At 40.8% G+C, this 244,190-nt stretch overlaps 11 protein-coding genes and 1 long non-coding RNA gene across 24 annotated transcripts; 9 read left to right on the top strand and 3 right to left on the bottom strand.

Annotated features, from left to right (window-relative positions):
* Nucleotides 1–462: 462 nt before the first annotated feature.
* skida1 (SKI/DACH domain containing 1) lies at nucleotides 463–5,903 on the bottom strand. The gene has a single exon (XM_061266158.1). It carries the CDS (start codon nucleotides 4,992–4,994, stop codon nucleotides 2,748–2,750), a length of 2,247 nt encoding a protein of 748 aa, XP_061122142.1. The 5' UTR covers nucleotides 4,995–5,903; the 3' UTR covers nucleotides 463–2,747.
* Nucleotides 5,904–10,686: 4,783 nt separating this feature from the next.
* mllt10 (MLLT10 histone lysine methyltransferase DOT1L cofactor) lies at nucleotides 10,687–36,464 on the top strand. Of its 6 annotated transcripts, none has more exons than XM_061265686.1 (19): nucleotides 10,687–11,064; nucleotides 12,358–12,437; nucleotides 13,075–13,129; nucleotides 14,681–14,790; nucleotides 14,879–14,982; nucleotides 15,161–15,254; nucleotides 17,342–17,431; nucleotides 21,987–22,314; nucleotides 22,967–23,176; nucleotides 23,847–24,305; nucleotides 27,953–28,089; nucleotides 30,451–30,568; nucleotides 32,108–32,180; nucleotides 33,209–33,402; nucleotides 33,664–33,813; nucleotides 33,897–33,943; nucleotides 34,271–34,557; nucleotides 34,654–34,738; nucleotides 34,878–36,464. In XM_061265686.1, the coding sequence occupies exons 1-19, from the start codon at nucleotides 10,902–10,904 to the stop codon at nucleotides 34,938–34,940; spliced, it is 2,847 nt and encodes a 948-aa protein (XP_061121670.1). In that variant the 5' UTR covers nucleotides 10,687–10,901; the 3' UTR covers nucleotides 34,941–36,464. The 6 variants fall into 6 exon arrangements, with proteins under 6 accessions (XP_061121670.1, XP_061121673.1, XP_061121672.1 ...); XM_061265684.1 differs by lacking the exon at nucleotides 17,342–17,431 and adding an exon at nucleotides 21,159–21,257 and having other exon boundaries at nucleotides 10,688–11,064; XM_061265687.1 differs by lacking the exon at nucleotides 17,342–17,431 and adding an exon at nucleotides 21,159–21,257 and having other exon boundaries at nucleotides 10,688–11,064; nucleotides 34,925–36,464.
* A 2,689-nt stretch (nucleotides 36,465–39,153) lies between these two features.
* Nucleotides 39,154–42,107, top strand: LOC133143728 (uncharacterized). The gene is made up of 3 exons (XR_009710473.1): nucleotides 39,154–39,414; nucleotides 39,824–40,006; nucleotides 40,146–42,107. It is a non-coding gene; the product is annotated as an uncharacterized LOC133143728 (long non-coding RNA).
* Nucleotides 42,108–51,660: 9,553 nt separating this feature from the next.
* On the top strand, nucleotides 51,661–60,239 carry bmi1a (bmi1 polycomb ring finger oncogene 1a). The gene is given in 19 exon segments (XM_061266362.1): nucleotides 51,661–51,835; nucleotides 52,220–52,331; nucleotides 52,547–52,611; nucleotides 52,614–52,722; nucleotides 52,951–53,011; nucleotides 53,079–53,135; nucleotides 53,211–53,264; nucleotides 53,502–53,550; nucleotides 54,032–54,090; nucleotides 54,517–54,543; nucleotides 56,739–56,865; nucleotides 56,967–57,063; nucleotides 57,212–57,267; nucleotides 57,497–57,544; nucleotides 57,959–58,070; nucleotides 58,170–58,212; nucleotides 58,302–58,400; nucleotides 58,494–58,574; nucleotides 59,227–60,239. Coding segments are annotated over 19 exon segments (1,767 nt in total). The 5' UTR covers nucleotides 51,661–51,675; the 3' UTR covers nucleotides 59,578–60,239.
* A 1,181-nt stretch (nucleotides 60,240–61,420) lies between these two features.
* Nucleotides 61,421–64,333, top strand: spag6 (sperm associated antigen 6). Its single transcript, XM_061265850.1, has 12 exons — nucleotides 61,421–61,534; nucleotides 61,817–61,880; nucleotides 61,945–62,040; nucleotides 62,116–62,282; nucleotides 62,454–62,637; nucleotides 62,726–62,931; nucleotides 62,992–63,165; nucleotides 63,240–63,392; nucleotides 63,477–63,668; nucleotides 63,736–63,852; nucleotides 63,917–64,062; nucleotides 64,174–64,333. Exons 2-12 carry the CDS (start codon nucleotides 61,856–61,858, stop codon nucleotides 64,235–64,237), a joined length of 1,524 nt encoding a protein of 507 aa, XP_061121834.1. The 5' UTR covers nucleotides 61,421–61,534; nucleotides 61,817–61,855; the 3' UTR covers nucleotides 64,238–64,333.
* Nucleotides 64,334–67,125: 2,792 nt separating this feature from the next.
* On the bottom strand, nucleotides 67,126–80,906 carry pip4k2aa (phosphatidylinositol-5-phosphate 4-kinase, type II, alpha a). 5 transcript variants are annotated; one of them, XM_061265369.1, is made up of 11 exons: nucleotides 80,766–80,906; nucleotides 77,290–77,387; nucleotides 77,110–77,206; nucleotides 76,086–76,238; nucleotides 75,865–76,011; nucleotides 75,760–75,798; nucleotides 73,216–73,320; nucleotides 70,906–71,019; nucleotides 70,459–70,702; nucleotides 70,264–70,367; nucleotides 67,126–70,189 (listed from the first exon to the last, which is right to left on the bottom strand). In XM_061265369.1, the coding sequence occupies exons 1-11, from the start codon at nucleotides 80,904–80,906 to the stop codon at nucleotides 70,109–70,111; spliced, it is 1,323 nt and encodes a 440-aa protein (XP_061121353.1). In that variant the 3' UTR covers nucleotides 67,126–70,108. The 5 variants fall into 5 exon arrangements, with proteins under 5 accessions (XP_061121353.1, XP_061121351.1, XP_061121352.1 ...); XM_061265367.1 differs by having other exon boundaries at nucleotides 73,207–73,320; XM_061265368.1 differs by having other exon boundaries at nucleotides 73,216–73,323.
* Nucleotides 77,252–87,052, top strand: LOC133143472 (armadillo repeat-containing protein 3-like). 4 transcript variants are annotated; one of them, XM_061265362.1, is made up of 17 exons: nucleotides 77,252–78,350; nucleotides 82,890–82,948; nucleotides 83,032–83,149; nucleotides 83,217–83,342; nucleotides 83,671–83,739; nucleotides 83,811–83,983; nucleotides 84,055–84,249; nucleotides 84,379–84,592; nucleotides 84,671–84,823; nucleotides 84,883–84,994; nucleotides 85,060–85,309; nucleotides 85,457–85,593; nucleotides 85,789–85,957; nucleotides 86,035–86,126; nucleotides 86,225–86,389; nucleotides 86,500–86,662; nucleotides 86,755–87,052. In XM_061265362.1, the coding sequence occupies exons 1-17, from the start codon at nucleotides 78,278–78,280 to the stop codon at nucleotides 86,959–86,961; spliced, it is 2,475 nt and encodes an 824-aa protein (XP_061121346.1). In that variant the 5' UTR covers nucleotides 77,252–78,277; the 3' UTR covers nucleotides 86,962–87,052. The 4 variants fall into 4 exon arrangements, with proteins under 4 accessions (XP_061121346.1, XP_061121347.1, XP_061121349.1 ...); XM_061265363.1 differs by lacking the exon at nucleotides 77,252–78,350 and adding an exon at nucleotides 81,761–81,893; XM_061265365.1 differs by lacking the exon at nucleotides 77,252–78,350 and having other exon boundaries at nucleotides 82,893–83,342; nucleotides 83,864–83,983.
* Nucleotides 87,053–87,773: 721 nt separating this feature from the next.
* LOC133143476 (armadillo repeat-containing protein 3-like) lies at nucleotides 87,774–91,593 on the top strand. The gene is made up of 16 exons (XM_061265372.1): nucleotides 87,774–87,836; nucleotides 87,901–88,018; nucleotides 88,113–88,235; nucleotides 88,412–88,480; nucleotides 88,576–88,748; nucleotides 88,960–89,154; nucleotides 89,231–89,465; nucleotides 89,548–89,700; nucleotides 89,779–89,887; nucleotides 89,955–90,204; nucleotides 90,305–90,441; nucleotides 90,548–90,716; nucleotides 90,799–90,893; nucleotides 90,956–91,111; nucleotides 91,173–91,335; nucleotides 91,399–91,593. Exons 1-16 carry the CDS (start codon nucleotides 87,774–87,776, stop codon nucleotides 91,591–91,593), a joined length of 2,403 nt encoding a protein of 800 aa, XP_061121356.1.
* Nucleotides 91,594–92,367: 774 nt separating this feature from the next.
* msrb2 (methionine sulfoxide reductase B2) lies at nucleotides 92,368–94,370 on the top strand. The gene is made up of 5 exons (XM_061265371.1): nucleotides 92,368–92,541; nucleotides 92,756–92,853; nucleotides 93,329–93,405; nucleotides 93,713–93,860; nucleotides 93,948–94,370. The coding sequence occupies exons 1-5, from the start codon at nucleotides 92,433–92,435 to the stop codon at nucleotides 94,077–94,079; spliced, it is 564 nt and encodes a 187-aa protein (XP_061121355.1). The 5' UTR covers nucleotides 92,368–92,432; the 3' UTR covers nucleotides 94,080–94,370.
* A 131-nt stretch (nucleotides 94,371–94,501) lies between these two features.
* c8g (complement component 8, gamma polypeptide) lies at nucleotides 94,502–96,532 on the top strand. The gene is made up of 7 exons (XM_061265901.1): nucleotides 94,502–94,779; nucleotides 95,227–95,372; nucleotides 95,526–95,596; nucleotides 95,667–95,774; nucleotides 95,853–95,957; nucleotides 96,070–96,105; nucleotides 96,407–96,532. The coding sequence occupies exons 1-7, from the start codon at nucleotides 94,597–94,599 to the stop codon at nucleotides 96,424–96,426; spliced, it is 669 nt and encodes a 222-aa protein (XP_061121885.1). The 5' UTR covers nucleotides 94,502–94,596; the 3' UTR covers nucleotides 96,427–96,532.
* A 936-nt stretch (nucleotides 96,533–97,468) lies between these two features.
* LOC133143756 (lipocalin-like) lies at nucleotides 97,469–98,640 on the top strand. The gene is made up of 6 exons (XM_061265902.1): nucleotides 97,469–97,630; nucleotides 97,700–97,839; nucleotides 97,909–97,988; nucleotides 98,060–98,173; nucleotides 98,251–98,352; nucleotides 98,417–98,640. The coding sequence occupies exons 1-6, from the start codon at nucleotides 97,541–97,543 to the stop codon at nucleotides 98,434–98,436; spliced, it is 546 nt and encodes a 181-aa protein (XP_061121886.1). The 5' UTR covers nucleotides 97,469–97,540; the 3' UTR covers nucleotides 98,437–98,640.
* Nucleotides 98,641–98,802: 162 nt separating this feature from the next.
* On the bottom strand, nucleotides 98,803–232,801 carry cntnap2a (contactin associated protein 2a). The gene is made up of 26 exons (XM_061265900.1): nucleotides 232,504–232,801; nucleotides 182,137–182,247; nucleotides 175,343–175,536; nucleotides 168,723–168,870; nucleotides 165,346–165,398; nucleotides 165,004–165,154; nucleotides 164,736–164,920; nucleotides 163,409–163,552; nucleotides 162,580–162,841; nucleotides 157,082–157,231; nucleotides 152,137–152,299; nucleotides 151,124–151,230; nucleotides 150,180–150,299; nucleotides 148,302–148,417; nucleotides 146,894–146,978; nucleotides 124,979–125,135; nucleotides 124,118–124,245; nucleotides 117,711–117,881; nucleotides 112,932–113,150; nucleotides 110,063–110,299; nucleotides 109,036–109,269; nucleotides 108,806–108,939; nucleotides 105,587–105,680; nucleotides 101,531–101,791; nucleotides 101,047–101,118; nucleotides 98,803–100,970 (listed from the first exon to the last, which is right to left on the bottom strand). The coding sequence occupies exons 1-26, from the start codon at nucleotides 232,595–232,597 to the stop codon at nucleotides 100,768–100,770; spliced, it is 3,993 nt and encodes a 1,330-aa protein (XP_061121884.1). The 5' UTR covers nucleotides 232,598–232,801; the 3' UTR covers nucleotides 98,803–100,767.
* Between the last annotated feature and the right edge of the window lie 11,389 nt (nucleotides 232,802–244,190).

Consider the following 244,190-nt stretch of genomic DNA (forward strand, 5'->3'; position numbering starts at 1 on the left):
AAAGCATAAGCTGCACCCTGGTTCTTTATATTTCATATATGTTGTATAGCAACATTTTTCCCCAGAGCCCATGAAACAGCCAAATACACTTAATACAAGATTGGACAATATACTTTTTTTTCAAACCTGAAAGATCATTCAGTGGTGGTGAAATAACAATATAAAATGAAAAACATAACCCATGCTGTGTGTGTGTGTTTGTGATTTCCAATAAGGCAATAAAAAGATGTAACTAAGTGACCAACTTTGTGTATCATTGAAAAGACAAAAGCAAAAAGATAGCAGAGAACACTTTCTATTGTTTTTAGAATTGCATGGCAGGACAAGTCAAAAGTTCTCATGGGCAATATTTGTGGCCCACAGGCCATAGGTTTCTCACCATTGTTTCCTTATTCTAAACTCAAACCCAAATCAAGTTTCTTTGTAGAAAGTGATCCGATAAAACAGTCTTATTACACTCAGTTGGGTTTAATGGGTGTTTAATAATAATACCAAAAAAAAAAACAAGAAAGGAAAGTGCTTTAGAAATCCACTGTTCAAGTTTCCATTTTGAGTGCAGTTGTCCCATATGCAAACAACAATAACAACAAAAGTCTGCAAACAAGAAAGCTCAGAAAATTGACAAAAATAAATATTCCGTTTCACAACCAGTGACTTCAAACTCCACGTCAAAATATATGACCTCAAGTATTGTATTTCAAAAAAGTCAATGAAGAATATTGTCATTAGTCAATATTGTTTACAGTGATAGCATTGGTGTCACTGCGCTATCAGACCATGACCACCCTCTTGTCCGTGCATTGTGGGCCCTGCGTGAGAAAACGTGTATGCCTGCGTGCGTGTGTGTGTGTGTCGCAGGGCGATTTGGGTGCAGGCTATTCCTCTTCCTCCTCTGCCGTGCAGCCGATGCTTTTGACATGCGGATTAAAGGTTGAAAGCTTTGCTCTTGCAACACAGCAACCCGCCGCCACCCCCTGTCTCGACTGTGTGCACCCCCTCCCCTTCCACTCCACCCTTTTCCTGCATTTTTTTTTTTAATCCATGGGCTTGCTCATGTAGCACCTAGGGGGCCAAAGCTTTTTCAAATAACCAGTTTACAGACTGGAAATAGGGCTCAATGTTTGAATTGTCACTCAGTGAGCAGAGGCTTCACATGTATACTGCCTGCTTTGAACATTTACCATACGTTGATTTAAAGCAGTTTTAAAATAATCACCATTTAAATATAATTATATCAATGAGAGTCACCTAAGTTTCGCTAATGTCACTCAGCCTTTCCGGGTGCTCGCCATTCACCCGATCTGCTCTGTTGCAGGATGAGAAAAAAAAAAACCCTGCCAATTAGCAGGGCGTAATTGTCCTGAATTATAACATCTTCCACATTTCCTTAAAACACACAGCACACGTGTAGGTGCAACCGCAGTCATTTCCTGCTGTGCCTGCTGACGCCTTAACGGCTGAAATTTGAGCTACACACAAACAGCTTGGAGTCACTACATTCATTGGTGCTCAGAAGGTTACATTTTGTGTTTGATAAATAAAGCTACATTTCACAAATAGGGTTGTTTTTGGTGTCCCTCAAGAGGAAATAGAGTAGACTTGACTGAACCCTGAATCAGATGAATGAAAAGCGGCTTCACAAAGAGAAACCTCAATATCAAATTGAATCGTGAATGAAAAGGGAATTTCAAATTGTATTGTGGGTGTACAATAAATCAACAAGGCAGTTTTTTTTTTTTTAAATGCAACCTTTGTGTTTTGGTCAGGCAGCCCACGGTTGATGCAGGACCCCTAGCAGTAACAAAGTGCATTTTGCTTTCTTGTGCTTTGCTTTGTTTCTAAGTGGCCTTGGGCTGCCCCCCCCCCCCCCCCCTTTTTACACTGAGACCAAAATATACCCCACCTCATATATTCCAATGTTCTTGTTGTGAAGTCGTGGCGACTGAGCACTCACGTGTAACCACTGACACATAAATGGAATCGATCATGTGAATAATATCTGCCTTGTGTTTTCTCCATACTATTTTTGATTGTCTCTGTACATAAGGCTTATGTTGTGTCGATCAGGGCCTCGTGGGCAGAATTCACAGAAATTAAACAGGGAAACAATTGCATTAAAAAAAGACTATGAAAATTCCCCTCCAACCAGCATATTCCATATGAATATTCTTCAAATATAATAAAGGCATAACTGTGATTTACAGACATAACCCTTTTGGACAACTCCAACATTGAACGCTTGAAGCATATTGGGGCGTTGTGGTCAGCACATCAATCATAGGGGGAGAACGTAGCTCGGGTATAGAAAACGAGTGGCACATAATGGAACAACCCTGATAAATTCACCAAAGCTTGATTCAAATAGTATAACCTTGTCTAAAGGAATTGTGTGATTCTACTATTTTCAATCTCTTTCAGATGAAGCACCAACCAGAGACACCCTGGTACAGTAATACAATCCAACAAGTCGAGAAAAATAAGATACAAAAAATATTTTGAAAGAGTCAAGTCATGAGAACTTAGGGCTGGTAGCTTCTTTTTTTAATATATATAAATCCACATTGAGGGGGCCTCAGTGTTTTTTTTTTTTTTTTCTTAAACGTCAATTGACTACCTGTAATTTACTCTTGTCTTAAACTGCAATACAATTGTAATAAATTTATAGGAGTGGGTCGGTTTTAAGAATGAGGCGGCTTTTTTTGTGTGTATTTTTTTTGTTTTTGTTTTCTGCGCGCCGTTCCGTAGACCTATTTTGCTGTCTTGTGAGTGTGTGGGGGAGGGAGAATATGTCCGCCTGGCTGCCAACTCCACACGGGGTGAGACGGAGGGGGAGGCCCGGGACCCCTCAGAGAGTTGAGGGAGTAAGCGGGGCATAGATCCCCGTCGCTGCCAACCACCAGCGACGGCGAAAACGGGAAGTTTGCCATGAGGCTGAAAGGCATTTTAGCGCTGCACGTCGATGCGTTGGTACTGCTGCGTTTTCGTCGGTTGGGTAAAATCTCCGCGGAGCCTTCCTCGCAGGGGTGAGAGGAGGTGGTGGAGGAAGAGGAGGAGGAGGAGGCAGCAGCCCTGCTGACCCTGGCTTGTTTTGATTGCGCCCTGGAAAGCCTGGATCTCCCCCCCAGCTCTGAAGCCCTGCACTTTTTAGTCCTCGTCTCCCCCTCCTCGAGTCGCTCTTGGATGCTCTTATTATATCCGTATGAGCTGAAGGGGCACGCGGGGGCCACATCTGGGCTATCCTCGGCGGATTTCACATCCACCGCTGCGTCTGTTTTGCAGCCGAATTCAGTGTTGATCGACGGCACTTTGAATTTGACTGCACCGATCTGGCTCTGGTATTCATATTCATCGGGATAGTCTTCCACTTTTAATTTCACTTTGTGGAGAGCGAGGGGCGGCGTCCTGGCGACCTTGCAGCCGCTATCGGAACGAGGAGACGCCGTGACGGAAAGCTCCTCCGTTTCGGTCTTTATTTTCTTGGGCGGAGTGGGCAGTCTTTGTCCGGTATATTTCGCGTCTTTGTCGCGGCCACAGTGCTCGTTGATGGGACACGCCAATGTCTTGCGTGATGCAGAGACGGCTTTGTTGGTACGGACGCGCTCAAGCACCGAGTCGGTGTTTGCACCCGTCTTGTCACGTCTCTTTTCTGTGAAAACAACCGAGAGCAATTTGGATCCAGAGTTATTCCTAAATTCGCATTTCTCGTGGGCTCGCTCGGCTTTATGAGATGTGGCGACGTGACTCTGCGGTGAGTTGTCATTCTGCTGCTGCTGCTGCTGCTGGTGGTTGTAGTGAAAAGTGGGCTGCAGAAGCAGAGGCGCCTTTATAGGGTTAAGAGTTTTGGCGAGGGTCCCCACCCGGGCCCGCCTAAACCGGATACTCTGAACCGAAACGCGACTCGAAACAGAGCTGGAGTCTGAATGAGAGGAGCTTTCTTCCTCCTCCTCATCCGAGCTGACTTCTGTACTCTCAGACTGGGTGTCATCATCTTCCTCTTCTTCCTCGGAGCTGCTGCTGGTGGAGAAGCCGGAACCAAAATCCGAGTCGGGGTAGGCCCAGTCCGAATAGGTACTGGACTCGGTATCGCTGCTCTCGGGAAAGCTCTGTTGGAGTTGATGAGGGTGAAGGTAAAAATCCGGGCTCAGGTGGAAGGCACCAAAAGCCGTGCGGTGCGTAATGGACGATTTGGGTTGTACGAGCAGCACCGGAGGGACGTGCTGGTGGTGTCTGCTCCTCCAGGGGTGTCTTACGCCGTCCCTGCCGCCGCCGCCGCCGCCCCCCTCGCGCCTCCTCTTCCTTTTGTGATGAAAGTCGCCGGCTGCGCGAGACAGCCTGGACTGAGCAGCCATGGCGGACTGGAACGCGGCTGCGGGAGCGCTCCGAAAAAACGAATGCCTCTGGTTGAAAGTCACCCGTTTCCCTTGCAACTTGGTGGTTTCATAGTTTTTAAAGTGTCTGTGACTGGACTTTGTAGCCGAACGGTAATCTCGTCCGTGGGTTTTGTGGTAAAAGTGAGGTAGTTTGGAGTCGCAGAGCTCTCTCCGTCCCCGGCGCGCTTTGTCTTGCACGCCGTGCAAACTGAACCAAACTTTTTTCTGCCAAAGCTCGGCTTCGCCATGGAGGAGCCCCTCGGACCCGCGCCCGTCCCCAGCCGGACACGACGTGTTTTTGCTTTTGTTGCTGCCGGACTTCAACACTCGCTCCGTCTTGCAGGAGAAGTAGAGCGCCTCCACGTCCTCCCGCGATATCAGCGTGCACTTGGCTGCGTGGAAAGCGATGGAGTTTATTGCTTTGAGCTTGCGTAGCTCGTCCAGGTCACAGTGGTGTTTCTTCACCTTCAGGTGGTCCATGCGCTTGTGCACGGTGGTGCGTGGAATGTTCTTGAGCAGCTCGGTGAAGACCTGAGACAAAGCAAACATCTGCTTGCCTTGGATGAGCAGGTATCCCAGTCTAACTCCTTGCATTTCCTCAAAGCCACACTCCAGGTCTCCCATGTTCTATGGATCAGCTCCAAATGCTCTAATCCCGGCTATGGGTTCATCAGGGCATCCTGCTCATACTTCCACGACAAACTTTGACATGCCGATTGTCAGGTGGAATGAGCCGGCTGCATCCACTCGGCGCACATGCACACAGTCCGGCATGGTGGAGGAATGAGAAGGAGGCGTCCACCGAGCCGGGGGCTGCTTGCTGTCACCTGCCTCTGCCGGCTCCACTCCCCTCTCTGGTCGGCAGCAGAGCGAGGGGAAGGTGTGCACAACTGCCTCAGCCAGAGGAATAAAACAGCGAGTGGAAGGCGAGGGGGTGGGAGAGAGAGAGAGAACCGTGTGTGAGGGGAGGGAGGAGAGAGAGAGAGAAAGAGAGAGAGAGAGAGGGGGGCAGCTAAAATGCAGCTGCTATTGTGGCAGCGCAAATAAAATGACAGCGAAGGGGAGGTGCGCCAGTCGGGAGACACCTTCATCAATTAATGCTCACGGACTCGACGCCCATTGGATGCCCTTGACAGGTGATGCAATAAAAATGATATTCCAACCCCACCCACTCCGGCTCCCACATCCACTTTACAATCGCCGACAGCCTGCAGTAAATCACTCATAATCATGGCCAGGATATATTGTAAAAAAAGAGAGAGCGAAAAAGACGATAAATATATATTGGCGTTTTTTATGTTGCTTTCACTTTGGATTCTCCTTAAAATACACATGGCGATATACTTGAGCTGCTTTTTCACAATGTCGCTCTTAAATCCTGCTTGTTGGCTTTTCATCCGCGTGTGATTCCCTCTCCCTGCTTCCAGCATTGTTCTATTTATTCCACAATCATTTTTTTGCATTCACTTAAAATAAGCATCTATTTTGTAAATTAAAAATGGCACCCTAACCCATACTGTGTGTTCATTTTAGAGTGTGTCGTTTCATTTTCTAAACAAGCATTTCACAAAATTCAGATTCATTTATGAACAAGGATTGCACAATTCACATTTTACGCACACATATGGACATGGTTTTCACACAAACACGCACACGTATCAGTGAGGATGATAGCAAGCGCCCCACACACGCGCGCACGCAAGCATAAGTGCGCAAACACGCTTTGTCGCAGGTTAAAGACGGAAGTCGGCATCCACAATCTTTCGCCTCTTTACGGGCCTCCATTTGCACACCGGTGTCCCCCTTCATATCCCCGCTTGACGTTGCATCTTTTGTTACGCTCCAAAACGCGTGAGTTCCCTGCGGCCATTGCAGTCAGTCCACATGCACGCAGAGGCGTGCGTGATGGGGCCCATCCACATGCCGGCAAGAGTGGATGTGCTTGCGTGCGTGCGTGCGTTTCACAATGTATAAGCCTATTTACTTGTATACGACCCACTCCGTGTCCTTTCGGTCCGCAAAGCCGCATTAACCAAGCTCACTATATTCCAGGTACCAGACCTAACGGTATTTAAGTGACATATGGTCATGCAAAAATAAGCCAATTTACACGTAGGCAGTCGTGTTTGTTCTTGAAGATTCCCCCCCCCCCCCCCTATTGTTTCTCTGCTCATGCCTCCGAATATTGGGTCATATGTTGACTTATCGGGGTGCGTACATGTGCAGTGCACGGGGCTCCCTCCTGCACACGCAGATTGTGCATGACGTGCAACATTACCGAGCATGCGGAGTTTTTACGGATGCAGAGGAGGAGGAGGGGGGTGCTTTAGTTTCCGGGTGCCCCAGGGAATAAGTTTAGCACATACAACCGAGCACGTTGCGCCGAACCCGGTTTGAGAAATGAGGGACCCGCATAGGTACTGGTCCTTGCGTGATTCTTATGGGATGATCGTTTCATACATTTTTATTATTATTTTTGGATTGAATACAATTTCAAGATTAAAGTCACGTATCAAAATATTTCAAATTATGTAGGCGACATGTAACTGCGGGCGCGCGTGTTTTAAAAATATAGAAAGCCTCTATCACACTTCGCAACATCTTTTTGCCTTTTTTCATCTTTTTGCACAAACTGATGATACCTATATTTTTTTCACGAGAGTTACACACACATTAGTATTTACTTAAAGCTGCAAATTGGCAATGTATTTATATATTTTTGAATGAACAAAATACGTGCGTGTATTGTATTTTTTATTTTTTTACTCAGCCCAATTCTTCTAAATCATATTTGTATGTCATTGCTCTAAATTAAGGTTAAAAAAAAATCATTGAAATTTCCGAAGTAATTTCCTTGAGAAGAGGGGGCTATTTGTTATGTAGATTTATGTGCACCAAATGTCATAGCGTATTGCTTCCTTCTCCCACCGGTGCCTGCACGGATGTTTGAAGAACGACTGGCCGAGAATGAGAGCTCATCCGCGGAACGCAGTACAGCGACGCCCCGCTGGCTGCTGGAGGAAAATCCCTCAACAGACCAGAAGTTGCACTTTAAAAAGCAACTCAGGTCATGTTGACATGTGCTGTTTACCGCAATTGAATAATTGTTTGCAGTCAAATAGGATTTAAATGAGCTTTACGTGGTCATTTCTACTTTTTAATCTTAAGTGTGTGACTGTAAATTTGGAAATGTTATGACTCATGACTAAAGTTAACATTTTCTAAATACCATTTCAAAAGCAGCTTCATCATGCACATGCCAATAAATTCAAATCCATCGGATTGCCAGCCTGCAGTCAGCACATTTGTTTTTGCATTGACGACTGGCCAAGGAGGTGAGGGCACTTGTAAGAGCATAGACTTTTTATGACACAAAGCCACTGCCCCCCTGCCAAAACAATGAATTCCACTCTACCCCCTACCACCCAGGGGAGAATGTGATTTCACATGCAATCCGAGCCTGAAGTGTGCGGACAGTGGTGGGGGGAGGGCTCGCTTTCACCTTTCACCCCGTCGTGTTGGACCACAAAAAAGACCATAGGTGCAAACAGATGAACCAAACCCAGGTCAGACTAAGGAAGAAAAATTCTGAGTCTGAGAAAATTTATTTGTTCGGCGACAACTACAATTTAGACAATAAAGTTTGATTCGATTTAACAAATGGAATCCTAATTTATGCATATAATACAAATCGATTCAATCACCAATCAAATGGAATGATATAGAAAAAGCCAATAGAATCCAATGTTCAACACTGCAGTTACAGTGTTTTTCAGTCAATAAAACATTAAATTGGGTGAGATAAAGCCACAACGACATAAAAAAAAACATGCAAGCGCAAGTAAATAAATAGACTCATATATTGTCTTAATTATACATGATTGATTTTACATGATCATTTGCCTAGTGGTATTTATGATCGCACGGTAATATGAATGACTCATTAATAAAACATTTATTGTAAAACAAGCACACGGCATCTGTTTGTGAACATAAGTGCGACAAAATACATGTCCTACTCTTGGCTGTCACTACTCATTTGTTGAGGCTTGCGAGGTCAAACTGTGAAAACATTCTTGCTTCTTCGGCTGACTTTTTGCTACAAAGCACACACGTGCGTGAAAAAAAGGAAGGTGTGGGATTTTACACACACACAAATGCACTCAATTGAAACCATTGGAAAAAGTCTTGGAATTTAAACGTGGGGAAGTAAAAATGTACATCTGAACAAAATGTGACAGTGTGTATTTGTACCTATTTGTCACAGTCAGACAAATTTATTTGTATTTTGCAAAATACGTTGCTTAAAAATTCCAAATTTGACAGGAAATCATTTTGATATACATAGATAAACAATGTATTCCCTATTTTGCAGTTGTGTGAACAACATCTGTTAAGATGTAGCATCGGTCAATATGTCCATTTTGGAAAGAGGTCAATCCAGAGCAGACAAAATTTGCGAAAGAAACATCCTCTCTGCAACCTGAGGAACATTACTGATGCTTCAGGCAGACTTGAACTTAATCACGTGCAAGTTGTAAAAAAAAATGACTATTTGTAATTTTCAGTGTTTCAGTCGTTATAGGGGGCCCTCCACAACCACTGCCCCCTCCAATACCTCCCTTTGTTCTCTCTGCCTAATAGGTTTTCCCCTGCCACACACAATTCAGCCCCCCCTCTTATTCCCTAGCTCCCCATCCCCCCACACCCCTTTTAGTGGAGTGCCCAGTGTCGACTGGAGCATTTGAGCAATTTGAAATTAAAGCAAACAATGGCCAGACACTCCCAGGGACCTCTCGCTCACCATATTACACGGAAGACGCTCGTGTGCTCTTGCGCATTATTGGCAAGTCATTACGTTTCTCTGGAAACCGAGAGCAGGAGCTTGCTCTGAGGAATCGGTGACGCAAGCAGCAGCTGAGTACTTGGAATAGCATACACCATGTGTGTGAGTGTGTGTGTGTGTGTTCTGTAGCATCTTTGGCAAGGGCATGGGGATGTTGTCAAAACAAAAGCCGCATACGTAGAAGTCTGACTTTTTCGGTGGGGGATCGCTTAATGTTTAGTAAAGATCAGATGTAATTATTCTTATGAGTGTCCAAAGTCCTCCGGATTGTCTTGTGTGCATCTACATTACTCGTCCTCATTTTTTTTAGCAATCCTGATCATAATAAAATGTTATACAATATTTGATCTAACTAAAAACTGAAAAGAAAGGCTTATGAAATTAATGATAAACATACTGGCTACTAGTAAAATGTTCTCTCAATCCAAAACTAATAACTGTAAATGTATTTTTACATATAGATTGTAATAATACCAATGTTAATCTTATAATTAATTATTTCATTTAAAGGGAAGGTCAAACAATTCAATTAGTATACATACCAGTACAAGTCTATGTGTGCTTGATGTCCAAAGTGTGTAGAACAGGCAAACTAATTTAACAATTTTCAAAAGCATGAGAACAAGTGAGACAAAAAAATGAATATTTTAATCATTCCATATATTCTTGGTCCACAGTTAAATTAAAAAGCAATTAAAGTTCAGCAGAAAATGTAACACAAAAACATTTTTTAAACCACAGCAATTCATTTAATCTCTAATTATGTTGTCTCAGTTGGCCTACCAATGGATTTCAATTTATTTTTGATTATTAAGTCAATACATTGTGTAACTAGTGTATTATGTAATCTAATACACAAATAGTTCGACTTCTAAATTTAAAATGACCTAAGCTTAAAATAACTGCTTGCATTATTTTTCTAATTAAAACATGAATGGAAAGCAATATAATTCGATTGCTTTACATCACAGGTGTCAAACGCAAGACCCGGCGGCCAGATATGGCCCGTCGCATTATTTTATGTGGCCCGCAAAGACAAATTGTGCATCAAATTCGTGTCATTACTAGTATTGAAAATTGTCTTCACTATTAATAACTTTTTTTTTTAATTATTTGACCAGTTTTTACTCTTCTGATTTGAAAACGAGTTATTTGTTTTGTAGCTTTTACTGTATATAATATGAGGCGCTCATACATTGATTTGGGTTATAATAGCCCTCCGAATGAAGCTATGACTACAATGCGGCCCCTGCTTTACATAAATGTTTCAACATTTCAAATCAACGCAGTGAAAAATCGTCAGCAGGCAGTAAAGCTTTGAATTTTATTCATGGCACTTACAAATAAATAAGTCAATGAATTCATTATTTTAAGGAAATGTCATTCTACTCACGACAAACTCTTCCTTCCAAGCTGCACGTAGTTAAACGTGCGTTACGTCATGACGTAATTCCGTTTCCCCTTGGAGAAACCCCCCTCCCCTCCCCTTTAACCTCAACATTGCGTAGTGAAGTGCTTGTTTTGGTTCGAATATAGCGTCAAGAAAACAAGTAAAAACGTTTAAGACATGGAATTTCGCTCGAGCGTGACCCAATGCACCGTAGCGGAAGACCGAGGGACGCATTAAGCGACGGATCCGACTCGTCTTCCTATCGTATTGCTCCGCATGTTCAATTTCTTCGTAGATGGTCTCCGGAGAGCGTTGTCTGCGGCTGGACACACAGTTGTCGACGAGTAACATGAAGGAGATGATTGGAGGGTGTTGTGTTTGCTCAGACGAGAGAGGCTGGGCGGAGAACCCGCTGGTATACTGTGACGGACACGGCTGCAACGTCGCCGTGCACCAAGGTAAGCTCGTTGCTCTCTGCTAAGCTAGTAGTTAGCTGTTAGCTTTCAAGCTAGTTAGCCCGGTGCAAGGTTATGGAGCGTCCAGCTCCCAAGGCCAAGCTTAAGAGCAAGACAACGTAACTGCATTAGCTGGGTCGTAATCCATTCATGTTAAATCATAGTCGTTACTTTCTTTGGTGCTGAATTCTACGGTTGTGGCACCAAGAAGAGAGAAGCTGTCATAATGTCATCATTGCCAAGCCAGAGTTAGGGGAAGTTCACCAGCCATAAAATAAAGCAACGTTCGTTATCTGCAATACCGAGTTCTATGACGTTAAGTATACTTAACTCGTTAGCTAGATGACGGCTGTGTTTACAAACGCTGCTGCTCACCATGTGGAAGGCTCACTTCGTACGTCAAGAACAAAAACTCAACAGACAGTAGGACTGAGCAATGGGGGGGGAAAACATATTTCCCCCAATATTGCCACTATTTCAATGTCATCTTCCCATGTATTTTTTAAACAAACATCCCATATTGCAGTAACCACCATCAATAAACACTGTTTGTTGTTACGTATGGCACACTAGTATTGTCACAATACGAGAATTTCAACTTATATTTTTACACCTGCATAAAAGGATGTTCCTTGATATCTGTACTGAAACAGAAACAAATAAAGCTAAAGAAATGTCATGCTAATTAGCCAAATGCAAGGTATTAACTGTGTCAAATCAAAGTCATGCAGCTATTGATGTTGCCACAGAGATTTTATTTTTTTTAAATGGCCAAGTTTCATATTATCTTTGTCATCTCAATGTAGTATCAGAATAAAAACCTTTGGTCACGTGACGTACCGCAAGTACCAAAAGCCACTAATGGAGTACAATTATTAAGCCATACGACTTTTCCAGTCCAAACATTTATACAGTCTATGGCAGCAATTAAACTAATTGCCCGCAAAGGGCCTGTCTATTATGAGTATGAATGTAAACATTGTTACACGTGCTGAAATGAGGAAATTACACATACTGTGTAAGACTAATGCTGTCAACATAGAACTCTCGTCTGGCAGTTAATTCATTTTTCACTCTGTGTACTATAGCAGGGGTCCTAACCACCAGTCCGCAGAGACACAGAAAATTATAGAGGGCAACTGATGAAGTTAATTCCTTTAGTCAAAAAATAGTTTTCACTATTAAAAAGTTCATGTCGCCACAAGTCTGGATTGTAACTGCTCTTTTGGATTTGGATTCTAGGAAGTGATCAGATGAGAGAGTCGCTCATTGTGCTGTGTTTTCATTTCTCTGTAGCTTGCTACGGCATTGTGCAGGTGCCCACTGGTCCATGGTTCTGCAGAAAGTGTGAATCTCAGGAGAGAGCGGCCCGCGTGGTGAGTCTTACGTTTCATCTGGCAACTATTTCTGAAAAATCACAGAGAATGTGGAACACGTCAAAATTTCAAGTTTCTGATTTTTTCAGTCCGAAATGGCCGGAAAGCTTTTATGTACAAAGCTGAGGGTTTTCACTTTGAGTGCTTTCTACTTCGAAAACCTATTTGAGGTTAAATGTCTTGTAGCCTGAAACAATTCCCCAAATAACCACATTTAGTTGAAGAGCATATTAACATATTTTAAACAGCAAATCTGGCAGATCCGCTCAGCACCAATTACTCTCAAGTGTCACGCGTCTAATTAAATATGTGTGACAAGCATTGATAGGGGATTATGGGCATATAACGAGACTCCCTTGTTTCTGCATCCCATCTGTGGAAGTAGAAGTTTCAACTTCATTTGACCTTGGCAAACAATAGTCTTCTTCACCATCTCAAGAGCGTGTCAAGCATAGGTCGTGTTTACAGTTTGAATGGATACAGTTTTAATACTCAACATGAATACAATAGTTTTTTGTTTTTTTTTGTCGGCAAGGTGTGAGCTTTGCACGGAACGCCAAAAATATTGCCGGAAAGAGAAAGAAAGTGATTCCAGTCTGGCGACATGTCTTACTCGGTGCTTCTGGTTTATCCGCAGAGATGTGAGCTGTGTCCCCACAAAGATGGCGCCCTGAAGAGGACGGACAATGGCGGTACGCGGCGTCACGCATGCACATGACCACGCTCGCATCTGTGCTCGTCCTCTTGTGTTGTTAATTGCGTGTCGCCGGCGAGTTAAAAGGGGCTCGGGCGTGCTGTGAGTGCTGCTGTTTGGTTAGTGTGTGTGTGTGTTTGTAAGTTTATGAGGGGGTGGGCCACGTTGGGTATAGTGCGTAGCCTGTGAGGAGGCTGGGTTCACTCGGAGGTCATCTTGGTAGAGAATGTAAATATTCTTTGCGTGTGTGTGTGTGTTTGTGTGTGTATTGAATCAGTTGGAGAGAGGGCCACAGCTGTGGGATTGTGTCCAGGCCTGCAGGGAGGCATCACGACAACACTAACACACACCGTTTTACTACTTTCTCCTTTTTTTTTTACCCTTCCCACGACCCCGCTCTCGCTTGTCCTTTTCCTCATCCCCCCCCCCACCTCCTCTCTTATCCTTTCATTTTCATTATCTTGTCCTGTCAGCTCCTCTTCCTCAACTTGTTGAACTGCTCGCCAACATTTTTTGCCCACCATTCAAGACGAGAAGAAAACGGCGCTTCATTTATATCCCGCCAATTTGCTCTACACACTTTTAGCTCGTGTAGACAATTACTCCTTTGTATGTATTGTGAGGAAGAGAAGATGGAAAAACTATGTTTGGAAGGTTTTCGGAATCATCACCTCCATTCAGCATCCATCCTGGTGTGCATCTTCTATGCCATAAGGAACATTTGCTTTTACGCCAACGTAGGCTGCGTCGTCAGCATTCTGACAGCCACGGTTCTAACGTAAGCTCCAAACCTTATATTTGCTATTGTGCCTCAAGTTTCTCTTGAATTTGAACCACAACACTAATGTAGTGACAAAAGTTCACCGTCCAAACACATTGGACGTCTTGGTCGCACAGCTTGACAAAAGGGGTTTTATGGTAACGATGTGAATTGTTAGCTTGAGGAGCAAGGCCGTGCCACTTTTATAGTCCTGTTTTATAGGCCTCTTCCAGATTCTTGGAGGGACTTCAAAACAACAACATGCCCCATTTCACGCCCGCTGCCTTCTCCCTGTCCCACCCTCTGCCCCGTTTCCCTGTCCTGCCCGCCGGGTCAAAGGCAGGTCAGGGGTTCAACTGTAAGTTTAAGCCTGTTTTTGTTTCCTCCGCGAGGGGAAAGACAGACACCTCCAACGTGGCAGAAGTCCATCTGACCTCCCGCTCACCTTCTTCTGCCACTCCTCAATTTGTCATCAATTCTGCCCTCAGTTTGTCTTGGCTGACAGGCAGCTGCTGTGCCTTTTAGGCGCCACAATAAATAGCCTCTTCATTGCAAATGTATCAATTAAAATGTTCAGGGTTCAATTCAGTTGATTTTTGCATATTAATTAAGAATGGGCATTTGACTAAATTAAAAAAAACAACAACAACCCACAATTCAATTATTTAAATAGCCAATGTAGAAAGATTGAATGGTGAGTTGTCTATTCACGTCAAATTGGTCTATCTCAATACACAGCAGTTATTTATTCATTAAATATGCTGGTTTGTCTTTTTGCCAATATTACAGGCTGGGCCCATGTGGTGTGTGCCCTCTACATACCAGAGGTGGAGTTTGCGAATGTCTCAACTATGGAGCCCATTGTGCTACAGTCGGTGCCCCATGATCGCTATAACAAGGTAATAAATAAATCAAAACGTTAAAGAACCGGTTTACCTGCAAAGGACTGTCCATTTATGTGCGTTTCTGTGACTTGTCCTTGTCTAGACATGCTATATCTGCGAGGATCAAGGCAGAGAGAGTAAAGCGGCCACTGGCGCATGTATGACCTGTAACAAACATGGCTGCAGGCAGGCCTTCCATGTCACATGGTGAGATTCCCCTCACATCACATTTACATCACTGCTCAAAGGAGGAGACTGCTTCGCAATTTTACACATGGGTTATGCTTTTATGATTTGAAAGAACTCGGAATTTTTCGGAAAAATGCTTTGATATCATCCTCTTGCAATTTTTTTTGGTCTTTACATGCGGTTTGTTTTTTTACAGTGCCCAGTTTGCAGGGTTGCTGTGTGAGGAACAAGGCTCGGATGCAGACAACGTCAAATACTGTGGTTATTGCAAATACCACCACAGCAAATTGGTAAGTAGACCTTTCTGTTTGGCACAAATACAACCTTGATATTTATAACCACTAAGAAGGAAGGGAAGGGTCTTTAGTTTTTCTGCAGTGTGGATTAAAAAATTCAGTTTAGTCACAATTGAACGTAGCATATTTGATAAGATGCAATATTTCGATTGAAATGTTGTCTGTCCGTGGCCCGCCTGTATGCAGCTTCTTTGGTTTGAATTAGCTTGTGCCTTTGCTTCAGGTTAGGCTTGAATTAGACCAGATTGATTAGAAGAACTGAGGTTGGTGTTAAATATTTTGGTCTGTTCCACGTGGTACACAACATTAGCCTCTTTATTACATCATAAGGTTGAAATTAGGATGCCTCGAGAGAAAGCGCACATTTCTAAAATGCTCCATTTATTTTGTTAGAGATTGGAACATTGTGGCTTTTGGCCTTCACGTTCAGTCATGTCTTCATTCGTTCATTCACCCATTCTAATGACTGTCATTCTTCTTTTTTTGGCTTACTCGTCCAACCTTTTCACTCTTTGCCAAATTCCCTACTGCCTTTGTTAGAAATATCTAACATCCATTGAGTACACAGGTCGGAAGAGTTTTGCGTCTGCAGATTCCTTGGATGGGCTTGTATTTTATGTGTACTGAATTTCGCCCCAGCCAATTAGTTCTTGACCACTAGTTGACCTTTTCCTGTTTAGCAACGAATGGCACCTTTAAGTCAACCAAAACAAATGCAATGAAAGATCACATGCGTGACATGGGTGTTCAAACTCGAGTTCACCATGATGTGAAACTCCATCTTGTGAGATTGAACTTTCTTCTGCCTCATTACACATCATTTCATTCATTTGAAATCATTCCAAAACGGGATAATTCTCCGATTTCTTCATTTGTTGACAAATATATTGTGGGTTACTTTGCATATTGTAGATACTAAGATGATATGAAATCCAAGCAGTTTGTTAATATTGCTCTTTTAATATCTGTGTTAGAAAAATCCGACAGGCTTTTTAATGCGAGCGCACATCGATGATATTTTGGAATGTTAACAAACACAAATGGAAAACTCATGCTGTCATATTGATTTGCGTAAATGGCTTTGGCTGTTGCGGAAAATACTGCATTTGTATGACTGACTGTACGAGAGTGATGAGTAGTGCAGGGTGGATTTCCGAAAATGTCTATTGAATAGTAAAAAAGTATTTTTTTTGCCTGAGTTTGAGACCAAATCTGATATTAATGACAGCTCAAGATCTTTTATTGTTTTATCTTCATAACAACTTTATCGATTATTTTATGCAACCAAAACATTGTTTTCCTTTAAATTCGTGTCGCAAGAAATGTATCAGGGATTTTTAAAAACAACTCGTGTTTATCCAAAAGTCAACAACAACAACCGGATCGAATGTAGATTTTGCAAAATGCTCATACTGAATGCAGTCCTTAATCTATGCGCGGAGGTAATCTCTGCGCTTCTTAATCGCCATGGCAACAGACGCTATGAGCAAGAGCAAACAGACTGGGACAAAAATCGATTACCAAGGCCGTCCAAAAGTGTCCCAGGGTACCTAATAAAATTGTACTCTTAAAAAGACAATGGGCACGTCCTGTGGCGCAGTCTTGAGGAACGTTTTTCACCCCCCGCCCCCATTGTTAGTTCTGCCGTCTTTGTTACATTTGCTTGTCCGCTATACGTTATGTCAAACTGAGCAGGTCATTGACAGGAAATCAGCTCTTTTAGCCCCCACCCCCACCCCCTTCCCATTAGCTTGTCTGTATGCTGAATACGTTTTGAAAAGTAACAATGCAAGGGAGGTATCGATTCAATCAAGTCCACTGTATATCTCAAATAGTGCCTGCAGATATCACGGCACTCCCACCACCGTTTTTTATTCACTTTTGAATGTGCTCATGTAAGTTTGATGTGACTGATTTTTGGTGTCGACTTTAGTTTTTCCATTTTTGACCTGACCTTCTGTCATTTTCTTTTTTTTTTTCCCCCCCTCATTTTTTCTGTAGTTATTCTAGATTTCTCTAGCTCAAGCCTCTTTTTCTTTGAACTTCATCCAGTAACCTGGAGTTCCTCTTTACCTTTTTAGCGAAGACGCAGGGGCCGCGGTAGTAGATCTCAAAGCTTAAGTGACTCTTCCTCTCAGTGTATGGATAGACCCCCAGACCAGGAAAAGAAGGTAAGACAGCCTCCAGATCTTACCCTCTCTTCGCCTCCCACCCATGACCGAGAGTCCACCACCAGAAATGTGTACTGCTGCTTTTACATGCCCACATTGTGGAGGGACAGACGGACAGACAATGTCGCTCAAGTAGTGCCTCTCAATTTGATTATATGACTTGCTTTCTTTTGTATGAGATGGTGAGTTTCAAAGAGCAGGACCAGCAAGACAAAGCAGGGTGTTTTTTTATTTTATTTTTGGGTTCAAGAAAGATGGACAGTTTCAATCCGTTGGCAGTACAACAAAGAAAAACATGTCTTCAACCACGGGAAGTTGAGCAACCACTCAGACCCGCAGCATTGTTGTGCTCAATACATCACTGAAGCAGGACTTCAGAGTCTCACATTTCGCACAAACATGATTTTATGGGTCATGATCCTCATAACGGAGCAAAGATATTTGATCAAATGTGCATTTCCAGTTTTCTTGGATGAACCCTATCATCATCTTTTTTTTATTTTTTTCATGACAATGTTGAGAGGTGTATCAATTTTCTTATGTTAGTTTCATAATGTCTCATGAATCACTCCAATGACTCCAATGAGATTGTACATGCACACATGACAGCACTTGGATTTAGCAGGGAGTGTGATTTCCCCACACCGCAATTGCCCCAATTAGGGATTGCGGCTTTTAATAAATGCTAAGAAAAAAAATTGTTAATCAGTCATGCAGGTTAGCAGCACATGTAATCACAAATTGCGTAAAATCTGAATTAACAGCCAGTCCGATTTACCACCCCTGAGGGCTGTTGTCTTAAAATAAACAAATAAACCCACTATTAATTGTATTCCCTCCTTTTGAATCAATAAGTGATTCTCGTCGGTCCTAGTGGATATCTTTTGGCGATGTGTAGCGAGCTTTAACTTTCTTGAGCGTGTGCGCCGTTCATGTGTTTTTGTCCCATCAATTGTGCTCACCTTATGTTAGACCCTCCAGTCAAACTCCAGTAGGGGCTAAAAAGAACCCTCACACTGGACGCTTAGGCCTCCAGGAAACATGTGCACAAGCGGACCCCCCCCCCCCCCCACACACACACACACACGCACATGCAACACACAAATCCTGCAGGAAACGGCGCAGGGGAATTCCTGCCAGACCAGGGCAGATTATACCCCCCATACTCCTCTCACTTCCTGTTCCTCTGTTTCACCCTATCTTCCCTCACCTCCCCAGGCTCGCTGTACCCCTCTCAGGCCTTTGTGCTGAATGCTTACGAACAAACCGGCAGTATATTCAATTCCATATCATTTCCGTACTGCTGACATTTACACTTTGGCTGGTAGCTTGTATACATTTTATGACAGCATTTTAATTTTCTGCTCCAATCAAACCTCGCGATAAATGAACTTTTCCGTCATCATTTTGTTCCCACCCCATCACCACGCCGCCATTAGGCGTTTCATAGGCTGAATAATGGTTAGACAAATCCACAAAACAAGATTGATACTAATGTGTATTGTCGGAGGCCTATTTAATTTATCGCCCAAATGTATCTGTCATGTGCAGACATCTGTCAACATACTTTTGGGCAACTGTTTTGACTCCAAATGAGTTTTGCGATCTTCGACGGAGTGGGTGTCGCTCTGTTGTCGTTCTCTCATTGTCCGGACCGTTGTTGATAAATAGACGTGAACCCCAGCCTCTGCCAAACTCATATTTACCTCACACACTTTCAAAGAGCACTTGGACATGTCAAATGAGCTTGCTGCTAATGGTGGCCAACGGAGAAAAAAAGGGGTGCGTGCATACTGAAAGACATTGTCTCTGCCTGTGTAATCAATTGACCTGATTGATAAGGGTGTGTAAGGTTATATTGTGTGTGTTCCCACGCCTGCTGCCTTGTGTGTGTGTGAGTGAGTGTGTGCGTGTGTGTGATATTCGACCCTAGCTGCTCCATCAACATGAACGAATGGAATTTTAATGAAAAACAAATAATTTTTTTTCTGGCTCATCTCATTTTATTCATTAATAAGACAACACACATCGAAGAAATGATAGAATTGTACTGTTGTAACAATCTGAATATTTATTCTCTTCGGTTTTAGTAGTATGCTAACTATGCTGAATTCATTTAATTATTTTGATTTCGGGCTTGTTTACTGACCATCCTTTACGAAGCAAGTAAACGCACTCCCCATAAATTCTTAGTGATAAATTTTTTTTTTGGTTTTCTCGACTAAAAATATATTTTTAAGACGAATAATATATATTGTCCCTTTAGCTGTGATTTTATTCTGGCCTTTTAGTGAAAGTTCATTTCTGTAAAACAATATTGCTTTATTTCATCATTCCATTGTTAATTAAATTCTGAACCACTCTGGTATCCAACGCTGCTAATTTATTGGTGTGATTCTTTTTTTAAATTACGACCTGTGTTGCTTAGCCTTAGATATTTAAAAAAAAAAAGCATATCAAAATAATTAGAGAATGAAGGTTTAGAAGGTGGAGGAACCATCCAAGAGATTGTGTCAACCAGTCGAGTGACTTTTACCAATGTTGAATCCCACAACGGGTCCTTGATGCTGAGCTGATAATGTTGTTTTTCAAACCGGTTAAACTGAAAACATCCGCCATCTTCAGCCAAAAGAACAACCAAAGAGGAGGATTGATCAAGAGTAGTACAATTTTACGCTTCACTAACTGTACATCATTTTTATGATTGCTGAAAACATGATTACATTTCCAGTGATAATCATTAAATGTAAGCAAAAGACAAAATATGGCTTGACGTTCAAATGTCATTCAAATAAATGACATTCGAAACAAACCAGGGGCGGCTCAGTTAATGCCGTTGTAAAGTCGAGGCCCGAAAATTAGCATTAGCGGAAGGCGGGCTTCAGTGGAGCAGCTATCTCCGATTTCGGCTGGCGGGGGTCTGTTAACTGCCACTCATTGCGGAAGTCTGGCTAAACTGTCACCAGCTTTCATGTGATCATTTCCCAATGAGACCCTGAGGGGAGAGACGCGGGGAGGGAGGGAGTCGGGGCGGCGGTTGCACTGTTTGCTAGTTGTCACGACAGTCACCAATCCGTCTCTCGAGATTGATGCATATTTTTGCGGCCTGTCTAACTGACGGCGCGCGTGCAAAAAGTCTGCACACGCATCTGTCTGTCCGTATGCGTGTGCAAAGAGGTGTCAGGGTGTGGGGTGTTGGTGCGGCGAGGTGTAAATGCGCCAGCACCCGGTCACCACCTCACGGGTGCGAGCTGGCTGGCGCTGTGCAAAATGGTGTAAATTGAGACGCGATGGTCCAAGGAGGAGGATATGATGGGATGAAACAATGGGATGTTGTGCATTGGGCCACCAAGCACTTAGACGCACACGGCTCGAAACTTCAGCGGGCTGAATTCCTGTTGCTCCCAAAGCTTTATTTTCCCCTCCATCTCTCTTCCATCACTCTCTTTGTGCTTGTGACGCTTTCATCTTAGAGTGAGCCTTTGAAATGTAATGCTTTTTCCCTTCACACACACACACACACACACACACACACACACACACACACACACGCACGCACGCACGCAGACTCCATAGCCGTGTTCCTGTGATTTAGCCCCATCTTCTTGGAAATAATCATTCCCAGAACAGTTACATGTTGAGACGTCTACAAACATTTTTTTTTTCCCCCTCCTCCATTAAGCCTTGCTCATGTGTTATTTCCTTTTTTTGTACTTTTAACACTCAGAAACACAAAGAACGGGACAGACACAAACCCAAACACAAGAAGACCTCCATGGACATGTCCCCCTCCCTTGTTCTCCCAAACATCGTGGTCCCAGAGAAGGTGAGGAGCAGCCTTCTCTTTTTTTTAGTGAACTGCTCTTCAGAAGTGTCCGAATCAATCGATTAATCAATACCTAATCGATTGTTTCTTCGATTTGAACAATCGAGTCATCGTTCAGAGCCATCGTTTAGACCTAATCGTCTCATTTCAGCCTCTTGCCACTATTTATGCTCCGATTTCTGTTTTGCTTCATTAAACAGACATCTTTTGGGGTTGAATCAATAAAAGACATTTACCAACATCTGCTTTCACTTAACACGGTGACCAAATCACTAATCACTTTAAAAAGGGCTGGGGAGTAACATCAACCGCTTTTGAGTTGGGTGGTTGTTGTTTTTGTCACTAAACAATTGGTCAATAAACAATATTTGAGGGGGGAATTATTTTATATTGTAATGAAATGTACAATCAAATTGTATCGATTAATCGACTGACTAATCAATTGGATAATCTCTTGTTTTGGTCATCAGTGGCTTGACTTTCCCTGAATGAAGACATGTTTTCTTTGTAGCTTTTTTTTTTTTGGCTAGCTCAATTATATTTAACTGCCAAACCAATCTCCGTTCGGGTGTCTATCTTGAAAAAGGTGCAAATTAATGAATTGTTTAACACCGAGATTAAAAATTGTGCACTTGCAGGTGACGACCCAATTTTGCAAATTTTCATTGTGCTTAAATCCTGTCCACCTTATTCTTTTAACCATCATTTTTCCTCACCTTCTACCTCCAGACGTACAACAGCAGCAGTTCAGCGGGTCCACCTCTCCCCGCAGCCTCACAGAAGCGACTGGATGACGCCAGCGCTCGTTTCACCAACGCCAACTTTCAGGAAGTGTCGTCGACTCACTCTATGGGAAGCTCCAAGGACTGTCACGTCGGTGACGGCGCGAAGGTGGTGTCTGACATGAAGAGCAAGAAGAACGCCGCTGGAAGTCACGTCGTGGGACAGAGGGGTGGCCGGAAGTCTCTCACCTCCTCAGGGAAAGTTCTCACCTCTGCTGTGGTAACCATGGCAACCTCCACATCTGCCTCTGCCTCCACTGGGCCTTTCCATCAAGGTAAATTGATAGCTGCAAATGTTTCTGAATGTTGATTTTTTTTTTTTTCTCATACACAAAAGACCCTGCAGTTAGAAACACGGTAGCAAAAGTGTCCGATTGTATGGCGGTCTTACCCGCTCTGTGTGTTTATAACGTGCGACTGGATTTTGAGCAGACACCAGATTTTCATTTTGTGTGTGGCCTTGATAGCAATGTTTTGTCTCTGGCCTCCGGCTCCTATAATCTCGCCACTCGTCTGAGAAAAGACACACGCGCACACACACACACAGACGTGGGGGAGGTCCGAGCCCCAAGGAGTCGATTGCTGTTCAAACGAAGCTTTTGTGTTTTCTATAATCAGAACCTTGAGCTCGCATCAGGTGTGTGTTTTGGCTATCTAAGGAGTAGCAAAGTGTATTCATTTCTCTGCGTACTTCCTTTGTGGGAGGAAAGCATGAAGAGGGAGGGAGGGAGGTCTTACTTAAGAGCGGATGGAGATTAATAAAGCATAATAGAAAGATTATTTGGGTTATCTTGTTTCTCTCGCTCTCATTAGTCGGGGAGATGTTACACGTTTGATGCATCTGCCTCCTCCCAAGTGTTCTCTCATCCCATATTAGATCTTCACATATTTCCTCTGCCTTGTCCTTCGCCCACCTGTCTTATCAAGGGCTGCTGTTGACGAGTTCCAGCAAGGCGCCCTCGACCCCCACATCCTCTGATTTCCTAAGCTTCGCCGACTCCTCCTTGCGTCCAGGAGGCATGACTTCCTTTTCGTCGCCGCCATCTTTCAGCTGCCTGGTGAAGCCGAGTTCAGAGGGCGGCGTGTCAGAGGGAACAACCAATCTTTTCGGCTCTCTCGCCACGGCCGCCCCTGCAGGTGACGGTTGAACACTCTCAACCGACTCCCCGAGCATGTTTTCAAACGGAATATTGCGGCTATTACGATAATCACAACATTGCCAAAGTGAATACACTGGAGTCGGGCTATTCAAGGGGGATAGGAACTGGGCCAGCCCGTGAATGTCCAAAAGCTGATTATAATTGATGCCAATAGAAATGGTGGTCCTAGAGTCGGACACGGCAACGCATCCTTTCGCCGTCCTTGTGAATTAGACATCATCGTCCGTAATTCCACAATTTATTGATAAAAAAGATCGTTTTACATTAGAGACTCATGAAAAGCTCACATAAGGAGGAAGCACTTGGAGACAGCAGCTTACACTCTGGACCTTGAGTAGATTCAGACTCTTTTCTTTTTAGCTTGGATTCATTATGTCCAACATTGTGAAGTCAAGGGCAGTCTAGTAGTGAAGTTACCAAATGACATTTTTATAATCATCTTACTGATGATGCATTCAGTGCTAATAGCCCGTGTGACAAACGAAGAGGACGTGGTTTTTCTTTTCAGTCAAAAATCATGCTACTTTTCTCACATTTCTTTAACCGTTTCTTTTTAGCAGTATCCAATTTAAAAGCAAACGTATTTCCCCCCGCAGTGTTCGGATAAATGAATCACTAAATATTCCGTGCTTACTTTCTTATTTCAGTGGGGGGAAAGCTGTATGAGAATTCCCACAGTCTCTCAGCCAGCGAGACGACAAGCCTCAGTGGCTCGGCTGCCTACAAACGGCCACAGCCCTCCAGCACGGGACCGGGGATGGCTGGAACAACCGCGGGAGGAGGGGAGGATGGAGTCAAGAAGAAAAAGAAAGGCAACTGGCGCAACAGATTTGGACCTTGCTTCACAACAGACGTCAAGCCGCCAGAGTCATCACCCTCCCTCGCTTTGGCCACCACCTCCACGGCCAACACCTCCTCCTCCTCTTCCGCGGCCCCCCCTTCATCTTCCTCCTTGAATCTCTGCGGCCGGCCCGGCTTGGCTTCCAGCGGTGGTTTAGGAATGGGAGGAGGAGAGAGAGGTCTCGGGGTCATGGGTGTTGGCAGCGGGATTCAAAAGTCCCCCTCGCTCCTCAGGAATGGGAGTCTGCAAAGCGGCAGCGGGCCAGGTGAGGGCACAGAAACATAACATTGCCATTTCCGTGCGCGCCCACTCTGATTTTTAACACCGCCCTTTGCAATCAAGGCATTGAAGGCCAAACCACTCAACGATTTAGCAAGCGCGTTGGTAAAAATGTGCAACTGCTGCTGTGTTTTTACACGTCAGTTGTCTGTTCAAGACTAATTGGGGTGACATTTGCTAGTTGCTCTCCATTGATACCAGAAAATAATTTCCATTTTTGCATTGCGGCCTATATCTTGAATCTGTAGTGTTTGGATGACTGTAATTTTGGTGTGAACGATCTATCATCAAAAATATTCAGGAGCGATACACTTTGTATGGGGTGATATGAAATATTGGTAAATATTAGCGTTTAGTATGGTTTATGTTTGGTTCAGCAACAGGTGGAAATCTGAAACATCATAGCTATAAATTACAAGATTTTATTGGTCCAACAAAAATAAAAATCCAGTACCTCTAAAGGAAAATTAAAAACATTTGAGATCAGTAGGGACACATAAAACCATTAAGATGTTTTCCAGTGTTACTTGTTGATAGTGGATCAATTAAATAGCTGCATTTAAAATACCGAAGCAGACTAGGCTACCGTAAGTCACTGCCACATTGTTGTTGCATCTTGCTTTCTTTTCCTGACCGTCATGTCTGGGGAATCTTTTTTCCCCGTTTCATTTGAATGATAATGTTAAATAGAAATGACAACCTGTTTCTATCGGGACAGAAAGACATAAACAATGAGCGTCAACATTAACCCACAACGGTCACACAAACCTTTGTAATGGGCTTCTTGCAATGACATTTTTCCGTGTGCGGAGCTCCGCAGGTTTTTTTTTTTCTTCTTCTTTGTGTTCAGTTGCTTGGCAACTGCTTTGGAGTTCCCCTCTGCTGGAGGAAATGGTTCAGTACAGCTCTCACATCCCGCATTTCCACTTTCTTCCAGGATTAGCACCTTTTTGTTTATGCCCGCTGTCTGTCGCCCAGCCCCCCCTGCTCTTACCTTTTTTCTCTGCTTCTCACATCTTTTTCCCCATCTGATGATGTTTGCTTATTTTCCCCGAAATGCTAATGAGCTACTTCACTGAATCAGCTGAAATAGGTTATTTGGTTGGTGTCTGAGCGATGAGAAAATATATTTAGAGAGCTTTATCACAATTGATCTTAGGTTTTGTTATTAATCACTTTTGCTTAATTAATCACTGCTACCACTTTTGTAATCACTTGTGGTGTTTTTTTTTTTTGTGTGGATGTTCTCATATTTTTTTGTGGTACCACACCCTGGTGTACTCCAGATTTGCTGCAAATGTATTTTAAATCTGGATAGCCACTCCGAAGCAATTTATAATGGCACACGTTCCACTTTTTAGTTTTTATTTACATCAAATTTAAAAAAATACATATAAAAAATATCCTGTTTTTGCTGCTACAAAAAGAAATATTTTTTATTAATAGTGAAGTCTGGAAATTGTGTCTCGGGGTTTCTTTGCTTTGCTTGACTTTCACTCAAGCTACATAGGACATGATTTAGGGCATTTATTTATTTTGCTCTGGTGGTCAAGGAAAAGGTAGTTTGCAGTGCAGTGTGTCGGGCACGATTGTTGCTTTTCCCTATAGTGCGGTGTCATTTGCAGCCACCACTGGTGTGAGAAGGAAGGCTTCTGATATGGCCTTGCAGTGTGTGTGTGTGTGTGTGTGTGTTAATCATGTGTTCATCTTCACACTGTAAATATTTAGCCGAGGGTTAATGTAGGGCAGTAATGGGGAGAATCCTTGGCTGCCCTCCCTCGCTCCCTCCCCCATCATCTTTACTCCACCATGTTGATGGATAGATAGTTAGCTTGATAGATAGATGGATAGATATATGCTGGTGGGTGGTGAGAGCCAGGGGTTCGTTTTTGCATGGTTAATGTTTGACGCTGGGGGGTGGGGACAGGACTGCGTTTGTGCCTTGTAGATGTGGAGTGGAAATGAATGTATGTTTTGCAAATAAATAGTCTGGAGAAATATCAAAAATGAAATAACACATTTCTATTAAGGTTTGAGGACTAAAAAATATTCACATATTTTTACAAAATTTTATTTGTTTAGACACATTCACACACACATTTCAGCATGTTTTTTCTGCATTTCAAAACCACAATTTGATCCGAATAATTTGCTGTGTTGTACAAATTAACCGTAGAAGGACAACAATATTTCTCAAATTCTAATAAGTCATTTTGGGCAAATTGAATGCCCCCACCTAATGCTGCAGTAAAAACATATTTGTTTGCTGTGATATCATATTTTCCTCTGGCATGTGTGCTATATGTTTTTAATTAATTACAGCTATTTATTTGAATCCAGTGACCCCCCCCCCCACACACACACACATTATTTTTAGGCTTATTTGTTTTAAATTTATTGCCCACACCTCAGATTAAAGCATATTATCATCAGTAATTGAGTTCGACTATCTAATTGAATTGTTTTTTTTCCACAGGACACTGTTAGAAACTAAAATATGGCAATTCTTCCTGATAAACAATCCTAAATGTTTAAATGAACCTTGGGCTCCTCATACATCTGTACAATTTCACCTTTTTCTTGTGCTTGAATGCTTTTTATGGGCGATATGAACAAAACGTATAAATTGTCGATTTGGCCTCTCATCAATCTCTAAGTAGTACATGCCCTCTGAGTGACTGCAGCCCAGATTTTGCTTATCCATTTTTCTGGTGCATATTACAAAGTGTTATAAATAGTATGTAGGCCCGTGTAGTGTAAAGACACCCCCCCCCCCCCCCATCATCTCCCTTCACCCCTCCTGGCACAAAGATCTCTTGTTCCCCCAGTGAATGTATGCTGCCCTGAGCCATTCAGGCTTTTGTGGAACTGAGAGGCCCTATCTTCCCCCCCTACCACCACCTCTGCTGGGGTCAAAGGGGGCTGGGGCAGGGCTTATCCCCAGTTAGCGGCTGAGCACAGGCGTGTGTGCGCGTGCGCATGTTTGTGTGTGTGTGTGTGTGTGTGTGTGTGTGTGTGTGTGTGTGTGTGTGTGTGTGTGTGTGTGTGTGTGTGTGTGTGTGTGTGTGTGTGTGTGTGTGCTTGTCGACGAGGCAGGCTGAGATAAGGGGATGAGGCATGCACACATGGATACGTGAAAACAGACTTGCTCATTTTTTGCGCAAAATAAAAAGCGGCTTTATTTATTACATCTTGCGGTCTTTTGATGGCATTTCCTGCACCCTTTCAGTGTAAATTGCAAAGTGCATATTTTTCATTTATTACTTTAGTTTTCATTTGTTCGTTTAAATTCCTCCCATAACAATGACATTTTCAATAATAGAATGCCCTGAACATTTTTGGCAATTTAAAAAGCTTATTCCAAGTTACAACCAAATTGTTTTACCATCGGCATGAGATATATTTTGGTCTATATAGTTGGATTTGCACAAACACTTACATTTCCTTAAAATTATTTTTATTTTTTTATTTCATTGTGAAAATGATCAACAAATGTGAGAACCCAAAAGTGGTGTGTTTTGTATTCCAATAAAATCACATGTATCCAATTTCAGTTTTGTCGCTTCTCTCGTAATATTATGCAATAAACCTGCTGTTGGTCTAACATAAGGATTTTTACCGGACTGTTCACAGGTGTTTTCTCCAGCGGCGACGGGTCGTCATTGTCGGGCCCCGGCGCTACCTCGGAGCAACTTCAACTGGCGTCGTCACTGGCCCCTCCCTCTCCTTTCAGCGCCACCGCCCCCTTGACCAGCACGGCCGCCACACACGTGAGTCGGAACACAAGAGCCGTGCCGATGACACACAAGCACACTTCTCCTTCTGTTTGCCTCTTTCTCACCCACAAATCCACGCGCACAGTTTATTCAGCAGCCTCTGTCAATCCAACAACATCTTTACGATGAAGTGTAGATTAACTGCAGAAGCACAAATAAACCACTGCTCACTAATTAAAATAGCTTCCCGGGCAAATCTCTGCACGGCACGTTAATTATGCGCGAGGCACATGCGCCCCTGCCCCTGACCTTGTGTGAATTGTCTCTTCTCGGTGAGTTATTGGACAACTGATAGTACTGTGCACGCGCCTGAGGTCTTCAGGTTTATTCACAAATCAGCTTTTTGTGTTTGCCAGCAAATTTCAATTACTTGTGGCCTTCATAGAAAAATTCCCCATTGTGTTAAGTCAAGTGGGATTTTTAAAAAAAAAAAAAAAAATCCTGACTAAAGTTTAGCAGCGGAAAGAAATTGAGCATCATCTGGAGGTTTACTTTGTATGACACATTTTGGATTGATACATTTGTTGTTTTGATAGTGAGTAAAATGGTGGAATGGGAAGATTACTCCTATTTTTAAAGGCACACATCAAAAAAGTGTATCTATAGAATACTATTACGTTGGGGAAAAATAACAAATGTTGAATGAATATCGACTTAGTATTTATTAGCAACAATATATTTAGCTTCTATGAGATACTTAGTTTCATTCTAACCACAATAAATTCACCGGATAATATTTTAGTCTGTTTTTCTTTTCCCTACAAGGAGAGAAAGCGGGCGCTGGAGAGGGGAGGCGTGATCTGTCGTCAGACTCGTTCGTCTCTGACCTCACTGTCCCTCATTTCAAAATGTCCTCAGAGAGCATTTTCCGTCAGTGTCCTCACAACTCCATTTTTCTCCCGTGTCCCCTCACCAACTCTCTTTTTTTGCTCTCCCCCTCCACTTTCCCTTTCCCCCCCTCCCAATTCTTCCGTCTTTTTCTAACTCTCCCTCTGTTGTCCTGTGATGTAATGACATCTGACAAGCAGCACCACAGTAGGGATAGAAGGGGCGCTATAAAGTGTTTGTCTGTGCGTATTAGGGGTCGTCTCCATTTTTCAGGCCTGGCATTTGTCTTAAGCACGACCGACCGAATAGGCCTCGGGAAGCAAAGGAGCTATTTGCTGCCGAAGGTTAGGTTGTGTCTGTGCAGAACTGAGAGATAGAGCTGCCTGTTATTGGCTATCAGTCCAGGACAGAAGAAAAGGAGGGCATCTTTGAATGAAAAATGAATGGCAATGAAAAATGAATGTTGAAGGAAAACGGTGGGGGGGCTCTGTACTAATTTCAGTGTCGGGAAAATGGACAGCGAATGGCTTCTTCATTTGAGAGGAAGTGGCTGGCTTTTTCCCGGTTGTTGTCCATATTTGATGTTGAATTAGTAATAGGAGATAATGGCCTTCTCCCAGACGCTCGTCTAAATGTGAGCAGATGTGGAGGAATGATTGGACCCTATCACAGCTGTCTGCCCCTAGGTCCATCTGGGCTTCAACAATCGGATCGTTTCCATGAGTATGCTTTGGAAAGGGAGTTTTGTTGACTTACCATAATTCGTACCACGGTAATGTAACGACAACTTCTACGAAGATAATTGTATGGTGTCCGTCATGCGGGTGGTGTTTTTCCTCCGTTGATGGGGCTAAAAGAGTCAGGCATTTTGTCCCCTCCGCTCCTATTATTCCCCGCCTTCTCACTTAAACTCCACCCCTTTGCTCCACGGCCCTTATTTGGGAAATAGCTTAATTGGATTAAACTCCATGCATCAGAAACACTTTGTCAGCATGTCAGCGTTGTGTCAGTTCTTCCAAGGGCTTTGGGCCTCACGTGTGAAGCAGAACAGAAAGATGCAGTGTCGAGATATTGTTTGATTTCTCCCCCTTATGGAATTCACGGCCCCTAATCTTTTCATCTATGCAACAGTATTTTTTGGAAAAGCTTTTCGAGGATTTATATTGGTCTCAAACAATTGCACCCCTTTCAGGTTCTTAGCTTTCTTTTTTTATTTCATTTATTTCAGCAGCCTCCAATCGCATTTCTGAAAATATTTATGTATTTTTCACAAATATTAAAATGTTAGATAAATGTAGATTTAATTAAATTTATTGTGATTTTTCTAATCAAATACATTTTTGGAATTCTTTTTTACATTGTTGGAACGTTTGCCGACATTTTTCGATGTCTTATATATTGGTTTATTTCGCAAAAACAAAAACACAACTTGGTTGATAAGGTATCGCAGTACTTTTTAAACACTCGTACAAAACGACACAATGAGGCTTTTTATAACTTTGTCTTATTTCTGTCTTTTATCTTCAGGTGAGTGTCCTTCCAGGGTCGATTTTCAACATGGCCCCCTCACATATGTTTGGTAACCGCCTGAATCCGAACTCTGCCATGGCAGCGCTCATTGCCCAGTCGGAGGCCTCACCCGCAGGTATGGAGCTTACGTACCCATGTGACACAATCATGTGTGCGAGAGAGCTGGGAGAGTGGGGGGGATAATGGATTGTCACGACCCCCTTCTTGCGGTCCTGCAGAAAGGTCACGGGTCAACGCTGGTGAAATTTTCAAGGTCCTCCCCGCTAGCTCAAGTGACCCCTCCCCAAACCCCCGAACAATCAAACAAACACATTGAGTCACTTTTTGATTTTCTTTTTCGTAGTGCTTTCTTGTCTGCCCGGTGATGATGATGATGATTTTTTTTTTTTTTTTTAATGAAAGTAATTTCTTCCTGGAAAAAAAAAAAGACATTTACTTGAGAATGAATCAAAAGAAGAGAAGACTTAAGATGTCCGATGCCGCCATCATCAGTCAGATCCTCTCTGACCCGCAGGTTAACTCACTAATCAGGCTGAATGACACGGCGACGTGGGTGTGGGCTCGGATGTGGGTGTGTGAACCAACGCCTGTGTGTGTGAGAGCAATGCTAAATCCTTACAAATGGAAATGCATTACTCAGGGTACAAGTACTTATCCAATCTGAAAAAAAAAAAATAGGAAATGAAAAATCATGATTAGAAAAAAATTCCATAGATAATATTTGAAAGACAGATAATTACTTTGGAATTATAGGAATGTGAAATCAAAAAAATAATTATGATTAAATAGCACTACTTCTAAATATTTAGAGCAATTCAATTCATAGAGTATACATTACTTAACGTCGGCGTGTGTATGTGCAAGCAGGCGTGTGTGTGGAAGAGCACCCGTTTACTTTGGCAGCCATCTCATTGCTTTGTGTGTGTGTGTGGGGGGGGGGGGGGACGCCAGGATGCAAAAGGTTACGGAGGATACACACATTTGGTTAAAAAAAAAAAGACAAAGTCAAGCGAAGGACTATGGCGCTGACCCACTAGGGTAAATGCTTAGATTGACTGTCTTAAGTAGAAGGGAGTTTAGTGCTAGCATGTAAACGCAAAAGTGTGTGTGTGCGTGTGTGTGATTCATGACTCTGAGGGAAATGAAAAGAAACGTCTGGCCAGCGGCCCAGCAAGGCGGGTACATAAGAGAGCGAGCGGGCAAGGCCCACTGGACAGAAAGAGAAAAAGAAAGAGAGGGCTTTTGAATCGAGTGTCGTGTGGAGATTCCAAATTTTGCTCTTTGGAGTTTGATGATGATGTCACCTCAATGAATTGGGATTGAGTTTCATTGGCACAACAAACTTGAATGAAAACAAAGCCACAATTTGGTGGACATTTTTTTGTTCAATATTTTTATCAATGGCAGTGAAATTTGTTAAATTTAGTGTCATTTTTTTGGGTTGCTTCCATAACTGGTAATGATTACCTACCCCGTAAGTGGTCAGCTTTACCTTGACAACAGGAAGCAAAAAATAAGACGCATTTCTCATCAACTAATGCTAACTCTGCCAGTCATCAAATTTTTCCCCTCATTTTCTGTGTCTCCGGATTCTAATGGAAAACATGTTGTGTGTGTATGTGTGTGTGTATTTTGGGGCGGTCTGTGTGTATAGATCAGGAAGCTGGAGACAGCAGCGTCGGTGTGCAGGGTTTCTCTATAAGGGCTTCTCCCAAGACCACACCGCGGTGAGTACACACACACACACACACACACACACACACACACACACACACACACGTACACACAGATGCACTCCCTCCCTCCATCCCCATTTACATTCCAAACTGACCCCCTCTTCACCCATCCCCCTCTCTGCTTTTCCCTCTGCTGGCCCCCCATCTCCTCTTTCTTCCTCTCACGCCACACACACACACACACACACACACACACAAACACAACCACGCACACTCCCATTTAGCTCCTACACGCCTACAGGCAGTTCTCGCTCTGTCAGCCAACGATAACCTGCGTTTTTGAAAGTGGTAACCACCCTTCTGCTGCAATTGAGTTTTTCTTGTTTTATTCACACTAGGAAAGATTTTTTTTGTTTGTTTTTTGCCAAATTTTCTCTTTCAAGGAATGGTTGAACGCTTCGGTCGAGATGGGAATATTAATTGCAGGAATTCTTTTTTGTTTTGATCATTTTGTGGGATGCATCGTTTCACATGAGGTTGGTGACGTTGTCATTTTAGTGTTTAATAACAAGCATTTTGTTACTCTGTATATAGTGATGTTATTATTTTACAAATATCCATTTTAGAATAAAATAAATTCCAGCCTTTAGTTTTTGGTAAGTGAATGCAAGCTATACAGGTGAATTTTGTGTGTGCTTTTTAATGTTCAATGTCACGTATTTTGATCAAGGAATTTGTGTGTCCAAAAATGGGAAAGACACTTTTTAAAAAAACTTGGCCCAAGATCGTGAAGATACACTCGCCTACACACAGCTACTTTCAACTTGTCAACATAGTCCACTTTCATCTTCTGTCTCATTTTGCACTTGGTCTTTCTCCTGGCCTTTTTGCTCTCGCTCTCACACACTTACACACACACACATCCTGGCCCCTGTTCATTAGAAGCCACTGTAACAACAAATTGATGTCGTTTTATAGCCAGCCGTGTCTATGTTTGTCTGACATTTATGTTTGGTCGTTAATCTCCCTATTGACCTCTCTATCGCTCCTTTTCTATCTGCATTCTCCCTTTTATTCAGCTCGCCAATTGGCGGCCTGCAGATCCACTATGACTCGTCAGGGTCGTTGCCGGGACCGGGGCACGGGTTGCTAGGGGCCGGGGGAGGCGGTGGCGAGACGCTGCCCCCGGTGGCCACCACCATAGAGCAGCTCCTGGAGAGGCAGTGGAACGAAGGGCAGAGCTTCCTGTTGCAGCAGGGTGCGCAGGGAGACGGTGAGAGGCAACACACCGTTTCCGTGGACATCCTTTTCAATTTTGGAAAAGAGAGAGGGTCAACCTCTGACCTCCATTGGGGAGTCTCTTGACATGCCATATGAAGTCTGTGCCGTGTAGCATTATTTTATTGTCACGGGTGCCAGTTTGAAGGACCTCTCTGCCACAGAGCACACAAATGTAAACTCAAGACAGTCCAGCTGCTGACTGACAATTGCTGTCTGTTTTCTCTCTCTCTCTCGCTCGCTCGCTGTTTCTCAGTGGTGGGCATGCTCAAGTCCCTCCATCAGCTGCAGGAGGAGAACAGGAGGCTGGAGGAACAGATTAAAACGCTCTCCATGAAGAGAGAGCGACTGCAGCTTCTCAGTGCTCAGCTATCAGTGCCTTTCACACCCTCCTCCGCCTCCTCTGGTACACACATTGATACCTGAAGACGTAACACTGGTTCGGTTTTGTTTTTCCTCTCCCTAATATACGCCATGAAATTGTTGTAGATTTAAAGGGAGGAGCCTCTGACTCATCTTTACTTGTGGCATCTCAGGTAAATCACATTTTAATTGATGTCATCAATTCCCCGTTTGCCATTTGAATAAAAACAGTCTTTTACTTGTGTTAACAGTTTTATTGTGATCACATTCACAGATTGAATGTCATTCAAAATACTTGTCGACTGTTTATTTGGGATAACATGATTGACTTAGATTTAACATTTGCCGTGATCACTTGGAACTTGCTTTGTCTGATATATTTTGGTTCAGCCTTTTTTTTTTTTTTTAAATGACTGACTTCAAGATACTAATTGACTACGTATTGTTGACAAGTTTCCCTCCGGCTTGTATCACTAATTTGGTGTTTGTATTCCTTTTAGGACAGTGCGTCATGCGGCGCCCACAGCAGTAGCGGCTCTACCTCTTCCCTGTCAACCCCACCCTCACTGTCCCAAAGCCCACCTCAGCCGCAGCTAAACGGCGTCATCGCCACTGGGACCACCCCGGCCGGCCTAGGAAGCATGTCCGGATTGATGGGCACCTTTGGTTCCGGAAACACACTTGGCATGGGGGGGATTGCGGGCGGTCTGAACGGAGTGATCCAGATGCCGGCAGGGACTGGAAGCCCGCACGCGACGGGAACTGCCACCTTGTCTGTCAATAACAGGTAGTGTAGCCATCATCTTAGTATTTCAAATATAAATCAAGAAAAGCCTTTACTAAAGGGAAACTCTATTGCGCAATCTCTGTTTGTTGTTGTTAGTTCTGCACGGCTAAGCCTGGCAGACCAGCAGAGACTCCTCCAGCAGCAACAGCTCCAGCAGCTGCTAGCATCGCAACCCTCAGCGGTACGACACTCACCAATAGCTAATTTATGCTTCAAGACAATGAATTATTAAATCCATGTCCTCTCTTCCCCATATTTATCATCTTTCTCTGAGCACTTGCATTGACTTTGCTCTCCTCTCCCTTCTCCATCTCTTCTAGCCTAGAACTATTTTTCACACCATTCTTCCCCCTCTGTCTTCCAACAGCAACTATAGCGGCTGAGGCAAGAACATCAAGACCGGCTGGAGTTCCACACATGTCGGGCACTGAGCGATATGGCGGAACTCCGGTCAAAACTCTCGCAGTGTGCGCGGGTTTTGTCACATTTTCCACAAGTGGCTGCTGAGTCTCTTAGATGTTTTTCATCCCACCTCATTCAACGCCGGTCTGGTTTTTCCGCCGTGTCACTGTCTCAGGGGCCTCTCTGCACACGTTGGCGCACGTGCTGACAAGACTGCAAACGCATAAACAAAAAAGCACACTGTATGTTTTGTAAAAAAAAAAAAAAAAGCCAGAATCACTTCAAAAGTAGCAGATGCATGTTTGGCATCTGTCTGGCAGCTTTCCTAAAAGGACAAAGATAGTCCTCACATTCCCGCTCTGCTTTCCTTTGTGTGGCATTTATAGAGAGCGAGAGAGAGAGCCATGTCTGGCTCAGCCACCGCCGAAGCCTGCTTATGCTTCTATCCTCTCGGGGCCACACATGAAAGGGCTCGCTTAAAAGGCCACAAATGTTCACGGGAGGAACTACAAAGATGGAAGCACATACCTCTGTGTGTGTCAACATGTGGAAGTGGTCATCCTTCTTGAATGAACGCCCCTAGCGGCACCTACCTCTTCAGCACGCACACACGCAGGCAGGCAGGACCTAACTGGCCGATAGCAGCGGCCAATAAAAGTCCGCAAGACTCAAGACCGGTCAATCAGCATTCGCGCCCAAAGTGCCTGAGGCAAAATGATTTTTTTTTTTTTTTTTTTTTTTTTTTTGGCTTATTATTTTTAACCCTTTCCCCTCCAGTCTCTCACTCTGCTCTCCTAGTGCTCCCGGCAATGAAGCTGCATTGCCAAGGCAACCGATTACAAAACACTGATGTCATTTCAAACCAGGAAATGTTGTTGTGCTGTATTCGCCAATGTTTTTGTAATTGTGCTTTTTATTTATTTGTTTGTGTAACAAATGTGAGATGGTTGTATCTTCCAAGCCCGCAGGTGTTGCTATTAACATCAGCTTGTCCTACTGTGTAGAGTTTGCTTTTCTTTTTCTGTTTTCTCGGAAGCTCATTTGTATTCTGGTTCTCATGTTTTCAACCAGTTTTGATAGTTGATGATGGGGAGTGTGTGTGTGACTGCAGCTGTTTAAAGGGTGGGTGCGGGGTCCGTTCTTACCTCGTTAAATGTAAATAGATCTCGTTCCTCGTTGGCTGATGGTGTACATAAGGATTTGTGCAAAGGAAAGCCAATAAAGCCTCTGTTTGTGTGATATTGGGGGGTGGGGGGGCAAGTTTGGAGTTTTACTGGACACACAAAGTATTAATTTATTTTTATATGTGCAGGGAGATTGTGTTTCTTTTGTTTTTGTTTTTTTTAGTTTTTACACTGTTTTTCTTGACATTTTATACGACAGTGCACCGTGTTTTCATCCGTGCACAAAATGTTTGTATACATTTGTACAATTAGCTAAATAATGGTGGGTGGGGTAAAGAAATTGTATTTCAGATCACAAATTAAAGAAACACTCTGATTGAACTAACAAGCCTGTCTGTGACTTCAAGGGGATGGTTGACAAGACAGAAATATTTGGAGGAAACTACAAAAAGTTGAGGAGATATTTTGATGGATGTTTTAATCAACTAAATAATAATGCAATTTCTTTCAAAATATCATTGCAAGAATAAATCATTTTTAAATGTACTCATTTCTATATGTTTTAATTCTGTAAAACCAAATCTTAGAATAGGCAAATGTTTAAAAAATGATAGTTAAAATAATTTACTTGGGAATACAAATAATATTTATTTAATATTTAATATCTGTTTTAGCTACCACTATTTGACAGATATTATTTCAGTGTATTTGACAAGTGCGTGGGATAAGCTATTTAAATCTTTACAACAACTGTGTTTTCTTTAAATAGCTTATCCATGGTGATAATGCTATGCTAGCCATAAGAAGACTAGTAACCATATTATGCGGCTCTTTGGGATAAAGAACATAATAAAACCTGTGAAAATATTTAACAGTGCCCAGTCTCCGGAGGACACGTAAACACTTTGATTTAAAGGCACTTGACACCATTGCAGACGATACCAAATGACTTGACCGGCTTTATGTTGCATGCTGTTAACTGTGTGGGGAATGAAAATGCAGCAGCAGTAACACAACGCATGAGGAAATTGGACTGTATTTAAAACACACACACACACACACGATGGTGCAGCTACGAAGTGGCACTAGTGTGACTGTGAACATCATTTAAACAATGCTTCAAGGCTGCTGTCCTTAAAAAATGCACACACATGCACACACATTTGATGACTTCCAGCTGCTAAGACAGAGCGTGTGTGTGTGTGTGTGTGTTAAAGGTGGGGGTACCACTCTGCTACATCTGCTTCTGCCCTGGTAATTAAAAGCTCACTTTCCCCCTCCACCAGCCAAGATAGCCCCCCATCTCGCATAGAGCTCCCCTGCATTCACAACACACAAAGTAACCTGAATTCAACAACAAGCAACCCCCCCCCCCTTTTTTTTTCTCCTCTCTTTACCAAGATCTTGCTCACTCACCCCAAAATAGCCCCACCTCCCCTCCCCCCTGCCTTTACATAGTATCGGACCTGGCTGTCACTCAAAGCCAGCCTGTTTAAATAACACACACCACCACCATCTCTTTTATAAGCTGCTTCCCAACACAGCAGAGCCACTGTGTCCATCATCAGGCCTCCCTACCCCCCTCATCCCAAGGGTTAGGTTGGGGGGGGCAGGCCAGCACCAGCTGACGCAGGACCCCCGTGTGCCGCCTGACCAGGTGCCTGATGGCAAAGTCAAAACATGACTAAGCCCCCGGTGGAAGAAAACAGGAGATGTGTCTGTCTGAGAGCTCAAGCAGGAGGCTTAAGCCCCGAATGATCAGACTGTTGTAGCTCAGCTGACACAAAGTGGCTGTGGATGGTGGTGTGTGTAACGCACCACAAATTCATCTACACCGGGGTAAAGATGCATTTGCTTAAGACACAGATACACACATCAGGTATGCCTGCATCCAACCGTATTCAATTCTCAATGAACAAATACGCACTTTCATAATACTTTTTAAACGAGCTGCTTACCTTAATTGTAATAAGATCTCATTTTATTTATCATTCACATGACACGACTGCTAATTGGAGAGAATTTATTCCCTTTATTTTTAGCTCTATACAGTCTGAAGTAACTCCTTATTTATTAATACTGTCAGTATACTTCTTGATCCTGCTCTTAGTTATGCATGGAGTATCAAAGAAGTGTCCAACAGTAATTTCCTCAAAATATGACAAATTATGAACTCAATTATTCAAATACTAATATATATATATTTGTAAAACTATTTGTAGCGCTATGAGTAATTTCAATATATTTGGAATATATTTTTAGTTGCTTTAGCTAAATTGTATAATTAGGTCATCTTTTCAAATGGAGGCAGCAAAGAACAATAAATACAGAGAGGCTCAAGAGTAAGAAACCATTAGTAAGACTGGGCGGCCGACGGTGTGTACAGTAATGCGGCGTAAATCATCACAGAGTGGCTGTCATTAAGAGGCTTAATCCTGACTGGGAACCTGCAGTCAGCTGCCAGGGGCCCCGGTACAGCGCCCTGAGGAACCAGAACTGCCAGATAAAGCTTTAGGGCCGCCGAGGCAACCGGACGAGGACAAACTCAGCGTTGGGGGGGGGAACAGCTGAGGCAATTCCCAGGGAGCACTGTGTGTGCATGCGTCCGTGCATGTTTATGTGTGTTCATGCCCCCGCACAGGTCCCTCTACTGTAGGATAATGGTGGCCAAAAGAAGCAGCAGGATCCTGCTTCATCCCTCTTCATTCTCAGACAGTTTGTATTCTTCTGCAAAGTGACACTCTGCTGATACACACACACACACATATTCAACCCTGCGTCTATCATGGACATTAGCATTTTTTTTTTTTTTTTTTAAGGGAGACGTGGGGAGGGGGTAGCAAAAACGTGTTTGATTAAATATATTTTTAAGTGCAATCTTGCTTTGAAATGTTATAATAGGAAAAGCATAAAAAGAATGATGATTGGACCAAGGAATAAAAACACTAGAAGATTTTGAAAACCTGTTCGTGTTGGGCGAAATAGTAGCTGGAAAAAAAACGATAACAAGTAGAAAGTAAAAGAAAAATATTATTTTATTGTACAAGAGCATTAGTATTTCATGGTCATTTTTAAACACAATGTTTTCGCGAGCTACAAACACACGCACGCACGTTTCAATTTCCACGTAATTTACGGATTTGAAATGTTTATAGACTGCGGGAATAGATTTTTGCTTCAGGAACTGCAACAAAGCTTCTCTAGCGGCGGCGTCTCTGTGGGGCTCGGCGGTTGGTCACCCGCGCGGCTGCCTGCAGGATGAAGCCCTTTAGCGGCATGGCTTGCCGTCTTACTCCCGCTGACTCCGACTCGCGGAAATCCGCGAATATCGGTAAGTTGGAGGCCGGTGGGTGGAGAAATAAATATTGAATTTACTAGTTCATAAAACTATACAATTAAACATGACTAATTGTGAATTTGTCTCGTCTGCTTTTCCTTTTCCCCTTTTGGAGAGGAAATGCAGCAACACGGCTGAGAGCAAACTTCCTTGTTGGAGTCGTCCGTTACGTTACTACCAATAAAAATATTTTAAAAAGCCCAAAATAACAAAGTCTTTATTCACGATGATACATTTATTAAGGCCAGGAATATTGTTTGTTTAAAGAAAGAAAATTCGGTTTGATTGCGTAATCCGTGTGATGAGTTCACGGTCAAGCAAGAATACTGTAAAATCCTGTTTTAAAAGAATACTAAGGCTTATTTCATTATCAGTCAGCTGAGTATCGACTGTTGTTTTGCAGCCACTACAAATAGCAGATTCTCATGTTCCCACCACTGTACTCTAAATACGTTCCGGCAGTGGGAATAAAAAGACGCATGGCTGCTGTCTGTCTTGGCGACCTGTTGTCTGCTTTGAGGACCATCAAGCTGAGGGCAGTGAAGCCACATGACCCGGCCCACCCCCCAGAAATCCACTGAATTATGTATAAATTCAATTAAACTCAACCAGAAGCCATATGTTTCCTTTATATATATGTAATTATTATTCATTTTTTTTGCAAAGATGAGCAAACATTTGAAGAGGAACACATTCAAATGTTGCACCCTGTGATTAACTTGCAGGTTGGGCCAAAGTTACCGTTGGGCCATGTCTTGCATCCCAGTGAGTGGAGTGGCAAGGAGCTTCACGCATGGACAGGTGGGGCCGGCAGAGATGAATGTCTATAATGAATGTGACGGGATATAGATGTGAGATGAGCTCTGGTTTTGATCATCAGGTAAAAATAGATCAGTCACAGGCAGATCATTACTGATAATTACTTCCAAGTGATTGGCCGTATAAGGCTCTATTCCTCATGATGAACTCTTCCAGGCCTTGCGCACTGTGGGGCTCACATGCGTACGTGTCCACGTCAAAGCAGCGCCACATGAACGATGGGCAGAGTGGGATGTGTTATTAATTATTTCCCCCTTTTTGCCAGTGTTGTCAGGTTGAGAAATTTGATTTTAGTATTCATCAAACAGCAGAAGCTTTCATATGCATATGATATGATTAAGAAAGCCTCTCATCTGATTCCACACACTCACCTGTGCATGTGTGTGTGTGCCCTTTTCTGATTATCTAATAAAAAACAGGGAAGGAGCTGCAGGAGGTGGGAGGCTTTTTACACTTTTACATGCGCTCATCTAAAAAAACAGCCTATGAATGAACGTGCCTTGCTTAGTGACACTCTAGTGGCTAGGAGAAGGTGGTTAAGGATATATCAATTTCTCAGCCATTTATTCTGTGTTCATATTCTTAAATTAGAATTCAATTCGCCTTAATTAACGTTAAAATTGAACCTTAATCCCCGAATTTTACAAATTACAGATTATTAAATTGAAACAAAAATAATGAACAACATAAGAGTTAACTGCTGAAAACAACAGGCATGAAAAGAGGGATTTCTCCAACACAAACAGCTGTTAAATGAAATGGACCCAAGCTTTATGGAATGGATCAGTACGTTGTTGTGTGGGAGCGAGCAAGCGAGCGAATGAGTGAGCGAGTGAGGGAGCACACCCTTTTTTTTTCTTTTTTTCTTCCACCTATCCACAGGCCTCATTTATTATGCAAGCAGAGACCACTGGGCTGGATGGGGAAGCTTGCAGGATTTGTTGTGGAAGTTGGGAAGAAGGAAAGAAAGAGAGAGAGAGTGTGTGTGTGGGGGGCACACACACTCACATTAGAAGCCCACAAGAGCATGAATGGACAAAGAAACACGCAAAAAGCTGATCCTCACGTGCAATCACACACGCACGTACGAGAGAGGCATGAAGACCACAGAGCGAGACGTAATCATTGTGACTGTTTGAAATATTAGAATAATAACAGATGGTTGTAAATGTTTTAGTGGTTCTAAACAGGTGTGTGTGCATGTGTGTTAAAGGATCCATCGGCTGGTGTGTGTCATGTGATGTGTAACTAAAGCCAGACTGAAAAATGCACACAAAGTATAGGCTCATACTTTGTTTTCTTACATCACAGACATCTGACAGCAAGCTGTGCTAGTCTTTTTGAGAGATGACATCGTACACACTATTAAGCATATTAGGTTCTTGTTGCAACTGTTGCAAAAAATCCTCATTATAAGGAAAAAAAACATCTTGTTTATTCCGATTAGTCCATTTTTAACGTCATCTGTTGGTGAACTCATCAGATTCTTTGTAATTATTGTATTTATTGTTTTTAATATTTCAGCCATTTTACACAATCATGTTCTTCATGATGTTTACATTTTAGAAATGGCGCTCGACTGTGATGCATTGCAAAATTGCCACTTTTGAGGCCAAATATAAAAAAAAGGATGCGATTAGCACCCCTGCACAGTACTATGACAAAATACCAGAACACATGGCAAGACAGTAAATTGGAACAAATAGATGGCGCCACCTCTTTCTTTGAGAAGGGAAGTTTTTCATATAAAGAACACAAGTCTCCATTAGTCGCCCTCGTTCCCAAGCTGTTGACACTTATTAGCAGCGCCGTTCTTCAAGCTAATCTTTTAAAAGTCCCATGGTGACATTGGAAATGGCCGGAGGAGATGCGGCGAGGGGGGTGGAAGTGTGTGTGTGAGGGGGGGGGGGGGTTATAAAGGGAGGAAGGGGAGGAGAGAAACTCAATCCAAAGCACCAGGTGCACCTTTTGTCTGCATAATCTCTCAACCCTTGAGACCGTGCGCGCACTGGTCAACATACATGACCTCCCATGCATACGCACGGCGCTTCCGATCCTGCTCGGCCCGGGGAACCACACCTAGCCGATTGGACTTTAAGTTGTTTTTTTTGTTGTTCACAGAATTGCATGCGTTGCACCTGCGTGGCTCCACAAGCATCCGCGTGAAAGTGAAAAGAGTGCGCATGTCCGCAGGGCTTACACATGCGAACACTTTATTTAGCGCATATGTGAAACACTTCCCATTATTATAGTATTCCTGCCACACAGGTGCAACTCACCGGTAGCTCCAATTTACACTTCCAAGCACGATATAGTCAGTCATTGTATAGCATGATGTAAAATCTAATAATAATCTATTTAACGTAGATCACAAAAGAATGTGTGTTCTTTTTTATTTTTTATTTACCCGTTAATTGAGAGTGCGGCTCTTAACACGGTGCACCTAATAGTTCATAAAATATGGTACTTTGTTTTTGGTTTGTTCAGAAGAAGAAAAAGCCGCCCTTGAAAAACATTAGAGGCCTTGTTAATCAATGGCTCTTCCTGGGGCCAGACTGGCCTCAGCTCTTAAACTGGAGTCCTAAACTCGTACAAAGCCTCAAGTGGCGACGGAGCCAAGGACAAAGCAGACTGCTCATTGTGATTTAATCTTTTTTCTTGCTCTAGTACAAACATCAAATATGGCCTTCTTATCAGGCACCGTGCTGCTCTATCTATCTATCTATCACCAATCAATATCTCCCCTTTGTGTGTGCTCGTGTGTGTGTGCGCATGTTTGTATTTGTGTACGTGTGCCAAACAAGTCTGTGGGCTGTGCTAACTAAGGTCGAAGGTCAGGTATAACTCCAGCGTGGAATGACAGATGTGGCCTGAGGTAAAAATAAAGGGGAGAGCTAAACAAAGCAAAAAGAGGGAGATTTATGTCGTCCAAAATGGCCGATCCCAAAAAGACAAGGAGCAGTTGTTATTATTGCTTTTCTTATTCCCAGTACCGGTTTAAAGCATGGCCTGAGGTAAGCAAAAAAGCCAGTTTATTAGGTACGTCTGCAGAATAAGATGTACAGTAATGCTTGGCTTGGATTAAGGGGGATTTGCCCCCCCCCCACAAAAAAAAAATTTGCTTATTAAATAATTTAAACCTTCTTGATAGTCCAAACTATGATGTCAAAACAGCAATATCACTTCAAAGCCTTTTCGCTACAGTTTGTTTGGTTTGTTTACTGGTTTTCCAAGCTGCAAAATTCACCTATTTTTAGCTAGCTCTTAGGCGGCCATTTTGCCCCTTGCTGTCGACTGAAAATGACATCACGGTCGCCCGTCTCAGGTCTCAACCAATCACAGCTCAGCTTCAGAAAACTAGTGAATAGTCCCCCTGGGTAGAAAATATTTTTCTTAGTCAACAAAGTTGATGAGTCTTGGTGAGATACATAGCTCAAGATGAATAAATAATAAATAGATCAAATAATAAGTAAATAGATATATGCGTGGATTTGTCTTGAGGTGAGGGTGACGCTTCTCCTGATCTTCGATAGGCTACAATGTCTGGGAGAGAGAGGGAATGGGAGAGGGCTGGAAAAGTGAGGGGGGGGGGGGTGGCAATCCTTTGTTCTGTCAAGGACTTAACACAATCAGAGTACAGTGTGTCAGGAGCACACAGGCATATATCAACTTCAATCTCTTTTTAATGAAAAATCCTGCCCTCTCTAATATGTGCAAATTAACCTCTCTCTCGCTCTCTCTTTCACTTTGTCTCGCTACTCCTCCTATCTGTCTTTTCTTTACCCTCTTTCCAAAAAGTAACACATGCAACTCAGCAATTCGAACAAGCTCACAAAGTCATACAAACAAAAAAAAGTCTGCAGCTGAATTCAAATCAATCCACTCTCTTTTCTGTCCGAGTCTCATCTTAGATTATTCTGGCTTTTCCAGAGCTGCTCGTATGTTACCCCCGACTTGCTGATTGTCATTTAGAAATGACACCCTAATGAGGATTTGTTCACGAGAGACATGGCGACTCCTCTTTGCGTGCATGCCAGCCCGAACAAGGCCCCTTGCCCTAATGGATTTCCTGGTATGGAATCTACAGTATTTTTCCACACCCTTTCTGCCCTGCAGGGGGTCCGACTGGCCAGAATGCTCCCTCCCTCCCTCCCTCCCTCCCTCCCTCCCCCTCTCGCACACATACACACACTTTGCCAATTGGAAGAGACCGGTCGAGTAAAAAGAAGTCATAATCATTGTTTCTGTTACTCATGTCCGTGGAACCACAATGTGATTACCTCAACATATATTTTGCACAATTGAATCGGAACATTTTTCAAAACTATAGCCAAGTGATGCAAATTCATCAACTGGAAGTGTGTAACATTAAAATACCTGTATACGTGGGGGCCCGTGGCACCGGCAGAGGGTGGGAGGGTCCGCACATGCAAATCACAGCCATCGACAGCTTGTGATGAAGTGAGAGGTGGTGGCATAAACAGAGTGTGCCGTTACCATGGAAGCCACTTTCACCTCCTTGGCCCGGAGAGAGAGGAGCGAGAGAGAGAGAGCGAGAGAGAAACAGAGAGAAGGAGAACACAAAGAGCCAGAGAAGAGGGAATTATTGTAAAAAAAAAAAAAAAAACGAAATCCTATGGTAATATCCGATTACATATAAAAACGTGAGACTTTATTTATTTTTTTTCTCCAATCTCCAAAGCAAAGTTGCTGCAATGACTAAAGCGGCATAAGCTTTATTGGTTTCAACCATATTTTATGAGTCTCAATGAAACAGTCTTTTAGCAGACAGTTAAAAGTCAGCTGTTTTGTTCAATTGTCATTGAAAAGGTAAAAAGAAAAAAAAAAAACACTGGACAAGTGTTTATTCGCCGAAGCCCATATCGGTGAAGGTTTGTTTGTGTGTGCGCTCGTAGCGATTTCTTTGTTTGAGGTTGCAAAATTGTTTGCAAGTTTTTCTTTTCACTAAGAAACTTTAAACATGTTCAAACAACAGTCAGAAATGAAAGTGTTGCAGCAACTTCTCCAGAATATAGTGTTGGGACTAAGGATTTTTTGTTTTCCTCCCCGTGTAGTGCATTTAGCAAATTGTCTGTATTTCTGTTAGACATTGAGTTGCAATTATGTCAGAGTTTTTGGACCAGCGCTGCATCTGATTGGTGGTTAGTGAAAGAAGCGTCGAGACCCGCCAACTCCAAGAAAGGTCAGATGAGCCAATCTGTTGTAGCCCTGCTAGCTTTGAAGGCTAGCCAAGGAGGCTACAGGAGGTAATCAGAGGAAAAGATCTCCTCCTCCTCCTCTTCTTCCTCTTTCAAACCTCCATTAGACCAACAAGCATCTCTCTGGGAAAATTGATTTTCCCCTACCACTCCTCCTTTTTTCTCTTTTCCAAGGTTCCATTTGAGCAGCTGGAAAAAAAGGAGAATAGTTAGGTCACACTTGTACTCGCACACCTCGCTTTGGATCTCATTTCGGACATTAGTGAACACACAGAAAAGCCTGCAAGACTTTTTTTTTTTTTATTTCAACGCAGCTGCCTAATCCTTTCCTTCCTCATTCTTCATGTCTTCACTGCCGTATTCACACTTCCTCCCCCTTGCTAGAGCCAAGACCTGGATCAATGTGCCATTGACTTTTCTATCAATGAACATTAGTATGGATCAGACTGCAGCTTGCTGCCTAGCCCCAAGTTTTACACACACACACACACACGCTTATATATACACATGCACATACATGTTCTATATAAGTCTGTCCCCCCCCCCGAGACTGCATCACTGCACAGTGCAACAAAGCAGCACTAGAAATAAAGCAGGGTGGTCTTGACAAAGCAGAGGTTCTAGTTGAAAGCACAGCATCCAATCAATGGGAGGCATGACAGAAAGGCTCGGAAATGAAATCAGACTTGCTGTTTGTTCCCGCGCACAGGAAAACACTCATCGGTCAAGCGGCAGCATGTCGATTTACCGCAGAATAATCCAGTGAGATGGCCGAGCAGCCTTGATAATGGCCGCTAATCACGACAGTGAATGGGACGTACGCCGGCCGCCTCACACACTCCCTCTGGCTGGCGCCCTCTCGTTACGTTTCCCGCTCGCTCGCTCCCACACGCATTTGTGTCTCTTCTCTCACCCTATAATAGGCTACCAGTTAGGTGAAGATTGACACTTCTCTCCCTTTCTTTTGTGTTCGTTCTACACCGGCGGCCATGTTTGTCTTAGTCTTCGTTTAACACAACATTAAGTAAAGAAATTTGTACACCACAAGTCCTCCACCTTGATTATTTTAATCTCATGCTAATTCTGTACCTTTCATTACTAACTGAGAATGAGATGTAGGAATCGAAGCCAAAAAGAATTTAGTGGTATTTCAAACAGAGACAACATACGGGGGATTGATCTTTGAGGATCTTACGATTTCTCATAAAACGTAACCTGTGGAACCGAGACCTGTTGTACTCTATGTTTAAGAATTTTGTATCGGAAACTGACATATTGCGATAAATAGAAACCAGACTTTTGTAGAAATGGTCTTGTTGAGACTTCTCACAATAGTACAGAAGAATTTATACAATAGGAATCACAAATAAATAAATAATAAATAACTGGAAATGTAATTAGTCTAAAGTCACTTTTTTCGTTATTCGAAAAGACCCTCTGCCCACACACTTCCCCGTCCCCAAAAATCACAGTCTAACACAAACCTAATATTGACCTTATTGGTTTTTTTTTTTCTGCATGATTTTCTACTCAATTGTCACAAGACCTCAGTATGCTCTTGGAGGCTAAGTGGTCCGAAATGGTCATGTGTCATCAATTTTCTGCTCACGTAGAGCGAGGGAAGGCCTTGATGGAACAAAGGGACATCCTTCTTTGGGAGTACACATATGAAAGTTGATCCAGGGTTAAGAACTCCCACCCATTTCCCCCCTTAGTAGAAAGAAACCAGGAAGCCTCGGGCCGTCCATTGCAGTGCCTGATTGTAAAGCGTTTGTAATTTGGGTTTGCTGATCGTTCACCCACTCTAATGGCATGTGTGTGTGTGTGCGTGTCTTTACGTGCTCTTGTGCTTGTGTGTGTGTGTATGCAAAGATGAAACCTGATAAAATACCCATTTCTAAACTCTAAACTTTGAGACTGCAATGTTTTTTTTCCCACAAGTCATATATGTATGTGTGTGTATATATATATATATATATATATATATATATATATATATATACTATGTGTATGTATGTGCATTAATGTACACTCATATTGCGCGTTTTTATTTCATGTAATACAATTTATTCATAAGTATGGCATATTTAATACAAATGTATATACATATTTTATCTTATAAATACATTTTCTTTAACTTTGGGTCCATTGAGACCACAACAAAAGACGCTCCGTGGGTAGAAGGTGAAGCAGTGAGCCATGCAGCAAGCTGCAAGCGACGTGGGGAAATATGACGTCTGCATGGTGAAAAGGAGACCGGCCATTTGAATTAAATAGAATATTTAGTCCGCCAATGCGCACAAACACTTCCGACCTTGCTCGGTCGTTCTCGACGTGAACAGTAAGCGCTGCTTCGTCGAGTGCGCGGCCGAGAATCGAGCTACTTTCGGCGGCCGCGGGGGGCAGCAGCAGCCGGGAGGAAGCTGCTTTTCCCCGGCAGAGTGGAGCAGGAACAGCTCTGTTGCGAGCTGCGGCAAACAGGCACAAAGAAAAAAAAAATAGACGAAAATACAGAAATAATATTACGCTATATTTTTGTTGTTTTGTTCAATCTAATGTTGGATAAGAGGCTTTCCAGTTTTCTTTTTTTTGCCCTCCATTTAGGGGGGGCAAACATCAGAAGTGCACTTAAGACCATCTAACATTTGAGAAAAATAAATAAAAATCGAGAGAAAAAGGAATGCAATTCTTAAATAATGAAAAATAAAAATGTGAAACAGCCTTAACACTATGTTGTACGTACATCATGCACATCGTAAACGTTTTTATTGTCCACAAAGATGTGGCAATTATACTCCCAAATGATTATTATGCTTATACAAAATGACATCCTGTCCACTTTTAAGGCATTTCTCGGACATTCTGTGCAAACGCTGTACTCTAATGGTAATCACATTTAACCCTCGAGGCTTTTGATGGCCATTTATAGTCTCCAACAGGCAATATCTTGTTGATTGATCTCATCCACAGCCATCGTTTCCAATTCTAATAAACATGATCCACATTTCCTTTTTATGACCTCACCCTAAGATAGCAGGGCTTACGTATTAACACATATCCAACATATTTCCCTGAATGTCTCGTCTTTAACAAAGCGTCACCCCCGTTATTCATTCCCTGCTTTCTTTGTTCCCCTCTGAGCTCATCACACACCCAACACTGCCACCTAGCGTCCACTTAACTGCACGTCACTGCGCGCGTCTTCAAGACGAGAGCCCACCGAAATGTGTCGACATATTTGAGATGTAATATTAATACTATGCATATCAACACAACCGCTATGCAGTGATTACACAATTGTTTATATGATGCCTCTTCATTGTAGTTATTGTTTAAATGTGACTTCAAATTGCATGCGCATAATAAGAGTTTTGTTATTGCACTATTCATCACTTTGTCATTTAATATCACTGACAATATACTTCCCTCTTGCACTTATTGTATAAATTCTACTGGCACGTAATTGGACTATATTTATTATCAACCTCAGGCTAAAACAGGAAGAACAGTCTCTATTCTCCTGCTTGGATTCCATTTAATTTTCTGAACTTCCATACATTTTTCTTTTAGTTTTACTTGCTGATTGATCTATCTAAACCTGCCTAGTCATCCATCTCTCTTTTTTATTTTTGTCATCCAGAGTGTTCTTGCGCAACACTGTGACCCAGGTGTGACCTCCGGCAGCGTGTCCGCGCGACCTAATCACATTATGACGAAGAATACCCGAAAGGCTTACACCTCCGAATCACGATAAAATCATATTTTAAGTAATGCTAACATCGATAAAGAGACATTGATCATCAAGATGCTAATTAGTATACACGATCTCTAAAAATCGCCGTTTGCACATTTGCACACAAGCAAGCACTAGATAGTCATTTGTATTTATGTTATTTTAGTTTTTGTTGTTGTCATTTTATAGTTATTATCCTGTGAGTGTTATTTGATCTATTTCTTTCTTTATTTATTTTTTAATAGATTATTGCCCAATCCTAAATGCTGAAATGGCTCTCTTTCACAATGCAATGTTATTGGATGAACAAATTTGCCATCGTGGGGGGGGGGGTCTTTTGATCAGTCAATATTTTGTAGGTACAAGGTTTTGGCCCTATATTTTAAATATGAATTGTAGCTATAGCTATTAGTATTCAATACTGTGGCAAGTGATTGTTTTGCATTTTAAATTCCATTGCTCCATTGAAACACAGTCATACCACTTTTGTGCGTGAACAATTGTCACAGAAAATTCAAAAAAGTAAAATACACATTTTTCTCATGTTGTCTTTATTTATAATGTGGTTTCTTAACCAGTCGTTTATTTACAATGACGTTCTCTCACTAACTCAAAGTTTTTTTTTTTTGAAAAATGTAAGTAACAGGATAATGGCGTCATCAAATATTTCATTTTTTGGTTTAATTTTACCTCCTCGTATAAAAGACTTGCATCTCACTTTTTAAATTTAAGAGATGGGCATAGTCATATATTTATTTGCTCCAATTGCTCTCATCCACAGCAAAACGCGTATTTGTTTAAAAAAATAAAATAATTGAAGACATTGAGATGTGCCGGAATATGAGCACGTATTTTTAAATGAATTAGTTGCGTGTGTGGGTGCTGTCTGGGTCAGCAGAAAGCTCGTGACATTACGCAGCGAAATAAGAGGTGAAATAAAATACAAGGGAATGTGTATGGCGTAAAAGAGCAAATATAGGATTTTCTACAAAGCTCGTCACGCCAACAATGACTTATTGAACTATAATGCATCGTTGTGTTTTCAATCTAAAACGTTAAAACCATTTTTTTTTTTAAAAACCGCTGGATTATGAGGGAAACTTAAACCAGAAAATGAGAATTTCCTTCTAGACTTTTTCACAGCCATTACTTGCATTTCATAGCTCTTGCAATGGCAAATTGAGGACATTAAGTGTCTCATGAAGATTTAATAGCACGCAATATAGAAAGCACATCAAGGTTGGCTGCATAGAGAATTTCTCAATTGACCAGATTCGCTCACAAGCAGTTTATTAACCAGACCGCGTCTTTTTTTTTTTCTTCTCCAGCAAGCCCCGCCTCTTCACTCCCCCGGAGCATGTGAAAAATGTTCAACTTTATGAACATGTTTATGATGCGCTTTTATGGGTATTATTTTTAACAGTTGTTTATTCGTCTTCCTGTCTTGCCCTGACAGGTGTGTTTGATACGCAAAATGCAGTGCAATTCTAACAATAAGCTAAATGACCGTTGCTAAATGAATACCTCTATGACCTTGAAATATGATCATGTATTCATTGATTCATTGAAAGGTAGAAAGCAGAGGGAAGAGTCCCTTGTCAGCTCCTTCACTTCCCGGACGTTGAAGGGATGCTACCAAGCCGCGGTTAAAATGTCGGAAAAAAGTCGGTACCGATACCGCGGTCGGCAGTTTCACCATTCAGTCTGTAAACACTGCGTCAATACTTCTCTTGAAACTTTCCTCTGACTGGGCTGTGATACATGATTCGGGTAGGCGGTTCCAGCTATTAACTACACGGGTAGAGAGAGTAGCGTCGCCATGGATGCGTAACCTCCTCGGTTTGTATAGCTTCAAACTGTGACCACGTGTCGAAGTATCATTATTTAAGATGAAATACTCCCTCAGGTCTTCACCAAGTTCGCCTCGGAGAATGCGCCGGGTATATATCAAATCTCCTCGGTGACGACGGTAGGCCAGAGAGAAGAGATTCAACTGTTCCAGTCGATCTTCGTAGGAAAGCTGGTGAAGTTTTGCGACTGTTTTCGTACCGCGACGTTGAACACGCTCCAGCATATCGGTTTCGTACTTGGTCAATGGGAATACTGCAGGCAGTCCGTACTCAAGTATATATTCATCAATTATTTTATGACTACTGTTCGTACTGAAAGACATTTTATGAACTAACAGCTTTTTCTATTACATGTCTCGAGCAGGTGTATTGAAATTCTGTCAATTTGAATGTTTTTTAGGTTCTTATTTCGAGTTGCAAAGCCTATTCATCTATTTGCTAAACTGACTAGAATGATTCCTCTTGACATTCGTACCCTCTACCCCAGAAATGTCAGGCAGAAGACCACGATTGCCTCCCACCCTTGTTTGTAATAAATAAAGCGCGTCAGTTCGTTTTTATCTGCGCTCCTGGATTCCCCGGCATGTGATCGCCCCCCCCCCCCTCCTGGTCAGCTGATCTGTGACGTGTCCTCATGGCTCCGCCCTCTCTCAAAATGGAGTTGTCGGATTCGGTGCAGAATGGGCTCCAGTCTCTCGGCGAAGCGTCCGCTGTGGATCACGCCGCCTTCCCGGCTCTGGTCAACGTCTGCTTTCGCTCTCTGCTCTCTTCCGGTCAGGACGCGGACTTGCTGGGTGAGCTGCGAGCCTTTTGCGAGATGCTCTTTGTCTCCCAGCGCTTCTCGCTCCCTCCATGTAAAGCTCTTCGGTGTGTTGTGATTCGCTTTGCTTTCATAGAAATCAAACCCGGAAGTAGGTGTCAATAGTCCAGTTGTGACAGCTCAGCACGGCCGATGTTAGTCCAAAGCAACCACTATTCATGTATTCGTAGTTTTATGCATGACGTTTGCAATCCACACAAAGCTCCACCTCCCCTCCCCGGCATTTGGGTGATGCAGCAGAAGGTTCCATTCACATGCAAATCCGAATTGATTCCATTCTTGTGCGAGGGGAGCTGCATACTTTGTTGTCAATCAGGTTGTTGTTGTTGATGACGTCACTTCCCTTCCGTTCTCGCAGACGAGCCCCAACTGAAGCAGGTTGAGAGGGTCCTGCTGAAGCGGGTGCACGCTGCGACCACCACGTTCATCCTGGAGGCAGTAAGACAAAACGCAGATGAGTCCACGATAAGGTAAACAAAGAATATGGGACATTTCACTTGGTAATGTGGAGCGGGAATAGTTCATTCAAGACCTTGTGTATTTAGTAAACGCACTCATTTATGTCTACACGTCTCTGTAAGTCCTGTGCTAATACAGTGAACTTCATTCAGTCAACATGTTTAAGCATATATTTGCCTTGTGTCAATATACTTACATGTTTTGAAAAGTTGTTTTCTCCCTGTAGCTCCTGCCTTGAGGAGCTGTCATTCAGTTCGGAAAGAATCGAAATATTCTATAGCTGCTATCAGGTGAGGAGTGCAACACAAACATCGTTTTGTAATTATTGCCTCGATCAACTTTTATGTATTTATTTTTTAATTCACAGAAACACAAAAAGGAGTTAGAAGGATTATTAGCAAGGTAAGACAGAGAAATCCATTCATCCATTTTCTATACTACTTATTCTCATTAAGATGATGTTTATGTTGGCTGACTTTGGGCAAGGGGCAGGGTACACCCTGGACTGGTCTCTTGGTCTGTTGCCTCTGTTTTTCCGATTAAACTATATAGGAGTCATCAGCCAATAAGAATAGATGTATTGATCAATAATGCAAATGAGGGATATTTTTAATCTGTTTGTTTTCTTAGCATTGGAAGGCGACCAGCTCACATCAATGACGTGTCATGGCGCCTCCAATATCAAGTGAAGGTATATGACGACGTACTTTGTTTTAGTTAAGACAAATATGACACTGTGTCGCTTTGTCCCACGGCAGAATGGACTGGTAGATAAAGTCAACGAGCCTTTCTACTTAATATCACTCAACACCGAGGTAAAAACATGCATCTAATATGCTTATGTTTATTTATTTTTTTGTGAGTAATTCTGAAATGTTGGTTATTGTTAGAATAAAGGTCGTTCCGAGGACATCAACTTTACCTGCAGTATGGAGCAGTTACAGGTATAGACTACATTAGAGCCAAACAGTCCACCTTAAACAGCTTTTATTTTTTTTTATAAAACTGGCATATGCCTAGGAACGCTCATTTAGTGGCGCTTTCTTCTGTGGATTTATGGCATTTGCTGGAACGCATGTCGTAAAACTACATGCAAAGTTGGAGCTCTGCAGCCCGCGGTGCGTCTCTTCTGTAAATCTTTCAAAGCGATGTTTTTTTTTTTTTTTTTTCGTCGTATTCAGGACATGGTTGGCAAGCTGAAGGACGCAGCCAAGAGCGCAGAAAAAGCCAGTCAGATGTGATGATGCTCAAGTTGTCCTGCACTTCATTGTTTTTTTTTCCGGGTCATTGTGTTTTGAAAAAATAAAATCTTAATTATGACGCTGTGTGATTTCTTCCGAGTTCGCGCTATCACGACACCCTGTGTTCGCGACGAGCGTGGATTCGTGGGAGACATTGGGGAATTATGGACACATCTCGGTGGTCCGCGGTTCTATAAATCTCCACTGCGTGCCTGTGAAAGTTTAGGGGGGAACAAGTTCGACGCTGCAGCTGTCTGAACCTTCCTCAAAATGTTGCAATAACCACACGGACCTCACTCAGACGTTATTGTGGTTTAACATGTTTTTGCAAAGATGTCAATTTGAAAAAAAAAAAAGTGCGTCACGCACCAGAGCGCTCATAATCACTCGTGTGATTATAGTATCATTTCGGTTTTTGAAGAACACAACCTGCCTAATGCGTTTCCCCACGTGCGACTTGACGTGTTTAGATTCCTTTTCTCTACTTTATTCTTCGGAAAAGCGCAAGACCAAAAAGAAACAGCCGACAGTAATTTCCAAGCTCCCTTAAGCGGGGGATCACGTGACCAAAATGGGGCGGACCAAGTACAAGCCATTTTGGGGACGGTGTCAGTTTCCACGGAGCGCGCACGCACAAGCACGCGCACACCCCACCGCTGCTGCTTTCCACTCAGGAGGAGGGGGCCAAGTGGGTATTTTGGAGGCAAAGTTGCGGTGGTCAAGTGTGGACCGGACCGAGCCGACGCCGGAGGACTTTGGGCTGCGGTGCCAGCGGCGATCGGACACGCACGCAAAGTGCACGGGCGCCCGCGGAGAGCGGCGTTGGCGTCTCCCGTGTGAAATGCGCTCGCCTCGGCCACTGACAGCGTCTGCAGCCTGCTTCAAGATGGCGGCTCGGCTCCGATTCATTTGCTGCTGATTCGCCTCCCAACTTTCATTGTCTGTCCGCCCCCAGCCGCAGCCAGGCGAGCCCGGCACACAGGTACGTGCTCCCGGCATCGCCTCAGCTTCGTCACGGCACGCAGCGCGGTTCTGCCGCGGATCTTTTTGCGGCTCTCCCGCCCCCTTCTGCGCTGATCCAGCGGCGGATGTTGAGGCTTTCGTCGGTGCGGCGAGCAACCGACGTGGAGCTCCGTGTGTGTCTGCGCACTTTCTGCTGGCTCTCTCGGTGAAAAGAGGTTCGCAGCTCGGCTTGGAAAGCGATTTTATCCACCGGCTCACACGGTCTTCCACGGCGGGTCTGCAGGCATTGCATCCGAGCGAGTTGATGGGGATCTGGATTGTTTTGTGTGCTTTTTTTTGTTCGTGTATTGTGGCAGCTCGCGGCGAAGCGCGGCCAACTCGGCTGAGATGTTAGCTCGACCGAGACGTCCGGAGGCTTCTAACGAGGCGCGTTTGCTCGGAGCCTCCTCATTTTATAGAAATGTCTCATTTGGAAGGTTGTGCACGCGAGGCGATCGCGTTTGTGCGCGTTTGACACATCTTGTCGGAGTTATGAACTAAACTTGGACGACTCCTGGGCGAAAGCAAGTGTGCATGCAGGTCCGTTTCGCGTGGAGGTTCTTACGGTTCGGAAACGGCTGCTTTTGTTAGGATCGCTTAGTTGACCCCGTTCTTCATGCGCGCCATGTACCGATCGGCTGGTTTGCTTCTTTTGGTGGGATATCTTGAGACCTTTAAAAATAAATGAACGGTGCAGCTTCACAAAAGGCTGCTTGTGTGTGTGTGTGTGTGTGTGTGTGTGTCAGAGCTGCCAAAATCATCAGGAGTTCCATTCGGAGTTTTGTGGCTCGGTTCCAGCGTGGGCTGCTGGTTTGTTGCTGAACGTGATTAGAAATATCCATATTTTCATTTATTCTGTGCAGCCATCTGACAGGTCATGTTTATTGTCTTTGCCGTTCTGTGTAAGATGTCACACGTTTATGACGTATTACTAATGGTTCAAAACAGCGAAAGTCCAATGTGTTTGCTTTTTCCATCTTCTCGACCTCTGATTTTTATTTCTCCATTTTAGGACCAAAAATAACAACACATACAACCAGTCCCTGTAAAATGCTTTCTCACATCTACACTCACTCGCTTTATTCGTTGTGTTCAGCGTGATAAAGTCACTGTAACCTGCGGAGTCTGCGTCAGTTGGACATTTTTCGCTCAACATTTTTTTTTATTGGTCATCAAGTGCAAGCACGTTTTTTGTTGCATATGTTCTTCATCATGCGCGTCTTGATCTGAAAAAGTTTAGAAATAAGAGGAAGGGTTTGGTTGGAGCTTTTGGGCTTGTTAGACGTCCTATCGCAACAACAAATTGCTCTTCTCAGTGCGACATATTTAAAAAACGCATTTTGTATTTTTTTTGTTCATGTTTATCACCAAAGCAGGTAACTGTATTTAATTTAGCTATTCGCGTAGAGTTAAAAAAAAAAAAAAAACGATCATGCGCTTGATCTCATTTGCGCTTCATCGTAAAGATGACGCGCAAACGCACGACAACCTCACGCAGTGGATTTGACACAACCGCCGCCGTGGGGGAAGCAGACGCATGGTTCATTTTTCCTGCACAAAATGGCAGCCGCGCAGCCCTGCGTGCAGTGAGCAGAGTCCACGCAGCGGCTCCGCGTATGCGTGCGGGCGTGCGTGGGGAGGGAGGGAGGGAAGACTGCGCTTCGCATACTCGTCATACATGCGCTGTAAGATTTCACCTCGTTTAACATCTCGGTTTTTAATGATTGCGTCCACGTCAATCGTCAAAAGTGGTTGCCATAGAAACACTGGCATTCACCTGACGCGAGAAGCGCTCCCTCGTTTGCGGATTGAACTGATTAAAAATGAAGTGAAATAGATTCGAGTCGAGATACTTGATGTCACCAGTTATGACCGATTTGCATTGCGAAGCAAATTACAAATACATTTGCCTGCACGGAGACTGTTTTTACAAGCACGTACTTTTTTTCCCGTTCCACGTGAGCCTTGTCCTTTCTTTCCTACTGTAACCTTTAAAATAATGCAGGCATTGCAGAGGGCGTATTTATTAAGCCGTTGATTTATGACATTTACGATCAAATTAGCATAAAAGATGATGTTGCTTTAACACAAGTTAAGCAAACAGCTGCCTTCTTCCAAATGGCGCGCTGACTGTCGGTCCTTTGTCTTCTTTTTTTCCCGTTTTTATGCCATCAGCTCCTTTTGCTCATCATGCATCGGACGACGAGGATCAAGATTACCGAGCTCAACCCTCACCTCATGTGCGTCCTGTGCGGGGGTTACTTCATTGACGCCACCACTATCATCGAATGTCTCCACTCATGTAAGCAAGCATGCGCGGGCGCGCGCGCGCACCCTGCTAATGAGAGGCATGCATTTTCACCTCATCAAAAACCTTATGTTTTCTTTTTTTTTTTTTGCAAGTTTGCAAAATGTGCATCGTCCGTTACCTGGAAACCAGCAAATATTGTCCAATCTGTGACGTGCAAGTGCACAAAACAAAGCCTCTGCTCAACATTAGGTGAGAAGATTCTTCACACATTTGAAATAAAAATGAAGTGTCTTATGTTGTTTTGCTATCTGTTCTTTTCACCTTCTTCCATTTTGCTGAGCCATTATTGTTTAGCAAAGGGAAGTGGGAAAATAAGTGTGCGACTTCCTCTGTGCAGGTCTGATAAAACTCTGCAGGACATCGTGTATAAACTGGTCCCGGGCCTGTTTAAAAGTAAGAACGTGATAGCTGAGTGATGTTTTTTTTTTGCTGTGTTTCACATTCTACACACAAACAAACAAACAGGAAATTGGAAAAAGAGAAACCCTAATTTGAATTGGCTCTCAGCAAGAAGTAAACTGAGATGTTGCATCTTCTTTTTTTTTTTTCCATTGTTACATCATTGCAAAATTATGCAGTCAATAATGAACACACTTAAAAGGCTTTTTTTTTCACTGGACAGATGAAATGAAGAGGAGAAGAGACTTTTATGCTGAACACCCTGTGGAAGGTGAGTCTTGAATTAAAAATCAGCACCAAGCAGTCATTATATTGAGAAATTAATTTGCTTTTTTTTCCCCCCCCAATATTGCAATTTCAGTTTAATATGCTATTTTTTAGGTCCTCCAACCATGTCATTTTTTTCTTTACAAACACATGCATTACATTTGTCTGTATTGCTAAATATTTATAATATAGTTTTTGTCTAGTTGTCTTATAAATATGCATATTAATAAAGCATATCGACCCACTAACATGAAGCTTGGCATTTGTTTCCCTAATTTCAGCCTTTATGATTTGAAATTTTATAAAATTATATATAACATTTTATACCCTGTAGTATCACTATGAAATTAAAGCTTCTGAATATTTTCAACTTTAACTCATGAAAAATATGTCCGTGCAATACCAATTTGTTTTGTAGCTTCTAATGGCTCCAATGAAGATCGAGGCGAGGTGGCAGATGAGGACAAGAGAATAATCACTGATGATGAGATCATCAGCCTCTCTGTTGAGTTCTTTGACCAGAGTTCCAGGTAAGATGATTTTCAAATCTCCATCTGCCGTCATAAAAATTGTTCACATTGAATTGACCTGAATAATCTCACATGTAACAAAAATGGGATTGTGTGCAGACTGACAGGGGGACTTGAAGAAAAGCATTCAAGCAAAGATCAGGTTCACATCTTTTGCAATTAATCAATTCCATCTTTCAAGGCGGTCCGTTATTTTTCCAATCAAATCCATCTTCTCCAATTACTCGGCAGATGGCGAACAAAAGATACCTGCAGTGTCCAGCAGCAATGACCATCATGCATCTGAGGAAATTCCTCCGAAGCAAAATGGACATCCCCAACACTTACCAGGTCTGTTATTCTACTTGTTAAAAATATTTTTATGTGTTGATAATATTATCACCCTTCTAGTATATCTCTTCTTGAATTTTCTTCTGTCTCTAGGTAGAAGTCATGTATGAAGACGAACCCCTGAAAGATTACTACACTTTAATGGACATAGCGTATATCTACACTTGGAGAAGGGTGAGACAAATATAACATTTACACCCAAAAAGTCTTCCTATTTATTTGAGGTACCCATTTGCAAAGTCTCAATTGTAGTTTTACTTTTTATTTGGGTATTGTGTAAATTGATTTCTGTAGTCAAAATATCAGCGGTGAAAGGCGAATGGGGATTTTGACTAATTGAAATAAATTCTCTATATGTGTGTATATATGTATATAAACTGTGCCATGATTATTATTATTAACACAGAAAACATTGCAATTTACTTGAACCTTGCTTTTCTTGGTGTACTACTATATATAATACATAGGACCAAAAAAAGATCATGTAAATGAACTGTTTTGTCTTTTAGTTTTGATATTATTAACATCACGTTTAACATTTCATATTTTTCTATTTTAAAAAGCTTATTGGAACATTTGTGCCATGGGTCGGTCGTGAAAAAAGGTTCCTAAGTTCTCCTCGACATTTTATAGCTAATGTCGTATGTTTTTTTCTTTCTTTCTTTCATTTGTCAAGTGCTGGGGCATATTCTTATTTTGACTGAACGTGTTAAAAAAATCGTCATCATGACAGTTTTATTCTTTTGATGGCTGGACCGCATTTTCCTAAACTGCGTCTCTGACGTCACCCTTTTCACCCCCTCCTCACGTGTTGCAACGTCCACAGACGGGCCCACTTCCGCTTCAGTACCGAGTCCGACCAAGCTGCAAAAAGCTGAAGGTGAACCACAGCCAGCAAGGGCTCACCAACCGCTCCGGACCGGAGAGCGACTCTGCCAGCGACAAAGCCGGAAGTCCCGCAGGAGCCCCGTCCACGTCCTCCTCCCTTCCGAGCCTTGGCGACCCTGAGCAGTCCCCTCTGCCTCCCCCTCGCGCCATCCCCGGGAACAACGTGAACGGGACTCCGGCAGTGGCCCCCTCGACCCCCAGCCGCCCTTTCGCACAGATCGGTGGTACCAACGGCGGCGGAAAGCCCCGGAAAGTTTCGCTGAATGGCTCAGCGACCTCGTCCGGATGACGACACCAAGTGGACCGTACCGGACCGGCCAGCCCAGCGCCAGACAGCGTTACCATGCCATGATAGAACCATTGGATCATAGTCTCTTTTGCTCGTCCGCCAGACGTTTTATGGCAATGTGTCATTTCTGTAGTGAGTTTCAAAAGAAAAGGCAAGTTGCGTGGGAGGGAATGTTATTCGGAAGTATTTGGGGGCCGGCGACCAAGTGAAGCATTTGGAACTTTTGTAATGCTGGATCTTTATTTACAGAGAAGGAAAACAACAACAACAACAAAAAAACAATCGCCCCATTTTCATAAACAAAAGGCGTTGCTTCTGGTGTGTGAAGATTTTAAATGCATGGTCATGACACCTTTATATGTTCTGGAGCTCTCTGCCCACGTTTTAATTCGTTGTTTTTAGGAGGAAAATTACACATTTTAACCGTTCTAGAAGCCACGTATAAAAATATACAGAATATAATTTTCAATCAACAGTGGTGTTTTTCCGTTGAAAAAAAAAAAAGCAAAAAAAAAAACGCTCCGGTTTCTGGGGCGTTTCATGCTCATTGATGTCACGTCTCCCGCTTTCGTTTCTGTTGATTTGCTCATTGTACGGACAACTTATTGTATTGTTACTGTTGCACAGTGTAAAACATCAAAATAAACAATTTTTACACGTAAGCTATGATTTTATTTGACATACGGTGAGCATGCGGATTGTCATTTGCTTCATTAAATATTTATGCGTGGAATGTTAATACAGAAACTTTTTAATTTTGTCATTTGAATGAATGAATTCGATATTTACTCATTTAAAAAAAATATAATTCTATGAATTCGATATTTACTCGTTTAAAAAAAATACAATACTACGGATTAAAATGTGTTTGCATATTATTCGTTGCGTTGATAATAAGCTACGAATCAATATAGAACGAACGCGGCGGGTTTTAATTAATGAACAAAAGCAAACGTTAATATTTCACAAGTTCACTTTTTGTAATCTTAAGAAAGATAAAGCTCACCTCCATTTTGCAATCTATTCGTTTAAGCAAAATAGAAAAAAAAAAACCTTTGAGATAATTATCCAGAACGGATAGTCTAATTTTTTTTCTTCCACTTTATAAATGTAGCAGTTCCCCGTCCTGCAAGTGTCGAAGAGCACAATTGCTTTGATTGACGTGAACAAACATGGTTCTATCACGTTAAAGCCATAAATTCAGCAAAAGCAAAACATTTGCGTGGTAGGGTTTTCTCTCCTGACCGAGTTCTGCTTTCTTGCAGCATTCCTGTTGCGATTTACTCTAAAACGACAACAAAAACATATTCCGATGTTGAGTAATTCCATAAGGTTTGATTGCACCAAACTTCAAAATGTCACAAACGGTACCATGGGTTGATGATGACGCGGTTCTCTGGGTGACATTTCTTCTTTGGTGGGCATTCTCCTGTCTTGTGCCTGCTGATTTAGAAGTGTGCGTTGAATTAAGATTAAAACGAGGGGCATTGGAAACAATTTAAAAAAAAAAAACGGAATTGATTTTTACTCTAACAGTGATCTGTAATTATGAATCAATTTTTGCTATATTTATAGATAAATATTGAGAGAAATAATCAAGTGAAATGTTTAAAAAGTATAGTTTTACCGTGATGATCACACAGTCGCATTAAGACAAAACAACAAACATAACAACATAAAATAGTAACAAAATAAAAAATAATAACATAACATACAAAGATATTTTTGGGTATACATTTTCTTATTTTAAATAGTTCCTCCAAAACGTTGAAGTAAAACATAAACGCGCTATATATTCACGTTTCATGCAAAGTTGCAAAGAGTAACAACTTCGTTTAAATAGACGATCTAGGCGGACTCGTGTTGTCAAGGTGACAAGGATCAACAGTGCATACTTCTCCCTATGCAGACTCACCTCGAAGTCAGACGGTAAAAAGCTCCTCAAGAAAACCCGCTGGTGAGTTGTTTTGAACTCTTTTTTTGTCCTTGTCTCAATTCACGCTCAAATTTGATTCACGCTTGACAAACACGCAGTCGTTCCATTGACGCGTGCTGGCCTATTTCTTTGTCATAAAATGCGGAATGTGATGACGCAAACAACCTCGGCAGTTCTTGCGGCGAGGCGTCGCCTTTGTCACTGTTTCCAAACCATGCAGGAGCCGAAATTTAGTGCACAACTAAAAGCGACGACGTCAAGTCGCTAAATGACGTCACGCATGTTTTCATGTCCCGCACATAGGTTTGACTACTAAAACGATCCAATTTTACGGCTGACACGATGACTCAAAGACAGATCGTCCAAGGTGAGATTGGTTGATTTCTCACGTAAGCCAAATGTGTGTCTGATTGTGTTTTTGTGCCACACAGTTTTTGAGCAGTATAATAAATCAAGAATGCAGTTTGTGCAAACGGTTGCTGATCTGGCAGACCGGCCACAAAACATTGAAATCCTCCAAAAAGCAGGTGCGAGTGCATTTATCTGCAATAAGTGGCTGGCTAGATGGTGCAGCTGAGTACATGGCCCGCCCACCCTTGCAGGTGTCATGTCAATGCTGAGGCCCCTGATGCTGGATGTGGTTCCCGGCATCCAGCAGAAGGCTGCCCTTGCCTTGGGCCGCCTGGCGGTCCACAACGCTGACCTGGCTGACAATTTAGTGAAGGAAGACATCCTGCCCCAGCTCATCCGCTCGCTTACCATACAGAACGTGAGTATTTGAGCAGTACAAAACATCTGGAAGCAGTCAACTTCCACCACAGTAAAAAAAAACAATAATAAAAAAAAAAAATCTTATTGCACTCAATTTCACAATCAACCAGAAACATAATCTCTTTGGTATTTCTATCATTAAAGCTTATTTTTTATGATTATTTTGCAGAGGTTGTATAAGAAAGCAGCTGCGTTTGTGCTACGTGCTGTGTCCAAACACTCTCCTGAGCTTGCTAAGGCGGTGGTGGCCAACGGAGGTGTGGACGCGCTCGTTCTCTGTCTGGAGGACTTTGACCCCGGTGTGAAGGAAGCCGCCGCCTTGGCTCTGGGCTTCATTGCACGACATAATGATTGTAAAAAAACCCGACATGATTTTTTTTATATTTGTGTTGTTGGGTTTAGAAAAAATGTTCATGTGTCCATGTGGTGTTTCTTCTGTAGCCCTGTCCCAGTCCATTGTGGATGCAGGTGCAGTCCCCATGCTGGTGTTGTGCCTCTTGGAGCCCGAGATTGCCCTCAAACGCACGGCGGCCTCGGTGCTCAGCGACATTGCCAAACACACGCCGGAATTAGCCCAAATTGTGGTGGAAGCTGGCGCCATTGCACATCTGGCGCAGATGATCCTCAACCCAGACACCAAACTCAGGGTGAGGACGAAACATTAAGAAATGGTTGCATTTGAGCCAAGTGTACTTTTCTCCACACAGAGGCAAGTATTCTCCGCTTTGGGTCAGATCAGCAAACACTCGGTGTGCCTGGCCGAGATGGTGATCGAGGCCGATGTCTTCCCTGCAGCCATGATGTGCCTCCGGGATCCGGACGAGTGCGTCAAAAATAATGTCACCATCCTGATGAGAGAGGTGGTCAAACACACCCCTGAGGTAGTTAACTCCACACAGGCACGCCGGCATAAACACACACAGCCCAAGACGTGTTTGTCATTTTTTTTTTGCAGCTATCGCAGGTAATAGTAAACTGCGGCGGCACGGCCGAAGTCATCACCTACCTCGGCGAGTGTCGTGGAAGTCTGAGGTTGCCGGGGATCATGATGTTGGGATATGTGGCGGCGCATAGTGAGCACTTGGCCATGGCTGTTATTCTCTCCCAAGTGAGCTTTTTTTTTTCATGGATGGATTTTTTCATGGATTCATGGAGCGCACACTTGACGCTTTGTTTCCTGCTCTCCTTGCAGGGGTTGCTCCAGCTGGCTTTGTGTCTATCAGAGGAGACGCAACACCACATCAAGGCCGTGACAGCCTGGTGCATCGGCCAGATAGGACATCACACCCCTGTACATGCCAAGGCTGTCGCCACTGCCAACCTGCTGCCCAAATTGCTGCAACTCTACATGGATGCCAACAGTTCCGAGGACCTGCAGACAAAAGTAAGGGAAAATCCTCCCTGTGCTTTGATGAATCATTTAAGATCTAAATCCACAAATACTTTTTTAGAGTAAGAAGGCTCTGAAGATGATCTTACAGAAGTGTACCGACTTGCCAGCGCTGGAGTCCCTCCTCTACGATGCACCTAGCAACATTATCAAACATGTTGTCTGCCAGTTCAGCAAGGTGAGTCAGTCAAAAGAACCAATGCTAAATTTGATTTTCATGCTCCTCTCCTCTCATCTGGCAGGTATTACCTCATGACAGTCTAGCGCGTCGTTCATTTGTGACCAGCGGAGGTTTAAAGAAAGTGCAAGAGATCCAGGCGGAGCCCGGCTCCGTTCTTCAGGAACACATTAATTCTATCAACAGCTGCTTCCCAGAGGAGATAGTCAGGTACACACACTTTAGACTTGTCAAACAAGCACAAACATAGTAAGGAACGTTACACCCAGCTAGTCAAGTCAAGTTTGTTTAAAAAGTATTTCTCCTTGTTTGCTGTTGCAGGTATTACACTCCAGGCTATTCAGAAGTGTTGTTGGAGCGCTTAGAGAACTTTAAGATCTCCTGAGACCATCTGGCATCCCCCTCCCCGTTTATTCCTTGTTTTTTATATTCACCAATTAAAACAAAAACCAGACATTTGGTTAACTGCTTCATATGACAATATGTATATGTGTTTTACGTTGTTATGAGTTGATGTGACCCAAAAGAACAAATGTCGGCATAACGGATTTTTTTACAACCTTTTATTCAAACACAAACACATTTGGTATGATAACACTACAATCCAACAAATACAAAAATAAAACATCAATGTCGGCATAACGTCTGTCGGCTGGCATAGCAGCCAACGCTGTCTGTCACTCACGAACCCGAAAATGGGGGTGTACCTAATAGAGTGTCCGAATGACGTCACAGATCAAACAGCCAATCAGAAAGTGGGGGTGAGGGCGGGTGTGGCACTTTTTACTTTCAGTTAAGCTTTGGCCATGATTTTTCCCTAATGAACTGGCCTGTTATTAGGTACACGTGAAAATGGCGGTGTACCTAATGGAGTGTCCTAGTGACGTCACAGATCAAACAGCCAATCAGAAAGTGGGGGTGAGGGCGGTGCTATTCCTGGGGGGGCGCGTGTGACCCTGGGGAACAGGCTTTTTTTTTGGCAGTACTAGAATAAAGTGTAATAGCGCGTTTACTACAGCAGGGGGCAGTGGCGCTCTCATTGTTACTTCTGTCACGTTTGCGACAGTGCAACATTTTACGACTTACAAGACAAGTTAGGATAGTCACGGTGGGGAGGGGGGGCGCGAATAGTTTTCTTCTTGCTAGGGGGGGGGCGTAACAGAAAATAATTGAGAAGCACTGGTTTAAATAAAGGTTAACCTAAAAAAAAAAAAAAAAAAAAAAAAAAAAAAAAAGTGAACCCTGAACTTTGAACCCGCGGTGACCCCGCGGTGACCCCGTGGCCCCGCGGTGACCCCGTGGTGACCCCGTGGTGACCCCGTGGTGACCCCTGGGTGACCTTTCAACCCGGAACTTTCCACTCTAGTTAAAACTCGAAAATGTGCACATGACCCCGTGAACTTTGAACCGACCTTTGACCCCTGGGTGAACTTTGAACCGTAAACTTTGACCTTTGACCCCTAGCTAATTACGTTTTTTTTTTTTTTTTTAAACCGGCATAGCAGAACGATCCATGGTCTTCAGATGCCGCGCTGTCGCCATCTCCTGGTCAGTTAGTGAAATGCTTTTGCTGATTTTTTTTTTCTCTCAATTAAAACAAATCAATTAGCCAGTTGGTTTTCTTTATTTAATATCTATTATCAGACAAAACCAAATTGTGAATCAGTCACCTAGGCTATAGCAGAACAAACGATCCATGGTCTTCAGATGCCACGCTGTCGCCATCTCCTGGTCAGCTAGTGAAATGCTTTTGCTGTTTTTTTTCCCTCTCAATTAAAACAAATCAATCAGCCAGCTGGCTTTCTTTATTTAATATCTGATATCAGACAAAACCAAATTGTGAATCAGTCACCTAGGCTATAGCAGAACAAACAATCCATGGTCTTCAGATGCCACGCTGTCGCCATCTCCTGGTCAGCTAGTGAAATGCTTTTGCTGTTTTTTTTTTCCTCTCAATTAAAACAAATCAATCAGCCAGTTGGTTTTCTTTATTTAATCTCTGATATCAGACAAAACCAAATTGTGAATCAGTCACCTAGGCCAGTGCTTCTCAAATAGTGGGGCGCACCCCCCTTGGGGGGCGCGGTGCTATTCCTGGGGGGGCGCGTGTGACCCTGGGGAACAGGCTTTTTTTTTGGCAGTACTAGAATAAAGTGTAATTGCGCGTTTACTACAGCAAGGGGCAGTGGCGCTCTCATTGTTACTTCTGTCACGTTTGCGACAGTGCAACATTTTACGACTTACAAGACAAGTTAGGATAGTCACGGTGGGGAGGGGGGGCGCGAATAGTTTTCTTCTTGCTAGGGGGGGGGGCGTAACAGAAAATAATTGAGAAGCACTGGGTTAGGTACACCTCATGGACACTTCACGAGGTAAAAAATAAATAAACGAATAAATAAATAAGAAAATGTAGCGAACGATTTGGTGAACGATTCTTTTGAACAAATCTTTTGAGTGAACTAAATTGTTCGAGAACTTGAATAAAGATTACTAGTACAGAACAGTAAAGCTTTTCCTAGGTAAAAATAGCCAACTGGTTAGTGACGCCGGCTTTTGCCTAGTAACCTAGTAAGAACTAGGTTCGATATACAAATAAACTTGACTTGACTTGACTTGATACCGGTCGTGAGGATGTACTTAGACGTGCTTTTAGAACTGGAAACTCGTATACGTGAACAAATGCAAGTATTAATGTTAACACGTTTTTTGGAGTGCACCAATTGTAAAGATTCAGTTTACTTAAAAGAACTTGAATGCACATCACTAAAAGGAGACTTTCAATTAGCCATGCAGCGACCCCTGGCGGACGGGTCTCCACACTGCGGCTCAGCTGCTGCAGCTCATTTTTTGAAGCAATACGTGTGCAGCAGCTGCAGGCCACATGGCGAAGTGAGTGGTCTTTGTTGATTGTCTCGCATCCACATCCACGCTCGCTTCCCACATTGTTTTGTCGCCTGCTTGGACCAGCTGGCATCCCCGCCTCCTCTTTAACAAGATATGTTTAATTCCTCACCCATTCAGAACCACCTCCCTTCAGTATAGCTGCATGGTGCATGGATTATTCCGTGATATCATGACAATAAAATATAGAATATAAAATGTAATAACACTGAGCACTCCAATCAGAACATAAATTACCTAGAATTTTAATTGACGGCTTTTGAAATGTTTTCTAATGCATTTAATCAGCAAAAATTGTTTGAATGATGAATGTGTACCAGATTGATGTCGTCTGTCTTTCATGAGTGCAATAAACACGAATCACAAACAGAGTCAAGCAGAACAAGTGCTTTAATTGATTTCAGTGAATGCTTGTGGAATGCGGACTTCATTATCATTAAATGTTAAGAACAATAAACATCTGGGGGGGGGGGGGGCATAATGCCACTGAACTTTCACAAACAGCACCAATCACAATCACTCACTCACTCACAACCGCACGTGCAACGCTCAAACAAATAATAGAAGTGTATGCCTGAACCTCCTTTTTCTGTTCATAAAGTTGGTTGTATGTTTTTGGGATACTGATGTTGTCAGTCCACAAAAAGCCAAATGCAGGACATTTTCGGTCTCTCTCTTGCCTGACCTCCACACAATTCATTTCATATTCAAACACAAAGTGTTCTTTCCTCACTACATAAGCCGTCAGACATTTGACACATTACTATGTCCTTCCATCTCATCTCATTTGGTTTGTTAAAAAATGCTTTTGGCAAGTTGTAGGCAGCTAGAGAGCATTGAAAAGCAAAAAAAATAATAAAATAAAATGCAGTACTCTACTGAAATCTGGCATTGCCCTCATTTTGATAACCGTTGATACAAATAAAATACAAAAAAAGAACTCTTTCCAAGTATACACTGTTGTTTCCACTTCATTCATGTTTACAAGGAAGCCTCCAGGGCCAAAAACAGACTTAAATGTGAGTCTCCCTTTTTACAGAGTATTGTATAAGTTACGGTTATGGATAATAAGCTGGTGGGACGTTTTTGAAAATTGAATATCCACACACATAACGTGTGGAAGCAAAAAAAATTATATAGGTCAATGTGAGAAATAACACACAATAAAGATACATGTGATGATGGCTGACAGCCTCAAAAGTGCCAGTTAGCACATCCACACAGGTAAAAAGGCAGGGAGACAATTGCAAGGATGAATAGGACTCGAGCACAATCTCAAATGTGAACACAGCTTGTTTTAACACCAACCAAATGGTTCTACAATTCAAAACATGAAGTCTAAACATACAATCGGGAGGGATGGGGGCTGCAATACATAGCAAAGTAAAACACCCTATTATCAAAATAACATTTGACATTTATTAAAAAAAAGATTACAAAATATAAAACCAAATCGTTTTCCGGAGTATAAAGGCACACATTTTGCACAGTGTAACAATGAAAACAGTTAAAGCATAGTGGGCTACTATATGATGTCAAACAGCTCACACATTAAAAAAGGTGTAGAGACACCAAAATAACCTCAACAGACAACAACACTGACTAGAGGGTAAAGGAAACTTAGTCCTGTGACATGCAATTTTTTTTTTTTTTTTAAACAACTTTTTGAAGCACATCAGAGTAAGCATTTGAAAAATTCAAGCATAATTATTCTTCATTTACCACAGCACCGTCATTCATCCACTTGAGTGACTTTTTTGATTTTAATACAATTATTCATGACTAAAATCCAATGTAAAAATATAAATGTGAATATAATCTCATATCTACACAAACATATTGTGATGGAAACTTTTTGCACTGGTTAAAATAGGTCAAAGAGGACGACGTTACTTGCTTTAATTATACAGAAGTACTACACGTTACACGCGACAACCACTTTTCTCACTTCAACACACGCGCGCACACACATATATATTGCATTTCCCTTCTTAAGACCGCATCAAATAATTGGGGTTGTTGTCCGTAACATTTGGTTCCTATCCTTGTGTGCAAAATATACAAAAAAATCTCCAACACAAATGGGGACCGCCCCTGAAAACATGCTCCTGTATCAGCTCTCAAAAAACACTTTCCAAGAAAGTTACCAGCTAAAGAGAAACGTGGTTACTAACACAAGGACAGGGGGCTGCGACTCTCACCGTTATTAAACATATTTGCCACTAGAATGCAAAATAAGGAAGTGATGTCATTCATCTTGCAACTACAGACTGAGCATTAAGATGTTCTCCAAACAAAACGGGTCAAATATTGTTTAGATGAAGTCCATGTCAAACATTTCGAGATCACCATATTTTTGCATCTGGAAGCATTGCTAGACCAATGATTAGTAGCTTCCTTAAAAAAGTTGCACTGACTTTGAAATTAGGGATGCAGCTTGTTTATTTCCGCTCCCACAAGTGTGAGGCAGCAATATGGTCCATACTGTATGGAGAAAAAAAGTGTTTTCCACTCATCCCAATCTAATACTTTTGTGGTTGCTCTCCAAACGGAGTTGAGTCCCTGCAGCTTTTCCCCACACAATATTCATCGTTGTTGCAACAAATGTAATAAACGGTCAAATGTTTTGTCGTGGACTGTAACAACAAAAAAAGTGCATTCTATTTTTTTTTTTCCTCCCTAACATAAGGTGCTGATGGCAAGAGCCCAGAAATGACTTTGACGCCTGCGTTCCCATCGCGTCCCTTAGTCCAACATATTCAGTCCGCTTAACAATTAAAATGACTGCCCGGGATGAGAAGCGCGGTATCCAAATATGGCAAGAGCGACATCAACAACACAACAATCGGCAAGGACAAGCTTTCGTGGTTGCTTCTGCTGAACGCCTAGTGGAAGACTTGTTTCCTACATCATGCGAGCTCACCCTTCCACCAAAACGGAGCCGAGCCGAGCCCAGCCGATAGCCATCGAAAGGGCGAGTCTGACACAAACACACAAATGACGAGCTGTACGAGCCAATTTCAAAGCCACATTTCCACCAACATGACGAGACAAAGGACTAATTACACACTTGAGAGAAAAAAAACAACAACACTTTTGACAACTGCCTCATCCAAGGAAACCCAAGTAAAACTCAGGGTGAGGTTGAATGTAAACGAACAATGTTTTAGCTGCTGCAAGGCGTGGCACCCACTGTAAGAGGAAGGCCAAACAGGGAGAGGCGAGGTCATGGGTAAAGGGGACATGACAGCACCTGCATTCTCCCTCCATCATTTATTTGTCTCCACCCCCTGACCCCACCCCTGCCCGTCCGTCCGTCCGTCCCAGCCTAAGCACTTCCTGGTGCTCGCGGGGGCTATGACAGAATAGTGGTGATGAAATCATAAAACCTCTTGGAGTACTGCTCGGGGTTCACTGTTGAGATTTCGGCTCCGGCCTGCAGAGAGAAAGTGACACATTCATGACCTTCGCTGAATTAGGTTGCAGTCAGCTAAAAAAAAAGCTTCTTACTCCATGCTTGACCGTCTTAGCGGCGTGGGCGGCTTTCTTCTTGGCATCGTAATGTTGCAGGATGTCAATGATGGCCATGAAGTAAACTTCTTTCCTAGGAGCACCTGCAGGACAAAACCAAGTTTGCATAAGCACTTGTCCACCAGGGGGCGCTTGAGCTTAGGTAGGGTGGTAGAGAAGCACACTGGGGCTCACTTTCACTGCTCTTGATGGCGTAGACGTCAATGGTGGGATCAAACTCTCCAGGGGACAGGGGCTTAGTGCTGTCCAGGGTGTTGCTCGGACTGTCCGGAGGGGTCCCGATGACCCCACCGTCACTCTCAGCCCCCTCTTCCTCGGCCTCGTTGTCCTCGCTCTCCACCTCTTCCTGCTCTGCTCGTTCCACATCGTGGATCCCCACCAGCAGGCTGTAGTCCATGAGCTTCAGCTGTGCCAGCAACTAAGGAGGGTGGGAGGAGGTGGCAATCAAGAGGCCATTAGAGAGGGAGAAGGTTTTTAGTTGTAATAGTGCGTTTGTTTTGAGGACGTGCGAAATAAATAAAAAGAGCGCCGCCCCAAGGATGCTTTGGAGACAAACTTCTGTCCACTCGTCTAGTTCAATCATGAAGGTTGGTGCACAGGCATCAAAAGAAGACGACGTACCTCCACATCTTTCCGAAGCTTCTCCAAGAACATTTTCTTATTCTCCTCGTTAATGCAGATCTTTTGGGCATCGTTGATGAAGTCGTTGTCCTTGTAGGTGGGAAGCTCCTTAGCCTAGCCGTTAGCATGGCACAGTGATGGTTAAAGTGACAACAATCAGAATCAGGCAGTTGAGAGAACTGGGTAAAAAAACATGCCAGAATGCTGGTGCTATGAAAAGTCTCTCAATTAAATTAATCCAATTACATAAGACACAAAAACTAAGCAATGATTTGACTTCTACTTTGTAAGAACTGATTTATAAGTCATTCACTTGAACACCAGCATTGGTATTACATTCCATTGGGTATTTCAAAATGTACATGAAGGAATTTAAAATCTTAGCTTCTCCATGTTGAAACACCCAATAGCAGTGTAACTGAAGCTTTGGAACCAGTGGTTTGTGCGACAGGCTTGTCTGTCCAGGTACCAAGGACAGGCAGTCTATCCAAACCAAGGTCCAACTCTTTTCAAGCCACACGTCAAGTCGATTGCGTAAGAGTGCATGCGGCATGCGCACAGGAATGTACGGACCCATCTGATGCAGCGATCACATTTGCCTTCATTATTTTCTTTGTAAAATAGAGGCAATGCAAAACGGCTCGATTCATTGAGTTCTCGCTTTTGAAGCATCTGGTCGATCCATACACGGATTTACATCGAAATGAAATGCCTTTACCGGCAGTGGGCTGAACATAGTAACTCAGCATTTAACATCAATCACTGCTATTTAAGGGCCTAAAAAAAATGAGGAAATGTTATTCAAAACAATTACTTTGTAATCTGGGGAGCAGCTCGTGTGTGTGTGTGTTGTTCAGTGAGAATGAGGCCTAATATATCGGATAAAGAGAGTGGGAAATGAGGTAACGAGAGGGGGTCAGCAGCAGTTTGGCTACGACAGCGTTTCTATGGCAGCAGCAGAAGAGCAGCAACACATAAGTTTGAAGCAGACTTAGCAGCAGTAGAAAGAGCTCAGACGTCACACACAATTAGAGACTACATCAAACATCATTGGAAAACATCTCCATAAAATAGGACAACTGAACACATATACAGACATGGACCTCAAATACGCAATTCAAAAAAAAAAAGCTGGGTAGTTTGCCAAGTGCATCAATCATTCGGAATTGTAGCACACGTCTATTTTTAGTCTAAGCCTCAAATGTCAACAGTCAAGTGGGTAGGAAGGGGGGAAAAAAAAAAAAAAATCAGCGGTTGCTATTCTTTTTGATATTAAGCAATGAGTCCCAAACCACTTTTAATGGAAAACATCATAGCAAAAAGCCTGTAACTCCCATTTGATCATCCAACTTTATTGTACTAGCCTCATCCTAGGTAGCGCTAAGATACTTTGTCACTCAGATCCAAGTTTGCAAATTCCCTCAGGTTTGTTGCTAGGACGCCGTAGTTAACAGCTAAATTTAATGCTCATTAGCAAGCCAAACATAAGTCCCTTGCAAAGCAAGTCAGTGCAGTCATTAGCATAGCAAATATTGTGACTTGAGGTTGCATCTCAGTTCATACAAACTGAGCACAAAAAAAAAAATCACCTGCTTGCTTACAAGCAGTACATCCAAGACCATTTCATTGAATTGTATGGGCTCAATATTGTATACTCAATACAGTATTGGCTGATGGTGTAAAGTCCTGAGGAGGTAGAGGACAAAGAAGACAAACTGAAGTCACGCAGCGTTTTCCGTCTGACGGACAGCGCATGCTGCACTTGGAAGAAAATCAAACTTGTCTCATCTCTCGGGAATCCTTTTGACTGCAGTAGTGAAGGCAGCTACTTGTCGAGGGCCAGTTCCCCCCCTCCTCCCAAAATAAAGTCGTTTGCCAACAGAGAGGCAGCGAGCCAGGGAATCTCATCAGTGCTCAAATGCTTTTAAGGTTCATTCTCTCCATCCTAGCATCGGCTCCATGACTTTCCAAGACAGAGACAGCGATGCTTTTCTAACCGGGTTTGAGGGCAAAGGAAAAAAAAAAAAAAACTTTCCAGAAATATAGCCTGTACTTTATTTAATTCACAATCTCTGACCCATTCCATCCAAACATTTTTCTCTTTCCTGCTGCAATTTGGTGCTATTAATTGAATGCTCTTGCTGAGAAATTGGAAAAAGGTTGCAGGTGGATGTAGTGTGTGAACAATGTATAACCTTCCTGTACAACAGATATATCGGTTGGGACAAAAAAAAATAAATAACTACACAGGGAGACTGGTTAGATAGATCATGCCTGGTATATGAGCCCTGGTTGTCTTACATCTCTTACGTGTTTCATGGCGCAGTAAAAGCGCGTAGCGATCCGCAGTGTTTGCAGCCTTTGCTGAACGTTACCAGATTTGGGCCGCTGGGGCACATCCTCTGGTGGGGGCGGCTGCTAGAAAAAGGGGGGAGCGAGGAAGGGGCGGTCGGGGTACAGGAAAGGAGAGAAGAAAGGAGAAAGGAAGGGAGGAAGGAAGGAAGTTGGAAGTAAAGGCAAAGTATTTCAAATGTAAAGGAACATTTTGTTTCAAAATTGGAAGAGGGTTGGTTGGAGAGGGCATTATGCGGAAAACGACTTTGGCCACTTCGACTGCTTGACCGGCTCGACCACATTGCATCAAATTCTATACATGCCGGCGGGGCTCCTCTAAGGAGGCGAAGCAAAGAGACAAAACATTCTTCAGGTGAGGCGCTACATTTATAGTCCTACAACTAAAGGGGAAGACAAATTCAAAAAAGGACTTTTCATCCAGAAAGAGCTGCTCCAAATAGAAACATGATTTTATTTTTCATTTAGAATCAAGTTATCAAATGACACTACGTCATAAACTAATACAATTCCCTACCCTGTCTTCCCTAAATCCTGGATAGGTTCAACTAAAACTACCTCTTGATGTGTCGAATGGAGTGAAGAAAAACAACAACAATGTGGAACAGAATGGGGCTTGTGTTCACACTGTAATGTGTTAGATAGAACAACTATCGAAAGATGCAGAAAAAACTTGATATACCATGCAGATGCATGCATGAAAGGCAGTCATGCAGTCAGAAAAGTACCCCGCCATGCTTGTTGTATGTATTTGAAGCCATTTAAAAACACACACACACGGACGGGACCTTCGAAAAACAAGTGTTCATCTTTCACGTGCTACACTCTCACAAAAGCAACGCGCGTGGGTGTCCACGCTTGAAAAGTTCTTGACACAATCACTTGGGGAGGGAAAAAATGAATAAATCCTGTCACTCATGTTGTGACAAATAAAATGGTGCCCAGTACCATCCTCATATACACGCAAATACTGAAACAGCCGCAGCAGAAAAAAAACAATACAGAATATCCTTCACCTTTTATGGCTCGGAGTGGTGTAATCCAAGTAGCAATTAGTGTATAAATAGATGACATCAAAAGGTAAAACAAATACCAAATTCCCAACAAGGCCGCTGGGATACGTTCTTCTTGGTGAGTTAACCATTAATTGTGGTAGAAAAATGTTGACTCATTAGCTCAAACGCCAGAAGTGCATTTTGCCAGGCTAAATTTAGCTCAGGGAGTCCCCAAGGTCTGACACACCTCACCGCATTTCAACCCCCCTCCCGCCGGGTGCATGACAATTAAGCCACCATAAACCCAAATGGAAAGTCGAAAGCATTCGGAGTCAGAAAAGGTTGCGTCTCATATACACGGTGTTTACTAGAAAATGGGATTTGAACTGTGGAAGCACTTCTGGTAAAAGGGTAATAGGTTTTAAGAAACAACATTGACTGTGCAAACAAGATTCTTCACCCAAGAGGGGTAAAACTGGATCTGCAGTGAGCGAGGTAGGGAGGGAGCTACCGATACCGAGGTACCGATACTATCAAAACACAGTAGTTTCAGATGAGCATGTGGTCAATATGATACTGTAACTGTATGACCAAAAATGATTGTTTGAATAGAATATGAAAATGCCAAAATTCAGCTTATCATCGATTAGCCACCACATTTTTGGGGAAAAGCCTGCAACCGATTTTCCCCATTGTTAATACAAGCTCTTGGCAAATTATTCGTGCAGCATTGCCAAGGCTTATTGAAAACAAGCCACTGCAAAACGGTGACATGAAGGGACATTTCCATGATTCATGTTTTTTCATGTACCAACAAATCTCCAGTGCAGCTATATGGTCAGCAATTTCCTTCCCAGTGTTGCTGAGTAAAATGCTTTTGAATTCTTAATGCTTTTGCGGTCACAAATATGAATAGGTCATTTTTAATGTTTGACTCAAAATATAAAAAGGCCTGTCACAAAAAACACACTATTATTATCTATACTGCGCACACACACGCACACAGACAGCAAGCAGGGGGAGTAATGGAGCAGAAGCGAGGTTAGAGAGGTGCAAGCAAACTAAGAAACACAAATAGCATGCAGGGGACCAAGACGGGAGTGGGGCAATGGTCCTAACTGAGAGAATGAACATGTATGACTGTCAGCGTCACCAAAAGAAAGCGCGTACCTCCATTTTAGAGCTAGTGCGACTGTTTGGGTGATTCTTCTGTATTTGACCCAACGTCTTAACAGAGAATTTCGGTACAGAAAATTAGTGTTGAAGTTCTAAAATTCGTCATATGCAAGATACCGAGATAATAGGGACAGATATTAGTCCACTACATGGGTCAAAGTGGATGGATGAATTTCTAGTAGACTCGTACAGGGTAGGAATGATAGCAAAAAATATAGACATGCCAGCAACTGTATCCATTTTTTTTCCAGTGATTTATTATAAATACTACCTTTGTCAAAATGCGGTCGAAAACGTTGAAATGAGAAGCAAAACTGACAGACCACTGTACCTTTTCCTTGTCGCTGGCCTCGCGTGCCACAGTGGAACCCTGCAAGCAAAGAAAAATAAGAATGGCATCGGTGCAGTGTTTTTTTTTTCTGTGTTCCCCTCGTACCTTCAGATCATATTTTTTGAAGACCGAAAGGCGGTGGGAGAAGACATTGCGTGTCACAATCATATAAGTTGCGTCCCCGTCCACGGTGAGCCGGTACATCCCCAAGAACTGAGGCAGCAGCGTGTTGCCGTGGCACTCCACGATAAACTGCAAAATGATCCGAAAAGTGTTGGAAAGCCTCAGTCAGAATGAAATCAAGGCAAATGATTCCTATAGGTCACCTGATGGTACTTCTTTAGAATGTTGTGCATTTCCGCCACATCTTCACTGCTGATGGTCTTGATGACATAGCGCTTGTCATATGAGGTATGGAAACGGGCACCGCTTCGTCCTTGGGCTTCACTGTTCAACGGAGCACTACGAGTCAGGGAGTTCTGCAAGGAAGGAAAAAGATCATTTATCAGATTTGCCCGGGGGTGAAGTGGAAGACAGCAATGCTGAGTCGCTACTCTGCATGATCTGGACTTCTTCTATCCAGCCCTCCCAAACTTATTTTTCGCTGCTTGTTCAACACGTCTGTATAACCATGTGGGGGTCTGACCCCACACGCTGTGCCTGACTAAAACTTTACACAGACACAAGCAGCTGCTGTCCAGATTTTGGAAAAGTCTCAAAGTAACATGATCCCATCATCCTGTGGCTATGGCTAATTCTTCAAGAATTCACGATGCCCTTGGTTATCGCTACCGCCTCAGCATCTTCTGCTGTGGAGGAATAACCTTTGCAGCACCGACATGTGCTTCACAGCAGGATCTAAAATAGATTGCTACTTAAAATGCATGAAAAGGCTGACTCATAATTCAGTTCCACCGAACCACGTTTCAATGGGTCGGGAAGAAAAAAACCAGCAGCACTGAGGCTGTTTAGCAACTAGTCATGACGAAGATTATTCTCCAAGATAAATAATAAAAATTGAAAACCAAACAGACAGTCGGGTTAATTATAAATGAATTCTAATCTGCTCACGCGGTGACGTCCCTTTGCACTTGCTCGTAACACTCCTAATAGGGCACTAATATAAACAGAAGATGGACAGCTGCACTGAGCTGGGACACTTTGACCTCCAAGCTCTGCTAACCCGCCGCATTAGCAGTCTTGGAAACCGAGCGAGAGAGAAAGAAGGCAAGAAAGAAAAGCTCAGAAGTGGGCAAAAAAAATAACATAAATGCTACTTCTAATAGACATTTATTTTTATAGTTCATGGAAATATATTATTGGACAAATTACTCGTGTCCATTTTTGTACCAAGAAATCCTGATCGTCGATGCCAAACCTCTCCCTGAGGTTTCGGAACACCAGGGGGCAGTACTCCTTGAACTTGAAATGGCTAGGCATGTTTTCTCTGTGCAAAGACAAGAAGATTTTGGGCTTGAATAATGAAGGTGACAACGCAACGTTGAGTGGCACGCACAAAACAGATCTTACTTATTGAATAGGTGGTTGTCCACTTTAATTTTAGAATAGGCCTTGAAGTCATCAGGCATGAGCATGATGGGAATCTGAACGTGGCTCAACTCATTTATCTGCAGGGGGGGGAGAAAAACAAAGCGGAGGATCAGTGATGAGGTAAGAACTGCAATCATTTACATATAGCACGTATTGATTAGTATGTAAATCTGCAAACACACGTTGAAGGGGGCTTTTCAACTCTTGCCGGACCTCCTGAAAACACGCACAGGTTTCTATGAAGAATAAAAGAAAAATGGGCTGCCTGCTCCTCACAAACCAGAAACGTCATGCCTTGCAGGTCAGCTGACTTTTTCTTGAGTTGCTGTTAATGACTGACAGTAACCTAAATGAGTGCTCCAGTTTCTTTGTGTGCTTTTCCAAAGCTGCATTATCCGCTCAGACGGCTTTGGTTTCTTCCTTGCAGGATAATATGTCTGATTAAAGGAAGTCAAAGTTGTTCAAGTCAAACGTCTTCCTCTGTGACTGCTTCACACTTGACAAATATTAACATGCCCTGAATGTCACCCTGAGGAAAACCGAATTAGAATCAGGAATACAATTTGCTAGTATGCCCGTGGATATTCTCGTTCAACCTGCTCCCGGTAATTTACTAAAGGTTAGATCCAGACAATCGGACTCTTCTTCTTTGTTGAAAAGAGCGTTTGCCTCAGGATAACCTTTGCGGACTGGTGTGACAGGCACCGACAAAGAGCAACGCTATTTCATCCGATGCATCTTGGGTAACGTGTGGCGACGTCACACGGCCGCTGACAATGCCTCCTCTTATTTTAGAGGCGCACACATCTGCTAGGACACAACAATGAATGTTCATCCATGTCGTTCTTAGTAGTGAGGAAAACGGAACTTTTTCTTTCAAATCAACCGGTTTAATCGGAGCTCTTCATTCCCCGACGACTATCACACTCGCAGACTCATTTCGTGCCACCACGTCCTGTTTGTCTCCATGGTGATGAGAACGAGCTTTCCGGCCCAGAGTGAAGAAAGTATGTGCGATTGCTCCATTGGACAGGAAGCAAGTGAGTCAGAGTGCACTGTCAGCAGCAGGGCACACTGTTAGATGGGAACTTTGTCAAAACGATGACTTGCTCTTAGCTGATGACAAGACACAAATGGTGTTGGCAGAAAACGGACATTTTAAATTGCTAAGCCTCAACTCGATTATTTTAAAACAGGCTTCCCCTATTTTGGTCAATATTTATAATCATTTCGAATATAAAACAGTTACGGCAAAGATTTTTTGTTTTCACAATGCAGTTCTGAGTTTTGAGGGATGCATCATAAATGTAATGATATTATAATGATAAAATGATATTACTTGATATCTTTTTCACTTATGCACATATAACCCGTTCAGTTTAAACTGAAAAATTGGTGTTTAATATTTCCAGACAGGAACATTTGCTGCTACTCACACTGTGAATGAAAGAAAAACAAAAAACAGTTGAATATATAAAAAGAAAACAGACTTCTCATTCATTATATCCACAATATTCCCAAGTGATAGATGGCAGTGAAAAAAACACATTGGCATTTAACATCGACACACGACTGAATGGAGAGTTGACCTTTAAAACAATACCTATATCAAAAGCTCACAATGTAGCTGCATTTGATGGTAGCAAAAGATAACATTTGAAACCTTTGCATCACTTTCCAAATGCACAAAGCAGCTAACCTGTGTTTTTTTAAATCAGGTTTTTACGGGCTACTATGCGATTGTGTTCATAAATGAAAGCAAAGAGGATTGAAGGTTTGAGCTGCATTTGCAAAAGAACATGTACAATAAAAATAAAGAGCTTTCAATTCTGGCAATTCCCCCCTCCCCAAATTCTAGGAAGTGGTCTCTTGAAAGCATTTTCCCTTGGGGTCATAAAGGCGACATAATCAATGAGTGTTCATCCACAAGCTCTTACTCCTCATTTCAGCACTAAAAGCCAAAGTAGCTCTACTACATCATTTTATTTTAAGACCACTACTATTACAATACTGTTTTTCTTCATGTACAGAATAAATTAGGCCATTCCATCAGCGCAATAAAAAAAAAAAATTGAGACTTGTCTACAGTCATTGCCGTCACTATTTTTCTTTTGTGACTCATCCCTCACTTTCAACATGGCTCTCTACTGCTGCTTTATATAACAAGCAGAACTGTTCAAACAAATCACATTAAAATCGGAGCGAATTTGGCGACCGACTTGCCATATGCAGCCATTTCCAACCTGTTGTGTCAGCGGGGATTTCGGCATCCTTCTGTTCATAACCACAGGGTTCGGACATAATGAGGACGCAGATAAAAATAGAGTGCTAACACGTATTTCAAAGTACGACAACCGAAGGTAGTCTCTGCCACTTGAATTGAAAAGGAACAAAGATGGAGAAGTAAAAGCAAAATTAGTGAGCAAAGACAGAAATGTGGAAGATGACCAGTATTCACTTCACCAATACCCAACACATATATTATATATATAAATATTCCTGGATTGACACATACTCTGACCCAATAGATATGTAGGAAACACCGTTTTTTCTTTCTTTTAGAATAATAAGGAACCAAATAAAAATGTGATGGTAAAGTGGAAGATGTCAAGTGATCTACTAAGGAGCCCATTTCTCTTTTTGTGCTCCCCGACCACTTCCTTGTTCAAACCAAACCATAGAATGATGTGCAAAAACGGTGCTTTCATCACATTGTAATCATATTTCCCCACATGCTTTAGGGAGAACTGAAATTTTAGCCCAACCCCAAGCATACATCCACATTCGACAGAGGAGAATTGAAGTTGCAGAAAGGCCCAGCCAGAGGCTAAACCTAATTCTCATTGAAAACATCTGTTGGGTGACCCAAAGAGATTCAGAGTACTTTTGCAAGGAAGCATAAGTAATAAACTCCTGCTCAAAACGACTGAATGATGTAATTCCAGCAAATGTTGCTCCAACAACAAATTAGTTGGAGTGTACGCTAACTAATGCAACCAGTGCATTTGCATCACCCCTGCCCATTTTAAAAACAAATTGGAAAATGTCATTCTTTACAATTGTGTCATTAATGATCAAGATTGTTTTTTTACATTTTTTTTTTCATTTTAGAAGAAATGTGGTTTGTATTTGCCTTGCAATAGATATGTTTGCACGAAGGGCAAACCACGGGCATTGACCCAATGGGGGAGGGAAAAAAAGGAAGGTGCAGATAAGCTCTCTTGCATTGGAAGATGCACTGCCTCTCATGTCATCGAGTCCTGCAGCTTATCCTACATGTGCATAACAGGAAACCACGATCGTACTATCGTCTTAATGCACACATCTGATAAATGCAATTAAAAAAAACATGCATTATCAATCATGTCATTTTTTTTTTTAAATCAAGCGCTGTTGACATCCTGCAGCGACTGGTAGGAACATAAATATCAGACATCAAATATGGTGTGACTTACCGAATGATTGACACCCCACATAACCACGCTGAGTTGTGGATCGCTGGCACGGAAGAGCTTCACTTTCTGGGCAACGAAGTGCTTCTTTTTGGTCTTGGTTTTGCTAGCAATGGCTGCAGCAATACTGCTCGCCGAAGCCATCGTATTGCAAGCTGGTTGTAGCTATTGCAGTCCGTGGGTTTAATCTTCTCAATGTATTCCCTTATCTGGCACAATGGCCACCACCTCACGACTCAGTGGAGAACAGTGCTATTCATTTAGTCAGCTGTCTGCTCAAAATGTCCTAATCCCTTTCTTCATCGAATATCCACCGCAGCCTGGCTAGAACCATACGGTCCGATCTCAACGGTGGGATGCAACGTTGAAGCTAATGTTGTTCTCCGTCGCCTGACAGTCCACCAAGTGCCCCGGTGTGCATTATCGAGCACGTCTCTTCCCCCTTTCGGCTCGCTCGTAGAACTCCGCAGCCCTGCGACGACGTGAAGCCTCACTGAGCTGGCATTAGCATAGCTGTAGCATGCTAGTTAGCAACGATGCAGGTTAACTTCACAAAGGCGTGAAGCGGTCAAAACTTGACAACACTGCGTGCAATGACAACGCAAGTGATCGCGTTGTCTTGACAAAACCACTACATTGACAATTTGATCATACCGACGCACGCAACTGCTGATATGCTGTTGAGCAGCAGCTAACCCTTAGATCATCCGACCTTCGCTAAATACACCACCGGGCTGCCGAACACCTGCTATCAGTCCGCAAGCTAGCTGGCTAGCTATTAGCATTAGCAGCCCGAACCGCTTTCGTGCAGCGTCCGTGGAGATGCCAAAGCTGTCGTCCTTTAATGTCGCTGCCCCGTTGAAAACGCAACGAAGACGACGCCTTTAAAGTAAAGTCGACGGGGGAATTAAATCCGTGCGCGGCACTCTGGTTCATGTGCTGCTGCTGCTGCTGCTTCTGTCAAGTGACAGCTCGACAGAGGGGAGTTGACATCCAGGCAGCTTGCTTGCGCTTTGCAGGGGCTGCGTCCCGATTCGCTGCAGCCCCCTTGGCTACCTCTCCATGCATTCCATTCCCACTTCATTTACACGTCGATCATTTCATTAATGGGGATAGTTTTGCTGACTGCAGGTAAAATATGGGCTTCAGTCATTTTTTTTTTATTGCCATCATAGGCCTTACAATTGCACTCATTATGTATGCATATGAGATAAAACATGCTGAAGGTTAAAATGCATGATTATCAAAAGGTTAAGGGCAAGTAGGTTCACGTTTTGGCGCTTGCTTCCGTGAAACTGCGGAATATTTTCATCATTTATATTGAAGCCAAGTGTTGTAATGTGGTGAAATAGGCCCTCTAGTGGCCCAATTGGTTAACTACAACGTCTAAACCTGAAGTCGCAAACCTTTGTACTCGAGACACATTTTAATTGATTTATAAAACGGATTGATGGGACAGAGCATGGATGAGTTTAAAAAAAGAACGTTAAAATGTGTATGTCAAAACCGTTTTTTTAAATTGAATAATAAAAAAGATGGAGTGGTTATTTTAAAAATGAATTATAACAAATTATTCATGACATTTATTTTAGTTACTCAATTTTAGGAAAAAAGTTAACGCAAATGTAAATGGCAGTATAATCACCTCGCAAATGATTTAAAAAATACAATAAAATATTAGAAATAAGATGACGTAAAATAAAAAGAATGAATAAAAATGTAAAAATGATCTGAAAACACAAAAATGAAGTGACTCGTGAGAATGTAACCATTTTCAGAAAATGCCCAACCCTGCCCTGAACTACTGTCAGGTTTATATTATTATTATAAACATATTTCATAATTTAACATTCCATTTTTATTGTTAAAGTATAAATACATTTAGCCCACTATCAAAACGAATTATCGACAATTGTACAAATGATTTTGTGTCGTGTCTAATTCCCACTTTGGATCACCGTTGCTTTGGTAACCCATATTCGTCATCCTGGTGTTCGGATTATGTCCTCAACGTGGACACTCACAGCAAGGGTGCATTTTGAAAAGAATGATTTAGAATTCAAACAATAAAACTAAAAATAAACGCTTCGGGAAGTATGAAAGACTCCATCATGTCTGATTTTGCAGATGACATAATGGGGAGGAGAGATCAAATAAACGCGACTAGTCATGAGGCTTTAAACACGGTGAGTTACGTTTCAATCTGCTTTTGCAAAATTGGAGCTGTGTCTCAGCTCCACTTCCACCTTCTTGTCATGCATATCCAAAGATCGGAGCACGTCAAGTCGCATTCAAAACACCAGCAAGTGCAGTTCTTCTCCTCGGATCTCAGGAAGTGGATATTTTAATCAAAGCATGTCAAGCAATTTATGAATTTGCAGAGGAAGGTGAGTAGAAACGTGACTGTCCGTCCATACTGTCTGTCTCATCTAGTTTGTCTTCTCGGCTTTCTAGGCGATTCGAACAAGGTTTATCTGACCGAGGAAGGGGCATTGGGGCCTCTCAGTCAGCTCATCACGCATAGCAACAGAAAGATCAGACGCAACGCCATCATTGCACTCGGCGTCATGGCCACCAACAGTAGGCGCGCATCACACGTGTTCCGATGGCGCAAATTCAGAATAGCACAGACATTTGGGGGATTGGTTGCTAAGCAACCGAGAGAGGGCGTTGCCTGGCTAGTGCCGTTTTGTAAATAAAGTCGTCTGCAGCTCTCATTATGAATTTGGAACCAAAGCCCCCTGACTGTGCTTTGCCTAAAATAAACATGAGCAGGAAACGTGATGCAAGCCCATTTTATTTTATGATGACACTAAATTAAATCTTTCCGCTTCTTTCAAACAACCTTTCTTGCCAAGCATAATGAATGAATGCTTTGATTTCATTTCAATTGTGTCATCACTCAAAGGTACAGCCAAGAGTGCCCTGCTAAACATTGATGTTATTCCATCAATTATTGACAGACTATCACTGGATGGTAAGTTTTCAAACTCAAACGATGAACCAGTCGTCCCTCACTTATGTTTTCTTTACTCTTACGTCAATAAGATATCGCTATCCAAGAATTTGGGACCCTGTGCCTTTCTGCTCTGTCCATGGAGTCGTGCTGTCAGGTGCAGATCATCGAAAACAATGGTGTGGCACGATTAGTCAACCTCCTCTCTAGTGCTGACCCAGATGTTCAGAAGAACTCCCTGGAAACCATCTTCAACTTGATTCAGGTGATTCAAACGGATTCTGTCTGATCTAGGATACCATATTTCAATATTGTAATGATGTCATGCCGATGAAGGACATGCAAATTTGCCCAGCTTTCATCGAGTTAAATGGGATACGTGGACTCCTCGCGCTGCTGAAGTCAGAATTTAATGCCATTCAGCTCCTGGCTTTAAAAACATTGCAGCTAATCGCTGCTTATGAAGACTCACAAAGCGCCTTCAGGGAAGAACGGGTATTTGATGACCTCATAGAGATCCTCAATAATAAGGTTGGTAAGTGTATATTTTTGGTATATGGAGTGATACTAATGTAGCTCAAATAGAATTTCCATTTTTGATATTGATGCCAGTTACAGTTGGGGACCTGTGGAAAATCTGAGTACTTGTACATTTCACAGGAGATAGTTGACCTACATGAAGAGACGATGCTAGTACTTTCCAATTGCATGAGTAACTTAGAAAGTTTCCGGATGATCCAGAAAGGAGGAGGCCTTTCTCTGCTGTTGGAGCATCTTCTCAAATTGCCCGAAAACCAGGCAGTCTTGCAGAAAAACGGCAATACGGAAATTCAAGCCATTGCTCTCAAGTGCATCGCGAGTGCTTCTCAGAACCGTAAGAACAGAACATGAAAAATGAAGCCAAGTTGTGTTTAAGTGTCATATACATTTTTACTTCTCACTGCGACGACAGCTGGAATTCAACCATATTTGAACGAGCAGAGGATTGAGAAGATTCTGGTCGATCTCCTGACTGGGGGCAGCGATAGTGTGAAAGTGTATGGTTGCCATGCCTTTGCCTTCTTGAGCTCCTTCCAGCCTAGCAAAGACCTCTTCAGAGATTTAGGTATTGACACTTAAGTTGACCATCCTCCAGTGCACATTTGATTCATTTCTTTGATTCAGGTTGCATACCTGTTATGGTTCGCTTGCTGAAGAGTAGTAAGTGTCCAGTCATCGTAGAGCATGCTCTCCAGGGCCTCGTCAATCTCACATCCGGAGACCAGTTCAATACTATGTAAGCATTAGATAAGATGACAGGGTGATATGCATTCATGAGTTTTCCTGTTACGCCACCACCAGGGAAATATTTAATGCCGGAGGACCCGAGATACTTGTGCAGGAGCTAGAAGAAACGTGTCCTAAAGTGGTGGCCGATTCCATAACGTTACTCGGCAGGATGGCGGGACAGGAAGCCATCCGCTGTGAAGTGATAGCACATGGAGTCGTGCCAGCCTTGGTGGAGCCCTTGAAATGGGAAGACACCCAAGTCTTGATTAATGCCTTGCTCTGCATTTGCGAGCTGGCGTTTGAAGATGACGCCAGAACACAAGTTAGTCGAGTGAGACGCAATACATGCTGCGTCGTACTCACTGGCGTTCCTAATATTTTAGTCAACACTTTTAACATGGGACCAAAGACAAAATAAGAAAAAATAATGGCAGGTTTGTTTATAATATTAAAATTTCTTTCAACATAGCTGCGAGAGGCCGAAGGTATCGAACCCATGGTCAATTTACTACGTTCCAGTCACATGGAGGTGTTGCGTAGCGCATGTATGGCAGTCAGTGTTTGCGCCAGGGATGAGCCTACAGCTATGGAGATGTGCAAGTTTGGGTAAGATGCCGAGTTATGCACTACCATGATGGGTTGTTTAAATACAATTTATGGCTATTAATAGAATATAGTATTTGGTATTGTTCTGAAAAAGAAAAAAACCCTCACAATTTAGAGCTGACAGTAGAGGGCATTGTTGCACAGTCTTGTATTCTCAATGAAAGTTGAAGATGGTGTCATATTTGTGTGTTTCAGAGCCTTGGAAATCCTTCAAGAAATCAGCCAGTCGGTAAATCGTAGGAACAAGTTCACAGAGTTTGCCTTGACTAGTATGCTGAAATACAACGTTTCACTCAAATACGGTCTGCTCGGATATTTGGTCTCTACTGATGTCATCACATACGGCTTCTATGATACTGGGAAGGTGTGTGCATTAGAAAACCATGGTTGGATAACTTTTTTTTTTTTTGAACCTGCTGATAAGAATAATGTCTCTACCAGGTTGGTTTTTGTCAGAAGGTTTTGACTTTTGAGGAACTGTGCATGGAACCAGTAAACCAACTACGGCCCGTCATATTTGTCAACGCAATCGAGTACGAGTGCCAAATCACAATCATCCAGTCCAGTCCACTCAAATATTTGGAAATACATGCTACACAACTGTTTACTGATGTACATTCTTATGACTTAGGATGAGCGACGAAGGCCAACAAAAAGATGAGGCCCATCTAGAGTCTAGTCAAGAGAGAAATCGTAAATTGATGGATGACATGGCATTATCGCTTCTAGTTAAAGAGGTCAAAGAGTCCATTGAGCCTTTGAATGGAGAACAGGAACAATATGTTGCTTTGGCCAGGTGACTATTTCCAAGGAGACATTTTACATGGGCAGAAAGTGGCCTACACAATACAGGAATTCAACAAAGAGCAAATATTTTATGTATATTAAGCAATTTGTGGCTGTCAGGTTTGTCACTGAAATCATGGGTGGAGCCATTGAAAAGGAAAATCTGGACACGTTTCCATGGTTACAGCATCTGGAAGAACTCAAGTGTAAACTGCAGTGTAATGTAATCCCTATTGGCATGATCACAAAAGGATTTTATTGCCACAGGGCACTACTTTTCAAGGTACAAAATCATTTATTTTATTCAACGCTGCCTCACTGCACTTATCGAAAGTTGGCATTGTAATTATTAACACATTGAACTTCTTCATGCAGTATTTGGCTGACGGCATTGGCCTGAAGTGTACCCTGGTGAGAGGTGAATACAACCGAGCTTGGAATGAAGTTCTACTCTACAAGGCCGATTCCTGCAACATTGAAAATGTCTCACAGCCATGTTGCTACATTGTAGACCTCATGCACCAGCCTGGAAACTTCATGGAGGCTGATAGCACTGCTGCGTTTGAATATGAAAGCTTATAGAAGCTAGGAACTAACTTGTGTCATAATTTCTTTAGTATTTCTACATTAAAATAAAAAAAAAAACACCCACATATGTTCTAATGTTTTTAGTGGAAACTGCATTTGTGAAATAAAATATTTCAAAAACAGTAGTGTGTATTTGAAGCTTGTGAATAAACAATGCAGACTCAATTTACAGCAGTTTGAACATGTCTGCACATTTTATTATTATTTTTTAAATCATTGACGCTTTGCGGTCCATTACTTTGTTGACGGTCCCTGCCGCAGGCGGTTGCCCGGGGAAACCAATGTTAGGCATCATGTTCAGATCGGAGGTGCAGGAAATTGAAATAGTTTATCATCTATTTTTTTTAAAAAAGATCTGTATTGAGTGAGCAATTTAAAAACTTCCCTAATAGCCATTTTTCTAAATTGAGGAGGTTCAGTCTAGATATATGAAACGTGGACTAAAATTTAAGGTAAATTCCTACGAACGCACAATTCACGTTTTGCACGTCGTTGTGAGGTCATTAGACGAATTGGCTTCAATTACGCGATGACGTCAAAGTCGTCATATAAAATAGAGTCTTAACAATAAAAACGTCGCGGTGGGTAGCTGGAAAATGTCATTATCGTGTGGTCAATTATTTCTCCAAGCATGGCAAAACACTGTCATCTTACGTTAGCTCAGTATTTAATTACTGTTTTGTAGTCAATGTTGATGTAAAAAGAACTAAAATGCCCCCAAACTCCTCAAATTATATGTACTCACAGGCTCAACATACTTTAATGAAGTGCTACAAAAGCGCGACTGCTGTGCAAAAACCTTCGCAATGGACAAGAAAGATAAGAAAGAAAGAAAATCCAAGACTTCAACTGTGGACTGCAAGGAAACGGTGGGATATATGTCTGCATCTTAAATAAAAATGCATGCAACCAATTGGATCATTTTTGTTCCAGTTTCCATCACTTTGCGTTGACGTCAAAACAACAAAAACCGCAGTTCTTTTGCTGAACTCAACGGAAGAGGACGTTATCATCACAGCATGTGAAGCCATCTTCGAATTTGCAGCGGAAGGTACAGAAAATAATTGGTTAATTCAACAACAATAATACAGGCCTTCCGTCACTATCATTCATTCTTCCTGTCTTTTGTCGCCCCCTGCTGGCAGATGCTAACAAAGTTTATCTCATGGAACTTGGAGTACTGCAGCCTCTCGGTCAACATATCACACACATTAATGAGCTGATCAGACAAAATGCATTCAAGGTTTTGGGCACCATGGCCAGCAACAGTATGTTGAAACACCATCTGCCTTATCATGTACACCTTCTTATGATTTTTGTTATATTGTTGTTGGTGTGTTGAAAATCGAACAATAGTTTCTGCAGAACTCTTTTGTACTTCTAGATGAAGCATATCTTTTCATCATCTTGCGCAATGAATTTTAATTTGTGTTGTCGCTCAAAGGTGCCGTAGGTAATGCTCTGCAACAAATGGATTTAATTCCACAGATTATTGAAAAACTCTCCCTTGATGGTTAGTTTGCCATATGGTTATTTTCTATCAACATTATTCTATATTAGCTCTATATACGTTACAATTTATATTAAATTGACGTTATCTTCCAAAAGATGTCATCATTCAAGAGTATGGAGCCTTGTGCCTCTCATGTCTGTCACTGGATCCCGGCTGCAAGATTCAAATCTTTGACAACAAAGGCCTGCCAGTATTAATCAAGCTACTTTCCTGTGCAGAACCAGATATTCAGAAGAACTCTCTGGAGACCATTTATAATTTGGTTCAGGTGAGTACCAATATCAAAGTGCAGTGGAACATTTTACATTTGGATATTTATGGCAGTCATACAAAAATAAATAATAGTGTTTGTAGAATAATATGAATTGGATTTTTGAGGCACACAAATTTGGATGTTCCACTGCACGAAGCTGAAGTATTTTAATTGTTGCAATGTCCTTTTAATTTCTCCCTCCCTTTTGTCCAATATGTCAATGAAGAACAGCCAATTTTGTCCCCATGTTGTCGAGTTGGGCGGCATCCCTTTAGTTCTGGAATGTCTTCATTCGGACTACCCGATCATTCAGGAGCTGGCTTTAAAAATTCTGGAGAAAGTCACGACTGACAAAGAGTCATACAGCACAATGAGGAAAGAGCTGGCATTTGATAAGCTCATAGAGATCATCAAAAACGTGGTTGGTATTTTGTTCATCTCTTATTTTTAGTCGCAAACGTTCATTTTTTGATATATTTTAATGCTTTACCTTGCAGGATTTCAATGATCTCCATGTTGAGACTTTGCAGGTTCTTTTTAATTGTGTGAATGATAGTGAGAATTTTCAGATCATCCTGGAAGGGGGAGGACTAGTGATTATTTTCCAGCTGATGGTGCCCCCTAAATTGTCAGAGACGGAGAAATTAGAAATACCTTTACTACCTGTTAAGTGCAACAAAAATGAAATCCAGTCAAGTGCTGTTCAATGCATGGCCAGAGCTGCTCAGAACCGTAAGTGTAGAACATCACAGTGAAGCTAGGCATTATAACTTAGTGTTCCTAAAATCTTGTTTGTGTATATTCATGCATGCAGCTGAAAATCACAAAGATCTCCACGATTTAAACGTTGAGGAAATCTTGATAGAAATTCTCTCTGGCGACAACGATTGTGCGAAAGCATTTGTTTGCCAAGTTATGACTGGAATGAGCTCCTTCTTATCCAGCAAAGAACGCGTCAGGGAATTAGGTAATTCTGTAATTTTTTAAAATAAGTAATAATAAATAAATATAAAATAATATTTTTTTTTTTGGGGTGTGAATTCAGGTGGTTTAACTGCTTTGATACGTTTACTGAGCAGCGGAAATGTGTCAGTGAGAAGGGAAGCAGTCCAGGCCCTTGATCACCTCACAGCTGGACACGAGCAAAACTCATTGTAAGAGCGACAATATGACTACTGATTTATGGAATTATTAATTTCTTTCTCTCCATGCAATTCTCAGGACACTATATGAAGAAAAAGGACACGAGATTCTCATCCATCGTCTCGGCGACAGCTGTCCCAAAATAGTGACCGTTGCTGCAGCTATACTTTGCAGGATTGTGGATCAGGAAAGCATTCGATGTGACTTGTTATCTCTGGGGGCCATACCTGCACTGGTGGAGCCCTTAAAATCAACAGACTCACAGGTCCTGATTAACGCTACAATGTTAATCTGCAAACTGGTGCTTGATGCCGGTGCCAGAACAGAGGTTGGTGATTTAGGTTATAATTGATTCACAACTATTATTTGAATCCTATCGACTTGATCGCAAAGCAAACGAGCATCTAATAAGTCAATCTTATCTGTAGATGCAGAGCGCTGGTGGTCTTGAACCATTAGTCCATCTGCTGCGTTCCACAAATATGGAGGTGTTGCGCTCCACGTGCATGGCAATCAGCATTTGTGCAAAGGATGAGCCCACGTCTGTGGAGATGTGCAAATTTGGGTGAGATGCTCGTACAGTATTTTCAGTTGAGACATTTCAGGTGTTCCAATATTTGACCTGTTTCAGACAAGGGGACTCACAGTACCTTGATCTTTTTTTGCTTTAGTGCTCTGGAACTGCTGGATGAAATCAACCAGTCAGACAATAGTAGGAGCAAGTTCAGCGAGTTTGCCTTAAGCAGTCTCATGCAGTCCAGCATGTCCCTTAAATTTGGTTTGACAGATAATTTGTCCTCAACGGATATGATCACTGATGGCTTCTATGATGCAGGGAAGGTGTGTGCACTATTTTATGACTTTTAAATAAATAAAAAAAAAACACATCACAGCTTGATACTCTGGAACTTGTATTTCACAGTTGCGTTTTGATGAGAAAGTTTTGACTTTAGCGGATCTTTTCATGGAGCCATTGAACCAACACCTGCCTGTCGTCGTTGTCAATACAGCAGTCGAGTACGTATATTCCCCTCTATATATGTTTAGAACTTTTTAAAACTTCCATATTTTTACCCCAGGGTGTATTTACGTACGAGGAATACGGAGAGAGGGCAACCGACCGAGAGATATTGGAAAGTGATGAATGATTCCGCTTTGAGGGGTTTAGTTAAAGAGGTGAAAGAATCCATCACCCCTTTGAAAGACAAACACAAACAATATGTTGAATTGGCCAGGTAACTTGACTATTTTTTTAAAGGTCACATGTAGTATTCTCGAAATGCATTTCACTTTCAGGAAAGTAAGCAAAGTCATGGGCGGAGCCATCGAGAAAGAAGACCTGCACACTTTTGGATGGCTCCTGCACATCTCCCTCCTCAAATGTAAAATGCATTGTAATGTCATCCCCATCGGCATGATCACCAAAGGATTCTACTGTCACAGGGCCCTTCTTTTCAAGGTTGAGCATTCATCTACATTCATCTATTGTCCATCCTTCTAAACGTGTCCTTTTTTCATGCAGTACTTGGCTGATTGCATCGGCCTGAGTTGTAGTTTGGTAAGAGGAGACTACAATCGAGCTTGGAATGAAGTATTAGTCTGCAAGAGAGACGAGCGTTCTTCACAGCCATGTCGCTACATTGTGGACCTCATGCACCAGCCTGGAACTCTCTTGAGAGCCCATACACCTGCCGCCTTTCGCTATCACAGTATATAGACAATGGTGATTTCTTTTTGCTTTTACTGGAACTGCAAAAACACCCATGTGTATTAGCATTTTTCTAAGCCTATGCATGACGAGATCTATCAAATAGACCGGATTAAGGTACAGCAATGAACTAATAATCCATCTAACCAATCTTTTTATTTCAAATTAATTATAAGCATGCTGCTTTTTCTGTGTAACCAGGTAACACTTTATAATATATTGTGTAATTTTTTTGTAGATAAACATACTCAGAGCAGGCGTTGTCAAATGTGGGCCAGGGTTAGTTGCACAATAAACTGCAAAATACCATTCACAGTAGTAGAGTTAGTAGTAAGTGCTCTCACCAGAATTCCGTGCATGGGTTATTTTGCCTTTCCCCGTGCAGCGTCACTAGAAGCGTCTCCCATCTTAGCGTCCATCGCCTTAGTCCTTGGTGCATGTGTCTGTGTCACTGATGATCTTGCAAACGAGCATCTGCGTGTCACATCAAAATATATGTTTTTGGTTCGTCTGCTGCAGCAATCACATTTGAGTCCAACATTGGGATGATAGTGCATTACAAATATGATAACACATTAGAAATATGAATACCAGCATTTGGCAGAAAACAACAGACATGAGACCTTAGTTATACCCCCCCCCCCCTATCTAAAATATTCTATCCATAAACCTTGTAAGCGTTGAACATTGGCCAGCAATTAAGGAGTGAACCCACACTTTGACCTAGATTGTAGAAAGTTGGACTTTTTGAACGGGTCAACCAGTTACCAGGCATAAGCGGTGTGGGGAGGACCGGTCCTGATTCAGCTGTGTCCACCTGTGCACTTTGACGTCTGCACACTGCAAACATGTCTCGTCTGCTCGCTCGGATCTTCATTTCCAAATATTCGCGAGCCACGCTTTGGCTGTTACCACGATGCAGCCCAGCCTTGTTGCGCCCAGTACACACAAATTCAGGTATGTTGAATCTATTACATTATTAATCTTGGTATCTGTACATGTGAGTTCATTATGTTAAATCTGGGATTTAAAATTGTAGGCAGCCCAAGTCATCAAATCCATGGTTTGAATTGCCTAGACTAGAATGATTGGATGATTATCGATGCAATCTCACTGATTTAACAAAATGCATAATCCTTCAATTTAAGCATTGTGCTCTTCCGCTCTCCAGTCCTGAAATCGCTCACCCGCTATAATGAGACGACAGACTGGCAAAAGAAACTCTCTCCTGAGCAATATGTGATCACAAGAGAAAGGGGGACAGAGGTGGTGAGTAACAAACACAGCCCCCCCCCCCCACCCCCACCTGTGACATTTCGCACAAATCAGCAGTTGGATTTGGACTTTGGTCTTCCCTATAATGCTGACCTATATTCGGTTCAGCTATTTGTCTACCGCATGGAATGTTGCATACAATATCAATTTCAAGTCAATATAAAATATAAAGTATTGAAAATAACATAAGTATAATTAAATAGAATCAATTGATGTAGCACATACATTATTATTTTACAGTCTTAGCATGCGAATAGCAATAAGTCTTAACAAATAAAATGCTCAGTTTTGATGGAGATTCTCAGAGTGGTATCATTATAGAAATATGTTTATTTGTGGTTGGAGTGCTGATAAAGATGCATGACATCATTCTTAGGAGGTTGTTCTGCTTGTATGAAAGTCAATCTAAGTTCTGTAGATCAGATTTTTTTGTTATTTCGATCATTCCATCCTTTTTGATTGTTCTCAGCCCTTCAGTGGGATATACCTGAACCACTATGAGACGGGGATGTACCACTGTGTCTGCTGTGATTCTCCACTCTTCAAGTAAATTATTAAAATCATTAACTTGCAGACTCTACCATTAGTTGAAGAAGATGTAATTCAGCAAGTATTTTAAAATGAGCTTCTCAGAGTTAATATTGTTTTGTAATTGCAAGCTATTTTACTCTGTCTAATGTTGCTGTGTTTTTTTGTCTCACTGAATTACACTATTTTATGCATTTTATTTTATTTATTTAAATCATTATTATATACCATATTTTTAATATTATTATTATTATTTATTTCATTATTTTATGCATTATGACTACACACTTAAATTTTTAAATATTGTTTGGAACCGTCTTGACAGCTCAGAGGCCAAGTATGACTCGGGGACAGGCTGGCCAGCTTTCAAAGAGTCTCATGGGACATGGGAGCGAGATGAGAGCCACGCTTCCATCATCCGTCGCCCCGACAACAGCCTGGGGAGTGCTAGCGTCGAGGTCATTTGTAAAAACGTTAGTTCCGCTTTGCTCTTGGAAGTCTACTTAGTTTCATGCGCTCCTCACTCACACTGTTTCTAATGCGTACTATTCTTCATGCAGTGTGATGCCCACCTGGGTCACGTATTTGAGGACGGTCCAGACCCGACTGGTCAGCGGTTCTGTATTAACAGCGCCGCCCTCAACTTTAAAGCTAGAGACAACAACAAACCTGACAAGACTGAAGAAAAATGATGTCATCTGGGCTTTTCTGTCACTAACAGCAGCGTTGCATTTTATTTTTCACTTCCAGTCAACTAAGGAGGAATTTTTGGTGCTCTTTTTGTTTCTTTTATGTCACACTGAATTACACTAATATTCTCATTAGGTAACACGGTCATAGTTTTATCATATATGTACAAAAAATACGGTTGGAATGGCATTGCAACATCAATTTTTTTGTTCTGAAATTTACGTCACTTGTATCAAGTTTGCCAATTCATTTTTTCATTAATAAATGCATACGTTGCTTTCTATGTTCTATAATATACTATAAACATATATTGAGGTTAATGCTGCATTTGACAGTTGGGAACCCCACACAGCAGGATCCCATGCCAGTTAATATTTAACTGGACGTCATCCTCTTTTGCCACACTGTTTGTCTCTTGCATGATCTCTTTTATTCAATTTGAGTGTCCGGTTGTGCACACTACTCACTGGGAAGAGGACAGAAAAGGAGATTGAAATCAACAAGGAGACAAAGTAGAAGATGGCAGGGGTATGGAGGTGTACGCTAACCGTGGCAGTGTTGATGTTTGTGTGCCTCTGGGGGGCTACCGAGGCCGTCGGCGGTGCAAAGAGTCGGCCCAGACCTAAAAGAAAACCTCGCAAGAAGCCAAAGGTCGACCCCATTGATGTGACGCCACCTCAGCAGAATATAGACATACAACAGGTACAGGGTGTTATACTAATTTGGAGTTTTAAATTGTGCTCTTATGGGCTGCAAAAAATATAATCCAATGAATAAACCAAGATTTGTAATTTGATTAATACCGCAAGTGCTGCTTTTTGTCTACTGGCCCTTTTATCACTAATGGTTCTCACATCTCACTATATTCAAATGTCTCAGTAGAGGAGATACAATTTCTATTGGAGTGTCTAACCCAAAACAATTTTGAAAGAAGCCAGTGTGTCAAATGTGCACTTTGTTTGGTCAGGGGTCAGCATGGGGTCGGGGAAAAAGAACAAGCTTGTGCAACCTGTGTCAATAGGGTGCTGAGGATTTTTTCTTCTTTTTTTTTTAACACAAAACCAATCACAGCTTTTTCAAAATGATGAAAGTGAGTTTTAGTGGTAAATACTTTCAATTCAATTCAATGCATATATTTTTGTGTTTTAGATGACGGGGACATGGTACTTGCTCAACATTGCCTCCAAATGCTCCTTTTTAATCAATCATGGAACCAAAGTGGAACCTACAGTCATGACTCTCACATTATCCACCACCTCAGACCAAACACTGTCAGTTAGCACCAAGACACGTCAGTAAGTCCTTACATGATTTCCCAGTCCAATTTGAACTCCAAGCAACTTCCAAGGTGTTCCGCTGAGTTATAAACATTTGTCAGCTCTCCTGTGAGTCCAGCTGTCAAAACAAAATGGAGCCAATCTGATCAAACTGCTTTTATCCCTTTTCAGCAATCACCAGTGCTGGGAAATATTGCAGATTTACCATTTAACCCCGACCCCAGGGCGGTTGACCCTTAAAGGTTTCTCTTGAATTACGTCTTCTGAAAGTACTATAAAATATCTGTGATCAATCATTATCCCTTCTATTAGGAACTCGACCCGAGCTGAACATTGATATTGTGATCGGGGAAACAGACTATAGCTCTTATGCCATCATGTACTATCAGAAACAAGGCAAGATCACCATGAAACTCTACGGTGAGCTCAAAGACATTAAGTAGGCAAATAAGTTGTTTATTTGACCCCTTTAATATTATTTTTGTGTATTCTTTTCAGTCAGGTCAGTTGACAATCTATCAGAACCATTGTTGACCAAGTTTGAGCAACATGCCGAAAAACAAGCTTTGGGACTGGCATTCCTCTTCCCCTTCCCGACTTACAGTACGTTCCCAAGCAATTCAAAACAACAGATTCAAAAAAATGCACAAAAAACATACATAGCATTGATGCTGCTGCCATTTAAGAGGATGAAATTTCCTTTTTTTTTTTGTAGGTCACTGTGGCGATGTGGACCAGGATCACAAAATTGGTATGTTGAGACTTATATTTACATTATATTTGCAGTTTTTTTCAACTACAGTTAAGGATGTATTTTCACAAAATGTTCCATTTTTAAAAAAGTTGTGCAAGGAGTTTAACACCAATTTTTATTTATTAAATATAACTGCCGTACCTCCCTCCCTCCCTTCCCAAAGCACATTTTCTCACATGTGCTTGCTCGCACTTGCGTAACAATCAATTTCAGTTTCGTCGACAATATGTCATTCAAGACCCGCTGATGAATATATCAGCAAGGAATGGAATTTAACCTCTCTTCCTTTGTCTTGCAGACTGCGTCCCCACATGCTGAACCATTTGGAGTCGTGATTAGTCGTTGTTGGCATCTCTGAACTTACAATCAATACGTGTACCAACTAAAATTAAATATGAGTAAAAACACAAACATCAGATTTGAGCTATTTTCATCGTTGCGGCCATGCTCAGGATTGCTGTGTGCATGTGAGAGAACACAAAATGAAAACCAGATGTGCAAAAGTTTTGAGAATTTGGTTGCACAACTAGAAGTCAGAAAATGTAATGTAAGATTGTGTTTGTGTGAGTGTTACATAATCAGCTGAGGAGCAGGTGGTGCCAGCTTGGCCTCCTCATTCTTATGTTTAAGCAGCTGAAGAATTCATCATTTTTAACTCTGAACCTATTTTAAAACTACCGTAATTTTCGGACTATAAGTCGCGTTTTTTTTCATAGTTTGGGTGGGGGGGGCGACTTATACTCAGGAGCGACTTATATACATATATATGTTTTTTTTTCACTTTCTTGGGCATTTTATGGCTGATGCGACTTATACTCCGGTGCGACTTATAGTCCGAAAATTACGGTACACATTTTGTGACACTGTTCTTTAGCTCCACCCAAAACAATACAAACTAAACGGTAAGGTTTTCAATTTATTAGCAATATAACGCCAGCTTAAAAGGTACTGTCATATTTATGCTCCAAATAAGCAAGGTGTGATGCAAACTGCAAAAACAAACTACTCACAATCGCAAAAGAGTGAAATCAAATCTCAGAAATGCAATAACCCAAATCGAGTCTGAAGGTTTGGTCTCCAAACATTCATGTAAGCTTACAATTGTTCTGACATTTGATTATATCACCAGTGCTTTCCTTGAGGAGCACGTTTAAACTCTTGCAAAACAACGTTGAATAACCTTTGCATGTGCCAAACATTTGTGATGGATGAGCAAGTGGGGGAGATTGGAGTGCATAACAGGAACCCTCCTTACACGGCAATTGTGCAACAGTGCAAAATTGGATTGTGGTCAGAGAGTTTTGTAAGGTCGATGGGAGGAGACAAAGAACGAGGACCGAGGATGCAGGATATAAGGCCCCACCACTTGGCTTTTCTTCCTTACCTCTCTACACACTCACCCCCAAAGAAGAGCAGCTGAAGAGATACCAAGATGAACACGCTACTGACGTTGGTTGCAATGACGTGCACATTGGCTGCATGCGTCGACGTCGATCCTGTTCAGGATTTCGATCTGCAGAGGGTAAAGCCAAAATTAATTTCACTCGAGATTGACTGTATTTTTAAACAAACTGTCCGTTGTCACCTTCAGATGTCCGGCAAGTGGTACATGGTTGGCATGGCCACTAACGCGCCTTGGTTTGTAAACAATAAGGACACCATGAAGATGGGTACGACATTCATGGTGCCAACTGAAGGGGGAGACATGGACCTCACTCATGCCCACATAAAGTGTGTCATTCATGTTAAATCGTTTATTGTAACTACTCGAAATGCTGAACTTGTTCCTTTACTTTTAAGGGAGGATAATACTTGCTGGAGAATGACCCATCTCGCTAAAAAAACTGAAACTCCTGGACGCTTTACCTTCCATAGCCAAGGTGAGTAGACACATGATCTGATTATCGAGATATGTTTACTGTTTAAAAAAAAAATGGCTGTTCTTTTCCAGTTTGGAATAATGACAATGACATGCGAGTCGTCAGCGTCACGTACGACAACTTTGCGGTGATCCACACCATCAAGACAAAGGAGGGAGTATCGGAGGTTTTGAACAAGCTTTACAGTGAGTCACAACTCAAGTCTCACTGGCTATGTTCGGTTTGGGTAGATTTGCTATAAAGGTAACTCGTTCTTTTGTAGCTCGCTCTCCTGAGGTTAGCGTGGCCCTGCAGCAGAACTTTAAGGAGTTCTCCATCGAGACTGGCGTCCTGGCTGAAAATGTTGCCATCCTGCCAATTTCTGGTGTGTATCTTTAACATCTTCAAATCCTTTCAAATTTTGAACTGATTTCCCCCTGTTGTTGCAGCCGAGTGTCCCGAGGCCTGAACAGTTTCCTCCTCAATCTCGGATGTGCTTGTCTCCAGCTTCTTTCATCAAACAGCTCAGTATTTCCATTTTACGCAACTTTAACTGAAATAGAACAAATAAGAAGGGCAGAGAGAAAATATCTTTGCATTCATTTTATGTTTTGATCTGCTGATTTGATCGCGACTTTGATTTTCCCCACAAGTCAATAAAACCAAAAATAAATTCTGTGTGTGTTTTATTCAACAACTTATTGTTGTCCAATTTGCATTTTTTTTTTCAGTTTCAAAATTCTAAACCGCTTAGGCCTACCTAGACTATTGATAAAAAAAAAATAATCACTCCTAATGGCTGCAAACACTCAGACGATGCAGAAAAAAGGACAAATTCATCAAACACTCTTTATTCAACTCAACAGAAGTAAAAGAAAAGCATTCCGGTTATGATTTGATCTACTCTACCTCGTTGTTATGTTCAAAGCCCGGTGAGAGGGCAAATGCGTGTACTGTATAGCCGGCTTATCACAATTAGAGAAAAGAAAGTCACTCACTTGCCTTCATGAATGAAGTCTTGATTGAGGCCAAAGTAAAAGGCAAGCAGACTTCACGAATTAGCAACGAGGCAACAATGATGCACAAATCCATCAGTGGAAGAGGGCTTCACAACAATTTCATCACGTTCACATTCCAAGTAAGAAGCTAACACGTTTGGCAGCTTGTAAGGAAAATACAGAAAAAACATAAGGGGGTCAAATATGGAAATTCTTCATGGTTGAAATAAATGCAAGTTGATTTAAAGTGGCACTGTTTTTTAACTTTCTATTCATTCCTTGTTCTGAACATTTTCTATCTTGACACATTCACCATTAAAGGCTACGTGTGTCACGCATTTCTCAGCTCTCACAGTTTTAAAAAGCTGTTAAGTTGAAAAGTCGACATTTTGCAAGTTCAGTGCTAAGCACCATTTGAAACAGTAAATGCATAAGCGCACGCATGATTCGATAGATTTCATGCCAGCAGTTGTCAGGTTAGTCCAGGACAAGGCGAAATGGCTCAAAGGCACAATTCATTTCAAAAAGCCAATGATTACCTTGACGACTTTCTACGTCCAAATTAAACATCAGTTTTTATCTCTTGACAATTCATTGATGAATTATAGCCCTCTATTTGAACAACCTCACAAATCATATGCAAAGACCTTAAATCCAAATTGGAAGTGGTTGACGTAAAAATGTTGGCAAAAGACAAATGAAGCGTTCAAGGCTGAAGAAGTGGTTCCAAATAGAAAAGAAAGCTGCAATGGCGAGCAAAAGAAACACACCCGTTCACTAGAAAGACATCTTATCATGCTTGGAGAAACACCAACATGTCCCCGTACAATCCAATGTCATAGGAATTGAACATAAAATTCTATTTGAAATGATGTACTATCATTGGCAAATGTATGCTAATCATTTAGAATAGGATGAAGGAGTGTTATGGCAATCACAAAAAAAAAATACATGCTTTAAAATACACAATGTCAATCGTATGAGGAAAAAAAAGTCACGGAAAATATTTAGGCGAGAACTGGCTGGATTTAAGTTTCACAAATAAACAATGTCACATTAACACCATCAAACTCATGAATGCCTTCCTGAGAATTAATTAGAGTGAAATTGCCACTTTTGCAGGATTTATACGCTCGTCAAACAGAAGTGTCTTGAACAAATGCGTCAATTAGAAAATAGCACATCGCTAGTGCGATGCATTTCGAGCGTGGGAGTTTTCACATTTACTCATCACTCCACTAAAGGACATCAGAGTTCTTATCAGTGCAGCCGTAACACTCCTTCATAGTTTAGTATTTATGTTATGGACTCTGCAAATAAATCTTGAGGAGAAAAAAGTATATACAAAGGCAGGCTGGTGCAAGTACAGTCTGCAAAAACAAAACCATTTGGCATGATGATTTGATCGATTTTGATATTAGATATATTTTTGTTAAAAAATTAAATCCAAACTAACATAGACTCTGTCCTATCACCCAACTCAGTAAATATTACTATTTGTCATATACAGTATTCAAAGGACTCCGTAAAACGTCCACGCACGATACAAAGGACAAGCCAGTTAGTATTTACACGTACGAGGCTCGGCTGAGTCCCTCATAGCTTCTATACTCTCAATATAGATATACAGTATATATATATAAAAAAAAAAACATTTTACATGTCTCTCTTTCGGAGATTATTGTCCTACTCAATGACCTTTTTATTCTTTCCATGACTGGTCGTTTTGTTTAAGCATCTCCATCACGGTGGCGATTTGTGGTTAGACCACCAAGGTCCTCTTAAAGTCATATCAGGGGTTGTTAGATGAACCACTCCTTCTTTGATTCCTCAATAGTTTCCGGATTTTCTGTACCGATGATGGCTGTGTCCGTCGACTCGCCGCCTGGGGGCTCTGTGGTGCTTTTGGCCTCGTTTGTGTGGTAGGTACCTTTGTGACGGAACATGTAGCGGATCAAGAAGACCAGAGTGCATAAGATGGTGAAGATCACAACGGCGATGATCCCTGCGGGAAGAGACAACCAAAAACATGAGGTCGATGCAACGAGAGGTTGAATAGATCTGATACGGGTGACGCGTACCTCCAATAATGGCTGAGTCTCTATTGACTCCATCGGGAATCACTCTTTCCTCATTAAAAGGGAATTCTGCATCTGAGGGAGAAGAAAAGATAATACGAGATCATAAATAAAAAAATGAAACATGACAGCTACTATTAAACTCTTGATCAATGGCAGATGAAAATCTATTAAAAGCCTTTCGGAATTCCGTCTACCCTCATGGGGAACCAAGTATCATTCCAAATAAATACAAATTTATATTCAGATCATTGAGAGTGTCTGAGAAACAAAATCAAAACCACTGCTGCAGTATGAGATCAGATTAAGATCGTCTAAGTATAGAAAATGCCAAGCAGACACAAAGAGCTGAGAGCTGACCCGCTTTATGGATTCTAGATCTGTGTCTAATAGCTCAGCATCCCCAAAGGCACTGTTGGCATCAGGCCCGAGCAATACTGCTGTATTTTCAATGATGCCAATCACAGTCATAATAATTCATCCTGACCTGTGTTGTCCAGATGCCACGGGTCTGTTGCGGCCGACATTGGTGGGATGGTGAGAGGTGACGTCCCGCAGTTGGACTCCACCAGTTTTCCCTGGTAAGATACCGGCGAGGCAGCTGCAGGCTGGGCTTGTTGCACAACACTTGTGCTCCTCAGTGCAAACTTGAGTGGGGCCACTCCGTTGAACTGGACCCGTGACAAGCAGCCAATGAAGCCTGGGCTGTTGTAACGCTCGATCACTACTGGGTCAACATAGCCCGTTTCTGGAAGGACCAAGGCGGACAGCTGATTAGGTTATCTCACCGTAAATGTATTAAAAGAAAAGGAGCAACATTTAAAAGAAAATCAAACTGCGTCACACACGTCTCAATATACAGTAAGTGTGTATAATATAATATATGACAATTATTGTTAAATAGGTCTGTGATTAAGTTTGATTAGATAAGAGAATGACAATGTCAGACGAGTCCATCTTTCTGGGGAGAAGAGAAAACAATGGCAGTCAGATAGAGCACAGTCCACGTTGAGTAAAGATAGTGGGGCTAGTACATAACACAACAACCACTGCTTTTGTTCTTCAATATTCAAATAATTTTAACTCTATAGAACAACAATAGAATATTATATTATTATTTTTCCAAGTTTTTGCAAGTGCACACCCAAACAGCACATCATAAAGCATGCACCCATAATGCCAAAGCGGCAAAACATGTCATGTTAGAGGATGCAATTTTATTCCCAGACGTAGCTTTGTTATCTTCATTTTCATTTTGATGGGAACAATATTGCCTATGCAGGCACACTATTGATTATGCTGCCAGGAACAGCGCTGAGCACAATCATTATCTGAGCAGGCCTCTCACAGATGTGTGCATTGTGTCGAATATATAACAATTGTATATCTGATGGCAGCAACAGAAGGGGAGGAGGGGTACCCGCTTTAAAATGAGGCGCTAAGGCTATTTGTGTATGCGTCTGAATACTAATAAGCTCAACTGTTACTCAACATCACGTTCTAATGAGACTTTGGGCGGCAACAGGGAGCATGCACTTATCAATCACTCCACATCTCGAGAATTATGCATGTTCGTGTGTCACTGCAGAAACGGCCGAGGCAGGGAAAAAGGGAAAAAAAAAACACGAGTGGAATACAAATAGCACTTAGTGATTACGAATATAAATGCACTTGCGCTTGTATGTGTTGGAGAGGCGCGGTCCTGAATACTAATGAGACAAGTCTCGTGGGGTGTCGGCATTGGTGTTGAGTAAATAGCTGAAAACGGTTTGCAATTTCGCCGTATTTTTCTCTCAGCGATTCACGTGGGAACGTTCACTAGATACTGTTCCAATATTTAGGCCAGGGGAGTCAAACTCATTTTTGTCACCGGCTGCATCTTTTATTATATACAGTATAGGCTACACAAATTTGAAACTCCAGACTAAAACTACAAATATTTTTAAAAGATCAATGGTAACAAAAATGTCTAGCAATATTTGTATTTCTTTAAAAGTGAGGACAATTTGTAATTTTAGTATTGACACCTGAAGTCAATGTGCAATTTCGGGGGCCACATAAAATGATGTGGCGGGCCGTATCTGGGCCCCCGGGCCTTGAGTTTGACATCTAAGATTTAGGCTATTTATTCACTGATCAATAAGCTTTGTAATAGTTGAATTGTATTATCCCAAATGATTGCATTGTGATCCAGCAATTTGATTGTACAACAAACCATATGTGGCCCAGCACACACACACACACACATGCACGTAATAGCCCCAAGGTCATAGAGTCAGCAATGTGACATGAATCATTAATGGTAGAAGAGAACAAGCAGGTAGGGGATGGGGAGCTGGTGGATTTTCTTTGAAGGAGCCTTGGAGATGTGGGTCAAGGGCGAAGAAGAAAGAAGGGAAGATGGAGACATCTGCAGGACGAGTTGAGAGGGAGGGTATGGCTGCGGCTGCTGTGACTGATTGATGATGGAGAGGTGGGCAAGGTGAGAGACAGATTAGGGGGTGGAAAGACGCTGTGTGAAAAAAAGATTGAAGGGAAAAAAAAATGCTCCAATGGTGAGAGAGATGAGCGCAGGGGCAGAGATCAAAATGTCGCCATGGCAACAAATGGAAGCTAATGCAGGGGTGGAATAGAAAATCAAAATGTGACTCACGTCACACATTTGGACCTCAATAATAGCATTAAAAATGTAATATTGTAGAAATCACATTATTTTACCAGGTCTCTCTGCAATGTCACACTTACACAACAAACTGACACTTGTAAAGCTAACAATAACTTTGGAGTGTTTACATAATGCTAATGCATTACAATATTCATGATACAGGTTTCAAATAATGACCTGTCTGTCACCTGCAGCAACTTACAAGTCAGAACGGTACAGTGCATTCCCGTCAAGTTCATAAATATTATTATTATTTAAATGCTGTCCGCATCGAGTCACTCAACATTATCTTCAAACGACTGCAAGCGCTCACGCAAACATGATGTCAGTTACATTGAGTCAAAGACTGAGGCTAACCTGCGTTCCTCTTCTTTCTTTCCTCCTCTTTGATAGCAGATCTCAGCACAGAATATTAGCAGGGACTTTTCACTCATCTGTGCCCTTCTCTCCTCCTCCCTCCTTTCCTCTCTCTCTCTCTTTCTGCAGTGCGGTCCTACCCCCACCCACCCTGACAGCAGCTGGCAAAAACATGGCTCTTGGAATTTACATCAACGTGGATCAGGATTCACCGGGGTTAAAAAGTGCAGCTGCAAGCATTATGTCACACACATAAAGCCTTGAGATTAGAACCACCTGGAAAATTTGGAATAATAGAAAAAAGCTTGCAAAGGGTGAATTATTGACATTTAAGCAGTTGCTCCAATCAATTTGGAATGTTGTCAACATTCATGTATTTGATTAGATGACTTTGCATAGGCAGATAAGAAAAAAGTGATACCCAAGTCCAGTCTGAGGAAGAAATAATCAATCCAATTTCTTATCGTATTGATTAGTTAGTTAAAAGACACATGAGTGAGCGTGCTGCAATGCTGCAAAGAAGACAGGGACAGATATGGAGGAGAATGTAAAGCGATGCTGTTCATTGCTTATCTGCTAGCAAGATCTCATGGGCTGCACAAAAAGCTGCCAAAGTAAGGATAAACTTTTATTCGCAAAGATAAACAAACATAAAAGCACAAGTGCGTGATTGTCAGCCCACAAAACCACTTTGAGCAGCGTATAGCAACAAATGCTGAGTCTTCCGTGGTCACAATCAATACCACTTAAACACAATTGCCCAGTGGAGTGACACTGCAAATCTCACCAGCCTCGACTTGACACATGCCACATTGCCAACTACAGCTAATTGGCCGAATGATGACAATTAAACCGCTATTAGCATTTAAAACCAAAACAATTCAGCATATCAAAAACACCAGCTTTTAGTTTAAAAAGCTCACCATTATCATTTTAGTAAATAACACAATATATACTCAGATTCCAAGTGATACTCTTAAACTAAATACAATCCATACCACACATTTTCACATTCATATCATTGTATGACTTCTGTTGTGATTTCTATCGTTGCAAAAATAGTTTGAATATGCAGCGATGGAGGAGACATCGCTCATTGTGCGCCCTAGCAAACAAAGAACCTCAAACAGGATCAGTCTGATGAATCTTTCAATAGTTTCTTTTGTCTAAGGAGGCCTCAGTGCAAAATAGGATGAGGAGGAAGCAGATGAGCATGCTGTTGTTTACAGAGCCGCCAAGCTTTCTTTTTCACGTGCTTTCTTCCTGCATTTCCTGGGTAACTAATATAAGAGTAGCATGAAAACACTTTGATGGACCATCTTAGATATGTTCAGCTACTGATACCAACAGTTTATGTAGTAGTTGTATACTGCCCTCTAGTGGATTAATCTGGGAATGCAGAATGCTGTGGTAAATCCATCCATCAACATGACTCAAAAGTAACTTTTATATTTGTATCCTGTTGCACAATCTTATAAGATCCAATAGAAGATCATATGAAAATGCAATCTCTAAACTCACCATAAACTTTGCCCAAGAAGAGGGTCTTGACCAGGTTGAACTTGGTATCCGAGGCATCTGGGAGGGTGTGGCTGACGGCTGGGTAATGATCCAACTGAAGCAGAGAGGGAGAAAAAAAAGAATGGGAGTCGGTTGTGGTTGTAGGGCCTCGTCTATTCAAATAAATAAATGATCATTTTTAAAGTCTAGGCGATCCAAAGGGGTTTTTTTCTCTTTTGAATGCACACTGAGCGCAGCCATGTTTACATGGAAGCTCATCAGTAGAGAATGGATGCTGATGGAGGGAGGGAATACAGCACTTTAATAATCCTGAAACATAATTAACTTGTTATTGCTGTTTCACAGAATTTTCTAATTATATTAAAGGCCGCAGCCAGCCGCAATTGACGGGAATCATATCAGGCCCACAAATTGCTTTCTGCGTGTGTATGTGTGCTGCTCGAGACATAAAAGATCCCCCTCATCGCCCACTGCCCCTCCTCTCCACTTCGCAATGCTTGCCAGAGGACTGCATGTGAGTTTCCACCAGGCTGCTGAATGCATACCAACAACGCCAGACGGATAAAAAAAATATGCCTTTTCTTACTTCCTGCCGTGACCAATTACATGGTAGCCAAGTTAAATTGTATTATTATGCTCATACATCCCCAACACCCCCAGATAATTTTACCACCGACACACTAAATTTGGTTCGCTCCTAAAGGTTGGTCTCGGTGGAGCATTGTGTGGGTTTTGTTTTCCAGGCTGAATGGAGGGCAGGATAATGAGGCAGGATTAAATTGTACGCCGCTTATTTACTTTTATCTGAAAAAACAAATTGGCTGTACAGTGGCTAGTCGAGGTCACAAAACCCCCAACAAAAAGGTCCACCGAGGGAAGCTGCAACCTCATTTTACCAAACTTTGTCAATTATGGCTACAATTATGTGGAAGCTATTCTTTTATATTGCATCATTTAAGCAACACAATCCCCCCCAAGCACAGATGACGCTTTTAAACGTAACTAAGGAACCTATTTAAGGTGGAGTTAGAAAAAACAAACATCTGGATTGATTAACTATGAACTCAGAATGGATTAATTCTAACAAACTTGCACCCACTAAAGTTTCAATGCACGTTATTTGTTTCCCTAATTATAACTAAGGGACAGCAGTAGTTCCATCACAGATACACCATTAGCATAGTTGGCTGTAAACAACCGAATATCATTAACACATGAACTGAAGGATTGTTCAGATCATGACATAAATAAAAAGTTCAATAGAGGCAGCAGTAAATATATGCAAAGCTATTCCGGTGGAAAGCAGTGAGATTAAACATGAGATTTCATTGCATTCCATCAAATGCACAGCGGTAGGTACACTTGCACAATCAACTAATTTTGAAAAAAAAAAAGAAAGAAATCATCCATGCAAAACCAAATTGTATTAAATTAACATGTTTATAACCGTGGTTGGAAATAGCAACAGTCACGATAATAAAAATGATTGCTGAAGTGGGCTAACATGGTGAATGTGTTTACCTAATTTTCTGACTGATGAGTTAATAACATCTCACTGGGTACTTCCTCTCAAATTGATCAAAAGTTGTTTTGATCTAATCTAAGCAGGTCTTAATGTCTTGACTAGAGGGCTCTGCAGCCTCAAGGAAACTCTCCAATTCTGTTTCAGCCAAGAGATTCTGTGTGATCAATTGGCAAACCTGCCAGTCTCACTCATCTGTTCAAGGCATCTTAAAAAATAAAGAAAAAAATAAAACCTCAGTGTAACACTTGAGGGCAGCAGACACACAGAACTGGCATCACCTTGAGAGAACATGAGGGTAGTGAAGCAGGAACATCTCCTGGTTCATATTTTACACTAGAAACATCATTTGGCACGCCACCAAACAAAAATGTCCCCAAAATATTATACTCGAAAGAAATCCCAGAAATGTACTTCCTCTGTGTGTAATCTGATATTCAACACTCAGGACATGTGAAAAATGGCAAAAAAAGTTGGAATAATATTACACGGCAATCGCAGCTTTACATTTCATTCAAAACTAAATAATAAAAGATTTAAATGAGACAGATTTGGAGAAGAAAGATATTCCCCATTCATGGCTTTATTTAAGATACATTTTTTTGTTGACGCCTAAAAAACATTCACATTAGGAGTTAAACAAGTACTTATATTTTCTACCTCCATTTTGACACACGTATTTCTACATCTGGTATTTTTATCCATGATGTGCTATGTTGAAGTGCTCCCCAAGGGTAATCAGCAGCTGCAAGAATGATATTTTGGTCAAATTGCCCTCATGTCAAGAGTATTTCACTCAAGTGTTAATTAAAAGGAGAAAGATAATGCTGCCGTAAATGGTTGTGTATGCAAAGGTTAGAGGAGCAAAAGCTAAAGACACGTTAATGTATATTTAAAAATATATAAACTTGTGAAAATAACAATTATGGCGTTTGCCACTGATTTGCAATGCTATTAAATCAACACATGGCTTCTACACTCGCCATCTAACGAGATTCAACACAGGAGCATCAATAATGAACTATTTACAAATAGAATGATGATGATGAAGGTCAGAGAGCTATCAACCAATCACAATTATGGACACCATTTCGATAATTGCAAGTTGGTGGAGTGTTTTTCTTTTTGTGTGTGTAAAGCATGTCAGTAAAGTTCCAGGACTGTTCAAAAACAAACACACTAACTTTTCCCTAGACCAGGCAATTAATAAATATGCCCACACACAGCTCTTAGCGAGGCATTTGCTCACAATGCCCAAAGCATCTGACAGTTCCTGGATGAGATATGCTGGTGCAACCTCCTTACTTATACTTCACACTTCTGATTTGAAATGTCGAGCCAATCAGAGTGATTCATTCTCACAACACCACTGTTATGTAGAACAGTAGCCCTTACATCTATCAGTATTCCCTGACTCAGCGTGAATTGAGACCGGTGTGACGGATTTATATTCACGCGGGCACGTATTGACGCGTACACACCGATCACAGCATTGCAATCTGTCTGCTGGAAGTGGATTAAAAGTGGCAGAGGGCAAGCTGTGTCGTCTTGGCAGCGGATTCCCTCAGCGACTCGACGAAAAGCAACACCGCTGACAAAAGTGGCATGTTTTGACGTGCTTTCGTGTTCACATTTATCAAGACTCGTATTAACCCGGAAGCTGAAATAATGGCACAGTGTGTTTGCACAATAACTACCTGGATGGTGAGGCTTCTGTCAACGCGAGAGATATTGATACTATGTGGTTGTCCATTGGCCAGATTCCGCTGGTCCACATCGATGGTAAATGGCTCCTTCAGACCTCCCAGGTTATAGCGGACCTCCAGAGAACCTGTGGATATACGACAATGTTGAACTGGATTGCCACGGACAGTAGGAAAAAGCAAATCATTGATTAACTAGTGTGTTTAATTAGGTCGGAGCTTACCGTTGTGCCTTAACAGCACTGCCATGTAGTCTTCGGTCTTGGAGCTGACATACATCAAAATGGCCGGTGCACTGGATGCGCTGAAACTAAACGACACTTCCTCTTTTGTCGAGTTGACTTCCTGTAAAGTCAGGTGACTCGCGAGGACCTTGGAGTCCTTCATGGCTCCTGCTGCACCATCCGGGAGGAGGTTGTACCTGACCAGTGTCCCCGTCTCAAAGAAGCCTCCAACATCTGTGGAAGGGTTACCAAATGGCATTGTGCAGTCCATCCACAAGCTGTTTTCATTCATTAAAAAAAATCTATATGCACTGTGGATTGTCAGTTTACATTCCATTGTTACACATAATTGTCGTTCAAATCTCAATTCCCCACTTGGGACACGGATGCAGGAGAGTAAAGAGAACCGGAGGAGGTGATGGGGAAGGATGAACAGAAGGGGATCAAGATTAGAGCAATAAAAGTGGAACAGATGCAGTCAGGGGAGAAAACAATAGTGCGAAAAGCAATGAGACCGAGGCGGAGGGGGGGGCATGACGGAAGAGTGACAGGAAAGAAGTGAACATGAGCAGAAGAAAAAAAGAAGCAAAAGCATGAGATGAAGGAAAGATTGGATGGATGTCACACACAAAGAGACATGCAATAGGAGAATTATCCTTTTTGTAAAAGCGCACACACACATACACACTTGTGCCATTCTTTAAGCCCCGAAATGCCTCATCGCTTGTGACAGAACTCATAGGAGGTCGTATATCACCAGACACTGTCACACAATTTTTCTTTTTTTCAACACACACACAAACAGCTTCCTTGTTGTGTCGTCACCACCCTGCCAAATCCACAGGGGGGAGGTGGGGAGCTTTAGGAAACAAATGAATTCGGGGATCTCGTCAGACTGAGCAAGCACGGAAGCTCTGACGGCCACGTCAAACTTCTTTGTGGCGCATTTTCAGACAACTCCATTTGGGAGCTGCAACATCTGATCCAAGCAGGTCGTTTCAATCCTCAGAAAGATGTTCTCGCTCACCTCTCGTGCAGAAAGGCCCGTCATAGGCGGTGGCGCTGCAGTCGCACAAGTAGCCGTTGTACTTCTCCACACACTTTCCCCCATTACGGCAATACAAGCCGTAACTGGTACAATGGCCTTGACAACCGGGCTTGACCCCGGGGGTCACCTTGGCCCTCTCATCCAGGTCAAGGGTGACACCGTTCATCCGTAGAGCTCGAATGCAGCCCAGGAAGCCTCGCTGACCCCCTGCGGCACCTGTGCACAAAGCGGAAGCAGTTAACAGGAACGCCAAAAGAAAAAACTCGCATTCGGGGTCAGCGAAGTCATTTGGAAAAATGGTAAAAGGTCTGTATTTTTTAATCGCTTTCAAAAACATTCCCATCTTCACGCCTGGAGGAACCGCTGCTGTTATGTGAATCTCTCCAGCTGAGCTGCTGTTCTTGAAATAACCTTCTGATGGTTGAAGTTTTCACTAATTGGTAGAGCCTAATGAACGCAATGTTAATGAAAATTCCACTGGCGAGTATGGATTCACAACCGCTACTAGCTCCATACTTAAACAGTCCACGTCAACATCCTCCTCAGCCTTGGGGCGTCCAAAGCCATTCATCCTTGTCCTTTTGGCCTTGTGCTGGTACTGTCTAACTGCTCATTAAAATGGACAGAGAATGAACTTTAAGGTAGTTTGATATGTGACTTTAATGACTAGAGCAATAAAGGCAATCATAAAACGACACCCATAGGTAGAGATTTCAAGTGCAATGGCAATAAACAGTCGCGTTGCTCTACGGTTAACAAAAGCCGAGGGGCATTTTAGATATTAAAATCTCTCCCATGTATCCCTCCAATTACAGACAAGTGCTATTTGCTATTTGTGTTCCTTCTGGCTCATTTAAAGATGCACGTAAATGCTTACACTGGACTATCATGTTAAGATTACTAATGTATTTTTTTCTCTTTTTATTATGATCATGTATTATTCATGTCGGGATGCAGCTGGGGCTTTTACACTCTTCCTCGTCCATTTTCTGATCCCGCATTGGATTGCAATGCACACATACTCCAACACTTGTTAATTAATCTATTTTGTGCCACTGATTGGCTTGAGGCTTCCAACACCTGTTTACCTCATTTCAAACCTCGTCTTTGATTAAATGGACACAAGGCTCGGAGGCCAATGGAGAATAGTGGACGCACGCACGCAATTTGGAATGAGATGGACCTATTGGTTCGAAATACCAAATTTAAAGCCTCAAAATAATCCACAGGAGATGACATCATAGAAAGTCTCATTTGGCAACACAGGATTTGATATCTGCGGCTTCGCAGCGACGTATTGAAATGAAGCGGCATTTCGTAAATTCCTCACGTCAATGTTAGGAAGTGCAGCATGAATCCAAACAAGTATCGTATTCATTCTCACTAATGTTCACGGAGCAACAGGTGAGATTCGAGATGGAACATCTAGCGTGCCATGATGTCTCTCACTCGGCGCGACTGACACATTTCATTGCACTCGTTAAATGTTACCTACTGTCTTGGCAGGTTTGCGAAGCTGGTTTCCCTGAGATGGGATGTTGCACACATGCAGTGAGAAGCAATGAGCAAGAGGTTGATCCGTTCAGGCAGACGTCAGGACAAAAAAAAAAAAAAATAGAAAACATTCAAACAGAAGCATGGGGAAATTAAAAACACACATTAATTGAGGCATCAAACAGATGGTTAAATGAATGAAATGTGAGAATCAGAGTTATACGCGTGTTTGAAGTGAATCGGGGAGCTAAAAGTTAACAGTGTGAAGTAAATGACAGAAGGTTGATGGTCGGAACATTCACTTTCAAAGCCATTCAAGCAAATGAACCACTGTGCAGTAAACACTAAAGCAATCAAATGCACACTGACTGAGAGGAAGAGAAATGGAGATGGCGCTGGAACACAAAAATAGGGCCGGGATTTGTTTTGCTGTGAAATGACACAAACACATCAGCACCGAGTGTATTTTCATTTCGCTGAAGCTGTTCTTCCACGCACAGCCGGACAATTCGCACAGCAGAAAATGAAGCGGCGTGAATGAGGTGCCATTTGACAGCGGTTGAATTTTCTAACACTGAATCAAATTGCAAAGAGCATTTCCACCATGTCAAATCCTTTTTTTTGCGTCACTGATGCGCTCCAAGAAGCAAACTGGGACAAGGGAGGGTAAGAGGGTTACGAAAGTGGCAATTTGAGGAAATCATACGAGGACTGGAGCTCAAGGTAGGGCGACTGATTGGAATTTGGAACAATCTCGTCATCGCGTTAGTTGCCTCGGCTCATCATTTAGCTCTTTATGACTTTGCCTTCTCCGCTATTGAAGGCATAAATGACGAGGAAATAGGAAAGCACAGTGAGAGATCACATAAAAGCAAAAAAGGGAGAGAACAGATTCGGCTCATAATGAACTCAGCGTCGCTCTTTAACCAAATGTTTCATGAGTCACCGTTAAAATAAGAGATGATCTGTTAATGTCTTTGGGAGACACTCAGTGGCTCTCCTTTTATTCTATTTGAAAATAAACACGAGTCATAGCTTAAAAGCACAACGGTGACCTCACATGGTGAATATTTTTTTTTTATTGGCTGTCTGATTTACCTTCATTAAAAAGTCTTTAGCACTGAGGAATTCCCGAAGAAGCGTGTCCATGTGATTAAATATGAAACTCCAATGTGATTGAGAAAGCGGGATTTGCGTTAAGATGAACTGGAGCCTATTCGAGAATTTTGATTGGACTAGAAAAAAGGTTTTAATTAACATCAATCCATTTTCTATACCACTTGGCAAGCTGAAAAAAAAAATCCATCCAATGACAACATTTGGTTGAAGAACCTTAAGTGGTTGTTGGACTCACCCACATAGAGCTGGCTGAACAGTTCTAACCGTGTGTGCCCCTGGGCCGGCGCTGGCCGAGAGACACGGTAGGTCTGGTCCAGCAGGAGAACCGCCTCTTTGATGTTCCGCTCGGCCATTACGCGGTGCCACTGGTCGTCGTTGAGAGGCGCGTCCGATTGCACGCTTAACTCCACCGGGCCGTTCCCCACGTCGAAGGAAAACGAGACCACTTGGGGAGCTGTGTGAAGGAAAGAAATCGGTTTTGGGTGTGTCCTGGATAGTATGTCAAAATATATACATCCCAAATATACATCCCATAATGATAACCCTTTACAATAAAAGTGGCACTTTGGAAAGGCCCCAGACGTCCTCTTTTGCAGCAGTCATCTATACAGGTAAATGTGCACTCAATTTCTAATCTAATGGCTCATTTATTTCCAAGCAATTCATTTGGCTGGTATAGATTTCTGCCCGGTGATACGTGACAGATGTGGACAAGCACTAATCTCACCGGCAAGGTCGATAGGTACCAGCGACTGTTGGCTTTTGCACGACATATATTCATGTCAGACTGACTGTGATTTTCTATTTCTATTTGCCATTGGCGAAATGGCAAGGCCGGGAGCTGAAGTGGAAGCAGACAAATGCATGAAGACAAATGACAGCCAGTGTAAATTAGCAGCAGAGGAAGACAGCAAAATTTAATAGAGCACGATGACCTTGTTTGGCTGCATGATTAATTTTCATAATGACTGAATTTGTGTGCATGTGCGTAATGGAGGGATTAAAGCCAATGGGGTGGCTTCCAACTACTCGGAGTTGAAAACTTAACATTTCCACAGGAAGCCGCTGTTTTATATTTGAAGAAATCCTTTGAGTATTTGTCTTTTTTTTTTTTTTAATTGAGCCACCTGCTGAAGAATTCACCGTTTAAATCACGTGAATGGCAGCTCTCCTAATTTGTACTTCTGAGGCACCCATACATGTTTTATCTTAAAAAGGGAACAATGCTGCAATGAGGACTCTTCTTTTTTTTTTTGCAGCTGGAAAGTCTATTCACAGTTGTGATATAAAAATCCAATTTAATACACTATTCACAATGTTAGGCATGACGATGTGACTTCTGAACTGAATAAAATGGCCATATGGCAGAAGTACAGACAATGGGGAGCAACAATCCAAAAGACAAATGACCACTTGGCAGCACTACACGTATATCTTTCTGCTTCATTATAGGTTCATTTGATTCGGATATTAGAGAGGCTAATTGTGTTTTGTCGATAAGGGAAATAACGGTCTTATATTTTTTTGCAGTCGACCCATTCTGTCCTTCCAATTTCTCTCTTCTTTTACAGTTCACTTGCATTCAATTAGCCAATCTTCTATTTGGATTATCTTTCAAGACAAATGATATCACATCTAAGATGAGAGCATTAACCTATGAGATCAATCTTAAAGAAAATAGACGGCTCAGTGACAAACAGCCGGGTGTTAAAGCAATGTGACGGCCTTTAGAACACCGATTTAACGATCCTTGTTGAACAGAGCAGGTCTGCAGGGCAGTGACGAACACAATTTATTTCAATGTACAGACTAAACGTGCTGCAGGATTTGAATAATTCCATTATCTATGTATGTGCAGCACGGTAAGCTTGGCAAAAGCGAGTTATGTGATCCTCTCGATTTAATCGAGCGTGTAAAACATTTGTATGTCGGCCTTGAGAAACGCTACCTGATTGTCATCTTTATCTTCTTGTGATTTCTCTATTCATCTTTGGATACAAATTAAGAGCTAAGCGGGAAAAAAACGATCAAACTAAGCTGGCACGGATTTCAGCCAAGGCTCAACAATCATAATTTGGATCAACACCAAATTGCACACCGTCAAATACACCCACCTCCTGCATATGCCTGCAATTTTTCAGGGCCGATAAACTCAGCGGGAAATTGAGAAAAATTCAACTTATATAAAAAGACAAATAAATATGGATTTTAAGGTCAATTTACACCAAAATTGAAGTTTTTTTTTTTTCTCAGCCATTCCCTCTCCAAAACTTTGGTTATCACTTAAGAGATTTTTGGGCAACCCTGACGACAAACAAATCACATATATGACATATATAACTTTTGCACATTTAGCATTTAAAGGTAAAACTCAAGGCTCGGGGGCCAGACACGGCCCGCCAGATCATTGAATGTGGCCCGTGAAGACAAATTGTACATCGACTTCATGTGTCAAGATTAAAATTGTCTTCATTTATAAGAAAAAAGTATTTATTTGCATTCATATTTTAAAAATATTTAAACAGTTTTTACTAGTCTCTGATTTCAAAATTAATTATCCATCAGTTTGTGGCGTAGCCTATACTGTATATAACCTTGACAGTCATAATGGGCCTCCGAAAGAAACTATGACTACGACGCGGCCCGTGAAAAAAAAAAAAAAAAGTTTGACACTCCTCTTGAAGTGCATTTCTCATTTGCCCAGCTCAACTTGCCCTGTTAGAAAACTCTTAAGTGCTCTTATTAGTTCCTGCTACTTCTTTGTCATGAAATACTTTCCAGCGAGCCAGAAATTGATGGCCACTACAATTTAGCACACTTCATGGCTTGTGAGCTCTTCCCTCAACAGGGACATTCATACAATTCCCCAATCCAGTCGAGTATATTCCTCAGCTAAAATCCTGATCTGAAAAATGACTAACAATGTTCCTAACCACAGGGGCAAGAAGTGTCCACGAGTCTCAAATGCTGCATACATAGCCATGGAGATGCCCTGAGGTCAAATATTCCTGCACTTTAAGAGCCTTCCATACTCCCTCAAATCCTGTTAGCAGCAAGGCGCTCACAGTGACTCTTCAGAGCAGCCTCTCAATTATGTCCATGCCTTCTTCTTGTGACATTCAAAAAGAAATAGCAGCCACCTTTGTGTCTACTGAGGTGACAGCAATGTGTGTGCACCTGAGAAATTCGAGTTCCCGCGCTGTCATAGTCATTTTATTCGGGTCTAATGCTGGTCATTTCATGCCCAGGCTCGATTGCTTAAAATGTTTTTTTTTTTTCACCTTGCAAGAGGGCAGAGATTGAACGTGTTAATATGTGAGTATGTTGGTGAGTGTGTGAACATATACACACAGTTCTTTTTTGTGATTGCGTGTCCAACTGTGTGCAAGAAAAAAATGCAAGATGATAGCACAGCAGGGGAGAAAAGAAATCAATGTTGTGGTGAGGGGGAGGGGGTGTCTAAGGGATGCTGGGGTTCTTTGACACCCAGGCAACACACAGTTTTCTCACAAGTCAGTCTTTGGGAATGGAGACACTTTCAGAAGACAAGCAACACACTGCTTGGCAAACATCTCAGAACTTTGACGTTCAGAAGGATATCGACATATTGATATATTTTTGTCCATCTGAGATGATTTTTCTGTTCCAAAATCATTCCGCTTGGCCTCTGACTAATTAAAGGAAGCACGGTCAGCATGACCCCTTTGACACTAAATTCTCAAATCCACTTTGAAGCACATACACAGTTGTGCCAGGCATGATTAAATTGAAGATAGGGAATTTAATTGCAGTCTTAAGAGAGGGAAATCCACTGGCGCCACACACATAGTAATTACAGTTGCGGGATCATGGTAACCTTCTGCATGACATGTAAAGAGACTCCGAAAGGGGACATTGGACAGATGTCTCATTATTTAGTAGCCATCAATAATGCTCCCATTTACTTCAAACATCTGTCAGCGTTGTCTCTAAAATATTTAAGGACAGTTTTTTTATTCTGCTGCTAGAAAGCATCCGATTTTTGTTCTTTTTTTTTTTGTTGATCTGAAGCACTTTAAAGGCTCACAGGCATGCACTTACTCGTATTTAACAAGATTGAAATGTAATTGGTTCATTTAGAATATACTCAACCACATTATCTCAGTTTATCTTTTCTTCCCCTGTCAAAAATATCTAATAATAATAAAACAAAATAATAATAATCCTTTTTATTTATAATGGCCTTTTCATTGCAAGATCTCAAAGGGTAAAAATGAAAAAATAAATAAACAAGGCACACAGTTTCATTGAAGAAAACATACGTCGCTTGGCTTGAGCTCGGCAACGAAAAAAAAAAAAAACTTGTCACTAGGTTGTGTCATTAGGGTGTTTGCTTGTCTTATCCAGGAACTATGGGATGGCCGTGGCATGGTAAGCAGGCATGTTGTGACGTTTGAAACAGCCACAAATTGTCCTGCCACAATACTCACCTCCTCCTCTTGCGCGCTGAAGAAAGCAAATGCCTTCAAATCTTTTTGTACAAATGCCAGTTGATTGTCAGGCACTCACTGAAAACTTGTCGAGCGGATTTTAGGTTTGAAACATCTTTTGTGACACTAGTTGCAGAATTTTCCCAACACATATTGTTGTGCTAGATTTCCACTACCAGAAAACACATCTGAAACAAAAGATGTCGTGACACACTGACATAGAACCTTATTATTTTTGTGAGAGGGGACGTTTTAACACAACTTGTGAAGTAGATTTCACCGTGGGTGAAAATACACACAATTAAAGTGACAGGGGCTGTGTGGGTGGGCATGTGTGTCATCTATGTAGGAAAATCTTTGAGAGGATGGTGTGCCTATTTGCCTTTTTTTTTTTTTTTTTGGGTCTGTAATTTAAAGGAAAATAAAGCATGTGTTTCTGTGGAAAACACTGATTGCATGAAGTCGAATTTTAAAATGCAAAAAACCATTTTACATACCATCACATACACCACAGGAGGAAAATGTGCAGAGGAATAAAAACTTACATTTCAGCTCCAAACGTATGAAGTCTGTGTTGCCAAGGTTTTCCAGGAAGACCCCATATGGTGCGCTGGTCTTGAAATAGAACGAGATGTCAGCACTGGTCTCTCCCTGGAAGGTAGCAAAGTGAAGGTAGGATGACGGGGTGGTGAATGAAGCGGCGTTCCAGTAGTTGTCTGTAAAAGAAAAAAACAGAGGAATAGATTTAGTCCCCCACAATTATCTATTTAATGATAAATATATGAAGGTTTGAATTTAAATATCCACATATAAAATTGACTTGATTGAAATCTGGCTTATATTATTCAAAAGCAATTATGTCACGTCTATTTCTTGATGTCCCGCAATAAAATGATTCCATCATTTAAAAACTTTCTATGGAGGGCTTTTAATGTAACGCTCTGCAAGTTCAGTCAAATGTAATGAACAAATGATTATAATTTAAAAAAACAGCAGCACAATCAGATAATGTCTTTTCATTCCGAATGGGGAGTCGGCGATGGGAGTTAAAGTCTGGCCCGACTTCTGATAACAACTTTTCTAATGACTTTTGATTGAAGCCGAAGAAGCGGCTGCTAATGAAGACAAAGTAGCTTCGTGCTAAACAGCTGCTGATGAATTATCAGACTGTGCTTGATGAAGTGACGCCACCGTCGCTGGATCCCTTCGCCTTGTCGTGGCTTTGTGTGCCGCTGATTGCTCAGGGGGATCTTGCGCTTCATAAAGGGAGAAGACATTTTGAAAGTATCAAAATGAAGAAGCGAATGTGATGTCATCTGTGTTTGCATTATTGGAATGTAAAACACTTTTTAATTAAGTATTGTCTCAAGATACGGAAGCTCAAGCATGTTTATGTAGGCATAAGGCAAGTTTCAAAAAGCATAGCAAGCAAACTTGTTGTCCCTGTGTGTTTGCCGGTTCACAGACTTCAGCTCTGTGCATCTGCATAAGAATGCGTGTGTGTGTGTGTTGTGCCTCCTGAATCTTTGCGATAAGTGTTCCCGCATGACATAGCTTAGGTCTCCGTTATCCTGATTACCTTGCATCCTGTCACCAGGGGCAAGGGGAGACAGCGGCTATGGATACACACTTGTACCATACAAACATGCATGGCCACCTAATATTATTTTTTCCATTATTTTTATATTGTAATACTTTTTCATCTACAGGACTATGAGAGTTATTGCCGAGTTGAGCAAATTCAGGCCGCAGAAATAAACAACTGTATTCTCACTATGATACACTATTGACATATGAGTTCAGATTTTCTGAGTGACTAAAATTTCCCCTTGATTTTCTCTGTACAGTTAAAAAATATTAAAAAAATAATAATCATGGCGCCCAACTGAAAAAGAAATCATACACACTATTTTGGACCAAAGTCATTTTCGACGACTATTAAATCCTTCTGTACTGTTCATTGACAAAATCAAACCGCCAACACACATTAGCAGAGTGGGAAAAAGTCAACGCTAGTGTGATATTGATTTGTATGCTCTGCCTGAAACGTCAAACCCGCAGCCAGAAAGAAAGGCGGCGAAAAGGCTGACAGCGACATATAGGAAGGAGCAGGAAGGACACAAGGATAAAGAAGTACAGCCTGAGGCTGAGTCACGTATCAGGAGGATGGAGAGAGACAACAAGAGGGGGAAAAAAACATGGGCGGTGATGGAGAAAGAGCTCAAAGGAGCTCAGGTAGGAGGTGCAGGAAATTTGAGTGAGCGTAAACAGAGTTGCAGAGAGGAGTAGTGTGGATGTTTCGACCAGTGTGCTATATTCATCATTTGTACTTTCACCTCGCTATGGTGATAAAAGCTTTTATGCATGGGATTGTCTTATTTCTGCTGAATATAAAGATAAGTGTGCCCCCCAAAAATTGGACATCAAGGCTTATAGATATAAGCATTTACCGGCTTCAAAAATGCAATCTTTTCAAGTTGTTTGGTGAAGCTTCTAATCTAAACTCTCTTGTGCGTGAACATTTTTCATGTTACATTTCAGCGCACAGGAAAGCAGAGTGCCTTTCAGGGAAATTCCAATCAAGTTATAAGTGCTTTCTTTGACAAGCCATTTTATCTGTTTAATTGGTTCTCAAGGTGCATACAAGAAATTGCCTTTCTGTTTGTGCTGGAGCATTGCTCAGCCAATGTAGCGTAAGCTTCATTCTGAGAAGAGGCAGCTTTGGCTTTTAATTTCTTCCCCTTTTTAAAATCTATAATATCTCATGACTTGGCATTGAGCTTCAATTGACTATTTCACTTGGTTTATAATGAATTGGACAAATTCATAATTCAAAGGGAATATTGTATTGTATGAAGGGCCAGTATAGTGATTTTTCCTGCTCATAAACCAGCATGATTTGGCGAGGAATAACAGAAAAGAAAATAGCATTATCCACACTATGTTCTCGCACCAGCAGATGGTACGGATGACTGCTTTGACCTATTGAGTCATTAGAGTAGAGATTTCCAAATACACAAACACATTAAAACTTGAAAATCATGGCGGCCATTAGGAGGTGTTCAGTGGGAATAATATAGGACAAACATAATACGCAATTATGTTTGAATCTTTATTCAGCAGCTTGCAAAGATGATAGGGTGTTAATCTATCATCATATCATATTTGCATGAATAAATGATAAACAGGTTTAAAGATTTTTTTTTAGCAAGTTTGACTCAAATTAAGGCTGTCACTATCAAATCATTTTACAACCCTATAAAAAAGACAAATTTATAGCTTTTAGCAAGCAATCCGGAGTATCATTCAATAGGAAGTGGTGAGTGGAAGGGACAACCCATTGAAATAAACCAGGGGGATTATTTTGGCAAACACAAAACTTGACACAAATTGAGACCGTCGGATATTCATCAAGCTCTACAATATGAATCCCTTTACCCATCAAGACCTCACTGTAGGAGCTTATATATGTACGATGAATACACAAACATAATTTCCTTCCTTGTTATCAACAAACACAATAGCAACGAGCCCTTGTTGTATGAGTGAATATATTATCTATTCATTATTATTATTATGTAACTGCCTCATTTATGGTCAGCCACAAGCCACGCTTCACACTGCATGTTATGACAGAATATTCACTCAATGCTTTGTATTATTTTGCACAACCCATTACCATCTATTAATATTAATTGCTGAACCTATTTTAACATAAGTAAATGTGACTAATTCTTCTCTGTCTTGCTGGGCAGGGCAATGGGTTCCATGAATGCAAAAGCATGTGCACACACTTGCTCTTGCATGCATTACACACCTGACTACACCACACGCAGACAATCATGCACCAAAAGTTTCCTTCAAAAGACATTAGTCATTCCCTGGCAGCCGAGCGTCACGCACAGTATGAGCGGCATCCATCACGTACCAAGTTGCTATTTAAATGTGACATTCCTAATATATATTTAATAGGTCCTATGTTCACATTTCTTGATCAGCAATATCTGGACATATCTCAAAGTCATTGTTATTTCCAAAGTTGAAAGAGTAAGCCAAAAATAACGGAGAGTGGTCCGTCTTTGGTAATTGTGCCGGCCATACTGCCACGTACACACACACACACGTGCGCAGATGTGATGTCATGGGTCATTTAATAATGGTTTGTTTGTATGGTGGCAGCTCCGTGATGATGAGACATTAGTAAGAGCGCGGCCAGATTGTCGATGAGGGACCCATAATGAGTATGACACCAGTAAGGAGGCAGGCCAGGTGGTTTGTCATGTTCTGCATCCTGAACAGAAGCAGGCCACTTCCTGTCGGCCATGCTGGGAGTTTAAGCGGGTGCTATTTCATCATGCGACGCTTCAGTTGTTTTTAAATGTAGTATCTCGATGAGCGTTAAAAGGTTCATATCTACACGAGCGAGGAGATTGCCGTTCCATCATTTGCTTTAGTGTGAAAAATGTGCAGTCGACAAGAAGATACACAAAGCATTATTATCCTAATGATCAAGCTGCTTTGCACCAGAGATTAAATCCATGTTTGCTTTCCTTATACTCAGGTTATTACTTTCCAGGACAAAGGTGGTGTTTTGTTACGTCAAACCAGGTTGCAAACATAACCTGGATAAAGTTTTCAAAATTCCGTTATGAATAAAAGATTAAATAGGGAAAAACATCAAACGGATGACGTGAGTAAAAATAAAAACAAACATAGAATTGAAGGCACTTTTTCAGTTTCATATTTTTAAATGGGGAATTTAAAAAGTGCAAGTTTTGTCTAGAGATTTTTTTTCCCCCCAATATAAGTTTTAATCAAGGTGTGCCGACTTATTCGACCTATTTTGGTTTCCTGCGACATTCTAAACACAGTGAGCATAGAAAAATGATTTTTTTTTATTTCGCATTAGCTAGCTACTGTACCGACATGGAAAATCCTGCAAGTGTTTTACAACTCATCCTTTGTGCCAGAGCATCTTTTCCATTATCGACTGTGAAGAGATCGTCAAGCGTGACTGATGTGATAGGCGAGTGTTGCAATTAATCAGCAGGACTGACACTCGGCAGGTAGGAGGTCAACAAAGTGCGGGAGCGCTGAGAGCACAAATGGTCAATCCTGCAGGGCAAAAGCTACCAAATCAGTGGGTGTCTTCCACTTGACCAAAAGCAAAGTTCATCTAATCAATGCACTCTGGGAGGAAGACAGCAAGGATGTGTGTGTGGCAGAAATAAAAGCAAACTTAAGCTAAAGGGAAGACATGGATGAGCAAGATCACAAAGATTTTATTCTTACATGCATATATATGAATAAATCTGGTCATCTTCAGATACATTCTTTCCCCCCCCCCCCCCCCCCCCACCCACACAGAAGTTTTCCTAAATAATAAGCAAGTGTGAGGACAAAGCTACTTAAACACTCAAATGCAGCAATGGCCCAACTGCTATGCCTGATCAGCTTTGACTTGTTCCCTCTCCTGGTATTTTTAATTAACAGCCAGTTAAACCAGTAGCAGTAAAACTTAATAGAGGTTTAACACTTTGCAAATGTTTCTAACAATGCCTCGGCGGGCAGTCCACAGCCAAGTCATTCTAATAATGTGCTATTTCTATTCCCATTAGAACAACTTGTGCTTTTCTTGAAGGTAATTACCATTACCATAGTACACAAACACAGCAATGTTGTTTACAGTATAACCACTATGAATTAAAAACATATTTTCATCTAGCCACAGCATTGATGTATAGCAAAGGGAGAAAAGTGCCAATGCCAAACAGCAATTAATTAGAACGTTCTTGGTTAGCAAACTATCAATAATTCTATCAATGATTTAAGTATTAATCTACAGTTGAGGATTTTTAATTAGAGTGCTAGTCATATTTTCTTTTGTGTTTTCCCACCATAATAGTCGACAACTTTGTTGACAATTGTGTCTTTTGTGCTTTACTTCCAAACTTGCACAATCAATATTTTGGAAACGCGTAGCATTGTGGAATTGTTCATGGTTTAAATTGCGGTGTGTTTTCCAATGTTATTCTGCCACTCAAAAAAAAAAAATAAAAAGAATTCAACTACAATCCAACCTGCAATTCAGAATTTCAAAAAGGATCCACAAGAGCAATCTTCCCAAGATGTATTCCTTCAAAGATCATGACCATTTAAAGTATGCCTTGTCGAGAAAATGTCTTCGACTTAACACCAAAACTAAGCTGCCATTTGCTAGCCTGCACCGTTAAAAGGCTTTGCACTCTGTCAACAGGAGCATTTTTAATAAGGCCGATAACAAGACTGGAGGTGTTCTTTTGATCCAACCTTTGCTGAACCTTTCACAAAAAGGTTACACAGCCATGCCTCTGCAACCAGCTGAGAATTTTGCAAGAGATAGTCTTCTCAGCAGCTTGGGTCATTAACGCACATATTTCCCCTTAATTATGCCATCGCTCCTAATTCATCTTTATGCACTAGATTGGATTTCATACCTGCCTGCGGCTAATCCCCTATGTGTTTTTCGTCTTCCAGAACAGGCCTCCTGTAAAGATGGAAGTTTATTTTAAGATCTACTGATCATTACAAAGCAGTGAATGCAGGCTTTGAGCCACAGCGGCAACCTTTAACATGCTTTGAAAGAACCTCCTCAGTGCTCACCATGAAGCGGACTTCATTTTTTTTTTTCTGTAACTTCAACATATTCACAGTGTTGACTTGATTTCAGGGAGGGCTTTCATTTAGAGTTCATGCAATAACCTTCGGCGGGTGCTTTGATTGTCGCTTGGTGTTTTTGAGTCATTCCACTTCCATGGATGCTGGGTGAAATAAAATAACTACATAGAATGAAATAAAGAACCTTTTCTTTTTTTTGGGTGGTCATTGTGTAGCCTTGTGCATGAAATGTACTGCATAAATAAACCTGCAGTACTTTTTCACTATATATGGTAACACTCACTCACTCACTCACCATCTCCCTGGCAACGTAAGGGTCCGACACTCAGCTTGGCCTCGGAACCAGCTCGGTTGGTGTCGCCCACTGCAACTTGGCTGACCGGCAGGTGTTCCTTATAAGTCAAGAGACCAGAATCTTCTCTCCTGAAGGACAAGGTCAAATTAGAATGAGTAAAGTACCAAATTAGTCAAATAGGATCCAAAGCCAATTGGGTTAGTTTATGAATAATATCCATCAGATGGCTAAAAAAAAAGAAAAGTGTTGTGTGTTTGAATACGTTACGGGTAGTGACACTCATCGTGATGCTTTTGAATTTAGACGACTACAACAGACAAACAGATGCTCAAAAAAATGGCACTATAAGTCGCTGGAAATGAGATTCATGCATTCAGTGATGGCGTAAGCCGCTTGCAATACTCAGTAATGGAGTGTGTGATCATGAAACAAAATGTGTGCTTAATAGGCCCCTTGACCTTCACTATGTGAGTTTCAGAATTAATAAAATGTTTCAAAACTTCTGAGGAAGTTTTGTTCAGGATTTCTAAGGGGTGACCTTTGTGAATTAACACAAAGGGTGAAACCTAGCCAAACAATTTACAGGTTCCCGGACCAGAAACAGCTTTGTTGATTTTTAATTTAGGAATGTCGTTTAAAAAAGTTAGTCTCCAAATCTTGTTCCAAAGATTTCCAAATAATCTCTCAGCCAAGGTCAGGCAAAATCACAAAACTAGCCAACAATTGCAATTACGTCAAGATAAACAACACAGATGAATCTCAATCTTCATTTGATGGACCTGGCAACAAACGGCTTATTTAACCAGTGATGTGTTTCTGCATTAAGCACACAATGGCATTTAACAGTACAGCCCAACTTGCCATTGCGAGTGGTCGGCGTCGCAGTTGCAGTCGTATCTGGGGTCAGTGCAGTTCCTGTCGATGCCGCAGGCACATTTCTGGATGCCAGGACCCGAGCCACCCCAATAGAAGTGCTTCTCACTGCCCCGGCCCACCCACCATGTGTAGGGAGTTCCATCTGGGGAAAGAAAAAACATCATCAAATGGTGTTACATATGATGATGTCGTCACTGAATCCCCGAAGCCAGCGAATGGACATCCGTGTTGTATCGTAGCCCACCTACTTTCTTGAAATACTACTTCTAATCCTCATTTTCACTTGAGTTCTAATAAAAACCTACTCCAGCTTTCTTAATAGGAAAATCTGAAACACAATACACAGGAGATAAACACACAAGAGTTATGTTCTAGAAAATAAAGAGCCCAAATTGAATGTATAATCTGATCCACTTTTGCTTCCTTCCCCTTGAACCGCCAACAAACATGCTAAATGTTCCCGAAGGAAATAATCTCTCGGGAAAGTAAAGCCTGGAGTGGAGTTGTCTTGGGACCCCTTTATGATGAATGTATCCATTTTTTACATTTATTTATGGTTTATGGTTTAATTTTTTAAATTTATTTATCAACAATAAGGCTAAAATAAACACATTTACGTGTCACTACAAAAGCTGAACAAAAGCTCAGTTGTGTCACGCTATGTTTGGAAAGGGAGGTACCATATTACAACAGCATATTTTTTTAAGTAACCTAGCCATCAAAAAGAAAATTGCTTCCAGACACTTGTGTCAGTTATAACCTCCCCCATGTGGACTCATTATAATACTTTCACAGTGAGGATTCCTTGGTAGGGTGTCTACGGTTGGGCCTACGGGAGCTTTTTTTCTTATATAATCAAAATATATCACCGCGTGAGTCCAATTTTCAAAAACTGACCTCACGAGTCAAAGTCAGGAGCATTTTACATAATAGTAGAGTCAGTTTAACCCCAGATGTTTTCTTGGAAACACAAATGTTTTGTCCTGTGTGCTTTTTATGTCAACTCAAATATAAACTCAATCTCATGGGCTTCGAATCAAATGAGTAAAAGATCTCCCTAGAAACACAAACATTTTCAGTGCAGTGGGGCCGCAAAGTAGTGGATCAATTCATCTTGGTCTCTGTTCTTGCTCTTTTCTTGTCTGGCTATTTGTTTGTTGAGAGCTGAGTCTTGTCACTGCTCTGCTCCAGTCACTCTTTGTTAGCCTCATATCATCTTCAGAACATTTTTTTTTCCCGTACTGAGAGCCATATTAACAGTGACCTGGGAGTCTACTATAAAGGGTATATAAGGGGCTTTTGTGCTTATCAAGTGTGTGTTTCTTTTGTACGTCAGTCCTTCTCCTCTCATGGACCATCTATTCATCATTGGACACAAAGAACCCCTCGACCCCGATGACATTTCTCTCAATCTCCATCACTCCCACATATTTAGCCCTTTCTATACGTCCTCTTAACTTTTCCTTGCTCTCTCATACCTTTTGGTTTCCGAGGCTCTTTTTTTTGCCTTTATCCGTCTCGCCATTATCTCGCCGGTTTCTCTTAAGTACGCATTTGCTCTGCCTTCACATGGGTCTCCTCGCTCCTTTGGTCAAGCTCTGTACACTGTCTGCCTCGCCTTGCCACGTTTCTTGCTTGGCATGTCATCTCTTCGTGTTTTTATTAGTCCTGATTTAATCTGCTCTTTAATCCAATTTGGCAAACCCTCAGCTCTGATCCAGATCTGAGGCTGAGTTTGAAATACATGCGGCCCTCCCCTGTCGATCCCATATGGTTTGATCTTCAAAAGGTCTACCGTGCATTTTAAATAATTGGAGAGGAGACTGTGGATGTTTTGGCCACTAGGTATGCTGTTGAGTAATCACATTTCAATGCTGTCCCATTTGTTAAGATCTGAAACAGCGCAGAGTATTATTAATGTTGCTCACAATTACATTGATTGGCAGTTGATGGCAACGATAGGTCACGAAGCAATGAAAATGAGCCAACAAACTCCAAGAATCAAAAAAAAAAACATTTAAAATGTCCCGTGATTGGATTGACAGCTTGTTTTGGCACTAACTTGCCAAAGAACCACAAGTGAATTACGTGGGGATTTGTTGGAAGCGGTTTGAAACGACATCAAACTATGTCATTTCAACATTGCCATTTGATCTACTGCTCATATGAAAACAGCTGCACAGATTAGTAAAAAAAAAACAATATCCAGTCGTAGTGCACTCCACTTGACCTCAGTTGCATCAAGATAATCAATAATGAAAAAAAAAATGAACAGAAAAAGTACTGCTGTTGATTTTCCCTTCTACAGTTCAAGGAATATAACATTTTTTTTTTCCCATCATACAGTTTTTGTATAGTGCGTTACTTTGCACTTTGCACTTCCCACCCCTTGGTCATTTGTCTCCAAAAATTGGTTCAGTGATCATTAATTGGAGAGCAAAGGTTAAAGAGAAATGGAGTGCAAATTGTATAGTTTAGTTCCTGTTTGCCTGCATGTACTCTGAGGCGGGATGTCCATGTTGTCTAGGCAGCAGACAGGGCGGGGAAAGAATAATGAGTTTTTCCAACAGTTTCAACCTGAGAGCACCCATAATGCGATCCACCTTCCTGACAGTTCCTTTGCCCGCTGTTAGGGGCTAGCTTTACGCTCTAGTAAATTCACTCTGCATACCGGAAAGCCCAATCTACACAAACACACACAGGTACACACACACAAAGTATCACAGGTCATCGCTGAGCGTAGGAATGGAAAAACACCTCAGAATGGAGAGAGGACGATGTAGTGGGAGGGAGGTTTCATATGAATAGCTGTGTCCCTAATTGGCATGTCTTCTTGATAAAGGACAAAATACCGCACCCTCTTTCAACCGCCGCACATACGCTGTTAGTACACACGCAGGGCTACAAAACCTCTGGCAGTCATTGTAATTGAAAAGTGTCTGCCAACCATAAACAACCATAATCATCATTACCAGCGAGTCATCTCAGTGTGTTTATTGGCGTGTTACCCCCAGGTCAAGGCCAATGGACAGATACATCATGAAGAAAATGACTTCTGCCAAAGCACGTTCATCTGTCCACGTCATTCATTGATCTCGCCGACACATGCAAGGAAATCGTCATGAGGATGATCGAGAGGAGAAAAAAAAATTGAGCAGCAGGGAAGGGGGGGAAAAAGACATGAAAGTCAGAGCCGGAGAATACAAAACTAAGGACACCTAAGATAAGGACATGGCGAGTGAGATAAGGAAGGTGACAGACAGGAGGGAGAACTTCACAGCTGGGTGAAAAACAACACCTCTATGAATGTGGGACGGAGCTCACAGCTGGAAAGATGTACAACAAGGGTGAACTCATTGTATTGTACAATTCATTATCTATGGAAAGGTCAAGCGAAAAGGTACTGGTAGCAGAGTCATTAAAAGTTTCAAGCCAGACCGTTTTGAGCACTACTGCTTGATGTTTTGTTTTGATGAGTGTTTCTTGAAGTACAGCTTTTTCTGTCAAACGGTTGCAGCCTTACAAAAAACAAACAAAAAAAAAAATCCCATGTTGAGCGACTTCTAGGCTGCTACGACTTTGAAAAATATGTCACGCTAAGCTGTGATGTTTGCTTGATTATGAAAAAACACATTTGAAAGGACTCTTGGATTGCAAAAACAAACTGCTGTTTTGGACACAAGCTGTGGATAAATAGATTTAAACTCGCTGCAATTTATTATTCGATTCAAAAGGATAAATTCTACGGATACGTCTATGGTCATAGTAAAAATATCAATTGGAGGAAAGAGTTTTCATTTTTCACCTTATCAAGTTTGACAATAAGATGCCTCTATCAACACAGCATATCAAAAAAATCTAGTTGACAACTTTCTGCTTGGCTTGATATCACAACACTTTGTTGTCAGACACATGGATGGATTCTTAAGCATGGTGTCTTTTCTTTTGTTGTGAAAATTTGTGTTCTGCACAATCTGCATCTTTATTTTTTTTCAGTTTGCAATTTCGAAATAGTGTAGAACTGGGAGATAACAACCCATCCATCCATCCATCCATCCATCCATCCATCCATCCATCCATCCATCCATCCATCCATCCATCCTTCTTCCGCTTGTCCGGGGTCGGGTCGCGGGGGCAGCAGCTTCAGGTGGGACTCCCAGACGTCCCTCTCCCCAGCCACTTCATCTAGCTCATCCCCGGGGGATCCCAAGGCGTTCCCAGGCCAGCTGAGAGACATAGTCTCTCCAGCGCGTCCTGGGTCGTCCCTGGGGTCTCCTAGCGGTGGGACATGCCCGGAACACCTCCCCAGGGAGGCGTCCAGGAGGCATCCTGATGAGATGCCCAAGCCACTTCATAACAACCCATTATTCACATTCACAAGAATACTTTGGATGTTGAGTTGATGTTAAAAAAAGAAAGCAGGGAAAAATGTTGGGTGGCTTTTGGACATGCAGACATTTGAACAGTCCGCACTGTGTCCCTCAAGGGAGAACAAAAAACAACCTTTGGCACTCTTCTCTCATTGAGTCTGCTACATTCACCTCCTCCGTGTCATTCTTTGTTTGCACTCAATCCACAGGTGAAGAGGCTGACCTCACAGGGAGAAACACCAACCAAGTGTTTCTCCCGCTGAGACCCTTTACCATTCTCGTCATTGTACTTCTCCTACATGCTCGTTCCATCTTGGTCTGCTCGCTCTTTACCCCTTTGGTACTCCTATGGCGCCGTTCTCTCCCTCAATGCTGCTGTCTCCCTCCATCTCGGCTTGAATTATTGATTTGTATAATGGTTGACTGGAGCTTTTCTTTTTTCTCCCTCCTCTTCGCTATCACCGCCAACTTCTTTGCAGGGTTTCTACTTCCTCTTAAAATCACTCCCTCTACATTTCTGCCTTACTATTTTATCCGCCACTTGTTTACTGCTTTGACAAGGCCAGGACACAGTGTGCGGAAAGCTTGGGGGGTGGAATATCAAGAAACCAAGCATGACTTAAGTGGATGTTCAAAATGAAGTTGGAACACTTAACACAAATTCCCAGCCAAAAAATAATTCTCATCTTGATCCAACAAACAATTAATTTCCCCCCCCCCCCTTAGAAACAAGCCAGAGATATATTTATTTTGAATGTCTGCAATTGGCTGGCAACCTATTAATTATCTTCAAAACAGGTGCTTTACGTTACATATTCTACTGCTATGGGCAGAACATTCAGGGCAAAGCAATATAATGCTCACGTTAATGCCACCCGCACATTATTATCGGACAATGTCACGGAGTATGAATATCCATTAGAGCAGCGCAGTGCATGGTTTTAAATCAAACACCAGGCTTGGTTATTACTGCACATGCCTCATCCGTTTGCACAAGTATGGTGTGTTAATACAACCACCGCCTAAAGTGGCCTGCACTTATACATTGGCGGCAACAACCAATACATTTAGCAATAAGTGATTAGCTGATGTGTATGATAGATGACATGGACATTTTGTCATGGATTGTATTACAGATGGCTACCATGTTTCATTTTTTTTTTTTTTGTTGACCAACTACATGTATGGATTTACATTACAGCTTCTGACTAGCTGGCTGGTTTGGAAAACAATTATTTGTGTGAAAAGAGAGTGCTTGAGACAAATAAACAGCCACTGTAGCAGTTGACGCGATGCAATTTGATATTCTTTCAAATTGAAGGGGTTTTAAGACTGCTTTCATGTTGCTAATCAAAAAGACAATGCAGGATTTTTAAATTTGAGCAAAGTCCATGAATGACAGATTAAAAGTTAATTGGCTCAGCAGTTTATCCTTCCCAACTAGCCATGCTTGAAAGAACATGATGACCATATTAGTATTGGCAACGTGGCTGACAGGTGAGGCTGAACCTGCCTCGTGCTAGCTTTTTTTTTTATAAGATCATGTCATTATTTTTGCCATAATGAGGAAACTTAACTTTCCTTATGGTTTAGTTGCCTGTTCGGCTGAAGGCATTACAATTTCTGTAATATTGTTTTGGTCTGACAGCTTGAAGGTTTCATCTGTGAGATCTAAAGAGCATCTCTCATTGGATGTGCCAATTCAGAGTTCAGATGGAGTTTATGTGAGAACCCAAACAGAATGCAATAGAGTGAGTTGGTGGACAGAATTCTATCAGTTATAAAACTTGTTTTAAGATACTTTCTTTTAGTAGGACGAGTAGTTACCTGCGAGTTATATTTATTTATAGTCTTCGAAATGAATTCTTTCCAATTTGTGTATATTAGATTTATAGCTATTTGGCCTTTATTATATCAAGAAACGGGCCGCATTTTTATATTATCAATATTTGTGTTTCGTGGAAAATGAAAACAACTCAAACATATGTTAAGATGTCAGGTATACAACTATATACTGTATTTCATATTCATTCGAGAAACCGTTTATTTATTACAGCAGAGAGAAAGATATTCTTGACTGACTATAAATATGATATACTGTATTGACTAAAGGGGATTAACTGGACTGCCCTAGACAGGATATTTATGACTCAAGTGGTTAATACAAACTCAAATGTATGAGTCTGCCTCGCTAATTATTTATTCTACGAGAGCGCACCAATGCAGAGAATTAACATATGCAAGCGCGGAAACAGCCTTTATCTGCGAGAAAATCAGCACTAAAAATGAGCGAAGCTATTAGTTGGTTAAATCACCGGAGGGTGCCAGGTACAGTGTTTATCTGCACCTCCGCCGATTAACGAGTGCTGCTCTGATTGAGTCTGCATCTTGGCGAGCAAGTGCTGAATACACTTCAATCAATTCTAGACACAGCCGTTCCATTATTTATTTGATGGCACCGTCGGAAAGTTATGCAGGCTCACTGTGAGCAGGAGGAGCGTTGCCGTTAATTGAATATTAAAAAAAAGGAAAAGAACATCACATGCATGTCCATTTGAAGTTGAAATCAGGCAACTCCCAGTGGTTGGGACCGTGTGACACTTTGACACCACTGATATCATATTGGACAGTTTAGTCAACAAAGGCTACAGTGAGTTAGGGAATTATTCATTTTTAATGGGGCAAGTTGAGCCGGAATTGACCAGTTTTAATAATATATTGTGATGACCGCGTTCACTAGGGACTTGTACCTTTAGAGGAGGGGAGAGGGAGTTCCATGTTTTCTACGGAGCAAAACAAAATTCCTATGTATGCTGCTGTAATCATGCTTTGACCTGGCTAATGGAGGTACAATACTCCAGGGCAATACGTAATCAGGAAGGCAGTTAATAAAATGAACAAGACTGCTTTACTTGATCTTGTTAATGTCCCTGACCTTTCCTGAGGGATGACTAACACACATGCAAGTGCACATTTAAATGCATATGTGCACATGAAGGCTCAGGCATGGCCATACGAGGCATGGCTGGACTCGATGGAAGAAAAGTTAAATCAAATATCCACACCTCACACCTCAACTTTACACTCAAGAGAGTTTAAATACATCATTCATTAGAACAGCCGGAGGGGTGGAGAAGTCTGTTACTAAGGTCACACACTTTAAACTCTCGGGACAAGAGCCTCGTCAACAACTGTCAATCTCGCACTTGCGTGACTGACAGAGTAAAGCTACACTGTCAAAGCCTTCCTCATTTTAGATGAACAAACACGCAGGGAACAAGCTCCACCTGCCAATAGGTGAGAACCCAACAAAGCAATTATGAAGAACAGAAAAGAAAATTTTTAATGAAGTAAGTTTTAATCCGAGTAGTTTATGCTGCTTATCAACAGTTTCTTGGTTTACAAGCACAAGCAACTTTTTTTAGCAGGGGTTTACTACAAAGACTAGAAATTGCAATGCTCTCAGAAGTTGACTGTTTATGTGCTCCATGCTCTGGACAATTGGCACAGAAATAAATGAATACTGTATATAGCGTAGCTGTGGTTAATACTGCATTATAGATTACACCAACACATTCCGAGTGGAAGCTGAAACATTTCCTGTTTACTGTGCAAGAAAAACATTGTAAATAAATATAGTGCCTATAAAACATAGTGCCCATAAAATGATTCAGCATCCTTCATTTTTTGCACATTTTCGCGTGTTACAGCTTCTGCATATTTCAAAGTGCGTTGAGAAAAAAATAAACTATCAAAAAGTTTTTCTCACAATAACATCTGTGTGCATGATCAAGCATGAATATTAGTTATGTTTGGGAAGTAATACAGTTGAATTGTTGATGAAATGGATTCATTTCATTTCCATTCACTTCAATGGGAAAAACGACCTTGGTTCGTAAAAGATCCGCTATGGAAAGGAGATCATGGAACGAACTTAATTTGTAACCCGAGGTACTACTTCGATTTCTACAGTACACAAACTATCATGGGTTTGTATAATGCGCTGTGTGCCTGGATGTAATGAAAGATCTTATCACTGTCATATGCTATTATCAGTGGAGGTACAGTGACTGGCTGAATTACAGCAATGCATCAAAGCACTTGCCACAAACTAAAAACACAATTTTCACTTAACGCCTGGGGAAAGCGCTGGTATCATTTGCGGGATAAGATTCCAGGTTATCCTGAAGCTCACCCATTCCCAGATGGGTATGTAATCCCCAGGAAGATTATAGTTGATGAATGAAAAGCTAACAGCAGTGCACACGTGATCTTTCTCCTCTCGCCGCAGAAGATGCACCTTGATGTCGCTTGACATCTGTTCATTCATGCATACATGCGTGACTGCAAAGATGCATTGATGAGTGCAAGCTCATGACTATAGCGCCATGCACGCAGGGCCGTTTAGTCGACAGTGACAGAGTAAAACACTACTAGTGGTGAAGACAGCATCTGTCAACCTCAGGGATGACGGAAGACACAAATTGACTTCATTAAAAATAATTAGCTGCTTTGATTGCCTATAAATCAACAATAAAGAACGCTTAAGCGGGTCCTCAGAGGTGAGTAAAACTTATATTAGGAAAGTTTCTGTTTAGTCTGGATACAAATCATTAGCCCCTGGACAATAAAAAAAATAAAACTGTGATTGTCTGGCCACCAGCTCAGGGTGTACCCCGCCCGCCTCTAGCTCAACGTCAGCTGTGATAGGCTCCAGCTCACCCTAGTGAGGATAAGCAGTACAGAAAATTGATGGATGGACTACTTCTCATATTCCCTCTGCAGCGTAGGAAAAAAAAATATTTGTTTCATTTCAGGCACTCATGCACGTCACACATATCTTTCCAAATACATGACACGGGAGCTGAAGGAAGACAGGGGCGGCTTATTGAGATGAAGCAGGGTGGCTCGGAGGTGACAAGGTGGGCATGATTGTCTCCTCTACCATTCTCCTGGAAAGTCGACATACTAAATCCCTGCTCTCACCACCATAGCTTACAAAGAAAAGAGAGAGGGAGGAAAACAATCATTTCAAGTCGATGCATTTGCAAAAGTATTTTTCCTCACTGAAAGAGAAATGAAAAGCAAGTGTACCATAGCAACACTTGATATTTCCATCAAATGGATTCAAGTTTTTGAAAAAATTTTTTTCGTGTGACGTCGCCATGGATACCACTGGTGACAGCAATTGGAACAACTTGGATGTTGGCATCAAGCAAAGTAGAACAGGTTGGGGTTTCCGATATTTGGGGAAAACAGTCAAACCTACTGTTGTCAAACAACAGTTTGCATACGACACAAATTCTGTGAATTGGAAATCATTGTGGTCTGAAATGTTGAGTTTGGGTGTCCAAAGCACTTATTTCTGAGCCTGGAGGCTTCTGGCAATTCATAAAACAAAATAGCATGTAAAACAGATGGGGGGTAAAAAAAGAAGAGCTTTGAATTCTCATATGAAAAAAAGAATCAAGCAAGTGGAACCTAAAACACGTATTGACCTTGAAGAAGAAAAAATCAAATTCCACTGTCGGTGTTTTGTGATCCTGTTATCTTTTTGTACTAGAAAAACATTTGCGGGGCGGCATGGAAAGAGGAAGCGGTCGGCTTCTCCTAAGTATGGCGGGCTGAAAAGTCAGCGACAGATGATACGCAGATTTCCACACTGCAGGATGCCCTGCGGCAAGCTAGGAGGTGTAGAGAAGTCGCTTTTCATCTGATGACAAAATACACCGCAAATATAAACTCAACCACACTCCACTCGCTCTAGCTTATCACAGAGGGCACGGCAACCACAACAATAAACACATTTTAATATCAAAGTCAACCGAACCATTATCATGCTTGTTAAGGCTTTTTTTTTTTTGCTGTGCAAATCTTGCATTGGCTCTCATTGGATTTTGCTGACATAACAGAATCCTGCACCTAATGAATGTGTTTCTCCTTCCAGCGGGAAAACAATGTGGCTTTTAAGTAGACGCATGAAAATCCAATACATAAAATAAATACTTTAGTGCTTATTTTGACAGTGGCCATTCGTTAAACATATTGGAGAGATTAATGGAACAACATCCAGGGAAAAGTCAAAGGCACAATCCATAGACAATTTCTGGAGTGTAGTATATTCTTGTAGCTGCACCTGCTATTACACCACTGATAGCTTAAGTGCACTATAAGATGTGGTGCTCATATTTACGGTGCCTTTGTATGGCTGCAGATATGAACGAGCAAATAATAAAGTGCTTTGAAAGCTGTGGAGTAAGTCGTAAACTGCAGTGGAAAAGGGCCTCCTTTTCAAACCTCAGCTCCTCAGAAGGTCACATGAAGTTTTTTTTTTTTTTTTTTTGGACCATTGTAGCTAAAATCTGAATTTACTCACACAGCAAGGTGTCTCCATATCGCGCGGTGAATCGAATCTCAGCTTGCCGCAAAGTACGAGTCTTGTCATGCACCCTGAAAATGAATTATGATAATTTTCAATGTCCCTTGGAAAATGCAGCCATGGGAACACCTGCAGAAGCAGTCGGTGACCTTCTGAAAAAAGCAAGTTTGGCAATAACCCCCGACAGAGACGCACAGTGGGAGATGCCACAGATATAAAAAGTCATAGTTTTGCCAAAGTGCCGTTTAAGTTTTCCTCTTACATTTTCTCCTTCATCATTTTTGGAAAAAAAGCTTCACCGCTCCCAGAATATATACACAAGTCTTGATAAACACGTTTGTGCATGCACACACACGGCTATGGCGTCAAAAGTTTTACCAGCACAGTCGTTATGTGCCTTCGCCTTTTGTAGTTTTGCATTGCCGTTGACAACCGAGCAAGCATAAAATAAACGTGACGTTTCAGGCAGGGCTTCGCACTGTAACAGAATGTTGAGTGTCTATCCGACTGTGGTGACTGCGGCTTTGCTATTTCCCACTTCACAAAGCCGAAAAAACATCCCGAGCCAAACAAACATCCTCGCTCAGCAAGAAGTCAAAACCCTCAAATGGATTTAAATGGAAAACATTAATGCAAGTTATGACATACTAAAAACAATTACAATAATGAATGTGTGCAGACCAGATTAGGCAACTGCCTCAAAAAAGAACGAGATCCAACACAGCTCTTGTCAAAAGTCTGCCTTTACAAAAAATACTACCTGAATTAATTATACAATCTGTTCATCAATGTGGTTGTAATTTGGAATGGTGCAGAACTTTACGGCATCTTAATCAGCTCTGTTCTAATTATGTATTTTAATAACATGGATGGGAAATTAAAAAAATAAACACATATAGCAAAAACATAGTCCAACATCACAAATCTAATAATCATTCACCTGTACACTACCGTTCAAAAGTTTGGGGTCACAAAATTGTTTGGGTGACCCCAAATTTTTAAACGGTAGTGTATATATTTATTTAGATAATTATTTATATATTATATATATATAATCTTCTGTGTAAAAAATCTTATAATATATATGTATACTTATATTCAGAGATTATATATAATCTTATACAAATAAGATATAATTTATAATATTTAATTCATAATATTTTATTATAATAATATTTACACTACCGTTCAAAAGTTTGGGGTCACCCAATCAATTTTGTGACCCCAAACTTTTGAACGGTAGTGTACGTGCAGTCGTGTGTAAATGTGAAAATGGCATGCAAAACACTTTCCGAGAGCAATACATCGCAATTCAGAGCAGCCTATTATTCATTTTAATTCCCAACACAGTTTAAATCTAGTTCAAGATCTTGAGAACCGACTCTGAATTTCCTCTGTCAGTCCGTGAGACGAAAAGCCATTCAGGACAAGCCCCACCTGCCCCCTCTAAACTCCTTTTTCACCCACAACCATCGTGATCAATCACACTGTGACTCACTCGACCCCCTTCAATCCCATAATGCCTTGCTTTAATCCTACACCGCCATCATGTGAAGCTGTCCAGCTGACCCCACTCCATCCTTTCCTCCCACCCCTCTTTGGCTGCCCTCGCATCCCCTCGCCTCCTGCTCCAGTCATCCTGGCAGTCAGGAAGGAGACTGAGAGCTCTCCATCGCTGGGTTGGTGACCCTTGTCAGAGCGACAAAGTGCCCAGTGCTGCTAGCCTACACAGCTGGAAAATTAAGGACTTGAGGGGGTGAGAAGGTTCACCGAGTGTGTGTGTGTGTGTGTTTCATGATGATACATACAGGCAAGGCAGAGCGAGACAGAGAAAAGAAGAACAGATAGATTGGGGCTATGTGTGTCAGGTGTTTTTTGTCTAGATGTGAGAGATGAGGCTAAAGAGTGTTGTTTAGAGAGGAAACACGTTGCAGATGGTTGTGGTGATCCAGCTGTTCCCCCTCTAGCGGGTTAATGAGCATCACAGCATCTCCTCCTCTCTTTTATCTCTTCGCTGCATGAGCCTGTTGGCACACAACTATTTAGTCAACATAGCCGGTGGCGCAAACTTGAGATTCCTGCTCCGTTTGAGTTCCAGCACTCGCGGCCTGGCCTGTATGCCACACGTCACTTCATGTTTGTTCTATATAAAGCTGCAGAATTACAAAGTTAATGCCCTGGTTTTGTTTTTGTCGTGTAATATAACTGTCGGAATAGACAGTTTGATCACAATCCAAAACCCTCGGAGATAGTAACACAAGGCAGAGCACAGATAATTTATTCCCATCATTTATTTGCACTTTTTTTTTTCTCCTAAGGGGTCAATACACCCAAAATGCCGAAATAATTGGAGTAATTTATTGGCATACATTTTTTTTTTAAACATATCACAACTTTCTTAAAGTGTGTAGATGATGCAAAACAAAGCATGGTTAATTATTATTTAAAAAAAAAATATATATATATATATATATAACAAATGAGAAAAAACTCCCATTGTTTTAAGCAATGGCATAAATTAGTATAGAAATATCTCCCGTGTTGGTAAAAAGTGAGCCTGGTTGCTGTTGCCTGAAATCATAAATATACAACTTTTTTTTTTTTAAAGGATCTACTGTGAGATTTGTATTGTTATCTTATTAATGAAAATGAAAATTGCCCATTACGGAATAAGCCCGCAGCATTTTAAAAAGTAGGAAAACACAATTAATATTAATGCAGGAGGCTCCAAGCATACCTGGATGTGAATTTTGTAGTCAAACAAAAGCCTCCTGCTAATGTCCACCTGCAGTGATGTAATCGCTCAGGTCTTTTTGCCGTCGGGTACTATTTATTTTGCAAACGCTGACACAACAGGGAGTCTGACTTTGACAGTAATTAGTACTGCACAGACTCCATCTTCCGTAAAATAGAGCCCCTTACAAATATATGGATAGTATATAGTGATGAACCCTATTTTGGAATATACCCTAACCTGAAGAGAAGACACTTATATAAAATATCGATACAATGTAAGATCTGAGGAGCTGCGTTCTCCCATTCCGATTTCCATTTTAATATCTTCAGTACATTCTCCTCTATGATAGAATTCTTCTGGAGAATCATATATAGAAAATTAAACCACTTTAGTGCAAACTGTTTTGTCCATGACTCAGCGATTCCCTGGATTTTGCAGCTCCCAATAAAAAGTAGAACTAGAAGCACTCCCAACCCTCGAGGAGACTGTCACGTGCTGAAAAGTTGAGCTGTGGGAGCATGGAGGGCTGACACGACACAGAAATCTCCACCAGCTCCTTGTCTGATGCTGGGAGCAGAGGAAGCTATCTGAAGTCTTACATAAGAAAGTCACCCAGTACAAGAAAATGTGGCTGCTCCAACAACAGGGGGTTTACCTTTCTCGCTTGTGTCTGTTATACAGGTTGATTCCATCCATCACCAAATAACACCTCCACAAAGTCAGCGCGCTTTACGAGCCGACAGAGGTGCAACAAACAATGTGTTTGCCCTTCAACAACTCAAAGAAAAGTGGCGAGGGCAGACAGGGGTCAGACGGCAACATTCATCCATCTAAAGCCTTCAACACTGACTGCTAAAGAACCTAGGCAGATCTCCACAATGGAGGAATACCGACAGCCAAGAGTCATCAGATGCGGCAAACTCTCCACCGACCACTGTGACAGAGAAAGGTTGAAAAGACTAGCTCGGGAAGTTCTTCAGTATCTGCAACATCCGATCCAGCTATCCAATGTTCCGGTTGCGCATACTTTGACAGCTGCAAGCAGTAAGAACCAGAGGAAGCTCTTGTTCACACAGCACAGACGGAATAATCTGGCATAAAGAAGCTGTGCGGTGAGGAAGCAGCCAGACTTGGTCCTCTTCACATGATACAGTATGCCAGAAGACCACTCCATCGAAAAAGACCACTGTGAGCCATATATAAGTTCTTCTGAAACCAAAAGGCGAAACCGCCGTTTCACAATTTGAAGACAATCGTAGAAACTCACCAATCTGCTTTGAAGACTTCAAACCCACATCTCCATCTGCCGACACTGCGCAAAGATCTCCCATTAGTATAGTCAGTCACGAACAAGTCTGCGCTCGTGATGTTTGTTCGCAAAGTCAAGCCACGATGATCCTCTGATGAGGATGATAAACAAACTAATCGCCCTTTGCATTAATCAGTACCGCCGAAGAAGTTGTTAGAAGGAAAGCATATCCTGGTTTTGCTAATAAGGCGATTTGATGATTTTCATGTGGAATCCTACTAAATCCTCGTTACATATCCTGATTTATTAACTGCTGCCCCCCCATGGAAAATTCCTTGTGTTTTGTTAAACCTTCCTCAAGGGCAATGTGGATAATCAACCTCCCTCCATGTGTTGGCCATTTCTGTTAGTGCCACAGAATGATAGTTGGGCTGGTTTTCTCTTGGTGCTTTTCCAGTTGCTCTAATCCCTGGTCTAATGTGTCGCCGTAATCCGAGAGCTGCGCTCACACTGCCTCCGGTCATTGCGACAAACGCATTGCAGACTCTGGCCCGTGTGCACGTTGAAGACAATAAAGATGTTTTATGACAAATAAAAAGAAGGAGACAGGTAAAAAGGCTTTCCATTACCCTGGATGTAAATGAATGACTTTTGCGTGAGTGATCCATCAAGGAAACTACACTTTGATGACCAGTTTGCGCTCATGCACTAAGCGAGGCATTGCCCCAACATGTCCTAATTGAGAAGAAGCGCTCAACAGTTTACAAGTTAGACAACATTTTAAATACTTCTCAATAGTTTTCCTTCTTTTGTCTTTCAAGCAGCCATATGGCTTTTTGTTTAATGAACGTTTGTGTGTTGCTGTGCGTGCAAGTGAAAGTGACTAAAGCTCAGTCAATCTCATTGAGGGCAATTTGTATTCATTTGGGGTTTGTGTCAAGGTTTTCTCGCATATTGCGAGCAGCATATCACTCAGTGTCAAGGGCGAGTTGCAGAAAACAAACTAATCTGCTTCCACCTCCCTACTCTCACTCTTTTGACTCTTCCATTTGTTTTTTGTCACTCGACATCAATCAAAAGTCTTATGTGGCACTTTTTCTCTATTACGTCTTCTCATCAGCATGCTCTCTGCACTATTCTGACTATTTGTTCTTCTGCCCTTTTACTCGCTCTGCAGTCTGAATGACAACAGCGTGTGTATTTTTGGATTCTGGATTCGGGATGATGTAAATAGACAAAATCAAATTAAAAAAGAAAAAAAAGTGAGCTTGAGCCTTTGTTTTTGAAAGCAAAGATGGCATTAAAATGCTGAAGGCAATGCAATAGACACCGCTTGAGTGCGTAAAATGAGCTGTAGCCTCAAAAATAATGAGGTTACATGGTTTTTCTCCTCTTGCTTTACGTACGATTTCTGGGAAACAAATGAATACAATTCCGCTTTTGCATAGTTGCATAGTAAAAAGAAATACAATTTTCCAGCTAAAAGAAAACATCTCTTCTCTTTGACTATAAATGGAATTAATAAAAATACTGGAGGCAAACGGCTGTATGACATATTTGAGAAAAGAAAAAAAAAAAAGATTTGTAGTTGTCCAACTGAATCTCTGCAGCCGCTAAAATGAGAATTTCCCAACAGAGACCCGGAGCAGATCATTTTATCACTCAGCAAGCAATCTGAAATCTTACCCACATGAGCTATAACCACGCTGAGATTTTTCTAATGGGGCTTTAAGCTTAATGCTGCTGTGAGACAATGATCTCCATGCTGTAATATAAGGAGCCTGCACACACCACAGCAATAATAAAGTTATTAGAATAATTGACATTGGTTAATGTCAGTGAAATTGAACAGACAATCTCAGTGCATTCATGTCTGTGTGCTTCTTTGTACTGTTGATGTAGCCCCTTAGGCTGATCCTTAGGCTCTCCCACAGACTACATGTGGTGCAAAAGAAAATCAGAAGATACGGATGGATCGAAAGAAATAAAAATAAGAAGCCACAGGCACAAAAAAAAAAGTTCCGTAATGTTTGATTTGTGTGAAATTACCTGCAATTGAATGGAACTGTGTGTTTGGATGGTATCGACAGCAATGCAGAACTTTTTACAGTGTTATATTAAATGACAAATACATATAATCCATTTTAACCGCATTCTACTTGAAGGCATGACCAGATGCTGTATTGAAATGCATATAATGGCTTCCAAAATCATTACATTGTTTGCAATAATGTGCGTACGATTTGTTCAGGGATTACATCGGACTTTTCTATTGACTCCTCTTATGCTTTGGAAGTAGACAGCAGAAAGTGACCTAAAAGTAGTTTCAACAATGTTAACAATTTATGAGAATCAAGTTTAATCAAGTCAAAAACTTTCTTTGCAGTAATATGCCCTGCGTGCCTCTACAAATCCAAACAGAATAATCTGAATAATAATGCATTTGTGGTAAAAGAATTAAAAGGAATAATTCATCCATTTATGACAAGTGCCATTTTGGGAAAAGATGTCATCAGTCGCAGAACAAAGAGGGCAAATTGACACCACAGTTCAGGAGAAACTAAAACTTTGAACCCACTGATCTGATCTTACGTCTTTTTTTAATCAACAGGGTTCTTGCATCAACATAAAATATTAACTTTGGAGAATTACCTGGAAAAACGTGCTTAGAGTACTTTAGCTCAAGACAATAATACCCACAATGTGTTCGAGATCATTTAAACTGAACAAAGTCCTTGCATTGACAACTGCTGAAGGTTTGAAAAATTACAAGTTGTAGCCAAAATGTCTTTGGCTTGAGCTAAAAGGAGACCTATTGGATCAGATAACATTATCCAGCAATAGGTCTTCTGCACAGACAAATCACCAGCCATCTCTGAAAGCTTGAGAAATAACAACTAAAAAGCGAAAGAGAAAAAAATGATGGCTTTGCTTTGATTTTCGACCCACAACGACCACGAGCCGCCTTATATCAGATTGCGTTGTAAACCCATAGAGTTCTTGCTGTGATACAGAAAAAGAATCTTGGAAGATAACTACTCGGAAAAAAAAGGGATGGATAAATCCCAGAAGGGTGATAAAAACTGCGAGGGGGGGGGGGGGGGAGATGAGCAAGATGCTGCCCTTGCAAACTCTTCATGGCGCGAGCTTAATGTTGTGTAAAATGTAACACAGTCTTTCCCGACACCGAGCCTGTGCGACTATAAGCACTAATCGCTACACTCAGGTAAACTGACGACAACAAGGCAGAGTAAGACGCACAAGTCCGTCAACACAACATATGACAGCATTATCCCGAGCAATGACGCATCACAGGAGAATCACGGGGTGCCAATCTTTTGGGTGCCATTGTGTGACGAATCCCAGTCTTTCTCGGCTTTGTAACAAATTCACCTTCAGACAGTTTCCACAAGACTGCAGAAAGGTTGCAATCCAATTCCATCTGTTCATTTGCCAGGCTCTACAACCCAATTGGTCGCATTGCCCGAGTCATGTTAATCAGCCTCTTGGGTAAATGGAGTAAGGGGGACACTGCGGGGATGCCGGGAAATATGCCAGAGGTAATAATTTGACTTCCTTTTGTATTTCAATATTCGCTATTAACACTTATTCCCCTCTCTGCCCCTACTTTTCTTCATGCTTGAAGTAGCCTTACAAATTAATGACACCGCAGCCAGAACATTAGTCGGGTAATGAAAGCTGCGCAACAATGTACTATATCCCCAAAAGGCCAACGTAGAAATAGCACGGCAAATATAAAGGGATAGTTAAACTTAATGATTCTAATCCAAACAGTTAAGAGCCAATGCCACGCTCTTTGCCGTGTCGAGAAGACTGACTGCAAACACACGAGTCAACAAGTGCCAGTTTATATTCTGTTCACACAATAGTCCAAGGAACAGGTTGAATTTCATCAAATGTAATGAAGGGGTGGAACAACGGCCGATTAAGTACATAAACAATCATGTGACTCTTTAAATGAAAGGGAAATGAACACATTTTTATGGCAATCAGCAAGCATATTTACTGTGATGAATATTGCATGAAGTGAAACATTTTATGGATCCTTCTATTAGTATGGGTTAATGTGGAATAAATTATTTAGAGGTCTGTAATTTCATTTTAATTACTTTATGAATAGGCCTATAAACCTCTAAGTGCTGGCAATGTGTGTGTGGTTTTAAGAATTGTTTCTTATGATTATTTCGGATTGTGTGGGGTGAAAATGAAAATCATTTTGGACCCTCTCCCGAAGTTCCAGATTGAAACTTGGGGATTCTGGCTGTACACATATCTTAAAAAGTTAATGATGAACATGGAAACAAATGAGCGCAGACAATAAATGAGTGGATGAGTGCAGTGCTGCAGAACTGAGAGGTGAGGTGCATAGACGCAAGAGCCTCATTAACCTCCGATAACTCCCATCGCCTTCTGCTCGCCACACCAAAAACACATAAATCACATGTTTATTCAACAGTCAACTCCATTTGTATGCATTATGTCACTTTTTTTTTTTTCTTAATAGGGTTTTTAATCCCGGGTTTACAATGGCAAGACACTTCAATTGGTTGACGGAGAATAATCAGCTATTATCCGCAAAACAAATGCAGCTTTACTTAAACAAAGATGGTCTTCTTATGATAAACAGCCACATGCCGAGCAGAGGGGAGGAAATGCTGAGTTGAGCAAAGTTACCGTTTGCCGCACCATTGGCAGGTTACAAGCCGTACATAGTTTACGCAGCTATTGCCACTGTTCCTTCTCACCCCACATAGAAGCTGGCATACTTTCGCGGGCCACATAACGTGATGTGGCGGGCCGAATCTAGCCCCCGGGCCTTGAGTTTACCATCCATCAATGCATTAAAGCAACGTTCGATCAAAGTGCGGTACATTTTGATCCACTCATGAAAAGAACCAGTGATGCTTTAATATATAAGATTTGGCGCCCGGTGCGAAGAAAAGTGCTGAAAAATGATTTCCGCCTGAGAATCATCACCTTGCGCTGCTGTGCTTTAAACATCAATTGGGATGACATTTAGTTCAGACGAGCTGTTAAAGCAATTTGTGACATAAAGACCTAACATGTGGGAAGTGCACTCACCAGTCATAGGCGCTTTAACTGCTGACTTACGCAGTCATTTCCTTTCCCAAACAAAATGTCGACTAAACCCGTGGTTCGCAATCTTTCTCGTCTTGTACTATTTTTTGCCGATTGATTTTGGCGTCGCTCTGCCGCTGCTTATTGTTTCCTCGAGGCAACAAGTTCTTTGTAGTGCACATATAACATTTTATTGACGGTCTTACGGATGATATTTACTTTTCACCTTGAAAATAAAATATTTATCATTTCCATGTACCCTTGCAATGAAATGTAAGTCACAGTATGTAAAAGTTGTGTCAAGGTCTTGGAGCAAAATAGCAGGATTTACCGTATTTTCCGGACTATAAGGCGCACCGGACTATAAGGCGCCCTTCAATGAATGGCCCATTTTAAAACTTTGTCCTTATATAAGGCGCACCATTAATGCATCATGTCGGATTTTTAATCCAAATCAAATCATTCTCCATTTTATCTTTTTTATTTCAACTTCAGACGCAACAAATCACTTTATAATCACAAAATAATGATCCATAGTCTTTTTGATTCATGATTCATAGTCTTCAGCAGGCCACTTATGATTGATTTCATCACACAATGCTTCGGGCCAGTTTAAATTTAAGAATTTGCTCGATATATAAGGCGCACTGGACTATAAGGCGCACGGTCAGCTTTTGAGAAAATTTCAGGTTTTTAGGTGCGCCTTATAGTCCGGAAGATACGGTATTTAAAATCACTATTAAGAGAAATGCTAAACAATAAGAAAGGAACCAAATATGGCTAAAACAATTACAATGGCTTTGCTTTCATGATCCCACCCACAATAAAGCTAATGAGCGTGTGCACGTGTGTGTCTTTTGAATTAAAGCAATAGAACATGTGAACAAAAGAAGGAGGGGGAGGACAATTAGAAGTATTTCTGCAAGGTCCTAATCGAGAGATGTCACCAGCGGCGGACCATAATTCCCATTTAACGCTTGGTTTAGCTGCGGAATACCGTACTCCCCAGTGTAGAAGATGAGAGTCCAGAATAGCAAGTCTAAGTGTGTATGTGTGTCTATGCGGGTCTGAGGTACACAATGGAAGTGCTGCAGAGTCAGTCTTCTGATGAAAGCTGACAGCTAATTTACAGAGGGAAATTTTGGGTAAATGATTTTTCCTGGCGCAACTTTCCAGTCACTGTAGACTGGTAATTGGATTTTCCCGACTCACAAGGTAGTGAATTAGGAATAAACTCGTCAATGAAGGGCCGCCTCAATGCAAGCACGTGTGTGTCTGGGACACTAAAGAGTACCCTATTAATATTGTGTGTCTTTTGATCATTGACAGGTTTAATGCCTTTGTGGGGACTGGAGGTTAATTGTAAAGTTGAAACTGTGCACTATAAAACACACCCATCAATATTTCTTTTTACCTACTCTATCAAGACTATAGAGATGTGCGCGCACGCACACGCTCTCTAATTGCTGCAGTGTTTTGTCTTTATGAAGCAATTCCCCATAGTGGGTCTTTGCGTTGTGATGCCTGTGAGTATTTTACGATTGGGTGAGAGTGGAAAGTGGATCTGACAAGATGCTTGTTACAGATTGTTATACGCTAAATAAGATGTTGGTCTAATTCCCTCCCCAAAAACAAAGCAAAACATGCATTAAAAGCAGCTGCCTTTCAAACAAGATCATACTTCTGCACCATTGCACAAACATAATAATACAAAGCCTAAAACTATAAAACACACAGTCAAACCTTATTCTATTTTTTATAAGCCACACTGACTTGCTCATCAAAATCCAACTGACTCAAAGCTGAAGATTAGACACGCTAACCAAATCCCAATAAATCAAATGCAAATGAATGTAATGAGAGTTAATCTAGCCACGGTTGGCAACTTTTAATTTGAAACAATTGCTAACAACCAGACAGCCAATTTGTATTTGTTCTAATTAATTTTGATATTTTATGCACCCCAAGGAACTCATCGCCTTGTATTGCAACTCTTTACCAAAACTTCTTCTGTATTCTCATGAATTTCCATTAAAACACCAAAAGACGAAAAAGGTTCCGATACCTGGAGTGTTAAGCAGTCTGGACATACGGCAACTGTATGTGACTTCCTGCTCACAGTGTTCTGCGCTGGTGGTGATGGCTGTCACCTGCAAAAAAATTTTAAAAATGAGCTAGTGGTGTGTTCATGTTATCAGACAGGTTAATTTCATGTTACAGCAATTTATTACCGTTTGTGCAATGAAAAGAATCGTGCCATTTTAATTGGGTTTGCTTGGAATGTGAAACTATAGGAGTACCAAGGGAGAGTATAATTAAAGAGATGTTTTGTGCTTATCTGGTGGAAAGTAGGGAACGATTGCATTACATTTCGGGTCGGGGGGCTTTTTTTTTTTAAAGCAACCAAATTGATGACTAGTTTTGAAATCAAACATTAAACATGAGGGGAAGGACATACTAAAGATGCAACAACTCTAATAAAAGTCTTTCATGTTTAATTCAGAAATTCAAGAAGACAAATATAAGATCAATTCTTTTTTTTATCCTACTAAATTATACACTATCCATTAAAATTCACAAAAAGCAAAAAAAAACCCAAAAACGTTACACTTGGGTATGTGAAATAAGTATCAGGTCACACCTCATGTCCTGGAACTTCCCCTTTTGTTTGAGGGATCGGCTGACAGGTCGTATAAGTTCCAGCTGTCAGCACAATGATCAGCTGCCACTTCCTTTGCGGCTGGCCATAAATTTGATATTTGCATGTGACACCAGCCCCCCGTAGTACTCCCTCACTTCCAGCCAAGCCAATGCATGTCCAAATTAGCCATCTTTAAAAAGGCACACTGGCAATGACTCCAGAATGAATAGAATCAGTGTGAGGTTTATTGGGCCCTTTGATGGCAGGTTAGCTGCGATGCTGTTACTATAGTTACAGCACATGATTCATATATTTGTGTGTCTCTCGAGGAATCACGTGGAATTGGAAGAACAATTTGTTTTATTACTAGGCATTAAGCTTGTCGAAAGAGCTGTCTTCCACATGAAAAATTAACTGCATGATGTACAATTTGTACACAAAAATCCGACATCCTTCCGTGCATGCTCGCGTGCAAATTCAACTTTTGAAAAGTACTCAATTATCACTGTGCAGAGGAAATTAATCTAAGCAGGAAATCTGAAGGCAAAACAAATGAAATCTATTTGCTAATATGATATGTAAATCACTAGGCACAAAACCAACCATCCAATTTGTTGTCATTTGATTTGTTTTCTAATCTATGATTTTTTTTCGACTTCTTGGGAGATCGTCCAATTTCAAAGGGTTCAATTTGGTGGCTTCAGAATTGTGTCTCTGATTTTTGCAGATTACCAAACATAGTGGGGTAGGGTTATATATATATGTTTGAATGACTAAGTTCTGAAGAAAGCGAATAAAGATACTACATAGCAAGGATATGTGTTTGGGATACCTGATCCATAGAGGCACTGTAGTTGACTTGGAGGATGGTGCGTCTTTCCCTGCTGGAACCAGTCACTGTTGTTTTGGGTGGAAGGTTGTTCATGACTACAGTCCACACTTTGTCCTCTACACAAACATGCAGACAGTTGTACAGCTTTATGATGTGAACTGGAGACATAATCACATTTTTGTTCTATCAAATAAAATGTCTACTACATGAAAACAACATTCCATTCATGTCTATTGTGTAAAACCTGGCAACCTGAATACAACTTTAACCGCCAAGCAAACATTGCTATATAGGTCAAGAGATTCTCTACGTTTTTTTTTTTACTGACAATAAAGTTCACGGGGCTTTAAGCATGTCCCATAAAAAATTGCATATGCCAGAAACAATATCTAGGCTGGCCTTGGACAGAGCCAGCATAAAATCCGACAAGCTGTCAAAAACATAGCACTATATGTACAGGTGTAGCTGTAGCCTAGATATCATTTTTTTCCCTTTCTTTTTTTTTCTTTTTTACAAGGCAACTGTTAGTTCTATATATTTTATAAGTATGGGTGCCTGCAAAGTAAGTATAGAACAGTTAATGTGGGAAGACATAAAAAAGGCACAAAGTAAAGATCAAAAACAGAATCACTATCTTGTTTCTTTCACTGAAATATAATATATATTATATATAATATATATAATAAATTAATATATAATATAAATTCCCCAAATGTAGGCTGTCTAAGTACATTTAAAAACATTTCTATTGGTATGTGGAATAGAAGGTTGGGTTAACTACTGCTTCTGACGGCAAATTTTCAATATATTCCCCACTCTGTATCAAATCTAAACAAGCCTACTGTACTAAAAAAACAAAAATGTGTTTCTGCTTCTCCTGCCAATAATGGAGTCACTACTAAAGTGACACAGAAAGTGTGATTTACAATCAAGGAGACCACAAGGTCAAGGACAACGTGTTAGATCCACAGTAAATGACAAGTTTAGTTGTCACAAGAGTAAATTTCTGTCCAAACTCTGGAAGTTACAGTTCAGAGACTGCAGGGATTTATAGACACCTCAATTCTTGGTTAACATGAAGCTGTCACTCAAGACTCACTCATTCTGCCACTCAAGGTAGGCGTGTGTGTTGCTGTGTTTGTGTGGCTGGATTTAAGGTCTTAACGGTGTGCCTTGGTGGAAACTTCTGTCTTGTGTGCAATTCAGTGCAACTTAGCCAGAGGAGTGCAGTGACATTTTATGAAAAGCGTCCCCTCTGCTCTTCATGTGTGCCGTGCTGTTCCAGAAAATCGAATTATTCCATTCTGTGTTTGTGCATTTGTACACGCTTGAAAGAAGGCGGGTGAAATGAATCAGTTTTTTTTTTTTGTGAGATAAAAGTGTCCGATTTGTAAAGGGACCGACATTTTCTTATTTTGTTACGTGCGGCATTATGTTATTAAAGATTTATATCAGACAGTCGACGATCCAAAATGTGGCGCGGATATTGTATATCAACTAATGGCCACCGTTCCAATAAGCACTATGACACAATTAGTTGTGTGTTGTTCATTTGACCAATCAGATGCCTATCCTGATTTATTTGTTTTTGCTCATATTAAATCAGCATGCAACAGCATCGTTTATCTGCAAACACACTAGCCACCGTGCAGGAGATAAGAATGCTATGACCATGTTTGGCATTGTTACTAATTCATCTCTGTTTTGGAAAAGTAATCACTGGTTGGTTAGGAAAAGCAGATTTTATTTTTTCTTATAAAGGCCACGAGAGTCAGAGACTTTGCAGTTTTGCAAAATAAATTTAATTAAAGAGTTACTGGAACAACGGGCGACTATTCCATCCATCCCTTGAAGGCACTAGAAAAAAACAGAACAAACCTGTCATGTTGCAGTTGACTTTGAAGGGACCCAGAGGACCGCTGCCATCCGGGTCTATCCAGTAAGTGTCAGAGGAGCGGCCCAAATGCTTATAGGCTTCACACGAAGGCTCATAGATTGCTGTGAAATACAAATATACAATTAGTATCTAGTTTCAATCCAAAATGACACCAACAGGCAATAGAATGATAAAAAATATATACATTTTAGAACTTCCAATTTATAGTGTATATGAAGCATAAAATATGTATGATGTTGCAGCAAATCCATACTTTTTTTTCTCTCTCTCAATTCATCCAGAGAGTAATTTGGAATGTTTTCAAGCTTCTCTGCAGCGCCTGTCAAGTGTTGCTTTACCCCACACAGTCAAGCAATCTTTATGACACACGTGGATGGTATGTTGAGATGATACAAGCACACACGCACACATCGAGGATACGAATGAGTGGAAGAGTTATTACCAGAGATGTAGGAGTGTTTATTGGAGTGAAACCTTCGTGATGGAGGTTATGTTTTCCTTTCTCAATTTTTTATGATGGTTTATGTTTTCTTCCTGTCTTTTCTAATTGGTTATCCTTGAATTCTCTCCTTATTGAGCTGGATTTCTGTCTTACCTTCATGCCAAGAGGCAATCACACTTGAGATCCAACAAACCTTGAAGGATATACCTTGACACTTCCTCAATAAAGGAATCTTCTGGGCTCTCAAATATTTGAAGCATTGTTCTAACGATTATATACAAAATCATGCTTGCAAGTGGAAAGGCAAAAGTAGTTTAATAGTGTTAATCTACAACATCTATTATTAATAGCATGCTGATTATTCCATCACAAGGTTTAAATTTTTAAATCATCCTCCACTTTGCAAATGAAAAATGATGTGTTCATTTCTTTCTGTATGGTTTTGCAAAATGAGATATTCGATTAAAAAAAAAATATACTTACAAGTGTGACAGGTGGCGCCGGTGTATCCCGTTCCATCGCAAGTGCAGCTGAAACCGTCCCATGTCTGTTTACATCGACCGCCATGCTCACAATGATTAGGCATACATCTACAAAGAAACATAGATATGTACATTTTGAATGAATTACTCTATTACGTAAAATGGGTCTCCTTTTTATTCCCACCAAACAAGTGTTGATATTGGACAGTTTTTCACCCTGCATTATATGCCCAACCTGTGTTGCGATTTAAATTTAAGTAGCCTCCCCCAGCACCCACTTCAAGGTGAGGACAAAATTGATGTGAATCAAGCAATGGCAGTAAATGTCCAAGCATTTGGCAAAGCTGGCGCTGACTGCCAATGCCGTGTTATCGACACGACCCACTTGAAAACAAATTACTGAAGAGAAAATACTGCTCGGATCGGCACGGCGTGAACGCTTAATTTTTTGCTTCTGTCGGTGTGATTTTCAAGTTTTTTGCACAAGCCAAATAATGAGGCAATTATTTAACTGGGGGGGGAAAAAAAAAAGTCACAACTTCTTGAAGTTAACCAAGTGTACCTGCTCCATTGTTTTAATTTTTAATTCATTTTGAATAACAACAAAAACAGATGTCAACTTTCTGCTACGGTCCATCAATTGTAGCGAATTAAAACGATATCCACAAGCTGTAGTCAAACGTTTTGGATTGGAATGATATGGAGCAAAAGAAAAACTCCTTTTTTGTTGCATTGTGATTTTATGGATGAGCCCTTTTGTTCGGTTTGAAATCAGATGCTGTGGGTTATACTTACAACCATTTGTGACATTTAAAGTACCCACATCAATGAGAATTGCAACGCTATTGATGTCCACAATTTATGGCCCAACTGTTCACCGCATTAAAATGTCAAGAACAGGGAAGGGACACAATTTGGGGAATTCTTTTCTTCAGTATTGGCACTTTGACAATTTGAAATTGAACCCAATATAAGAGTGCACAAGAACTATCCAGTAGTTAATTGATGTCTTACCGATCTATAATGGCACACATGTCTAGGCTGACATTCTCAAAAGCTCCAAGTGTGCCTTTCTCCACAGCATCCAAATCAGCTGGCTGGTCATCCACTACGATTGCTTGCATGCAACCCTGGAAGTAACGCTGAGAGGGCGGAAACAACGTCTGGAGAAAATAGCCTGCAAACAGAGCAAAATTAAACAGATTAAGATACCTTGTAGGTTTTAAACCAATGGCAGGAATGATTATGAATGATTAAAAAAAAAAAAAAAAGCAAATGTTTTACATTTCATGCCACTTTGCACCATCAAAATGACAAAAACAATTTCAGAGTTTGTTTTTGTGATAGTGAGAGTGTGGAAGCTGCACGGGGAGACCATGCAAACTCCCCACAGGTAAGCCGGAACTGGAATCCGACCCAATGTGAGGCGGACATGCTAACCACTGTTCCACCCTGCAGCCAATCACTGTGGTTTCGTCCCTACTTTCAAGTCGAGATGAATAATTTCACGCACGTTCTTAAAACCACTTTGTATAACAACTTGAAAAGCATTTAGGAGACAGCTTGGGCAGACAGAGCCTAATCCTTAGACTAATATTTCTTTTACACATGAGGGAAAGGCAATCAAATATTAGCATTACATCTCAATAATGCAGAGCAGGTCTACACCACTGCAAAGGCATAAACTGTCTGCCTAGGTTTGCGATGTGTGTGTTTATCCGTCTCATCTTGAGTTCCATATCTTTCCCCAAAAACTTCCGAGTCGCCATTTGCTTCCTTGCGCAGCTGTCGAGCGCATCGCCGGAGTCGTAGACAGACGGCGGGAAAAAGGATAGTGGCACAGACTGAAAGGGTGAGATTAGTTTGAAAACAGAACACAGGCACTACAGCTGTCTGGCAGCATACTTTGTGTCCTATGGGGAGCATTCAAATACAAAAATGAAATCCAGTTTGGCTGAAATTAGGAAACAATGCGTGGAAAGATTTCTTGGTGAATAGATGGATAATTCGCTACAAAGATGAAAGTAGACAATAAGGATATACAAAAAAAACTCTGTGCTCCCCCCCCCCCCTAACATTTTTTCTTGAGTTACCTTTTTTAATCAAACCGACCATGCACCATGTTCAGGTGATAATAAATCAGAATTCTGGGTATAAAAATAAGTGCTCATTCAGTGTAATTTGCAGGTCTATTATTGAAAATGTTGAAAATATTTCACATGCAAGAGTGCTTCGCAGTTTCGAAATTGGAATAAAAGCCATATTAATTATGCAATGAACTCATGAAAAGAAATTCGCCGATATATGTACGTAATTATAGGACAAATAATGTTCAAAGAAAATGAATATCTTGAAGGCCAACTAAAAGCTTCTTTGAAAACAAATCAATTCAGACATGAAGAGAAATTCAAAATAACCTAAGAGCCCATATAAGCATTGCGACCATTTCTATTCACGCAAGAAAAAGCATCACATTCTCCTTTTCAGAACCACTTCAATGTTCCCATGACAACCTTTGAATCTTGGTATCATAGTCTTGTTGAAAATGCAGCTTGGTACATGTTCATGATGAGACACTTGATGGATCCTTTCTGTGTGATTTGAATTACTAAAAAAAAAAAAAAGTCGGAACTAGATGTCCTATGAGCCTTGAGGGTGTGGGTCAGCTGCACTTATCGGTTGTAAGCTTCAGAACTTTCATGTGGTGCCCGTATAGTGATGCTCTAAACAACACACATTGCAGCAAAAGTACCAGCAGCTCGCTGGCTGTATAACACTTGTTATCACCAGCCAGCACATTTACAGGGGACATAAAAGAGATAAGGCAAAATATTCAAGTGAGGAAAAAAATAGTAAATGTAACCTTGTAAAATAAGTGATTCTATCTACTGGAGATGTCAGCGTGCAGATCAGTAAGAAATAGTGATAGAATTGGAAATGGCAGGAGACCACCACCCGATGAAAAGTTCATGTCGTGAAGAAACAGCAGTGGTAATTACCATGTTTGTGTTTTTACACTCGCTTTTTGACAAAAGTAACATATAAGGAAAAATATATTTCCCTAATGCAATCAACGCAAGTCAGGTTGCTTTTAAAAGTGAGCTGGAATATTTAGACAAGAGAGGAAGGGGAAATTCATCTAAATACACAAATATACAAAAAGAAGAAAAAAAAAGCAAGCCAAATATGGGGATTATCTTCCCTGAGAGAAATATGCATAATGACAGCTGTAAATCAGGGGATGGATTTGGAGTCATCGGGAGGCCACCACGCATATAAAAAACAAATGCATGCATATATTTTCAAACACCTTCACTCTGTATTTACCTCAAGCATCAACGGAACTGGAACGGGAAAAGCTTAACAGACAATATTATGTACATAGCAAATGACCAACCGGTCCTAGCATTGATGTTTCCATCATTTTAATAAGAAGTGAAGCTGAAAACACAACTGCAGGGCAATTTCTGCTCCCCATCCCCCAAAGACAGTACAAAGTGTTTGGGAGTTGAGTGGAAGGAAGCAATAGCTGTGAAGTTGACGTTCCACCATCGTTCCTCACTTTGGTACAAGTTGGCCATTTAAGTGCTTTATTGTTTTCATTTCAAGAGAAAAAAAATGAACATTTTGAAACAAGTGGGAAATCTAATGCTTAAAGAAAATGTCGCTATTGCACACTGTCCTGCACTGTGCGTATCCCGACATCATTATTTGATCCAATGACCTGCATAATAATGAAAGAGTCGTAGGTTTGCATCTGATATGCTTTCCAAATATAGATTTTCCGCTGCCACTAAGGTAATACCATTCATGACATCTGGACAGTACCAGTTTGAGGTCATCATTAAACACATCATCCGTAATTTCACTCTCCACTCCCGAGACATATAAGCATTAAGGTCCAATTAGGATATTCCAATTAGAATTAAAAAGATACGGCTCATGAGGAACCATATGACGGAAGGGTGTCATTAGCCAGTACGCACACCTACAGAGAAGCTGCGGATTCTCCGGTTCAGCGTCATAAAGAGCGCAAGAGTACGGCGGGGGAGCGATGATACGCCGTCTGATGATTTCTCGGCATGACAAACTGCACTCCTGGCCAAAGAAATCTTCACAGGAGAGCATCTGGCCCAGTGGGGCACCTGCAATGCTCTGCCCCTCAAAAAGAATAACCAGCTTGCTTGGATTCCAAGCGGCTTCCCCACATAGATAAGTGAGAAGCGCAAGGGCCGACATGCCACGGCAGCTTCTGAACCTGGAGAGATGCTTCACACACACTCCAAAGCCCAATAGAGACTCTTGACATTTTCAGATAACTGCTCTCTCTTAACACAAACCTGCATATGCAATTAGAAAAAGAACAGTTGTGTCAAACTTCAGCTGCAGCTATTTAGCTACAAGTTGACTGAAGCATGCAATGTGCAAAAAAGTGACAAGCAGCACATGTCATGGGAGAGTCATGGTGCCATTAAAGAGCTACCGGCCAGATGGTGTGAAAGTCACTCAAATCGCTTTTGGATATTTAGTTCAAAAAGTTCAACATGCCAGAAAAGCAACTGTGGAAGTCGTTTCTAACAATTTCATCTCGTAGCAACATACAAATCGACTTTAAATATCATTTGATGTATTCCAAAGCATGCATTAACCCTTTCAGGGTAGTGACATCTCTTTTCATTCATTAAAAACCATGCAATTGATTTGTTTTGAAGATTGGTGCTGCTGATTTAGACACACAAACACACAAATGTCCATATTTCATTTCACACAGGCGACTACTCATTACATTAAATGCATTAATAGGAACATCACCATTTGCCCTGGAGCATAGATTATTTCTTGCTCAAATCATATTAAGTGTCAAGTAACACCATGATTCAGCCTTGGTGTGTTTTCTATGCCTGCCGATAAGTCCAAGCAGCCGAGCAAGCTACAATCGAATACTAAAACGACTTGATTGAATGTGCATGCGCGTCATGATTACTTAATAAATGATCCCAGACTGATAATAAAGAGGAATATCAAATGATATAAATGTTCACTTACAACTTTATAGTTTAACAGTTGAGGTTTACAAGTTAATTCTAACTGGCAATTAACAATACTAACTAATGAATACGTAGAAGCTCTATGATATTGATAAGATGAATGGTGTTATCTATCTGATTTTATCGGCACACTCCTACGCTACATGGTTGAATAGCGACAGTTGTTTTTCGATTTCTAAAAGACTGGCCTTCTGCTTGCCATTGAGCTCGATACTATGCACAAAGATATCAAAAGAAGGTCATAAAAGTCTTCAACAAGATGTCATTATTAAAGGTGCTCCTGTGAAGTAGCTGCACGAACCTGCTCCATTCATTCTTTACATTGCCAGGTTTACAACAACACACATAAAAAGCAACCGTCTGGTTTTGTGGAAAATTCAATTCAATCAACAAACAGACGCAAATTAATTGACATGGGTTTACATAGTCTTGGGGCTTATCGTTGAATTATTGATTAAGTATACAGATGGGCTAATGCTTCCGGTGTATAAGTGTGAGGATGGGGTAAATATGGTTTACGGATTCATACATTTATTTGGGTTGACAGTCATAATGGCCCACCGAAGGAATCTATGACTATGATGCGGCCCGCGACCAAATTTAGTTTGACACCCTTGATTTACGATATAATGTTGTAATTAGATTTTTTTTTTAATCAAATTACAGCGTCAACTTTCTTAAAAACAGTTCAGAGCATTATATAAAATTTTCCAATTGCACTGAAACTCATTATGTCTGTTTAGTAGGGACTCCCAAATCAATAACAGAGCAAATCCCCCTCTTCACTCTTCCATGCGGGATAATAAGAACCTTGCAAACCCTTTTTGAAAAATAGCTGCAAGAGCAGTTCTAAAAGTTAGCAAATATAGTGCAAAAAAAGTTTTAAAAGCATCACTCCATTGTTTCCGTACCTCCCAGGTGATACGTTCCTCCAGTAGTAATTGAAAGTGGTGACGTGGAGTGTACGGCAGAAGCCTCGTCGCCATCTATCATCAACATGGCAAAATTCTCCTTGGCTACCAAACGTACAGCGTGCCACTGGCCATCATTAAGGTCTGAACCTGTCGAGCAATGACAAAAGGTAGTCAGTCAGAAATGATAGGTAAGACGAAAACAGTTGCTCTTCAATTACATCATCCTTGTGCTTCAATTTCCAGGCACACCGATGGACACGTTTACATCATCCACAGCTCTCCTCGAGGAGCATGGCTTCTTTTTCTTTATTTCAAACGTGTATAAAAACAACAACATACTGTTCAGAAATGTCATTTAGAAGTCATCTAAACAACATTATACATTATACTACATTACAATGTATACATCAACAGTTAAAGTATTTTTCTTCCCCTGAATATTTCTATTATTCATTTGATAGGGTTTGGTATCTAACATGTTTTGTAAATAAATGAAGAAAAAGTTATAGAATTAATTGTACATGTATTTTAAGGACAATGACTCCGGGAAATATCTGGATTTATATATTTTTCCTTACTACAGTATCACCCTTGGAGAGGTCATAATATCCAGCTAAGGGCCAAAGCACATTTAAATGTCCATTACTGATCCCTCGTAAGTTCTTTTTATTTTCTAAAACCGTCAGCTGTCCTCCCACACTCAGTTGCGTGCAGTTTTAACCCCGTGTCACAAGTCCATTAACTCTTGAATAACCTCATTGCCTTCAGAGTAGCAGAGTGCTTGTTTTCTATCTGCAGTTGCCAGCACTGAGAATTTCTATGAAGAGTCGGCATACTGTATGTCACCGAAGACATTTGTTTGCGTGCATGCTTGTCTCCCTCCCTCCCTCCCACGCTTCCTTCCGTGTAGCTGTGCTCCATTAAATATGAGCGATGTTTTGGAAAGGGATATTACCAACGGAGCTGCAGGAGAAGCCGGCTCATTCTCATCACCTTCCCCTCGATACATCACCTCTTAGTGACACCAATCTCTACTCATCCTTCCAGGCCTACCGTGTCCCTGAGTCTTGATCCTGTCTCTCTATCTTGAAATCCTTCTCTGATGTCCTCCTGCATTTCACTTCTCTTTACAACGCTATGCTCTTGCGTCTGTCTTTTAAATTCGTCTGGTTCACCGCTTCGCCGACTGCCATTTATTTGAGAAAGGCACACAGCGACACTGTAACGGAGTTCAAGGTGCGGCCAGGTGCAAACCTGATTCCAGCGTGCTTTGTGAGAGAACCCTGCAGTGTTTATTATGTTGCTTTCATCTCAGTGGGGTGTGTCCATTAATTCAATTCCAATTTCTGGAAGACCAAGAGCATTAATATGGTATAACCAAACAATCTATGAGCAAAGATGGCCACCTGATGAGGGGCTTGACTGCTGTGACCTTGTGTAATCACTCAACAGAGCATGACTTTAATTATTTTTTCCTTCCATCTCATTGGTTCCTTTGTTTTTTCATAACAAAACAATTTGGATGCATGCATGTGTGTCATACTATCAAATAAAATACAGGTAATCCCGAATTTCTATTGTATGTGCTCTAGTCTATGTTAAACACACTGAATTGTTCAAATTGTTTGGATTTACTTATGGTAAAGTCGTATGAAGGCATAGTTTAGTGACTTTTCAGACCTTTTCCTCTGCAAAGTAATTACTGAATCCGTCCGTTATCTCAACCACTTGCCTGGATTGGACCTTTGAGTTTTACCTTATCAGCAATGAGAGGTTTAGAAACCTGGTCAGAGGATCACTATTAAGAATATATTGACTTGCAATATGGTGTCAAAAGTTTCAGGTAATCCTCAAAATCCAGTCGGTCAATTTTCAACAAAATATGAAGTATCTTTTGGGTAGGAAAGAAGATTAAGAAGGAATAGCATATCTTTCCAATATTTCGAGACTTCAGAAGTCCTAGAGTGACAAGTAATGATGTGAGAAGATGTTTAGTTTGAATGACTAGTAAAAAAAACAAGTTTCATCCGGACCTTGATTTGCCCCCTGCATTTTGTGTGATAGGATGACTATCAGGCTTGGCTGCAACCATCCATCCATCCATCCATCCATCCACCTCTTGAATGTAATGGAAAATAGATACAGTGTCACCTCATCTGTTCTACATCACCTGCAATAGCTTTGAATGATGAGCTTATCAGTGACGGCTATGTGAGTTCACCACAGCATGAACGCGCATATTGTACACGCGCATACACGCTATATCATATAATCCTAACTACACTACCGTTCAAAAGTTTGGGGTCACAAAATTGTTTGGGTGACCCCAAACTTTGGAACGGTAGTGTATATATTTATTTAGATAATTATTTATAGATTATATATATAATATTCTGTGTAAAAAATCTTATAATATATATGTATACTTATATTTATAGATTATATATAATCTTATACAAATATAAAATATAATTTATAATATTTAATTCATAATATTTTATTATAATAATATTTACACTACCGTTCAAAAGTTTGGGCTCACCCAAACAATTTTGTGACCCCAAACTTTTGAACGGTAGTGTATATCGCTCTATATATCTGCTAGATATCAAATAAAACAAAATACAATAACCATTTCTTTTAACCATGAGTAAGTGATAACAAAATGCTAAGTGTTTTTTTCGATGATTTTGTTTCAACCACTTGTCATCTTTAGATCTCTAATGAGCTGGTGCCGAACAGTTTTGCCGCTACTTTCACGAGGTATGGAAACAAAGACTGAGAGGTATGACCACAGTAAACGGATTCAACTTAATGAGCACCTTCCATGATGTAAAGTGCACAATATTTCGACTTTAAAGGAATGAAGCGTCCAAATCAAGCTGACCCGCCAAACAGATTCATACTGCAGTGTTAAGCAGTTCTTATTATGCATGCTTCAGTTGCCCTTATTATGATAAATAAGTTGGAATCCTATCAACAGCTCAGCTGGTGAGTCGTGATTGGTTGTGACGTGAGACCTGATATCCATATAGGCGGTTTCTGGCGTTTCCTAAATATCTATTTAGGGTCAATCAAAAGTAAAGAGTCCCAAAAAATGGATAAAGGCACGGAGACCTATTGAGCAAATCCAGCAGTCAATTCAACACTTTCTTAGATGTTGCCTGTGTGCTGGAGATAGAGGAGGAGTGAGTTAATGAGTAAGTAAAGAGGGAAGGCAATGAGAAAATTAGAGCAGAGTTCCCTTTGGAATCACAAGCGAGTAGCCTCTATTAATGCACACTCACATTCTTCTTTTTCTTCCTCAATTAGGAGGGGAGTGCCTTTCCACAGGTCAAAAACAGCCGCTGGGGGAAACTTTTAGCCCCACATCCAAACGAACACATCACAGTTGCATTTTGATTACACGGTGCATAAAGAAATTGCTTTGTGTGTGTTCTTAGCGAAGGGGGAGATTTACTGTATCTGGGCTCTGCCTCTTGTGACAAATAACTTTAATGAGCTGGGACCCACCACGGCGAGTGTGAGGTTATGAAGAAATATTGATTGGATGTTATCAGATACGTTGGGCTTTTTATTCCTCGCAGCCCTGCTTTCATATACTCCTCATTTTCTTTTACAACCCCAAGCTGGCCACCTTGGGTTTTGCTTGAAATACCATTCAGAAATTACAAGCAGCAAGCTGGGGAAGATACGTGATGATCAATCTTGAAAATATTAGTGCTTTTCATGAAATGACATGCACAGTTGCTATACACTACTCAATTTATACTGTTGCTATTTTTTCTTTTTAGCATGCATCCATCTTTTATACTGCGACTGACTGGTGACCTGTTCCTGGTGGAGTCCGCATTTCACGCCAAGTCGGCTCGGACATGCTCCAGCACGCCGCGACACTAAGCAGAATACAGAACTGATGGATAGATGGATCCTATGGTATTGACTCTTGACCAAGTAGAACAGAAGAAGTGCCATTTCATTATATACTGTACCGTAGAAAGGGCAGCGGGGTGTTTGAGTGATTTGCAGTTCCATTCAGTTTATGTGTGTGTCGGGCTGGGTAGGAGGTGACTCACCCTTTTGTACAAGCGGAATAAAAAAAGAATATACTGAAAACAAATGGATTGTGACTAATTAGAGGTTGTCGACTCACAACACTGTCAAACAGGTCATTTTTAGTGCAGGGCGAGCTACGTGACAAACACACGGCTACAGTTTATGTTTGCTGCTGAAGTCCTTCTGGGAAATATTATGGTGTGTATAATGTTTTATCCTCCTCCGTGTCATGTCAACTAGCAGAGTTACTATAATACAGCATGTTTATATATCAGAGTCCTTGAACCAGAAGGACGTTTTGAAGGTTATAAAATGGCATGATTCAGTGACTTCAGTCACCTATAACTCGAAAACGAGCAAAACGTGCGTGTTTTATGACGTTTCAGTGAGCTTGCAAAGGAGTGGAAAGCTTCGGGTGTATTAGGGGAAACATTACACGGAACGATTGCCTTAGGAAAGCATTTATTTGACTGGAATAAAGTTATTCTTCTTTCACCGAGCGACAAAAATGAATCAAATGATGATTAGCTGGTATGTTGGGGGCGTGGCCTCAATAGCCTAGAAGTACCGTAATTTTTGGACTATAAGTCGCATTTTTTTTCATAGTTTGGGTGGGGAGGCCGACTTATACTCAGGAGCGACTTATATACATATATATATATGTTTTTTTTTCTTCACTTTTTTGGCCATTTTATGGCTGGTGTGACTTATACTCCGATGCAATTTATAATCTGAAAATTACGGTAAATTGATGAAACGGAGCGAATTGAAATGGTAACAATCAAAAGATTAATGTGGACATAACAGCAGATGAGAGCGTATCAAAGTATTACCCCGACCGGGTGAAGGAACAACCTGTGTATGACGCTTCGCACCATGTGTCGTTATTAAATGCCACTAAGCTTTTCATTTTAAGTCGACCGCTCTCCCACGGTGACACTGAAACTAGAAGCCAGCGTGACTCGTTTAGTTCAGACATACTAATAACAGAATCAAAGTCAGCAAGCGTGCACCGCTGTGTGCGAGTGAGCTTATGTATCTGTGTATTCTAGTAATAGTAATGTAATCACAGGCTGAAGACCAATTAGCCGAGAGGGGAACGCCATAATAATCCCTACCCCTGGGCGTTGGCCTATTAAAGCAGCAGTGGACAGAATAAATTGAGTGTCTTCAGGAAGAGATCCAGGGAGGAAAGTAAGTGTGGGAGGAATGGGACACAACAAGCGAGGGAAGGAAGGAAGGAAGGAACAAAACAAAAGCAAATTCATTTCATCCAAAGGGTTTGACTGAGTGACACAATATTGTTTGTAGTACATTATTTGTTGTGTTGTATTGTCTATCAAGAGTTTGTTTGGTTGGATATGAAAACACTTTTGTGATGTTCTGTTTTCTGCTTGCCTAGAAATTCCCAACTGGTCATAATTCGAATGTTGACTCACCTGATGTTAAGACCACCAAGTAGTGCCTGTCTTCCCTGCTCACATTGATACGAAGAACCGCCTTGCTATCTTCAAGTGACATTTCCAAAGTGCCGTCATCAAGGTTACTGAAGAGGAGTAGCCCTTGTGGATTCCAGGTACGGAACTGAAGACCCACTGATATGAGGTTGTGAGCGGCCCGGCCAGGCAGCTGCAGGAAGCTGGTGGCGTTGAAAAAGACGGGATAGGAGTGCGGCTCCACGCAGGAAAATGAGAGATTACGCTGTGAGGAGGAGGCACATTGGGAGATGTCAGGAAAAAATATGCAAGTTAAAACTTTTGTCTGTCTGGACACGTAATCCTTTCTGGAGAGTAAATTCAAGCTAAGAAGCAGACACACTTGAATATTTAGGGCCTGGTAGAAAATACATCCGTGATATTGAAAATCCTTAACATTGCAACCAAAACCAAATCCTCAGCATTGTATCCCGCTGCTTGAATGGCTCTTTGAAATGTTTAGATACAAGTAATAGCTGTGTGAGTCAAGGATGATTTTGAACTGCTGCTTAAAGCAACCTTTGATTGCAACTTTTTTTTTGTTCCGACAATCTTTTGAACAACGATCAACATGGATACTTTAGTTGAGTTAATAAACACTCGAATGTAATATAATATATAAATGTAATAAAGTAAACTATTGAAATATTCAACGTTTTGGGTGACAGTTTAGCTGATGTGTTTCGCATGATCAATTTCAGTATCGCAGAACTGCAATGAATGAATAGAGGGATGTGACAATTACAGAAGGCAAAGTTGTGCTGCGTGTTTGAACCTTGCACATTCGACTCACAAAACTCGAGGTGTCCAACTTCTTCCTTCGGGCCAGGTCAGTAATGTTGTCTCCATTGTAGTTGATGCTTTCCATGCAGCCTTTAAAGTTCTTGCGCCCACCTCCTGCTGGTTTGCCGCTGTACGGCATTCCCCCGAAGCTCAACTAGTGAGGCAAAGAAAAAGAAAAGGTCCAGTTGGTGTAAAGTTCTGTATAACTGCTCTGGTCTATTTGGATATTATTAGTTGTGGTAGTTCCATCTCCTTTAAATGAGGTCATAAATGTTCACCATTTCCATTACATCTCAAGAATACCTGCCTGTTGTGGCCAATCAGTACAGATCATTTAAAACATAACATGACAGCTAGAGCAATGGCACAAGCCATTTAATAAAGATATCGTGGTGTCTTACAAAGCTGGAGGGTCACAAATATTTGATGTATTTCACATTTTTTTTTCCAGACATTGCAGATAACCTCGGTTGTTTGTTTTGTATTCAAAGACAGTTGATAGTCCTTGTAAACAGAACCACAGATGGACACACATCAGGGCTTTGGAGCAGAATTTTCCAGGACTTGCACACAAGCACGTACACACACGCAGTTCTGACTCGTGTATGGATTTCCCGGAAGATCTCTTAATTGAACAGCTTCACTTTAATTGTCCTGCCTTGGTTCTCGGGGTCTGACTTAGCAGTGGAAGAGATGAGCCTTATCAGCAATAGCTGGTTAAGATCACACACACATCAATACGTACTTCCGCACACTGGTGGTCACATGCACACAATGTACACAAAAGCAAATACAAGCAAGCCTGTAATCACATTACACACAAACAGCTCTCACCCCACTTACACATTCCAAAGAAAAATCCATTTCCTGTTTCAAGTATTATTATGCAAACCCATTGTGCTGCTTTCCATTACTAAGCAACCTTAATTATGTGAATGTTATGGATTGCCTTCATATTAGCAAGCCAATATATAATTTCCTGGGTGCTATCATTTCCCTCTTGAGATAGAGGAGGTCATCGACGAGGAGCAAAATGTCATAATATTTGCATAGAGATTGCCCACTTTTGTAGAAGTAATCAAATTATTAGGAATTGATTTTACTCGCGTAACAACAGATAATATACGACGAGTCTTATTGGAAGTTATTTCTTTCATAAGAAGACCATTAGATGCTTGTAAATGACATTATTGTCCTTCAAAAAATATTTGTCTTTTGCTAAAAGCAATAGAAGACTCAACCATGACATAAGGAATTATTCCCACGTATTTAATTGAATAAAAAAGCTCCGGGTTATTATGTGCATATACTCTAGATCCGTGCCATTCATAAATTACCTCATAGTCCAAGTCGAGGTGGTCAAATTCCCCGTTGGTCCTGAAGTGCTGAGTGTGTCTATCCAGGGTGAAATTGACATTACGCCGGTAACGCTCGATCACCACCGAGTGCCAGTGGTTGTCATCCAAGAGGCTGCCCGTCGTCACTGAGGTATGGCCCAGAATAGAGCCGTACTGATTGCTTCCTGTAAATTGCCACGATAGAATGAGTAATCGGAGACCCCTTTGAAATCATTTATAAATGTTTGTTTGTTTTCCCGTTACCCACCCAGGTTGATCTGCATCAGCAGCTTGGCCTTGCGGAGCTCCAAGGTGATGTAGTCCCCCTGTTGCCCCTCTCCATGGAGAATCACCCCCTCGCTCTCGGACGTCTTGAACCTTAGCGCGATCACGTCCTTAATGAGCTTCATCTTCTTCACCTAGACGCAATACACAGAGCAGTAGCTTTTTGTTTGATGCCTACAGACCCTACAAAGAAGAATCAAATATTTCATTCGCTTTCATCACAATGGCATTTTAAAAAGCAGGATTTCACAAGTTCCCAACTCTGCAGCATACCTCAATGAAAACTACTTCTCAGAGCTCTTCAAAGATTGAAAACAAACATTACCTTGAAACGATAGGAGATGACACCTTGCCCATCAAAATTGATCATGTCTGCCCCTGCAATAGAAAAAAAAGAAATGAGAACTCAAGAATATACTTCAAAAGAGACCATAGCAACCAAGGATTGTAAATCAGTGAATCTGAAAAAGACCATTTGGTTGCCTAACCAAGGCATCACAAGTGTCTGTCCTAGAGGAATGTGAAGTTTTAAAACGTGCTTCTGATAAGAACAAAGGCGGCAGAAGCGAGAGTGTATTTCAGGTGTGATTTTGAGATCTTCAGCAAATGAAGTGAAGTATTTGAAGTAGAAGTCCTCAATCTTAGGTGACCACCTTGCCTGTTCAAGAGGTTGGAAGTGCCATGTGTGTTCTGTGATGGGATTTTCAGGAGCGCATTATATTTTTTTATGATCATCTGCAGAGGAAACGAGAAATGGATTCAGAAGGGAGTCGCCGTAGGCTTCCGCCAAAGCTGGAAATATCGTGGTCTGCATAGCAACAAAAATGTGAGGTGACACTGATATAAAGGGACTCAGCCAAGTCTCAAAGGGAGTTATTAAATAAGCCACAGATGGTAAATACCTGACAACTGTTAATTGGCAGTGCAATTTTTGGCTGATGGAGTGCACCATAAAGTAGTGGGTGAGTATAATGGAAAAAAAAAACCTCTGTTAATGAAAGACAAATAAAATGAAATGAATGATAACATTTACAAGAGTAATGAGAAATACACATTTCATGAAAATCAATCCATAAAAATCAGACCAAGCCATTTTTAACAGCTGCAGCTGTGGGTGGGTTGCATCAGGTTGAGCATCTGGTATAAATAAATATATAAAACATTAAAAAAAAAAAGAACCTTTCTGTGGCCACCAGACTAAAATGGTTCCATGAAGTTACAATTGGAATTTATACTCTGAGCTGGATGGTGTGGTGTTTTATACATTAGTTTTATGGAGTGGTGGGCGGAGGGAAAACATTGAAAAGAGAAGATAATCACCCACATTTTTATTACTATGTGCAAAAATAAAAGTGTTCTTGATTAGCACATGTGCCAGATTTATGCATAATCTTGCTAAGTAATAAACACACAGATGCGAAGACCTTGCACTCCATTTAGGCCTAGCAGACATTAAAATGGGAGAATCACATTTATTTTTGTTCCTTCTAAATGATTCATTCCATTTAATATTATTTCTAGTTCTTCCACTTTACCTGCCTTTATTCCCCAGACTACTCCAGCTCCCATTCCATTCTGACTTAAATCTTCTCCTTTCCTCTCATTTCCTTCATCCCTTATGGCTCTTTCTCTCTGCCCACTCCTCCTCCTCCATCGCTCTTGGCCATGTTTATGTTACTGCCTCAGTAGGTGACAGTTTTCCAATGGCTTCATGAGGTATTGTACATTTAGCCTGACCGTGTTGTGACAGGTTGGGAACTTAATGGAGACTTGAGAATTCAACAAACCGCCGACTCCTGGGTGATGAAAAGAGAAGAAGGGGCAGAAATGTTGACCTGCCGTTGAGTAGGTCGGGGATCACCGGCGTGATATACCCTCTTGGAATCCGGCCAGGCTTCACAGCTGGCCGGGATGAACACCGACATGACAGCCAAGCTTTACTTTAGTGATATTACTGTTTTAGAGATTTTCTTCACTGCCGGATGAATGTCAAAACTTGCATGTTGCATTGTGAAGTGCCACAGAGAGAGCACATGTCACAAAAGGATCACACAAACCTCTTAAAACTCCATTTACATGACACCAATCGCAATTTAAAAGTGCAAATAATTGCAATGTCTTGAGTCCTGTTCTTTTCTTTCAATTTCCTGACTAGTCTGTGTTCTAATTGATCTTTGGCTGATCCTTTGTTCATAAAAATGGAAATGAGCATTTCACAGCACGTTGGATCAGGACTCCTTTTTAGCCTCTAGCTACCACACACACACACAAACACAGACCCTGCTGCTCATTGCATTGGCCCAGATGAGTCACAATATGCCATAGAACTCAATTATTGTATTTATTCAAAGCCAAAAGAATTACCATCAATATCTAACGTACACATTTGCTAATTATGAAGGCAACAGTTTTTTTTTTTTTTAAGTGCATGACTTGAGTTGAGTTTTACAGGTCTATGAAGATAAACACTTTTTATAATTGCATTTTGTATTTTATGTCTACATTAATCAATATTTCTGAGCATCATTTAAATAGCCTTTTTTAAAGTAAAATTCCCCAAATTCTTAGATCAGAACTGAATCATAGTTAATTAATATTAAATTATTATTAATTAAAACATGTTGCAATTAAAAGAGCATACTTTAGAGAGAAGCCAGACTACACCCTGGACTGCTCTCCACACTTCTGAGAATCTGAGAACTGAATTTGCTGCCTGCTCAGTATTTAGGTGAATTAATTACTACACCATCAGACATGAACTTTTTCTTTTCACGGGTGCTCCAATTTTATTATCATGTCAAAGAGTAAGACGGGGTTCAATTGACACAGCGTAATATGTATCCAACTGTTCTGGTATTGACTTGTTTTTCAGGTATGCTTTTCCAACTTTTTACTTCCAAAATTGCTGGTGCTTGACAGGCAGCTCCACCGCTGTGTACATTATTGATCGTTCCGGGCTTAAGAATGAGTGATAGATTTTGTCGAGGCTCCCTATACGATTGTCTGAATAGGACAACTGGTAGCTTTTTGTTTGGAAACTTTTGCTTTTCTTATAAATCTGGCTATATCCAAAGTAGATCATTACTTTTCTGGCCTTAGATTTGGAATAATTCTGTCTTAATTTAGTGAACAAGGAGGAATGCAGCAGCAGCAGAAACACTGTTGGCAACTTTGCAACAGATGTATTGACTTTTCCGGCCCCCTTTGGTGATTTCCTTTCAAACGAGTGACAAATCTAACAAGCTTTTGGACATACGCTTGCTGCTTTCCTCAGAAGAGTCAATATCCCTTCCTTTGGGCACATCTCTTTCTGCATCTACTGTAGTTTTCAGACTATAAGTCGCACCGGAGTATAAATTGCACCAGCCATAAAATTCCCAAAAAAGTGAAAAAAAAACATATATATGGATATAAGTGGCTCCTCAGTATAAGTCGCCCCCCCACCCAAACTATGAAAAAAACCCGCGACTTATAGTCCGAAAATTACGGTACTCTAGTCACTCACTTCAATTTTCATGCTTTTATATGCAAAGTCGGAGCTGCAGACAACATTTCTCTTTGCAAGATTTTAATCGGAGGATTTAGTGCAGTTTGTTAAAGTTTGAGATGGCTTGTGGTTTTGTTTTCGGGGAAAAAAAAAAATATGACACACTCATCCAATCAATTAATGCGAGTGTGCTTGTGTCCCCAATGACTACTTACAGTACAAGCATCCATAGACTTCTATCCGAAGACCAATCCTGCCCTCTTCGCTCCATTCCAAGGGGACAAGCCTCAGGAAACGAGCCACCATTCCGTGCTGTAGCTCGTGCCGGATTGCGCTCTCAGAGTTCGAGTTTCCAGCGAAGGCCTGTGCACATAAACGCCGACACACATGATGAAATTAAGTACATCAAAGCTGCACGCCTACGGTCAAATAAGAGGCTTTGGGGAGCTAAGAGCAAAAAAGTATTTGTTCCGCTCACCACATTCTGCACACTCACAAAACATACAACATCATTATGAGTCTATATGAGCATTATTACGCCATGAGAGAGTCTGACTGCAGGGGATTTGAAGAGGAAATCGTTCCTTGTTGAAAGTAAGAAACGCTTTTGTTCTTTATCTCGACTTAAAATGGCTCCCTGAAGACTAATTGGGTGCCTGGAGCTGACGTGGTTGACAGTCCACTGGCCTAGTTGGAAAAAACTGCCGGTTTCACATAGTCGTAATGGTGGGTGTACAATTCCAAATACTTTTGACCATAAAAAACATTTATTCAAACTAAAACCTACAATATATCTGGATCTTCAGATTTCCCCCATTATTGCGATTTCCCATTTATGGAAATAATTCCAAAACTGCTAAAGAATCACTATCATTTTTGCATTTCTTATACTAGTGTACTCAAACTAAACTCTCAGCTACTCCACATGCTCAATCACAAAAACAGCGATGAAGTGTTTGTTTCCCTGGCGCCTTGATTTGCTTTGCTTCTATTTCGAACATTTCTATTTACCCAGGAAAGGTTAACCGAGCATACAAAGGCTCTCAAATTGTATATTAGTGCCCGGCTTGGCATTCACATTGCTGCGTATGGCTCTTCGGGGAGGCACTTACGATGTTTGATGCTGTATGTTTAGGTGAATGGTTGAAATTTTCCCTCAGAGGCACTCAAACAAAGGGAAACAGACTCACTAAAAACTCTTGTTAGCGTGCGAGTGGCCTTCTGTCCTTGTGATATAAATAGAATAGAAATATTAACTCATTCACTGCCATTTTTTGTTTTTTTCTCAAACTAGACAAACCTATTTGAATTCTCGTCAAGTAAAACCAAAGAGCATTTTAGGCCAAAAAATGAAAATCTCAAAAACAAACGTTTGCCTCTTTGTGTGAATGTTGCCAATGTACACACATATGCATAAATAGCGTTTTTCCACACTTTGCTGTCCATTTATCTTAAAAAGCCCATTTCCCAGTTTGAACAACCTTGGCACAAGTCTGAACTTTTGCAATTTGGTTCACGGACTGCGCTTATCCAGCCCACTCATTTCTTGTAAAATAAATAACACGGTAGGGGGGATTAGGAAATGCGAGGAAAAAACTTCATCCCCAGTCTCTGTCAATCCCTACGATTCCTTTCCTTTATTTGTCTATTGTGTCCATTCCACAATTTAGCACTTATCTCGGCTTGGCTGAATGAACAGCTCAATTCAGAGGCCTTCCAATGCAGAGCAGGCAAAAAGGACAGAGGAGTGGCAAGATGAAGATGAGCGAGGTAAAAGAAGTCACACTTTGGAAAAGGCTGCTTAGTGAACCCTTTAATTCCTTTTGCTCCAAAGTCAAATCATTTACCAGCACCAATAAAGAAAAATAAATCAGTGTCTATGCGAGTGTGTCAACCGTAAGAGCCTGTTTAAAACCAAGTAATAAGAAAGCAATAAAGTTCTTCGAGCACACCAAGGAAAACTAATTTTCTCCATTCACAAGCAAAATTTTAAGGGTCTGTGAACCTCTCAAACTAGATCTTTAAAAATCTATGATTAATTCTTCAATAAGTCAAATGGGTGACTTTGGTATGTTCTGTATATTTTCTTCGAGGATTGTGGAAAGTATTGAAATAAACAAAGGTCAAGAGGAATGCTGAGTTTTATTGAGTGACTACTAAAATATTTTTAACAGTTGAGGAAAAGCAGATATGTTTGTTTGGAAGGTTGCGTTGGGTGAAACGGAACAAGCGAACAAAACAGATCAATGAATAACAGGATAATATTGTTTGTTTAAACTTGCTAAAGTTGACATTGAGGTCACAATTGAACATCAGCGTTAACTTATTAAGCAGGATATTTCAGTGCTCATTTTTTCATTATTTTGTTTAACATTATAGAAACTCTCTAGGCAGGAACAAAAAAAAAAGATTGAAAGCCCTTTTCCTGGCATTTGATTGTTGTCCCTGGAACAGTCAACCGCCCTAGACTGCTTCGGACACGCGCCCATTGTGTGCAACCTTCCCTAACGGTGCCAGGGGAAATCAGTGTGGCCTGGTCTGGTCTTTTGTTTTTATCGACAAGTGTGAGGGACAAAGCAGAACCATAGAAAAGAAAAAAAAAAAAAAAGTGACGCTCTAAGGATGCTTTTGTAGGCTATGTTGTGCCAAGAAAACTGTACAGACTGTGGTAATGCCATGTTTAATGGGGCGCCATCATTCAGTGTCAGAGCTGCACTACATTCTACTGGATGGCTTCAATGCTTATGGGTCACTTCATCCAAACCTTAGTCTGGTGAAACAACCGAGGGAGAATCTAATCCTGTAGAGCAAAGTTGTAATTGTCACTTGGCTTCACAAAGCAGTCGCTATGATGAGTGGCTGTTACAAGGTTAGCTCACTCTCCCGCTCCCACACCGCAAAGTTGCGGAGGATCATTTTTTAGTGCCGCGATGGAGTTTAAATTTGGCATTTTTATTTCCGAGATGATTACACTGTCTGTACCTTCATTAGGTTCTCTGTTGGAAATGTACCGGGTATCTTGTTCAGGGGAATGTCTCATGCTTTGTTTTAATGAGAACATCATGACACTGAGCAGAAATATAAATGCAACACTTTGGGTTTTGCGTCCATATTTGATGAGCTATTGTTTTCAAAGCAGCAGGCCTATTTGTCTCAAATATTGTTGACAATTTTAACATCATCTTTCAGTTATTGTGTTCATTCATACAAATTGCGTACAATCAAAATCAAGGCAATTAAGAACTTTTAAACTCGTGACTACCGTAATTTTCGGACTATAAGTCGCCTTTTTTTTCATAGTTTGGGTGGGGGGGCGACTAATACTCAGGAGCGACTTATATACATATATGTTTTTTTTTCACTTTTTGGGGCATTTTATGGCTAGTGCAATTTATACTCCGGTGCGACTTATAGTCCGAAAATTACGGTATGTAGAAATTCCTAGCACCCAAACTTGGTGATGGATTGGATTGTTTGCCTTCCATGAAGTTCCATTATCACACATTTTGGGTTCCATTATGAACCAGTTTTGTGTAGTTTAATCTCCCAACCTTTAAATTGTTTGCCTGTGGTGCTACAAGACAAAAATCACTATGAAGGTACAGCAAATTATCCACTCTGTGTGACTCCATATGCTTGTTTCATTCTTGCTTTACTTTTGTTTTTTTTAAAAATCAGAAGATGACACACTGGCGATATAAATACCTCGGTAGGTAGCCGAGTCTGTGTGAGGGATTCACACAAAAGAAAAGCTAAACAAAGATCAGACTGCCATGCTGGATGACAATATAGGCAGAGAGAAAAAGCAACACAATACAGTCCACTGGAGCATAAATCCGGGCATGTGATTTATCAGAAAACACTCTACGCCTCTTCTAACTTAATTAGTCGCCCACCAGTGAAACATTCACCATTCGAGACTTCACTTTTCATTTACCTGACAACGCACAGTTAAGCAGTGGTTTCCTTGTGAGAATACACACACATCTATTAGGAAACAAGCCTCTAGGATATTCCCTGTCTGAAAAAGGACTAGTAAGAAATAAAAAGTCTCATAGTGGCTGGAATTATTATTAAAATATTAATTATGATTTGAGCCATGGCTGAATATTACACAATATTATTCATGATTAATTTTCCTGATCATTTCTTAAAATCATTGAAAGGTGAAGGTAAAAGCTTTTTGTTTCCTGTGCTATTATGTGACTAGCGTGGATTTTTTTTTTTTTAAATTGGCTTATATAGCTCCAGACAACTTCACTGAAGTTAATGAAAAAAAAAAAAAAAGCACATTTAAAATGTTCAGCCAAGGCAAAGAAGAATTGCTTCTTTGCCAAAGTTGTTCCATAAATGCTGACACCTAAAGATTCAGGGACATACTTTAGATGGCACCTGTGGATATACGGAAATTAAAGTGTGCATCTCGCAATGACACACACATTAGTTGCACTGAGGCTTGTTTGTGAAGAGAGCTTTCATGGTAACAATTATTCACTCGCTTTCTGCCCTGTTTTCTTTGAGCGTGGGCCAAATGGATCAGAGGCCAGCTGACAAGATAACAAGGACACTAATGTGTTTCCTAGAGCAGATGCTTGAAACATTATTTGGGCTGCACTCTGCTCATCTCAAAATATCCCCCTCAGCTCTCTAACGGGAACAGGAAAGAAAAACATTCTCATTGGATGGATTTGAGGAAAATCCTTTCACATTAAGTCCTACTGTTATTTTAGACAACATTTCGTTAACTTGTAATGAATTTTGAAAAAAACTGGTCATGTTGCAGGAATTAGACGAAATCATGGAGCCGCAGCTTTGTTGCAACAGGAAGGAAAGAAGCATCAGACAAACATTTTGAGTTAAACTAAGCCACAAATTACACGTAGGGCTATTTTTCATTGGTATGCTGACGAAGCATTATTAATGTGTCCCTGTTTGAAGCAGGATCGGCGTAAGAGTTGTGGCTATGGCCGTGCTGGTTTATTAGATACATATATTACTGTCAGGTGGTCTGGTTGAATTACAGCCTGGAGCTTCTCATCCATGCAAAACGTCAGCGGAAGGGACGAACGGCATGCTGGAATTACTTGGACCAAGTCTAAAAGAGGGAAATTCATTTTTTTTGTGTAATTTTTTTAATATGGAACGCGTGTCATTTTCCCCATCTCCAAAAATGTCATTTGATGACATTTAGGTGCTCATCACTCCACTCAAACGGTTTAAAACTGAAAATGCAACTAAGTCAAGAAAGGCCCAAATGATTTGCCGTTACCTTCCATAGTTTTCTACCTAATTGATAACTCCTGCATTCCATCAAATGAGAACGTGCATCAAATGTGCACAGCTTCATCACAGCTAGGGGAAAAAAAAAAAGTGTATGCATAGTATAATTGTTGAATGTGACTATAAAGCCTTGACAACCTACTCAATGTTACAAATGGTGTTTAAATTACCACACTCATTCATCAATGTCATTATGACTCTGCAGTTTCACAAAACCAATTATGAAGTGTTTATCAGTGATCTTCCTCGGGGAAATCGCTGAGCCAATACAGTGACATTGTCTGTCGAAGGAAAGGACATCCATTCCTTGGGAGCCATGCTTACTTATCGGGCCCACTTGTGATTGGCAGTGATGGAGACACAAGACCTGGGTTAGTACGCTCATTATTTCTCCCTCAATTTAGTGCATGAGAAGTTGGTGATCCAATTATAGCTTAAATAAATAGTGGGGAAGTCGGTAGCATGTCAGTCAGGAAGTTTTGCGGGTTCCTCCCATGGCCTTGTCCTCTTCTTTTACATGCAATGTGTGTTGTGTCATATTTAAAAAGCAAGCAGTAGTTCCCTAAACAACAGGGAGGTGAATGTGTTCTGGAACATTTGCAGAAATCACAGAGGCAATGAATCAGGGTTAATAGCAAAAAGCAAACCCTTTGAAATATATAATCACAGCTAATAGTCACGATGCAGAACACATAAACAACAGCTTAATTTACTTTTAGCCATAAAAGTCCACATTTTCCATCCCGAATAGACCTGAAGGGCCACAAACCGGTCTTAGTACCGACATTAAAAAAACAAACATTGCTGATATTTTCTAAACTGCTAAACATAATTATTGGCCAGCGCACTCATAAAAAGAAGATGAATGTGCACAGCCCAAGCCATTTATGTTCGTAATCTGTCTATGTTGTCGTAATTTTACAGAGTATATCCTTTTTAAATTTACACTTGGTTTATCTTATCTGTATTTGTATATCTTGCTGCAGCCGCCTGGCCGCATATCTGAGATGTCTTTTTATGGCTTGTGTCCTTGGGTATAATAACTTAACAAATTATATTGAATCTTCTATGGTAGTATAATCACCATAATGCAGAGTTCCGCTACCACCTTGCTCAACTGATGATATTTTCATACATTATTTTAGATTTAGGTGAATTATAGTAGACTTATGAAGGCTTGTACCTCCTCTGCGGCACTTGATGAATAGAATACTGGTGAACAGAGTCGACCAGCGGTCCCGAATAACCTGCCCATGGCTCAATATATTGTACGAGCTGCTACTTGGCGACCACTGGAGGAGGGTTCTTCCTATGCATGGGCTGTCCAGGATTGATCTCAGCACAGCGAATGATTCAGGGCCATGCTGTTTATTTGTGTACCATACAAAGATGAACAAGAAACAAGAAGGTTTGGGATTCAGATCAACACATGGCTGAGATCCCCAAAAGCCAACCAGCTCACCATCTGCACCACATCCGTTGCCAGTACAATGACAAGTATTGGAGAAGACACAATAGATCCGAATGACACAAATGTAAACAATGCAGTACTCACCCAAATGTTGCCATCTTGGTGATACGGTTTCCAATTCCTTCCAGTGTCACTGTAGAGGAGACGGTAGCGTGTGGTCCAGTCGGAGCTGCTGTAACGACCTTGTGTGGCTATGGCACTTAGCTGCTTTCTGGAGCCCAGGTCCACCTGCAGCCACTGGTAGTGATCACTATCCAGGGGAGACCATCCACCAGCACCTGAAGCGTTCATGACATTTAAAAATAAGTTCCATGTCCCTCTGACAAACAACGGAACACCTTTCAAAAAATGTGATCGTGTTTTCATCAAAGTCACATAAGACAAACGCTGTTTTTATTAACCCAACGCCACAGAGAAAATATTCCATGTTTTTACTGAACATACCTTGAAAATGTCAGTGCAAGCTGGAAGAAATATGTGACCCTTTATTTTCAATAAATGGTTGATCCTTTGTTTGAGAGAAATACCATCAACAGAACATTCTCTGTGGTTAATTATCTGAATATTAAATATTTCTATCTTTTGATCATTCCGCTATTCCACAGAAGTCCGGAATCTGAGTGGGCCGTGACAGAAAGCATCTTTTCTTCAGCCATTCAGTTGTTGATTTATTCTGACCTTTTGGTCGTTGTCTTCATCCGTTGAGCTTCAATTGGAATCCACATGGTCTCAAATTCTATTCATTTAAGCAGACTGTTTGTCTATTGTTAAAAGAGGAAGTCAATATCAAATTTTCTCAACAATAACATCTTGTATGTGACCCCACTAGTCATGCCTAAAACAAAGACAAGTAGACTCACAGGTTTAAACAGTTGTCCCCATAACCTAAACCCCAAAAAGCAGAAGATGATGGACCGATAAGAGATTTCTGGTAAGGCGGCGAGTTATGAATAAAAACCACAACCCTCCCCTACTCCAACTTTTTCCAAGTATGTAAGGTGGCAGGCAATTTGAAAGGCAGATGAGCTCGGCTCCAAGCTCTCAAGACAAGCAGAAAAGTAGCATGACATTGCTACAATAATATTTTACATGGAGCGTGTGCATTTACAAGGTTATATGTTGTCCTTTTATTATTGGTCAGTGTCCAGCAGAGAGGTGCTCAACCAAGACGGACACTAGCAAAGCGTGGGCAAAGTCATGTTTTATTTAGCTCTTTACATGCATGACTACATTTGAATATGATGAGTGACAAGGTCCTTACTTGAGTGTTATCTAATTATGCATAGGTGAGTCCTATACATCTTGGAGAGGAGCATTAGTATGGAAGGCATTTCGGGATGGCTTTCTTTCTGATATTAGCATTCATACCAGAGTGAAAATTTTGCCGGTGTCAGCCGCAAACGCACAATAGTTCTATCATATCTAGCGTGAGCATGCTGCCATCTTATTGATTTTGTTCCTTACAAAATAGATACTAAATACGTTGAACTACCATAAAATGATTTACAAAGAGATATTCTGGTTCATATTTGGATCCTAGAGAGGAGGACAATATGTTAATCTTATATCTACATACGTATGTATACTATATTACAATTTATCATATCACAATTTTTCTCACTAAATATATTTCCAACATTGACATGAATTGGCTCATATATACATATATAGATAACAGGGAGCAGTCAGAAGAAAGTGACCATTATATTTCTGTACAATGCGAGACTGTATACCAAGGTCATGCAGATTAAGTGCATATAACAGATTATTATATCACAACTGTAAAATCCGATATAATAGAGGTGGCGGATCGACAACCCCTTGGACATAAAACAGTGATTCTATGTGATTGATTTCCCTTTGTAAACAATCTGAACGGATAAATGATGTGCCAATTTAGAAAAACGAGTTAAAACTACTTTTATAAGGTCACAGTGGGAAAGGGGGAGGCATAGAGAAGACAAGGAATGGAACAGCTATTAAGATTAGTGCAGAGGACACGGGAGATTATGTCACATGATAAAATAGCGTGAGCTGGTTTGTGATGTATTCCTCCTCTTGACAACAATCCTATAGCTTATCCAATTACACAGCTATTATGCTTCAGCTCCGGCCCAGAGAGATAAACTGGTCCAGCATGTTTGGAATGTCAATACCTCAAACCCCCCCGAGATGACAAAACACTATTACATCAGAAGAGGGAACGAGGAATGGGTGGAGGGTGAGAAATTTTAGTTGGTGTGAGCAGAGTGACAGCAAAGGGTAAACCGAGGCGACAGTGAAGTTAGCGGAGTGGACATCGTTTGAGGCGATGTGACTCGGAGAAAGATCGTAGGAAGGAGAGCTGAAGTGAATGACAAGATGGTGCATGGCTGAGGAAGGAAGGGAGGAGGCTGAAGACATGGAAGAGTAAGAGAGATGGATGAGGTAAGACAGAAAAGGGAGGGATGAAAGCCGGTTTTATGGCTTTGGTATATTGGGGAGGCGAGAGATGAGATGGCAAGCGGATGGGCTGGAAGAGGAAAAGAAAAGGGAGGTGTTGTTAAGGTAAAGTGATGGATGAGGGCCAAAGTGAAGAGAGGTTGATGGGAGGGAGGGGGAAGGCAAAAATGATGGGATGAGAAACCTGGGAGAAGGAGAGATAAAATGAGCCCATTCCAAAGTGATGAGAGAGGTTACATCAAGTAGAACATGGTTGCTTGGGATCACATGAAACACAAAGCAAAATTGGAAAAGTTCTTGCTAAAAGTCAGGACAATAGAAGAGAGTAGAAAGTCATAAAGCATGACAGCTCACTCTTCAATAAGAGCTGATGATAAATGGAAGGCCACTGCAAGATTTAATGTCTTTTCATACAAAGTTGAGCTTCATCTTATTGGAAACTTTTTTGGCACGTTCTCAGTCTCCATTAATAAAGTCACATGGCAAGAGTGTAATGGCATATTCCAATGTCTCTTTGTTTGAATATGAATTCTTTATCAGCTCTAACCTTATACTCCCTGGAAAGATGGCGTTCTAATCATTTTGAGTCAAGCTTAATTGAGCTGCTGGCACAGTGCAAGCAGAGATTGTATGAAACATGTCATTGTATGAGACATGTATGAAATAGTAATTTAAGGCTGTGGAAAACATTATCTTAAAAGAATTGCAAAACAATGTACATTTGCATTTACATTGTAATTTGATTTACTGTTCTTTAAATGAACCTGGATTTTCTTAAGGACATTTTTTTGCTTGTTAGCAATGGAATGTTTTATTAATTGTTAGTAGTAGCTCTCTAGAATGGTTTGAAGCTTATTTGCCAGCTATAACCTTGGTTACTGATCCACGCACTGCTCCACTATCGCATGGTGTTCCACAGGGGTCAATTTTGGGGCCTGTGGGAATTTCATTTTATCTGCTGTCCTTGGGTTCCGTTTTAAGAAACCATTATTTTCTTCCACCGCTATGCGGATGGTGGTCAAATATATGTCACGCTGAGCAAAAAAGATATTTTCTCAGCGAGGCTACTTTTGTCCTGTCTGGAGGAGCTTGAATGTTGAATGGCATATCATTTCTTGAAATTCAATGAAAAGAAAACCGAAGTTATGGTGTTTACTCCCAGTGGGACTTATCCATCCCGTCCGCCTGACTTGGCCGCCTTATCTGAAGCTAAGAGTTTCAAACTTGGGTCTTACACCGGTCAGTGAATTTAAATTGGACCGGTAGATTGGGGCTGTTGTTAAATCCAGCGTTTTTCATTTGAGGCAGCTGGCTAAGGTGAAGCTTCTCCTTTCTCAACAGCACTCGAATACAGTAATTCATGCTTTTGTCACAAAAAATGAACCACTGCAGGAGTGTCATGGGCAAAAGGGAGGAGAAAGAGAAGTCTGGATAAAGACAAGCCAAGAGGTGCAGTCAAAGGTGAACACCATAGGGAAAATGGAAGGAAGTGACAAGAGGTTGACAGTCTAAAGGGGAGATGGGGCGGCAGAGTGAGGCGGGGTGCTCGTGCAAGAAAAGAGAGCACATGATGGAAGGGAGGGGAAGGAGCATCAGGGGAACGCTGTCACCATCCTCTCGCCTGTCACATGCACAGATGTTCAGGGCCGAAAGAAAGAGGACGATGGGATATGAGAAGGACGGAGCAGAAGGTCAAACCAACGAGATCAGTTTGGAAAGATGAAGGGGTCGAACCTAAAGTGAGATCTTAGAAGTCAGGAACAGGCAAACTAACCCTTGCTTGTGAAACGCAAACTAAATTTGTAGTAACCTGACAACTGGGCGCTTTGGGTTTAAAATATGTTTCAGCTAAATAAAGACACAGTAAATGTTATCGCCAATTTAATAAAAAGCCAAAACATTAGGTGCACCTGCTAATTGGAAATGAAAAATTAAAATGAGGTATGGCGAAAGAAACTTCCACTTTGAGGTCTTTCTGTGTAGTTTGCACCTACGTATGTTTTCATTCACTGTTCTGGCTTCAATTTCTACTAAGAATATCATGAAACTGTAAAATCAATTTCCAGTTCGATTTATTGACTGCAAGATATGTCGCATAATTATGAGAATTTCTCCGGCGTGGAGACGAGAGAAATATATTGGATAATCAAAGCGGAATCGTGCGAGATCATTCCTAAAAGCGCCAGCCTTTTCTAAAACTTAAAGCCAATAGAGCGAGGGTATACCCGACCCGTCATTATGTCTCAATTCACAGCATTGAAGAAAGCCTCCGCTGTGTCATTAGAGCCGACCTCAAGGAAGGCTTATGAAAGCCCTCTTTGGTTCCTTTCAAACTAGAATCAAACAGTGTCCCAATGCCTCAGCGTGTTTCACCACCGGCTTTTCTCGCCTTTGTTCATCTCTTGTTAGGCTGTCAAGCTGACTGCCTCCTCTGTTGTTTCTTGTGAGACAGAGAAATGACCGACGCTAACCCAGGACAACAAATCACAGACTAGAAAATGCTTCCAACAGAGTAGAATGAGGGGGAAAAGGGTGTGAGTTTTCAATGAGCATTTTATTTGGAAGACGGATATACATCGGGGGGAGAAATGATCTTCGACAGATTCGAGTATTTTGAGTACCTCGAAAAAAAAAATGCTTGAGGGTTTTTTGTCTGCCTTTTTATTTAGTCTGCATTTATAACGCTTCATTATTATTATTGATTTATTTTTGTGCTTGGTCAGCATTAGTCAAACATGATGTGCTTATTTGGATCCATTTCAACCTTTATTTATCCAGGCAAGACAGCAGAGTAAACGAAACAAACACAAAATATCCTACGATGACAATTAAGATAGGTTGTCTGCAAATCAGGCTACACTAATTATCCGAATTTATTACAGAAGAAGTTTCATCGCTGTTTGCGAGATGAGTTTTGAAGGTGAATATTCGCAGGCAAGTACCGGCAATTTGAATTTCTGTCGTGACATCAGGGACCTTGACTGTCAGTGCAGTCGAAAAAGCGGGTGGGTGAGCATGTAAAAGTCTTGTTTTTGTGCAGGGAGGTTTCATCTATTTTGTGTTTGAAAGGGGGAAAAAAAAGTTGCCAAACTTCTTCCCATTGCAGCATTAACACAGTCATCATGGAAATGATTTGTGTTGTGAGGCTTATGAGAAATGCAGCAGAGAGTCAACAGCTGGTTTGCCCTCTGCCAGTGCTTCATCTTTCTGTCATGGAGCACATGGAGCACGTGGAGGCATAGTCATTTCATTAGAAGCAGCCCGCCATTATCGACGGATGAGTGCAATGGCTCAGGACATCAAACAACTTTACAAGATGACTCGCAAGACAAAAAAAAGCTTCACTGAAGACAGATGGGGGTAATTGTCAAGAAGTGACAGCACAGTTGGGCCGACGTGATGCCACTCGTTTCAATAAATTATTATTATTTTGGATGGGATGGTGGGGGCAGAGAAAAAAAGTATATTTTAACATCCACGAAGCGTAGGATCGAGATTTAGGAAAGTGAGATGGAGAAAAGGAAAGAAGTGGTGGTAATGGAAAGACACAGTTGGATGACTAAAGTAAAAAGAAGAAAAAAAAGGAAATAGAATATAAAGGATTAGCTGCTACGATTTCATGCTTGGCCTCTTTGTTAAATCCAAAATCTATATGCTATAAGAATACACTTGAATTATCGTTTGTATGACCCACTAGAGCTGACCCGTGATGTCGTTTGCAGTCAACAGAAATTTTCAAAATGCCGCCCCTAAGACGATTATATTCATATACAGCCAGGGCAATATTAATCACAATACCGTTTTTGGACAAGTAGGGCCACATCGAATACATTATTGTTGAAAACATTTTTGACTTGACTTCTCCTTTAATAAAACATGACTTCTATTGTGATCATCTGCATACATTTGAAAACGTCCTGTTGTATTCCATCAGGCGGAAGATAGCACTGAAATATTTACATGGACTGAGTTTGAGGGTTTGCAATGTTTTAGTCAATATATTTAGTTTCTATTAAGTACAGTATTTTTGTGCCATAGTCCCCAAGTGACCAATCCCGTACATCCGAAACAAACGTCAACCCCTGAGGAGTTGGGATTAAACAAAAAAAGAGTAGAAACCACAGTTGCACTACTTGTTAACCAATGCACTTATTCAAAGGTTCATTTCATTTTCATTTAAATGCCAAATAGAATGAAAAAATATTGATTAAATCATCATTAAGGCACAGAGGGGGGGGGGGGGGTTCTGGTCTTTTCCTCGCTTTATCTGGGAATTGAGCTTCAGTCTTGGGTGACGAGATAATGTCACCATTTATACATGGAATGCATTCGAGCGAGAAAAGACAACAGTGGGAAAGAAAATCCACCAATGTGTACTTTGATGGCTAGTGCCAACACGAGTGCACTGCAGGTTTCTGTGAGCGCGTCAGCCTTACCTCCTCGCCTGTTAAGCTTGGCATATCCAGGTGCATATCCATTTGAAAAGACAGATGAGCTGGAGAAGGATGTGTGCGGCAAAGCGGAAGCCAGAGCCTCATCACATTTTGCTGTGAACAGAGAATAGATATCAACACCCAGGGAAACAACAAAAAATAGAAGCCTTCAAAATTCAGGCAAGTATCTGTCCCAGTGTACATTATGGCTGATAAACAAGCTTTTAAGGAGTAAGTATGATAATGTGGAACAAAGTGCATTTTAAAAGCAGTTAAAAAGACTACTTTGTGTTTTATGGCTATTGAAGTGCATAATTTAGAATGCTAATCTGTTAAAAAAAAAACACTCTTTCTATTTAAATGCACTTTGTAAACATTTCTTGGTTAAAGCCATATTATAATATCTTCTTCAACACTTCCTGCATTGAAGTTTAAGCTTCAGTACTTCTGTCTTGGCTAGCATATTTCTTCAAATGGCCTTGGCAGTTAACTAAGCAAATAAACAATATCATCAATGAGCTTTTTTTTACCATAAGAATGGTTGAGTTTAGTTGAGTGTAGCGCTCGAGTTTGTCAATAGAATGGCTCTTTGAAAAGAAGAAAAATCTCTTCACTGTGTCTTGAGAAGTTTGCTGTTTGACTAATGCTGTTTTTGTAAGAATAATCCATCAAATGACAGATTATAAAAAGAAATCATTTCTTTCTATCTTTTTTCTTTTCACACGTAACCATGACGATGCAACCTTCAATGCACATTCAATCCATTTAGAACAATAGCTCCCTCCTTTATTGAACCAAGGAAACCTTTTATATTAGACACATCTCATAGTGTACCACCAAACATACTGACTTAATTATTTACAAAACGTACATACACAATCCAAAAGCCTGCCTCACTCTGTCGTATAAAAGGTCAATACACCATTTTTTTGGTATCTTTTGCAGTCTAACGGAAGGCCAAATATAAAATCAAAAAAAGATTCTGTATTGCTGTTAAATTTGAGCAAAATTTGTTTCCAAGTCACCATAAAAGGAAGCTGCAATATGTTTCTTTTTTTTCCTTCTACAAGGACAGTAAGAGTCTTATCACGATGATCTAAACACACATAAAGCAACAAACACACTCATTTCTTCCACTACATTAGGTTTCACGCTGAGAGAAATGTGGTCTGCCAAAGCAAGTCGACGCAGTCCATAGCTCTCTGTCACGGCCCGTCGTATTGTGTGCAGCGGTGTGTGAGGGTCAGATTTAGAGGGGAGACTATTGTTTTGCATCGTGTGCATGTTTGTGACAGTGTGTAGAGGCCTTGGCTAGTTGGCCGCTTCGATATATGATGCATTGTCACATGAGCAGTCAAAATAAATAAATAAATAACCCGTAACCAGGTAATACAAGTCAATAAAACCAACTTTGCATCACACCTTGTCGAAAGATTTCTCATGAAATGCAATCATCATAAAGTATAAACGTACTCTCTGTTCCAAAGAAACAAAAATATGCAATCTTGTGAACGCTCAATGCTTTTACTCCTAGGGACCAATCTGTAGGATTCGCATCGTTCAATACTACACATAAAGAGACGCTGTGTAAATCTATAAAAGGAGACTTGGGGCAAGATAATGAATGACAAGGGAGAGAGTGTTAATGGAGATGAAGTGTATTTTAAATGGATAAAAGGAACTTTGTGGAGAAGCATTAGTGTCAAAAAAGCAATAGTCTATACAGTGGCCATTACCACCTCTTCAAATTAATATTGGCCTGTTTCTATTTGGGATAAGAGGCGCTCTCTTTCACTCTCTCAATACTTTTGCCAAAAAATAAAAAACTATGCACATTCAGTACCAATGATTTTGCAGAAAAGTTTCACTTCTGATGCATTTGTGATAACTTGAACATAAGTGTTAGTCACTCCCTGAGATTTGCCAATTTCTCAAGTACCGAGAAGAATTCAGTATGTTTAGGGTATGTTATGCGAGGCTTTTCCCAAGACAGCAACACAGGTATTTTTGTGCACCAAAAAAAAAAAGAAACCAAGGGCAGTAAGAAAAGCCAAACAGAGTCTGATTAAAAACATTGAAAGAACAGGATGAGAGAGACAAGGAGAACGAGGGCATAAGCTGAGGGCGAATGGAAATGGCTGTCGACCAAAGTCTTATTGACACTTTGAGTCAGGTAAATAACTTGAAATGTGGGCAAAATAAAAAGTAGGAAATGTGTCACGCTGACTGCCAACATTTGAGAGCGGAGGCACAGAGGCTTTGGCTGTTTCTCAAATGAATTTACATTGGTGGAACATTTCTGCAGCTAAAGAGAGTTGGCGACAATGAAAATGTAATAGGGCTGCAGGCAACCTAAAATCACTTTGGCAAATCAACCAAATCTCAGCCACTGAACAAAATGTTGCCTTGGATGTGACTTTGCTAATCTCGCCGCCACATTGACCTCTCTTCTAAATGTGTTTAACATCTCAGCGCCATGGTTCACAACTTTTATGCATAAATGCATAAACTAATGCATAATTCACAAATGACACATTGAGAACGTGTTAAACAAGCTTGCATGAATAATAGGGTCGGAACATTCAGTGTTCTTTTCCAGACCACCGACAATATTCCAATCTTTATTTAATGACGGAAGAACTCCACGCACAATGCTTCGACTGTCTTTTGACGGAACAGACTGCAGAACTTTTGGGACCTGGGGGCTTTTTGTGGACTCTGGTCATGAACACAGTGAAGGATGTTAAAAGTACCAGCAGCTGCAAGGAGGTATGGGACGACTCTCTCAGTGTGGGCGACTTACTCCATCTGCATTTTCTGCTCTCTGGTGGAGCTGGAAGAAGTCTGCTTTCCATTTATTTATTTATAATATATTTTAATCACAACGCCTATCTGGAGCAGATTCAACGGTCTTTCACAAAATTGTATTTTGCCCTAATGCTCTCCCCTCCAATGACCCACTTTTTTTCTGTTATATGATCCATGAACTAGTCCATCTCTCTTATTATATTCCAATCTCAAACAGAGGTGCATGACATGATGGGAATTTCAGACTTCAGAGGATTTATAGGTAAAACTAATTTCGGTGATGAATGTAAAAGTGCTTTTTTTGAACTTTTTTTTCACTAGCCTGCAAATGGGCAAAGGGACACTTGCTAATTAGCAATCGGCCACATACGCAAGATGACCTGTACACCTGGAGCAGCACGACAGCAACTCCCAAGTGGTTTCAAAAACAGGATTGGACAGGCTGACACGCAAAATGAACAGATGTTCCATCAGATGCAACTCAGAATCAAACCGGACTTACTCCACTGTAATCTTTTAGGTCTCAGTTTTGACACTCATCAAATAAGTACTTGAAGTTTGCCTCACTTCTATTATTTCGGCGTTCATAATGCTACGTGCCTCTCGTTGTGTATTGGTAGTTTTAGCAGTGTTATGAATATCGGCCCACATGGATCCATCAGCAGGGGGTGGAAGGCACAGCCCATCCAATTTCAAATCATGCACTACAGCCAGTGGTGGCCAAAATGACCATTTATCTCAATGATAAGGTGGCAAAGATTTCGAAATTTGAAATGAGTTTTGTCAAAATGCAATATTGAAGTCAGCGGGAAAATGCATCTGCACTACGTGGAACACAATAGTTTCAGCTGGATGTTTTTCAAACTGGCTCTCAGACAAATAACCGCCAACTCCTTGCCTCTATTTGTAGATGCATGGTGTACAAGTGGAATCCATCTCCAAATGCCTAAGGCTGTAGAAGTGTGTGCATTATTATATTCTCTATCTATTCATTTCTCTCATACATCGTTAACACCTCTCCATGTATCACCTTTTATGATCTCTTCCATCATTTCTTAGAAGATGCATGGAAGAAGATGCTACTCATTGACTCAACGTAAACACACGAGCTGAGATTTTCTTATTATATATATAGCAGCTGGGTCAATTCTGGTTTTATGGGATACCTGTGATACTAACATCCTCAGGTAGAACTCCTCTGGCATTTTTTTGGGATAGGCACAGTGAATTCATGTACCTAACAATGACAAGGTGATTTCAAAGGGACAGTGGGTAAGAGGGAAGTTAAACTAAAAGTTGTAGAGATGATGAGATGTATTTGAATATAATATTCAAAGTCAAAAACTGTACAAATATGAATGCAGACAGAAATATTTTTAATTAGCATAAGAAAGTTGGCCGGATATCTACAGAGTTGAGCAGTTGCCAATTCGAGATGTTTATTGGGTTTATGGCCAATCATATTACAGCTTCTCTGTGTCAAACAACTATGGGCCTTTCAGAGACAGAATGTCTGCCTGATGCCAAGTAGACATCATTAAAATGCCTTTTTTCAACATTCTGAACCCAAAAGATGTTTTTATATACTTCATTTGCATCGATTTTATTTAATTAAAATTTTATCAGCTTTTTTTTTTTTTTATCTTCCCGTTTGACCCATTGACATCAGTTATAGCAGCATGATTCAGTAAGGCTTCAGCCGAGACTAAATCTGCTCAGAGGAGCATGAATCATAAGCCTCCAGCTCTGACATTACCTTGGAGGGAGAAAGCATCTGCGTTCGTGAGTATCAGCATACATGGATTTTATACATGCAGAGCACCAAGAATCGGAGAAAAACAATATTTTTGTTAAATGCAATTCTTACTTTTTTTTTTTCAGTGGAATTCTTCCAATGTGCCAAACCAATGGACTCGTGCAGGAGCGTTCTGAACACGTCACAAAGCACAGCTTTCATTGAATTTGCATGCAATTAGCTGTTGATTTACTCGTGTTTCAGCTCATCTAGCAATCAGTGACTGGGACCATCTTCTACTCTTTGTGGGGAAAAAAGTTCAAAAGATTAGCACTCGGAAATATGCAAGAAAAGACTGATTTTGATTAAAGATAAATCATTTAAACAAAAATTATATGGTTACTACATTTATTTTGACTTGAATCACCCCCCAAACCAGGATAATGGAATTTGTGGGAAGGTTGTCACTTTGAATTGAAGTGGATTATTAATAATTCCCCGTGGTTAATTTAGTGTGAATCACTTTCGTTCCATATGCAATTAAAATACTATTCAAGTGTCTACCATACAGGGAGTTCAGGCATTATGGTGAGTGGGTAGATGCTGATGGTGTCAAAGGGAGTCCAACTCCTTGTTGATTTCTTATTGATGTCATTCTGCCAATCAGTTGGACACCTGCAGCCTATTTCATCCTCAAAACAATTTTTGCCGCATTTAATTCCAAATATTAAAATTGTGCAGTGTACAGGTTGTTAACAAATAATAGGCTGCAGTGCTTATTTATCTTCTTCCCTGTATGCACTAATTGGGTAGACCGTTGTATACCTACTATATGCTGCAAGTGCTAGTTATGCTATGCCTGCATAGACTCACAAAAATATTGTAGATCCAATGCAGTATTTAAATTTGACGTTTTAACATTCTGGCATCAATGAATGCTAGCATGAGCGAAAACAAGCATTTGTATTCATGACTTGATGCTGAGGTCGTAGGTGATTGGTAGCACACCCTGGACTGGTCACCAGCCAAGCGAAGGTGAATTTTTTAATTTATTCCGATTCTATATATAAATATGCGCTACATGCAATATAAAATCAGTTGAGTATTTTCTGCATCTCCATCCAAAGCTGTTGATTTTAAAATGGCCTTTGCTACGCGAGCAATACGAGCAAAAACAAGCAGTGACTCTCAGATTTTCATACTCTTTGAATGTTATGCAAAAATTTCATTTGCAGGATTTTACATGCATACCATCTTTTAATAGAGCAACCGAATCAGGAAGGGGGAGAATAAAACACACCAGAATGGCGCATAATAAAAAGGCCCAGGGAGTTTATGTTTTCCTCATCGAGACTGCACCGCACTGCGGGTCGGTCACGGAGCAATCCGTGAATCACTAGTTGTTGCAGGACTCTGGACGGGCTTTAGTCATTTCCCCTGTAGACGTCAGGAAGGAATCATGAGCCTCCATCTCTCTCCCTCGTTCAACGCTCATAAAGATGATTTGCTGCCAATCTGGCAACAGAAGCCCATAATATCACTCCCTCCACTGCCCTCCAACCCCTTCGTCAGCCCTAAACTCTGTCATGCTGAGAGACAATATGTTCTGAATGGCAGTCCGAAGCCAATGTGGTGAGGAGGATGACGGGGATAGGCTCAAAGACAAATTAAAATGACTAATTAGGTGTATAATAGGAGATTCTAGCCATAGGCATTCCCTATCATCCTTCCGTATCTGCTCAGGGTCTCTAACACAACTGACTTTAAGTTAAAGGTGGGCCAGTCTCTGGATTGGGTCAGATTGCAAGATTTACCAGCTCAGTAGCCTAGTGGTAGAGTGTCCGCCCTGATTCTGGAAGGTTGCGGGTTCAAACCCCGGCCGGCCGGGTCATACCAAAGACTATAAAAATGGGCCTCCCTGCTTGGCACTCAGCATTAAGGGTGGGAATTGGGGGGTTAGATGGTCAAATGATTCCCAAGCGCGGCACCGCTATTGCTCACTGCTCCTCTCTCCGCCAGGGGATGGATCAAAATCACACAGTGATGGGTTAAATGCAGAGGACAAATTTCACCACACCCGGATGTGTGTGTGACGATCATTGGGAATATAAAAAAATAATATAACATGGAGGAGCAGCCAACGTTATCATGAGCCTATATAATCCTGCCTGAGGGGTATACTCGTCTTTATTTTATATCTTATATCTTTATTTGCAAAAAAGGACCACGAGCACAGCCTTTCCAACAAAATAGATGCAAACACCTAAATGTTTGCATTTGAACTCAGTCAATGATGCATAATAGAGTACTCATCGAATAAGCGCACACAAACTGTACGAATGATTTTGCTTAAGGAAGTCCAGAAGTAATTAGAGATGAACTCTATTTGCTAAAGATCCACAGCAGGCTGACAAATTAGGGGTCTCTCTTGCAGCAACACAAGGGCTTCCACGGGTTAATGAGAATCATGATTTGTGTATTTTGTTTGTGTGCGTGTGTGCATCTATATAGTGGAAGACTAATGGGAACACAAGCTGTGCTAAAGCTCTGCAGTGACCGGGGTTCGCTGAAAGGGATTTAGCATTGTTCTCCAATTCAGTAATACCTGGCGGCGTGTGCAGGAATTAGAATTGCTCGTGGCCCAGCAATACCAAATGAGGCTTACGGCGGTTAGATTTGTTTGTGTTGTGGCAATAAGCACTTAGCATGTTTCGCTTCTCACGTATTAACCAATGTTTCGGAAGCGAGCGATGTTAACATCGGCTGCCTCTGGATTACGGCGCTTCCTGCCAACGCAGAGAATTAGAAAATGGCTCAGACTGTTACATCTCCCTTCTCTGTTACACCTGATGCTCTGTTGTTGTCACCTCTAAAAATGACTTGGAAGGTTTCTTTGTGAAGGCCGAATGTGAGTGTGGCATTTTCTTGATATTTCCCACTTTCACCCACTTGCTGCAAACTATCAACAATCCACTCCAACTCTATAACTACATCCATCCATCTTTGGAGAAATATTTTCCGAAATGGGAAATGAAGAGAATCGATTTTGTAGTTGGGAACACTACAAAGAAATATAATAGCAAGTAACATGATGACCAGAGATGAAAAAAATGGAACATAAGATTCCAGTCATCATATGAAACAAATGGAATTGGAGTGTTAGCGTATCAATATAATTATAGCGATGTAAGAAGGAGATATATTGGAATACATTTAAATTGCCATCAGGCTTCAATTTGACACCTAACAGCCTGAATATTAGCAACTGTGATCAAGCAGTGCATGATTAATTGCCCAGATGACTGAAAGGGCACAGTCGATGGTGTTGTTCATCTTCATGACGTTCTCAAAGTTTGACATTTGTCCAAGGTGTAATACACTCATCACTTACACAATACTTTGACATGGCAACTATGTATTCCTGCTAATACTGTACTATGTCGCTCATATTCATGCTACATTTAACAAATGCAAGTAATTAAAGCTGGAGTTGTGATTGATGTTTATAAGTGAGGAAAAGCAACTGTCAATTGTGATCCATAATGATTTGTTGTCTTCCGCATGCAACGGTATTTTGATCAATAAGATGAGCCGATCACACATTTTACAGACTATTTTTGACTCATGGTATTACGGTGCATCCATTTACAACATCGGACGCGCACTTAAACTTAAAAAAGAAAAAATACAAATTGTTTTTGTTTTGTGTAACAGCAATTAAAAAAAAAAGTGAGTGATTCAGTGCCATGCCAATTGGAGACCTTTTATTGCCAAATTATGAAGACAATAAGGAAAGTAAAAATTGAAATAATATAACAAAATCAAATGGAGTTGAAGTAATGCACACAAAGGCTCAGTGCCCGCGTGCCAAATTGAATAAGCTGAAGAAATCCAGTTACAGTGCAGATTTGTGAAGCAAACATTCCTCTTTAGCCACCTATGTGGGAAATTGTACAAAAGGTTAAAGTGCAAACATTTCTTTTTCCTCATTTTCTTTTTCCTCACACCATATAACATGTAGGCTACTGGCCATTCAGAACATGATGTGTCCGTGGTGTTGTAAAATGAAGAAAATAGGGAGCGCACATTTTTAGCAAGTGAATAGAAGGAGTGACAAAGGCACTGTGCAGCATATGTAGACTCTTGGGAGCCTTTGGCAACACTGTTCTCTGATACAATACACAAAAAAAGTGGTTGAAAGAGGCCAGGAGAAAAGAATGATATCATTTAGGTTTGAAATGGTGTTACACTTTTGAGCTGGGGTGTTCCCCCCCCCCCCCCTCTACCTCTAATCAAATGCAGTATTCCACCATATGCAAGAAAATGTCCCTTAACATTTTCATTTTCTTGTCCTGTACTTTAAAGCAATATACTCGATGTCATTATGAACCCATATAGACGCGGAGACTGCAAATGTGCTTTGGGAAAACCATAACAATGAATGGCCCCCGGCGGAAAGCAATTCATTACATTGCATGTGGGCGTTTGGGTTAGGAAAATGGATGGATTAAATAGAGAACTAATGTTTCGTTTCCATTGGGGAGCGCAACATCATCTGCTGTACATACACGGCATTATGAAGTGACATTTGCTCTTGCCTGAAGTATGCCAGATGAGAAATAAAAATATTTAACGCTGTATGAAAGTTTAGAATTTATCCTATGTGAACACTTAATGTACTTGGTTGCTGGTTGACTTGCTCAACTGTGGTTGGAGGAGTGGATTGACTTTCAACAAGAGTGTGTGTGTGTGTGACCAGCATGATGAGGAGGAGCCAGGCTGTTGTGGTTGCACGTGGGCTTTTTTACGCAGTCAGCCCCTGAGAATTTGTTGTTAATATACCCTGTATTTATCGACCCCGCCCACCAAAATGCACTAAACAAGAGTCAATCATTAACACTGCCTGGGTTTGGGGATTCATACAGTGCTCAATTTTCTTACTGAACCATCGTCCAGTTTGGATGCACGATTGTGTCGTATTTACATGAGAACGTGAGTCTGTTTCTTAACATGTTGACGCAATCTGTGAGTATACCGTATTTTCCGCACTATAAGGCGTACCTAAAAACCTCGAATTTTCTCAAAAGCCGACAGTGCGCCTTATAATCAGGTGCGCCTTATATATGGACCGATATTGAGCCACTACAGCAGGCGTGTCCAAAGTCCGGCCCGTGGGCCAAATGTATATATCTTATATATGGACAAAGTTTTAAAATGGGCCATTCATTGAAGGTGCGCCTTATAATCCGGTGCGCCTTATAGCGCGGAAAATACGGTAATTGAAAGCTGAAAAAATGCCCAATCTTTTAAACTATTTTTTTTTATTTAATTTACACAATTGCTCAATGTCACATGCAGTGTCACGGGGTCAGTTTCCCTTCCCAACATGTCATGCTGCTGTCGAAATGTCACACGGGGATATCCATTGCTTATTTGAATGTGAGCGCATTAAACAGATGGGCTGATGTATTTAACGCGAGTCTGTCTGGAGCCTCCGCCACTGCCATGCTTGCTGAAGCAGATTGTTTATGACAGCTTCCCGGCTGCAAACAGCAGACAGCGTGCTGCAGGACAGCTTCTATTATTGCAGCGAGCAGCAGAATGAGCAAACGCGTGTAAGTAGCAGCCACAGCACGTAAACACATTCACCCCAAAACTTAAATAGATAAATAAAGAAAAGAAAGAAAGGCGCAGATGAAAGCAAACACATTTTCACCCGCACAAGTCGGGCTTATCTTGTGCAAATTTTGCAGGCCAAAGTACAAACACCTTATCGTTCTCCCACCTGTGCAGCCATGAGAGACATTCAACAATTTCCGTCAAGTGTTCCCGTCACAGTTTTGCCACATCGCGGAACATACCAAACCCTTTCTTATTTAAACATGCACCTCTTTGACTGCTCAATATGTTTTTAAAAACATGTCACAAGGTGTCTCAGAGTTTTATTTAAAAAGCCACTCTGAGCTTCACTATAAAGTGGTGAGTGACATAATGGGCACCCAACAAATACATTTCTTTCTTTTTTTCCTAGTTTCATTAAAAGCTCAAGTAAAACCACTTGAATTTGTAGTGACACATTAGTATGAAAAGCTATTAGCGAGTTTAAATGAGTAAAAACATGCCTACCGAGACCTCCATTAAGAAATTGGCAACAATTTATTCTTGGGATGCATTAATCAGTAGCTCATTTCCATTCACTCATGTATACTACGTACCCAAAGATTATTTGTAACCCAAAAATAAAATGGTGATCATTCCCTCCAAGGATGCCGGACACAAGATGTGTTCACCCTAAAGAATTGATATTTGCCAGAGGCAAAGTACACATGGGATATCACAAAGCATGGAGATATTGATGTATTACAGATGAGAGTGGGGATTTTATTGTTTTACAAAAAGCCCAAGTCAGCACGAGCCATTAATAAAGAATTTAATGTTGAGAAATTATACAACAGAACATAAATTAATAAATGCCCTAGTCAGAAAAAGAATCTTGAGCAGAGTGTTGGGGCCAAACAGCATCTGGAAAGTCACTAATTCATTTTTCTGATGGGACTATTTTGCTAAACGTTTGCAAGGCCACAGATATAATCAACATTGAATAATTGATTGATGCAGTATGAAGTGGAAAGTTAAGAAATGTTAAAGGTTGTTTTTAAATTCAATCTGTCACCTCGGAATTTAATTCAGTCTTGTTGACAACTTTATGCTTGACATACGTTTCGATTTAATTATTCTGTCCTCTGAGTCTGACAGACTTAAAAAGATTTTGAAGGCACAGATGTAGATGCACTGCTGTTACTTCTATGCAGATAGGATCAGACGAACGTCTTGGAATGGAAATGGAATAAAAAATGGGTTAGGGTTGAAAAAATAATGTTTGAACCTTTATCCCAGGGCAAAATTAATTGGGTAGAACATCAAAAAGGGGTCTTGAGGTGGAATAAAATAACAGAGGAGAATAGATCCTTGAGCGACTTGACAACAAAGGAGAACAAAGCGGAAGGCCGTGCGTGCTCTTCTTCAGACTGAACTGGCATTTCATGAAACTGTCCTAAGTGAGATGGTTCAAGTTGCTAAACCACTAGTACCAGATAAAACAGCCAAGTCCATCCAAAAGTCCACCGTCCGGGTTCTCTTTAACATCTAAAGAAATGAAAAGTCCCCATTCTAGTCCATATTATAGCCCTCATGCTTTGTATATGATAACTTATAACACCGCTCCAATGTTGGGTTTTTGTTTGAGGTTTCAGTAGCCCCAAGGACATTTTCATGGCTCATGGGCTTCTGCGTAATCCTTCTGATACAGTTCGGGGAATTGAAGTCAACCCTTTGAATTTGCTGGCTTATGATGTAATGTCAGAGGTGTAATAGAGGCGGAATTCTGCCCATGTGTAACGCTGTCTATGAGTTCTGACTTTTGTTTCAATACAATGAATATATATTTGTTTTACTCTCAGAAATATCTCCTGAAGAAAACAATGCAAAGCAATTGGCCAGTTTCTTTTTTCCAAACAAGTATATGAACAGGTAAGTCAGAAAGAGCAGCAACAATATGTGTATCTTATTTTTTAAATCCAAAAATATTCTCCAACAACAAATAAAAGGAATAGGAGGTTAAATATTCCCATTCATTCATAAATGTTTCAGCCAATTTACCATTTGAACTATGTTAAGTACCGTATTTTTCGGACTATAAGACGCAACTAAAAACCAAAAATGTTCTCAAAAGCCGACAGTGCGCCTTATAGTCCGGTGCGCCTTATAAAAGGACAAAGATTTAAAATAGGCCATTCATTGAAGGTGCGCCTTATAGTCCGGAAAATACGGTAATTGATGAAAAGAAATAGAACGTTGTTTGTTTTACTCATGGCTTTTCTCACCGGGGGTATTCCAATGTTAATTTTCAATGGGAATAGAAGCTCAAACAATGTTACTTTGTTGATTTACCTTGAAGTATTTCGGTTTCCTGGCTTAAGGCAATCCACGCAAGACGCACACATTTATTTGTATACAACAATCTCCGCTAGGGAGAAAAACAACAACAACACTTTTATCAATTTTATCCCAGAGGTCTTTTTAAAGTGAGCCAAAGGAAAAGAAAACCTCTCATCACTCCAATACTCACTCAGCCTTACTGCATCAATTCACCCCTCCAAATGTCTGTCTGAGCTGCCTTCACATCTCCCCCCCATGCCTCCTCGCTCTTATATTTGCCACCTTTTTCAATTGTCACCTGTCTCCACTTGTTTTATATTTTGCTGCTCACTCGTGGTTATTTCCCATTGGCAGCTACTTCCTCCTCTCCCATCGCCGTCACCCTGACTGTCATCTCCCTCACAGCTCAGATCATCACTCTAATTTCTGACACCATTGCTCCCCTATGCTTTGCCTCTTTTGCACCCAGCCACTCAGTTTTGGTGTGAACTACAGAATGAAAGCATCAGGGAACAGCTCAGTGCATGCATGAACCGATACGCTTGAAAATCGGACTGGTATTCACCTCCTGAAACATTGTACAAACCAGAAATTCGTGGACATTTTCTTTATTGTGGGGAACTAGAAGTTATGATAATTGATGCAGAACTTGATTTTTTTTAAAAACTCATTCTCTCCTTACGCAAATATCAACTGCTCTTTAAAGTGCTTTTTAATATGTTGTTTTGTTTTTCTCGTATGCGCTAAGATGCCAATCGGAAAACAGTGTTTCCATCATCCAAATATCAGTCGAGTCAAATGGCCATCAAATTTCTGAACCTTCTGTTCTGCATATATGGTAGGATGATGGATATAGTTGGCATATAGTATCAGTCAATAATTTCCAAGTGTCTCTATTGACAGCATAAGAATACATTTCCCTGAGAGATGTTGAAAAAAATATTTTTTCCATCTAAAAACGGAAAGTCTTTTCTATTAGTCGCATCTATTTATAAATTCAGCCTGTGCATAAAAAAGGTCACCTTGTTCCCGTCTCTATTTCTCTGATATTGTATTATGGCTTTGCCGCTATACAAAACAAGACGACTATGTCTGGGGACGAGGAGCGCCAGTTGCATAAGGCAGAAAATAATTGAGTGCTCGTGTTTGTATATATAACCTCACATAAGAAAAATAAGCTCCTTTTGGAACATTTAGATTCTAGTGTTGAAGAAAATACGAATGAGAATACAAATTCATTTTCATCATCACAAGCCAAAGGGGCTAATAAAGCCTGCCTAATCAGAAAATGTCTTCTCTGGAGCTGCGTCGCATTCCATTTTTGCTGTTGTGTCTCTGCTTTCAGCATTTGGACAGTTCCAAACCTTAGCGAGGGCCCGAATGAATGAATGGGCAGAGCGCACGCTTGTTTTGTGTGAGTCTTTGCTTTGCTCTGTCGCTGTGGACGCCTTTCACCTTTGTGCTTCTTTCATCTAAGCCTCTTTCATTTTCACCTTCCACCGACCGGCTGGTCGTGTTTCTTCCTGGCTGTCAAAATGTGCACAAAAGTCAAACTGCATGGTCTTGTGTGTTGTAAATGTGGCTCATTAAGATGGGAGGAGGAAGGGTGGGTCACCAAACTGCTCCACGTTCTTACTAATGAGTTGCTTGACAAGTTGATGCCCAATATGTCCTGAACAAGGTGGTCCTAAATGTGCGCCGTTAAAGGTGTTTCATTGTGTCAAGCTCAAGGTGTTTCATGGAGGACAAATATGGAGACAAAGCAGTGGTGTTGATAATGTAAAGAACAGCGATATCATAATTCAATTTAAATGATGCACGCAAACGTGCTGGTAAACAGATGCAAGAAAACAAATTGCATAATGTTAAGATCTATAAATATAAATGGACGCACAATGTCAGCAAGTGCAACCCCTGAGAACGACTCACGCTTGCACAAACACACACACACGCAGAAAGAGAAACACTTACCTGCAGAGAACAGGGAAGGTTATTAATCCAACGGGAGCATGCAGAAAGAGACAAAATGTGGTTTATTATGTACCCCACAAATACAAAGCATTCGCTGTTGGAGACAAATTGGTGTCATTAAAAAAAAAAAAAAGTTTCATTTTCTGCAGGCAGGAGTCAGGATGGTAAGTGTCACCGACCCTGCAGTCCTTAATAGAGCCTTTTATGAACTCCCTAATGATCACCTTGCTTGTGGTTCCCCTTAAAAAAGCAGGCTGCCTTTTTTAAATACAAATTTAGCACAGAAATGAACTCATAAACATCTGAGAAAACTTCAAAGGGCAGTGGTCGCATAATACGGACGGGCTCATTTTGAACTGCCGTAGGATTAATGGACTCATTAGATGTCTATCAATGATCTTCATGTCTTTCTGAGGTTTGTCATTGTTAGGGATTGAATTGTGAATTCAGATTATTTTAATTTAACATACAACCCTGGATATTAAAGTGCAAAAACTTCTTTGTGAAAGTCTGCAATCTTAGTAGTGACAACTGGTACAAGTCTTTCTTGACAATAAGGCTGGCGAGGAATAATATTTTCTTCTTCAGGATTTTTTCTTTCAAGAATATTTTGCTGACAAAATGTGCCTTCCGTCTATCTAGTGAAACTCTTGGGAGCGTGAAGGGCAGCAAGGTCATCTGCTATTTTAACGGTCAGCAAAACACTGCAGGATCAACGTCGGCAGTACTGAACCAAAGGAAAACTATCCAGTCAAAAACAATTTGGGGCTGCCTCTACTGTGCGCTAGGCAAAGCAAAACAAAGCATTGTGCCGGCGCTGACAACCAGCGGGTCACCTAATTACAACTCGAATCCAACTTTTTATTTTAGTCCTTAGATAGCAATTAAATACCATCAAGCCAGTCTGTCTACAAATTATTTTTACTGAAATAATGATCGTTTGGAGTTGAGGTCAAGGTCGTGTGTTATAGATTAAAAAAATCTGGAAAAATCACAATGCAGGAAAAAAGACGAGAAGAAATATGAGAGGAAACGTGCAAAGGAAGGCCCCGGCGTTCCATTGTGAGTGTCATGTCTTCACTGTGCTCTCAGCAGGAGAAAGTGAGAGTGACACCAGATAGATGGAAAGTATAGCGAGATGGATGGGGGAGAGGGATAGGGAGGAAATGTGTTGGCCTCTTCTTCCCAGTGCTGTGTCAGCTCTCCTTTACTTTCTGCCTCCTCCGGTACATATCCATCGTCCCTTTAGTCTATCCATCCATCCACGCCATCTGCCTGTCTCCTTGCCTTCATTTGTCAGCAAGTCTGTCTAACATTGTCACTGAAATACTGTATTCTGCCCCAGAAGATGAAAAATTGCCGTGAAGAATCAAGAAAGAAACACAGCACGGAAAATAAATCACAAGATTAGAATAGTGAGTGCGGATGTTAGCGTGGCCGTCTCCCAACCTGAAGGTCATGGAGTCACTCCTCAATAATCGAGTTACTTTTATTGTTTTTTTTGTAATGAATTAGCAAAAATGTACTTCAAACGCTCCTTACAGAAGAATGTCATAGTGGAAAAACCTTTTTACTTTGTATTCTTTTTTTACAGTGTATTATGGATTTGCACGCTTGGACTTTCCTCATTATTAACAAGGCTTTATGTTTTCAGGTTTTTCACAATACAATGTGGACACAATGCAGGTCAGGGCATATTTGTGTCCACAAAGTGATGAAAGCAAAATTATACAGCAGCCACATTCCAGAGAAGTGGACACGCAAGTGAACAAAACAGAATGGACGTGTAACAACAAGGGAGGACAGAACAGGCAAACGTGTCATTCCGTGATGGCCATGATTTTGAAATTGCCAAAACAATCGCGATGGCAGTCATAGTGCAGATGAGAAACGTCGAAATGAAACTTAAAAGTGGCTGTCATTTGATGTGTAGTAAAGTAAGCAAGCCACCTTGAGGCCTCATATATCCACTTTTTTTCCCTGCTGAAAAGAGCATTGATTGGTTTGGATTTGCCTCAATTATGTTTCAGCCCAAAGTGATTCTACTTAGAATCATAATAGGACAAGGAATGTCAGAATTAAGCAAAGTCAGCAGGCTCAGTAACGCTAGATGGTGTCCAAAATATAGCTGTAATTATTTATCTGGTTTCTATTAAGGGATTGCATTGATACCATCAGGCATGATGGATGAGGCAGGCATAAGAGCACGGAATTCTATTGGAATATATGAATTAGTTTCTCCCTGGGCAACACCCACGGTTATATTTTCTTATTCATTCAATCCATTTCAAAGCCAGTTGGATAAGCTAGAGTTGCTGCTTTTACTTCTTCAGTGGATTTTTTTTTTAACTCAACACTATTCAAATATTTAACAGCAGCAAATTTCTATCTGCAGAAAGATTAAAAAAAAGACCCCATGGCAAAATCTTTTTTTTTTCTTTTGTATATCCCTCCATTATTATTATTATTATTATTATAGGTATAAACCATGAAATCCTGAACCGAGTCATAATTCTTCTGGGTCAGGCACACATACACAGACTCATACTTGAAATTCTGCATGGTGCCAGAGTTGAAAACTTTTTTCCTAGAAGCATCTTCATCAGACTGACAGCTGCTCAAGGCCTCACCTCAGGCAGAGTGCAGCACTCAGGTAAAAGCAGCATAAACATGACCACAATTACACTCCAACCTCAAGGAACTTCGCTCAATCGTGCAGCCACATATGCGGTAAACCTTGAATGCCACTCATTGTCTTTTTTTTTTTTTTTGAAGGGGGTGCACAAAGCAACACACCCCTGGGCAGATGCAGTCATGCATAGTCTATGTATGCTAGTATGTAACCACCAGCACACACACACATACACACACACACACACACACACACACACACACACACACACACACACACACACACACACACACACACACACACACACACACACAGTCAGACAACGAAACCACATATGCCTGTTTAGCAGTCAGCTCTAACAGTTCTGGGAGTCTCTTGCTTTCCATATGACCTTTTGCCACTTTGCCAGTGACATTTTAAATATGCTCTCGCTCACCTTTGTCAGCAACCTTGTATGCTGGGTGCTAAACAAAGCCGGACGCTGAATAGAGTGCGCGCATGAGAAAAAGAATGAAAGGGAAAAATGGAGAGACCCAATGAGAGTTCCAAGTTACGCCTGAGAGCAAAAGCAGACAGTTGGAAAGGTTGCGTGGAAAAGAAGAGGGATCTGGTGGCAAGGCAGAAGGCGGAGCTTAAGAAATCATTCCTAGGAGAGGATGCAACAATGAAAAAGTGAAGCAAAAGCAAGACGGGAGAAAAAAAAAAAAAAAGGTCAGTAAAATGAAGATGGACGGCATTAGAAGACGGGAGTGGAAACTTGGGAAAGGGCAAGGCTTGGAAGGAGAACTAGAAGGAAGTGAATGATTGGGTGAAAAAAGAGCATAGTTCGGATAAGAGCGTGAGGGATGCGCTATGTCGCTCTGGATATTACAGCCTTCTCTGGTGGAAATGTCACAGATATGTGAGGGCTCCTTGTCAGAGCTGTGGTAAAATGTGAGCGCCATTCATCTCTACCCAGAGGCGGCTGCAGTGTCGAGAGTCTTGGCATTAATGGGGAATCCTCCCTTGCATTAATAAGGCAAATTATCATCAATGGGACTCGCTGACTTGAAAGACACTCATCTTTTCAATATGTGCATGCTGGAAAAAGTCCCATGGTGATAGCAGGCAAGAACTGATTGGCCTCCAAATCTTAAGATCAACTTTGGATTCAATACGAGTCACGTTCTCACTGAGCTGGAAAGTGCTGCGAGTAGGCAATACTTGTCGTATTTTGGATATAAAATATCCTTTTTTAATAGAAGCAAAAAAATGCATCATTTTATGCTTCATTTGAAGGAGTATTTTAGAAAATTTCGTTTTATTGACCTTAATTCCTTTAAATAATCAATTGACAAATTCACATATAATTCTCAAGGAGTATTATTTGATGGAATTCTTTAACCTCGGCTTGCTTCCTGCACAATACCACAGACTGTGTGCTCTGCAGTCCTTCCAGGTGAGCTGACATTTTGCTCAGGTTTTCAAAAGAACTTTTGAACACATCAGGGGGAGAAAATTAATATTCTTGCCCATTCATCCTCAGAAGCAACAAGAAACTAGCGAGCGGAAATACGATTGAATCACGTGATTGACTTAACAAGTCTTATCTAGTGAGTGTTAATTATATTCTAAAATCTTCAATTCCACATCTTGTGATGGATTTGTTGTCGTCCTGTAATGAGATATGGAACTGCTTGTTGCAATGCCCACTAGGGAGAAAAGCAACAGTGACAGTAAAGAAAATGTCAAATCTGGTGTTTGAAGCCAAAGGCGCATCAATTGCTCAGTATAATATAAATGAGGGTGTAAAAACAGATTGAAATCCCACTTTTTAATGCAGCACAATGTATTTTGTAATGTAATTTAACCGGGGGGCATGATTAAATCAAAAGGCATTTTGATGGAGAGCCGACTCGATCCAGTACCGCGCTTTATTTAGACTTACACATATATACACAAACACATTCTGAATCAAATAAAGGGAACTGTCGAGCAATCATCATTGGAGATTAAGGGATAAATGTAACGGCATATACGATACTGCTTTCAAATTCCAAATTTGTATTATCAATCAATAAGAAAGGCAAGCTTAAATTGTCATAAATGGCTTACGGAATAATCAGTTTTCTGTTTGTCATCCTTTCCATCACTTCAGTAGTTTGTCATAAAATCTGAATTTCGTTAAGAATGATTTATTGTTGTCTTGTCTTTGAGAGTTTATTGACTCATTGGTTTGTGTTCTTTTCACTTTAATTTGCTGTTTTACTTAATCTTGTCCAATGAGCCTCTAGTTTTCTGACTGGTTAATCACGATCGCTTTGTCCTTGTAAATAATATTTTTAATTGGTAGTGACCAACTATTTCAGAAAAAGATATCTAAAAAAATTATGCTTGCTTTCCAAAAGTCATCTTTATAAAATAAAATGCCAAATTCCAATGGGCTTTGTGGAAAAAAATGTGCTTGGCGCTGTTCTCCCCAAACAAAAATCACTTGATTATCCAAAATATTTGCCAGCCAAGGTAACGTAATTATAAAAAGCCAAAAGATGTCAGCTGAAATAGGACACACATTTGCATTTGCCGAAAGTGCTTGGAAACAGTTGACCACTTTGACTCCTCCATTATTTTGCTGCCGGAATGTAAAATTGAAAAGAATCATGTAATGAGGCTGCTGGAATTTCTTCCATTTTCTCATAATAGTTGAATAGCAAAGGAGATTTTTTTTTTGTACTGCAAAAGTAATGTGAATTAAAATGACCATACATTGCCAGTAGCTCCAAATTGTTCACTTTGTCTTTTCCACTTCTCCCTCGTGTTTGTGTCCCAACTATCAATTTCCTCATTTCAGCCAATTTAGTTAGATACCACCCCCTGCAGGGCACTCCATCCCTGCTGGTTTGGAAATCACAGACAACAGACTAAAATAATGATACACCATTTTGACAAGAACACTATCTTGGTATTCATTTCAATTTTGATTTTTTGTCTTTACAAGCGCAATTAAAAGTAAAGCGCAAACCATTCAGTGAAAAGAACAGCATGAACATCTTTTAACACAAAATAGCTACTTGTGATAAAATGATTAAAAAAAAAGTTAGTTTTTAGAGATATGTGCCTTAATTGGGGGGTCACAAGTAACTTGATATGATTTTTTTAACGTTTGTATAATTCACCCACTGTGGTTATTTATTTCTCCCAATTAAAAATCTAGCACGACTTGAATCGTTTGTCTTGTATATTGGTTTTATGCTACAATAAATATTTTTGCTCGAGCTAGTTCTAAAATTCTTAGATTAATTGTGAAATATGTAAATACTCCAATTCTATGGGGTTTGGGTTTCACAGCATGCTGTCCACATGCTGCGGCTGTCCTACTTTGACTCCTCTCCTTTGGTAATCTAAGCAGCTAAATGGAGCGCTAATTGGGTGCTTACTCCCCAGAAAAGAACAAACTGAAACAAATACAAACAAAACACTTATTCGATAGACTAAGTGTCTTATTTGTAGGCAATCGCTGAAGATGTGTGTCCGAAAAAGCAGGTTCAAGCCAAAGAAACAAAATAGACAGCTGGATTATGGGATAACAGCCATAGTAGATTAGGGTGTAAAAAAACAACAACACTTTATTCAACTTTCATAATCAAATATCACAAAAATCAACCGTAAATGAATTCTCTAATAATAGGTTTTGAACTCCTATTTTCATGCCGGTGATGAAATGTACAGAAATATTCTGGCCAGAGGAGATGCGATAGCAGAGGTCAATAATGATGTAACGTCCCATAGTTAATGTTGCTGTCCTCAACCATTCTGTGTGCACAGAACTTCTTTCTCGCTTTAAAAGTACATTATAAATTGCTTTGGGGATACACTACTGGGATTTCATAGGTGCCGCTCCATCGCTGGCACACCCGCAACCTGACCCGCTGTGTAAAAATTAGCCTGCTCCTATGAGAGGTGGCACAATGTGAAAACTGAGTTCCTGACCAAATCCAGTTTGACGGAGATAAAACTACTGAAGCCGCGAGGGACCATCATCGCAGCATGATGGCATTTTTCAAACTGCATACTGATCAGAGAGTGCGTCTTGGTGCTTCCGACAGCTACATTAATACACCGTGTCGGCACTTTGATCTACCAAACAAAATGCTATCAATCTTCTTATTTTCAGAACAGTGGGGTGATCAAAGAGCTTAATTGGGTTTCTGCCAGCAGTCGTCTATTAGATGGAGAATGATTACAGGAGTTTTACCTTTCTGCTCTTGTTCCCCATCAACAAATGACATTATTTGCATTTCAGCCAACAGGAGGTTAGAAAAAGCAAGTTACTGTGTTTTTCTGGAGTTAATATTAATGTCAGCCTTAATCATAAGAAACACGACTGATCAATTTCACTTGTACAAGTGGTGGTCTGCTAGGAGTTGACATAAAGTCACTCAGCGAGTGAATGGAAGGTCGGCAAATCATAAGCACAAATTAAATTAAAGAATCTAAAATTCAAACAAACTGTTCACCAACAGCAGAGCCTCTCTTGTTATTAAAATCAAACCCAAAATGTTAACCCAGTTAACATAATGGGCCCTGAAGAACCATGACACATCTAAACTGCTTGTTAAAATCCAATCAAAAATATTAGACTGCCGGTGGTGATAACCTTTCCAATACAAACAGAGCAAATTTAATTAAAAAGATGCCCGATATCTCCAAATGAACCAGAAATGTATTCAGTAAAATAATTCCCCCGTCCGTCCCCCCCCTTTAAAATGTCATATGTAAATGCCTAAGTTGCCCATTCTGCCATAAAGGCTGACCTCGCTTACTGCTACCTGTAGATGATATTCACTCTCCGTGCTGGCCAGCAGAGATAAGGGACGAGTGGAACATTAAAACAAGTGTGCTCCTGAGAACCCTCAGTCTGACTGTCTGGTGGAAATTACAATAAGACAACAGCCTGTGACAAAGTTCTCGAAGTGAAGAGGCCATTGCCACTTTATGAAGACAATTCTTCATTGCTTGACAACATTGAATCACTTTCGAGAAATGAACAAAAGATCTCTCCAATCATCACCGTCATGAACTGTAGACAAAAATATTATGAAGGGCACTTTGTACATTTATTCCAGGTCACGACCCTTCATTAGCGGCATAAAGCAAGGATAGTTGGATGAAAGTGGAACTCCAAAGGGTTGACTCTTCCTTGATCAGCACCTAGAGTATTTGAAAACGAGGCGGCTTAATAGTCTCAATTGCCGGAAAATTACAGCTGTGATACGTATTTCAAAAGCCTTTGATTCCCCCATGTTTTTTATTCTCAGATGTTCTCAGGTGTGGTAGACTCCTCAGTCATCTTTTTAGCCCTTTGCCGACCTCAGATATTTCTCCCGTCTTGATTTCTCCATCTGTTCGGAGAGGAAGCAAAACATTCCACCACCCTAAAAAAAAAAAAATTCAACCCCAGTCTATTTAGAAGACGACATGAAAATAATAAAGATGTGTATCCACTTTTACGATAATACAGACACTCTCAGATGATGTTTTGCTGAAAACCTCAATGGATTCGGCTTATCAAACTTGACAAGACCTTCGCTAAATTTCTGCACAACAGTATCTGAGGACAACGTGACATATTTGTTCAACCTATTTGACGGCAGCTTGAGTCGGCTTACTCCAAGCAGGTCTTTTCACTCTGCACTTAGCAAGATCTCTGTCGAGTTGGATTTGGTCTGAGACAAGATTAAACAATAAGACAAAGAAACTAGTTAACATAATGATCTTCCAGAAAAAAGCCAAACTACTGTAAAAGTTGCAATAAATACTGCAAAAACATTTGCGTGAAAGTGAGCACTACCATCAACTACCCCAGACTTGCCCCTTCAAGGCATACAAACTTAAACTCCCAAGCTATTCCTTGCTTTAGCATAATGCTACTACAAAGGAATAAACCAATAGGATTTCAAAGTCTTAACTTTCCCAATTAGCTCTGGTCTTTCTTCTCAAACTTAAGCACTTAAAGGCCAGTGGGTTCTCATCAAGGCTGCCCCCCTGCTGTGAATCTGGTGCTGCAAAGTCCTTGGGTTACAGGAAGTGGCATGATGCAAGCCCCCTGCAAATGGATAGCGAGAATCCCCACGGGTGTTTGCTGAAGATGGGTCAGTCCTGTTGGAAGTGTTCCGACGTGAGTGCTTGAGCACAGTGGGGATTTGGAAAGTGTGAAGAAAAGCCCACACACGAAAACAAATCGAGTATTTGGCAGGAAATTGACTCGAGTTTCCAATTTCTACTGAAAATATGAACAATTTCAGTCCTTAATTTAGGGATTCTTGTTTTTATCTGGATCTCTTTGCTTTTTCTCTTTAATTGCATCGACCATCCCCTAAATTATGAAATGTCCAATTCATGTACCTTCAATCATAAGAAATGTACACTTCCATATCGTAATAAAATCTAATGCCAAAACTTTCCTGATCCCGCTCAATTAAAAGGACTTGACACTTCTGAGAGGTGTTAATTGCATTTTACATTGATTATTGCCATGTTGTTTACACTGTGGATAAAAATAATTGCCCGACACTAACAATGCTCGTCTCCGCTGCGTACGGTGAGATCGAATTGTGACGAAAGCGTCAGCAAAGTTTAGTAACTCTAGTGTGCTCGGCGTTTCAATCACTGCAGCCATTTTAGCGTTCTTTCACAACTTTGTTCACAACTTTGTTCACAACTTCACAGGCACCAACCAGGGTACCGGAAATTGCCTGCGATGTTGATGGTTGCCACATGTCCAAAGTGTCGCTCCGTGCATTTTAATTGGGCGCCGGGTTCACTTTCAAATGCCGCACCATTGCTCACAGTCCCATTGGGAGGGCAAAAGGGGAATGTGGACAGAAAGACCAGAGCTGGAGAATGAATGGCGACGGGGTCGAGTGTAATTAAGAAAATTGTGACGGGTGAAACACGAGAGGGTGAAAAGTTATTTTTAGTGAACGTTAAGTGATGCTGAGCTCACAAACTAGTCATGCGGCGACAAGCAGAACGGCACATTGAACCCCGTAGTCTGTCGTGAATTTTAATTTGTGTGATCAAAAATAGAGACTAAATACGATTTACCTGGTAAAAGCTACGCTAGAATGTCTCTTCAATTTTTTCGACCAAAACGAGATGATGAAAGTCATGAAAACTAGATTAGGTAGCAAATTCAAGTTCAGAAAAGACACATACCAACAGGGAACAAAGTACACGTAAAAATAGCTCGAACAAAAGCGTACTGACACATTTAGAAGACGTCCATTGAGAATAAGGGAACACATAGCTTGTCTCCCTCAATGATTGTGTTGTCGTGATTTCTCTTTCAATCTTTCATTCAGTCTGCCTTATCGACTCTAATGTCCTTTTGAGGTTAGGCTATAGGCTCGCTTACCTCCCTTTTTTGCTCCAATTCCTTTTCGAAAATAGCCCTGCATGTGTGCACGTGTCCTCTTGTGTGTGGATTAAATATTTCGGGCATTTCTCTACCTGGTCCTCTGAGGTTTCATTGGGCACAATGCATAAAACAGCCAATATTTCAGTCCCATGCAATTCATCTGTATAGATTTGTTTTAAATCCGATCAAGTCACAATAGCTCAAACACTTTACCATTTAGCTGAGCAAACATTTGCTAAATTATTGTTTTTTTATAGATGGTAAATCACTACAAAGCTTCTGGCAAATATCCCAAATGAATTCAGCTTTTAATGTTCCATTGGTAAAGGGAATATTTGCTTATGTATAATGTGTGCTTCCACTCGGAATATTGCACACGTGCAGGATTGCTGCCAATGCAAGTCTCTGCGGAACAATAATCTTGACATCATAAACTATTGAATGAACTCAAATTGGCCTCGTTGAAGCTTGATGGATTCATCGAGTAGTCAATAATATACATACTGCATTTTAAATCAAACGGTGTTGGAAAACTAATATTTTTGGAAAAATAAAACAGATTTCACTCTTCTATATTATTGTTTCATGTCAGTCTGTCCAAATATTTTTTTAATTTAAACGGGTCCGTGGTGCAAAATATTTGGAATGCACTGAAAAAATGATCAATGATGTCAATGACTTCAACTAGCCTTCAATCGCATTACGTCAACTCCAAAGAGTTGTTTGTGCTGAAATCCCCAAAGCACACACACATCAAGTGCTTTGTCAACCCCTTGCAGCAATTCTTGCCCAACAGGATTTCGGCTCATTTCCATTCCATGTATTATCTCCTTCATTTTAGTCCACTCAGTTAGAAGCGCTAACCTGACAGAGGCCAAGCAAGCAAAGGCACTTTTCTGTGCATTAGGCTTTAATCTAACCCTGCTCTGCAAAACAGCCTTGACAAAAACTAATTACTCTGTTCTCTGACACACACGCACACACACCTTCAAACCTTGAACCATGATTTTATTATTCGGGATGAATCAGTTTGAGCAGGCCCTGCTCGGTAACAGTCTCCAAATGAAGTCTCTGTATGCGTTCAGATGGCTCTCTTTATGACAGTGCAATAGTATTGATAGGCTTATTATTTGTAGATTATATTTTGCTCCAACTCTTCCATCATTCTCTATTAGTCAACGTGGTTGCAGAATAGCAATTTCAAAAGGGTACACGGGAGAACAGAGTGGTGGAAAAGTCAGTTAGCCGGTAAAAATGGAGAGTGACAGAGGACCTGTCAAGTTTCCACCTCAACACCACCGCGTCAATTTGCCTTTTGCTACCCTTGATCTAATCCGCCACTGTGTTGAATTTTAATTTGCCGTTGCCACATTTTTGTCCTCCTAGAACTTTTGCTCTCTGACTGCTTATTAGAAAGGCTGCAAATGACAATCCAGTCACTGATGGTGAACATTTTAGTGTGTGGGCACTAAGGTTATATTTAAAGGGACATAATAATGAAAACTAACATTGGAAAAATATTTTCATTTTTGAAAATAAAAACAAGAGAGTGTGTGTGTGTGTGTGTGTGTGTTAAATTAACTAACTGAATTATGAGAAGAAATTACAATAATACTGCACAGGAAAAAAAAAAATCAACAAGTTGCTGTTACAAGACTAATTGTTGTGTCACTCATTTGGAAACCATGTACCACCACTGCATTTGCTACCACCATTTGTTTTCAAATTAAAATGTTCATGTTTAATTGATTCTACTGATTATAATCCCACGAGGGTGAAATTCAATTTACACTCTTGATTATATTTGGTGTTGCACAGCACAAAGATCTAAATGAGACACATGGAGGTGTGCAAGGTGAGGTGTCAGAATGGAGGGGCATGGTGCTAGGTTGGTGGTGGTGGTGGTAGGGGGGCTACTTGGAAGTTTTATCCATCCACAGCGAGACGAAAATCTTCCGACAGAAGACATAGGTGTCAAACTAAAGGCCCGGGGGCCCGATACAGCCCGTCACCTCATTTTATGTGGCCCGTGAAGACAAATTGTCCATCAACTTCATGTGTCAACATAATATTTCATAAAATACAGATAACGCTAGCAATGCATTACTTCTCTTTGCCAGCAGAGGTGCTGTTGAGCTACAAAAGGGTAAAGTTGAGTTTAAAGGAGATTGTTAGAAGAGACAGAGGTGGGTGTGATGTTATCATCAAAGTGAGAATTGAAATAGCCTTTAGTCCTTGATTTATGTTTACCTCACCGCGAGTTTGCGCACGGTGTGATTTATCGTTCGTTAGCTCAGAGGAATTAAACCTTATAACCCGCTGAGCTGCGTGCATCAATTACCAACCAATTAAATCATCTCACCTTTTAATGAGATGTGGCGTGCATACACAGCGCAAGAGTGACGTGATGCCGATATAGATTTCATACGCACGCACGCACAAGCACACAAAATGTGACCATCATATTTACGTGTTAAGTAGCTATAGAAAGATACTTGTGATTTTGAGTCTACAGCTTTCTCAACAGCTTTTCAAACAGCTGCTGATCATTTGATAATATTTGCACAAACCAAGGCAGTCTGAAAAGAAAGAAAAAAAGAAAAATCCGATGCATTTAACACTTGAAGGGGGTAGATATTTTTGCCGTTAAAAATCACAAACACCTTTTTTAAGCAGTCTGCTGCAATTGTTGGTTTCAGGTCGTCTCTTTGATGGAATAATATGAGATTATAACACAAAGCCCTGACAGGATTTCAAAAGAAAATGAATAAAAGAACGATGATGAAATGGAAAAATATATTTAACTTGGTTTGATTGCTTTTTATTCCTCCCTACACTTTGGACGGATGTATTCCACATAAGCGGGTAGGGCATTTAGGGCAATGTGGACAGAGGCCACTAAGGTTTACAAACATGAGGTGAAGCAAACAAGAGAACATTGAAGCCCAACAGGTCCTGGAGTGTAAAGATGACGTGTGAAAAATTAACAAACAGTACGACATCTTCCCTTGCTCTCAAATTTTCAGAGCTACAGCGAGTCACATGGGTAAGAAGTAACAGGGCATCTGTGGAAGTGTGAAGAGATGCTTTGTTCGGTTTGGTCCACCATATCTGCGCAAATTCACACCTTTTGTTGAAATGACGAGATGATAAGAACACGTTAAAATAGAAGAGGAAAAAGAAGGCATAAATAAAATGTCTCTAGAGAAAAATGGTGCTCTTTTAGTCTTCTTTTTTTTCATTTTATGTTAACGCCTTTGTGTTCTTTTGGTTATTAAAACCTATCAACTGCAAATCGTGTTTGCCCGCTACGATCCTTACACTTGTTTTATATAGTATATGATGTTATGGGTTTGCTAACTCAGTGTAAAAAAGGAAATCCTGACAGATAGAATTCAACTTGGTGAAAGTTGAAATTGATTTCCCTTTCAAAAGATTCCTTTATTTTCACGTCATCTCCCTAAAAATCTATTCACATATTATATCGACCTGATTTAACCTGAAGAGTCTTATGAAACAAAGCAAGGTGCATACATCTGTCCTGTAATCCCTAATACTCAAACAGAAACCTAAATCACATCACAGAGTTTAATTTAAAAAAAAAAAAAATCCTGACTCCTTTAGATGGGTCTAGTTTTTTTTTTTTTTTTAACCAACAAGAAGAACTATTAATGCAACACAGAGGACAGAAACTATATGTTATGAGATCATTACATATAGTTGCATCATACATGCATGTTTGCGTGTACTCCAATGTGCCTCGCCTGAGGCCAGATGGAAGCGGTAGGTTCCGCCATGCTGTATTCCCCCGATTCCTTTTCCAATCACACATGAATTGTACATGACAGTGGCTGTCTTTCTCCTAACGTTCATACTCGAACAAGGTCGAAGCAGCTTGCAGTGAAAGTGGTGTACATTTCAGCGCATGGGCCACAGAGGAGGAAAGTCCAAAAACTTCTCATAAATATTGAAGCATTTGTAACACGGAGCTGAAATGAGTCAACGGGGAAGATGCGATAGATGCAAGAGATCCTCGGAGATGTTGCTGAGCAGATTAGTGGCTGCTTGCAGCAGAGGTAAACATGTTATTAAGTCCAATATAAATTCCGGGGCACTCTGTAGCGAGACAATCAGTCCCAGCAGAGGGATTTCGATGTTTTCCCATTCTTAAAACTTGCTCTTTCTTTTACATTCATGATGTCAATAATGGAAAGAGTTGCGTCGCTTCAAAGTCCATTCCGAGCTTTGAAAATGTGGAACTCAATATATATCCGATATGCAATGTGTGACATTTAAGAAAGGGCCTTTTATTATTTCTCATTGATGAAAATCATATTTGTATGCCAATGCCATGCTAGTGCGGAGCAAGATCGAATAAGAGGATACAAGATGTGCATGATGATGTAAACAAGCTGTCTCGCCACCCAATCACAATTTCTACAGTTCTACTCGACTTCCATATTATTGTGCTTCCTGAAAGATTCTTTTTTTTTCTAAAATATCGATTCATGCAATCAATGTCGTCTCATTCGGGATGACTGCCACAGCAATGCCCATCATTAAAATTAAGCACGGCGTTGGCACTTGAGTAGTTTACGGGAGAGACTAACTATAATGTATTTGTCAATTTTCAATTTAACCTCGACACTTCAAATTAAATCCAATCCGGCCAATTTTTTTTTAGTTTGCTTGCAGGCAAAAACACAGATTTTCTTTTCCTTGATTCTTTTTCCTGATTATGCGTTCTGTCATGGTTGCAAACTTTTTACATGATTTTGCTCATTTAGCACTTTATCTCACCAACACGCGGCCGACATGGAGCAATTCCTTCCCAATCCCGAAAGTACTCCTCTCTCATGTTTGGTGGTATACGGGGTTTTATCTCTGCTGGCATCAATGCATCTGAGCACAGCGAGCTTTTGACCTCATCGATCTTTGTGTACTCCAAGATCAACTGGCAAAGTCCCTCGGTGTTTCGTACTTACTTTCGTCAGAGAGTTTAAGCAGTCCAACAAAGGATTTGAGGAGAAAAAAAATATTTTTCCCCTTGGGTTGTGTTCTCCATTGTGCTATGTTCACACCTTTTGGCTCTTCGTTCTATTAGCCTTGGTTGGCTGCTGAAAAGGTTCGGTTACATTGTAATCCATTAAATAATGCCTACGGTCTAAATTAGTGGAAAGCGTAACATTAGCGAGATGAATTGACTATTTGTGCTCCTTTTTCATCTGAACTGAGATGAACATTTTTGTTTACTTTGCATCATAATAAGTCACGCTGGTTGAATTCCATGTTATTCTAATCCCAAAATAATGAATTCCATAAAATATAAAGTACCTAAGTGCTTCCGAAAAATATATTAAAAAAAAGAAGGTAGCTGCCAGGACCAGAAAGTGAATACTTAAATAAAAAATCTAATTAAAAGTACCCTTTTCTGCTGGCAGGCAGTAAAATAACATATTAGGGTTTGAAATTGCTTGGTTGGCAAAAGTCTCAAGCATAGATGTTGATGGCTATATGAAATAGACCATCAACTTCTATTTACTTCTGGGCTCTTAATGTCACATTTTATGACACACTTCTCAGTTTAAGAGTCAAAGTCAACTCAATTACATGATGCAGTGCTAAAGTGCCAAAGGTACAATATATGCTCAGGCCACCAAAAAAAAAAAAGGACGGCCATTTAGGCTACACGGTGACAAACAAGGGATCAACAGGTTAATACCCTCCAGCTGTTCTCCAGCAATGAAAGTAAATGAAGTGTTGAAAGTTGATGCAAGCATTTTCCTCCAAGTGGCACAACTTCTGTTGGCCATCTGTCTGTGAAATGGAAAATAAAAACTCCACTGAAGACACCATAACTAAAGGTGCTAACTTCATTTTGAAGTTTTTTTTCTCATCAGGAAGGCCAGCAAAGTTGTTTTTTTTAATCCCATACTAGACGCATGGTTAGAGCAAAAGCAAAGACTTTTCGATTTGTTATGGTTGAAGAGAATAATATAAAGGTGAAATTTGCTTTACTTTAACCTTACTTATCCGTACCCTTGAGAATCAAGAGGGCAAAGTAGCAGCCTCAAGAGAAAAAACTGCTAACTACTAATAGCCTTTGGTCAAGTGATAAAAGCTGCCGTTCACCTTTTGCCTTGCTTGAGAGAACGCTGCCAAATCCCTGAGATTCAAAGTGAAAAGAAAAACAAATAGAAAGGAGAGGAAGAACTTTACAGAATATATTGGAAAGTAACTTTATGGTTCAAAGGATGGACATCCTCCGATGGTGCCGCAACGGATTATCATTAACTACTCCTGCCTTTTAAGAACAACAGGAGCATGATGGTCTTCTTTTAATTTGATTTGGAAACCATAGGATAACCTCTGTGAACTTGCCAGCTTTCATAATTGAATAAGGCACCACACATTATCACACAGTATGTTAAAAAGGAGCATCATCTCTGAAAGGAGGTGAAGAGACGGTTGTAAAAATGGTAATATTTCAAAAGGTGGACTGTCTATTAAACTAGAGATTGACAAAAAAATTACAAATTAATTCAAGTGCATTACATCTACCAAATAGGTGAAGTCTGATCATCAATGTGTAAGAGATTTTTTTTTTCTTTAATTTCTTGATGACACTAGATTATTTTTTTTCTTTAATTTCTTGATGACACTTAGGGTAGCAGGAAGTGGAGTATTGTTGGTGCTGATCCATACTAATTTTGTAACGGGCTCAGTGTTGAAAGGGTTAGGATTACTTTTTTTTAATAATTTTTTTTTGATGAACCTGAAGAACGAGTCAATTGCAGAGCAACTCAAGACGCAATCTAAAACCTGATTTATTAAAATCCAGAATAGCAAAAACGGGCCTACCCATGGTACAGTGCATCTATATTTTCTTACTTAATGTTTATTTTATGACCCATTGTTGACATTTTTACCATATTTGGCTGTGGCATTGAAGGAGAATATTAGTGCTTGATGTTTGCCCCATTTCTGGAGCACTTGGTTGCAGTTTTATCGTTTCCATTAAGTGGAATGTCAGCGCTATTGGACCGTTGCCGCTTCACGGGCCACTGGGTACTTGTTTTTTGTGCCTAAATGGGCAGCATTTTGTGCAACCAGCCCTTGTTGTTGATTAGAAATGTCAGTGCTTTTGGACTGTCCGTGATGGTATGGCTGGATGGATGAATGGATGGATGGCTGGATTAGCTGAGGATGGGGAGTGAGAAGAGTCATCAACAAGAGGCCCAGAGGAGTCGGTGTTGGAAAATAAAGAGAAAGGGATTTCATTGGATTTTTCTTTTCTCTATGTACTTCCCGTTGGTTAATGCTGCAGCTGTCGTGAAAGTGTGACTGTTTAAACAGTGATGTTGCTTTTACACATGCTGTATTTAGTAAATATGCAAAATAAGGCCTCTGCCAAATACACATCTACAGTATTTGCAAATACCTCTCCCAGATTGTGCAAAATAAACTATGACGCAATAGCGCACATTTGGCAAACAGAATACGAGCTGGATTCATTTCCACATTTGTTTGCGTATGCAATCATCTTTGCATTCATTTCAGCTCATGCAAACTTGAGTCAGAGAGCTCAAGCTCCTTTTTCATCAAAGCAGCTCTCCTGTATTTCAACTATTTCACTCTGGCCATCTTCCAACACATAGTCCCTCGACAGAACCTCTTCACACCCTTGCAATCAGAAACCTGTTCGCTCTTCAGTGTAGTTTCTCACGTTGTGTTTTTTTCTTCAAACTGCTCTTTCAAAGACTCAACTTTTTCCTCTCTATGATCAGAACTTAAGTTGGGCTTCCTTTCTTCCACTAGGCACTCTGTCAACCATAGAAACTTAAATTGGACAGCTGAAGACAGTTTTTGCACTAATTTTGACTACATTTTTTTTTTATCCATGCTTGAATCATTAAAGAATCAGAAAAAAAAAAAAAGAATCAGAAGTATGCATAGTGATTAGCGCTCAAGTGCTTGTCATTCAATTCAGTATTTGACCCCAGACTAAAGACTACAAATTTAATTGAATTCAAAAGCTGTATAAAGAATCTATTGAAAAGATAAGATTTTTTTTTACCTTATTTGCCAACGTGATAGATGCCTTCCTCTTCACTAAGGGCTATATTCTCCCTTTTGCCCTTGTCATCGATGCAAATTTCCCTGCCCAGACATCTGACACGCTCACCGTACCAAGAAGCAGCTGAGCAGGCTTCATCAAGAAAAAAAAAAAAAGCTCTAACAATAATACTGAAAAAAAAAAAGTGAGGTGATCTTGATAGACAATTCTATTTTCTTCAGACTCGAGAAGTACCCAGCAGAATGCAAAATGCCACATGAGAAGAAAAGAGGACTTCTGCTGACACCTATATACTTCCAGGGTCATCCAAGGGTCACACATGACTTAATTTAGCATTCATACTCAAACTGCACATAAGCAAAGGAAACATTCATTGTTATAAGCAACTCCCACTTGGTGGTCAGCAGGGATAAAATAAAACTTTCATCCAGCAAGTGACACCATAAAAGAACACACTTTGCAGGCAATGCCAACACTTGGTGTCAAACATTTGCTCATTGGCTTTTCTGCAGTTAACTCAATGGAGGCTGACAATGATTGAATGATAACACACATTTACATTTTGTGCTTGCAGAGTCCAAGAAAGATAAAGTGAAATAAAGCCTTTTTATCATGGAGGGGATAAAGTGAAGACAAAGTCTTTGAAACGACACCGTGCAGATTGTGTTATGTGGTATTTTAACAATGTTGGCCTCATCGCATGCGTTTTACATTTAAAGAACCGCTAAAAGTCATAAAAGGAACCGTGTGGTACGAAATGTTGTCCACCAGCGTTTTTTTTAATTGAATTTCTTTCTCATATCCTGCATTTCCTGTTTATCCACCGCCTCTAATCGCATCCGCAACATTAATGTAATTTCCAACCACATATGGGCTGAGTTAGCATCTTCATCCATTTGAGTAGAAATTTTATTTTGGTTTTCACACTGTGAAAGTGTTTGCGTTGACCCAGAGAAATGTGCACGTGTTTGTAGCTTCGACTAAATAAGACTCGAAATTTGCAGTCTTTTCTTTTGTGTTTATTTCTATTCAAGCACTTGGTAACAGCGAAGGAAGAAAAGAAAAATAATCACGTTATATATTACTCTATTAAGTGTGAACCATCCTAAATTAAAACCATAAAATCAGTGGGCCTGTGCTGGAGTGCTTTCAAGGGAAAAGTTTTTAAGTCAAGCACTTGTGTGAAATGTTATTTCTATTTTTTAAGGCTTGTTTCTTGCTGGTTTCAAGCCTCCGCTGTCACCGGTGCCCTCTATGAACGATGGAGTCATCTACTGAGGAGGACATAATCATAGATAAGCAGGCAGGAAGGTTTTTGGTAAGCTGAACACTAAGGTGAAAACTGTGACGATTGCATTTAATATGTCACACGTTATACAAAAGTCAGATTCAGCTTGAACACTACGTGACAATTATTTTTGCTGTGACAGTTTATGTTATTGCAAGCGAGGTTAAGTAAAACATTTTTCTTTATCTTATTATAGAAAAGATACTGTATTTATTCTTCAAATATTTATATTTGCTAGCTTATTTCCAAGAGAAGCTTAGGCTAAACTCCATTCACCTTGTCCAATTTTTACTCTTCTCACTAAAATGTGCTCTCGGGTCCTCTCATGGAGAAATACGCTGAAATCCCGGAGCCCCTGCGGCTGCCTATTTTCCTCCCCAAAATGGACTCCTTTACATTTGTTCATTTGCCAACCTTCTTTTCCTCTGCTTATTTTGCCTCTTGAAGCTCACAAGCCTTTTTGCTCTCTTTAAAAGAGCTAAGTTAGTACAGTTGACCTCTGAACTGTGAATGAGTCAAGTCCTCATGAGGACCACGAGCAGACTATGGGACACAAAGAGACAGCCGACTTAAATGGAAACTGTACTACTTATATCAAGTACACTAATGGCATTGCACAAATGGGTATGTTCACTTATGTGGAGCCACATTGTGTCTACTGCACCTCTTTGCGGGATGGTGAGACACAAAGGGCCCTATTTTGGTCCACTGGCGCCCGTGCACTCGGCATAAAAACGATTTTTGTTGCCAAGTCTTATCTAGAGTGTTTGGGGCCCTGATGGGCCTCGCTGGTTTGACGGAGCTGCCGTCATTGGTAACAGAATCAGACTGAGACTGAACAAATACTGTAATTTTCGGACTATAAGTCACGTTTTTTTTCAGTTTGGGGGGGGGGGGGGGGGACTTATACTCAGGAGCGACTTATATACATATTTATGTTTTTTTTCACTTTTTTGGGCATTTTATGGCTGGTGCGATTTATACTCCGGTGCGAATTATAGTCCGGAAATTACGGTACAAAAAAACATGAAAAGTAAATCATCAAAGTCCATCCATTGCATTTTAAACTGGCTAAAGGGAGGTCTATTATCTGTATTTATATTTTATTATAAAGACCACTGCAACACACCAACGACACAATACCACATCATTACAAATACAAAAAAAATGTGAAAATGGAATTATCAAATTCTAACCATTCATCAACATGTCATTCTTTTTTTTTTCTTTTGGTTGTTTCTCTATTCAGTGTAAGTTTCCATGCAAATCAATTCACCAGAATAATGGGCAACATACTGAGATAATGCATGTGACCTAGTTTTATTCTCCAGCAACTGAGTCTATAATCAAAAATCTCTCAACTCCACATAATAAATTAAAAATATTCATTCTTTCCATCCCGATGGTCGGTGAAATCACTCGTCCATCATTTCTCTTCCATTGAAGTTGTCTCCTGTCTGTATGCCATCTATAATATAAAAGGGATTCTCTCAGGGTTGAAATGGCACCGTAGCAGAAGTCAAACAAGCTTGTAAAACAAAGAAGTCTATAATATTTCAGTTTTTTTTTTTTCTTCATGCCCGAGACAGGTGGCAGGTGTGTCGTTGCGCATCAAACAGTACATTTATTTACGTCTAAGAGAACTTAAAGCACCATTTTATCGAGCCATCTGCAGCACATTACATAAGCATGTGTCACCACCTAAATTGTCTGGATCAGTATTCCGCCTTGTAAAGAGGAACATGAGGTCGCCCACTACAGCGCACAGTTGGACATTGCCACCTGTGTTCTCAACAAGTCACTTCCAAATGTATGCTCGTTTGCATCCAAGCTTTAGCGTTACCAACACTGTGTGAAAGTCAAATGGATTTAAAACAGGAATCATTTGTGGTAATTCTCAGGCACACGTGAAAGGTGATAACGGGGAGCTCGCTTATTGACCCGTAGCATTTGCTTCCTGTTGTCGATCCGAGAGCACAAGCGGGGAGAAAATACAGCTGAGTCAGATTTTGTGACTTGAAGATGGATTTCTATTAAGTGCAGGTTATTATTGCGTGAAGGAGAAGTGAGTGTCAGAAGAAAAACAGAGAGATACAAACTTGGAGGATGGGGTAAAATAAATGTAACTCGAGTCACATAACTTTGATTTGGTATTGAAAAGATGTGACTTAGTTTGTTTTAACAAGAGTAAATAAATGATAAAACTGATTTTTGTGGCTTAATATTAAGAGTTCGTCTAAAAGTCATCTGCATATTTAATTAAAAGAAAAATATTTGTAATGCTACTATTGTACTGAGCAGTCTCTTTCATTCCATGAGATGGTTTGAACTAGAAGTTTTGTTATTTTGATTGAGCCGCAAGTTGCAAGACTTTAATATTGTGCTTTCAATTCACACTTGTGCAAAATTGCAATTAATAGCCATATTTGAGCAGATTTTGTTTTCAAGGCAAAGCTTTTGTATTGCGACTCTTTGCTTTGTCTCCGTGCATCCAACTCGATGAACTCTTTAAATGCTTTGCCTTCTGAGTCTTGACAGCAAAGCACCTTTATAAGGCTTTGTAATTGCATTATTTAATACCCACTAATGGTACATCCCCATTAGCCGTCTTGAACCTCTGTCCAAATCCATCAGTAACAATGTCAGTGCCCTGCAATGGAGAACAAGAAGGCCAGCTATAGATTGAATGTATTGTTTACTTACCAAAACCCCAAAAATATTTCAACCCACATTAATGTCTAGATTTTTTCAGCTTCTGATGACTGCTGCTAGAAACACCCTTGCCAGTATGATGGAATGAATATATTTGACAAGCTTTGCTATCCATGACAGAATTTATGAATATCTCAGTAGGTTTGATTTATGATTTACTACGTTTCTGGACAAGACCGAATCAATCGCAGTCACTTATTTATATGAACTACCTCCACTAGTGAGGTTTTGGTGAATTGGGAAAAGATCGTTGACCTCAAGGTTCTTAGAAGCACTCATCAGATATTAGTCAATGTAAATAGTAAAGGTATTTAATCTCCAAGAGCATAGCGTGTATGGAAAGAGTTTATATCTGGAACATCTTGCCGACCTTTTCACTCATCTGTCTCATCACCGCATTACATCAGGCTTTCCCCCCCCCCCCCCTCCCGAGGGCTGCAGGTGATGTTTTCCTCCTCCTTTTGACACATTGCGCTCAAGTGATTTATACCAATGCACCTCTGTCTCTCCCTTGCCCTCCGTGCCCTATTCACTGCCGCTTTTAGTTCTTACTCATTGTCCTTCTCTTTCTTGCGTGTCCTCACCGACAGCCTCGAGCTTTGCCGACTGTAGAGGAGAGAAGCATCTAATCCCGTCCCAGGGAGCGTGAGTCCGCCAGGGGATTAGAGAGGGTCTGTGGGTGGCTGGGAGTGTGTGAATGGTAGACAGTTGAAAGAGTACTGTTCTCCGATGGAGTGCAATGAGGATCCTTAGTTTCCCTCATGGGACTAATAAAAGTATCTGCAATATTTCCTTCACAGTATTGAATATAAGGAAAATGAAGTCATTGGTCATTTTATAAATACTAGAGTTCTGCCATTACTTCAATAGGATGAATCAATACTTATTCCACACAAAACTGTCTCATTTGATTGACAGATTTAGAATTGTCAATTAGTTTCTTTGATTTGTTTGTGATGACCGGGGATGTGTCTGGCTTAGTCATTGAAATGAACTCATTAGATTTGCCTCCCTCTGCCAGTACATGTATGTTTTTTTTTGTTTTTTTTTCAATTCTTTCTTCTTGTTTTTGGCACGTCTCCCATGCTGCACTGCTCGGTGACAGTAAACAGCATGTGCGCCAGCCTCTCCTTTGATATGAAACACGGGGAGCATTTTCACTGCACTGACAAACATGGTGACCACATCCAAAAAATATGCAGACATCTGTCCCTTAAACAGCGCTTTGTGTATACATTGTAATGCCTGATGATTGTCTCTAATTCGAATCGGGACGCTGAGATGCTTTTTTGAAGCCGGAGCCCCAAATGGCCTTTGGATGCATGTGCATAATGCTAATGCTCGGGTCTAAATGACAGCTCATGAATGGCGAGTTTAACACAGCTTGACCTCGTCCTATCTAGTTTGATTTTTGTGGCGCCGCATGATGTGTGGGGGAGGGCTTGACAGCTGGCTAAGTGCGTGGCAACTTAAACCCAGGCTGCATGCAGATGATGGGCTTAATCCGCCTGTTCACTAGGTCACAATAGGAGCTGACAACCAGTAATAGAGAACTCATCGCTGTCACCGAGTAAAAATGAATATTTGAAATAAAATGAATGTAAGAAAGGCTTGGATTGAAATGGCAAGTGTGGCAGGAGGGGCTTGGGGTGTGACCTTTGTTTCTACCGACAGCACGAGAAAGGAAAATAGTCCATTTGCTTGGAGTGGCCACGGAGTTTCAGAACTGGACTCCAAAAAGTCTTTTCCATTAGATGCGAGAGGCTCGTCACACAAAAGATTTTTCTCTGAGGTGTTGAAGGCGCACCCTTTCATGCTTTCAGACATCTTTGGCAGCCAAGTGCAAAGCAGAGAAGCATGAGGTGACTTCAAAATGCATCACGTCAAGCCAAACAACACTTCTAACCATCTAGTAGGGTTGATTCTTTAAGACACTTTTCAAAAGCGAGCATCTTGTGAATGACAGCGAGCCTCAATTAGTGTTTCCGCCTTCACCATCAAGGCTGCTTTAAGCTGTCAACATCAGTCTGGTTCCACTCCAACTTTCCTGACACATCAAAATGCTTTATCTTTTCTTAATCAGGAGCCATCTGAATACACCGAGGTGCATATAGCAATTTTTAGTCTGGCTTTGAAAGGAGAATCACACACTTGCTGGGCATTCTAAATTTGAAATCAAAATGTAATTTAAACATATCAAAATGGTATAGGAATGGGCTCTGTAATTGAAATAAATTGAGCAAACTTTTCTTTTCCATTTAAGTTTGAAGTCAAATCTCCAGCAAAGTTGAAACGCAGAATACCCGTGACGAAAAAAGAAACAAAACAGACGCTTCTCCAAGTAACTGCACTCATGAGGAGGCCTACCAACAAAATGACGAGCAATAGCTCCACATTTGTGTTCCATTTGTCACAAGCAGGAGAAAATCATTTACTCAGGGACCCATAAACAGGCATTTTCCCATGTGGACCAGCCCAAATTTCCAAACAAAGACAAATGCCCACACAATTAAAGTGTGAAGAACTTCACACAAATAGGGAGTAGAGAAAAGTTAACCAAGTCGTCGACATATACAGGTAGACTGCATCTGTGAGCATGAAAAAGTTTTCCCAACATTCAAAGCCCCAACTGTTGCAATGACTTATATTTATGACAATGAAATGCGTTGGAGTTAAGGTAATGAAAGGTAGGAAGGAGATGAACGAGCCAGGATGAGACAAGGACAGCGGGGACTGCCTAGAAGTGATGAGACGGATGAGGCTGTCACTTAGTGATGGAACACCAAAGGCTACAAAGTTGACAGACAGAGAAAAGCAACGCTTGGCTTAATGTTATTCCGAGCAACAAATCAACATTCACCCTTCTCTGCTCCCACCCAATCATCTGGGCAACAATCTCTCTGCCCATCAACCTTGGCCTGTCACTCTGAGCGCCATGGTAACGCATCACAGGAGTTCAAACTGAGGATTTGGGAAGCGGATGAAAGCCACGATTGATAGATACGCCGAGTAACAGAACAACTTGTGCTCGCGGAAGCACATCCAAAGGAACTGCTTGCAGGCCTCGATGGTAAAGCAAAACCGACAGAGGGAAAAAAAAAGCTTGTTTAGACACTTCTAGGCAACGATAAAACCCGAGTTTAGACAAGCCTTTGTAAGTTTACAGGCACACTTTGAAGTAAAAAAAGATTTGCGACTTCAGACAACGATTTGAGAAACACCCGACTATAAAATTAAAAGCCGTACAACAATAAATGTAATTATACAAAGAGAAACTGAAGGGAAAGGCGGCAGGCCTAAGCAAGCATAGAATGCGATCAAAAGTAAAACTCATACAAATACTGGGAAAACCTCCACCAAGTGCACTAAATACGTGAAATGTCAATAGAACTTGAAAATGCGAGAAAAAACTTGTTACCATGCATTAAAGAAAGAGGCGGCTACTTGGCCCTTACTCTTGTGTGCAACTCGCATCCACCATGTTGCTCACTAAATAATTTACTTTCTCTACTCTTTAGCCTAAGGATAATTATCTTCAAAACTAGCAGACTCCTCCTCATTCATGAGCTTCATTGCTCCCATTGGATCTTCAGGCTACAATTTAAGCATGGAGCGAGCCCAAGTCGGCTCAGGTCAGTCTACAGCACTTTTTTACCTAAACGAGGATAGGCCGGATAGAAAATGGATGGATTGTTAATCAATGAATGAATATGCCTTGTAAATGGCTTTCGACATGCAAGCTGCATCGTCGGCTCTATTTGGCGTTCTCAACATACTTGCATCGGTACATCTGAATATCAAGCAGATCATTCCAATTTGGCAGATTTGATTTAAAAAGTTAACTGCAAAAAAATTATCAACAGTGAATCGAAACTTGAAGATCCTGAAAAAAAAATATTTTTTAGCCACAGAGCGAAAGTTGGCACTTATAGTCGGACTTTTTTGATAGACCACAGTGACGAGTGCAGTAAAAGATGCCGTGGGCGGCATCGGGCAAATACACAAAATGTGAAGGACAGAACTTCAGATGCTAAAATATTAGTCACACTGCTGATATAATATAGTGTATCATAAAGTAACTGCGGCAGAGGTCCATATTAGATAGTGTTCATGATTCAGCTTGAAAAAAAAAAATGAAACCAGGGTGTATTGTGGAGAATATGACTGCAGGGAGGAGTAATTATTAAAGCTATAAAATTATAAGCACGGCAGTGACAGGTAATAAAATTATTACAAGGTGACCGGTAGTATGATAGAGATTCTTATTAATGCCTAGCCAACTCTATCCATAGATTGCCTGTGAGATTTTGTGTGGCTAATGTGGACTCCATCATGACATTTAACATCTGATATAAAAGGAATGCCTGCAGTAATTTTCTTGAATGTTGTTCATCCATATTTACAACCCTATAAAAAAAAGGAAGTCAGAATCTACCTGATGGACAATATCTCACACATTAATATTTTAACTTATTTTTATGGGACCACACTAAAGAAGTGATCATTTTTTTTGTCAATTGAAAAGTAGTTGGTGCACATTTTATAAAATGACATCGATTTACTGTGGCTTCAGAATAACAACATTTTAAAGTAATAGTGAATATAACGTTAGGTAAAAATAACAAAGTCTCAGGAGTGAAAGGGAAACAGGTGTGCTTATTTTTTGCTCATCTCTCCCACACACGAGTATACGAGTCACTGGAAAGTTAATAGGGCGCCTCATGCCAAAGGATTTAATGAAATTGAGCTGCAGCACGGTGGCCAAAACCATTTTACATCGCAAGTTCCATTCTGAACAAGCCTCATCATGAATGACCAAAGCACCTGAGTGCACATGCTCAGCATCATATCCAAAGGTTGCCTTTGAAAAATAGACCTACAAGTGTTGCCAGATGTTGAAGGGTTGCTGGGGTCATGTCAAGACAAGCCAGTTGCACAATATGCACTCCAGTGGTAAATAACATCCCCAACTCTGCATTATAGTAGCTTAACAGGATCACCCATTAACTCCTCTTAGAGTGTGCAAGGTGCTAATGGCTTTGGATCCCATTCAGGGAGCATCTTGTCCTAGCTGTCCATTAGCTGGGTAACACTCTGCTGGTTAAACTGCAAATACAACGCCAGTGGGTCTTGAAGAAGCTTTTTTTTTTTTTTCCATCAAGAGTACAGATCAAGACGGATTGGTTGCTCATAGAAACACGAATGGAAGATGTCTGTGAAAAGAGATATATATTGTTTAGATATTTCACTGATATCTCTGACTTGCAGGGACTATAAATACACATATGGACAGAGTTGCTGGGTAATACACACACTGACATGTCATTATGCCTCTGGGATATTATATTTTAGGAGCAAAAACAAAACTGGGCTTGGACAAGTCACCTCACCTCCTTGTTTACAGATAGCGACCTAAAAACATTGCACCGGTATTGAACAACTTTGTCTCTTTTGTTTTCTTTGACAGGGTTGCTGCATCTGCCAAAGTGTGTTTTCAATCTTTACATGCTATGATGACATTTCAAGACCATCAGAGAGAGTGCATGGTAATGAAATGCGTAGTGTCAGAAAAAATGTTTTCAGTCTGCGACGAAATAGAAGTTCTGTATCTATAAAGAAAATAAACCATAGCCAGCAAGTCGATTAGCATTCCTCCAACCACAACGTGCCATGTGTTTACATGTTTGTCCACAGCAGGACTTGAACCTTTGCCCTTGGACTCCAAAGCCCAAGTCTTTACACACTACGCGAGTCCTGCCCTGAGCAGTTATGAATTATGGAAAGCATGCAACGGGAGAAAAAGACAGAGGAGGGGGCAGGTGTGTGTATCCCCTTGGCCATTTCAAATTCATACTAGTTATAAAGTACTCACTGAACTCCTACATGTCAAAATTCAAGATGCTTAAAACATATTTATTGACGCACACTGCGGGTATGACTTGAAGTTAAATATTTATCAGTGATGTTAACTTTATTGAAGGTAATTTGAGCAAAGAAATGTGTATTACTGAAACAAAATACTTTTATTATTTTATTGTAGCTTAGGTAAATTGATTTCTCTGGCGGGTGGCTTTAGTTTAGATGGCACACCGTTATGTTCCTAAACGTGTACTTACGTTTTGATTGTGACCCCAAACTTTTGAACGGTAGTGTATATATTTATTTAGATAATTATTTATAGATTATATATATAATCTTCTGTGTAAAAAATCTTATAATATATATGTATACATATACAATATACAATTATACAAATATACGATATAGTTTATGATATTTCATTCATAATATTTTATTATAATAATATTTACACTACCGTTCAAAAGTTTGGGGTCACCCAAACAATTTTGTGACCCCAAACTTTTGAACGGTAGTGTATATCAATTATGGTCCAGTCGCTGAGCATGTTAGTATCCATAGCAACATATCTTTGTGACTCCCACCCCTACAATAGACACACAGTCCTTTCCTTCAGCCATGCAGCTGAGAAGCTGGAGCTTCCAAGGGTGCTGACTGACTAGATAGATCTATAAATCTGATTTGATGTTTCCTTTTTGCACTTGTGAATATATTTGTGTGTGTGTGTGTGTGTGTGTGCTTGTACCAGACAGATTAAAGATCTGAAACGGATCTGTGATCAGCCATGCTGTAATCTTCTGCATGTTGGCTGTCATCGTTTCATCTTCGATGCCAACTGACAGAATGGGAATTTATCAAGCGACGATATTCAAGCAAAGTTGGACCGGTTGTTTGGAAATGTCAAGCATAGCACACATTACAGTGCCTGACACAGATTAACCATCACTTTAATTAGGAATTAATTCCATTTCAAATTAATCAACCGCACTGCCGATATTTTCTACGAGGCTCCTTCCTCCACGGCCTGGACATTGATCTTATTGTTAATCAAGTCACAGAGCGTGTACTAATTAATTATTTGACCTCTTTCCCCAAAAGGTCAGGATTAACCAGGATTATTGTAGACTGGAGAGGAAAGTTAAAGATAGACAAGTCGCAGGGGAGAGGAAGTGATAAGAGTTAAAGCCATTGCGAGGAAGAATATGGCACGACATTGTCTGGAAATATATCGTTTTGGTGAAAAGTAGAAAAGGATAAAAATAAATTTGTAAATGGAAATTGTAACCTGTTGACTAATGACCATCTAAATTGTGATTTATCTGTAAATCTAGTTCACCTCCGTTGACTATTCACCTCAAAATCTTTACAACAGGTGCATTCATTTCAAGTTAAAAAAAAATAAAATGACCAGGAAGTGTTGAACCAAAAAAAGAAAAAATAGGAAAGATTACACCATGAGAACGTGGAAAAATGAACGAGGGCAAATTGAGCGCTAACCTGACTAAATAAATCCTTTTGCGGTGTTAAACAGAAATATGGAGCAAAGGCCAAAGCAGCCTGAATTTCATACACAAGCTAAAAACAAAAGGAGACTACGTGAGGGAGAAGTAGACGGAGAAAGCAGTGAATTAAAACAATATAGTCGACCGTTGAGAGGTAGCACGTGGAGAGAGGGAAAAAAAGAAAGCACTGACCCGTGTCTGACTGGGCCGTGGTACCTTGAAACAGAGGTTTATGGACTTCAACAAATCCATGTCAAGGCTTTTGCCCGTGTGTATGGAGCAAAAGCAATTTGGAACCACACATGTCAGCACGCACACACACAGCCACACAGTCTTTGTAACGTACAGAGATAGACTGAGTGCCATATTCAAGCTCAAGTATCTCATCATTTTTATATTCCCTGTGGCACCTACACATACAGATTCAAAGATGTGTTAAAGTCAAGGTAGGTTTATCTACTGCGTGAGATAGACACAAGCAGCTCTTTCTGCTTTCTGTATTAACGCTCGCACAAAAGCGCTGCTAGTTCCCACTCCAAGGTTGTCTGATGATTGTGTATTTTAGACACCATTTCTTAGCCTGACAAAATATACAGCACGTGTTTAAGGAGGACATATTATATGTTGGCATCTCGTTTTCTCGAGAAAAATGAGCAAGTCAGTACTTCTCCTCAGGTACAACTCTGATGTGCATTCAAGAAGTTCTCACATTTTTACCCAAACTATTGCATCATATACACGGACATTTTTCTTGCGAGCACCAGCAAAGATGTCAAAGAAGAAATATCAATTTCATAAAAATGGGATGTGTAGCACTATAGATAGAAAACCAACCCAAATACACACAAACTGTATTTGCAAACTTTTTGAAGAACTTCTGGTTCTTGCACTTGCCGTGGAAACTAAGTGTAAAAACAGCTACAATGGAAAATGATGGAGTTTCTCAAAGATGTACAGCAAAGTTTTCAGTTGTAACACATAAGGTCAGTTCAGCGGGAGGGGAATTAAAGTGAGTGTGCTTGAGTTGAACAGATGTGCCGTGGCTTTTTACTCGCTATAAGCCGATTCGACGCGCTCTAAAGGGTTAATGTTGCGGAATATGGGTTAAATTCAAAGAGACAGATTTCTTTTCTTTCTCCGTTGACAACCTTAGCAATGGTACAATACATAATAAATAAGTGCCGCTTCTGTGCCATTTTGAATGACAATCAAGTAATATATGCCGATTTTTATATAAGAAATAAATATGATTGTTTAAAGTTTAACATGGTACTTTCCGTGCATATATGTCAGACTTAAATAAATAATGACGTATAGCTAGCCAGTGTGTGTAAAAAAGCAGCTTTCACATGCAGCAAAGGTCCAAATTATTCATACCCTGGGTGGTATTTAAGTTCAAGCCTGGCAGGAAATAGCAGAGGAAATTGGCAGAAGACTCTAAGAAGTTGTGTTAGAAATATTAATGAATAATATTCATCATTTCATTTGTTTTATTTGAATCAATTCATAATTAGGGACGAATAATTTAAGGATTAAGCGCATGTTAACACCTTTGGATTAGGTTAAATTGTAGATTTGTTTTTTTTAGTCTTGCTAAATAAACCCCCATAGGTCAAATCTATTTGTGGTACAACTGGGCATAACATTATTAGCTAAGCATTTTTAATGATTTTTTTTTTTTTTTTTTTTACAATTTGAGCCTTGTGTCATCTAGCAGGTCAGTCTAAATGCCATCCTAATTGAAACATGCTGTTTGTTATCGATAGCAATTACGATTAACAATAATTCATCGATTGGACTGCTTTGTCAAGCAAAAAAAATAAAAGCCAAACAGAATTGATTTTGATCCACGTGGTGTTTATTGACGACCAATGGCATCCCTGCAGTTATCAGGCTTCCTGGATGAAATTGGCAGTGTTTGAGTAGGCCGGGGAAGGAGTGGCGAGGGATCATGTTCTTATCGTTATATGAGCGAATCCTGTTTCATCGCTGGACATGAGACAAGTCTATTAAACGCTCAGCAAGCATTGGAAGCAGTTCAAGTGTATGTAGAAGTGATACCCCGCAATCGTGTTACTAAACCTCCCTGCTGTGATGCGGGCTCTTTTTTTACTTTATACTGCTTTAGTTGTGGTGAGGCGGATAAATGCTAAAAAAAAAATAACATTAATATTGTTAATTTTTTATAATTTCAATAAAATTCTGTGCGCAAATAATTTATTCAATGAACCCCTTGGGTCCACTGTCATAGATGAAACAGGTTAATAATTTCATCCTAGTTTAAAAATAAAATATACATTTAAAAAATATATTAATAAAAAATAAAACAAAGCAAACATTGTCTGATGAATATTGCAGCATGACTTGTCAGTCTGAATTTAAATGGACGTGGGTTTGTTCCCACTATCAAACATGGATAGGCCCACTACAGCATTCACTTAGAAGAGAGTCATTTTACTGCAAAAAAATAAAAAATAAAATAAATAAATAAAAGGTATAGCCTCGCTGTGCTGTGTCAGTTTAAGTGGTATTATAGAGCCAACAATACTTGACTGTAGTGCCTGCTCATGGTCAACTCAGCAGATTTTTTTTTTTCACAGCAATATTGTTTTGCTTGAGACTTTTTGTTGGCAGGTAGGATAAGAAATGATCTTAAGTTTATGGGGGATAACATGAGCACCTGCGTTTTACGAGAAATTAAGATGCAAATTTATTCTTAAGTTTGATCTAATTTTAGATGACAATCAATGATTGAATAATACTCATTTTTGCCTACCCACCCCCAAAGGAGGCACCCTCTTCAAACAAATCATCCTTACATTCCTTCAAAGTCAAATTCATATCTATTAATTATAGTCTGTGGCTAAATAAAGCAATTGTGTTTCTTTGAGCAATGACAATGGAGTGCTGTTAGGAAAGAAGCAACATAGAAGTCAAGTATTTTTGTCCCTGACCAGTTAAAAGTTTTGGGCTTTTCTTTCTTGTGGGGTAAAATAGTCATATGATGATACAGGAAGCTTGCTAAATTTAAAAGCTGTGAGAGAGTGAAAGGGAAGAATGCAGTGTTATTGTGCAGGTTTGGCTGTAATCCATGTACACACACACACACACACACACACACACACACACACACACACACTAAAATGCTGTAAATGCAACCGGACATTTCCCATCACTGCGCTGAACAGAGCCTAGCAGGGAACGTGTAATCAAGGCACAGGGGAACGATGGGGCCCATTGACTGAGGAAGAGCCTCAAGGTTTGATGATGACACTGGTCAAGGTAGCAAAGTAGGGATTAGTATACCAAAGTGACCAGTTGATAAAGAGCAGCAAGAGAAGCAAAAGGAGTCATCAGATGGACACAGATGATGAGCATGAGTCAAAAATATCACCCAAAAAGGATATATGGCTGCACAATTAAGAAGTTCATCTTATAAATCTGATGATAGAGACACACTTGCAACTGAACCTCAGGCAGGTGCTCACACAATTACACACAGATGCTAATAGCGGCTAGATGCCATTTTTGCTCTGATCTAATCTGAGACCATCAAGTCTGCTAGCAGCCCTAATCCTTGGCCTCCTAACGGCTCCCATTAGAATGTGCGCACACACACAGAAACAAAACATTTAAATAGAAATCGGGTTCTAAAAGTCATGTTTTAGATCCCACACTAATATCAGGTTTTACCAATGACAAAGTAAAGCCTTACAAGTGCCCTGTAAAATAACAAAAAAAAATCAAATGGGCAACAGGATGCCACTAAATAATCTCATTTAGTTTGACAGCGTATAAAATGAATATTACAGAAGAAGAGTTACCCTGGAGGTACGTGCAGACTGATGTCTTTGTCAAATGGCCTGGCATGCTTAATGGGATGAGAAAAGGCTAATCTGATTCTATATCAGACAGGCGCTAGGGGCATCCCATTTAGCCACCCACTGTGCTGCTAGCACACCGACTTGCTTTACTTTGCGTATTGATGGCAACTTGACAACATTTTTCCTTGCAGAGGGATTAGAAAAAAAAAATAGAAGCGGAGCTTTTTTTTTTTCAATGCTAAGGATTTAAAACAACTGCAATGGTTTGAGTATTATCCTGCATACATGAATAAAATCACAGTTAAGTCCAAAAGTATTTGGTCAGTGAGATATTTGAGTCTGCCTTTGAGAGTGCTACTAGTTGAACTTGGATGTAAAATGATTTGGTCTGACGAGCCAAGAGGATGGAAAAAAAAAAAAAAAAAAAGAAAAGCCCCACTGATGTGATGGAGGACCAGATCAGGGCTAATCACGCCTCGTCAAGGGTGTGAAATTGAGCCGCAGTTTGGGAATCTCCTAAAATTCCCATTGGCCATCTCACCTCTGCTTGTGCTCTTTCATTTTCCTTCTCTTTGTTCCGCAACTGGCTAGTGAGGCGAGGAGGTTCGTCGTTCTGTCACAAAGCTGAGGGAGCGGGGATTTGGAAACTCTTGAGCCGTGGGAACATTTATCCTCATCCTGCAGTTATGCATTGCTCATTAAATCAGTTGTGCGTGCATAGAGTATATTTAAGGATGATGAAATGTCCCTTGGTCAAAAGGGTAGGTTGCAACTAGACACACAAAAGACTCATCATTTCATAAATAAACGCTAAACACTTTTGGATTTAACGAGCTCAAATGGACAAACTTTCAGAAATCATACCTGGCTGATGAAATGATGATTTGGACCACAAACCTTTTTTTCCTTTTACTCTTTGACCAAAAGTTATATACATATAAATATATTTGTATGTTTTATTCATTTTATTTGTATATGTTTTCAGATTTTTTACGATACGTTTGCATAAAGAGTAGACAGAGTAAACAGAGTTGACTGTTGGGAATACATTTGGGTCGTTAAATGTATTTCAGTGCTTCTGATATTATTTAGTCCAGCTGAAAACAGCACGCAGGGCCAGACCACCCATCGTCATTTTGGACTTTAGGACCATGTGACTCGGAGTAGCAACCTCTGACGCGACAAACCAAAAGCAGCAACCACAACGTGCATATTAAGATTTACAAATTACAGTCCAGCATTTGATCATGTAAATGAATTACAATTATTCCGATTCAATAGTGATACACGACGAGACCTCACTAGGTGATGGAATTATATGCGCAAAAGAACGACAACTCATTACACGGTGTTTTGAGACTCTTCAAAGTTTTCCACCCACCGATAGGACTGAGTGTGTGTTCTTACATGTGCCTTCATCTTTATTTTACTGGAGCACAGATCACAGCAATTGATACTATTGAGGCAGCCAATTAAGTGACAGAGGAATGCATCTTAAAGCTGACAGGCGCTCCAGGCGTAGCGTGCGTAGGAGAGAAATCATTTGCAGGGACACGTACATGCATTGGGATTTAAATGTGAATGCAAATGAGTACAAAAACACACAAAAAAAAACCGGGGTTGGATCATGCATAAATCTACATTTCCTGATCTGTGTCACTCTCTTGGAAATCCTTCTGGCTTCAGTTGTAGCTCACATCGAGTGCATTTGTCACCATGTGAGCTATGGAGTCCATACATCAGAACACAATGTCTGTTCCCAGGGCCATTTCACCCTTTTGGAAAGGTCAAACATTCTAACTTCTGGTAAGGACGATAATTCTTCTTTAAGCATCAAGCTGACAAAACCTTGACCCCTTTCATTCCAATAAAGAGCAGTATACATTTCAAGAAGTAATCAATACCTAAAACATGAAGCCCATCCATCCATCCATCACTGAGGTCAGGAGTTTCAAAAATGATCATCCTCAGCCACTTTGCATCTGTTCTCATGCACAAACACGTACGGATGTGGCCGAGAAGCTTTTTGTGACAAACTGTGTCAGATGGGAAGATTAATGAAGCGCATCCCCGGGAGACACTCATTCAACATTCGGGGAGCCCTCGAGAACAGTCAACACATCGGTCACTCTGAAGCCCTCAGATGACTTCCTCATTCATTACCAATGACAAAAAATGGACCCCAAAAGTTTTATTTAGAGCAGCACTTTCAAAATGCAACATAACCGCATCATACAATGGAAATGTATCTTGCAGTGAATACTCAAGATAACACCTACAACTTTGTGGAGGATTATTCTTTATGATCATGATTAATCACTAAAAAAAAAGTGTTGCCAGATTTAGAATATTTAAGTGATTTCATAAAAATGTGTGGATGAATGTGATCCATAAAAATAAACATCTGTTCCAGCACATAAGAGGAAAATAAAGTCCCAATGGATTAGACAGCTGCCCTTACTCCACAGAGAGGAGTTAACACGTGTTAGTGCAGCTCCCTCCCCACCAAGCATCACACGGCCCCTTGCCACATCCGCAAAGAAGACCTTCATCCCGTGCCTACCGGAACCTCCAATATCATTCACCCCACAAAGACGCACGCACGAATAAAACAGATAAACTTACGGGCTGTTGGCAAAGCTCCCCGCACACAGTTGACGTTGCAGAAAATCCACCAAGCCGCCACAAACAATGTCAGTCCTCCTACAGGACGGTGCATCTTCACGGTTGGCGTGGAAGCAGCGAAAAAGGAAAAGCAGCAGAGCCACACTCTGTCTGTCCGTCCGTCCGGCTGGCTCAGCAGTTGAAGAGCGGAGGAGAGGAGTGATGCTGCGCTGCACTGACTCTGCCTCCCTCTGTTTTCTCTCTCTCCACTTTACAATGAAACCTTACAGGGATTCTCAAAGGGGAGAGACTGGGAGGAGGTAGACGCCACAAGCCCCAACGTTGCGCCGAAAGCGTGTCACCCACCGCGCAGCTGATAGAGGCGCTCCGGTGCGCTGTCCGTGGTGCTGAACTTATCTCGCTTTAACTCCCTCCCTCCTTTTCTCTCCCTCAAATACCTCCGCTTGCAACCACACAGTGCCCCCCCCCTCCCTCCTGCTCTAAGCGATGGTAGCCCGTTAGACTCCCCCTCCACACACACACACACACACACACACACACAGACACACACAAACATTGTTCCACTACAAGCACCCGTTGACAAACTGCGGATTACGACAAAGACTCAAAAAGCCATTTGACAAGAAATTGCATGCCTGCTTGATGATCAATGAAATGTTTTGCTCGGACCCAATAAAAACTGCCTCGAGACACAAAACCGATTTATCAAATTGATAAACACTACCAAGAATAAATAGTATACTGTATAATGAATGGTATCATTCTACATTGTGCTCCTCTTATGTAGTAGTGAATCGCCCCACCATTGAAATATTGCTACCTGGGGAGTTACGATGGAGGTCTGTGTGTTTGTTGCGTAATATCCCAAAGAGTAAATTCTGAATGATCAACAGGTTGCTACCAAGTAGTGAGCTCTATGACTATATACTATAAATCAAGAATCAATTTTCCACATTCAATAAATTTCTTTCCGGTCAATTAAATTGATTGTTGTGCCTCTAACATAGGCATGCAACACATTTCCGTTTAACCCATGAAAATAATAGAACCATTCGATATGCATCATTAAATACACTCTGTGTCTGTGAAATGCTAAAGGGCAGTTGCAAGAGTTGAGTGCCTTGATGAAGAGCCATACGATGGGGCCATGATTATTAGACACCGTTCTCAGTAATCAGTGTCGATAATTGTATCTTGAAGGACCCCGGGGTGAAATGTGATGCATTACATGGCTGCAACCAGCAGAGGCAGTATTGAATCGGTCTCAGCAAGTCTCCAAAGTGCATGTGAAACAAATGAAACGACTCCAATCCAAACAAAGTTGAAATCTAAAGTCCCAGCCATCTTACAAAGCGTCAATAAAATGGACTGAGACTCAAACTAAAGGAAGATAAGAATAGAAATCCTACACTACAATGTCAAGCTGTTAAACAATTACCGTAATTTTCGGACTATAAGTCGCACCGGAGTATAAATCGCACCAGCCATAAAATGCCCAAAAAAGTGAAAAAAAAACATACATATTAAGTCGCTCCTGAGTATAAGTCGCCCCCTCACCCAAACTATGAAAAAAAACGCGACTTATAGTCCGAAAATTACGGTAGACACAAAAGAATTGAGAGAAACTAACTTAACAGCAAAACAAAATCAGAAATCCCAAAACAAAGCACTAGAAAACAATATTACCTATCAATATAATCCCCAGCCTTTTTCTTATTCTCTCCACTGCTTGTTTGTCATGTCACAAGCATTCTACTGACTGCACTGTCAGTAAGGCAGAACTTTTTTTCCCCTCAAGACGCACAAATGGGTTAGTCAATATGACATGCGTTGTAATTTCCACCCATCAGTCATTTCATGACAGTTATGGCAGCAAACTAAAAATAGTTGATGACAGTAGTGACTAATGCACCATGTTCTGCTTTCCCAGATTTTAATACACAACTAATAAGCAGAAACAAAGAGATGGGTCATTTAAGCTTTGTGGGAAGAGTTCGTAATTGATTCAATATTACTGTCGCAGGTGTCTCTCAAGTAATTTGCCATATTCCGACAAATTACGCTTGCCTTCATTCACCACCGTTAAGACATCGACAATGAAAATACCGCGTCTTTTTTTTATTCGGCTGAAATGACTGTAAAGCCTTCAAAGATGCTTTTATTCGGCTTCAAAGATGCATTCAGCCATGTATAATGGTTGACATAAAAAACAAAAACATTGACAGGTAAAGGAAAAGCGGGTTACTCTCCTGCTGTTACTGTTTATTCATCTCTTCAAAATGTTTTGAAAGGTAATCTCCTGAAAAAATAAAATAAATCAAGCCTTATGCACTTGAGATGACCAACAACACACATAAATTAGATGCAGTTATGAGAAACCTAGCAAAATATTTATCAGCGACCTTTGATGTCAATCGTCGCAGGGGTCATTTGCATACGCTCGAAATAGAACACAAAGTTGGAAAATTTGCATCTGCATTTGTGAAAAATTAATTGTTTTTCTGCTCATTGAAAAACAAATCACTACGCATGTCTAACAAATCACTAACTTATTCCGTATGTTAATTAACGTGGGAAACTTTGTCTGTGTGGCAACTATAAAAGCTCTTCCGTGTTTTGATCTTGCACAAATTTTGAAGACTCGCAAAACCCTCAGGGAGATCTACCTCTTGACATGCAAATGGAAACATCATGCACCCACATATTTACTCAAACAGGTCACCGTTCTCTCCGAATCAACAAAAATACAAAAAGAATTTGCACACGCAGAACATCAAACTAGAAATCTGTCACAGCATCATAGCACTACGTTCCAAAATTTGGAGCTAATAAGAATTCCCTTAGGGTGAACTCACATTTTTTTTGTATTATTATACTAATATAGCTGCGAGAGCAAACAGTCACATGACACACACACACACTTTAGTTATATTGAATTGTTTGATACAAACGGATGTTGCAATGTAGGCCACTTTCCATTATCGTCTCTGCAAAAATAATTTGAAATTCACGGTGTGTTCCAGACATCCAAAGACGAAAGTAATGTTACGTTCTAGAGCAGTTGGAGGAATTTCTATCGTCTCGGAAAAACAAAAGGCAGACACAATCTCTTGTTACAAGCCAGATTGGCCTTTTAATAATGTCACTGCATAATTGGTTTGTGAAGCATTTGGTGGACTTAACGGAAAGAGCCTCTGGGAATCAACCAGGGCAAAAAGTCCAGGCAGAGCAAGAAGAAATCACCTTTCACACCTTTCTCCTCCAGTGTGACAATAATTCCAAATTGGCGAACCGTCTACTCTCTCCCCTTCACGCTGACTACTGGATTTTTTTCACTCAATTTTGATTAACCTTTGATTAAGCTTTTTCAATAAAAGTGATGAGCACATAAAAAGCATTTACCATATTTAACTCTGAGCATTGTGACATTAAGGCTCTGGTTATGATGGGGCTCAAACAGCACATATGCATTATGTGTTGTCTTTTATAAAAGCTTTTATTGGATTTCTTCAATTTCAAACATCGATTAGCGCATCGATTGTTGAATCTACGCATCCTGAAGCAAAATTGCGGAGGGAATATGCCACTGAAGCAGCAGAGTGAGTGGCATTGTTTATTCGGTCGCAACTACCTTGAGGTCATAAGAGAAACAGTTGCTAAGATGCAGACTTAGGACACATTTATGGCGATCAATAGGACAAACAAAAATAGCACTTCACAACGATTGGATTGTCCCGTCCCGTTACAAGTTTCTGTGACTTTCAATTTGTCCCATCACCTTAACAAGTCACTTGCATAATATGTTTGGCACACTTTTTGGGAAGATTTCCTTTGCTAATATTATGTGACACATTTCTATATTGCTATTTAAAAAAAAAAGACAAGTAATCCTAAAAACGACATTGTGCAATGGAGTTAAAAAGATAAATGCATATTTAAACAGAAAGAAATATTGATATTTAAAAATTACAAATCCAACTTGGTGTAATAAATTGATTTATATTAATCTAGTGTTGAAAACTTATTTTTTCTATTAGTGACCATGACCTGGCCATTGCTAATGGCTGGTCACATTAGAAAGAGTTTTCATCATCTCAAGTGCCATGGCGAACCCAAACCCCGACATTGCCTTGTAATTAACGAGCAGTACGATAATGATTTCATGCACATGTGCTACTGACTGATTAAATGTTTAGGGACTGCGTTATTGGGTCACGATGATTCTCATTGATGATTGAATGTTCTCACTCTGATGAAGAGGCTGTGTGGTGACACGTGTCCAAGCAGGTGTGTGGCTAAGCCCAGTGGCTAATCAGAATTCCAAGGTTGATTGCCGTCAGCATTAAGGGCTGATTGTGCTTATTCATGAAGTGAGGCAAAGGAAGATTTGAATATAATATAGCAATAAAGATTTGCCAACTGTATCGGCAATACATGGGAGAATGCGAACGGTTGTCCATGACGGAGAGAAGTTTCCTCAGTGATTCCTGGTCCCTAACTGCTTCCAACATCTCCATCTTTAGTTCCACCGTGTCAGCAGTTTTCCTAATGAGTTTATTGATTTTTTTGGGTGTTGTTTTTGCATCTCTGACACTGGTGCTGCTCCCTCAGCAGACATCAGAAAAGTAAATCACTTTTTCGACCGCAGACTCCAACATCATGCTGCACAAGCTGCCTCAGGAGATGGAGTCCACTTCTTGTACATTGACGTTGGTGGGCCATTCCAGTCTATTATTCAAGACCACCCCCAAGACCCCAAGGCTGAATGGTAATCCACAACTAGCTCACGTGTTGCTATTGTTTAAAACCAGATTATTTCACCAATCCGTCAAGTCATCTACCAGTTCTCTGTGCAATTCATCCTGTGATCTGACACCAACCTCCCACCAGTTCTTGACTCTTCTTGACTCCTAATAAATCCTCCAATCGGAAGCGGGGGTGCATCTTTTGTCTCGTCTCTTTTATTGTCTCAAGTTGCTTAGTGGGTAAACTGGTGAAAGGAGGATAACATGGAGTCCAGCCTGCAGTTATTAAAATCCCTAGTTATGATGGTAAGAGCCTCTGGGTGGAGGATCTGTAACCTGGCAACAGCTGTGTGAATTGTATTACGAGCCACCGCTTTTGGAGCAGATAGTGGAATGCAGTGTCCCAAAAGTGTGTGCACTTTTTTTTTCTTGCAATTTCATTTTTCGGTGGGATTTAGACAGACTTGAAGCTATCACAATTTGACACTTTAGACAGCTTGGAGATTTTTTTTTTATATCGGTACCTTGTCCATATCTCGTAAATGTCCACTAGAGCAGCGATGCATATTTTCCGCCTGGCAAGAATTTTACGGTTCAGCGCCCATTTGAAAATGTCAAAAGCTTCCACGGAGAATTTCCATATGTATCGATCAATTTCTTGGTCAACTTGAACACATTAGAGAAATAAAATTGGTCGCCGGGATGATTTGGAAATGAACAAAATGCGCCTGAAGCTGTCAACGGGCATTCCTAGTGAGTGTATCCATTTTGAAAGGCCTCTGCATGTTTTTCAGCTACTTTTGTTTGAACATTTCATCTCTGTGTTTTCAAACAGTCTCTTGAAGACTACATGGCGTGCAGCTGAGAGCAAACTCGAAGGCTGTCCAGCTCATTTTGCTCAGTCTTGTCATTTTTGCAATTTCATTGTGCAAGGCACAGATTCAAGACACCCTGTGACAGATGTGGCAATAGGTACAGAACTCTTTCAAATCAGTGCTTCAGTTTTATTTACAGAACCAGAAATGTTTGTGACTTGCCATAAAAAAGTTCTGTGCACTTAAACTGAAAATTTACCTCCATTCTGGAGGTCACGAGGACTCCTAATCCATCATGATTGGCTTCCTAGTGGCTACTTGCGCAGCTTTTCCTTCTTGACCTTGGGCATCAATCATTATCAAGTCTACAGGTATGATCCTGTATTTTGCTTTCCGACTATTGAAACCCCGCAGACACACACGAGCTCGAGCATTGATTGCTCATGCTGACTAACAAGCTACTCTTGGCTAGACAAAATCATATGAAAGCGCTCGCAGTCAGCAGGATCCTTTTGGTAGAATTATTCTATGAATAGATGGGAATTTGCTGAACCATAGAACCCGTTGTGGATTTATTTCACCAAGGTGCAAAAACATAACAAGCAGTGATCAAACGAAGGAATCAGTGCAACACAATGACAACAGGCATGATGAAGAGACTCCGCCCATCAACGCCAACCAAGGAGACAAAAAAACACAAAGAAACAGGAAGATCATTTCATATTTCTCTATTTCCCCACTGAGAACCTGCTGAGCTATTATAGTTTACATCCTCGTCTAAATACAGACATTTGCAAGGCTCAAAATTTGAAGTGCTTATTCCCACATTTATATATTTCCCCAGTCCCAAAATGTTCATCCTCATTATTTCCTCCAGGAGCCCAAACTCACCCGGCACTTTGTCTTCTAATAAGACTGCACCTCATCATTTTCACTTTGCCCGCACATCATTTTATTATTAGAAATACTTAAAGGGTTGAAAGTAATTTGTTTGTCCTCTCGCTCCCACGTAGGAAGACTGATGAATCAATCCAGTGTAGGACTTAGGAGTAAGCGGCCAACGCTGATGGAAGCTATAGACTTTTGCAATTACTTCGTAGGTGAAAGAGCATCATATTCTGTATTTCTGCACAGTGTACGTATATAATAAGACTTTTATTCACTGGCGAGTTGGAAGGCCAGACTGATTTCACAGCCATGTTCTACTAACTTTAATGAAATATATTTCTTTTGGTGCAAAAGGTCACAAAATGTACAAAAACATCTTCCATTCATGTTCTGACTTTGCTGCTGACTTGGTAGCAGTAAGGCACAAACACAAAATGAGAAACAAAGTGTTGACTGAAGTCTAGATTAAAAAAAGATATATTTCATGCAACTACTAATTTCAAAACTTTAACAGATCATATTGGATTTTATCATCTGCTCCTTATGTAGGTGTGATGTCTTAATTGATTTATTTATTTTTAATAAATATACAAAATGTTTTCCCAAAACCTCAGTCGACCAGTCATTAACGCATCAATTCAGCTGACCTCATTTTTACCACCTGATTTACAAATATTAATCTAACAAATACGAACCGCAAAAAACAGCAATCAAAAATATTATACCAATTTGTTTCAACCCGTTTATGAACATCATATAATTCATTCCGACATAATTTCTCATTTGCCCGATTTGGACTTTGTGTACTGGAAGTGGTGGCTTAATGTAATGTAATGCTTTATGATGCAGTTTAGATTGCTGAAATTTACCTCCAGGTGTTCCTGCAGATGTCACTTGCTGGCAATTTTAATTCATATTTACTGTATTTACTAAACGGTGAACAGATGCTTTTTTGTTCTGGGTGGTTATTAAAACCAATTATCACAAGATTAGCAACCTAAACGTTGCAGTTGTGCTTGTAATTTGTATTTGTGTAGGAATAAATGTTGGTTATGTCTCCTTCAAACAGTTATCGGAGCTGTAACGGAAGATCGGACAGAGCGCGTTTGCTTTTTCACACAGAAGTCATAAATGGCGCAATTGTGACAGTTAGCGTTTTATCCCAGCCTGTCCATCTTTCCCCGGTAAGTGACTGTTTCATATTGTTGATTGGTGTGTCAAAATTGATGAACTGCATTTCGTCACACACTCTGATTGGTTCTGGCTCCACATCTTCATGCGATTTTGACACGTACCGTAATTTTCGGACTATAAGTCGCACCGGAGTATAAGTCGCACCAGCCATAAAATGCCCAAAAAAGTGAAAAAAAAAACATATATATGTAAATAAGTCGCTCCTGAGTATAAGTCGCCCCCCCCCACCCAAACTATGAAAAAAAACGCAACTTATAGTCCGAAAATTACGGTAGGTTGAATTTTGTCCAACTGTCACATCTATTCCCATGTTTGCAATGATTTTACAATCATTACATACAATGGGTTTATGCAATATCTTATTTTCCGCTCCAATATATACAGAAGCTGAACTTTGGCGATATTCAAATCATCTTATATTTTAACGTTAGAACAGGACCCTGCGACTGTTCCAATTTCAAAGTGTCTGGTCTTTGAAGCCGGTTATCTTCTCTCAGCACTGCTTCTGTTTTTAAAATTAATCCACACATTAATAATGTCAGCATTTTTCTTCTCTGCAATATGACAAGAAGTGATTAGAGAGTTTTATTGCTGAAGGATTATTTCTTGCGCTCCTAGTACTTTAGGTCCTGTCACATTCACATTTTTGAAACAGAAAAGTACTGAACACTACATCTTCACTGTCTGTCAAAATATCAGCGGTGTCAAAATCAGTTTTTGTTGTAAGTCGAAAATAGGAAAGCTCAACATTACAGGTAAACTTCATTTCACTGTCTAAACTTTTGAATGCAGACATCCAACTGTTCACTGCTCCGGTACATTTGAAATATTTCTAAAGAACCGAAAGCAGATCTGGACTTGCGGATGACGCCGCTCCATATTTTTCAAACTCCTCTACTAAGGGTGAAAAAAAAATAGCAGATGAATGAGGTGTATCTCAATCAATTCAGAAGAGGATTCACTTATATCTCAAGGTATTATTGTATTTCTTCTTTCTGACACTCACTCTCTAAATGACGTGCCCATTTTGTATCGTGTGAGGAAATCACGGAATTCACAACAAGCTACTGCTGCACATCCCATTGCTTTGTCATGGTTCATTCAAAGTTGGCAATGCTTTTTCTAGTCATTCTCCTTTGCAGTGAATCATTTCTGGTGGTTCTAGTTGCCCTGAAATAAATGAACTTGGCTGTGGGCTTCTTTCTCTGTTCCTGGCATTTGGAAAAAAAACTGATTGCATTAGTTTTTTCCCCCCTACAACAGGGAGACAAAATGTGCTCCATAAATGGCCACTTCCTGAGGTTGCTATTGTGTTTCATTATGAAAATCAATTTGTTGCCATTCATTGGCAGCCTTTCAATTATCATTAGGCTGATGGGCGAAGGAATACTCAGAAATAGGAATATGGTGATTGGATTCAGATGAAAGAAATACATAAGCCTTTTGCAGCTGTTTACTGTCACGATACTCATTCCATATGAATGGTTAACCATTACCAATCATAATTATCATTAATATTCTATAAAAAGATGGCAGTAGAAAGAATATTTATTTATTTATTGTTAATGTTCTGTTATCATTTGTAAATCAATCTATTGGTCATTTGTTTGATATTTGGTTATTTTTGTTTTGAATGGAAGGCATTTTTTTATATTTTATATTGCACTACATTATTTTATTTGAATACTTATCAGTCTTGTTCTATTACCTTGCTATTTCAACTCATTTTCACATTGTATAATGTCACTTTCAGAGGTAGAGCACTAAGTTCATTACAAAATAATAATCATCCTCATACTATTATAATAATACTCAGAATAATCACAGTCAGGTCATTTCAGCTATGACATTTACAGATAATTCATTTCGTACTACGTAACTTTTTTTTTTTTCTCTCTAGAGTCAAAAGCAAAATGAAAAATCTGCCCTCGGTGGCGAAGATGGGTCAGCGTGACACATTTTACTTATAAATTATGGCAAGAGAAAGTAATATGTATTGAGTTGGAATGGATCAGTCAGGCGACACATTAGATTTTTTTTTTTTTTGGCCTAGTTTCCCTCCAGCTTGTTAAAATCAATTGTCTGGACAATCTGTCACCCAGCTTGGAACTGGTTCCCCAATGAGGCCTGTGATACACACACACAGACACACACACACAGACAGACAAGAGCACTGACCACCCATCCTCAAGCTAAACAAATAAAACCAAGCGGAGCAAACTGCAAAGATAAAAGTGTTTGGTTAGCGAATTAACAGTGATGTGTTTCTCCAGATTCCCTTTACACGGTCATAATCCAAACATAAACTAAAAACAAAAAAAGGAATAAAAATAGGACTTTATTTCTAAAGCGCTTTGACAAGCGGCTAAGATTCAATGCTCTTTTCTGCTTGACGGAAAAGGCCATTTCTGTCTGACATACTTTGCCAGTCTTTACTTTAACCTTTAAAGAAAAACCCACAGACAACAGATCCACAGCACAAATAAAGCCGCTTATAGAGTCCCCTTTAGCTGACGGGATCACTTTTAACACCATACTTGATATTAAGACGCCCAAACAAGAGCAGCGTGTCCCTTTGCCTTGTGGAACTTTTATTTTGATTTTGCTCAAATCAGTCAGTTCAATACTGGCCCTGTATTGCCATTATACAGCAACTGGGATGATTTGGGCGATGCCACGACCCACACAAAGGCCCAAACATCGGCGCACACACTTGCATGGACGTGCTGAAACACATCCCCCACACTCCAGTACCCTTTATAGCTCAACGAGTGTGTTGGTTGTGTCCTCATCTCTCCTTGTCTCTGCTGTAGTTAATGACTTCTGCCTAATGTCTCCATAAGCTCTATTGAGAGGAATGAATGCCAGGAAACACTGCAGGCCACATCACATTTCTGCCTCCCTCTGCTAAACTGCACGACACTATTGCCCGCAGTAATTATCTCCACGCAGGAAAGAAATTCAATCTGTGCATATGTGTGTGTTTATATGAATGCACGTGTGGTTCCACAGGGCATGCTCAAGGGCCGTTATGTCTGAAAGGAGTGATTATTCGAATCCATGTCTATAGAAATGCAATATTTGTGTATGAGCTGCACTTCAGTTCGTTATTGCATTTATTTCGAGAAACACTGTAGCCTATATGTTTATATTGCAAGGAACAATTGAGAGTGAAACATCTTTAATGAGCATGGGAACAAGTTCCAGAAATACAAGCATCTCTGCAGCGAGTGCTAAGATTGTCTCTCTGTTGCTTGTTTGGTTACCGGCTCCCGCTATTGCTGAGAATGGACAACAGAAACTCAGGCTCCCTGCATCTCCCAAACACATAATAAACAAAAGCTTTACTGCCGGATGCTGAAGAAAACGGTCCTAGGTCGTCGGCGAATTTGCTTCGTGTGATAACAAGAGAGACCGAAACGTTCTGGTACGCTACAATTTAACGAGCTGCGTTCTCTCGGGAGAACAAAAGTGTCTACCAGTGTCTAAGAAGAATACCAGTTTTGAAAATCTATTCAAGGGAATACCAGCTCTTGCGTTAACAATTGAACAAATGGATCATGGTTATGCTATAATGTCATTGATTATATTCCACCCAACCATAACCGGGTCACAGCGGCATCAGTCCCAGCCTTTGCTGTTTAACCAAAATTACTGACCGCGGGGATCTATGACTTCTTCTTAGTGAGTTCCAGCCTGATGTTGAGAAGCTTATGTCCCTGCACCAAGCACATCCATCCCATTAATATTAAGTGTGAGACAATGAAGGTTACTGGTGGAATGTTTATTTACCATTCTATGTTGCTGAGACAGGAATTCACTGTGGAGCCAAGGGGGCGCCAGCCTGCAAAAGTTTGGGAACCATTGCCTTAAACAAATCCTCCAGCTGAGGCTGGATATCACTTCAGACCTAATTATAGTCACCGAGCTGTTCACAGCCAACCATATAAACAGAGCTAATACAGTGTGACTGTCTTGTGTGATGGACAGCAACAACAAAAAAAGAATACATTAGATCTCCAGTTCAGTTGGAGGTGACGGCTGT

The sequence above is a fragment of the Syngnathus typhle genome, linkage group LG19 (genome assembly GCF_033458585.1).
Source record: "Syngnathus typhle isolate RoL2023-S1 ecotype Sweden linkage group LG19, RoL_Styp_1.0, whole genome shotgun sequence".
In the NCBI taxonomy this organism is placed as follows: domain Eukaryota; kingdom Metazoa; phylum Chordata; class Actinopteri; order Syngnathiformes; family Syngnathidae; genus Syngnathus; species Syngnathus typhle.

Excerpts from the sequence above, each read along its gene's own strand:
- skida1 (XM_061266158.1), bottom strand. The coding sequence starts at position 4,994 with ATGGGAGACCTGGAGTGTGGCTTTGAGGAAATGCAAGGAGTTAGACTG.
- mllt10 (XM_061265684.1), top strand. The coding sequence starts at position 10,902 with ATGGTCTCCGGAGAGCGTTGTCTGCGGCTGGACACACAGTTGTCGACG. Across the intron at positions 11,065-12,357 it reads CAACGTCGCCGTGCACCAAG|CTTGCTACGGCATTGTGCAG; the intron begins GTAAGCTCGTTG and ends ATTTCTCTGTAG. Across the intron at positions 33,814-33,896 it reads ACCCTCCTCCGCCTCCTCTG|ATTTAAAGGGAGGAGCCTCT; the intron begins GTACACACATTG and ends AAATTGTTGTAG.
- spag6 (XM_061265850.1), top strand. The coding sequence starts at position 61,856 with ATGACTCAAAGACAGATCGTCCAAG. Across the intron at positions 62,638-62,725 it reads CATTGCACGACATAATGATT|CCCTGTCCCAGTCCATTGTG; the intron begins GTAAAAAAACCC and ends TTTCTTCTGTAG. Across the intron at positions 63,853-63,916 it reads TTGTCTGCCAGTTCAGCAAG|GTATTACCTCATGACAGTCT; the intron begins GTGAGTCAGTCA and ends CTCATCTGGCAG.
- LOC133143472 (XM_061265362.1), top strand. The coding sequence starts at position 78,278 with ATGGTGATGAGAACGAGCTTTCCGGCCCAGAGTGAAGAAAGTATGTGC. Across the intron at positions 83,984-84,054 it reads CCATCTTCAACTTGATTCAG|GACATGCAAATTTGCCCAGC; the intron begins GTGATTCAAACG and ends ATGCCGATGAAG. Across the intron at positions 85,310-85,456 it reads AAGATGACGCCAGAACACAA|CTGCGAGAGGCCGAAGGTAT; the intron begins GTTAGTCGAGTG and ends CTTTCAACATAG.
- pip4k2aa (XM_061265366.1), bottom strand. The coding sequence starts at position 80,906 with ATGGCTTCGGCGAGCAGTATTGCTGCAGCCATTGCTAGCAAAACCAAG. Across the intron at positions 71,020-73,206 it reads CCATGAAACACGTAAGAGAT|GCTAAGGAGCTTCCCACCTA; the intron begins GTAAGACAACCA and ends GCTAACGGCTAG. Across the intron at positions 70,703-70,905 it reads AGCTTCGGAAAGATGTGGAG|TTGCTGGCACAGCTGAAGCT; the intron begins GTACGTCGTCTT and ends CACCCTCCTTAG.
- LOC133143476 (XM_061265372.1), top strand. The coding sequence starts at position 87,774 with ATGGACAAGAAAGATAAGAAAGAAAGAAAATCCAAGACTTCAACTGTG. Across the intron at positions 90,717-90,798 it reads GCTTCTATGATGCAGGGAAG|TTGCGTTTTGATGAGAAAGT; the intron begins GTGTGTGCACTA and ends TGTATTTCACAG. Across the intron at positions 90,894-90,955 it reads GTTGTCAATACAGCAGTCGA|GGTGTATTTACGTACGAGGA; the intron begins GTACGTATATTC and ends TTTTTACCCCAG.
- msrb2 (XM_061265371.1), top strand. The coding sequence starts at position 92,433 with ATGTCTCGTCTGCTCGCTCGGATCTTCATTTCCAAATATTCGCGAGCC. Across the intron at positions 92,542-92,755 it reads CCCAGTACACACAAATTCAG|TCCTGAAATCGCTCACCCGC; the intron begins GTATGTTGAATC and ends TCCGCTCTCCAG. Across the intron at positions 93,406-93,712 it reads TGTGATTCTCCACTCTTCAA|CTCAGAGGCCAAGTATGACT; the intron begins GTAAATTATTAA and ends CCGTCTTGACAG.
- c8g (XM_061265901.1), top strand. The coding sequence starts at position 94,597 with ATGGCAGGGGTATGGAGGTGTACGCTAACCGTGGCAGTGTTGATGTTT. Across the intron at positions 95,597-95,666 it reads AGGGCGGTTGACCCTTAAAG|GAACTCGACCCGAGCTGAAC; the intron begins GTTTCTCTTGAA and ends CCCTTCTATTAG. Across the intron at positions 95,775-95,852 it reads GATCACCATGAAACTCTACG|TCAGGTCAGTTGACAATCTA; the intron begins GTGAGCTCAAAG and ends TATTCTTTTCAG.
- LOC133143756 (XM_061265902.1), top strand. The coding sequence starts at position 97,541 with ATGAACACGCTACTGACGTTGGTTGCAATGACGTGCACATTGGCTGCA. Across the intron at positions 97,631-97,699 it reads AGGATTTCGATCTGCAGAGG|ATGTCCGGCAAGTGGTACAT; the intron begins GTAAAGCCAAAA and ends TGTCACCTTCAG. Across the intron at positions 97,840-97,908 it reads CTCACTCATGCCCACATAAA|GGAGGATAATACTTGCTGGA; the intron begins GTGTGTCATTCA and ends TTTACTTTTAAG.
- cntnap2a (XM_061265900.1), bottom strand. The coding sequence starts at position 232,597 with ATGCACCGTCCTGTAGGAGGACTGACATTGTTTGTGGCGGCTTGGTGG. Across the intron at positions 165,155-165,345 it reads TCATCTCCTATCGTTTCAAG|GTGAAGAAGATGAAGCTCAT; the intron begins GTAATGTTTGTT and ends TATTGCGTCTAG. Across the intron at positions 101,792-105,586 it reads CTTCTTGGGCAAAGTTTATG|AAACGGGCTATGTTGACCCA; the intron begins GTGAGTTTAGAG and ends TGGTCCTTCCAG.